At 42.5% G+C, this 288,358-nt stretch overlaps 1 protein-coding gene across 1 annotated transcript; it reads left to right on the forward strand.

The window, feature by feature from the left end:
* The first annotated feature begins 7,055 nt into the window (after nt 1-7,055).
* On the forward strand, nt 7,056-235,494 carry si:dkey-106n21.1 (solute carrier family 23 member 1). Its single transcript, XM_034175892.1, is given in 14 exon segments — nt 7,056-7,396; nt 29,856-30,002; nt 58,236-58,393; nt 73,357-73,540; nt 90,776-90,957; nt 100,166-100,283; nt 103,601-103,757; nt 132,369-132,622; nt 163,079-163,243; nt 178,896-179,004; nt 215,370-215,465; nt 234,945-234,976; nt 234,978-235,053; nt 235,056-235,494. Coding segments are annotated over 14 exon segments (1,962 nt in total). The 5' UTR covers nt 7,056-7,324; the 3' UTR covers nt 235,268-235,494.
* The last annotated feature ends 52,864 nt before the right edge of the window (nt 235,495-288,358 follow it).

Here is a 288,358-nt window from a genome sequence, read left to right on the forward strand (position 1 = left end):
AATGCATCTTGCCATAGAGCAAAAACTGTGAAAACATTCCTTGCAAAAAGACACATAGGGTCAATGTCATGGCCTGCAAATAGTCCGGATCTTAATCCAATTGAAAATCTTTGGTGGAAGTTGAAGAAAATGGTCCATGACAAGGCTCCAACCTGCAAAGCTGATCTGGCAACAGCAATCAGAGAAAGTTGGAGCCAGATTGATGAAGAGTACTGTTTGTCACTCATTAAGTCCATGCCTCAGAGACTGCAAGCTGTTATAAAAGCCAGAGGTGGTGCAACAAAATACTAGTGATGTGTTGGAGCGTTCTTTTGTTTTTCATGATTCCATCATTTTTCCTCAGAATTGAGTGAATCCATATTTTTTTCCCTCTGCTTGGTCTAAAAAGTAACCGTTACTGACTGCCACAATTTTTTTTTCCTGGTTTCTTATAGTGTTTCTTAAAGCCAGAAAGTTGCCATTTGAAATGACTTTAGTTTTGTGTCATGTCTGTGATCTGATTTTTTCTACAAAATTAAACAACTGAATGAACATCCTCCGAGGCCGGTGAGTCCATAATTTTTGCCAGGGGTTGTATATAGCACCAAATCACAACAAAGTTGCCTCAAGGTGCTTCACACAATTAAGGTTTAATCTTACCAACCCCTAGAGCAAGCACAGAGGTAACAGTGGTAAGGAAAAACTTCACTCGGGCACATTCTCATTCCAGACCATTTGGGGAAGTTTCTTTCACTCTGTGGATGTTTGTCATCACTCAGGCATGTTCACATTTAAGACTGTTTTAGATGTTTTGTGGAATTTGGGGATCTGAATAAATCATCTTGGGTTTGGCAACTTACCATTTTAAATTTTCTGTCTGCATAATCAACTCAGCCTGACCACAACAGCTTTGACCCAATGCTTACTGTATTTTTCCAGAGTATAAGTAGAGGTTTTTTGCTAGTTTGGGGGACCCTGCTACTTATACTCCTTTACAACTCATTAAAAAAAAAAAAAATCACACATTGGTTGTTATTACAGTAATAATAATTACAATGAATATTTATACAGGACTTTTCCAGGAATCAGCACACTAAACTAAATAAACCCTAATATTAAGATAATAACTAACTTACAACAATGCACATATAAAACAAATACAAACCCAATATTTCTGTTACAAAAGAAAGCTATAAGAGTTGTAAGTAAAAAAAAACATATCGTGAGCCAACAAACCCACTGTTTGCTTGTTTACACATTTTGAAATTTTGGGACTTGGTTGATTATATTATGATACAGACCATGTATGAAGTTAACAATAAACTCTTGCCTCAACATGTCCAGGAACTGTTTAAAATGAGGGAGTTGTGTTACCATCTCAGAGGAACACTGGTATTTGACAGCTTAAAGATTCGAACTACTGTAAAAAGTCACTGCATCTCCGTAAAAGGTGTTAAAATCTGGAATAACTGTTCTGAGAGTATTAAATTATCTGGTACTTTGGCTGGCTTGAAAAGACTTTATAAAAGCAACATAATTACTTATTATAGTACAATAAAATAGGTTAACTGACTTTGTTACTGTTCTGTTTTATCTGTGCATTATACTGTTGTTTGTTCTGCTGTGTACAGATTAATCTATATTGTCTCCACTCATTTTTCTTGTCTTTTTTTTCTTTTTTGGTATTGTTATGAGTGTACATATAAGAGGTCTATTAGAAAAGTATCCGACCTTATTATTTTTTTAAAAAACCATATGGATTTGAATCACGTGATTGCGTCAGACAAGCTTGAACCCTCGACGCGCGGTGGAGCCGCATGGCGCAAAGAAACGCCGTGATGAAGCCTCACACGACATGTTTGGACATGTCCAGCTCATGCACAATCACAATCGGATATTCACACGACTGGAAAGCAACCGGAATCCGTCTGAAATCCACCTGAAAGCCGTCCTGTGAGACCAACACGGAGGTGGTTTTGTGCCGCGTAATGAACGGCTCCGTGGCTCGTCCCTCCGCTTCTTTTTCCATGAAAAAAAACTCCTGTAACAGTGGAATGTGCTGAAAAAGTGCTGATGTCCACATCTTCTGCCTTTTTGTGAAAGTCAGACGAGGTCCCGGATCAACAAAGCTTTCACGTTGGAAATGATCCAGTTGTTCCAGCGGGGTGTCAGCCTGTTGATGGGGGCTGGGAGTGCGCCGCGCTCTCAGGAGTTGTGGACAGTCCTTAAAGCGGCAGTAACACTCCGTAATCTGTTTAATCCCCATAAAATCATCCCTGAAAGCCATATTAATTTTTCGAACGGTGTCCACCTGGAGGTCTCTCACAGTTTGTGGAAAAAAAATTGATGCAGCAAAGCTCCAAATCGTTCAGACATTTATTCACAATAAAAAATAGACGAGAGGGGTGGACCACACCTCACTCAAAGCCTGCTCACAGGCGAATGACGCAACTGACAGGCATGAAAAAACTCACGCATGCGCACGAGGGTTCAACCTTGTCTGACGCAATCACACGTGATTCAAATCCATATGGTTTTTTAAAAAAATAATAAGGTCGGATACTTTTCTAATAAACCTCGTATGTATAACAACTGGTGAAGTTGGGGGTGGCGTTTATAAGCTTTTGCTTCAGCCTACATCCTTTTCGGCCGCACAAAACCGGGAAATTGTTTATGAGTTTTATTTTCTTTGTTTTGTTTTTTGTGAAGTATGTGTGTGTGCATGCGCCGAATAAAAATGTATTCAATCCCAAACGCAAGAGCTGGTAATACGGTGCAACTTACTGTATACTCCAGTACAACTTGTATATGGGTTATTCCTCTTCAAGAGACATTGTTTTTTTAACAGGGTCAACTTGTACAGTCACTTGCCCCGTTCTGGTTCATTGCCGGTTCTGGATCACTGCTGTAGTATTTGCGCCACCATTTCTCATGATCAGCGCGAATAAGCTAATACGTGGTACCAATGGAAAGACTGATGTTTTGTCTACAAACGACCACAAGCTCGACCAGATCCAGCCATCTTTGTGATCAGCGGAAGAATCAAAACATCCGGTCTCCGTGGTGTGCGCGTGTTTTCTGACTCACTCATTCGTGCAAGTGTGGAAGTGGCGATCTCTAAGAAGTAGCAAAAGTGAGTTAGCCATTCAGTGTAATTGGTTCTAGAGTGGGAAAATACTTACTTACTTGGGTAGAAAATGTCAGTGTGTTATGACTTGCTGTTTAATTGCTGCACACATGTATCTCTGACGTGAAAATTTGCCGGTTGTGGATCACTGAAGCAGCAGCCTCGTGTCAGTACTTGTGAGCCATGTGTACTGTGGGGGCTTTTACTTTTTAATTCAGGAGAAATCTCACCTCCACACAATTAAAACCCTCCATCTCTAACAATATAAGGTGTGAAATGATAGCAGGTTGGGGCATCTTGTGCCATCCTGACCCACTTCATTGAGTTAAAAGCTTAGGGGGAGATGTCAAAATCCAAGAATGTTTATTACCACAGATTTTATTTGATCTTCATTTATTAGGGAATGCCATAGTGTAGTACTGTAGAGAAATAAGTTGATCTTTTGTTATGAGAGCTCTTGGAACACAGCACATTTATGCTCTTTCAGAAATAATGTGGAATCTCAATAAACTTATTTCAATTTAGCAACTTTTTTACTGACCATATATGGACCAAATAATGCAGGTTTGAAGGTATTTAAAAGCACTTCATTTTTTGATCGTAAAAACCTATAACAGTACCTTTCGAAACTAAGTAAATTCTCATTTAATAAGTATAATTTATATCATTTTGTGTTCAAAACACATTCTTGGGCACAGTGTGTATCATTCTGCATTAGAAGGGCTCCAGTCAGATGCCAGGAATGCCCCCAAAGTGACACAGAGTGTCAGGCTCAGACTGGTAATCTGTGATTTTGGGCATTTGCCCGGTGGGTCGCTGCACGTTTACACGTGCATGGGCCGGCCGTCCCATATTTATAGAGATTATGGAAATACACAGTGTTCACGAACCGTGCGCTGCTGTCAACTTGAGAAAAGTCCGTGATCGGTGAAGCTACAGCATTTAATCGGCGCAGCTGCAGAGCCACTTCCTGAATTTGTGTCAAAATAAAAGTTCTGTAGTGTTTCATACACGGCACAGTCTTATTCTAGGTTTCAGTTTTGTTTCCGTTTGATCACACAACGGAGACTTACATCGAGCACAATGATTGACATGACCAACAGCCAATGACAATGGAGAAGCATACAGGGTGGCCAATCAGATTGCAGGAAGAGCAGGCGGCCGCTCCCGCCCCTGTGAATGGATTGAGTCCTCGGCGCCTGGACTTCTCTCTGCTCTTCTACTGATACAAGGTTGGAATCGTTTCTTTTATCTTAATTAACTGTGCTTTACTTTTGTTAATCTTTAAATGCAACAGCTACGGACTTCAGCTCCTTAATTTGCTGCTGTGTGAATCCTAGCAGTGGTTACACATTACCCCCCCCCCCCTCTCTCACTCTCACTCACACACACACTTTTGAGACACAAAAACTTTTTTTCCGCTTGTGTTCTTTTGCTTCCGTTTTGTCAGACCCGGCGCCAGAAAAAAAAATAAAAAAATAAATAAATATATATATATATATATATATATATATAAATATATATATATATATATATATATATATATATATGTATATATATGCGTCGGGCCAAAACACGGAAGACTCGTGGCAGAAACCACTGATCTCTACAAAATGGATTGGACCAATCCGATTGGTGCAGAAACCACTGATCTGTACAAAACATTAACGTGTGACAGGACTGCTCATTTATAGAACAGTTTTCTGAAGAAAAATCATTGGAAATGTTTTTTTGTTGTTACCTCAAAATTTCTGATTACTGTTAAAGTTTAGAACACTTGTAATTAAAACAGGTAAATAAATCAATAAATGGTTCTTTAGAAACCTTTCATCTGTATTAAAAGCACCTGTTATTTCACATTAGATAATTTCTTGTTTAACATAAGGAACCTCAGACATTTATTTTTAGACAAATAAAATAACATGGAAACGTGTATATTTTTTGAAGTCTGGTAGATTATTTATATCTTATTTCAACCAGAAAAACAAAAAACTAAATAAATACAAATGTTTATTATAAATGCAAAAGGAAATAATTTAACAATGACTGCAGTGTGATTGTAAAGTAGGATTCCTGTGAGATATATATATATATATATATATATATATATATATATATATATATATATATATATATATAAATATATAAATAGTCATTTAAACTTGTAATTTCGTCAAAATATGTAATTGCCTTTAATGTTATCAGGACGCCCCCTCGTGGCGGCCGGGTCCGCGTTTTGTACTATGATCAAGGAAAGTCATTTTTCTTCATCAGTCACACATCATTTCTTTATATTGATATTTAAACTGAATAATATTTGGACATCACTTGAGTTCCTCCATCAGTTTATTCCATATTTTAGGGCCACAGATGGAGACACAGAAACCTTTCCTGGCAATCCAAGCGCCAGCAATTTTAAAATAATACAAGCCCTTTAGATTATATTTTCCCTCTCCGTGAAAAATCCTTGAATTCTAAAGGGTAGTTCCTTATTTTTTCACTTTATACATTAATTGAATAGTCTTAAATGCAATCATATAGTGAAGTTTTAATATTTTAGATTTAATGAACAATAAATTGGTGTGATCTCGATAACCTGCATTGTGAATTGTTCTTAATGCTCTTTTGTGGAGAATGAATAATGGTTGCAATGTAGTTTCATAATTGTTGCCCCAAACCTCAGCACAGTAAGTCAGATAGGGTGCAACCAATGAACAATACAGAGTATGAAGTGCTTTGCAATCAAGAACATGCTTTGCTTTAATGAACACTGCAATACTTTTTGATACTTTCTTTTGAATATGTTGAATATGAGCTTTCCAGTTAATTCTTTCATCAATAATGAAAGTTACAATAGTTTAGTTCTTGATTAAATGTCAAACTGCAAAGAAACATACCATTTTTATGATTTTTTTTTTTTTACTGGTTTGGGAGGTCCTGTGACTTATACTCCTGTGCAACTTGTATACCGAAAAATCATTCGTTCACGAATAAGAACAATAATAACAATAAAAACTATTTATCTTGGGCTTCCTCAGCAATCAAAGCACTAAACAAAAAAATCTCCAATCATAAAATAATATATGCCAAGAAAAAAGTACACTACAGAATCAAAAGAAAGCTGACAATATATCAAATCAAACTTTATTCATAAAGCACTTTTCATATAATTAAATGCAACACAAAGTGCTTCACAAAGTAAAAACAGTACCTTTAAACTACCATCCACCCACATAAAAACCTCAATCAACAAGAACCCTCCCGTGATCCACGTCATACACACCACCGCTCTCAACACACACGCACTTTAGGAGAATAAAAGAATAAAAGGCAGTAACAGTTTAAACAAGATAATAATGATAAATAAACAATTAAAAGCTAAACAAAAAAGATGAGTCTTGAGCCTATTCTTAAAAACCTGAACATTCTCTGCAGCCCGAGCAGACCCCCACTGGTCTTGTGTTATCAGGAGACACAGAGATGTACAGCTGTGTATCATCTGCGTAGCTGTGAAAGCTAACTCCGTGTAATACAAGTATATATAGAGAAAAGGGCACGATGTATACACAGATGCTACTTATATATTTTTTTCCTCCACAAGGGGCATTTTTGACAGGTCTAACTTGTACTCCGGAAAATATAGGATTATAGTGCCACTGAATCACAAAGAATTAATTTGCATGAATCTATCGAAAATAGAAGGCACAGGTATTGCACTCTCTAAGAGGTGGACAGTGTGCATGTCTCGCATATCTTATGGCTCCTTTTTTTTTTTTAAGATAACAACAAAAGCAAAGGTTATTTTCTCCTATGATACCCACAAGTAATAGATATCCAATTTCCTGAATCTTCATCTGCTTGGAATTCTCTCATCCTATGTTCCAACTGACCTTAATCCCAGTTTGTGATAAGAGGACAATCAGTGGGTATGACAAAACGAGGAATTTATGTGACAAACCTGCTTCTGTCCTCACATCAGAGCAATCGTTACTCAGCAAAAGCCACATGACCGTAACTAAACCTTACATTTACTCAGCAGCAAACCAGAATCTTTTCTGAGCTGGAGAGGAGGTTACAAACTTCAGCACTCTTGACATGGATTCTTAGTTGCCCTAGAGATGTGACATAGCCATTCGTGTTGTCCTATAAGGTCCACAGTCACTTTAGCGTTGAATTCCACTGTCTACATTTGTGTATTTGGTCCTCAAGAGCAACAAAATGCATCTCTCTACAGAACTTCCCATGGAGCTGAGACTCAGTGAGGAGGGGACAGTCAATTCTGCTTTTGGCGTAAGTAACATGCTACATTTTGCTGTTTCTTCCTAATCTTTCAAGTAGACTGTGTGATAAAATTCTGATCTGGTTTGATGATGAAAAGACGTCGGAAAATACATGGCAGGAGTGTAACATGTGAAAGAGAAACACATGGACAATCTCTTTATTTACAGCAGTAAGAGCTGAAAGTAAGCCCCAGTGGAATGCAAAGTGAGCAGTGTGCACACGTTCCACAAAAGACATGGTGCAAATATCAGGTTCGAATGGATCAATCAGCTCAAAGGTTAATCTTCTTTCCATTTAAAAAAAAAAGTCAAACAAGAAACCCGACCTGATGGAAGGACTCTGATAGTGAAGTGACAGTTCTGAGTGTGTGTGTACACAGCTGAACCCGGGGCTGGTGTTTCCTCCTCACCCTCTGTTAATTAACACAAGGAAAAACAAACTGCAGATGTTCCAATGATCTCCAAAATCATACATGCAGAGACACAGGGTGGTTTTGGGGGTGTTGACACCCCAAAACGTGAATCTGCTGCAAATCATGAATTATCCGTAAACCATTTGTGAAAATTTCTGCAAACAGTGATACTTTTATTTTTTTTATTTTTTGATATTCACGTTTTGTGGTGTCTACCACAAAACGTGAATATCATTCATCATGTTTTCTTTCAGGGGCAGGATAGTGGCTTAGTGGTTAGCACTGTTGCCTCACAGCGAGAAGGTCGTGGGTTCAATTCCCATGGCCTTTCTGTGTGGATTTCAATTTCAATTTATTTTCATTTGTATAGCGCCAAATCACAACAGAGTTGCCTCAAAGTGCTTCACACAGGTAAGGTCTAACCTTACTAACCCCCAGAGCAACAGTGGTAAGGAAAAACTCCCTCTGAGGAAGAAACCTCAAGCAGACCAGACTCAAAGGGGTGACCCTCTGCTTGGGCCATGCTACGGACATAGATTACAGAAACAATTCACAGAACAATTCACAGAACAATTAACGGACGAATATTCAAGAAATGCTGTTGGCGCACAAGACAGGAGGGTCGCCAACACAAATACAACTCCCATCTCTGGATGGAGCTGCACCTTAAACAGAGAGAAAAAACAGAATCAGGCATCAGAAAGACAAAAAATACTGTATAATTTGCCAGCATTAAACAACAACAACAAAAAAAACTGAGAAATACTAAGGTGATCGCCGGCCACTAGCCCTAAACTTCATGTTCTCCCTGTGTTTGCGCGGGTTTCCTCTGGGTACTCCGGTTTCCTCCCACATCTAAAGACATGCGGGTTAGGTTGATTGAAATCCTTAAAATTGTCCGTAGGCGTGTGTGTGGGTGTGTCTGTGTTTGTTTGTCTATTTGTGGCCATGCGACAAACTGGCGTCCTGTCTTGGGTGTACCCTCCCTCGCGCTGTATGACTGCTGGGATAGGCTCCAGCCCCCTGCGACCCTTAATTGGACTAAGCGGTAGAAGATGAATGAATGAATGTTTTCTTTCAGTTTAAGTAGTTTACGGACTTCAGTTTACAGATCAATTACTTCAGGAAATGTTGATCACAAACCCGATCTCCGCAAAAAAAAGGGTGGGGGGGGGGTCGTCACTACCAGGGGCGGTTCTGGAGGCGGGCTGACCGGGCAGCCGACCGGTCAGCTGCCCGGGGCGGCATCGCGCGGGGGGGGGGGGGGGGGGGGGGGGGCACGAGCATGTGAAAAAAATAAAAAATAAAAATAACGGTCAAAAAAAAAAAAAAACCTGTCCAAATAAAATAAAATAAAACCGGGGTGGGTGGGGGGGGGTTGTCCTGACGGGGGAGTTCGTGGTTACGTTACGGCAGAGCGCTCTCTCCATCTCACCTCTCGCGTTAGGTGAGCAACGCTGCACAGTGCAGACTTTGTGCAGGGGGAGGGGGGAATCATTTAATGTTTGGATGAGGAGGTGGTCGACAGTGTTGCCACAGTTACTTTGAAAAAGTAATCCAATTACTGATTACTCCTTGAAAAAGTAACTTAGTTACTTTACTGATTACTCAATTGTAAAAGTAACTAAGTTAGATTACTAGTTACTTTTTTAGTTACTTTCCCCAGCTGCCGACAACAACTCACTTTATAGTCACCCTTTCTTGACTTCAATGAAAATAAATACTTGTTTTATAAAAAGTAAAATAAAGACCTCTTTCTTGACCTCATATTTAACTGTTGATAGCACTGTAACAGTAAAACTTGCAATTTCAAACCTACATTGTTTAGAAATGTAACTATTAAATTCTAACTCTCTAAACATTTTACTTGTCGAAATTATTATTATTTTAAGCAATATTAGTAGTTGTAGTAAAAAACGGCTTCAAAACTGGACCTTTAATCTAGGGGTGTTGTGGGGGGGGCACATCCCTGCCCCACGCCCCCATTCCATCTGGATTCGCCCCTGCTTTGGCGTTTGAGCACAAAGAATGGATAACATTTATTTATGTAGAAAACAGGACCAGATTTACAGGTAAGAAAGTTTTATTGCGTTTTCACATCATGTGGTCCTCAGAAAGAGAGTTTAGGTGCATTTGAGTGGAAAATAGTGTTAGTTATTGACGCGTCGCGGAGGATCAGCTGTTTTTAACGAGACGATACGGAGCGGCTCAGCTCAGAATTCTAAATAAAGGAGGGGGAAAAGTATAAAAATGTCTTTGTAAAGCTCAGTGCAGGTGTGCTGATCACCGCCCTTTAAGAGGTGAGGACGAGTCGAGCAGCTGCAAAAAACCGCGGATGAAAAGCTCACAGCTCGCTTAAAGTGGGCAGTTCAGTCGAACCCCGACCTCCTGCCCACGGACCAAGTTTAATGCTGCTGTTGACCCACAATGAAAAATAATAGTAACGCACAGTGGCATGGAGAAGTAACTTTAATCTGATTACTGATTTGGAAAGATTAACGTGTTAGATTACTCGTTACTAAAAAAAGTGGTCGGATTAGAGTAAGTAACGCGTTACCGGCATCACTGGTGGTCGAAACATTAAAACCGGAAATTTGTTATTGAAAATAGCTGTTGTGAGTTAATGTGTGGGATTGTGGGTGTTCTGGATGAAGTTAGTGTTTTCATGGGTGGTGGGGCGGAGGTGGTGGCCACGTTAGTGTGCGGGGGGAGCACGCAGGGGGTTTCACCCGGGGAGTAAATCACTCTAGGACCGCCACTGGTCACTACACCCAGTGAGGCGAGCCCTGAGCAGTCATAATCCCACGGATGGTAGCTTCACACCATTGGCTCCTCAGCCAAGCACATACACCAAATCATGAAGAAATGTGCGTTCACATTTCGAGAGCTGTTTTTTCAGTATTCACAGTTTGCAGATAATTCACGAATTGCAGCTGATTCATGTTTTGGGGGTTAACAGGGGTATTCTTCACATAAAAATTTTACACTTTAGGGCTCCTTCACACATAGCACGAATAAGTAGGAATCAGGGTGAATCACGGTGAAACAGCCTGAATGAGAGACCTCCGATAGCAGACGTCGGGAGGGACACATGGTCGGGCAGGCGTGAATGATCCCGCTGCGACGGTGTTGTGCGAACACATCGCGCTGCAGCTGTGGAGATGAAAAAAAAAAAAAAAAACACACCACAGAAAAACCCTGCAATGTCCAATATTTAATCCCTCTTATCGAGCGGACAGTACAAATATGATCCATCTGTGCCCTTGTGTATGACTGATGGTCACAGACATAAAGTCATGAAATGACATGAATGAAGCAGTGCGCTAATTATGTCCAGCAGGTATATAAATAATTAGTACAATCACCAGACACTGATAGATGAGATATCAGTGTATAATTAGTGGAAATCACTGGGTTGATATAAATAAAAGGAGACCCAATACAGAACCCTGCGGTTGAATAACCCTGATTAAATAAAAAATAAATGCCACTCGCAGGATTCAAACCTGCAATTTACAAAAGCTCTGATTAACAGACAGAAACTTTATCACTGCACTACAATCACTGTCTTACAACAGGAACGTAAAATGCCTAAAATCAACAAGGAGATAAATGTATTTTTTTTAAAAAAGAGAGAAATTACACAATGTTTATAATTATGGCGATAATTATGGCGAAAAAGTGCCGTAATAACTGGCAAAACAATGTTTGTTACAGCGTATTTTTGGTGATACATGACTGAAAGTGGCATATTTGTCGCACTGTTAGCTTGCCATATAGTCCTGCGGCGTGCCGCTCACAGGACATGTGTGTTGGTCCGGGCCCATGCGTGTCCGGCCTGACACGCGTGTCCTGTCAGACAGATGTGACATTCAGATAGCCTGCTATGTGTCAACGTGATCTGATGATCCATTTCACCTGGGACAGCCAATGTGCGTACGCTCCAGCCTGTCGCAAAAGTGATATATGTTTTATGTATTTCCCCGTGATGACAGCAAGCACACACACGCGTATATATTCTACAGCTGTGACATCCAGGACCGGAGATCTCAACAGCTGCTGCTGGTGGCAGGCAGCCGCACCTGTTTGTTCAGCGCACACACCAAAGTGTCACTGTCTGTTTCTGTGTTATGTGATCTTTTTTTTTTTTTTTTTTTAGTTATTTTGGCATGTAATTGTGTATGTACAAGTAGTTATTATTTCTACACCTGTCCTGGCTGTGGTCTCTGTGTTTTTAATGTGACACGTGTGCACTGAGCAGTCATTTCCAGCTGTCTGAGACTCTGGCCAGCAATCCTCTGAGAGGCGCTGGCCTCTCCCCATCTGTACATACATATCAGAATTTCATCTAAGTGTGCTCCCCCACACACACCGCATGTATTGCGGGGGGATGGTGCGCGAAACACACGCACACCACATGTTGCGGGGGGCACTCAAAACACACTCCACATGTGTTGCGGGAGGAGGCAGGGGGCGCAACACACGTGCAATACACACACAGCCACATGTGTGGAGGGGGAGCCGACACTCTGGCACACCATGTGTGTTGCTTGGCGACACCACAGTCTTGGGAGCACTTAGACAAATTCCACAGTCAGCTCATCATTTTCGTCCTGACTGCACAAATGGCCACACATTTCCTAAGTGCTCCGCGAGTGGTACTGGATGTTCGTGTGTGGTACCTGGAATTTGGCAGACACCTGCCAAGAGAGGGATCAAACGGGCTCTCAAAGGGCACCCTCTGTCTTTACTATTCCAGACAGAGTCTCAAATTCCAATATGATTCAGTGAAGTTCATTCTTCCTGATAATAACCTCTTATATATTTTTTAGATTAATGTTTTTCTGCACTTTATGTCCATTTACCCATTTACCCATTTACAGCCGGGTGGACTGAGTGCATTGTCTTTTTCAAGGACAGGGAGCCTCAAGTGGGCACACCTGGAATTGAACCCATTTTATCACACTGGCAGTTTGAGTCCTGTGCCACAGAACTACCTGTCCTGCCCACCGCTGGACTGATAGTATTGCACACCAGGCATATGCCCGGTGGCCTGATGGCCTACTACCCTGCGGATTTTTTTTTTTTTTTTTTTACTAAGTGAAGTGAGCTGTGAGCTTTTCATCCGCGTTTTTTTTTTTTTTTAGCAGCTATGACTCGTCCTCACCTCTTAAAGCACTGTGATAACAGCACACCTGTACTGAGCTTTACAAAGACATTTTTATGCTTTTTTTCCTCCTTTATTTAGAGCTGAGCCGCTCCGTATCTGCGCGTTAAAACAGCTGATCCTCCGCGACGCGTCAACAACTATTTTCCACTCAAATGCACCTAAACTCTCTTTCTGGGGAGCGCATGATGTGAAAACGCAATAAAACTTTCTGACCTGTAAATCTGGTCATGTTTTCTGCATAAATAAATATTATCCATTCTTTGTGCTCAAACGCCAAAGCAGGGGCAAATCCAGATGGAATGGGGGCGTGGGGCAAGGATGTCCCCCCCTCACAACACCCCGAGATTAAAGGTCCAGTTTTGAAGCCTTTTTTACTACAACTACTAATACTACTTAAAATAATAATAATTTCGACAAGTAAAATGTTTAGAGAAAATTTAAATGTTAGAAAAATGTTAGAAAGAATTTAATAGTTACATTTATTAACAATGTAGGCTAGAAATGACAAGTTTTACTGTTACAGTGCTATCAACAGTTAAATATGAGGTCAAGAAAGAGGTCTTTATTTTACTTTTTATAAAACAAGTATATATTTTCATTGAAGTCAAGAAAGGGTGATTATAAAGTGAGGCAGGGACCACTACGGCCATGACGGTAAGTGAAGGTTAACTTCAGCTATTAATTGATGAACAGCAACCTAACTTGTTCATAAATCAGACATCTGTGTGTGAGAGAGACATTCTGATCTTCTGGTCCGAAGTAAAGTGCTGTCTAACTGGGTCACTCAGATATGAATTAAGGTTGGATATTATTTCCGTTCGTGCTAACTCTACCAGTCACGTAACCTAACCTAGCAATGTAACCTGTGCAAATGGTGTGCATGGCTAGCTACCATGCTGTCGCCGCCAGGTTGTTTCTTTATTCTTTATTCTATTTGTGGGATGGTTGTGCATCGGTCATACGAAGTATGCTGTTTTGCACAGTCTGCGGTGCGGTGGCGTGGTATAACGGTGTCCCTGTCTAAAATGTATTTTCCCAAGTCCTGGCATAATTTCACATACCTAACATTTTACTTTAAATTGAGAGTCATTCTCGAAGTTGATTAGCAACACAAATTGGTAATAAAAGAAATCCTTGATGTTACTTGTAGCTTGTAGTGAGATAGACAACTGTCTCCATCTTGAGGCCTTTTTGTGTATTGCAGTTTCAAAAGTTCAACCTTTGTATCCAGTCATTGGTCCAGTCATCCAGTCATTTCTTGCTTTATATGATGAATTGTATCACACAAGTAATGATATATTATTTATAGTATAGCCTACAGTATTTCTATAACAAATGTTTTTATATAATTTCTATTTCTAAATTTAAGTAACATGGTCATGGACATACAGTCATGAAATGACATGAATGAAGCAGTGCGCTCTTATGTCCACATTTGCTGGCCCCGTGTCCAGCGAGTGGCACGCCGAAGGAGAGACACCGCGTCATGTGGACCAGAGCTCACGTGGGTGACGTGACATTCAGATCTAAAGCTGAGTGTTCACATGATCAGCACATGGAGCAGCCTGCCAGTATGCACACTGAGCGGCGGCTCCAGCCCGTGGCAAACGCGATATATGTTTTTATGTATTTCCACATGAGGACAGCAGGCATGCGCCTTGTGGCATAGAATTATAAGGTCACGTCCTTCAACACATGGTACGTGTTCTCCAGCTGAGTCTCGCAGACCCGGAGATCTCAACATCTGCTGCTGTTTGGGGCCACGCCCACCTGTTCGTGCAGCACGCAGAACAAAGTGTCACTCTCTGTTTTTTCTCTCTGTTTAAGGTGCAGCTCCATCCAGAGATGGGAGTTGTATTTGTGCTGGCGACCCTCCTGTCCTGTGCACTAACAGCATTTCCTGTATATTCGTTTTGTGAATTGTTCTGTAATTTATGTCTGCAGCATGGCCCAAGCAGAGGGTCACCTTTTGAGTCTGGTCTGCATGAGGTTTCTTCCTCAGAGGGAGTTTTTCCTTACCACTGTTGCTCTGGGGGTTAGTAAGGTTAGACCTTACCTGTGTGAAGCTCCTTGAGGCAACTCTGTTGTGATTTGGCGCTATATAAATGAAAATAAATTGAAATTGAAAAATCTGTATTCTGTGATGAATTATTTTATTTATTTGTTATGTAATTGTGTATGTGAAAGACACGTACACACACAATGAACATGCACATCACATTTGTTGGGGGGAGCTGGCATGCCACATGCGTGTTGCTAGAGTATGCCACACTCGTAGGACACTTAGACACTTTTCATAGACAGGTCAAATGTGGTCGCCTGCTGTCTACTCTCATGCAGAGAGCGCGAATAGCCTCACCTTTTCTAAGTGCCCAGGGAGCGGTGTTAGATATTCGTGTGTGGCACCTGGAATTTGGCCGACACCTGCCGAGAGAGGGGTCAAATGGGCACTCACAGGGCATTCGCTGTCTTTCGGTCGCTTGTGTGCGTGAATGGTTGTGGTGACAGCTGTACAGGCGTTAGAGGCGGCTAAGATTTTTCAAGAATGCAATTCCTCCTTTGTGCGCCAGTCGGCTTCAGTCATGTTATGTGTGAAGGGGACCTAAATGACGCTTCTTTGCGGCAGCCGGACTGCGTCCTTCTGCTGGGGGGGCAGAGCTGAGCTCCACACAGCAGCCTGACTGTTTTAGATGCACAGCAGACAGGAACTAACACGAATGATTTTAAGGTTTACAAATGTTTTTGACTGTTAAGCTTTACTCACTATGCCAGCAGAAAATGTTAGCGGAATTAAATTTAGCGGAAGCTAATTTTTCCACTGATGGTTTTTAATGTTAGCTGAAAGCTAATCTGCTAATAACAAAGTTAGCTTTGTTAATTATCAGATTAGCAGGGCTGTGCCCACCACTGGCCAACTGTAACTGAAAACAGGTGTCTTTAATGCATGAGAGGTGATTGAGAAGTTTTGAGCCTCATTGCACCCAGTGAGTCAAAATCTCACACATTCTACAGAAATGTTGGTTTCTTGAAATGCAATAGATGGAGAATCACATCATACTTCTCCTGAGTCAGGTTCAAAACTTCTCAATAACACCTCATAGACTTGAATGACTTTATCTGTGCAGACAGATTGTTCTACAGAACACGTGCACGATGCAATACTTCATTTTTGAAAAACCTTTTTCAAAAACATAAAAATGTGTCCAATCCACAGATGTACGTCTTGGTTGGTGTTGACATATGCATCAAGTGGAAGATATCACATCTGGTCTAAATCCAAACTCTCAGTGTTTCAACTTTTTTGTGGTTTGATGTTTGGAGAAAATTTCTATTTAATCCTTGTGCAACTGATAGATGGGAAAGAGTCTGACTGCACTCCTGTCAGTTGGTGAAGTCCATCGTTATTCTCTTGGCAAAGGTCAGCCCTCTGAGTGCTCTTCTAGTTGTGCTGATGCCTGAATCTGGGTTTGGGTGACTGCTAACGGACACAGAAAATCTGATACTAAATGTGGTATTGTTAACACTGTGATTGGCTAATCCAAAGCAATTTATTAAGGAAGCAACATTGGTTCAGGTTGGTTCCACCCTTGTGGTTGAGACAGGAGAGCTTTTGTTTCTCAGTGCAGAGTTCCAGGGAAGGCAGTTAGTGTGATTTATTTGCGGTCTGATCTGACTATAATACTCGATAGCTCATTGGCCCACACACGCCGTACAAACCGTTGAAGCTCATGTGGGTCAGCTGGTGGCCATCTTACCACTTGCAAATTATGCATACAACCCCTGGCAAAAATTATGGAATCACCGGCCTCGGAGGATGTTCATTCAGTTGTTTAATTTTGTAGAAAAAAAGCAGATCACAGACATGACACAAAACTAAAGTAATTTCAAATGGCAGCTTTCTGGCTTTAAGAAACACTATAAGAAATCAAGAAAAAAAGATTGTGGCAGTCAGTAACGGTTACTTTTTTAGACCAAGCAGAGGAAAAAAATATGGAATCACTCAATTCTGAGGAAAAAATTATGGAATCACCATGTAAATTTTCATCCCCAAAACTAACACCTGCATCATATCAGATCTGCTCGTTAGTCTGCACCTAAAAAGGAGTGATCACACCTTGGAGAGCTGTTGCACCAAGTGGACTGACATGAATCATGGCTCCAACACGAGACATGTCAATTGAAACAAAGGAGAGGATTATCAAACTCTTAAAAGAGAGTAAATCATCGCGCAGTGTTGCAAAAGATGTTGGTTGTTCACAGTCAGCTGTGTCTAAACTCTGGACCAAATACAAACAACATGGGAAGGTTGTTAAAGGCAAACATACTGGTAGACCAAGGAAGACATCAAAGCGTCAAGACAGAAAACGTAAAGCAATATGTCTCAAAAATCGAAAAATGTACAACAAAACAAATGAGGAACGAATGGGAGGAAACTGGAGTCAACGTCTGTGACCGAACTGTAAGAAACCGCCTAAAGGAAATGGGATTTACATACAGAAAACCTAAACGAAAGCCATCATTAACACCTAAACAGAAAAAAAACAAGGTTACAATGGGCTAAGGAAAAGCAATCGTGGACTGTGGATGACTGGATGAAAGTCATATTCAGTGATGAATCTCGAATCTGCATTGGGCAAGGTGATGATGCTGGAACTTTTGTTTGGTGCCTTTCCAATGAGATTTATAAAGATTACTGCCTGAAGAGAACATGTAAATTTCCACAGTCATTGATGATATGGGGCTGCATGTCAGGTAAAGGCACTGGGGAGATGGCTGTCATTACATCATCAATAAATGCACAAGTTTATGTTGATATTTTGGACAATTGAAAGGATGTTTGGGGATGATGAAATCATTTTTCAAGATGATAATGCATCTTGCCATAGAGCAAAAACTGCAAAAACATTCCTTGCAAAAAGACACATAGGGTCAATGTCATGGCATAGGGTCAGTGTCAATGAGCAGATCTGATTTGATGCAGGTGTTAATTTGGGGGATGAAAATTTACAGGGTGATTCCATAATTCTTTCCTCAGAATTGAGTGATTCCATATTTTTTTCCTCTGCTTGGTCTAAAAAAGTAACCGTTACTGACTGCCACAATCTTTTTTTCTTGATTTCTTATAGTGTTTCTTAAAGCCAGAAAGTTGCCATTTGAAATGACTTTAGTTTTGTGTCATGTCTGTGATCTGCTTTTTTTCTACAAAATTAAACAACTGAATGAACATCCTCTGAGGCCGGTGATTCCATAATTTTTGCCAGGGGTTGTAGCACACACAGACGACTTATTAGAACGTCAAGAATTTGGAGTAGTAACTGAGCTGATTCTCTCATTTTCTTATTTTTGTTCTCTTGATTATGTAACCTTCATCCCTCCTAATCTACAACCCCAGTTCCAGTGAAGTTGGGATGTTGTGTAAAATGTACATAAAAACAAAATACAATGATTTGCAAATCCTCTTCAAGCTATATTCCATTGAATACACCACAAAGACAAGATATTTAATGTTCAAACTGATAAACTGGGACAGTGGTATGTTTACCACTGTGTTACATCACCTTTCCTTCTAACAACATTCAATAAGCGTTTGGGAACTGAGGACACTAATTGTTGAAGCTTTGTAGGTGGAATTCTTTCCCATTCTTGCTTGATGCACGACTTCAGTTGTTCAACAGTCCGGGGTCTCCGTTGTCATATTTTGTGCTTCATAATGTGCCACACATTTTCAATGGGCGACAGGTCTGGACTGCAGGCAGACCAGTCTAGTACCTGCACTCTTTTACTACGAAGCCACGCTGTTGTAACATGTGCAGAATGTGGCTTGGCATTGTCTTGCTGAAATAAGCAGGGACGTCCCTGAAAAAGACGTTGCTTGGATGGCAGCATGTGTTGCTCCAAAACCTGGATGTACCGTTCAGCATTGATGGTGCCATCACAGATGTGTAAGTTGCCCATGCCATGGGCACTAACACACCCCCATACCATCACAGATGCTGGCTTTTGAACATTGTACTGATAACAATCTGGATGGTCTTTTCCCCCTTTTTTCTAGAGGACACGACGTCCATGATTTCCAAAAACAATTTGAAATGTGGCCTCATGGCTTCCGCTTTGCATGGTAGAATTTTAATTTGCACTTGTAGATGTAGCGACAAACTGTGTTAACTGATAATGGTTTCCTGAAGTGTTTTTGAGCCCACATGGTAAGATCCTTTACACAATGATGTCAGTTTTGAATGCAGTGCCACCTGAGGGATAGAAGGTCATGGGCATTCAATGTTGGTTTTCGACCTTGCTGCTTATGTGTAGAAAGTTCTTCAGATTCTCTGAATCTTCTGATTATATTATGGACTGTAGATGATGGAATCCCGAAATTCCTTGCAATTGAACATTGAGAAACATTGTTCTTAAACGGTTAGACTATTTTTTCACGCAGTTCACAAAACGGTGATCCTCGCCCCATCTTTGCTTGTGAATGGCTGAGACTTTTGGGGATGCTCCTTTTATACGCAATCATGACACTCACCTTTTTCCAAACAGGTGTTCTTTGAACAATCATCAACCTTTCCAGTCTTTTGTTGCCCCATCCCAACTTTTTTGAAATGTGTTGCAGGCATCCATTTCAGAATGAGCAAATATTTGCATAAAAACAACAAAGTTTATCAGTTTGAACATTAAATATCTTGTCTTTGTGGTGTATTCAACTGAATATAGGTTGAAGAGGATTTGCAAATTATTGTATTCTGTTATTATTTACATTTTACACAATGTCCCAACTTAATTGGAAATGGGGTTGTATGTCTGCCATGATTAGCCGTTTCATTTATTTTATTTCTTTCTTTTGGTACTTTGACACATTCTCCCCTTCTATTCTTAATTACTCACATCTCACTGGGACAAATACTCAGTTCTAAAAAATTATGATTCTTTAATCAATGTTTATACAAGTTTTGTGTAATCATCAGCAAGTTTATCAACATATATATATATATATATATATGTACCATATCATGAACAAAAGTGGATGGATAGATAATACAGCAATAGTGTTGTTTTTTTCTTTATAGTTGCACTGAAACAATAAAACACCACTTAACTAGCTACAGGAGAGGTGGTTTTCCAAGCAGGAAATTAGAGGTCATCCATGTGTTTATGTCTGTAAGACAATCCTGCAGTTTAGCTAATTGGTGTGTGCCCTCTGGCTTCATGGATAGATAAAGCTGGGTATCATCTGTGTAACAATGAAAATTTAAGCAATGCTGTCTAATAATACTGCCTAAGGGAAGCATGTATAAAGTGAATAAAATTGGTCCTAGCACAGAACCTTGTGGAACTCCATAAATAACCTTAGTCTGCGAAGACGATTCCCCATTTACATGAACAAATTGTAATCTATTAGATAAATATGATTCAAACCACCGCAGCGCAGTGCCTTTAATACCTATGGCATGCTCTAATCTCTGTAATAAAATTTTATGGTCAACAGTATCAAAAGCAGCACTGAGGTCTAACAGAACAAGCACAGAGATGAGTCCACTGTCTGAGGCCATAAGAAGATCATTTGTAACCTTCACTAATGCTGTTTCTGTACTATGATGAATTCTAAACCCTGACTGAAACTCTTCAAATAGACCATTCCTCTGCAGATGATCAGTTAGCTGTTTTACAACTACCCTTTCAAGAATTTTTGAGAGAAAAGGAAGGTTGGAGATTGGCCTATAATTAGCTAAGATAGCTGGGTCAAGTGATGGCTTTTTAAGTAATGGTTTAATTACTTACAGTACATGCAAGAGCACTGCTGTTACTGGTTTTTTTTTTATGATCCTGTCTTTCACTAACAGCAATAACTGACAAAACAACAGACACAAGCATGTACAGTGGCCTTAAGACCAGGACAAAATCCTCACCGAAACTGTTTTAGCCAGCTCATTGGGATGTGTGATGGTGTGCATGTGGATGGCTGGGGTTGAGGATTGTTGTGGTATGAACCATTCTAAGGGCCCTGTCCCACTGGCGGTTAGGAGGATTTGCGCATGAAATGAGGAGACAAAAGCTGAGCGTCCGCAACAAAGGTGGGCAGAAATGACAAATGTCTCGGGGTGGATCACGTAGACATCATGAGTGCACAGCGAATACACGAGGAAGAAAAGCGGATATAACAGGGAACAGAAGCAAAGGCGACCGCAGAGGCGCCCCCATGAGGGTCACAGCTGGTAAATGTAGTGGAATGTATCGTGGCCATTGCGGAAACACAACGGCCAAACACGGATGTATACAACGCATGGATAGAGGAGAGGGATCGGACGCAGAGCGACGAACACGGCAGCACAACGGCTGCAATGGGGACGCAGTGCACATGCGTGGTGGGAACTGAGTTGGTGGCGCATTTGCATCGCGGACACAAAGGAAGCGCAAACGGGCCTGCCAGGATCAGTATCCACAGCTGGGCTGGTGCTGGCCGGCATTTATGTGTTTTGTAATGCATCCGCATATGATCGCATATCGGATGCACAGCAGCCGTGATGCACTCGCTTCATCCGTGCCCACTCTGTCTGCATGCGCGACATACCATTTGCGACCGTGATGTAGCCGCGCTGGGCACGCGTTATATCTGTTTTGCACGCTGTCCCGATCCGCCGCCAAGCCGCACCAACCCGTCGGTTGCGGATGACAGCGGATATGCGCCGCGTTGATTGTGTATGTCTTCAGTATGTGTTCAGGAAGTGATGCGGATCTCATCCGCATCAGGATTTTTGAGTCGCTCAAAATCCGTGCCTGTGCGGATGTTCACTGATGTGTTCGGATGTCGGCCGACTCATACAGGAATGTTATACGGATATTGCGGTTGTTTGGCGGATGTGTGCCACTTTTGTGCGCATTCCGTACGCAAAGCCTCGTAACCGCCAGTGGGACAGGGCCCTAAGGAAAGATCAGACACATGACACAAAAGGGTTAAGTGCAAAAAAAGCAAAAAAACAGGGTGTTTAATCTTCAGGTGACAGTGATAAACAATCATGACCAGGATGACATAGAATCCACAAAAGACTACACAAAGACCAAAGAGTGACTTACCAAAAAACAACTGACAGAATAACCAAACTGGGTGCAAAGACATACAAACTGGCGGATGACATGAGGAGTGGCTGAAAAAGACTAACTAATGATAAACAGGTGTGCAGGGGAAATGCACTCTAAAAAAAGAATGTTTGAACCAACTTAAAATGTTACAATTTGTAAAAACCTGAATGAATTAAGTTGTTTGAACTTAAGTTTGTAAGTTAGAGTTGATTTAACTTTCAAACTTAAGTTCAAACAACTTAATTCATTCACGTTTTTTATAAATTGTAACACTTTAAGTTGGTTCAAACGTTCTCTTTTTTCAGTGCATGTGAAATAACACAAACTTAGAGACCAATAACTAAACAGACAATATATGAAGGTCATGAACACAGAACAGCAAATGGTGAGTAGAACAATAAGTAACACTAAACACCCTGAACCACAGACTATAACAAAACCCACACAAGAGAATGCAGTGAAAATGAACCACAAGGAAGACATACCCGAAATAATCAAAACCAAAGATATAATCAAACTAGAATACAACATACACATGCAGACAGCAAGATGACAGGAGCAGCCGCGCACACACGATTGACACATGACTAACAAGAGGAGGGGTGTTAACCCCCAAAACGTTAATCAGCTGCGAATCGTGAATTATCCGCAAACCATTAATTGCAAAACGTGAATATCATAAAAAAAAAAATAATAATAATTATATATATATATATATATATATATATATATATATATATATATATATATATATATATATATATATATATATGTAGCACTTCTCTGATTTAAGTGTCCTGCTGTTTGTGGACATCTTGCTTTTCAAAGTTTAATCCTCTCCTAAAATGAGTTGGTCTGTCGTGTTGTGTCAGTCAGAGCAGCCTTGTGTCAGCCCAGGTGCCCGATAGAGCTCCAATCAATCTGACCCTGAAAGAGTTTCATTTAGTAACAGCTATGAAATTGCTTTTCCTCATGTTATTACTCCACTCCACCAGAAGAGGGTGCACATGTATTACTAAATCTGTATTCACATCCTTTCTTGCTGTTTGTTTAGGTGAAAATGCTTTTGTTCAGGAAAAAAAAAAAAGATGAAATAACTAGATTTAAGAAACCGTTAAACTATTTCCAGAGTTCATAGCATTTGTGTGACACACTTATGGGCCCCTTTGATCACTTTGCAGTAATTCATCACTTTTATGGACAGTTTTGTTGAGACAAGCCCAGGCATAGATTCAAACATTCCCAAATCACTGATTATGTCAACTCTGAGGGAGTTCTAGGCTTCTGTGGCTGTGACTGCAGAAAGTGTGCATCATGTAATTTTGTCTTTTGCGTCACCCATCACTGTTTCATGGTGGAGCGGAACAGAAAATTACATTAATACATGAGAAAAAAGATCAAACCTTGGCTCCAGTCTCCTGTGTCTTCATTCAAGAGAATTCTCTCTTTCTCTCACCGTGAATCTGTGTAACTAATGATGTGCATGCACAACAGACAAAAGTTGCACGATGCCCAGCTTTGCTAATCACATCCACAGAAACCTGTAATGTCTTCAGAGGTGTCATAAATTGTCTTGGTAGCTTCCCTCACTGCTCTCTTTCTTGCAAAATCACTTAAGAAATTTGCACTATTCCTGCATTTACCATACAGGATAGCTCAGTGGTTAGTAGTCTTAGCTGGCAACAACACTTTCTGTGCTTTGACTCCGTCCATGCTCAGGTCCTTCCTGTGTGGAGTTTGCATGTTCTTCCCATTTCTATGTGGGTTTCCTCTAGTTTGACTGGTTTCTTCCTACCATGAAAAAACATGCATATTAGACTAATGTGCCTTTCTGTTGTGTGGGCCGCTGAAGAGGAGGTACTGCTGGCCCACCACCACCAGATGGCGCCCTGCTTGGAGTGCGGGCTCCAAGCAGGAGAGGGCGTTGGACCTACTGGGAGTGACAGCTGTCACACATCATCAACACCAGCTGTCACTCATCAACCACATCCTCCATAAAAGCCGGACTGCAACTCCACCTCCCCGCCGAGAAATCAGCTACCACTCAGGTAACCTTCTCTGCGGATTTTCTGTGACTAAACATTGTTCTGTGTGCAGCCGTTTTCCTGTGGCTACAGTCTGAAGCTGGATTGGTGGATAGTGTGAGCGCGACGTCTTCGCCTCTCACTCCTTCCAGGGAAGTGACTGACAGGAGCTGCACGGGTGATTCTGTGTCTGGAGGTGGAGGTTTTCCCTCCTGGACGAATTAAGCACTGAAAGATTGCTGGGTGTGTATTCACACACACACCATTAACTGTTTCTGTTTCTGCCAGCAGTACCGGGTCTGACTGCTGAAGACAGTGGCCACCTGGGGCGCAGGGCTTGGCGGCTCCGGTGTTCTTCAGATCCGTTGGCGGTGGAAACTGTGTGGGATCCGGCTCTTCTCTGGCCAGACGTCTTCTATCTTCGAGCCTGCCCACACATCACCTTGTGTATGATTGACCATCCTCATCCTCTGTTATTGTCTGTATTTCGTTGTGCGATTCACAACATTAAATTGTTACTTTTTGGCTTATCCATTGTCCGTTCATTAACGCCCCCTGTTGTGGGTCCGTGTCACTACACTTTCACAACAGGATTTCTCGTCCAGCGCCATGGATCCCGAGGGGCGTCAGCCATCGCTTGAACAGCCAATGGAAGAGCGAGGTGCACAGGTGTCAGCAGGAGACGTGTTAGGTGAGCTGCAGCAAATCTTAACCGCTTTCACTGCTCGGCTGGACTTAGTCACCGAGCGGAATGTGATTCTCAATCGGAGGATGGAGGCTCTCACCGCCCAGGTGGAAGCGCAAGCTCAGGGCGCTGCTGCAGCACCTCCTCCTGCTGACCGGTGGCCTGAAACAGACATTCCGCTGGTCGTTCAACGAACCCCCCCACCGTCCCCTGAAGCATACATAAGCCCTCCGGAGCCGTACGGAGGCTGTGTCGAGACGTGCGCAGATTTCTTAATGCAGTGCTCGCTCGTCTTTTCACAGCGTCCCGTCATGTACGCGTCATACGCTAGCCGGGGTGGCTTACGTTATAAATTTGCTTTGAGGAGAGGCACGCGCCTGGGCTACGGCACTCTGGGAGCAGAATTCACGGCTCCTAACATCATACGCTGGGTTTGTGAGGGAGTTCAGACAAGTGTTCGACCACCCTCATAGAGGCGAGACCACTTCAAGTGTGCTGCTGTCGATAAGACAGGGGTGCCGGAGCGCAGCTAAGTATGCAGTCGACTTCCGCATTGTGGCAGCGCGAGCCGGCTGGAATGCTGTTGTGCTCCGCGCCGCCTTTGTAAACGGTCTGTCCCTGGTCCTTAAGGAGCACCTGGTGGCGAAGGACGAGCCGCGGGATTTAGACAGGCTTATCGACCTGGTTATACGGTTGGACAACCGATTAACAGAACACCGACGGGAGCGAGACGAAGGGCGTGGTCAGGCACAAGCCGTCCCTCTTCCTCCTGGGTCCGAAAGGAAGCCGTCTTCCCCACACTCCACAGCCAGGGCACTCCACGTGATGACAGCTCCCCCTGCTGCCGTTGCTATGGAAACGAGCAGGGCCAAAAGGCGATCAGATCAGAGACAAAGGAGGCTGGTCCGTGGGGAGTGTTTTCTCTGCAGCTCAACCGAGCACACGCAGAAAAACTGCCCCAAACGGTCAAAACAGCAGCACTCATCCTTAGAGATTGGGCTAAGGGTGGGTCATAATACCCACATGGGGAAACCCAGTAAATCTGCATGAATCCCAGTCACAATCCTAAGTGAGGAGTTAACCCTTCACGCCCCAGCACTAGTAGACACGGGGTTGGAAGGGAATCTGCTGGACAGCAGATGGGCAAAGGAAGTAGGGCTCCCTCTGGTGGCTCTGCCTTCACCTTGGAAGGTACGGGCACTAGATGGCACCCTTCTTCCATTAATCACACACCAGACACAGCCCGTGACATTGGTTGTGTCTGGGAATTACAGGAGGAGATTGTGTTTATGTAACACCTTCTACCTCCCGAGTGATTTTAGGGTTTCCATGGATGGTGACGCACAATCCCCGGATTGATTGGCCGTCTGGGGTTGTGACGCAGTGGAGCGAAACCTGCCACCAGGAATGTTTAGGATCCTCGGTTCCACCCGGTGTGACAGCTAATGAGGAGGTCAAAGTCCCCCCCCAATCTGACGGCGGTGCCGGAGGAGTACCACGATCTTGCTGACGTCTTCAGCAAAGATCTGGCACTCACTCTTCCCCCGCACCGACCGTACGATTGCGCCATCAATTTGATCCCGGGCGCTGAGTACCCCCTTAGGTCACTTTGAGTACCTGGTCATGCCGTTCGGCCTCACAAACGCCCCCGCGACGTTCCAAGCATTGGTTAATGACGTCTTGCGGGACTTCCTGCATCGGTTTGTCTTCGTATATCTAGACGATATACTCATCTTTTCTCCGGACCCTGAGACTCATGTCCAGCATGTACGTCAGGTCCTGCAGCGGTTGTTGGAGAACCGGCTGTTTGTGAAGGGCGAGAAGTGCGAGTTCCACCGTACTTCTTTGTCCTTCCTGGGGTTTATCATCTCCTCCAACTCCGTCGCCCCTGACCCGGCCAAGGTTGCGGCGAGATTTTCTGTGACTAAACATTGTTCTGTGTGCAGCCATTTTCCTATGGCTACAGTCTGAAGCTGGATTGACGAATAGTGTGAGCGCGACGTCTTCGCCTCTCTTTCTTTGCCTTTGAAAAAGGCAGTACATCCAGATTTGGAGTTGGGTGCAGATCTGTGCCTGGATGGGTTAGGCTCGTATTTCACTGGGCTTCAACAGCCTGTGAACGGCATCCATGTGGAAACTCGCGCAGTTCGGCGCAAGGTTCACAGTCGTTAACCATCCTCTCGCCTTAGTCGTGGGACAATGGCACACCTCACTAGATTTTTACACAAACCAAAACATTTGCATGATAAACTCCCTCGCCAAATCGTCAGGTGGGCGCCTCGTCTCTGTGACTCAGAACATCCACAGCGTGTGGGACAACTTGTGAGGGGTTGACACACACTTTCCCTTTTATATGATCAGAGAGGAGCAGGGCTTTGGGAAGCAGCTGAACAAATCCATGAGCCTCCAGCTACCCAGCTCTGCAGGCGGCACCCACCCGGGCGTGCACACGCGTGAGAGGGCCACAGATGACAACAGAAACAAACCAGATTACTGTGTGTATCTCTTTCTAATTATTTATTTGAACACAGAAGTGCTAATTATGCTCCTAGTCGGCACACACCCAGCATGCATACGTGTGACTGGGCTGGACTCGTCGTGTCCTGCCACGGAGGAGCCACTCGATTTGATTTTGATTTGATCATTTATTTAGTCCCCATGGGGGCAATTCAGGTGCAGTCAGCAGTAAAAATTACATTACATTCATAAAACCACATCATACAAATTCATAAAAAACATAAAAAACATAAAAACACAGCAGAATAAATATACAAAACAAGAGCCCAGAAATAAGGTGCGAGTCAGTATAGACTTAAGTGAGTCCTTAGGTGTTATTTAGGAGAGCAATGGCTGTGGGAATAAAAGAGTTTTTTTAGTCTGTTGGTTCTGCATCTGGGCATTACCAGGCATCTGCCCTGGTAATGCCAGGGCAGACGCCTGGCATTAATGTAGTTAAGTTTTATGCATGGCCGGCTGTGAATGCACGGTGGACACATCTTGTCCAGCCACCGAGGAGCTGCATGAAGCGGAGTTACTGCGTTTTTCATATTCATTTTTCTGAAGGTTGCAGTCTAATGCTACCGGCCAGTGCCGGCCCTCGTGCATGAAGGGACAGCAGGCTGCAACTGTGTGGAGAATGTAGATGAGGATGATTTAGAGTCATTGTTTTTATTTTGTTTGTTTGTGAGGACGTCAATGGAAGTTGAGAGACACAGCTCCTGGACATCATTCTTTATGCCCATGAGTGGTTTTTCACACTTTCCTTCTTGTTTTTTGTTTTTTTAGTTATTATTTATAGAATTTTGTGGCAGCCAGTCTGCTCTGTGTAAGCCTGATTCCATCAGATTTCAGAAGCTAAGCAGTATGTGTCCTGGTTAGTACTTGGATGGGAGACTTCTTTGGAACACTAGGGGCTACGCGTGTTTCTCCGTAGGGAAAACTGGAATTGTGCCAGGAAGGCCATCCGGTGTAAAACGTTTGCCAAATACTAATGCGTATCGTATTGTATTTGCTGTGGCAACCCCAACCAAATGGGAGCAGCTGGAAAGACAACATTTATTATTATTTACTGCACTTTTTCTGCCTAAAGTGTGGGGAATTTTCACAGCCTCTTTCACACAACAACAATATAACAGTCCACAGCATGTCATCATCTCAGCCATGCCAGTGGTGCTTAACCACCATGAGACTGCCACGTGGCATTTGTGTGCAAATCCTTGTGCCTGCAAAAACCACACCAATGCCACTCAATTTTTGCATGTGTGCTGTGTGCCATATCAGTGGCTCTCATGTGGAATTTTTGCAGACTACTCGAGCTTTGTGGCTGTATTTTCGCTGCCACTCCAGACGTCATTCAGTGGACAGTCAGCTGCCACATGCACAGAGGAGGACAATTCAGAAAGTTGTCTCCACCTACTCTCCACCATTGTGCCTCAGTGATACTAGCCTTAATCTAGAGGACAAACTTTGTTGTATGTATGTATTTTTATTTATTTTCATCTATACAGTGCCAAATCATAACAAAAGCTGCCTCAAGGCGCTTCACTCAAGTAAGGTCTAACCTTACCAACCCCCATGTTCTGTATGTACAATGAAGGCCCTTCTTCACAGTGCTATACACCACAAAAACTCAAAAATCTTGCCAACTTTAATTTCTACTGTAGTCATTGAAGGGAACCATCTGCCAATTATGCAGCATGGATAGTATGGAGCAATTTTGTGTCTTGTGAAAGGAAATAGCTTATAGACAGTAACTGAGATTCAATCCAGAAATGCTTTAGTTGTAGCACAACCAACTCTACCCACTGAGGGTCATTTTCTATCTAAATACAGTTTTGTCTTGTTTTTGAAAAGTAAGGTTAAATATAGGCTGCCCTGGAATGTGCAACCACCATGACAAGGGACTGTAAACCCTTGCCAAAGAATAGTTTGCACCATCTGACATGCTTATTTATCACGTTATAGGGTAACATATGTCATAGAAACCAATGGATGTTGACCTTTACCTTGGAGTCCAAGTATTCATCAAAGTCAAAACTCAAAACTGTTCCACTTAAGAATCCTATTAACATAACCAATAATTTGCACACCTTTTCACCAAAATTGGAGCAACTTGAACTTTTTATCCCAGTGCAAGCTAAAATTTTCATTTTTTTTTTTTGCTGTTTTTGCCCCCTAACTCCAGAACTCTGTCATATAGTCCAAACTATACTGTTTTGAAATCTTTATGATTTGACAAATAATGTGGTATACCGTTCAATATGATTGGAGTATTTTTAAATTTTGACCCCCATGTAGTCCTTCTTTGACTCCTACCTGGCTATAGCTGCCACTCTGTAATGGTTATCATACATTTCTGTATAGACCATGGTACACTGAAACTGGCTCCTAAGTGTTGTTTGGCCACCTTAAGTGGTACTGATTGGGTCAAAATTTCCTTGTGGAAACTAGTCCTTCTGGACGAGTTAACTAAGCTACTGAAGTTGGTATTTTACCATATGTTTTATGAGAACACAGAATATTTATGTGATGTTGGTTGACTTATTTATGACTGTGATGAACCAATGGACTGTTTATTTTGTGCTGTGTTTCATTCCAAGGGTAATGAGAGTGATGAAGAGCCACAGTTGGTAGTTGACACTGGGAATCCAAACACGGAGGCTAAGGAAGAAACTGCAGAAAGAGATCTACTTTACTCCCTGAATGACAGGCCTCCTTGGTACCTCTGCATTTTGCTTAGTTTCCAGGTAAATTTTTCAGATGCAATCACATCCTCAGTGGAACTCCTTTTCCCCTTCACCCAACCCACACACTCTGTCGGCGGGTAACAAAAACACTAAAAGCTTTATTCTAATCCAATTACATTTTTTCTGCTAATCTGACTGGTTAATCATGTGAGATTTCAGACCGTATAATATCGGGGTAACAGTGGCAAAATATTTGACCATTTCACATTTAGATGTATTACTCCGTGCCCTCACCGGTGTTCTGACGAGATCTCATTCCTGTCAAGAGTCCAGCCCTCCGCGCAACTGCACATGCGCTATATTGTCAGGAGGTGGAAATGTCGATTTGTGCGACAAGACACAAAATTCAACAGAACACCGGCTGCACGCACTGCTACATGTGTCATAATGGCAGTGTTAGCTGAGAGCAAGAGAAAGTTGCGTACTGACGATGCCGCCAAAATGGGTGAATTTAAGCTACCATACAAAAGTATTGATGTGGATTTTGATACAGAATTATGTTTCACATTTGATGGATTTGAAAGATTTTCACATTTGAAGGATTACTCCCCGCCCTGACTGTTGTTGGAGCGACGCTGCCTCATGGTAAGCCTTGCTGACCGAATTACCTACAGTAAAATAAACCATGCAAACGATGGAATTGGATTAACGCGTCGCCGGTAAAGCTCAATTTGCGACCGTATAACCAGCATGAACGTCCGCAAATCATGAGACACAACAGGGTTATTCCCTAATTTTTATGACTGTGAAGATAGTAACGTTGACAGACAGACAACTTTATTAATCCCAAAGGGAAATTTCAGTTGTCATAGCAGCCAGGTACCTCAAAAAGATCAAAATAAAACAAACAACACACACACACAAAGAAAAACTGAGGTAGAAACACACAGAGTGCAATGGACCCAATATCACAGTTTAAGAGTGTGCATTAATTAAGGAGCAATGGTGTTATAAGACGTATTGCTATGTGGGGTGCAACAGGTAAATAGTAAATAGTATAGGCTTTTTAGTCTAGTTCAGAGACCACAGGTCTAGTAGAGGCAAATATGTTAGAGTCTGATAGCACTGGACAGGTACGATCTCCTGTATCGGTCCCTTAGGGAGCGTGGTTGTATGAGTCTTTTGCTAAAGCTGCTCTTAAGATTAGGGAGGCATTGTCCTTAATTGCCAGAAGTTTAGCCAGCATTCTGTCCGCAACCACTCCACCTCTAGGTTGCCAGGCCTGGAGCTAACAACAGACCCTCCCTTTTTTGACCAGTTTATTCAGTCTGTTGGCATTGTTTGCTTTGATGCCTGCCCCCCAGAAGACCACAGCAAAGTACATGATGCTTGTAGCAACAGACTGACAGAACATGTGGAGCATCCTGTTACATACATTAAAGGATCTGAGCCTCCTCAGGAAGCAAAGCTGGCTTAGGCCTTTCTTGGAGACGTCTCTGTGTTCATAGACCATTCCAGTTTAGTGTTCAGGTAGATGCCCAGATACTTATATGATGGGACTATGACCACATCAGTCCCACCGATGCAGAAGGCGGGGGCTTGTTCTTCCTCCACCATCTCCTTCATCTTTGCCACATTCAGATGCAGGTGATTCTCTCCACACACCTCACAAACTGGCACCAAGTCCCTATACTTATCCTCCCAACCATTTTCTACACACCCAACTATGGCCGTGTCATCAGGGAATTTCTGGAGATGACACAACTCAGTGCAGTACTAAAAGTCTGCAGTTTAGGTGGTGAAAAAGAAGGGGGATAGCACAGGTCCTTGGGGGTCCCGATGTTACTGATGAGACTTCTCAGACACACAACTCTGAAGCCTCATGAACTGTGGACTGCCCGTCAGATAGTCAGTGATCCATGTGACCGGGGCAACATCAACCTGCATGTTCTCTAGTTTTGCCTTCAGCAATCGAGGCTGGATGATGAGATGCTGGAGAAATCAGAGAACATGACGCGGACTGTGGTGTCGGGTCTGTCCAGGGAGAAGTAAGGTTTATGCAGCAGATATATTATAGCATCATCCACACCTAGATGGGGCTGATATGCAAACTGCAGGGGTTTTTTTTTTTGAGCACACCAGTGATCTGAGGTGTGCCAGGACCATGCCAGGGGGATGAGGGGTGGAAAAGATGTAAAGAGGTGTCTGCTGCAGGAATTGGTGGAGGGCTGTGAGGGTTGTGAGAAAGACATGGGGTCATTGCTCAAAGGACCATTCGGGGGGTGAGGAGGTCAAGAGGGAGTCAAACTGGACTCACCTCAGGACTACAGATGGAAAGTAGCTTTTAGCTAAATCTGACATATTTACGCTATGGCATGAAAATGTACAAAATGTTCATTAATGTGCATTGTCCTCATCAAATAAACAATAAATAAATAAATAAAGAACCTGTGAAAACTGGTTTTGCTTTATGTATGTATGGCACCCCTTCCCTCTGGAGGCTGGTGATCGGTTTCATCCCACTCCACACATCCCTGGCCTTGTTCCTCTCCAGTTTCTCCTCCAGTTTCCTCCTGTAGGCATCCTTGCTCTCCTTCAGTCTGTTTTTTTTTATATTTAATTTAACCTTTATTTAACCAAGTTAGTCTCATTGAGCTCAAGACCCATGCAAACATGGGGAGAACATGCAAACTCCATACAGAGAGGCCACAGGTGAGAATCGAACCTATGACCTTCTTGCTGTGAGACAACAGTGCAAACCACTAATCCACTGTGCTGTTTGAGTTCTGCGTGGTCTCCTGACCTCAAGCCCTCTCTTTTCATAAAGAAGGGCCTTCAGGACACTGGTAACCCAGTGTTTGTTGTTAGAGTAACAACAGACCTCTTTAGTGGGGATAGAATTTTGGCTTCTGCACAGATGGTATTATAGAAACACAGTCTATAATACCATCAATGTCATCACTATGTGGGTCATACAGTGCATTCTAGTCAGCAGCTTCAAAGGCACCACACAGTAAAGATGCATATTGAAGCATCATCACACCAAAGGGCCCCTTCACACATAACACAATTGAAGCCGATGAGCACATGAAGGAGAAATTGCATGCCATTCGTGAAAAATCTGAGCCGCCTGAAAAGCCTCGTACACCTGTCACCACAACCATTCGCGCACACAAGTGGCTGAAAGACATTAAATATGTCATGTGAAAGAAATGAAATATGTGTGAACTCATTCTTGTTTGATCACTTTGCTCATATGCTTTGCTGTGGACATACAGCACCTGTCAGCTGACTGCCTGCTGCAACATCAACCTGCAAGGTGTCAAATTAAAAACAGACATCAGACAGATGCAGGACAAACACATAATAATACATACATGACAATCCCAATTCCAATGAAGTTGGGACGTTGTGAAAAATGTAAATAAAAACAGAATACAATGATTTGCAAATCCTCTTCAACATATATTCAATTGAATACACCACAAAGACAAGATATTTAATGTTCAAACTGATAAACTTTGTTTTTGTGCAAATATTTGCTCATTTTGAAATGGATGCCTGCAACACGTTTCAAAAAGTTGGGACAGTGGTATGTTTACCATTGTGCTACATCACCTTTCCTTCTAACAACATCCTGGTGTATGTTTAGGAAGAGGCTAAATCTGCTGTTTACTGAGGACACTAATTGTTGAAGCTTTGAAGGTGGAATTCTTTCCCATTCTTGCTTGATGTACCACTTCAGTTGTCCAACAGTTCGTGGTCTCCGTTGTCATATTTTGTGCTTCTAATGCGCCACACATTTTCAATGGGTGACAGGTCTGGACTGCAGGCAGGCCAGTCTAGTACCCGCACTCTTTTACTACGAAGCCACGCTGTTGTAACACGTGCAGAATGTGTTCTTGGCATTGTCTTGCTGACATAAGCAGGGACACCCCTGAAAAAGACGTTGCTTGGATAGCAGCATGTGTTGCTCCAAAACCTGGATGTACCTTTCAGCATTGATGGTGCCATCACAGATGTGTAAGTTGCCCATGCCATGGGCACTAACACACCCCCATACCATCACAGATGCTGGCTTTTGAACTTTGCCCTGGTAACAATCTGGGTTGCCTTTTTCCTCTTTTGTCTGGAGGACACCAATGTCCTGATTTCCCAAAAACAATTTGAATCGTGGACTCATCAGACCACAGCACACTTTTCCACTTTGTGTCTGTACATTTCAAATGAGCTTGGGCCCAGAGAAGGTGGCAGCATTTCTGGATGTGTTGATGTTTGGCTTTCACTTTGCATGGTAGAGTTTTAACTTGCACTTGTAGATGTAGCGATAAACTATGTCAAACTGACAGTGATTTTTTGAAGTAAGATCCTTTACCACAATGATGTCGGTTTTTTTTAATGCAGTGCCGCTTGAGGGATTGAAGATCATGGACATGTTGGTTTTTGGTCTTGCCGCTTACGTTGCAGAAGGTTCTCCAGCTTCTCTAAATCTTCTGATTATATTATTGACTGTAGATGATGGAATCCCTAAATTCCTTGCAATTGAACGTTGAGAAACATTGTTCTTAAACTGTTGGACTATTTTTTTCTTGCATTTGTTCACAAAATGGTGATCCTCACCCCATCCTTGCTTGTGAATGGCTGAACCTTTTGGGGATGCTTTTTTTATACCCAATCATAACACTCACATGTTTCCAAACAGGTGTTCTTTGAGCATTCATCAACTTTCCCAGTCTTTTGTTGCCCCGTCCCAACTTTTTTGAAATGTGTTGTAGGCATCCATTTCAAAATGAGCAAATATTTGCACAAAAACAACAAAGTCTATCAGTTTGAATATTAAATATCTGTATTCAATTGAATATAGGTTTTTCTTGATTTGCCTCTCACATGCCTGGAAAGTCTCCTGGCCATCGAACCATGTCCTTTAGGTCCTTCAGACTTTTTTCAGTGAAATAGTTCTTGGGAGCATTAGCATGACTAAAACCTTTACCCCCAGACCCCCTGCCTTTTAAGCATTTTCCTATTTTGTATTTCAGCTTCTGGGAGGGGCTCTGCCCCCCCCCATATTTCCACCTTTTTAAGCATTCTTCTTTTTTTTTGCTTTTCAGCTGACCCCCCAGTTACAGCCCTCTTAACCCCCTGCCACTTTAAGTATTTTTTAAATGTAGATGTAAATTAATATTCAAAGTTTTCAGCTAGTTGACAGTTGACATATTCTTGAGCCGCTTAGGTGGGTAGGGAGAGTTCCCCTGGGATAAAAAAATCTTTTCAACCTACCATCCCTGGTTCTCAAGACCAGGCACCTAAGTAGCTCTACTCTCTCTCTCTCTCTCTCTCTCTCTCTCTCTCTCTCTCTCTCTCTCTCTCTCTTTTTTTTTTAAGTTATTTCGGTGTACCTTAGTAAACACTAGTAGAGTTCCACTTTAGATTTGGAATGTATAATAGAAGATATACCTTACTGAATTTTCATATCAATATGATATACGATATGACTATGATTTGACACAATTTGCAGCAACAGTGAAAATTAAACATTCTTAAACAAAGCAGTAATAATACCACACTATTTTGCACTCATCATAAGGTTAGAATAGTGTGCCCTCCAAAAAGTATTGGAACACTTGGAATTTCACACATTTTAATTTGTTTATGCCATTTTAATGAAGAATAGAAAAAAAAAGAATAAAATTTTCCAAAATGATCTTCCTCAAACTCAAACTATCAATTATGAAGAAATACAAAGTTTCTTTCACCAAAACATCAAATCTAGGCTTTCATCTCAAATATACTTTCTGTTAAATGTAGCTGAACTTTCAGGTCTTATTTTTAAGAAAATCCTCCTCTACACACTCCATCAGGAAGCCGGATTTTATATTTTTAATTAATTTATATCACATTGTAGAGATTTGCTTTCAGTTTGAGTTATGGAAGATAATTTTAGAAAAAAAAAGTATTTGAAATGGAATAAACAAATTAAAATGTGTGAAATACAAGTGTTCCAATACTTTTGAGGGCAATTCAGAAACACCGAGGAGCAGCATCTTACATCTCATATATAGTGCAGCAGATCAGAGAATATTTAGAGTGGAATCCTGCAAATGGTGATACAAACATCAAATTTGAAACAAATAATCCATGGACAGGAACTCTTTTGAAAAAAACTGATTGGCCAGTTGAATTTTCAATAGTCAGCCAGGTAGGGGTCAATTACACAGAATTACACAGGGGTCACAATTAAAAGATGCTCCAAATCATATAGAAAACTACACCACATTATTTGTCTGACCATAAAGATTCCAAAAAGGTATAGTTTGGACAATATGTGACTGAATGTCATGGAGTTATTAGGTAAAAGCAGCAAGAATGTGACAAAGGTCAGTTTCAATTTGTACAGGGGTCAAAAGTTAAAGTTGCTCCATTAATTTTGCTCCAGCTGTATTTGTGCTGAATTTGATGCTTGTATCACCATTTGAATGATTGTTTCAGTTATCTGATGCACTAATAGGCCAAGAGAGCATGAACCAGCTGCTGTCTGTTAGCTTAAACATGTCGATATAAGGCAACCCGAATTAAAGGAGTAATGCTGCTTTTAACAACCTGGACCTCATTTCTGGCAGGAAATACGGTCGTTTACTTACCAATATAAGTTTGGTGTGATTTGAAGTCCATAGTTCAAACGACGTGTTCAGTTCAAATCTGAAGCAAACATTTTTGCCCCGTCCCAACTGGCAAACAGCTAACTGATCATCTGCAGAGGAATGGTCTATTTGAAGAGTTTCAGTCAGGTTTTAGAATTCATCATAGTACAGAAACAGCATTAGTGAAGGTTACAAATGATCTTCTTATGGCCTCGGACAGTGGACTCATCTCTGTGCTTGTTCTGTTAGACCTCAGTGCTGCTTTTGATACTGTTGACCATAAAATTTTATTACAGAGATTAGAGCATGCCATAGGTATTAAAGGCACTGCGCTGCGGTGGTTTGAATCATATTTGTCTAATAGATTATAATTTGTTCATGTAATGGGGAATCTTCTTCACAGACTAAAGTTAATTATGGAGTTCCACAAGGTTCTGTGCTAGGACCAATTTTATTCACTTTATACATGCTTCCCTTAGGCAGTATTATTAGACGGTATTGCTTAAATTTTCATTGTTACGCAGATGATACCCAGCTTTATCTATCCATGAAGCCAGAGGACACACACCAATTAGCTAAACTGCAGGATTGTCTTACAGACATAAAGACATGGGTGACCTCTAATTTCCTGCTTTTAAACTCAGATAAAACTGAAGTTATTGTACTTGGCCCCACAAATCTTAGAAACATGGTGTCTAACCAGATCCTTACTCTGGATGGCATTACCCTGACCTCTAGTAATACTGTGAGAAATCTGGAGTCATTTTTGATCAGGATATGTCATTCAAAGCGCATATTAAACAAATATGTAGGACTGCTTTTTTGCATTTACGCAATATCTCTAAAATCAGAAAGGTCTTGTCTCAGAGTGATGCTGAAAAACTAATTCAGGCATTTATTTCCTCTAGGCTGGACTATTGTAATTCATTATTATCAGGTTGTCCTAAAAGTTCCCTAAAAGCCTTCAGTTAATTCAAAATGCTGCAGCTAGAGTACTGACGGGGACTAGAAGGAGAGAGCATATCTCACCATATTGGCCTCTCTTCATGGGCTTCCTGTTAATTCTACAATAGAATTTAAAATTCTTCTTCTTACTTATAAGGTTTTGAATAATCAGGTCCCATCTATCTTAGGGACCTCGTAGTACCATATCACCCCAATAGAGCACTTCGCTCTCAGACTGCAGGCTTACTTGTAGTTCCTAGGTTTGTAAAGAGTAGAATGGGAGGCAGAGCCTTCAGCTTTCAGGCTCCTCTCCTGTGGAACCAGCTCCCAATTCAGATCAGGGAGACAGACACCCTCTCTACTTTTAAGATTAGGCTTAAAACTTTCCTTTTTGCTAAGCTTATAGTTAGGGCTGGATCAGGTGACCTGAACCATCCCTTAGTTATGCGCTATAGACGTAGACTGCTGGGGGGTTCCCATGATGCACTGTTCTTCTTCTCTTTTTGCTCTGTATGCACCACTCTGCATTTAATCATTAGTGATCGATCTCTGCTCCCCTCCACAGCATGTCTTTTTCCTGGGTTCTCCTCCCTCAGCCCCAACCAGTCCCAGCAGAAGACTGCCCCTCCCTGAGCCTGGTTCTGCGGGAGGTTTCTTCCTGTTAAAAGGGAGTTTTTTTCCTTCCCACTGTAGCCAAGTGCTTGCCTCACAGGGGGTCGTTTTGACCGTTGGGGTTTTATATAATTATTGTATGGCCTTGCCTTACAATATAAAGCGCCTTGGGGCAACTGTTTGTTGTGATTTGGCGCTATATAAAAAAAATGATTGATTGATTGATTTTTCTTCTTCTACTAAGGTGGATTAGAACTTTTTGTGGTACACAGCACAAACTACTGGACAGGAGGAACCTAGCAGTCAATGTGACTCACTGATTTCAAAATGCAGCTCTTTCAACCAGATGTGCGGTGTCGTGACATGTCAATCATCTGTGTCCAATCAGATTTCAGGGGAGTCCAGTGAAACCCTGGCCTCTGCTCTAGCTCCACCCATGCCAGGAAGTGTTCATCATTGAACGTTTCACTGTGACTGAGAATTCGGCATTTCCTGTTTGGGTGTGAGATTGCCACTGAGTTCCCGCAAGATTCTGTGATTCCATCTCGTCTGTCAATACAAGAAGTGTCTGACATTGAACATTTCCTGTTTTACTGTGGATTTGAATTTTGGCACTTCCTGTTTAGGACGCCCCTGTTCATGAGTGAGCTTCGCACTGCTGCGTGACACTTTGCTTGAATTATTTTACATTCTTTCATTGAAATAAATTAGCATTTGGTTACACATTATATTTTTAGAATATCTTTAATTATTTGGTAAATTTCATTCAGAATATTTGGAAAGGACTACTATACTGATCATTTTAGTTTAATTTACCAAGATCATCAGTATATTTAAACAATTTCACACTTTTAATTTACTCAATATTTGTAAATGTAAAAATGTTCACCAAAAAACGGTTGAGCACTGCACAGTTAAGGTTTTTTAGAGTGATTGATTTGCAACCTCCCAGCCACCATAACACGTGTAACACTTCAAACTACACAAAGGCCACTTTTTAGTGCGTTGTGATGTGCACAGATGTGTGTATTGGACACACGTTCTGTGCATCTAAACGGTGTTTTTATGCAGCTTTTTAAGAGCTCCACATTGCGGCGTGATGAACGGCTTATTTTTGACACAGCGCGCTCTGAGCTGTCAACTATGTCCACGTCAGGGCTTTGAGGGACAGAATGGAGATAACAGTGATGTCCCGCCTGCCTGCTGCTTTTAACGTGGAGGTGATGGTCAAAGTGGTAGTCTGAGACCAGAAAATCACTAAAGGCCCTTGGGCAAGGTCTGTATGAATGGGTGAACATGAGACATAATGTAAAGCCTTTAAACAACTGATGCAGATGGAAAAGTGCTATATAAATGCAGTCCATTTACCATTTGTCAAAGTGTCAAATTACTTCTACAAGACAAAACTAACAAATAAACCAACAGAGGTAATTTACATCAATGAATGTACATCAACCTTTTTAATCATGGCACAATCACTGCAGTGAACATCAGAAGCTGTCAGTGTCTGCCAATTGCTGTAAAAGGTACTAAAATACAAATTAAATAATAACTAAATTACACTCAATGGACATATTGGAATGGCAGAATTCTGAAACTGTCTGTTAAATGGACTGCATTTCCATCTGAACAAGATGCTCAAAAGACTTTACAGTGACACGTCACATCCACATCACTGTTCTATGTGAGGCACAAATGACCCCAGGGAGCAATGTGTCATTAAATGCATGAGAAAATTATTGAAATGTTTCAAAACAATGTTCCTCAAAGAAAAATGGAAAGGGATTTGCATATTTCTCCCTCTACATTGTTAAAGGAAGGAAACTGGAGGAATTTCAGTGTGTACAGGGCAAGGGTGCAAGCCAGCTAAACACCTGTGATCTCTAATCTGTCAGATGGCACTGCATTAAGAATTGTTATTCATAAATAATAAATTCATAAATAGCTGATATAACTTCATGGAAAGCTCTACTTTGGGAAACCTTTGTCAAACACTACACTATGTAGTTACATCAGGGGTGCCCAAGTTCGGTCCACTCTTAGTTGTCTCCTTGTTCCAACACACCTGAATCCAATGAAAGACTCATTAGCAGGCATTTAATGAGCCTTTCACAGTATACTTTTACAGTAGATTAACATATGAAATGAAGTTGACCACAAGAAATGTGGGCCGCCTTGGGTTCATACTCTCTGCAATTAAATTTATTTATCCATTTACCTTTTACATACCGTCCTGACTTCTTCTGACTTGGATTTTTAGGTTAAATTTATGGAATGTTCTTATGTCTCTATAAAGTCATGAGTGTCCTCTTCACTGATGTCTCACAACTTCAGTATGAGACTCAAGCTGTAGAATTCTCCCTGCTAGGGAGGCTAAAACTCTCTCACCTTGATCAGACATCTTGGTTGAATGAAATGATCTGGATCCTGTATCAGGATCCTGCACTTGTCACCAGGGTAACACAAAATGGGGGTGTGTCATTGGTGGGGTTGAGAAATGGGGGCTCCTGATTGGATGACAAGCAGGGTGATACGAAGCCTGGTATTTTCAATGTCTTTTTTGTATCGCCGTTTTAAGATTTGTATCGCCCTGATTTTATTGCCACAGTTTCCAGAGCAGAAAAATTGATAGGAAAGGTATATGATTTATCAGCCCTATTTTTTCTTGTATCTCACGAGGGCTGGTTTTATGCGCATATGGCAGATTGTTGTTGTAATAATACAATAACATGCTTTTGGAGGGCGGTATGCATTTTCAGTGGCCTGACGTCCATGCCCAGTCACCCAAAATGACCGATATTCGCCCTCGTCTAACTCGGATGAATATCGGCCAATGCACAGCAGGCGGGTATTGGGATACCCACCCATTACTGCGGGCAGGTATGGACAGGTAGCGTAAATGTAAATCTATGCTACTGGCCCAGCAATGCCTCATTAAGTGATAATAATATGTGATAACAGTTGCATCGTGTTATCCAGTCCTTTCTGTTGTAAACAACAGTCCCAGTGGTGGGCACAGCTAACCAAAAAGGTAGCTTCAATAACCATTAATCCAATAACTGAAAAGTTATTTTATGATGCTAAACTGATAAACTGCAAAAGAAATGTATCTTTATTACAGATAACCGATAACTTTTAGTATTGATTCATATTGACATCAGATTACACTGTCAGCTTCTGATAAACCAGTTTCACTTTCACTTTTTGCTGCTGGTTAAATTCATGGATCACAAACACATAAGAACGCATGAAAAATAATGAATAAAAAAAATAAAACCCCAAACACTGTCGTCATCTTTGAAAAGCAGTAAAACACAGTATTAGAAGTCACCGTTTATCTCAGTATTATACACCATCATTTACGAACTAAAAAGCTGGCTTAAACAACCAAAATATGCCCATTAATGCATTGATTGGCAGAGTAAAATACACATAGTAAATATAAATTCTTACCTGTTAGTTTCAGTGGGATATATCTGAATAAATAATCCACATAAAGCGTCCTTTTAAAAAAAAATCCAAAACGGTGTCTAAACGTGAAGAAAAGTCCCTCTGTACACACAGCTCCGCCGTGAGAGCTCCTGTCCCCCACCGAGTCTTGGCAATTAAATTAGAGCCACAAAGAAATAAAATAATGTTAAAATTAGTCCAGTCTGTTTTTGTGTCGAGTGGACTCACTCACTATAATGTCCAAAGTGAATCTGAACTACACTACCCACAATGCTCCCTGCGTCGACCAGCCAATCATGTTTTGCGCTTAATGATGACATCATCAGCAAGTGACAGGCAGCCAGTCTGCTACAAATACACAATAGACAGACTAAAATGTTTAACTTTAGGGTTTCCAAATGTTTTGACCATTAAACTTTGATCACTTTACCAGCAAAAAAAATGTTATCGTTCTGAAAGTTATTGGAACTAAATTTATTGGAAGATAATTGGTCCAATGATGGTTTTAAAACTTATCTGAAAAGCTTATCCATTAGCAAAAACATTAGCTTTGATAATTATCTATCGGACTAGCTGACCTTTGCCCACCACTGAACATTCCTATGCTTAAAACATGGGGGAAAGATCCCCCTCTCTTACCGTGGGAGGAAGGAAGGCGAGTACTGAGAACTAAATACCCTCTGGCCCCCCTGTGGGTCATGATGGGTATTGAAGGAAAGTTTGAAACCTGTGTTCCTGTGGGATGGTACCAGACTGGGAGGAGGCTACAGCAGAGTCTGCAATCTTTATTAAGTAGAAGTAAAAACATATGTACAAATGTTTTTGTGGCCTTAGAAGGAAGATATCCTAAATCTGAGATTGTAAACTGAGTGATGTGACCAGTGGTTTGTTATTTTTGCTTGGTCATGCAGACTGAAACAGAAAGCAGTCGAAATCTTCTCCTCTGAGACACGGCAAATAAAGATGGATGACACACCCATAGTTAATCACACTGGGGGAAACAGGAGGCAAACTCAAAGCTAATAGGTTCTGCCATCTTCCTCTGACACTTTTGAAACATGATGCTGTGAAGCAGATACAGTAGATGTGTGGGAGTGGGAGGTATTTAATGTTGACGTGCTGGGAAAAAAACAAAACAAAACAGGCCTTTGGTGAAACATTCCAACCAAGTGCCTCCTCTGCAGTGTGAACTTTAAGTCAACTGCAAACTGATTCATTCAAATTCCATGAACATTTATGATGAGTGGCTCAAAGATCCTACTTTTTTTTTTTTTTACAATAAATTTTAAACTGACAAAATAAAATTTTGCTGGTTTACTTACACTTATTTATTAATTTGAATGGAAAAAAATCTAACTTTTCTGGTTATATTGTTAATTTTTTAACATTTCTATGCCACAAAAGTCAAATGTGACCCCACCACCACCACCACCAAGTTTCATTGAACAAACTATTTAGTTATAGAATCTCAAATTGGTATGATACAATTGGTATATACATGAAAATGCAACTGTCATGAATTAATGATAAACTGATTATAAAAACATTATTAACCCTCTGGAGTCCAGGGTATAATTGGCCATTTTTGACTACTTTCAGTTTTATCGTCATAATTTACCTTAACGAAACTGTTTATAATTGGCCATTTTTGACTACTTTCAGTTTTATCGTCATAATTTACCTTAACGAAACTGTTTACTTTGCCTTGTTTGGTGTCATTTTTTTTTTCCAGCACAACTACACCTGTGTGATTTTACAGTTTTTCTTTCATTCGGACAAACTGTATTAACACAGTGAACCTAAATTCACACAAAAACATAAAATCCAAATAGAAAAAAGTTAGTTTTTTCTGTGAAAACAACAAACATGTTTAAGAAACCATTTCTATAACTTGGAATGCAAATATAAATTGTAAATTTAAAAATGTATGTACAAATGTGAGAAACAGAAAAGTTATATAAAACTATTTACATGAAATTGCAGGAAAAGCTTCAGGGATTTTTCTGTACAGCTATTTACGAATGATAAGATACAACAAAAAATATCTGTGCTACTGCAAAAAGAAAAAAAAAAAAAACTATTGAAAAAAAACAACAAAAAAACAATTCCTATCCAATACAAGACCTCTCCTGTGTTGGACATCACAGGCCTGACACTTTGCCATTCCACCCGGAGGCAGTGTTGGCTCCTGAGTTTTGTCTTTGTAGGCTTTTTTTCCCTTCTCAATCTGATTAACATCCCCACTCATGGGTGTGGAGATGTTGATCAATCCATGTGGGGTCAGTGGTTTTCATTGGTTGATGCCATGCATTTCCCACCAGTAATAAAGGGGAAGACATTTGTTTTCCCCCCCACCAGAGGTAACAAAAGAGGTAGACATTCATGTACGCGTTGAAGGCAGCACTTCCACAATCAAATAGGTGTGCCTGAGATAATTTTTCTTTGGCTTAGGTCATATCTTTTCCACCAAATGATAAAGGGAAAGTCATGTTTTTCTCCTTGTAATTGCCCTAGGCAGAGAGGAAGAAAGCGGGAGAGAACCTCCCGTTCACACGCGTGCTGGAAGAAGCAATTGCACAAAGCGCCTCTCTACACATTACTGTAATATTCAAGTAAAAGCCTAGAGAAAATTAGAAATCATTATTCAAGTTTTACTGGGTCTATCAACATAATTTAACAACTGGTATATAGGTTGAACTCTGTACATTCAAACGGAAACTAAGAGCATGGGGAATTTGATGGGAGGACCGTTTAATCCAGTCATGTGACTTTGGCACATCTCCGTGGAGTTGGTGGTTACATAGTAAACCTGCACCCTCTGGGCTCTGTCTGGAATCAGTTTTTATGCCTATGTTCTAAAGTCTTTATGTGTATGAGATTACCAGCAGTTTTCTTCATGTACAACTGAGTATCATCAGCATAGCAGTGAAAATTGATCCCATAACATCATAGTATATGCCAAAGGGGTGCTACATGAAGGGAGAAAAGCAGGAAGCCTAAGATGGACCCCTGTGGAACCCTATTCTTCATGTTACCAAGGTTAGAGGCAGTGTTGTTGCACAGAACACAGTGAGAGTAACTAGTTAGGCAAGATGTCAACCATGCAAGGACTTTGCCAGTAATCCCAAAATAATTCTTCACCCTATCATATAGAATACGATGATCAAACAAACACAGTACTAAGCTCTAATGACACCAAAACCGTAGTGGTATCTGAGTCCATTGCAAGCAGAAGATCGTTTACCCCTTTATTGAGAGCTGTCTCCTGTCAGGCTGGATGGACAGGAATTACAGGAAACAAACAAACAGCTCTGGTTTTTAGAAGGCTTTACTGTTATGGATAGCAGAGGTCAGTACACGAGTAAACAGTCCAGAAAAAAACAGCAGTACAAGAATCATCAGGCAATCAGGTGTGGTCAAAGCAACAGGCTGGAGGTCAGGTACACACAAAGAGGCAGGCAGGACTGTTGTGTGTGGGCCGCTGAAGAGGAGGTACTGCTGGCCCATCACCACCAGAGGGCGCCCTGCCTGGAGTGCGGGCTCCAGGCACCAGAGGGCGCCGCCGCCGCCTGATGAGAGCAGCCAGGGTGACAGCTGTCACCCATTACTGGACACAGCTGACTTCACTCAGTACGGAGGTATATCAGCAGGACAGCGTCTCCACCTCAGTGCCGAGATATCACCTTGAGTTTAAGGTAATCACCTGTGCAACATATATCTGTGTGACGACACTTTATAAACTTTTCAGGACAGCGGAAGGCCAAGTGCTCAGATAAGTACTCACCTTTCCTGCTTCAGTGTGACAAGAGGTGGAGGCGGCTTTGCCCCTCTCATCTACCGGGTGCGGTCGCATCCCAACCTGTGTGTTTGTGTTCTTTCCCGCCAGCAGTACCGGATCCGACGAGCGGAGGCAGTGGCCACCTGGGGATTCGGGACTTGGCGGTTCCAGTACTTCTGGGTTTCGGTGGCAGAGGAGATCTGGGTGGTTCCGGTTCAACTAGGACGGACGTCTCCTACCTTCGGGCCTGCCCACAAGACACCAGCAGATTTCGGCTTACACCTCCAAATTGCTAATTGTTGTATCAGTTGTGCTATTTTCACAACAGTAAAACTTGTTCTTACTTTTCTCCATTGTCCGTTCATTGCGCCCCCTGTTGTGGGTCCGTGTACCTACACTTTCACAACAAGGACTATGGAACGCAGATACAGAGATGGAATGAAGACACAAGGCACGACAGACTGACGAGGGACAAACACACCCAGAGAGCTTGTATAACCCCAGGTGATAATCAGCAAATCAGAAACAGGTGTGCATGGAAAACACCAGAAACAGGGTGTGGCCAGAGAGAGAGAAACACCCATCACCAAGAACCAAGAAAGAGAGACAGAGACAGACAGACCCAAGCAGAAAAAAAAAAAACCCAGCAAGAGAATAAACAAACCAAAACCAATGAAATGCAAAAATAATTAACAGAACAACCAAACAAAAACTCAAACCCTGACAGTACACTGACATCTCCATGGAATGTTGCATGGCTCAAACAGATTATTCTCAGTAAGGTGGTCCATGAGCTGCTGTGAAAACACGTTTTCCAGAATTTTAAGACAAAATGATAGGTTAGATATTGGCTTATAATGTTTTAGTAGACGAGGGTCAAGATTAGATTTCTTAAGTAATGGTTTAATCACTGTGGATTTAGGAACACATTCCAAGATTAGTGACAGGTTATTAATTTCCACACAGTAGGCTCAAGTGTAGGCCGCAGGTCAAACAGTTTCACTGATATAGGTTTGAAAAGACACATTGTGCATTTAGCAGAAGTTACAAGTTTTGTCAGTGCACCCAGTGAAATAATATCAAATTCAGCAAATCTAGGTGAGGTATCATTGATGGGACCAATATCAGTACTAATACTTGTTTTTGTTGATCAAATGGGAGTAGTAGATCCATTTTGTAGCCATTAGTGTGTGCTTATAGTCCAGAATAGCATTGCACCATGAAAGGTGGAATATTTCTGTTGACCCCTAAAACATGAATCTGCTGCAAATCATGAATTATCCATAAAACTTGAATACTGAAAAAAATTGCTCACAAAATGTTTATGGACATCTCTCAAAATGTGAATTTCTTCACAAGTTGTCTTAAGTTTTGCACGTATTCACAGTTAATGGTCTTGCATTTCCAATTTCTCCACAAACGCCTTAGGGAAAAATCCACACTGTGTGCGATCACAGTGTAACATAATCATTTACAAATCGCCCAATTTGACCACCTTCCCCTCAAGACTCTCAGCTTCCCTCCCACAGTCCCGCCAACAACCAGGGTCAGGTGATAATGATGATGATAATAATAACATGAAAGTAACAATTATATAGGTGTACAGGTAATGTGTGATTTTTTTTTTTTCTATAACATATTATATTAGCTGATTAGCTGAACATTACCTAAAGATAGTGTTCAATTAAAAATCATAGCAATAGTTTGAGGCATTATATTTATTACTTATATTGAGTGTGCTTCTGACTAAGTTGTGTTATTTATGAGTGAAATGTTGTCTATAAAGCGTATATTAGCTGTCATGTAATAACTGACATTTGCTGATAATGTTTAGGCAATAATCAGACTAGAATTTTTTCTATTTGACTGTAAAAAATACAAACACACTTTAGCCTTTTAGCCAAGAATATGTAATTAATACACGATAATGCATTTCTGCTAAAACGTATTTACACTCAATTCTGTCAAAGCCCAAGCTGAATTTTTACGGTGTTAGATTTAACTATTTATAAATATTCATTGTATGAACATTTTAGTTCCTTCAAAACATTGCTGATTAGATTTTAAAGAATATAAAATGCGTATTAAACAACTACCATCACCATACCCTGGGTCCCTCCTCTGCACATGTCCAAACCATCTCAATCTGGCCTTTCTCACTTTGTCTCCAAATCCTGTCCATCTTCGTCACTTCCAAACAGAATCTCAACATCTTCAGCTCTGCCTCCTGTCTTTTTGTTAGTGCCACCGTCTCTAAGCCGCACAACATAGCTGGTCTCACTACTGTCTTGTAAACTTTCCCCTTCACTCTTGCAGATATTCTTCGGTCACAAATCACTCCTGCCACCTTTCTTCACCCACTTCACTCTGCCTCCACTCTCTTCTTCACCTCTCTACCACACTCTCCACTACTTTGTACAGCTGACCAAAAGTATTTAAACTCATCTACTTTCACCACTTCTACTCCTTGTAAGCGCACTCTTCCACTGGGCTCCCTCTTTCATACACCTGTACTCAGTGTTGGTCCTACTGACTTTCATTCCCCTTCTCTCCAGAGCATATCTCCAACTCTCCAGGCTTGACTCAACCTGGTCTCTACTCTCACCACAGATCACAATGGAGTACAACTCTTCTCTTGGCATCCTGTCATAAGCTTTCTCTAAATCCACAAACACACAATGTAACTCTGTCTGGCCTTCTCTATACTTCTCAGTCAGCACTCTGAGCAAACATTGCATCTGTCGTGCTCTTACTCAGCATGAAACCATATTGCTGCTCACAGATCTTCACCGGTTTTCTAAGCCTAGCTTCTATAACGCTTTCCCATAGCTTCATGTTGTGACTGATCAGCTTAATGCCTCTGTAGTTACAGCAACTCTGTACATCACCCTTGTTCTTAACCGTAGGTACCAGCACACTTACTTACAGCCCAGGTCATCACCCTTTCCTTTCCAGAGATCACAACATACAGTAGTGTTCAGAATAATAGTAGTGCTATGTGACTAAAAAGATTAATCCAGGTTTTGAATATATTTCTTATTGTTACATGGGAAACAAGGTACCAGTAGATTCAGTAGATTCTCACAAATCAAACAAGACCAAGCATTCATGATATGCACACTCTTAAGGCTATGAAATTGGGCTATTAGTAACAAAAAAAAAGTAGAAAAGGGGGTGTTCACAATAATAGTAGTATGGCATTCAGTCAGTGAGTTCGTCAACTTTGTGGAACAAACAGATGTGAATCAGGTGTCCCCCTATTTAAGGATGAAGCCAGCACCTGTTGAACATGCTTTTCTCTTTGAAAGCCTGAGGAAAATGGGACGTTCAAGACATTGTTCAGAAGAACAGCGTAGTTTGATTAAAAAGTTGACTGGCGAGGGGAAAACTTATACACAGGTGCAAAAAATTATAGGCTGTTCATCTACAATGATCTCCAATGCTTTAAAATAGACAAAAAAAAAAAAAAAAACCAGAGATGCGTGGATGAAAACGGAAAACAACCATCAAAATGGATAGAAGAATCATCAGAATGGCAAAGGCTCACCCACTGATCAGCTCCAGGATGATCAAAGACAGTCTGGAGTTACCTGTAAGTGCTGTGACAGTTAGAAGACGTCTGTGTGAAGTTAATTTATTTGCAAGAATCCCCCGCAAAGTCCCTCTGTTAAATAAAAGACGTGCAGAAGAGGTTACAATTTGCCAAAGAACACATCAACTGGCCTAAAGAGAAATGGAGGAATATTTTGTGGACTGATGAGAGTAAAATTGTTCTTTTTGGGTCCAAGGGCCACAGACAGTTTGTGAGACGACCCCCAAACTCTGAATTCAAGCCACAGTGAAGACAGTGAAGCATGGTGGTGCAAGCATCATGATATGGGCATGTTTCTCTTACTATGGTTTTGGGCCTATATATCGCATACCAGGTATCATGGATCAGTTTGGATATGTCAAAATACTTGAAGAGGTCATGTTGCCTTATGCTGAAGAGGACATGCCCTTGAAATGGGTGTTTCAACAAGACAATGACCCCAAGCACACTAGTAAACGAGCAAAATCTTGGTTCCAAACCAACAAAATTAATGCCTCGCAGATGTGAAGAAATCATGAAAAACTGTGGTTATACAACTAAATACTAGTTTAGTGATTCACAGGATTGCTAAAAAAGCAGTTTGAACATAATAGTTTTGAGTTTGTAGCGTCAACAGCAGATGCTACTATTATTGTGAACACCCCCTTTTCTACTTTTTTTTTTACTAATAGCCCAATTTCATAGCCTTAAGAGTGTGCACATCATGAATGTTTGGTCTTGTTGGATTTGTGAGACTCTAGTGAATCTACTGGTACCTTGTTTCCTATGTAACAATGAGAAATATACTCAACACCTGGATTAATCTTTTTAGTCACATAGCACTACTATTATTCTGAACACTACTGTATCTCTTCTTTGAGAAAGATCATATGCAAGGCTGGTGGAACATCATGTTGTAAAACTATAGTTCACCCACTATTTTTAAAATGTAAAGGGTAGTCACATGAGGAATCTATTCAGTCGATTGTTGATGTGGAGTTATTTAATGTTTTTGTTTTTAGCAGTGATTCATTATTTTTGCAGCATCTTTGCCTTATGAAAGCCTTAAAAATGTCTAATATTTTTTACATTGTACTGTATATTTGTGCCTTTGTGCATAAAAATAGTTTAAAAGTCTGCACTGAGTTGCATGCATTTTACCACAGGCTGACCAGAGCATTTCTATTAGAGGCAAATCAAATCATGAGCAATGAAATAATCCCACAGCACCATACCAACAAAAGCAATACAGCTGTGGTTGCTGTGGCAGTAAGCAAACAAGATGCATGCATTGCAGAGGAATACATCAGCTTCAGGCTATGTGTCTGAGGCCGATTTGTAATGCTGAGTACCTGTGCATGACCCCAGTGCAGAGACATGAACCAGATGTTTGAGTCCATAGCTGTTTATTTGAACAAAATAGGATAACAGGAATAAAAAGGCAAGTGTAAAGTGTCAGAATAATGTGAGTTAAACTTTTTCATCTCGTCGCGCCGCAATGACCAATCAGGGACTGAATATATAGTGACGTGGAGATGTCTGGAGTTTGACTGAAGATGTGAACATGTCCTGTATCTGGTAGCAGCCTGTGAGCAGGACTTATGTCTCTTTTGTCCTTTATTTCACAATCATGACAGAGTTTTAGGAGCAAGCAGCAGCCCCACAGCAGGGGGAGCGGAGTTTCTTTTTCTTTGTCTTTTACGTGCGCGCGCGAGCGAGTCGTCTGTGTGGAGAATATTTTATTAATTAACTACACAGATGTATAATAAAACAAATGGTAACTGGTTTCTAAAGACAATTATGACAGAGTTTTTTTGGGAATGAGCGAGGAGAAGCAAGCCGCGGAGTTTCGTTCTCTTTTTTTTTTCTTTTTACGCGCGCGCGAGCGAATCGTCTGTGTGGAGAATATTTTATTAATTAACTACACAGATGTATAATAAAACAAATGGTGACTGGTTTCTAAACACAATTATGACAGAGTTTTTTGGGGGGAGGAGCGAGCTGCAGCAAGCAGCGCAGTTTCTTTTTTTTTTAATTGTTTACATGTGCGCGCGTGAACGGGACAGTTGGTCCTCAAACTGGGTCCCACAGAGGCGGAAGGACCACTGAAAGTGGCCATCATCCAGATGCAGCTCCTGCAGCAAATAATGATACTCTCTGTATTGGGAGCTTTTCACAACAACTCGCTCTGTGTGATCAAGGTCCGTCATGATGATGGATGCCGAGCGGAATGGAAGCTCCTCCTATTTGATGATGCACCGGGGCAAATTTTTGAAGCGAAAGTCCACCCAAGCAGAGCGACACACCGGGCAAAGGAGGCGCGTCCATCGACACGCGATCCCCACCAATTTGTAGCGTCTGATCGCGCCCGGTGTGAACGCGGCGGAAATCCGTGAAGTAGCGCTATTTTTTACACTTATTATAGATGTTTTAAGGCTGTAAAACCCCTCACTACACACTTTTCTCAAACAGGCATTAACATTTTCTCACTTTACTCTCTTGTGTAAACACTCTTTTTTCTTCTGTGCGAGAAGATTATAAACAGACACACGCAGAACACAATGCGCGGCTCTCCCTTCACTCACTGCCTCCGGGGGTACGGATGCGGGACCCGCAAAGAATCCAAGTCCTCTCTCGGTGGCCACGGAGCTCTGTGGCTACGGTCAACATCCGGATCAAAACAGCGAGCGTAGCCTCTGGACCTGTTGCCAGATTTGGCGCAATTCCGCACAGCAGACAGGAGGGCGGCGGTGTGATTGGCAGTGAGAGCAATCGCGGTGATTTTTAAAAAAATATATTTTGTTAGTCAAGAGAGGTGGCGGATCACGGATCCAGTATAAATAGCTGGCGGAGCCAACGTCAGAGGTTCCGGAGCACGCGTCCAAGGTTCTGGAGCGCGCTCCAGCTTGCTCCCCCTCAAATTAAGCCCTGGGCACACGTGAGATGAACGACAGAATCCAGGATGGAGGGTCACTGTGATCAGTATAGTCCAAATAGAGCTCCCTGATTGGAAAAAATAACACATCAGCGGTATTGCAGAGGCCCGGGACTTTGGTGTCCTCATCAGTATCAAGGATTCTGTCCCCTTCTGCATTGGAGAGAAAACAGTCCTCAGAGTCGGTGCAATCGTCATCCAATTTTGGCAAAGCGGGTTTGGCTGGCAGAGCTCTATTGAGCTGAGTATTCCATTAACTTTAACTAGTAATGACTTCATGACTTTCTTTGCTAACAAAATTTTGACTATTAGAGAAAAAATTACTCATAACCATCCCAAAGATGTATCGTTATCTTTGGCTGCTTTCAGTGATGCCGGTATTTGGTTAGACTCTTTCTCTCCGGTTGTTCTGTCTGAGTTATTTTCATTGGTTGCTTCGTCCAAACCATCGGCATGTTTATTGGACCCCATTCCTGCCAGGCTGCTCAAGGAAGTCCTACCATTATTTAATGCTTCAATCTTAAATAGTATCAATCTATCTTTGTTAGTTGGTTATGTACCACAGGCCTTTAAGGTGGCAGTAATTAAACCATTACTTAAAAAGCCATCACTTGACCCAGCTATCTTAGCTAATTATAGGCCAATTTCCAACCTTCCTTTTCTCTCAAAGATTCTTGAGAGGGTAGTTGTAAAACAGCTAACTGATCACCTGCAGAGGAATGGTCTATTTGAAGAGTTTCAGTCAGGTTTTAGAATTCATCATAGTACAGAAACAGCATTAGTGAAGGTTACAAATGATCTTCTTATGGCTTCGGACAGTGGACTTATCTCTGTGCTTGTTCTGTTGGACCTCAGTGCTGCTTTTGATACTGTTGACCATAAAATTTTATTACAGAGATTAGAGCATGTCATAGGTATTAAAGGCACTGCGCTGCGGTGGTTTGAATCATATTTGTCTAATAGATTACAGTTTGTTCATGTAAATGGGGAATCTTCTTCATGGACTAAAGTTAATTATGGAGTTCCACAAGGTTCTGTGCTAGGACCAATTTTATTCACTTTATACATGCTTCCCTTAGGCAGTATTATTAGACGGTATTGCTTAAATTTTCATTGTTACGCAGATGATACCCAGCTTTATCTATCCATGAAGCCAGAGGATACACACCAATTAGCTAAACTGCAGGATTGTCTTACAGACATAAAGACATGGATGACCTCTAATTTCCTGCTTTTAAACTCAGATAAAACTGAAGTTATTGTACTTGGCCCCACAAATCTTAGAAGCATGGTGTCTAACCAGATCGTTACTCTGGATGGCATTTCCCTGATCTCTAGTAATACTGTGAGAAATCTTGGAGTCATTTTTGATCAGGATATGTTATTCAAAGCGCATATTAAACAAATATGTAGGACTGCCTTTTTGCATTTACGCAATATCTCTAAAATCAGAAAGGTCTTGTCTCAGAGTGATGCTGAAAAACTAATTCATGCATTTCTTTCCTCTAGGCTGGACTATTGTAATTCATTATTATCAGGTTGTCCTAAAAGTTCCCTAAAAAGCCTTCAGTTGGTTCAGAATGCTGCAGCTAGAGTACTGACGGGGACTAGCAGGAGAGAGCATATCTCACCCGTGTTGGCCTCTCTTCATTGGCTTCCTGTTAATTCTAGAATAGAATTTAAAATTCTTCTTCTTACTTATAAGGTTTTGAATAATCAGGTCCCATCTTATCTTAGGGACCTCATAGTACCATATTACCCCATTAGAGCGCTTCGCTCTCAGACTGCGGGCTTACTTGTAGTTCCTAGGGTTTGTAAGAGTAGAATGGGAGGCAGAGCCTTCAGCTTTCAGGCTCCTCTCCTGTGGAACCAGCTCCCAATTCAGATCAGGGAGACAGATACCCTCTCTACTTTTAAGATTAGGCTTAAAACTTTCCTTTTCGCTAAGGCGAAAGTTAGGGTTAGGGCTGTATCGGGTGACCCTGGACCATCCCTTGGTTATGCTGCTTTAGACGTAGATTGTGGGGGGGTTCCCATGATGCACTGTTTCTTTCTCTTTTTGCTCCGTATGCATCACTCTGCATTTAATCATTAGTGATCGATCTCTGCCCCCCTTCACGGCATGTCTTTTTCCTGTTTTTTTCCCTCAGCCCCAACCAGTCTCAGCAGAAGACTGCCCCTCCCTGAGCCTGGTTCTGCTGGAGGTTTCTTCCTGTTAAAAGGGAGTTTTTCCTTCCCACTGTTGCCAAGTGCTTGCTCATAGGGGGTCGTTTTGACTGTTGGGGTTTTTTATAATTATTGTATGGCCTTGCCTTACAATATGGAGCGCCTTGGGGCAACTGTTTGTTGTGATTTGGCGCTATATAAGAAAAAAGTTGATTGATTGATTGATTGATTGGTTGAGGTATGGCTAAGGATTCCACATCCAGTCCGGAAGCCTACCTGCCTCAAAAAGATGATCCAAATACCCAGTTGTTGGCTTCAATCAAGTCCCGTGCCTCATTTAAAATCCTGTACCTCTTCCCAGGGGTGTAAGTGCCATGAAAACGTTTTTGATTTAAGTCATTAATGGTGTTTGCTGTACAATCATTTTACCCTGGCAAAAGAACAATCCAAGGACATCATTAAAAGCCCAAAATTACTATCACAGTCATGTCCATGATGTCCACAATGTCTGACCACAACTGCAGGTTGGCGGGTCAAGTGAAATCCAAGGATTACAATGCATTACAAATTTAAAGGCTTTTGCCAATTAATCATATCAGAAAAACATTATTAATCAGCACAAAATTAATGAGAAATATTATACTATTTAAAAAGGAAAAGGTCATAGAAGAATGCTTGTTCAGTTTTTTTTTTATGACAATTACACTGTTAAACAGAACACTCCATTTTAATACAATAATTAAGTTAATGTAACTCAAAATTTGGAAAAAAAAAAGTCACTCATTTCATTAATTAAACTCAAAAATGAATTGTTGTCATAACAACTCAGTTCCTTTAAGTGCATGTAAAGTTTTGGGGCATTTAAGTGTTGGTGAGATATTTCCAGTGCATTCCATTCATCATTTTAAGTGAGTTCATGTAACGGAGGCCAGCAGGTGTCACTGTGCTTATGTAGTTAGTAAACCTCACTCCCAACAGCTCAAAACAGAGTCCGACTTCCATGCCGGAAATCGGGAGTTCGTGTCCCGAGGGGAGAGAATGGGCGGAGTCATAACAACAACGCAGAGTGCAGCCGCTACATTTATACCATTATTTATACCATTATGGAAAACTGCAAGTTGTATATATGGGCTACCAAATAGCATTTTATACATAAACTAGATTTACATACATTTAATTAACTATAAATTTAAAACTTTAACAATTACATTTTTGAAAATTATTTTATTTAAGTTGGCAAACTCAAATGGTTTAAGGCAATCAGTTTCCTCAAATCTTTTCAGTTCAACTAACTCACTGAGTTTTACAGTGTAGTAAACATCCTCTCAGCTTTGGGAGCTTGCAGTGTTGTATTGCTTGATGAACACAATTGTCACTGACATCAATAGCAAAAATTTTAGTCTTGGAATATTTACGCAGTGTGTTTATCAAAATAAGATCAAGCAGGGTGTACTTCTGTTGGCACTTGTGGTTTGGACGTGTTGGACATTCTATATCTTTTGTAAGATTTATTGAATTCCAGGTTAAAATCACCAGCAATAATACATTCCTCACTATCTAGACCACACATATATGAAACTAAACATAAAAAAGACTCACAAATTTCATGTGCCTTGAAAATGCTTTGATATTTCTTGAGATGACAAAGGAATCGAACCTTTATTTTCAAGGCAAAGTCTGGAAAAATGAGCCTTCAGGCCATAATAAATAGTCCTGTGTAGCCTTGATTTTTGATTATTTCTGTCCTGAACCACTTTTTCCTTGAGTGAGACACAACCTTTGGACCACATTTATTCCTGGTGATTAGTCGAATAATGATCAACCAGTTGAAATACCTGAACCACAGTCCTCAAATGACAGATTGTTGGTGTTTGTCTTTGAGCTCCTCCTGAGTGCTTGGGGTTGTCAAAGCAGACTGAGTTCAGATCCACCTTGGGGTTTAGCATAATTCTTTGCCAGATGCCCTTCCTGACACACCTTCAGGTCTACATACACAGAGAAGCACACAACACCTGGTCTTCCAAGTGTTCTTCCAGGAATTCATTAATCTAGACCTACTCTGCTTCACTTCTGAGATATGATGGGATTAGGTGTGCATATAATGCAGGATGGCTGTAACTCACAGACTGTGATTCAGAATAAAAAAAGCACCTAGTCCATGAGCCAGTCATGAATATTGACCTAATCTGTACCACTTAAGGGGAAAAAAACGACACTTAAGACCCGTTTACACATAGACGGTAAGAGCTCCCGGAAGCATCCCGGAAGAGCTTTTGGCCGTCTTAAGGATCAAACGCCGTTGGTAACGCCAGCACTAGGGGGCGCGGCTTAATTCCGGCTTTACCGGGAATCGTTGAAAAAATTATTCAACATGTCGAATAATTCCGGGAGCGCTCCCGGAGAATTCGCGCGACGACGGAGACAACGCGAACAACGGCGTTTGATACTTTTTAATCGCCGTTTCATCCTGCCCCTTCCTGTAGTGCCGCAGTTTACACCGCCGTAATTGGCGGCCGGCATTGTATCCCTAACCAATGGTGTGTAAAACGGCAATAGAGCCCACATCGGCGTCCTCAACGGTTAAAATGGCGTTTCAAACGGCCAATAGGCGCCGGTCAGTATAAAAATGCTAGCGTACTGCATGCACTCGTGGCCAGCTCCAGATATTTTTGCAGAGAAGCTCCAGTATGCCTCCTAAAAGAAAATTGGCAGCGGCAAGGACTTACCAAGAGGTCTGGTTCAGAAGCAGATGGAAGGCCTGTGGTGGAGACGGAGCAACACGTTGAGGAGGGGAAAAGGAAGGAGAAGAAAAGGCTGAGGATGATCTCCCTCCCCCTGCAGTGACAGAGGCATGTATTCCTGCTGCTTCAGCCTATTATACTCTGGGGGCGGTGCCTATATGCAAAAGATCCTGGAGTAACGCAGGATTTACCTGGACAAAAACCTGGATATTAACCAGCGGTACACAGGGCATTATCGGCGGCAGCAGAATACCGCCGTTCTCATGCGCGTCTTAACCTGTGATTGTAAAGGATAGACCTGGGTATTAACCCCCGTTGCCTGACGTGTGCCAGATGCTACGGCGTCAAAACGCTGCTTTATTTGGCGCATTTAGCGGTGTTTTGCGGATAGTACGCCCCTTTCCACCGCGAAAACAGCCGGAACTACCACGAACTTCGGTCTACGTACTGCCCGCCGACAAAACCGTCTATGTGTAAACTAGGCTTTAGAATCCAGCCTCAGTGTATCATGGCCTACACAAAAATGTATGATAGCCATCCCAGGGTGGTAGCCTTAGCCAGGTAGGGGTCAATGGAGAATTACACAGAGGTCAAACTTTAAAAATGCTCCAGTCATGTTGAAAACTACATCACATTATTCTTCTGATCATAACAATTCCAAAAAAGTATAGTTTGGACTATCTATGACGGAATGTTCTGGAGTTATGGGGTAAAAACAGCAAAATGGTGACAAAGATCAGTTTGTACAGGGGTCAAAAGTTAAAGTTGCTCCAATTTCAGCAAAAATGATCAATACATGGAATAGTTTTGACTGTGTTGAATGCTTTGTCTCCAAAGTAAAGGTCAAACAAGGTCAACATCCATTGAATTCTATGACATGTGACATATGTTACCCTGTAACATGATATCTAAGCATGACAGATGGTGCAAACTATTCCTTTTTAGAACCTTATTAACTCAAACAACTGTATTGGAGCAACTGTAATATTTGACCCCTGTACAAACTGAAATCGACCTTTGTCACCATTTTTGCTGTTTTTACACCATAACTCCAGAACATTCCCTCATAGATTGTCCAAACTATACTTTTTTGGAATCGTTATGATCAGACAAGTAATGTGATATAGTTTTCATCATGATTGGAGCATTTTCTAAGTTTGACCTCTGTGTAATTCTTCATTGACCCCTACCTGGCTACAGCTACCACCCTGGGATGGCTATCATACATTTTTGTGTAGGTCATGGTACACTGAGGCTGGATTCTAAGTATCGTTTTTTTCCCCTTAAGTGGTACCAAAAACCTGCTTGGCCCATGGACTAACTGCTTTCATTGTCAATATCATTTGTGGCAATAAAGTTTAAAATTTTGTGTCGCATGTCACATTGTGTGTGCATGAAGATGTTTTAGTTTATTTTCAAAAGGTTTCCTTATTTTTGTCTTTGTTTTCTGCCTTCAGCATTACATCCTGGCATTCGGAGGCATCATTGCAATCCCCCTAATTTTGGCTGAGCCCCTTTGCATAAAGGACAACAACGTCGCCCAAAGTCAGCTCATCTCCACCATATTCTTCGTATCAGGAATATGCACCCTCCTTCAAACGGTTTTTGGTGTCAGGTAACACATTTTGGCCCACCCCCAGACAATCAAAGAGAATCAGGACAGGGACATATACAGAGAATATAACTTAAAATATTTGCACATAATGTACACACTTTTCATCGCACATTCAGAAATGAATTGTAAACAAGAGCAATCAGAGATTTCTGGTGTCCTCCAACACTGGATCACCTCCAAATTCAGTGGAGTCTTCCATCCCCTAGTATCTATCTGTGGTGCAAATTTTGTGAGAATCTGTGAAATAGTTTTGATGTAATCCTTCAAAGCCTATATAAAGTGAAATTTGATCCAGAATCCATATCCAGATCCAAATCACTTCCAGAATTTAATGGATTCTTCCATGCCCTTATATTTATCTGTGGTGAAAATTTGGTGACAATCCGTGCAGTAGTTTTGACATCATCCTGCTAACAGCAATCCTTCAAAGCCTATATATAAAATGAAACTTGATCCAGAATCTGGATCTGGATCACCTTGAAAATTTAATAGAGTCTTTTGTGGCCTAATATCTATCTGTGGTGAAACTTTTGTCAAAATCCGTGCAGTAGTTTTGACGTAATCCTGCTCAGAGACAGACAAATAAATAAATAAATGCCAATGATTTTATTACATCGTTGGTGGATGTGAGTGAAAGTGACAAAAATGAAATGATGAAAATGCAATGATAAATTGTCAAGTAATTTGTTTTTTTGGAAGCTGAGTTCATTAAAGTTAAATATTAATGATTAAAACAGAGCTGTGTGTCACATTTTTCATTGTCTTCCCTGTTGACATGTGGCAGCTTCAAGGTATGGTGCTTTCGGTACGGCATCATGCCCAGACTGTAATGACTGTTCCTACTATATGACTTCCCTGTGTCACAAGTGGAAGTTATGGAGAAGCTGTTGAGCAAATTTCTGCAAAAATGGCTGGGTTTGCCCCCTTCCTTTAGCTCTGTGAATCTGGATGAGCTCCACTTACCATTTGATCAGTGGTTGAAGAATTCAAAGCCACCAAGGCAAAAGCAGTCAGCACACTGCTCCAGTCCAAAGATGGGAAATTCTGACATGCCAACAAGTCCATCAGATGTGGCAGGAAATGGAAACCACAAGAAGCAGCAGTGGATACAGAAGCATAATGAGAGATCATCAGATGAATTGGAAACTTTAAATTGACCATAGGTGTGAGTGACGGTGTGAATGAGTTTGTCTGTCTATATGTGGCCCTGCAGTAGACAGGTGTCCTGTTCAGGTTGTACCCTGCCTCTCGCCCTGTGTATGCTGTGATAGGCTCCAGCCCCTCCCCGTGACCCTTGATTGGAGTAAGGGGATATAAAAAATTAATGAATGGTTTTGCTTTACTGTATATAGCTTTTAAACTTAGAGTGGTCCTAATACAGATCTTCTGCCCTTTCTCTGAAAAACTCAGGTGCAAATGGTCTCATCTTCAGTCTCCTCCCACCACCCTATGATTGGTCTGTTTATACTTGGCTAGTTTGAGATCAGAAGGGTAATTTTTGAAGTGGAAAATTACACTTAAGCTGATCATACACTCTGAAAGTGTACCAATGTTTTTGTTAAATTCCTACTCAAACTACACATGTAAATTGCATGCGATGTTAAGGGCCCCGTCACACTAGAGCAGTGATTTTCAACCTTTTTTGAGCCGCTGCACCCTTTTTATATTTACAAAATCCTGCGGCACACCACAAACCAAAATAATATTATAATTCTATTACCTCTGGTTTTGCGCAAAATCCAATTATCGCAATAGAAAATCGATACAGAAAACACTGCATTTCGAAAATCCTCAAGCATTTTGCGCTCTGATCTCAAGTGTTTTTTTAGACGTGTCGACACTTTTATTCACAATAATCTGCCACTCTAATATTCATGGAGTGCAGAGGCTGCCTTCAGCGAACCCAGTTGTGAGCAAGAAGGCCCAAGTCTGACCACGGTGACATCAACGGAGGTCAGGCCGCCTTCCCCGCACACCTCCACAGCCAACGCAGTTTCTCCTTCCCCAGAGGAGCCTTGCTCCGTGAACAGTTAAGATTCACGCTTTAATCAGCAACCCGTAACCATGGAGACACACAACTGCTATGTGTGCAAGTATGTCTATTATACTATAGTACAGCGCTTTGCTGCCATCTACTGGAATAAAAGAGCATTACATCATCTGCCACACTATTACAGCACATACACCCGATAATGGCGATATTTGATAATTGCCCACGGCACCCCTGACGATCGATCACGGCACCCTAGGGTGCCGCAGCACCCCGGTTGAGAATCACTGCACTAGAGCATGAATGAGCACGAATGCCGTACGAATCAGCTGAATGGGAAAAACAGCATTTGAGCCGCATTCGTACGGGACAGACATTTGTACAGCCATGTACGAATACCCAGAATGTGCGTCGAAGCCGCCTCAAGTGATTCGTGCACATTTGGAGTGTAGCAACTCCTGAATCCAGATCAAGTGCCCAGAGTACAGGTTGAATGTGGATACAGCACGTAACACAAAAAAATAAAAACAGAAGAAACAAAAAAAGACAAATAATTAATAGAATATAGCACAAAACCCCACAATGGCGGCAGAATGCAGCAAGAATATGCAGAGTGCCCCTCCAATGCCATACATGCCACCCGAGGTCTGGGTGGAAGGCAAGCAATGGGAGGGGCATGGCAGAGTGACCGCTGTGGTCCGCACATCTGAAGATCTGCAGTGTTCCACTGCTGGATGTCGAAAGACATCCAACCCATGAGCTAATTACATGTCAGTTCATGGGTTGGATGTCCGGCCCTTGTACTCTCTCTCTCTCTCTCTCTCTCTCTCTCTCTCTCTGGACATCAGCTGTTTTGTGGACAGAGAAATTAGTCCTTCGCAGGGCTCTACTCCGATTGCCTCCTGAGATCTGGCTGGAAGGCAAGCGGGGGGGGGGGGGGGGGGGGGGGGGCGAACGACATGACATCCAACCCATGAACTGCTTATATGTCAATACATAGGTTGGATGACCCCCCCTGCATGCATTCTCTCTCTCTCTCTCTCTCTCTCTCTCTGGAAATCAGCTGTTGGGTGGAGGCATTGCAGAGCAAGCGCTGTGGTCCACCTTGTTGTTATGAGCACACGCACAGCACTTGGACCAGCTATTCTGTAGGGGTGAAAGCAAGCTGGAATGCAGTGGTATGTTGTACTGGGAAGAGATATAGGGGTACGCCTTAGAAGAGAAACTTTTCACCCCTACAGCTTCAAGTGCCGTGTTTGACAGTGAGATAAAACAAGTTAAAAAGACAAAGCAAAGTCCAAACAAAAGTCTGGACTTTTTCAAGTCCAGAGTTAGGATGCATTTATTTTTCCTTTTGTATGGCTATCATACTAGCATGGTATGGTACTATGCTTTCTATCCTTTTGAATTCATTTTATTAGTAAAAAGAGTGGGTCTGTTACGGTCTGGGACCGGGTTGCGTTCTTGACCCAAGAGCAGGAGCAGTAAGGCAGACAAGAGTTTATCCAAGAGTTTATTGAACCAAACAAGGGACTGCACAGTGGAGAGACAAAGGAGGATGGACCAAGAGGACTGGATGGATGAGACAGACAGTACCGGGACAGGAACCAGTGAAGTGAGCCTGTGACACTGCTGGGACTGCGGGGGGAAAGTGAGAGGGCAGGTGAGATTATGGAGTGCATTTGGGCACACATCTGGAAGTGAAAATAAATCTAAAATAGTTCAGAGGTTCAGTTCATTCAGGTTTTTAGTTCAGAAGCAAGTCACAGTTCATTCCAGGTTGGAGTTAGCTCAAAAGTGCAGTTCATTCAGGAGTCCAGTTCTGATCACAGTCTTTGTTCATACCAGATCTTAGTTTAACATGACATGCCCTAAAGGTGGGCACATGTGGCAGACTGACAGTCAGATGACAGCTCCAAGTTCCAGGCTTAGAGCAGACCAGGGGCAAACCACGACAGGGTCGCAGCCTCAACTTTAAAGTCTGGGTCTTGGTCTTTTAGTGAAGCTTAGGGCTAGTGGTTGGCAATCACCTTAGTATTTCTTCTGTTTTTCTTGTTGGTTAATGCTGACAAATTATTCCATATTTGTTGTCGTTCTGCTGCCTGATTATATTTTTTCTCCCTGTATGAGGTGTGGCTCCATCCAGAAGTAGGAGTGGGTGTCTTCTTCTGCAAACCCCACATCCTGTACACCAGCACAGACTCCCAAAATTTCCTGTATATTTGTATTGTCAAGTGTGTCGGTAGCATGACCCAAGCAGAGGGTCACCCCTTTGAGTCTGGTCTGCTTGAGGTTTCTTCCTCAAATCATCAGAGTGAGCTTTTCCTTACCGCTGTCACCTGTGTGTTTGCTCTGGGGTTTGGTAAGGTTAGACCTTACTTGTGTGAAGCACCTTGAGGCAGCTTTGCTCTGATTTAGCGCTACATAAATTAAATAAATTGAAATAATAAGATGACAGGTTGAATCTGTGCCCCTGCTGAGGAAGATGAGACTGTGAAGGGTGAAAAGGAGGCCATCTGCACTCTGGACTACAAATGCGCATACGCTGCCGCACACGCACCTACATACAGATTGGCTCTCACTGGAGTGGAGTGCATGATTGGAGTTAACATACACTTAAGCGGAAAACTTCAGTACTGACAAAACTGTCTGGCATGGCTGTTTGGTTTTATTTATTTCACCTGAACTTATCGTGGAGAAGCGCTGTGTAAATCAGTGCCGTGTTTTGGATTTGAGAACACAAAGGGTGTCGTTTGGTTGCTTTGCAGTGGTTGGTGGTGGTGATGCTTGCATAGTTGTTATAGTTGTTAAAATTGTGTCCCCTGTCACTACAGACGTAGCCTAATCAGACGACTTGTGTGTTGACACAGTAGGCTATAGACTTCAACAAGTTGTAGACTAAGTAATTTAAAGGACATGTCGTATGTTAATGTCCTGGTTAGCAAGTATTCATGATTTTAAGTATTTGTCCACATGCGCTAAAAAGCAATGAGGTCGCTGATATATTTTATTACTAAAACCAAAGAGAGAAACCGAAGTGTTTTGAACCACTGAATCAATATGAAGCAGTTGCATTGAAATGATTAAGTGTTTAAAAGCATTTGATACAATTAAATATGGTGACATCTGCTGGCCAATCTTTAACATAGCACTTGCATGGAACAATTAAACAGGCAGTTATGTATGTTACATAATAAAGGTTCGATGTGCATCTAGAAAGTTTTGACTATATTTTTGTTTAACGACAATAATATACTAGTGTTATAATTTGATTGTGTCATCATAAAATACTGTATGCAATAGAGATATCAGTTGAGAAAGGTTTGTTCAACTAGCACAAGCTGTTATGACCATAGTTGTACAAAATGAAAGGGATGAATGGGGGCTTCAAAAGTTTTTTTCAAAAAAAAAAAACCAAGATCATTTCAGTGGTGTTAGGCTTGAGTCTGTTCCGTGTCTTCAGTTTTGGGGAAGACTGACACGGCACAGAAGCTGCTGGTATATGAAGCTAGATTTTGTCCTGCTTGTAAAGAGTCAGATAAACAGCTGCCTCCATCGTCCTTATCTCTCCTTGCAAATTCACTGCAGAAAATGGTTCTGGGGAGCATTAGCATGGCTAAAACCCTTCAGCTTCTGGAGGGATTTTCCCAGACCCCCCAATCACGGCACTCTTCACCTCCAGCCATTTTAAGCATTTTTCTTTATTTGTCTCCCATGCCTGTAGATAAGCTTGCCGAAATATATATAAAAAAAGGATGGAACAGAGTTTCCCTTATATTATTATTTTTATTAGTAAAGGAGACTTGTTTTTTTTGTTTGTTTTTCTTTTATTTGGGTTACCAACAATTTTCAGCGCACGCTGTATATACGGAGAGTCTCACTCCAGCCAAAGTCCCAAAGTTGGCAACCCTGGCTTAAACTCTTCAATGTTCATTAAAATGCCAGCAAGAGTTGAGCTCCACTACCTCTCCATCACATCCGCTAGTATTCAGTTACAGTATCGTTCCATTCTGCCAGCCTCTGTCAGCTAGTGCTGTAGGCTTGTCTGGATGCACCACCTCCTCTTGATCCATTGGGCATGAGAAAATATCTAGAAATTTTAAGAAATGTGAAGGAATATGAAGAACCTATCTTGGCAATGCCCCAGTAGCAACTGACACAATCATAGAGTTGCGTTAAGTTTATATAGGCTATATTGTCTGTCATCACAAATGTTGAGTTGACACTCTACCAAGCTACACTACACTGTTCCGTGGAGTGTGCTACCAATGTGCCCGCCCTCCGATGGAGAAAGTTGAATTAAATCCTACAGTAAGTCAGCGGACTGTTCCCAATTGCCATGCTCTGCCAGTACAACGCCCTCCATTGAGCAGTATCAACCTGCATTGAAGGCAGGAAATGTGGGCCCCTGGAGCAAGCACTTGTTGACGCTTGCATGCTGTTGTCAAACAGCCTCCATCGCTTCTGTCTGAACAATCCACACGCCATGTCACCATGTTCCTGCAGCAAAGTGAGGAAAAAAGCACACTGAGGCCATTCTGTGCAAACACCTGATGAAGGATGACCAAAAATTCTGACATGTCTGAAGTTCATCCGACCATCCGATTCCCAGTCAAGAGAGGCCTGTACGCTGTACAACAAAGGACGCATAGCAAAACTGAAATTCGGCCCGGCTCAAATAGGAGTCGTACAGCTTAGAATTTGCCTCAAAATTGGACTCAAATTGCCTAATGTATACGCAGCTGGGAGGATTGTGAGAAAAATGTCACTCCCATCATACATGCAGTAGGGTAAATGGACTGCAATCATGTAGCACTTTCCATCTGAATCATAAGCATTTTCAATGATGTCTGCGAAAACGGAAAGTTGATAGGACTAATGTTTTTGGAGAAATTAGCGATATTAGCTAACAACAGTGAACAATGGATGTTGCATTGCAATGCACCATGGAAGTTTGGAGTTTGGGGGTTTAAGTGTTGTTATTGTGGTTCATGTTAGTTTAACAGTGTTGTTAGTGTAACTGATTCATTGTGTTTTTGTAGTTCAGTTGGTTTAATCAGTTTAGTTAAGTGTCATGTTACCATGAGTGAGTTAAGGGTCATGTTGCTGTTACTACGAGTGAAAACTGTAGTGCGTTTGATGTCTGCCTCCACCGTATCTATTTCTGGGTGTATCCAACCTTATTATTTTTTTCAAAAACCATATGGATTTGAATCACGTGTGATTGCGTCAGACAAGCTTGAACCCTTGTGCGCATGCGTGAGTTTTTCCACGCCTGTCGGTTGCGTCATTCGCCTGTGAGCAAGCTTTGAGTGAGGAGTGGTCCAGCCCCCTCGTCGCTGTTTCATTGCCAGGAAATGGCGGAATGATTTGGGCTTTTTTTTCCATCAGAATTTTTTCAGAAACTGTTAGAGACTGGCAGCTGGAAACCATTAGAAAAATTTATCTGGCTTTCGGTGAAAATGTTATGGGCTTGGTAGAGAATAAGGAGTGTTACTGTCGCTTTAAGGACGGCCCCCAGTGGCTGTGGGGCGCGCCGCGCTCCGAAGCCGCCATCGACAGGCTGAACGACCATTTCATTTCTAAACGGATGGCTGTCTGGATCCGTGACCATCGTGTGCCATTTCTCTGGTTATCACAAGAGCTGGACATCAAACATTTTCCGGCAGATTTCACTTTTAACAAGAGATTTTGTCATGGAAAGCCGAGCGGAGGCTTCGCATGTCATGATGGATTAGCTACTGGAGCGAGACAAAACCACCTCCGTTTTGGTCTCACAGGACGGCTTTGAGATGGCGTGATTATTCGAGAAATTCTGGATGTGCCTGGACATGCCAGAACATGTCCTGTGAGGCTTCATCACTGCGTTGCTTTGTGCCATGCGGCACCGCCGCGATGCGCAAAGCCTCTGCTCCTCTTTCCATGACAAAAACTCCTGTAACAGTGGAATGTGCCGTTCATTTCCAAACTGGACACTGTGTTTTATCCAGGACGTCGTCTGACTAGCACAGGAATTGTGAAAAGACGTGGACATCAGCACTTTTTCGGCACATTGAGACAGACGTGTGGAGGAATTCCGCGCGTCGCGGCGGTGCCGCATGGCGCAAAGCAATGCCATGATGAAGCCTTCCAGGACATGTTGGGGCATGTCCAGCTCATGCACAATCACAATCGGATAATCAAATGACTGAAAATCAACCGGAATCCATCTGAAAGCCACCTGAAAGCCGTCCTCTGAGACCAACACTGAGGTGGTTTTGTGCCGCGTAATGAACGGCTCCGTGGCGCGTCCCTCCGCTTTTATTTCCATGAAAAAACTCCTGTAACAGTGGAATGTGCCGAAAAAGTGCTGATGTCCACTCCTTCTGCCTTTTTGTGAAAGTCAGACGAGGTCCCGGATCAACAAAGCCTTCACTTTGGAAATGATCTGGTTGTTTCAGCGGGGTCTGAGCATGTTGATCGGCGCTGGGAGTGCACCGCGCTCTCCGCAGTTGTGGGCCGTCCTTAAAGCGGCAGTAACACTCCTTAATCTGTATAATCCCCATAAAATCGTCCCTGAAATCCATATTAATTTTCCGAACGGTGTCCACCTGGAGGTCTCTCACAGTTTGAGCTCCAAATCGTTCAGACATTTATTCGCAATAAAAATCCGACGAGAGGGGTGGACCAGTGCTCAGACAAAGCCTGCTCACAGGCGAATGACACAACCAACAGGCGTGAAAAAACTCATGCATGCGCACGAAGGTTCAAGCTTGTCTGATGCAATCACACGTGATTCAAATCCATATGGTTTTTGAAAAAAATAAAAAGGTCGGATACTTTTCTAACAGACCTCGTATAAGAATAATAATCTACAGAACGCAGAAAAGAAAAAAATCTCTGCGTGTGTGCATGCATGCATCTGTACATGCGTGTGTGTGTGTATAACTTTGATTATGGACAAACTGGGGAGAGCTGCCGTTTGGTATGCTTATGTGTTTTAGGTCAAGGATGAATGCCAGTGAAATAGAACATTGATAGGACTAATAATTATGTTGTTGTTGTCCATTCGGCTGCTCCCGTTTTTTTTGTGTTCGGGGTCTCCACAGCAGATACAACCAGATCCGCATTGGTAGCTGGCACAAGTTTTACGTCGGATGCCCTTTCTGATGCAACTCCAGTTTTACCTGGAGAAACACATGCAGCCACTGGTGTTCCAAAGACGTCTCCCATCCAAGTACTAACCAGGTCCCGCACTGCTTAGCTTCTGAGATCTGATGGGATCAGGCTTATACAGAGCAGATCGGCTGCTGATAGGATTAATAATTATAAGAATTGTAAATACATTAAAAATATATGAATGGGACAAGAAAGTGAAAAGGCTAATTTCCATTGTGGTCCATTTAAAAATCAAATGACACAATACAAGTAATAATAATACTGATAATAATTAATAATAATAATAATAATAATAATAATAATAATAATAATAATAATAATAATAATAATAATAATGGCATTTATAACAGTGTGTGTATATGATCACAAGAACCTAAACAATTTATAAATAGATTAAGACATTAAATTAACATTAAAAAATTACATAAGAGTTGAGTTCTTCTTCTAAAACCTGTTGAGGTCTAAGGTTCTAAAAAACATTCTGGACTCACACGCCATTCCGAATCATTAAAGAAACTTTGCGTAATTTATTACCACCCTTCTAAACACGACCCAATCTAGAACCCATGGATCCCCACGGGCAACCCGCTAGTCACCTAGAAAATGCATCAGTTGGGTACATTGCAGAAACATTTTATGAATATTCCCGATTATAATAAAGGGGACAACAATATGACCTTTTATAATCAAGTTGGGAAGACTGCAGGCCATCATCACGCCACCAAACTAAGACTGAATATGCTTAATGCTTAATGCTCTTGCTTGCCTCTACTGGTGGTTGGCTCTCACTGCGGTATTGTATCACTTCCTGTTCCGGAGCACAGCTGTGTTTTGCTGTATCTGTTAGCTGTTTAATCTGCGCAGTTAGATTGATCTAGTTACCTAGATAACGATTTGTTTCACAGTGTAATCTTCACGTGCCTTAACTAAAGCACTCCCTCTACTGAATCACCTCTAAATTATTTACACATTATTCACTTTGTGTGTTTTTAGGAATCCGCTAGCTTAGCGCAGCTACTAGCTCTTAGCCGGTTTAGCATGGCAGCTTCTCCTGTCTCTCCCGCACTTTTCTGCTCTGGGTGTGAAATGTTTAGTTATTCCTCGGCCTCCTTTAGCAGTAATGGTACTTGTAATAAGTGTAGCTTATTCGTAGCTTTGGAGGCCAGGCTGGGTGAATTGGAGACTTGGCTCCGCACCGTGGAAAATTCTACAGCTAGCCAGGCCCCTGTAGTCGGTGCGGACCAAGGTAGCTTAGCTGCCATTAGTTTCCCTCTGGCAGATCCCGAGCAGCTGGGAAAGCAGGCCGACTGGGTGACTGTGAGGAGGAAGCGTAGCCCTAAACAGAAGCCCCGTGTACACCGCCAACCCGTTCACATTTCTAACCGTTTTTCCCCACTCGGCGACACACCCACCGAGGATCAAACTCTGGTTATTGGTGACTCTGTTTTGAGAAATGTGAAGTTAGCGACACCAGCAACCATAGTCAATTGTTTTCCGGGGGCCAGAGCAGGCGACATTGAAGGAAATTTGAAACTGCTGGCTAAGGCTAAGCGTAAATTTGGTAAGATTGTAATTCACGTCGGCAGTAATGACACCCGGTTACACCAATCGGAGGTCACTAAAATGAACATTGAATCGGTGTGTAACTTTGCAAAAACAATGTCGGACTCTGTAGTTTTCTCTGGACCCCTCCCCAATCGGACCGGGAGTGACATGTTTAGCCGCATGTTCTCCTTGAATTGCTGGCTGTCTGAGTGGTGTCCAAAAAATGAGGTGGGCTTCATAGATAATTGGCAAAGCTTCTGGGGAAAACCTGGTCTTGTTAGGAGAGACGGCATCCAACCCACTTTGGATGGAGCAGCTCTCATTTCTAGAAATCTGGCCAATTTTATTAAACCCTCCAAACCGTGACTACCCAGGGTTGGGACCAGGAAGCAGAGTTGTAGTCTTACACACCTCTCTGCAGCTTCTCTCCCCCTGCCATCCCCCCAATACCCCATCCCCGTAGAGACGGTGCCTGCTCCCAGACCACCAACAACAAGTAAAAATCTATTTAAGCATAAAAATTCAAAAAGAAAAAATAATATAGCACCTTCAACTGCACCACAGACTAAAACAGTTAAATGTGGTACAGAAACAGCATTAGTGAAGGTTACAAATGATCTTCTTATGGCCTCAGACAGTGGACTCATCTCTGTGCTTGTTCTGTTAGACCTCGGTGCTGCTTTTGATACTGTTGACCATAAAATTTTATTACAGAGATTAGAGCATGCCATAGGTATTAAAGGCACTGCGCTGCGGTGGTTTGAATCATATTTATCTAATAGATTACAATTTGTTCATGTAAATGGGGAATCTTCTTCACAGACTAAGGTTAATTATGGAGTTCCACAAGGTTCTGTGCTAGGACCAATTTTATTCACTTTATACATGCTTCCCTTAGGCAGTATTATTAGACAGCATTGCACTGAGTGTTTCTTTCTCTTTTTGCTCTGTATGCACCACTCTGCATTTAATCATTAGTGATTGATCTCTGCTCCCCTCCACAGCATGTCTTTTTCCTGGTTCTCTCCCTCAGCCCCAACCAGTCCCAGCAGAAGACTGTCCCTCCCTGAGCCTGGTTCTGCTGGAGGTTTCTTCCTGTTAAAAGGGAGTTTTTCCTTCCCACTGTCGCCAAGTGCTTGCTCACAGGAGGTCGTTTTGACCGTTGGGTTTTTACGTAATTATTGTATGGCCTTGCCTTACAATATAAAGCGCCTTGGGGCAACTGTTTGTTGTGATTTGGCGCTATATAAATAAAATTGATTGATTGATTGATTAATGCAGTGGCAACACATGAATCAGTTTTTGTATTAGTCTGCTTCCCCAACATGGGTCTGAGACACACGTTGTTTCACGTCAGTGGTCCCGTGACAGTTGGGTGAAAATCTTGCCCAGACAAAGCAGCACTGAGATGTATTTGCCTAAAGTCACAGCGGAGCTTTGCTCATCTGCAGTCCCTTTCAGCAGATGCCGTGTCTTTGAACTGTCTTTCTGCTCCCAGGCTTGACATGACTTCCATGTTGCACAAGTAAAAACAAGATTTACCCTTCAGGTTAAGTTGGGAAATATGTTTCCTTCACATTTCTTGTACTTCAAAGTTTAGCAGTTTTATTTTCTTATTTATTCTTGTAATAGCGTTGTAAAATCCCAGGAGCTATGTGGCACTTTGGAAAGGAAAGCCCTCGTGAAACTGACACATCAATCATTTTGGGCAGTGAAACCCAACATGTATGACACAACAATCCAAACAGGCAAAGCACACATACTCCTTCCTTCCTGCTCCTTGCTGTCAGCAGTCAGCCTCTGCAAATCCATAATGTGTTTCTCCACCTACACTGTGTTGCAAAGTACTTCAAAGGTCACATTTGGACTTTTTTAATATCTAACAATGTGTAACATCAGCTCAGCATTTTCTGTTACCAAATCAAAACCATGAAAACATGAGTTGCCAGGAGTGGATACAACAGGGAACAAGTGAAGGATGTTGATCTTCATGGACATATTTTAGATATATTCATAATAAACATGTACACACTCACAGTAATTTTCTTGTGATAAATATACATGCATACATGATTGGTTGTTCCGCAGATTGTAAAAAACATCATCCAAATGCTTTTGGATATATACTCGTAACTCATATGCATTTTTGAATTTTGTTGTGAAGATTTCAACTTTCAGACAGCATCCCAAAATTACTATTATTAATAACAAACTTGTGAATTTTCAGTATAAAAGTTGCACTGAAGTAGAAGTCACAGGGCTTCCCAAACTAGTTTAAAACAAAGTGACTTGTGCTGCTATGAAGAGGATGAAGAGTGGAAAGGCAGTTGGTCCAGATGACATTCCAGTGGAGGCATGGAAATGTCTAGGAGAGATGGCAGTAGAGTTTCTAACCAGATTGTTTAATAAAATCTTGGAAAGTGAGAGGATACCTGAGGAGTGGAGACGAAGTGTGCTGGTTCCTATTTTCAAGAATAAGGGTGATGTGCAGAGCTGCAGTAACTACAGAGGCATAAAGGTGATCAGCCACAGCATGAAGTTATGGAAAAGAGTAGTAGAAGCTAGGCTTAGAAAACAGGTGAAGATCTGTGAGCAGCAATATGGTTTCATGCCGAGAAAGAGCACTACAGATGCAATGTTTGCTCTGAGAATACTGTTGGAGAAGTACAGAGAAGGCCAGAAAGAGTTACACTGTGTGTTTGTGGACTTAGAAAAAGCTTATGATAGGGTGCCAAGAGAAGAGTTGTGGTATTGTATAAGGAAGTCTGGAGTGGCAGAGAAGTATGTTAGGGTAGTGCAGGACATGTACAAGAATAGTGTGACAGTGGTGAGATGCGCAGTCGGAATGACAGACTCATTCAAGGTGGAGGAGGATTACACCAAGGATCAGCTCTGAGTCCTTTCTTTGTTTGCAGTGGTGATGGACAGGTTGACGGATGAGATCAGACAGGAGTCCCCATGGACTATGATGTTTGCAGATGACATTGTGATCTGTAGTGGAATGAAAGTCAGTAGAAGCAAGACTGAGTACATGTGTGTGAATGGGAGGGAGCCCAGTGGAATCGTGCAGTTACAAGGAGTAGAAGTGGTGAAAGTAGATGAGTTTAAATATTTGGGGTCAGCTGTTCAAAGTAATGGAGAGTGTAGTAATTAGGTGAAGAAGAGAGTGCAGGCAGGGTGGAGTGGATGGAGAAAGGTGGCAGGAGTGATTTGTGACTGAAGAATATCAGCAAGAGTGAAGGGGAAAGTTTACAAAACAGTAGTGAGACCAGCTATGTTGTATGGTTTGGAGACGGTGGCACTAACAAAAAGGCAGGAGGCGGAGCTGGAGGTGGCAGAGCTGAAGATGTTGAGATTCTCTTTGGGAGTGACAAGAATGGACAAGATTAGGAATGACCATATCAGAGGGACAGCTCAGGTGGGACGGTTTGGAGTCAAAGTCAGAGAGGCGCGATTGAGATGGTTTGGACATGTGCAGAGGAGGGACCCAGGGTATATAGGGAGAAGGATGCTGAGGATGGAGCCACCAGGCAGGAGGAGAAGAGGGAGGCCAAAGAGGAGGTTCATGGATGTGCTGAGAGAGGACATGCAGGTGGTTGGTGTGACAGAGGAAGATACAGAGGACAGGGTGAGATGGAAACGATTGATCTGCTGTGGCGACCCCTAACGGGAACAGCTGAAAGACAAAGAAGAAGAAGATTAGAATCATGACATCATAATTTACTACAAGCCTGTAGCGTGCAAATTAAAATATATGAAAAACACTTCAGCTTTTAACCATACAATTACAAAAAAAAAAAAAAATTAACAACTATTTGTTGTCTTTAAAGTGACAATAGAATATATTACAGAATCATCACAATTCTTTCTGGTAACCTAAACTGGAATACGAAAAACAATATATTTCACTCCATTTGACCTTAGCTGTTTGATAGTTTTCTATTGGTTATTTCAGTGGCATTCACATGTGATATTCACATGTGATGTGATTCACACGATATTCTTGAGCTTGTTATATGTACTTAATTTGCAATAATGTTCTTATTATTAAATAGTTGCAATTTTTTAGTGTCCCACTCGCACATAATGGACTCTACTTTAATTAATTGTTAAAGACTGATGGAGATATTTTGGCTACTCTTTGGGAAAGTTGTTGCACCATTCACCTGCTTTAGTCTTCTTCTGAGTTCATAACTCAACTTTTTCAAGACCCTCTTGGATATTGTTCAATCTACCAGTCCCAGAACATTAACTGTGTCACCATTTACAGGTTGCCAATCCTTCAAGGTGGAACCTTCAGTTTCCTCACTCCTACCCTAGCCATTCTTTCCCTCCCCAAGTGGCAGTGCCCAACTCCAAATGCACCTGTAATGGTGTCCATAGAATGGAAGAATGACACCACGCCACTGCAAATGGAAAATCCTGATGAGATTTGGATGTCACGAATGAGAGAGGTATTTTTTAATCAAATTAAATTACTTAATTTCATTCCCTCTGCCAAGTTGTAAGTTCAACTGTCTGTAAATTAGCTGTTTTGTCTTTCACCATGATTACTCAAAAACTACATGACTGATTTTTATTAAATTAGAGGAGCAGCATATTATCAGTTATCAAGTTGTTTTACCAATGAATATGGCTTTATACACCCTGAGGTGTATGGGTTTCTTCGGCCTCAGGGTGTATGGACCCTGAGGCCGAAGAAACCCATACACCTCAGGGTGTATAAAGCCATATTCATTGGTAAAACAGCTTGATAAAGATTTTATCGTATACCTATAAATGAAAAATGTTGTATGGTTTTCTGAAGGGTGTAAAAAGCTATATTCATTGGTAAAACAACTTGATAACGATTTTATCATATACCTATAAATGATAAATGTTGCATGGTTTTCTGAAAGGTGTATAAAGACAAATTCATTGGTAAAACAACTTGATAAAGATTTTATCATATACCTATAAATGATAAATGTTGTATGGTTTTCTGAAGGGTGTAAAAAGCTATATTCATTGGTAAAACAACTTGATAATGATTTTATCATATACCTATAAATGATAAATGTTGCATGGTTTTCTGAAGGGTGTATAAAGACAAATTCATTGGTAAAACAACTTGATAAAGATTTTATCATATACCTATAAATGATAAATGTTGTATGGTTTTCTGAAGGGTGTAAAAAGCCATATTCATTGGTGAACAACTTCATAACAATTTTATCATATACAGTGGTCCCTCGTTTATCGTGGGAGTTACGTTCTAAAAATAACCCGCGACAGGCGAAATCCGCGAAGTAGTCAGCGTTATTTTTTACAATTATTACAGATGTTTTAAGGCTGTAAAACCCCTCACTACACACTTTATACACTTTCCTCAAACAGGCATTAACATTTTCTCACTTTTCTCTCCTGTGTAAACACTCAAAGTTCAAACCTTAGGAGAAAAAAAATAGAATGTTTTCCTATAAATAATTATGATGGCTTTTAGAACTAACAAATTTAATTTTAACGATCAACCTATGAGGTTGGACACGTAAGAAATTATTAATAGTGACTCTGTTGTGTGGGCCGCCAGAAGAGGAGGTACTGCTGGCCCACCACCAGAGGGCGCCCTGCCTGAAGTGCGGGCTTCAGGCACGAGAGGGCGCTGCCGCCTCACAGGAACAGCCGAGGTGACAGCTGTCACTCATCAACTATGACAGCTGTCACCGATCATCTGCACTTCACCCCAGATAAAAGCAGGATGACACCTCCACCACGTCGCCGAGATATCGTTCTTCTAAGGAGGTAATATTCTCAGCCATAAACTAAACTGTATCTTAGTCTGAACTCTTTTTGCAGCCGCTTTCCTGTGGAGCCTTGTCCGCTGATTGGTGGTTTGTGAGAGTGCCGACGTCTTCGCCTCTCACTCTTTCCAGATAAGTGCTGAAACAGGAGCTGCACGAGTGTGTGATTTGAGGTGGAGGTGGAATTCCCACCGTTGTTACTGGGTGTACACACACCCACACTTGACTGTCTTTGCTCTTCACCAGCATTACCAGATCCGACACGCGGAGACGGTGGCCACCTGGGGGACCCGGGACCTGGCGGCTGCAGTATCCTTCGGGTTCGGTGGCGGAGGAAATCATGTGGTTCCGGTTCTTCTTTAGACGGACGTCTCCTATCGTCAAGCCTGCCCACACGACACCTTTATCCATTAACTTTGTATCATTCTATAATCTGCTGTGTATGGTTGTGGCATTCACAACAGTAAAGTGTTCAAATTTGACTCCTTCTATTGTCCGTTCATTTGCGCCCCCTGTTGTGGGTCCGTGTCACTACACTTTCACAACAGACTCACCAGTATTTCACAGTTCCTCTGACCGCGCCTCTTTGTCGTGGCGCCACTCTGCTGTCCGGATTGTCTGATTACTCGGGTGGTATGAAAAATATTACCTGTCCGCGAAAAGGGTGTATTGCTATTTATTCTTTAATGTTTTATCCAATCATATTGGTGTATCATTTATAGGTATATGATAAGAGCAGAGACAGATTCCATTCCACTTTGTTGGAGATCCAGATTCAGGGGCATATCCAGGAAATATCACTTCCTTCAGAATTGCTAAATATGGCATTGTTCAGCATTTGTTTAACTGTTTCATTAAATTATGCACAAGTAATATACGAGGGCTGTCAATAAAGTAACGGTCCTTTTTATTTTTTTCAAAAACTATATGGATTTCATTCATATGTTTTTACGTCAGACATGCTTGAACCCTCGTGCGCATGCGTGAGTTTTTCCACGCCTGTCGGTGACGTCATTCGCCTGTGAGCACTCCTTGTGGGAGGAGTCGTCCAGCCCCTCATCGGAATTCCTTTGTCTGAGAAGTTGCTGAGAGACTGGCGCGTTGTTTGATCAAAATTTTTTCTAAACCTGTGAGACACATCGAAGTGGACACGGTTCGAAAAATTAAGCTGGTTTTCAGTGAAAATTTTAACGGCTGATGAGAGATTTTGAGGTGATTCTGTCGCTTTAAGGACTTCCCACGGTGCGAGACGTCGCTCAGCGCTCTCAGCCGCCGTCGTCAGCCTGTTCAAGCTGAAAACCTCCACATTTCAGGTTCTATTGATCCAGGACGTCGTGAGAGAACAGAGAAGTTTCAGAAGAAGTCGGTTTCAGCATTTTATCCGGATATTCCACTGTTAAAGGAGATTTTTTTAATGAAAGACGTGCGGACGGGTCCGCGCGTCGGGACGCAGCCGCCGCGACGCTCCGCCACAGGAAAAACACCTCTGTTGAAAGCCTTAAGGACAAGTTGGAACATGTCCTGCCTGTTAAACAATTTCTCATATACTCACTCCACTGAAAGCCATCAAAAGCCGCCTGGATTTTACAAATGGTTATCAACACGGAGGTGTTTTTCCTGTGCCGCCGCACCGCGTTGGCTGCGTCCCGATGCGCGGACCCGTCCGCACGTCTTTCATTAAAAAAATCTCCTTTAACAGTGGAATATCCGGATAAAATGCTGAAACCGACTTCTTCTGAAACTTCTCTGTTCTCTCACGACGTCCTGGATCAATAGAACCTGAAATGTGGAGGTTTTCAGCTTGAACAGGCTGACGACGGCGGCTGAGAGCGCTGAGCGACGTCTCGCACCGTGGGAAGTCCTTAAAGCGACAGAATCACCTCAAAATCTCTCATCAGCCGTTAAAATTTTCACTGAAAACCAGCTTAATTTTTCGAACCGTGTCCACTTTGATGTGTCTCACAGGTTTAGAAAAATTTTGATCAAACAACGCGCCAGCCTCTCAGCAACTTCTCAGACAAAGGAATTCCGACGAGGGGCTGGACGACTCCTCCCACAAGGAGTGCTCACAGGCGAATGACGTCACCGACAGGCGTGGAAAAACTCACGCATGCGCACGAGGGTTCAAGCATGTCTGACGTAAAAACATATGAATGAAATCCATATAGTTTTTGAAAAAAATAAAAAGGACCGCTACTTTATTGACAGCCCTCGTACTATTATTAGTATCAGTATTAGCAATATTATTAATACTGATACTAATAATAATAATGTATAAGTAAATGTGTTTGTCTGTATATATGTGACCCTGCAATGGACTTGCTTCCTGTCCAGGGTGTACCCCACACCATGTCCTGCTGGGATTGGCTCCACCCTTCTCCCCCGGAAACCTTTGATTGTAATAAGTGGTTATAGAAAATTAATGAATTAATGAATACACTGATCTCCATAATGATGTTGCTCCAAAGAAAATAAGTAAAGCCAAATATATAGTTCAGAGGCTAAAGTAAAATATGAGTTGTGGTTGATATGGTTGAAGAGCTTTTTGTGCCATGCCATATGTGTGCTTTAATGAATGGCCCTTTTGTTTATAACTGAACTAGTTCCTTGCATGCAGAGCAGGTTGATAAATAAGGAGCTGGCCTGCCAGTATATATATGTAGACCTGTGTTCGAATCCTGGTCATACTACCTGTCTTTGTCCTTGAAAAAGACACTTTATCTGCATTCTCTGTGTCTATCCATCTGTGAATTGGTACTTTCTTTGGCTGGGAAAGTGACATATATCAGACTGGCATCCCGTCCAGTCTGATGTCCTAGCTCATCTGGAGATAAGCACCAAGGGGCCTCAGGATCTATATAGGACTTACAATAGATCACCTTTCTAGCACCCTTTTTCCCTCTACAGCTGCCTTAATTCTTCACGGTATAAATTCAAATAGCTGCAGGAAACATTCATCCAATATTTTTGTCCATACAAGTCATCACACACTTGATGTATCATTATAGCACAAGCAGCCATTATTCACACGAGGTAGGATGTTTCCATTATGACTTATGCATAACATCAAATGACATGAAATATAACATAAAATAGCAAATATGAAATTTGCACCATGTATAACTTTAATTTACATTGTCTCAGGTTGTGACTCAGAGTCTATAAAAACATTCCAAATCTTGAATAATTAATTTTATTTTGCTTTGTATAGGCCCATGATGTCTGAGAAGTGCCCTTCATATTTAGAAAGTGGTCAGTCACTTCAGGCACAGTAAGGGCCCTGTCACACTTGAGCACGAATGAACGAGAATGCTGTATGAATCAGCCGAATGGGGAAAAAACAGCCAGAATTTGAGCCGCATTAGTATGGGACAGACATTTGTACAGCTGTGCATGAATGCCATATGAATATGTTTCTCAAAGCCACCTCGAATGATTCGCGCACATTCAGAGTGCAGCTTCTCTCAAATCCAGATGGACTACCCAGAGTGTGGCCACAACACAGCATGTAACACACAAAAATAAAAATAGAATAAATGGGGGTGGGGGGGTGAGCACTGTGCTCCACTTTATTGAAGTACTGAAGACCTGCCATGTCACACTGTTGGGTGTCGAATGACATCCAACCCATGGACCGAGTACATGATGTAAACTATGGTCCCCTGACTATTGCTTCACTGTAGTGCATGTGGGATCGGATTATTATGGACATCAGATTGTCGACGTGTACACCTACAGCTGTTATTATCGGTAATAGCCGCCAGTCACTGTGCCATGCAGTGACCCATGTACAGGTGACCCTGTATGACACACAGCAGTCCATATATTGGATACAATACAGAAGCTCATGCAGGAGGTCACATTAACATTGTGATTTGGGGGCGGGGGGGAGTGGATATTGTTGCTATATCAGATTTAGGAATCATCAAAAATCAGTTGTTTTTTTGTAATCCCGTATCGGTTGGGCTCTGTTTTCAAGAGTTGTGGATGGACAAGTTGTCTGTCTGGGTGGTTGCAATCCAGCACACAAGGTGGTTAGATGTTAGATGTTAGATGGATGCAACAAAGCACTGCACCAGCACATGCTCCAAGACCTAATTTGACTTGAATGAAGTGTTCAGTGAGTGTATTTAATATACCATATGTAGCCATCTGTTCGTGAAAAGAGAAAGCATGAACTGCGAACTGCGAGGTTTGAACGAAGTGCACACTTAGTGCGCATGACGCAGGAATTGTTTGCAAACCGTGTGAAATTGTCCCTGCCTCAAATGCCTTGTACACATGTTGGTACAACAATTTGCACACACCAGCAGCTGAATGACAGAGTGTGCGCTGTACAAACCCATCGCACCCTCTCGCGGCAGGTGTCAGCCAAATTACAGGTGACACACAGAAACATCTAACACCGCTCGCATGGCACTTAGAAAATGTGTGGCCAGTCACAAGGTTGGCACGGCAAGAGACTGCAGACTGTCTACTGTCGTACTCGCTGTGAAATTCGTGTCAGTTCCCTACGACTGTGGAGTTGCCGAGATGTGGCGTGCGGTTGGCTCCCCCCACAATGTGTGTCCCCCCCCCGCCCGAGCAGCATTTATGGAGGGGCGGCACCATGGGGACGAGCACTTAAAAAAAATCTCCACTGCAAAATGGTTTTCGTGTCACTGGCGCCCTGGGCAGGCGCCCCTGCATGCTGAAGCACTGAGATGGTGAAAGAAATGAGAGGAGTGCGCTGCATGCGCACGGCAGTTCACCTCTGGGTTTCTCTAATGGGAGGGACAAGTGGGGGGGGGGGGGGTTCATCAGCTAAAGTCATTTACACCTTCACTTTCTTCCAAATAACGCACATCTCATTCACAAAATTATAAATACAGGTCTATAATTCCTGCATGTTCTTCTGAATTGTGTGAAATGTCCTGTCGCACACAGAGAGGATTCAGCTTTATATTATTCCGAACTCGGCGCATTACATTTCTCTGTGGATCATGCAGCAAACGAGGCAGGTAGCCAGTTTATGAAATAAAAGGCATTTGAAAGCAGACAGACAGGGTGTAAGAACGGGTTTGAATGTCACCGAAGAGGACAAACTGCCCACTTGTGGAAAAAAATTTGCAAAAAGTAGAGCCTGCCTATTTGTAAAGATGGCTTAGAACTTGTGCTGTGTTCACATTACTAGCTGAAGTGACTGAATCTGACCCTTTTTTCTGTGCCTGCAAGAGTGTGTACAATAATTTTCCAGCAGCTGGCAACTCTTTTTGTTGTCATGTACACTGACAAAATAATAATAATAATAATAATAATAATAATAATAATAATAATAATAGTGGTAATGAAATTTAAAATTAGGCTTATCATCTTAATTAACTGGTTTATTTAATGGAGAAAAAGAATCACAATTGATTACATTGGCATGGGAACGCTAGTAACATTTCAGTTTAGATTTTTGTTTGACCCACAGATGAAGACCAAAAATTGGGAGAAAAAAAGTCAAACACTATATGATCAAATTTCTGTCAAACCTAAAACTTTTGCAGATTAGTTCATGCTAAGTATTTACACATTTAACCTAATATGTAATAACATCAAGCTAAATAATTAACTAAATGTTGAGACAAATATGTACCTTAAAAACAGAGCTAATTGTTCCTTCCAGAAAGACAGATTAAAATAGTGTTCAAATGTAAGGCATATTTATTCAAACTTGCAATTCATGGATGTTTTGTTTTGGAGTAATATTGTAGCCTGCAGGCTTCTCATGTCAATTTGAATTGTAATTTCAGGGGCACTTTTAAAATATTAATAATATAATACTAAAAAAAATGCCTGTTTGTGCAAAATTTTGTCTGTTTTTTTTTTTAGGTGTGGGGGGTGCTCAGTTTGTGCAAAATTTTGTTTTTTTTTTTCTGTTAGGTGTGTGGGGGGGGAGTGCTCAGATGGAGTGTCGCCCAGGGAGTAATTCATTGTAGAACAGCTACTGCACAGTGGCAGAGTGTCTGTCTGGTAATCAGGTGTGGGTTCAAATCTTGTGAGTGGTGTTCTTTTCTTTTCTTTTTTTTAACCAGGGTTGTTTAACTGCGGGGTTCTGTATTGCATTCCCCTTTAAATATTATTTATATCAACCCAGTGATATTCACTAATTACACAGGTGTTTTTTTATTTCATTTTCCTCCACATCAGCAATGTGATGCGATGTGGGGCAGCTCGGCCCGTGGAACACACTGCGAGCAGGACACCGTCGTGTGCACAAACCATTGCGCCAGCGTCGTGCACGCCTGCCTGTCTGCGCGATGTTTCGTGGTGTGCAAATTTGAAGTGTTTCGTGCTGTTTCACCATATTTGTCCAAACGTCGTCCAAACGTTGCACTATGTGTGAAGGGGCCTGAAGGAAAAAACTCCCACTGACATATATTTGAAGAAAAAGGCTCAAGCAGACCAGACTCAGAGGGGTGACCCACGCAGATCAAATTAAGTATAACAACAATACATCAAATATGCAAAACAGGAATAAAACAAAAGTTCAATTCTAAGTCACTGTACAACCCCAATTCCAATGAAGTTGGGGCGTTGTGTAAAATGTAAATAAAAACAGAATACAATGATTTGCAAATCCTCTTCAACCTATATTCAACTGAATACACCACAAAGACAAAATATTTAATGTTCAAACTGATAAACCTTATGGTTTTTGTGCAAATATTTACCGGTACTCATTTTGAAATGGATGCCTGCAACACATTTCAAAAAAGCTGGGACTGTGGTATGTTTACCACTGTGTTGCATCACCTTTCCTTCTGATAACACTCAGTAAGCATTTGGGAACTGAGGACACTAATTGTTGAAGCTTTGTAGGTGGAATTCTTTCCCATTCTTGCTTGATGAATGACTGCAGTTCAACACTCTGGGGTCTCTGTTGTTGTATTTTGCACTTCATAATGTGCCACACATTTTCAACGGGCGACAGGTCTGGACTGCAAACAGGCCCACACTCTTTAACTATGAAGCCACATTGTTGTAACACATGTAGAATGTGGCTTGGCATTGTCTTGCTGAAATAAGCAGGCATGTCCCTGAAAAAGACGTTGCTTGGATGGCATAATGTGTTGCTCCAAAATCTGGATGTACCTTTCAGCATTGATGGTGCCATCACAGATGTGTAAGTTGCCCATGTCATGGGCAGTAACACACCCCCATACCATCACAGATGCTGCCTTTTGAACTTTGCGCTGGTAGCAATCTCTTTTGCCTGGAGGACACAACGTCCATGATTTCCAAAAACAATTTGAAATGTGGACTCATCAGACCACAGGACTCTTTTCCACTTTGCGTCTGTCAATTTCAAATGAACTTGAGCCCAGAGAAGGCAGCAGCGTTTCTGGATGTTGTTGATGTATGGCTTTCGCTTTGCATGGTAGAGTTTTAACTTGCACTTGTAGATGTAGTGACGAACTGTGTTAACTGACAGTGGTTTTCTAAAGTGTTCCTGAGCCCACGCGGTAAGATCCTTTACAAAATGATGTTGGTTTTTGATGCAGTGCCACCTGAGGGATTGAAGGTCACGGGCATTCAGTGTTGGTTTTCAGCCCTGCCGCTTACGTGTAGAAAGTTCTCCAGATTCTCTGAATCTTCTGATTATATTATAGACTGTAGATGATGGAATCCCTAAATTCTTTGCAATTGAACATTGAGAAACATTGTTCTTAAACTGCTGGACTATTTTTTCACGCAGTTGTTCACAAAGTGGTGATCCTTGCCCCATCTTTGCTTGTGAATGGCTGAGCCTTTTGTTGAAGCTCCTTTTGGGGATGCTCCCAAACATGACACTCACCTGTTTCTAAACAGGTGTTCTTTGAGCATTCATCAACATTCCCAGTCTTTTGTTTCTCCATCCCAGCTTTTTTTTAAATGTGTTACAGGCGTCCATTTCAAAATGAGCAAATATTTGCACAAAAACAATAAAGTTTATCAATTTGAATATTAAATATCTTGTCTTTGTGGTGTATGCAGTTGAATATAGGTTGAAGAGGATTTGCAAATCATTGTATTCTGTTTTTATTTAAATTTTACACAACATCCCAACTTCATTGGAATTGGGGTTGTATCATACTATGCCAGTATGCTACCCATACAAAAGGGGAAATAAGTGCTTCTTAAGTCTGGATTTGAAAGTCTCGACAGAATCTGACTGTTTTATTGATGCAGAGAGATCATTCCACAGAACAGGGGCACAATAAGAGAAAGCTCTGTGACCACAACGTCCCAACTTCATTGGAATGTTGTGTGTTGGGGGGGGCGTGGCTGGATGTTTTGGTGTTCTTTTCTTTTCTTTGCTCTCCAGGTGGCATGAGGGCTGATTTGTCTGTGAAGAAGGTGCTGGCTGAAGAGTCTTCACCCTCATCAACATCATGGAAAGCACCTGTGCTTGGTGCTCATGTGCAACCTGGACAACTTGCAGCTGAAGCAGATAATTGGATGGCGTTCTGCATTTAAGTCATGTGTGATTCAAGCAGAACTGCCGGGAACACGACCTTGTGACGTTCATTTGTGAGACGCTGAGGACCGCGCCTGGGTTTGACACATCGAGCCCGTGAAGCAGGGAGGGGTGTGTTTATTGGAAGATATAGTTGTATCTGTTGATTTACCTCACTGTCTCTTTGCTTCACAGAGAATCAGTTTGTCGTGTCCACCTGGGGGGTGTTTGGCGGTGGTAGGAGGTCCAGGAGCGCCGGCTTTAATCCTTGCGGGCGCTGGAGAGCGAGCCACGAATCACTCCACCAGAGGGAAGTTGTTTTTTATGTTTTTACACTTTTAAAACACAGGTGTATAATAAATAGTTTTTGTTTGGAACCGCTTTCTGGTTATTTTTAGCGCTGGGTCCTGTCTGACGCAGGTTCGCTCCTCAATCCGCGTCGACACATAACAGTAGTTCCCGGCCATTCCATAATGGACCCAGCGGCAGAAGCGGTTCCTTTTGTCGAAAAAGTTCAGGAACACTTGGAGAACATACGGGAGCAATTACAGCATCTCGCGAACCAAATTAAACAAACAGATGCCCGTGTTATGGAGCTTGCAGCGCAAGCTGTTCTGCTTCCTGCTGCTCCAGCTGCGGCACTATCGATATCGGTGCCGATAACTCCGTCACCCACAGGTTGGAATGCCGCAGTTTTACGAGGCGTATTTGTGGACGGGTTAAATGAGTCATTAAAAGACGAGCTGGCGGTCGTGATGAGCCAAACGATTTAGACGAGCTAATATCGTTGGTGATTCGTCTAGATGATCGGATGAAGGAGCGTGGACGCGAGAGAGGACGCCCATTAGAGCGTTTTTTTTTTGTCTCGGGGCTTTCCCCGACACAAAGCTGGGCCGCCTCTTCTTCGCCCCACTGCGGCTCCTCCGACGGGACCTCCGGCTCCTCCTATTGACGAGCCCATGCAGCTCGGACGAGTCGAGATTCCTGTATTGCCCCCACACGTAAGCGTCAAGAGAAATAACGGTGACGTAACTCCAAGTGTTCTGGGACAGGCAAAAGAACCCACATAAAAAAAAAAGAAAAAAAATTTTTTTACCACACGTAAATGTTTGGTTTCTTTAATCAGGGGTTATACTTATTTGGGGAGGTAGGGGCGTATCTGGTGGAGTGATAGGCGGTTAGAAGCCCGCCTGGGCTCACTTACCTGTCAATTGTGTATGTGTTTTTAGGTATTTTCTGTTTGGGTTGTTGGGTCGTTTTGTTTTGTTGTTTTTATTTCTCTACATTCCTAACCCCAACCTCACTTGCCCTTAGACCGCTTGTCTTGTGGGTTGTGGGGTGGTGCAGGTTGGTCACGCTGAGCATTCTCAGACGACCTCTGCATCTAGGGGGGGGGGTGTTAGAGGCGTTCTTTTTGGTTTGGTTAGGGCCCGGTTCCACTCCAGCCTCGGTGAGCCTTTGGACCGATTGTCATGGGTGTTGCCGGGGTGTGGTGCAGCGGAGACATGCCTCAGTCGGAGGGGTGGGCCGATCTGTTGCTGTTTGCCATTTCGGTAGTTCCACCCCTCCCGAGTGGCTGGGGTATGGTCGAGTTGGGGCGCCGGACGTATTTCCGGTTCTCCGCTGCGCTTTGGGGTTGGAGCTGGGTTAGTTTTTACCTGTTCCCTTCTCCGGCTTACTATTTTGAGCCGTTTGCCAAAATAGAGCCGCCAAAGGGCTCTGGGAGGGACCTGGGGTCTTTCGGGGTGCCGGGGAGGGCAACGGGGTTTATGGTCGTTTTATATCCCCCCGGGGTTGTTTTTGGTTGTCCTCCGGGGGTTGGTTTTTGGTTTTATTTTGTTTCCCTCCGGGTTCCGCCTCCAGGGTTGATGGGACGGTCCTCTGGGGGGGGAATTGGCTTGGGTCCGACCGGCCAAGTGTGACCGGATCTGGGGTTCCGGGGTTGTGGGGAGGGTGCCTCCTGGGGTTGATGATACGGTCCCCTGGGGGGCACCGTTTCACTCCATGTATACCTGGGGACCTTTGTGGGATCACGGTTTTGGCTGTTCCTCCTGGAACTGGCAATGAAGGCCTTCTGAGGGGGGGTTGGGCTCTGCAGGTCATTCTGGGGGGGGTTGTTTGTTATTTTTCTTTTATGCATCTACGTTTGTACTGTGTTGTGGGACTGTGTTGGGTTTTTGTGTTTTGGAGTTTTTCTTTTCCTCCCGGGGTTTGATGGGACGGTCCCCTGGGGAGGTTTTGGGTGGGTTTTATGTTTTTTTTGTGTGAGTGGACTTGTTCTGGGGAATGTTTTGGGGCTTTTGTTGATTCCAGCCGGCCTTCCAGCTGCGGTGCCTGTCTTGCCGTCTGCTTCCTGACGTGGACCCCGGAGGGAGGGGCTGTTCTCGGGCCTGGTTTGTTCGGTCGCCGGGAGGCTTCCCGTTGATGGGGGGGTACTGTTGTGTGTTGGGGGGGGCGTGGCTGGATGTTTTGGTGTTCTTTTCTTTTCTTTGCTCTCCAGGTGGCATGAGGGCTGATTTGTCTGTGAAGAAGGTGCTGGCTGAAGAGTCTTCACCCTCATCAACATCATGGAAAGCACCTGTGCTTGGTGCTCACGTGCAACCTGGACGACTTGCAGCTGAAGCAGATAATTGGATGGCGTTCTGCATTTAAGTCATGTGTGATTCAAGCAGAACTGCCGGGAACACGACCTTGTGACGTTCGTTTGTGAGACGCTGAGGACCGTGCCTGGGTTTGACACATCAAGCCCGTGAAGCAGGGAAGCGTGTGTTTATTGGAAGATATAGTTGTATCTGTTGATTTACCTCACCGTCTCTTTGCTTCACAGAGAATCAGTTTGTCGTGTCCACCTGGGGGGTGTTTGGCGGTGGTAGGAGGTCCAGGAGCGCCGGCTTTAATCCTTGCGGGCGCTGGAGAGCGAGCCACGAATCACTCCACCAGAGGGATGTTGTTTTTTATGTTTTTACACTTTTAAAACACAGGTGTATAATAAATAGTTTTTGTTTGGAACCGCTTTCTGGTTATTTTTAGCGCTGGGTCCTGTCTGACGCAGGTTCGCTCCTCAATCCGCGTCGACACATAACATGGAACTTGGGTTGTAATTGTTCATGTCATCCTTCAAGATGACAAAGTTGGCATACCTCTGATGTGTGTCTTCCAACAGGGGTCCAGTAAGCAGTGTAAAACTTTATTTCAGGTGACAACACCTCAAAGACAGAAAAAGGATACTAATCACAGGATACTAATGTGGTCACCGCCAGCCAGCCCTTACCTTCACTAACATACCTGGAATTTAGTTGTAATGAGGCTGTGACCTGCACCATTGTTAAGTGACATAATTTAGAAGGAGAGGAAAAAATGGTTCTGGTTCTATGTTAGTCATACAAAAGAGAAATCAGAGGGGTCTTTAATCTAGACTTGAATGACTCCATAGAATCAGACTGTTGTATCTCAGCATGAAGATTGTTCCACATACCAGGTGCACGGTAAGAGAAAGGCTTTGTAGCCTGCTGACTTCCTTTTAACCTTAGGAATCATAGTAGTCCTGCCTCCTAAGAATGCAGAACATGGTACGGTATGTAAGATTTATTATGGTCAGCCAAATAGGGAGGCACTACTCCATGAAGTATGTTAGCAACAAAACCTTAAAATCTAATCTTGTGGGGACAGGAAGCCAGTGAAGGGAGGCCAAAATTAGGGTAAAATGGTCAACATTTCTGTTACTGGGCAAAGTTCTAGCAGTCTCATTTTGAACAAACTGGCGACCTGTAATGCTGGACAGTGGTAAGCCAGAGAATAGAACATTATAGTAATCCAAGTGACAAAGGCATGGATCAAAGTCTCTGTGTCAGCCAAAGATAAGACAAATCACAATGGTATGGAGATGTTAGAAAGCAGTCTTTGTGATTTCTCAAATCCTATACTGTTCTCAAAGAACAGTATGGGATCGAAGGTCACCCCAAGCTTTTTCACTTTATCACTGTGACCTACAACACATGAGTCCAAGGTTAATATTAGCTGGTCAAACTGATACATGTGTCTCGCAGAACCACTGACCATCTCCATCTTGTCAGAGCTTAAAAGTAAGACGTTGCAAGTCTGGAATCAGCGAACACGTATTGGGAGGCTAGAAGGACTGCAGACTCAGTGGTGGCCGAGGCAGAAACTCGAGCATGGGAGGAATTTGGAGAGGCCATGGAAAATGACTTTTGACCAGCCTCAAAGCAGAACTGGCAAGCTGTCAGTCGCCTCAGGAAAGGGAGGCAGTTCTTAGTCCAGGCTGTGCTCAGTTGGGGAGGAGAACTGCTGAAGATATTCCCAGGTGGTGGAAAGAACATTTTGAGGATCTTCTCAACACTACTGACATGCCCCCTGTCAAGGAGGCAGGGATGCAAGACTTGGGTGGCTCTGGTGCAATCACCCTAGTGGAAGTCAGTGAGGTACTAAAAAATACAGCTGTGGCAAGTCGCTGGGGGCAGACGAGATTCGTCTTGAGTTGCTGAAGTCTCTAAGTGTTGTTGGACTGTCATGGCTGGCACTCTTGTAGAATGTTGCATGGAATTTAGGGACAGTACCTTTGGCTTGCCAAAGTGGAGTGGTGGACCACAGAGTGTGTTCCAGTTATAGAGGAATCACACTCCTCAACCTCCTTGGGGAAGTCAATACCAGGGTACTAAAGAGGAGACTTAGATGTTACTTAATCCTCAGATTCAGGAGGAGCAATGTGGGCACTGTCCTGGCTGTGGAATGATGGACTGAGTAGAGCCGCTACTTCTTTGCATCAAAAGGAACCAGTTGAGGTGGTTCGGGTGAGGATGCTCCCTGGTCATCTCCCTAAGGAGGTCTTCCAGGCATGTCCAACCTGGAGGAAACCACAGGGAAGACCCAGGACACACTGGAGAGATTATATTTTGCAGCTGGCTTGGGAACACCTTGGGATCCCTCGGGAAGTGGTACAGGACTTGGCCGAGGATAGGAATGTGCACAATGAGCTGTTTGCTTTGCTGCCACCATGACCCAGACCCGTATAAGCATCTGAAAATGAATAAAATGAATGAAATGATTGCCTGGCTTTCACTGAAGCCAGGCAATCCTCTAAAGTCTGAGTATGTGTGAGATTATCTACAGTTATTGGCATGTACAACTGAGTGTCATCAGCGTAACAATGAAAAGTAGTTCCAAAGTCTCAAAGTATCTGCCCTAAAAGGTGCTATATAGAGGAAAAACAGCAGAGATCCTAAAATGGGCTCTTGTGGTACCCCATATTTTCACAGGAACAAAATTTCAACGTTATTGTACAGGACGCAATAGGTGCAGCCGGTCTGCTCTGCGTAAGCCTGATCTTGTCAGATCTCAGAAGCTAGTACCCCCCGGTACTTATTCCTGGTCCCGGTGATCACAATATCACAACAGTAAAGTTGATCCTTTACTGCCAAGGTGCAGTAATTCTTTTTTCAACCAGTAGCCAGGAGCCGCTCCTAATGTGAACCCAGGTTCTGTGAGCTTTTCCAAGCGATGTTGCAGCACGTCACTTTTAGTTGTTTAGTTGTTGTTGTTGTTTTTGTTTTTTTGTTTTTTACTGCAGATAATTGCATTACACATGCAAGAAGTCATTACAATAAAATGTCAGGAAGAGAAACAGAAAATAAAGTTTGCTACGAGTGAATTAAATGTATTTTTATTCTAAAAAAAGAAAGTAAAAGTACTTGAATGGTCAGAAAATGCAGATTATCTCCTTTGTCAATATGGCACAAAAAGTACTATAATGGCAATATCTGTGTTAAAACGCAAGATAGTTCTCTCACAGATTTGATTTTTCAAATCAAGTTAAACAACTGTTATTTTCTGCGCAAATATTTGAAAAGAGGACCACTGAGACGAGAAACTCATCTTGAATTGTTTATTAAGGACTCTCACAATATAAGGCTATATATATATATATATATATATATATATATATATATATATACACAGTAGTGTTCAGAATAATAGTAGTGCTATGCGACTAAAAAGATTAATCCAGGTTTTGAGTATATTTCTTATTGTTACATGGGAAACAAGGTACCAGTAGATTCAGTAGATTATCACAAATCCAAGACCAAGCATTCATGATATGCACACTCTTAAGGCTATGAAATTGGGCTATTAGTAAAAAAAAAAGTAGAAAAGGGGGTGTTCACAATAATAGTAGCATCTGCTGTTGACGCAACAAACTCAAAACTATTATGTTCAAACTGCTTTTTTAGCAATCATGTGAATCACTAAACTAGTATTTAGTTGTATAACCACAGTTTTTCATGATTTCTTCACATCTGCTAGGCATTCATTTTGTTGGTTTGGAACCAGGATTTTGCTTGTTTACTAGTGTGCTTGGGGTCATTGTCTTGTTGAAACACCCATTTCAAGGGCATGTCCTCTTTAGCATAAGGCAACATGACCTTTTCAAGTATTTTGACATATCCAAACTGATCCATGATACCTGGTATGTGATATATAGGCCCAAAACCATAGTAGGAGAAACATGCCCATATCATATGATGCTTGCACCACCATGCTTCACTGTCTTCACTGTGAACTGTGGCTTGAATTCAGAGTTTGGGGGTCGTCTCACAAACTGTCTGTGGCGACTGTACATACGGGAGCAGCCAAAAAGACACACTGACAGCAGTTACACAAATAAGATGCTAAAATGACTAGCCTATCAGAATGGTGACATTAGCAACACCCTCTACAACACACACAGGGTCAAACGGTTTAAGATGAAGTTCGATTCAGCCAACTGCTTGACTTCATCAAAACTAACTTTTATCATGCTTGTGAAATATGTTTTTACTATAAATCTCCAGCTTGTCAGCAGACCTTTGCGCAAATTGTCTTTCCCTGTGCCAACAAAGGTATCAAAATGTATGTTATTTCAAATGCACTTCAGAAGAGTTTCAGCCTGTTGGCTCCGTACAAAGCAACAGAGATTGATGACCTGCAGACAGATTGTGGAATCGCCTTTGTCTTTTAACCATTTTCACACGCGCTCTCCCATAAATCAATATAATCACAAGTATTTATGATTTTAACAACTATGTGCTTTCCGTCAAAAGGTAGTTGAAAATCAGTTTCAGCTTCATAAATGTGTCACCAGTTAGGTTTATGAAAGAGTGCAGACAATAAAGTTTTTTTTTTTTTTTTTTTTACGTTAAACAAAGAACATGCATGTTTCTTTCCCAGCTATGTACTTCTTCATTTCACCAGCTGCAAACAGTCACATGGCGGCAGATCTGTTGAACACAGACCAAAAAGTGTTGGGAGTGTATGGCCTGGGCGCCAAAAGTGAACAGGAAATGCGGATGATAGAGTAGTTGTATTCACACACATTAACAGTGAGTGTGTCAGCAGTTCAAAGAACAGTGGTGTTGTCCATGTCATTAATTTAATGCCTTGTGCATCCACAGATCCAGGGAGCAATCATGGTTTCCTGTCTGGTCCAGGTTGTCCTGGGATTTTCTGGACTGGTGGGACTCATTCTGAAATATACTGGTCCATTAGCCATTGCTCCCACCATCAACCTCATTGGCCTGTCACTGTTTATTGAAGCTGGCAAGAAGTGTGGAAGCCACTGGGGAATAGCTGCACTGTGAGTATTCATGCAAACCTTTTCAAAACCCTCCTCCACACTTTCACTGGAAACCATACTTCATCTGACAGCGCTTACGGTGTTATGTCAGCAAAGAGAATTTTGTTAATGCATCCAACCATAGTTATCTTAATTTTGCACAGACATTTGAGATTGTAGTTGTCTTTTCTTTACTTCCAGTGGAAATTTGTAGCTAATGAAGTTCTTCTTTGTTGTTGTTGTATCTTTCTTTGTTCATTACAATTAACCTGTGCCCCATGCCCATGTATCATGCTTAGTTATCATGGTACAGGGTAACATATGTCACATGTCAAAGAAAATATTTAAATTCAAAAACAATGAATTAAATAATGAAGAGGTTTGGTCATCTCAACTGCTCTTCTCCATATGGTGCATCTGGAAAGTATTCACAGTGCTTCACTTTTAGAGAATATTCTACTAAAAAAAACATGACAACATGAAAAAGGTGTTTTGAAATTTTTGCAAACTTATTACAAAAAAAAATCAATTAAAAACAAACAAGCAAAGAAACCACGTGTACGTAAGTATTCACACCCTTTGCTTAATACTTTGTTGATGCACCTTTGGCAGCAATTACAGCCTCAGATCTTATTGAATATGATGCCACAAGCTTTAATAGTCCCATGACAGGGCAGTTGTGTGCAGTTTTGCCCATTCCTCTTTGCAGTACCTCTCAAACACCATCAGGTTGGATGGGGAGCATTGGTGCACAGCCATTTTCAGATTTTTCCAGAGATGTTCAATCGGATTCAGGTCTGGATTCTGGCTGGGCCACTCAAGGACATTCACAGAGTTGTCCTGAAGCCACTCCTTTCATATTGTGGCTGTGTGTTTAGAGTCAGTCACTCCTTTGATATCTTGGCTGTGTGCTTGGGGTCATTGTCCTGCTGAAAGAAGAACTGTCGCCCCAGTCTGAGGTCAGGAGCACTCTGGAGCAGGTTTTCATCCAGGATGTCTCTGTACATTGCTGCATTCATCTTTCCCTCAATCCTGACTAGTCTCCCAGTTCCTGCTGCTGCAAAACATCCCCACAGCATAATGCTGCCACCACTATGCTTCACTGAAGGGATGGTACCTGGTTTTCTCCAAACATGATGCCTGCCATTCACACCAAAGAGTTCAGTCTTTGTCTCATCACACCAGAGAATTTTGTTTCTCATGGTCTGAGAGTCCATCAAGGTGCCTTTTGGCAAACTCCAGGTGGGTTGTCATGAGCCTTTTACAAAGGAGTGGCTTCTGTCTGGCCACTCTACTATACAGGTCTGATTGGTGGATTGCTGCAGACATGGTTGTCTTTCTGGAAGGTTCTCCTCTCTATAGAAGAATGTTGGTGCTCTGACAGAGTGACCTTTGGGTTCTTGGTCACCTCCCTGACTAAGGCCCTTCTCCCCAGTTCAGGTTCTGGTTCAGGTGACTTTATTTGTACCCGTAGGTAGATTTGACTTGCAGCAAACAGAAAAGGGCGTCCATGTTAGTCAAACACAACAATAACAATGAAAACACTAAAAACACTAACAAAGAACATATGCAAAACAAAATGTAACACAAACACCACCGGGGACTCACAAGCTTACTAAACCACTAAAAAAAGAAGCATTTGGAAAAACCACTAAAAGATGGTCAGCATAAAACTGATGTGCAAAGGGCAAATAAATAAATAAATACATAAATATATGCAAAGATTTGTTCAAAACTACTCCTGTAGCATTTTGTCCTACACCTTGGGACTTTAAACCTACGGCCAGAAGGTAGGAGCTGAAATTCATTAGCCAGGGGGTGGGAGTCATAAACTGTGATGCAGCTGGTTATCCGCTGTCCAGTTGCTCAGTTTAGACGGGGGGCCAGTTCAAGGAAGAGTCCCGGTGGATCCGATACTTCCATTTATGGATGATGGAGGCCACTGTGCTTATTGGGACCTTCAAAGCAGCAGAAACGTTTCTGTACCCTTCCCCAGATTTGTGCCTCGAGACAATCCTGTCTCAGAGGTCTCCAGACAATTCCTTTGACTTCATGCTTGGTTTGTGCTCTGACATGCACTGTCAACTGTGGGACCTTATATGTAGACAGGTGTGTGTCTTTCCAAATCATGTCAATCAACTGAATTTACCCCACGTGGACTCCAATTAAGCCGTAGAAACATGTCAAGGAGGATCAGTGGAAACGGGGAGCACCTGAGCTCAATTTTGACCTGAATGGCAAAGGCTGTGAATACTTATGTACATGTGATTTCTTCATTTTTTTTTTATTTTTTTTTATTTTTAATAAATTTGCCAAAATCTAAAAAATAAATAAATAAATAAATAATAATAATAATAAAATAACTTTTTCACATTGTCATTATAGGGTATTGTGAGTAGAATTCTGAGGAAGAAAAATGAATTTCATCCATTTTGGAATAAGGCTGTAACATAAGAAAATGTGGAAAAAGTGAAGCGCTGTGAATACTTTCTGGATGCACTGAGCTTGCTTCTTTCCTATCTAGGTTTGCATTCTGGCATTCTCTACACTGACATGCAATTTCTGCTGCACTCAGATGCATGTACTGAGAAAGGCATTGAGTTCATGACTACAAGCAACTCTGTTTTTATTAGTTACAACACACACACACACACACACACACATACACACTTAGTGCAATACTACAAATTGCAGTATTCAAATAGTATAATTACTATTATTTTAATGTGGGGTTTGTGTGTTCTCCCCATGTTCATGTGGGTTACCTCTGAGTGCTCCAGATGCATGCATGTTAGGTGAATTGGGCACTTTAAATTTACCATAGGTGTGAGAGAGTGGTTGTGTTTTTCTGTCTATATTTCAATTTATTTTCATTTATATAGCAACAAATCACAACAAAGCTTCACACAAGTAAGGTCTAATCTTACCAACCCCTAGAGCAAGCACACAGGTGACAGTGGTAAGGAAAACCTCCATCTGATAAGTAAGTAAAGTTTATTTGTATAGCGCCTTTCAAGATAAAATCACAAAGTGCTGTACAAGAATTTAAGAACACAGAAATAAAAATACAGAAACAACAAACAGCAATAACATAAAACCAGTTAAAAGCAAGTCTGTACAAATTGGGTCCACAGATCCCATCTACTTTATGACCATTACAGATGAAGACACCCAGTCCCACTTCTGGATGGAGCTGCACCTCAGACAGAAAAAAAAAGAAACAGAATCCGGTGGGAGAAAGACTACAGATAAGGTATAATTTGTCAGCATGAAGCAACAAGAAAAGCAGAGGACATGAGACACAAACAGAAGAAATACCAAGGTGATTGCCGACCACTAGCCCCAAGCTTCACAAACAGACTCAGACTTTAAATAAAGTTGTAGCCACAACCCACTGTTTACTAATAAAATGAATTTAAAAGGATAGGAAGCATAACATATGCCAGTATGCTAGCCATGCGAAAGGGAAAATAAGTGCGTCTTAAGTCTGGACTTGAAAGTCTCCACAGAATCTGAGTGTTGTATTGACGCAGGAAGATCATTCCACAAAGCAGGTGCGTGACAAGTGAAAGCTCTGTGATCCGCAGACTTTTTATTCACCCTGGGGACACAAAGTAGACCTGCACCCTAAGAACGGAGAGCCTGGGCCGGTACATAGGGTTTAAGCAGGTTAGCTAAGTAGGGAGGTGCTAGTCAATGAATAATTTTATAGATTAGTAACAGAATCTTAAAATCTGATCTCACAGGAACAGGCTCAACCCTAGTCAGTACTACAGCAGTACCGCATGTGAGAACCAAAATCAGGGTATTTGTCATAGTTACAGACTGAACAAGGCAGGACACAAATGCAGGACTCAGACACAGGAAGGATTGTTCAAAAGGCTTTAGTCATAGTTCAGGCTGGATTCGGTACACAGTATAGCAAGCAGCACAAAGCAACCGTGTCCAAAACATGAGGCTGGTAACGAGGTGAATAGACAGGCGAGAGGTCAGAACACGGCGTGGCAAAGATGAGGGACAAGGACATGAAGGCTAGAAAGGCAGGCATGGAGCACAAACGATCAGGCAGAAGACTGCAGGAAACAAGGGGCTTAAGAACAGAAGTAATCAGAGACAATGAGACACAGGTGGGGGAGGATGAGCAGGAAGAAGGTGTGGTCAAAGAAGAGGGAACCAGACACACCCACACCAAGACATAGTGAAAGACAAGAAAGTACCAACACAAAACACCAACAAAAGCTGCAAAGAAATAAAACCCACACTACAATAACTACCAAAATAAAGCACACAGATAACTCACAACCCCACATCATGACAGTATTTCCACTAATGTGTGTCGAACACTGAATGCATTGCTAGAATCTATGGAGCTAAATCAAGGCCAAAGGTTTTGTAATCTGAAAATAAAAAAAGATTGAAAAAATAAATTTTGAAACTGAAAATTAAAGTTTTGTAATCTGAAAATAAAAAAAGATTGAAAAAAATTGAAAATTCAATGTTTGTTCTTGAATTTTATAATCATTTAAAAAGTATTATCAAAATAAAAATAAGTGTAATATATATATATTTTTCAGTTTAAATAAATTTTTGATTCAGCTCTGTAATTTTTTTGATCAAATAATTTATTTTCATTCATATTTCTTTTTTTCACATTCAGATCTTTTTTTTGCTTTCAGATCTTATTTTTTCAATTTCAATCTTTTGGCCCTGTTCTGGCATGGGAGGGCGTGGCTTCGATTGAGAGGGGCGTGGAACTGTGAGTGACAGGAGAGCAATCAGTCCTCACATGATGTTGCATTCAGGAAACGTGGGTACTTTGATAGATAATGACTCTGCTCCCGTCTCCATCGTTTATTTACTACGCGGCTGGTGTGTGAAAGAAAATAGAGAGAATTAAAGTTTATTACGAGGCTTTAAACCCTCGAGATAAAGCTGTTTATTGTGATCGATGTGTAGCAGTTGATTCAGTGGATCCGTATGTTGTACCGGATAGTGAATTTAATGACGATGTAACAAAGTTGACCGCCCGTAAATCCAAAGCCGCCCGGAAGAGCGCTCCGGCTACCGGCGGTGTGAAGAAGCCTCGCCCTTACAGGCCTGGCACTGTAGCGCTGAGAGAGATCCACCGCTACCAGAAATCCACCGAGCTGCTGATCCACAAGCTGCTGACCAGGTCAGCCTCACCGGCCTCCTGCAGAGCATCAGCGGAGCTCTGAAAGCGGAGGTCAGTCTTGAAGTCCTGAGCGATTTCTCTCACCAGGTGCTGGAAGGGCAGCTTGTGGATCAGCAGCAGCTCGGTGGATTTCTGGTAGCGGCGGAGTTCCACAGGCCTGTAACAGCGAGGCTTCTTCACACCGCCGGTAGCCGGAGCGCTCTTCCGGGCAGCTTTGGATTTTGGGGCGGTCTGCTTGGTTGTGTCCATATTAAAGCTTTCTTCAGATCTGCTGAGCCAGGTCTCTCTGTGTGTCACTTAAAAAGCTTGTAACACTCCACTGCAGCCTGTAAAATGAGCGACCTGCCTCATTTTCATGCGGCGATGCTGCGCTGCGTTCACGGTCTTGTGTGGATTTGTGACACATCGTTTTTTTAGGTATAGGTGTTAAACTTTACAATCTTGCATATTTTCCAGTTTTTAAACATCAAAAATGACCAAGAGTGGTCTAGAATTACTTGTAATAGACATCTTTAACATCACTTTATTTACAGGTATCAAGTAGGGGTGGTGCCCAAGTGGTCAATGCACTTGGTTTCAGTGCGGAAGGTTCCCGGTTCAAATCCCACCCCTACCACATTTCTCCATGTAATGTGGAGTTGCGTCAGGAAGGGCATCCGGTGTAAAACCTGTGCCAATTCAACATGCAGATCCACCTTGGATTTGCTGTGGTGACCCCGAGTGCAAAACAAGGGAGCAGCCGAAGGGACTTACTATCAAGACAATACAGTGGAGAGAAAGTGTTAAGTCATTATCTATCAAAGTACCCACGTTTCCTGAAAGCAACATCATGTGAGGACTGATTGCTCTCCTGTGACTCACAATTCCACGCCCCTCTCAATCGAAGCCACGCCCTCCCACGCCACAACGGGGCCAAAAGTTTGAAACTGAAAATAAGATCTGAAAGTGGAAAAAAAGATCTGAAGGTGAAAAAAAGAAATATGAAAGAAAATAAATTATTTGATAAAAAAAAAATTACAGAGCTGAATCAAAAATTTATTTAAACTAAAAAATCTATATCTTACACTTATTTTTATTTTGATAATACTTTTTAAATGATTATAAAATTCAGGAACAAACATTGAATTTTCAGTTTTTTATTTTCAGATTAAAAAAACTTTAATTTTCAGTTTCAAAATTTATTTTTTCAATCTTTTTTATTTTCAGATTACAAAACTTTTGGCCTTGATTTAGCTCCATAAGAATCCTAATACATCCACAATTTCCATAAATGATTTGCAGAAGAGATTAGAAGGCTTATTTATATGAATGTTGAAGTCGCTGACAGTCAGAATGTTATCCACACAGGTTAACAAGTTAGAGATAAACTCACCAAATTCATCTGGCCAATATTCAGTGACAAAGTAATATGGCTGATTTTTTATTCTTGTGAACTTGACTGTATGTAGTACCGTGGGCAGGGTGGAGAATCAGATGTTCAAACAAGCTGTATTTATGACTCCCAACAACTAGTAAACTAAACCAAGATTTACAAATTAGAGCAACACCCCCGCCTTGGATGAAAAGGATGAATAAATGTGTATGTCGGTGGGGAGGCCTCATTTACGGGGAGGACAGCAGTAGGTTTAAGCCAGGTTTCACATAACCTAAACATATCTAAGTGGTGATCCATAATTACATTGTTAATCATCAGTGATTTTGAGGACAGCGACCTTATGTTAATAAGACCCACCAAAGTGTCTGATCAGCTTTGAGGATCAGATTAAACTTACTGTATATTAGTTTACATTTACACTCTGTCACACGGTGTTAAAGTGTCTGATCAGCTCTCTGAGGCTCAGATTAAAGATTTAAATATACTGTATGTTAGATTATATTTACATTCTGTACCACGGTGTTAAAGTGTCTGATAAGTTCTCTGAGGATCAAAGTAAACTTACTGTATATTAGTTTACATTTACACTCTGTCTCATGGTGTTAAAGTGTCTAATCAGCTCTCTGAGGCTCAGATTGAAGATACTGTATGTTAGTTTACATTTACACTCTGTCACACGGTGTTAAAGTGTCTGATCAGCTCTCTGAGGCTCAGATTAAAGATACTGTATGTTAGTTTACATTTACACTCTGTCTCATGGTGTTAAAGCGTCTGATCAGCTCTCTGAGGCTCAGATTGAAGATACTGTATGTTAGTTTACATTTACACTCTGTGTCACAGTGTTAAAGTGTCTGATCAGCTCTCTGAGGCTCAGATTGAAGATACTGTATGTTAGTTTACATTTACACTCTGTGTCACAGTGTTAAAGTGTCTGATCAGCTCTCTGAGGCTCAGATTAAAGATACTGTATGTTAGTTTACATTTACACTCTGTCTCACAGTGTTAAAGTGTCTGATCAGCTCTCTGAGGCTCAGATTAAAGATACTGTATGTTAGTTTACATTTACACTCTGTCTCATGGTGTTAAAGTGTCTGATCAGCACTCTGAAGCTCAGATTAAAGTTTCTGTATGTTAGTTTACATTTACACTCCGTCACACGGTGTTAAAGTGGCTGATCAGCTCTCTGAGGCTCAGATCAAAGATACTGTATGTTAGTTTACATTTACACTCTGTCTCATGGTGTTAAAGTGTCTGATCAGCTCTCTGAGGCTCAGATTAAAGATACTGTATGTTAGTTTACATTTACACTCTGTGTCACAGTGTTAAAGTGTCTGATCAGCTCTCTGAGGCTCAGATTAAAGATACTGTATGTTAGTTTACATTTACACTCTGTATCACAGTGTTAAAGTGTCTGATCAGCTCTCTGAGGCTCAGATTAAAGATACTGTATGTTAGTTTACATTTACACTCTGTCTCATGGTGTTAAAGTGTCTGATCAGCACTCTGAAGCTCAGATTAAAGTTTCTGTATGTTAGTTTACATTTACGCAGTATATTGACGCTACTGCATGAGTTGGCAAATGAAACTATATGTCGCATTTCCTACTTTTATGCTCATGCAGTACTTTAGCATTGTATTCTACTTTTTTATTTTTAATTTGCATTACCCCTCCATTTATGTAACAACGTTTGGAGCATGACTGAACTGGTCTTCTGTTGTAATGCACATGTGAACACAGATACCTGCAGGTGACAGCATAGTACCTCATTTTATGTATGTCTCAAGAAAAGAAAACAAGAAATCCACTGCCAGAGCCTGTCTGATGGTCTCAGTGGCTCATCTTTATCAAGCAAATCTCTTTCACATAAATCATTTTATGTCTATAAATGCACTGACAGAAGATTTTTTTAATTTAACTGAAGGCACTCAGTTGTCATTCCTCCCTGATTTACACATTATTTCTGACCTAGTGCTTTTTAAAAATCAAATATCACGCCTAATTTATTTAAAATATCTTTTAGTACCCTGTGGCACCTTGACATGTTTGCTTTTTATGTGGCTTTTTATATTTAATTGTATGAGTTTATTTCATTGTATGTTTGCTTTTATTCCCATGAAATTATTTTAATTAATTTAATTACTTAATTTAATAAATTTTACTGTAATCACTTTAGTCAGCTTCTGGTTGCTGTAAAGGGTCGTATAAATAAATGTTGACAGAATGATTGCTCAGTTGATTTAACAATATCCATGTCAATGTTGAGATAATTTTCTTCTGCTCCCCTAAGCTGAATTTTCTTGTGCCAGTTGAAGTAAATACATTAATTTAGTTTGAATCATAAGTACATGTCATATTTGAAGCTGACCACTGTAATTCTTTTCTGTAACACACAATAAATCAGTATTATTGCCACTGATTTGGCTAAAAATACTGGTTAATATTCCCACTCAAATGAGCCATAACATTCTCAGAAGTTATCCACAGAATTTGCATAAATTGCACACAAAATGTCATGTGCAGCATGCCAACTGCATAACGATATGTTTTCACTTGCGTGCACATTTGTCATGAATGGAATCATGCCATACCTGACTACAATTACACTAATAGCTACAAGCAAGTGCCAAAACTCCAGGGAACCTCTGTCACACTATGTGCTTTTTTGTGTGTTTTCCCACAGCACAGTCTGTCTGATCCTGCTGTTCTCTCAGTACCTCAGCAAAGTCAACGTTCCAATGATCGCTTACAAGGACAAGAAGTGGACAGTTTTCCAGTATCCACTGTTCAAGCTTTTCTCAGTGAGTTGGTGACATTCTGCATAATTTATACTTGGGGAGAAACTGAAGTTGCAGTTTCTGGATCTTTACCTCATAAGACAGTTTTTAATGTGCTTCAAAAATGTAAATAAAAAATAAAACAAATTAGCATTTTAAAAACATAATAATAATAATAATAATATAATTGATTTTCCTGCCAAAAAGTCATGAGCATGGTTTACTTTGGGATTAGATCTAGCGAAAGACTGAGAAATGTAAAACCACCTGGTATTGATCATTCAGAAAAGAGAATGAAGGTTGTCCAGTCATGAACTTTTGCTGTCTAATCAAAAAGATTAATGACTGCATTTTTCATATGGATGAATAGCTGTGTATTTGTTCCACGAAGGAATAAAACAAGGTATTATATAGCAGCAAGAAATGCCCTACTCTGTGAAGTTAGCCATGGTCTTTTGTGACTTTTACTATATCTTCCACAGTGATTATATAGAAACAGTGTCAAGTTCAACATCAAAGCTGCAATCAAGCATATAAAATCAGCAGTTTATTGGTATGTTTCTCTTCTCTTGAGCGACTGTTTCATGTTCCATGAACAGATCCGTACACGATAAAAGCTGTCCTTGCACAACTTTATTCCCACGTAATTTATGTACGAATATAGCCAGACGTGCACAACAGTGCTTGAGGCATGTTTTATACAGGCTCAGGTTTAAAAGTTGTGAACGGTTGTTAAATTTAGATTCCACTCATAACGTCATGTTGAACACAGTTCTAGAAATCATAAAAAAAAATGGAATAGCTTAATTATCATGTTATGGGGTAACATGTCATATGTCATCAAATCCAATGGCCGTTGACCTTGTTTGACCTTTACTTTGGACACCAAGTATTCAACACAGTGAAACTATTCCATTTATTAAACCTATTAGCTCAACCAATAATTTGCATCACTTTGTACCAAAATTGAAGGAACTTTAACTTTTGACCCCTCTACAAACTGAAACTGACCTTTGTCGCCATTTTGCTGCTTTTACCCCCATAACTCCAGAACATTACCTTTTTGGACTTGTTATGATCAGACAAGTAATGGAGTATAGTTTTCAACATGATTGGAACTTTTTTAAAATTTTGACCCCTGTGTAATTCTTTATTGACCGCTGTAGCTCATTAGAGGTCAGCTTCAGGATGGCTCCATATCTGATTATAAACATTAGCTAATTTAGAATATGTGTGCCAAAATCTATGCTTTTATCTCAAAATGCACAATTATGGAAATTTTAGCTAAGCTGCACCATTAATATGTTTGACTTCCAGATTGCTTTTCTGCTTTAGTTCTGGATTTTGGTCTTGCTCCTTCTTATAGTCTTTGTGCTCTGATCACCTCCTTATGTCATTATGTTTAGTTCTTTCACTCTTGTACTTTATTAACTCCTGAGTTCTATGCTGGTTTGTGGTTTCATGATTTCTCCTGGTCTTCAGTTATGTGTTATTTTGTGCACTCACCTTTTAAATGTCTGTTGTGTTGTGTTGGCACTGTTAGTATTCTGTTTAATTGTAGCCACCTGGTATTGGTTCCTTTCCACATGTGCCTTCTGTTCATGTTGATTCCTCTCAGCTGTCATCATTTAATTCGTCTGGTATTACGTTCTCACCTGTTAGGCTTTTGTTGTGGATTCATTCACCTTTGTCTGCTCCCTGCACTCCCTGTGAGTATTGTATTTACCTTCTAGTGTCACCTCTAGTCTTCAAGTTAGTTAGTTTGTTCTGCTGTCACCCTGTTTTACCACGGTCATTTTTGGAATTACTTTTGTTTGTCACTACTTTTTTGTCACTTCTTCAGTGTTTGGTCTGTTAGCTCCTGGTGCAGCCAATAAACCACTCACGATTTGACACGTACACCTCTTTTCATTTCTGTCTGCACCTTGGGTTCATTATCAACACATCACAACACCCTGAGGCGGTAACAGAAGTTGCATGAAGTTGTGATAGAAACCTTTGATCATAATGAAAACACAGACAGAGGTCTGACATTATTACTGCTTTTTAATGTTCATGCCAACATTTAACATAAAGTGATTTTTCTTTTTTGTGCTGATATCATTTAGAAATGAAAGCCCCCCAAAAGTAAGAAATAAAAACAACATGCAAATACATGACATATATGACAATAAGTGAAGTGCATATTGCTCTTTGGGTCATGCCCAGTGGCATTTCTAGCCATTCTGTCATCTTAGGCAAAGCCTCCGACCCACCAGAATTCAAGTGAGGTGGGGTTGCGTGGTTTGAGGAAAACATAATAATGCAATTACTATATGTTATATGGTAAACCTACTGGTACATACATATTTAGTAACTTAGTATGAAACAAATTAGTGCTATTGTTGCATCATGTAGCAGTTCCCACTTTGCATTATGGGGTTTCTTAGTGGATTTTGAACAGAGTGGTAATCCATCACAGAAGTCAAAAAAGAGGTGCGTCCTGAATTATGTTTATACTTGTAGAAGGACAATTTCTGTGACTACATTCTTGGAATTGTGGTATGTCAGGGATGTTTAACATGAAACCCCAAACATATGAAAATGTTAACAGTTGACAAAAGGGGATTTTTTGCACAATATGACCCCCCCCCCCCCCCCCCCACCCCCATTTTGTAAAGATCTGCATGGATGTGTTAACAAACAAATGTGATGCAGGTGATGTACGTAGGTTTCAGCACAAAACTCCACGGTTCACACTACAAAATCACATTTTATACAAATCTCTGATCTGAACTACTGTCTTAATGTTAAAATGGCCTTTTTCTTCCTCTTGTCTGAATATATCACTCTAGTGTGAGTCACAGCTAACCCATACCATTAAGGAGGCATACACTTAGAGTGCATCCGGAAAGTATTCATAGCACTTCACTTTTTCCACATTTTGTTATGTTACAGCCTTCGTGGTTCGTGCACTCCATGTAATGTGGAGTTATGTCAGGAAGAGCATCTGGCATAAAATGTGTCAATTCAACATATGCGCACATATTGCAGCTGTTGCTGCAATACGGGCATGATGCATTCTCAATACATCTGTAATACTTCAGTGATAATCGCAATGCGTCCGATCCATTTCCTTAATACATGCGTGGTACATCCATGATTGTTCGTCATATATTCGCTATACATTATTATTATATCCGTAAATCATACTGAGTAATTTGACATTTCTGGCCAATTTTGTGGCAGATGACAACGAACACCCGACATCTGTATACTCAATTCATACGCAATTAATCCTCTCCCCAGTGGGACCGGCCTTTAAACTGTTACTGACGCAAATTATTGTATGCATTTTCTAGGCTTTGTTTGGAATGTGTGGTGGCTGGTTGGTGTGTTTCTTACTGACCACCTTTGAGATGCTGCCTTCAAAGTCGGATGTGTATGGATTCTCAGCCAGGACTGATCTCAGACTGGATGCTGTGAAAAACTCTCCATGGATCCACATACCTTACCCAGGTAGTACAAAATAATTCCATTCATATTTATTGAAAGTCGGTTTTGTCAAAAATGATACATTCATTTCCATGATGATATACTGTGGGAAGCACAATTTTACGAGCTGTTATGCCAGCATACTCGTATATGCGAACAAAAAAAAATCCAAAACTGATGGCTGATGGAAGACTGATGGCTTGATGAATCTGTAAAATGAATGATAGATGGAAAGGAGACTTGATCTCATGAAAGTGTCTTTCAAGCCATACAGACAGATGTCATGTTGTAGAAATAACTTACAGTAGTGTTCAGAATAATAGTAGTGCTATGTGACTAAAAAGATTAATCCAGGTTTTGAGTATATTTTTTATTGTTACATGGGAAACAAGGTACCAGTAGATTCAGTAGATTCTCACAAATCCAACAAGACCAAGCATTCATGATATGCACACTCTTAAGGCTATGAAATTGGGCTATTAGTAAAAAACAGTAGAAAGTGTAGTAGTGTTTACAGTAATAGTAGCATCTGCTGTTGACGCTACAATCTCAAAACTATTATGTTCAAACTGCTTTTTTAGCAATCCTGTGAATCACTAAACTAGCATTTAGTTGTATAACCACAGTTTTTCATCATTTCTTTAGAAAAGGGGGTGTTCACAATAATAGTAGTGTGGCATTCAGTCAGTGAGTTCATCAATCCTGTGGAACAAACAGGTGTGAATCAGGTGTCCCCTATTTAAGGATGAAGCCAGCACCTGTTGAACATGCTTTTCTCTTTGAAAGCCTGAGGAAAATGGGACGTTCAAGACATTGTTCAGAAGAACAGCGTAGTTTGATTAAAAAGTTGATTGGAGAGGGGAAAACTTATACGCAGGTGCAAAAAATTATAGGCTGTTCATCTACAATGATCTCCAATGCTTTAAAATGGACAAAAAAACCATGTGGAAGAAAACGGAAAACAACCATCAAAATGGATAGAAGAATAACCAGAATGGCAAAGGCTCACCCATTGATCAGCTCCAGGGTTTTCAAAGACAGTCTGGAGTTACCTGTAAGTGCTGTGACAGTTAGAAGACGCCTGTGTGAAGCTAATTTATTTGCAAGAATCCCCCGCAAAGTCCCTCTGTTAAATAAAAGACATGTGCAAAAGAGGTTACAATTTGCCAAAGAACACATCATCTGGCCTAAAGAGAAATGGAGGAATATTTTGTGGACTGATGAGAGTAAAATTGTTCTTTTTGGTTCCAAGGGCCGCAGACAGTTTGTGAGACGACCCCCAAACTCTGAATTCAAGCCACAGTTCACAGTGAAGACAGTGAAGCATGGTGGTGCAAGCATCATGATATGGGCATGTTTCTCCTGCTATGGTTTTGGGCCTATATATCACATACCAGACGGAGAACTTTAACCCATGAACTAAATACTAGTTTAGTGATTCACAGGATTGCTAAAAAAGCAGTTTGAACATAATAGTTTTGAGTTTGTAGCGTCAACAGCAGATGCTATTATTGTGAACACCCCCTTTTCTACTTTTTTTTACTAATAGCCCAATTTCATAGCCTTAAGAGTGTGCATATCATGAATGCTTGGTCTTGTTGGATTTGTGAGAATCTACTGAATCTACTGGTACCTTGTTTCCATTTGTATCCATTTTGATGATTGTTTTCCGTTTTGTTTCCCACGCGTCTCTGGTCTTTTTGTCCATTTTAAAGCATTGGAGATAATTGTAGATGAACAGCGTATAATTTTTTGCACCTGCGTATAAGTTTTCCCCTCTCCAATCAACTTTTTAATCAAACTACGCTGTTCTTCTGAACAATGTCTTGAACGTCCCATTTTCCTCAGGCTTTCAAAGAGAAAAGCATGTTCAACAGGTGCTGGCTTCATCCTTACATAGGAGACACCGGATTCACACCTGTTTGTTCCACAAAATTGACGAACTCACTGACTGACTGCTACACTACTATTATTGTGAACACCCCCTTTTCTGCTGTTTTTACTAATAGCCCAATTTCATAGCCTTAAGAGTGTGCATATCATGAATGCTTGGTCTTGTTGGATTTGTGAGAATCTATTGAATCTACTAGTACCTTGTTTCCCATGTAACAATAAGAAATATACTCAAACGTGGATTAATCTTTTTAATCACATAGCACTACTATTATTCTGAACACTACTGTGTGTGTATACACACACACACACACACACACACATATATAAAATCAAATTAATTGTTATACAGTAATCTGGGTCAAGTATTTCTACCCATCCCAAAAAGTCTTAAAAGTTCTTAAATGCATAAGTTCCACAGAGGAGACAGCTTTACATTCAGATTACTTCATTTGTCCCAGAAGGGCAATGCATTTATACACTCAGCCTATCCATAATTACAGAATAAATAACATTAAAGAGGTAAGGAAATAAAAAAAAAAACATCCATTAAGTGTCTGCCGGAGTTTGAGCCAACAATCGATTTCCTGAAATCTGTAATAATTTCCTTTAGTTCTTAACACATTTAAATTGAGGAAGCTATCATTACACCATGTGACAAATTCAGGGAGGACACAGCCCTGATCGGATTGGTGGCCCTGAAGGAGAGACAATAAGACTTGACAAGACAGTTTTATGTAGAGAAGATCTACAGCTGTCTGTATAAAGGGAAAAAAGCAGGGGAGAAAGGACACAGCCCTGAGGACAACCTGTATTTGAAGATATGACAGAAGACATGCCCATTCACAAAAACCTGCTGCAGTGTGTGTGTTAAAAAAAAACTTAATCATCAATAAAATCTGATCAGATATCATAAAATAGGAAGCTAGCCTATCAAATCAAATGTGGAGCTGCATCTTATTAAACGCAGAGCTAAAAAAAAACAAAAAACAAAACAAAACAAAAAAAAACAAATAAAAGTCTTGCATGGGATTTGGACTGTTTGAGATGCCAGCACCTATTGAACATGCTTTTCTCTTTGAAAGCCTGAGGAAAATGGGACGTTCAAGACATTGTTCAGAAGAACAGCGTAGTTTGATTAATGATTTGATTATGATCTCCAATGCTTTAAAATGGACAAAACAACCAGACACGCGTGGAAGAAAATGGAACACATCCATCAAAAAGGACTGCATTTATACCGCGCTTTTCCATCTGCATCAGATGCTCAAAGCGCTTTACAATTATGCCTCACATTCACCTCGATGTCAGGGTGCTGCCATACAAGGCGCTCACTACACACCGGGAGCAATAGGGGATTAAAGGCCTTGCCCAAGGGCCCTTAGTGATTTTCCAGTCAGGCTGGGATTTGAACCCATGATATTCTGGTCTCAAGCCCAACACCTTAACCACTAGACCATCACCTCCCCCGACCATCACCTCCCCCAGACCATCACCTCCCCTAAAATGGATAGAAGAATAACCAGAATGGCCAAGGCTCACCCATTGATCAGCTCCAGGATGATCAAAGACAGTCTGGAGTTACCCGTAAGTGCTGTGACAATTAGAAGACGCCTGTGTGAAGCTAATTTATTTGCAAGAATCCCCCGCAAAGGCCCTCTGTTAAATAAAAGACGTGCAGAAGAGGTTACCATTTGCCAAAGAACACATCAACTGGCCTAAAGAGAAATGGAGGAATATTTTGTGGACTGATGAGAGTAAAATTGTTCTTTTTGGGTCCAAGGGCCGCAGACAGTTTGTGAGACGACCCCCAAACTCTGAATTCAAGCCACAGTTCACAGTGAAGATAGTGAAGCATGGTGGTGCAAGCATCATGATATGGGCATGTTTCTCCTACTATGGTTTTGGGCCTATATATCGCATACCAGGTATCATGGATCAGTTTGGATATGTCAAAATACTTGAAGAGGTCATGTTGCCTTATGCTGAAGAGGACATGCCCTTGAAATGAGTGTTTCAACAAGACAATGACCCCAAGCACACTAGTAAACGAGCAAAATCTTGGTTTCAAACCAACAAAATGAATGCCTCGCAGATGTGAAGAAATCATGAAAAACTGTGGTTATACAACTAAATACTAGTTTAGTGATTCACAGGATTGCTAAAAAAGCGGTTTGAACATAATAGTTTTGAGTTTGTAGCGTCAACAGCAGATGCTACTATTATTCTGAACACCCCCTTTTCTACTTTTTTTTACTAATAGCCCAATTTCATAGCCTTAAGAGTGTGAATATCATGAATGCTTGGTCTTGTTGGATTTGTGAGAATCTACTGAATCTACTGGTACCTTGTTTCCCATGTAACAATAAGAAATATACTCAAAACCTGGATTAATTTTTATAGTCACATAGCACTACTATTATTCTGAACACTACTGTAAATAATTCAGTCTAGAAATATAACTAATGCAGATAGTGGTCAAAAAGATATATCGGAAAGACATCAGTAAATAACGTCAGAAATATTGGTTGTCAACACATTTTTGGTGACTGTAATGCTCACACATTTGTATCATATGAACAGTAAGGAAAAAAGTATTATCTCTTCCAGACACTACTATGAACATGCGCAGTGCCCATAGGAAGTTTGTATTCCTATAGAAAATTGGGTGCTAAAAAATGAAATTAAAAAAGACTATCACCACATAAATGCCGCATAATAATGCCAAATACCACCACCAAACCAACTGAATTCTAAATAAAGTGTAGTGAAATGCTATCACCAGAATGCAGTGCTTTAATTTTAATTAAACCTTTATTTAACCAGGTTAGTTCCATTGAGATCAAGACCTCTTTTGCAAGGGAGCCTGGGCAATTATAAAGTTTCCATTTCACCTAACCTGCACCCGGAGGAAACCCACACAAACACAGAGAGAACATGCACACTTCACACAGAAAAGCCACAGGTGGGAATGCTGTGGGGCAACAGTGCTAACCACTAAGGCACCTTGCTGACAAATTCCACCACTTGCAATATAAATAATAAAAATCATAACCAATGAATATACCTGTGCGGTATTTAGCACAGTGCTTTAATTTTCCCTCAAAATATTTTATTTTACTAAATATATCTCGTGATTTTTGAATGGTTTATCTATTAAAGCATAAAAACTGAAGGAAATAAATTGTAAGGTCTGAAAGAATCTTCTGTAAGAAGCATTTCAAGTGAAGGGGAAGTGTTGGCTTTTTAAGTACTTGAAAGACACTGGACTCAAAGAGAGGATTTAGTACTGCTATAAGGGACTGATGCAGAATGCATCAATAAAGCCATTATATATATATATATAAAGGGCTACATCTGTCTGTCTGGGATAAACTCCCAAACTATAATATGTTGCCCTAAAAACTATATATATTCTGAATCCTCATGACATGGGGAACAAACTGGTAACATTTTCTTAAAAGTTAATCTGAAAATTACCCCCAAAACAGCCAGCTGTGGGTATGACCAGGCAGATTCAAATTTCCAGCCCTGTATATGTGTTGGTCATCTCTGTTTATTTAATCCCTTTCTCCAGCACACTCAGCACAGCACAGCCACAGCACACTCAGCAAAACAACAACATGCTGAGACTGTGGGTATGACCAGGCAGATTCAAATTTCCAGCCCTTATATGTGTTGGCCATCTCTGTTTATTTAATTCCTTTCTTCAGCTACTTTATGTTCTCAACTGTTAAGCACCTGACTGTCCTGTACAACCCAGTTTGCCTTCCTGTCTGAATACATTCATTTTATGTTTGTAAAATTGCAATGTAAAAACAGTGAAATACACCACTACCTCAATTTTGATTCATTGATATTTACATTTACTGTTACCTACCTTTTGTGTGTAATTTTGTTATAAATTTGATTGCAAAACAAAGTCTGCATGAAGGACTTCAAATGTGTTTGTCTTTTAACCAAGTATTTCACCTTAGATTGGGGTGTCCACCTCTTATAGTTCTGCTGGACAAACTTTAGCCCATTAACTATTATATTTATAAGACATCAGCATTACAAAAACAAATGTTGGGCAATTGTTTTGGTTATCCATCCATCCATCTATTTTCTTCCACTTTATCCGGAGTTGGGTCGCGGGGGCAGCAGCTCAAGCAAAGCCCCCCAGACCTCCTGATCCACACAGACCTCCCCCAGCTCCTCTGGGGGAACCCCAAGGTGTTCCCAAGCCAGCCGAGAGACGTAGTCCCTCCAGTGTGTCCTGGGTCTTCCCCGGGGCCTCCTCCCAATGGGACGTGCCTGGAACGCCAGGGGACGCCTCACTGGAAGATGCCCGAGCCACCTCAACTGGCTCCTTTCGACGTGGAGGAGCACCGGCTCGACTCCGAGCTCCTCCCGAGTGACCGAGCTCCTTACCCTATCTCTAAGGGAGCACCCAGCCACCCTGCGGAGGAAACTCATCTCGGCCACTTGTACTCGCGATCTCATTCTTTCGGTCATGAGCCAAATCTCATGACCATAGGTGAGGATCGGAACGTAGATTGATCGGTAAATCGAGAGCTTTGCCCCTCTACTCAGCTCTCTCTTCACCACGACGGTCCAATACAGCGACCGCATCACTGCAGATGCTGCACCGATCCGTCTATCGATCTCACGCTCCATCCATCCCTCACTCGTGAACAAGTCCCCGAGATACTTAAACTCCTCCGCTTGAGGCAAGGACACTCCACCGACCTGAAGAGGGCAAACCACCTTTTTCCGGTCGAGAACCATGGCCTCGGATTTGGAGGTGCTGATATTCATCCCGGACACTTCACACTCGGCTGCAAACCACCCCAGTGCAGTGTTTTGATTATTATTTGATTTATATATATATACAAGGGCTGTCAATAAAGTATGGGTCCTTTTAATTTTTTTCAAAAACTATATGGATTTCATTCATATGTTTTTACGTCAGACATGCTTGAACCCTCGTGCGCATGCGTGAGTTTTTCCACGCCTGTCGGTGACGTCATTCGCCTGTGAGCACTCTGTGGGAGGAGTCGTCCAGCCCCTCGTCGGAATTCCTTTGTCTGAGAAGTTGCTGAGAGATTGGCGCTTTGTTTGATCAAAATTTTTCTAAACCTGTGAGGCACATCGAAGTGGACACGGTTCGAAAAATTAAGCTGGTTTTCAGTGAAAATTTTAACGACTGATGAGAGATTTTGAGGTGATACTGTCGCTTTAAGGACTTCCCACGCAGTGGGACGTCGCGCAGCGCTCTCAGGCGCCGTCGTCAGCCTGTTTCAAGCTGAAAACCTCCACATTTCAGGCTCTATTGATCCAGGATGTCGTGAGAGAACAGAGAAGTTTCAGAAGAAGTCGGTTTCAGCATTTTATCCGGATATTCCACTGTTAAAGGAGATTTTTTTAATGAAAGACGCGTCGGGACGTAGCCGGCACGGTGCGGCGGCACAGGAAAAACACCTCCGTGTTGATAACCATTTGTAAAATCCAGGCGGCTTTTGATGGCTTTCAGTGGAGTGAGTATCTGAGAAACTGTTTAACAGTTGGGCATGTTCCAACTTTTCCTTAAGGCTTCCAACAGAGGTGTTTTTCCTGTGGCGGAGCATCGCGGCGGCTGCGAGCCGACGCTGCAATCCGTCCGCACATCTTTCATTAAAAATAATCTCCTTTAACAGTGGAATATCCAGATAAAATGCTGAAACCGACTTCTTCTGAAACTTCTCTGTTCTCTCACGACGTCCTGGATCAATAGAGCCTGAAATGTGGAGGTTTTCAGCTTGAAACAGGCTGACGACGGTGCCTGGGAGCGCTGCGCGACATCCCACTGCGTGGGAAGTCCTTAAAGCGACAGTATCACCTCAAAATCTGTCATCAGCCGTTAAAAGTTTCACCGAAAACCAGCTTAATTTTTCGAACCGTGTCCACTTCGATGTGCCTCACAGGTTTAGAAAAATTTTTGATCAAACAAAGCGCCAGTCTCTCAGCAACTTCTCAGGCAAAGGAATTCCGACGAGGGGCTGGACGACTCCTCCCACAAGGAGTGCTCACAGGCGAATGACGTCACCGACAGGCGTGGAAAAACTCACGCATGCGCACGAGGGTTCAAGCATGTCTGACGTAAAAACATATGAATGAAATCCATATAGTTTTTGAAAAAAATAAAAAGGACCTATACTTTATTGACAGACCTCCTGTATATATATATATATATATAAACATAAAGTTAGCGGTTTTATATGACAAACTAAACAGAACATGGAAACAAATTTTGATGGAAATTCGAAAACAGATGGAGGTTTTGTAGGACAGAGACGCCACGGAGGGCACCTTCTTAGAAGTACTAACGTTACAATGTCAAACTGAAGGTTTAATGTCAAAACAAAGGTTTTGAAAATTAATCCCCCATGATCGTGCAATGTGCAAGCCATATCCAAAAGCTGAGGTTGATCTGACAAAAAGTCAGAGAGATATGTGAGCCACATACCCACACACAGACGTTTTCTTGCTTTATAGATAGATGACAATACAGTGTATGATCATGATCCTGTGCACAGTTAGTGTTGTGGACTATAGCAACTGGAAAAGGCCAAGGGCATACCCACGTATCACCTGTGACAGGTAGATGGCCAATTATCTGACTGGGTGGCTGCCATCCAGGAGCCAAAGTCGGTCTGTAGTGTGGTGGATGCTGTAACACGCCCCAAGACATGACCTGACGTCATCGGACTGCATCAGCAAGAACAACACAATGACAATCACACAGAAAAATAATTATAGTATGGTTTGCAGTGTGTAACTCCACCCCCCTCCCACCCATGTCAGTCATCACATTTTGTGAAACAGGGCACCGAGTTTCCGTCATTTTTTTCTGACGTCGTTCGTGTGTAATTTGGTTATCGCATGACAATCTGGACGGATCAGTCCATCATCTGTCTCACACAAGCACCCATACACGCAGATATGCATGCACAGCTGTGCGTGTTCATAGGCATAATACGTCTCACAGGAGATTGTCTCAACTCAAGAGTGCAAAACGGACAAACTTCCATAAGTAGAATACAAGCAGTTACTGCTCAACCCGCCTTCAGTTTCAAATATTTCATTTCTATAGTGCCAAATCACAACACAGTTGCCTCAAGGCACTTCACACAAGTAAGATCTAACCTTACCAACCCCTAGAGCAAGCGCACAGGTGACAGTGGTAATGAAAAACTTCCTCTGATGATTTGAGGAAGAAACCTCAAGTAGACCAGACTCAGAGGTGACTCACTGCTTGGGCCATTTGCTACTGACACACTGACAAAACAATTTACAAAAAAAAAAAAAAAATACAGGAAATTTTGGAAATCCATGCTGGTGCACAGGACAGGAGGCCTGCAGAAGAGGACACCCACTCCCATATCTGGATGGAGCCGCATCTCAAGCAGAGAGAAAAAACAGAATTAGGCAGAAGAAAGGCAACAAGTACGTACATTATAATTTGTCAGCATTAAGCAACAAGAAAAACAGAAGAAATACGTAGGTGATCGCCGGCCACTAGCCCTAAGCTTCATTAAAAGACTTTAGATAAAGTTGTGGCCAGAGCCACTTTTTACTAATAAAATGAATTTAAAAGGGTAGAAAGCATAGCAATATACTATGCCAGTATGCTAGCCATACCAAAGGGAAAATAAGTGCATCTTAAGTCTGGATTTGAAAGTCCCTATAGAATCTGACTATTTTATTGATGCAGGGAGATCATTCCAAAAAGCAGGTGGTGCACAATAAGAGAAACCTCTGTGACCTGCAGACTTTTTATTCACCCTAGGGATGCAAAGTAGTCCTGCACCCTGAGAACACAGAGCTCAGGCCGGTACATAGGGTTTAAGTAGGGAGGTGCTAGTCAGTTAATAATTTTTTAGCTTAATAGCAGAACCTTAAAATCTGATCTCACAGGGACAGGACGCCAGTGAAGAAATGCCAAAATGAGTGTAATGTGGTCAAACTTTCTGCTTCCTGTCATAAGTCTGTCAGCAGCATTTTGAATCAGTTGGAGACCCCTAATGCTGGACTGCGGTAAACTAGAAAATACAACATTGCAGTCGTCCAGTCTAGAAGTCCAAGTCCAAGATGGCGGCAGGTCACCAGAGTGCTGTGTTGCTCTGAGAAGCATGTCTTTTTTATGTGTTATGTGATTTTAGACTGCAAAATAGTGTCTTTTAAGTTGAAATCTAAAACCTTTTTGAGCTTTTAATATTTCAGTTTTTACAACATTCTTGACTCTAAATTAGACCATGGGGATGTGCTACTAGCTTGCTTGTTGCTCTACACCTGGACTTGCCAGCTAGCTGTTCTCCACCTGGGCCTGCTCGCTCTGCTGCTAGCTGCTTTCAACCTTGGCCTGCCTGCTCTGCTGCTAGCTGCTCTACACGTGGGCCTGCCTGCTCTTCTGCTAGCTGCTCTACACTTGGGTTTGCCTGCTCTGCTGCTAGCTGTTCCACACCTGGGCCTGCACTGCCCGGCTGCTAGCTGCTCTCCACCTGGGCCTGCCTGCTCTGCTGCTCGCTGCTCTACATCTGGGCCTGCCTGCTCTGCTGCTCGCTGCTCTACACCTGGACTTGCCAGCTAGCTGTTCTCCACCTGGGCCTGCTCGCTCTGCTGCTAGCTGCTTTCAACCTTGGCCTGCCTGCTCTGCTGCTAGCTGCTCTACACGTGGGCCTGCCTGCTCTGCTGCTAGCTGCTCTACACGTGGGCCTGCCTGCTCTTCTGCTAGCTGCTCTACACGTGGGCCTGCCTGCTCTTCTGCTAGCTGCTCTACACGTGGGCTTGCCTGCTCTGCTGCTAGCTGTTCCACACCTGGGCCTGCACTGCCCGGCTGCTAGCTGCTCTCCACCTGGGCCTGCCTGCTCTGCTGCTAGCTGCTCTACACTTGGGTTTGCCTGCTCTGCTGCTAGCTGTTCCACACCTGGGCCTGCACTGCCCGGCTGCTAGCTGCTCTCCATCTGGGCTTGCCTGCTCTGCTGCTAGCTGCTCTCCACCTGGGCTTGCCTGCTCTGCTGCTAGCTGCTCTCCAGTTGGGCTTGCCTGCTCTGCTGCTAGCTGCTCTCCACTTGGGTTTGCCTGCTCTGCTGCTAGCTGCTCTCCAGTTGGGCTTGCCTGCTCTGCTGCTAGCTGCTCTCCACTTGGGTTTGCCTGCTCTGCTGCTAGCTGCTCTACACTTGGGCTTGCCTGCTCTGCTGCTAGCTGCTCTCCACCTGGGCCCGGCTGCTAGCTGCTCTCCACCTGGGCCCGGCTGCTAGTTGCTCTCCACCTGGGCCCGGCTGCTAGCTGCTCTCCACCTGGGCCCGGCTGCTAGCTGCTCTCCACTTGGGTTTGCCTGCTCTGCTGCTAGCTGCTCTCCACCTGGGCCTGCTTGCCCGGCTGCTAGCGCCTGACTGTAATTTTCCTACTGTAATTGCTGACTCTACCTGGTATGGCTTTCAATTTAATTATGGACTTCCCATGTGTTTTGCTGTGGCTCCTGCTCATTTGTTATAACTTTTACAATAGTCATGAAAAATTGTCTGCATGTACTTTTGGACATATACAGAGTACCCATATTTCGGAGCATATGCTGACTGATGTGACCTATGAGCATGTTAAGTCAACTGTCTCTATAAAGTTGCTAATATCAAACCTAAACAAGCTGTATGTTCTGCAACCTCGGGTCATAAATCAATTACTTGTTCAAACTCCATCTGATCTTAAATCCTGCGTGCCACTGTCCATACATGGAGGGATGTGCTCCATTGGCTGTTCTTCTGAAAACGAGATACCACCTTCATCATATCCACTTTCAATTGACCTTTTTTCTATGGTGCGCACAATCTGCATAATGGTGCTACAAGACAACTTCGTATTGTCTCCTCGTTCCCCCCCTTGATACTAAAATGGTTACAAACACTTAAAGTAAACACATTATGAGGCTGTTCAAGCAGAAGTGCCTTATACGCCTATTATTGCTGTTATCAGGAAATATCCAGCCCAATCCTGGCCCTGAGTTTTGTCCTCCCACTGTTAACCCTGTAGACACACCTAACAGCTCCGATGAACATTTGAACTTTGACTTTCTGCAATTCCAAAAGCCTCAGCTTCATTCACTTAAACATAAGAAGTGTCCTCCCCAAACTTGCTGATTTAACGACATACATTCATACTACAAACCCTGATATCTTTGTCCTCTCAGAATCATGGCTCAAGAACTCAATTCCTAACACTGCTGTCTTCATCCCTGGCTATAATATATTCCGCCAAGACAGAAGCTCCAAGGGTGGAGGGGTAGTTGTTTATTGTAAGGACAATCTGCAGTGCTCAGTTGTTATCTCTGTCTGTTCCCAAACAGTTTGAGCTGATTGTTTTAAAAATCAACTTCTCCAAGTACTTCTCCCTCACTGTTGCAGGCTGCTATAGGCCACCGTCTGCTCCTGCCTGTGCGCTCTCCGCTCTGAGTGAGCTCGTTGCCCCCCACACCTCCTCTGAGGTCATTTTATTAGGGGACTTAAATTGGGACATGTCTGATCCTCCACCCATTGTGTTACAGTTGGATGCGCTTAATTGGCTCAAATTGTGCTAGCCCCTACAAGATACAACAAGACCATGACTTCTGGTACCACCATAGACCTGATACTGACAAATAGGCCAGACAGATACACTTCAGGTGTGTTTTGTCAAAGTCTGAGTGATCATTGTACTATAGCCTGTGTGTGTAAAGGGCTCACTCCAAGAAACCCTCCTCTCATTGTTGCTAAGCGTTTGTTAAGGAACTTTAATGATCAGTCTTTTCTAGCTGACCTGGCACTTGTACCCTGGCACAGAATAGTCTCTGTCCCAGATGTTGAGAATGCCTGGTTATGCTTCAAAACTCTGTTCAGTGAAGTTGTTAACAAACATGCTCCTGTTAAAAAAAAAAAAAATCAGAGTTAAGAACCGTGTTAGTCCCTGGTTTAGTCCTGCTTTATCACCTTTGGCATATGGCAAAAGTATCCAACAAAACCTCAGATTGGCAGGCTTACAGAGCTCAAAGAAATAGGTGCACTCAGGCCATTCGTCAAGCAAAATCCAACTATTTTAAGCTGCAGCTCTCTGTTAATGGCCCTGACCCCAAACAATTTTGGAACACTATAAAAACTTTGGAGAACAAAAAAATCATTCTCTCAGCTTCCTACTGTTATAAAAATGAACAATATCATTGTCACCAACAAAAATAAAATAGTTGAGTATTTTAACAATCATTTTGCTAAAGCTGGTTGTTACACTACATCTCAGTCCACACACACCCTCTGTGTCTCTTCACCTGCTCCGGGTCCCCCCTCATTCTCATTCCAACCTATACAGGAATCAGATGTACTTGCTGAACTGTGTAAACTGGACACTCACAAACCAGCTGGACTGGACTCATTAGACCCCTTCTTTTTCAAGACAGCAGCTCATATCATTACTGTCCCCATCTCCTACCTGTTCAATCTGTCCGCAGTCTGGTGTTTTTCCTCAGGACTGGAAATGTGCTGCTGTCACCCCTCTTTTTAAAGGAGGTGACAGCACAGATTTAAACTGTTATAGACCCATCTCTGTTTTGCCCTGCCTGTCGAAAATCCTAGAGAGTCTGGTCAACAAGCAGCTTGTATACCACCTAGAGACTCACAACATCCTGAGTCCAGTTCAATCTGGCTTCAGAGTGGGACATAGCTGCATCTCGGCTACTCTAAAAGTTGTTAATGATATTATCTGTGCCATTGACAGCAAAGAATATTGTGTTGCTGCTTTTGTTGATCTGGCTAAGGCCTTTGACTCTGTGGACCATCATATACTATTGAATAGACTCAAAGACATAGGCCTCTCTGAAAGCTGTTTGTCATGGTTTAGTAATTACTGCTCTGGTCGGTCTCAGTCTGTGAGGGTAGAGGGTCTTTTGTCTTCCCCTCTACCCCTCCTTAAAGGTAGAGAAGCTTGAATCTTCGACTGGACTGGGTTGCTTGACGCGAGGACGTTTCGCTTCAAATCGCAGAAGCTTCCTCAGCTAAAATTCTTGCTCTGGTGGTCTGACTTCTGTCTTGACTCTTGTAGAGAAGAATAATCAAGAAGTCACAAAAGCTGGAGTTTTAAACCTAACCAGACCCCTCCTACCGAGCGGCAGACTGCTATAGGCTAGTGACTAAACAATAGCTCTAATCAGCACCTATTGTGCTCTAGTTAGCACCCTCCTAATGACAGGGCAGCTGTCCCTCTCCTGATGGATCCCTTGATGACTCTGCTGATGACGTGAATGACTCATTACCATGAACAAAAGACTGAAACTGCTTTGACCTGAGTACCCCATTGTAAACAGGGGATAAAGCGTGCCTCAGACCCCCTCCCCGGTTAAGGCTGGGTTTCAAACATTTCACAAGGAATGCCTCCTTGACCCCTCTCTCAAACCATTTCTTCTCTCTGGCTAATATTTTAACTTCCTTGTCCTCAAACGTGTGGTTAGTGTCTTTAAGGTGGAGATGAACTGCAGACTGAGGTCCACTGGCGCCCTCTCTGTGGTGCTGGTATAGCCTTTTGTGTAAAGGTTGCTTAGTCTCACCGATGTAGTGTTCGTTACAGTTTTCCTGACATCTGATAGAATACACTACATTGCTCTGTTTGTAACTAGGGATCCTGTCCTTAGGGTGAACTAATTTCTGTCTCATGGTGTTAACCGGTTTAAAGTAAACTGGGATTTTGTGCTGTCTGAAGATCCTCTGTAGTTTTTCCCCTACTCCTGCTAAATAAGGGAGAGACACTCCTTCTTGTCTCTGTCTCCTGTCTATCTGGTCTCTTTGTTCTCTGGGACTTCTGCACTTTGTCCAGGGACCATCGTGGGCACCCACATACTGTGAGGGCTTTCCGGACAAGTTGTTGTTCTTTAGCCCTTCCCTCTGCAGTTGTGGGCACCTGTAGGGCTCTGTGTTGAAGCATCCTGATCACCCCGAGCTTGTGTTCAAGGGGGTGGTTTGAGCCAAAGAGCAGATATTGGTCAGTGTGAGTTGGTTTTCTGTAAACCCCTGTCTGGAGTTGCCTGTTCTCTCCAATTGTAACGTCACAGTCCAAGAAGGCTAAATGGTTGTTTCTGGCATCCTCACGTGTGAACTTGATATTGGCGTCCACCGAGTTGATGTGTTCTGTAAAGTCCTCAACTTCCTGTTGCTTGATTTTAACCCATGTGTCATCAACATATCTGAACCAGTGACTGGGAGAGATGCCCGTGAAAGACGTTAAGGCTGTCTTCTCCACTCGCTCCATGTACAGATTGGCCACAGTGGGGCATACCGGAGACCCCATCGCACAACCATGAATCTGTCTGTAGTAATTCCCCCTAAACAGGAAATACGTGGTGTTAAGACAGATCTCCAAGAGTTGGCAGATGTGGTCTGGTGTGAGTTTGGTCCTTTCAAGTAGAGACACATCCTCCAGCAGTCTCTGCCTCACAGCTGGGACGGCCTCAGGGGTGGGGATGCAGGTGAACAACGAAGTCACATCAAATGACACAATTGTTTTATCTGCCTCCAGCTGCAGGTCCTTGATCTTGTTCACAAAATCTTGTGTGTTCTCCACATGGTGGTCTGAGTTACCCACTAGAGGAGCCGAAATCCACTTGAGGTGCTTGGCCAAATTGTATGTGATGGAATCTGTGCTACATACAATAGGCCTGAGTGGCACATCCTGTTTGTGGATTTTGGGCAGTCCATAGATGCACGGAGTGGCGTCCCCAGGGTACAGTCTGTAGTATGTCTGCCTGTCGATGAGTCCCTCTTTCTCCAGGTTTTGGAGGTAGCTAATGATTTTCTTCTTATAGCCGCTCGTGGGGTCTCTCTTCAGACGTTCGTATGTATTGGAGTCACTGAGCAAGTTGTTGATCTTGGCCTCATAGTCCGATGTGTTCAGGACCACCGTGCATCTGCCTTTATCCGCTGGCAGGATAAGGATGCTTTGGTCCTTTTGCAGTGCTGATAAAGCTTTCCGTTCTTCTCCTGTGATGTTGGACGGAGGAGGCTTAGCGCTGTTCAGCACTGCTGTGACTCTTAGTCGGAGGTCCCCAGCTTCTGACTCTGACAAACTGTTATGTTTAATGGCTGACTCTACTGCAGTGATGTAATCTACTGTTGGTATATGTTTAGGGGTCACTGAGAAATTTAGTCCTTTAGCGAGCACATCCTTTTCTGTCTGTGTAAGAACCCTGTTGGAGAGATTCTTTACCCAATTTTCCCTGTTGTCACTAATTTGTCTGGGTGTATCTTTAGAAATACTCCCACTGAAAGTACGCCTTTTCTGCACTAAAAAGTTGTGAAACATCCTGATTTGCCGCTCCTTACTTTTTAAATGCTCAGCCATTTGAATTTTAACTATGAACTTTGTGATCTTATTATGGGCCTCTTCCTCCACTAAAGTTTCTAACATTTTGTGCAGACTATCAAGATTATTTTGGAGGTCTAATATTTTAAAATGAAGCCTTCTAATTCTAAGACCCAAAATCCTCCTAAGGTAACTGTGCTGGATCTTTTCTGCTGTGTGACCTGCTTCTAGTACCTTTTGCTTCATGCATTTGGGAATAACATTGTTTTGTTTGCATCTCAGGTTAAATCTTAAGTGGTTTCTAAAGTTAGCTATCTTTTTAGCAGTCTTTTTATATGAATGTTTGTGTTATGTTTTTTTGTGCTGTCTGCTTACGCTGCCTCTTGGCCAGGTTGCCACTGCAAATGAGAATTGGTTCTCAATTGGTTTACCTGGTAAAATAAAGGTTAAGAAGAAGAAACAAATGCATGAATCAGTCTGTGGGTCATAGAGCTTTCACTTATCCTCCCCCTGTTCTGTGGAATGATCTCCCTGCATCAATAAAGCAGTCAGATTTTGTGGAGACTTTCAAGTCCAGACTTAAGACGCACTTATTTTCCCTTTTGTATGGCTAGCATACTGGCATATTATGTTACTATGCTTTTTACTATTTTACCATGCTTTTTTTTAAATGGCACCCACCTCAATAGCAGGGTGGAGTGGCTGGGTTAAGGCTGGGATATGTTTAACCTAATGTGCTCTGTTTTTTCTCGAAGTAATCCAAGAAATCTTGTGCTGTAAAAGGAGACTGACTTACAGGTGGTTGCCCATGTATAAGTGTTGCCACCATGTCAAACAAGAACTTTGAGTTATGCTTGTTTCATTGATCAAACCAGAGTAATAGGCCCGCTTGGTAGCCTGTAGTGCATGCTTATAGTCTAAGATAGCATCACGCCATGCGAGGTAGAATACTTCTAATTTTGAACTACGCCACTTCCTTTCTAGACCTCTAGCCTTATGCTTGAGGTCACGGAAGTAATCACTGAAGCAAGGTGACTGTGTTTTGGCGGGGCGTGCTTTTAATATAGGTGGCACAATCATGTCAAGTGTAGTTTTGAGCGCTGAGTTTAAACTATCCACAAGACTGTTTACTGATTGGGCATTTTCCCAATGTGAAGCTAAGACATCAGGCAGTCTAGCTTCAAGTTCAGTTGTAGTTGAGGAGTTGCTGTATCGCCGCAGTGATAAATAAGGGTGTTGTTCCACTGAACACGGCAGCGAAACTGTAAACCTAATAAGTGAGTGATCAGAGACCACCAATGCAAGAGGCATGATGTCAATATTTGTGACAGCAATTCCATGTGTGAGAACCAAATCCAGGGTATTTACACTAATGTGTGTCGAATCCTGAATGCATTGCTGGATTCCTAATACATCCACAATTTCCATAAATGATTTGCAGAGGGGATGAGAAGGCTTATTTATATGAATGTTGAAGTCACCAATAATCACAATATTATCTGCACGAGTTGACAAGTTAGAGATGAACTCACCAAATTCATCGAAGAATTCAGAGTATGGGCCAGGGGGCCTATATACAGTGACAAAGTAATACGTCTGATTATTATTCTTCTGTCCTTGGCAATACGTAGCATCGTGGACAGAGCAGAGAATCAGATGTTCAAACGAATTATATTTGTGACTCCCAACTGCTAATAAACTAAACCTAGATTTATAAATACATAAGAGCAACACCCCCACCTTGCTTCGCATCACGAGGGACATGACTAAATGTGTATGCTGGTGGGCAGACCTCATTTAAGGGGAGGACAGCTGTAGGTTTAAGCCAGGTTTCACATAACCCAATCATATCTACAGTGATGATCCATAATTAGAACATTAATCAGCAATGATTTTGAGGACAGTGATCTTATGTTTATGAGACCCTGGCTAAGAACCACAGTGGGGTTGACAGTTGGACTGTTTGAATTTAGGGGTAGTTCCAGAGTAGCATATATAAGATGTCTGGAAGTAGGTTTAGGTTTGAGACATTCCATGCGGGTTGTTGGTAGCAGACACAAAATATTTAATATTGCTGGAAAAGCCAGTGGGCCATCCTCAATTTCAGTGTCATCCAATGGGTATTGAGTTATTAAGTATTAATTGAGTTATTAAATATTAATTAAGGGTATTACGTTTGCAAAGCATATCTCTCTATGATTTTTATGGGCATGTCTGAGGAGACAGGCCACAGTCTCAACTGGATGAATTTTCCTCCCTGCCATATAAACTGCATTGTCACCATAGTGGATTTTCTGCACTAATTTTACCGTTACGCTATGGATTCCACATCCACGTTCGTCATAAGCTTTGCAGTGTCTCTAGTCAGCTGCTCCATGGCCTGCTGTAAAGTCCTAATGTTACTCTCCCTGTATCTATGTTTGCAGACAAGATGGAAGCGCCTTCCCCAATAGGGGAAGCAAGCCACGAGCGCCCCCAAATAAAGGCCAGTTTTCAATGAAACTCAAGCCTTGCTGTCTACAAAATTGTGCCAGCCACCTATTTAACGATATCAGCCTGCTAAATGCCTCATCATTACCCCGGGAGGGGAGAGGACCGGAAACAATTAATTGATGCTGACACATCTTTCTGGCAAATTCACAAGTCCTCTCTATGGCCATTTTTGTGACCTCGGAATGCTTCCTCCTGACATCATTGGCATCAACGTGAATAACTATGTGACTGTATCTAGTGTCATGTTCCTTTGTCTGTCTACCATTTTGCAGCATCAGCACCCTAAGATGTCAGGAGCTCTGGCCCAGAAATACATTTAATGTCAGCTGGTGTCTGTTACCTGACTTTTTGGTGATAGAACCCCTTTCACTAAAGCCCAGCGTTTCAGCCTAGAGATAGGAGTGGAAGTCACCTTTGGGCTCAATGAACTCACAACAGGCATATCCAAGGTAGAAAACTGGTTCACAGGTCACAGTGGTGAGTGTGATCGGCGAACCGCAACCAGGCACCAAGCCCTACGTGACTTCCTCCACCTAACCACAGTCCAAAAGCCATCATCCACAGTTGGCTTTTCTAGGCCAATGCTAATGGGCACACTAGCTGGCCCAGCACTAACCTCGTCTGGAGTGCCCGTAACATCTAACTCCACTGAGCTAAGAACCTGTTCTAGCTTACGGACACGGCTCTCTAAAAGAGCCACCCTAGCTGCCAGGATTACGCAGGATTTACTTGAAGTGTAAAGTAGTGCACCTTGTGCACCAGAGAATACAAAAGTATAGTCAAGCAAGCTTGAGCTAACCACTAACGAATATGCTAACCACTCCTAAGGTTCACACAGGAGTAAATTAATGAGCTAAAATTCACAGCAATTATACTGAAACAGTAACAAAAGTATTAGACTGGTAGAAACGGTAATAAAAGAAACAGAGAGAGGAGGGGAGAAAAAACTCTTAAGAGTGAACCACTCCTAAGATGAACACAAAATTCACAGCAGTTACAAAAACTAGTGGAAGTATTAAAGAAATGGGGAGGGGGAGTCAACCTAGCTAACACAAGTTAACTACTAAAGAGCCACTCTATCTGCCAGCATCGCGCAGGATTTTTGTAAAGTGTAAAGTAGTGTGCTTTTTGCACCAGAAATTCCATGAGTATAGCCAAGCTCACGTGTGTTAACTGCTAACAAAAATGCTAACCACTCCTAAGATTTATTTACACAGGAGTAAAATAATAAGGTACAATTCACAGCAGGTACACCGAAAAACTAACAGAAGTATTAGACGTAGTAACAGTAATAAAAGAAACGGGAAAAAAGCCAACCTACCTAATGTAAGCTAATGCTAGTGAAATGCTAACCACTCCCAAGATTCATAAAAGAAATTTAGTTAAATACGATTCACAATAGATGCACTTAAAAACTAAAAGAAGAGTTAAACAGAAATAAAAGGAATGAATACAACCTTTTAAAGATTAGAAGGGCGTCAATTCAGCCCACAGTCCGTCGGAAGCAAGTTCCCACATCTGTTAGCGAGCGTCAGCCTCTCTAACCCAGAGGGGTGTAGGTAATTCTTCTAGGGCAGTCCCAAGTTTGGTTATGACCTTTCCTACTTTTAAACGCTGACAAGACTGAAATGATGGTTCACGATCTGGTGTGACATCGGCATCAATTTGACCAGTTAACGCATAACCTAGGCTTGTATGATACACATCACACTGACAAAGTGAGGAACCTTGGGGTAATTTTTGGTCCTACATTGTATTGTATACAGTGGGGCCAAAAAGTATTTAGTCAGTCCGTGATTGTGCAAGTTCTCCTACTGAGAAAGATGAGAGAGGTCTGTAATTTTCAACATAGGTACACTTCAATTATGAGAGACAAAATGAGAATTAAAAAAAATCCAGAAAATCACATTGTAGGATATTTAATTTATTTGTAAATTATGGTGGAAAATAAGTATTTGGTCACCTACAAACAAGCAAGATTTCTGGCTCTCACAGACCTGTAACTTCTTCTTTAAGAAGCTTTTCTGTCCTCCATCCGTTACCTGTATTAATAGCACCTGTTGGAACTCATTATCTGTATAAAAGACACCTGTCCACAGCCTCAAACAGTCAGACTCCAAACTCAACCATGGCCAAGACCAAAGAGCTGTCGAAGGACACCAGGAAGAAAATTGTAGATGTACACCAGGCTGGGAAGAGTGAATCTACAATAGTCAAGCAGGTTGGTGTGAATAAATCAACTGTGCAAGCAATTGTAAGAAAATGGAAGGCATACAAGACCATTGATAATCTCCCTTGATCTGGGGATCCACGCAAGATGTCATCCCATGGGGTCAAAATGATCATGAGAATGGTGAACAAAAATCCAAGAACTACATGGAGGAACTTGATGAATGACCTGCAGATAGCTGGGACCAAAGTAACAAAGGCTACACAGTACGCGGAGAGGAACTCAAATCCTGCAGTGCCAGGCTTGTCCTCCTGCTTAAGCCAGTATGTGTCCAGGCCCATCTGAAGTCTGATTGTTTTTTCTCTCTGTTTGAGGTCCGGCTCCTTCCAGAAGTGGGAGTGGGTCTCTTCTTCTGCAAGTCTCCTGTCCTGGACACCAGCACTCCCAAAATTTCCTGTATATTTGTATCAATTGTGTCAGTAGCATAGCCCAAGCAGAGGGTCACCCCTTTGAGTCTGGTCTGCTTGAGGTTTCTTCCTCAAACTATCAGACAGAATTTTTCCTTACCACTGTCGCCTGTGTGCTTGCTCTGGGGGTTGGTAAGGTTAGACCTTACTTGTGTGAAGCACCTTGAGGCAGATTTGTTGTGATTTGGTGTTATATAAATTAAATAAATTGAATTGAATTGACATGCTCATCAATGAAACTAGCCTCTGGCCCAGAATCATTTAGTGCAGAGGTCAAAAAATGGTTCTAATGGAGTTGGATTATTGCCAGGATTTGGGTCTTGGATGAGGAAAAATCTGTAGTGCAACAACTGCTCACCAGCAAATCGAAATCTGCTGGTGAGCGGCCTCTTTTGGTTGACCGGGGCATTTTCTCAGGATGTGCCCTTTTCCAGTAAATGCACTCCCCAGCCTGCAAGTGTCATGCTCTCTCCTCTGATGTTAACCAGGTACTTGTCCTGGGCGGAGAGCATGTGGAAGATTGACCCTGCCCCAGCTGAGTCCATGTTTTGTCCAGATCTTTCTGTTGTGCGAGGGCCAGGAACGGAAACTCAGTTCGCCCTATTGATGTTTCATATCCCGCAAAACCTCAGAGAGGTTGCCGCACTGCGAGATTTCAGTAACATTGAGAACTGCATTGAGACGCTCTGATTACGCTGCACTTTAACTGCTGCACACAGACAACACCATTAACATTGCAACATAAAACTATTTTTATTTTGTGCCTAAAACTCTCATGAATATATTCTCTGGGTTTATAGACATTTGTTATTGTTTATTTTATGTGAACATTCGAGAATCACAGGCTGTCTCTCCGTTATTTTCAATGGGAGCTGCTGTGAGCTACGCTCGCTTCCTGATCATGTCATTCTGGGGGAAAGTGAAGTTTGCTCTTTAACGTCTTGATTATTGTTCTTTACAACACTGTTTTTCCTCTTTGTTCCAGACTAATTTATATAATATGTCTGAAATTCGGTTTGCGTTTATTACATTCTACGCAGATTAAATGTAACAGACACGGATTATTTGTTATAATTGTTTTAGTACGTTTTCAGGGTATCATGCAGCAGTCTCTTATTAACATGACGAAAAGCATAAAAAAATACATTTTTGTAGTATAATATTAATTTACAACTGTCCGCGTGTTGATTCTGTATATGACTCTCTGGCACACAAGGGATTATGGGATACGTCAATAGGGCGAATTGCATGAAATGATAAATAGCAGTTTACTGTAATTATGCTGTTGATGTGATGGGGTGGAGACCAGTAGGTGAAGAGACTGGAGGATGGATTGCTGTTGCGGGAAGCCAGGTGGGCCAGTGGAGCTGGTGTTGGCTGCAGACTGAACAAAAAGAGGAAAACACAAAAAATGAGAACAACCAAACAAATCAAAATGGGAAAAACACAGACAAAGAGCAAGAAGGTTAGGTGTGACTACATCTGAGGCCAGTTTTACCACTTCCGGTGATGGAAAGATCTGGCAGTGTCCTTATGTTCAGCTATGGTTTAACATGCTCCTGATTGATGCACCTGATTGATTCAGGTGTGCCGCAACCACAGGGGTAGATGACGAGCAGCTCCACTGGCAGAGAAAACATATGAAGAAGGGGAAACGACAAAAAGGAGCCAGACCGATTCCGATTTGGCAAACATCCAAGGAAAATGCAAATCGAAGACAGTTGAGGGTTGCACAACCACTCCTTTATGAAATGCCAAATATCTGTTTTGTAATGGAACTCATTGGTGTGCTGTAATTGCATAAAATTATATGTTCCATCACATTAGTGTATAAAATCAAATGTTGATGATAGATGTCATGACAGATTTTCATATTTTCACAAACACTCAAAGGACCTGGCCTCCTGAGAAAAGTCACTTGGCTGCATTATATGCTGATTTAAACAGTGGTAACATGGATTCCACTTATTTTGACTCATGTACCTTTGGAGACAGTCAGCCCATCTTATCAAGTGAGCGAGCACACATCTGTTAGCTGTGGGCATTTCAATCAAAAGCAGATGTTACAGTTAAAAAAAGCAAACAGTTTTAGCAAAAAATATCTTGTATGTCCGCGAGTATGCAGGGGTTTGGTTTAATTCCAGAAATTTCATAGCGTGCACATGGGTATGGAGAAACATTTATTTTAAAAATTGGTTTGTAGATGCCAATGGTACATAAAAGACTTCAAAAAATAGTAAGTTTTGCCTTCTTCCTTTTTCACCTGGGGCCACCACAGCAGATATGATATGGATCAAAGGTTTCTCACCAAGATGTACATGACAAGTGTCCCTTGTATGGTGAGTATAGATCAGCTACAAAATTTTGGCCATGTTTCTCTGGATGTGATCCAGCATGGAGGTGGGCAGCACATTGGCTTAGTGGTTAGCACTGTTGCCTCCCAGCAAGAAGGTCATGGGTTTGATTCCCACCAGTTGCCTGTATGGAGTTTGCATGTTCTCCTTGTGTTTGTGTGGGTTTCCTCCGGGTCCTCCGGTTTCCTCCCACATTTAAAGACATGCAGATTAGGTGAATTGGAAACTTTAGAATTGTCCAGGTCTCACTTGCAAAAGAGATCTTGATCTCAACGGGACTAACCTGGTTAAATAAAGGTTTAATAAATAAAGGTGTCTCAATGATGAGGACTCCAGCAGTATAAGAGGCCAGGAGGACATCCTACGTTGTATTTCACCCGGCTCTATCAGATAGAGGATGGGCTGTTTTTTGTTATTTATTTATTGCCTGGGTAGATGCGATCCTAGATCCAAGGTGTTTGTGTAGTTTTTGGATTTTTGGATGCTGCAACATGTGGCACCGGTGCACGCTGCTAGACCTGACCTGAACACATATCTAACAAGTTTGTGTTATTTCAATAACATTGACAGTTTTATTTTCAGGGGGGTGACTGGTGTCAGTTTTGCACCACCGGTGACAACTTCATAATGGAGTGGCATTTTTTTGGATTTTCATCCAAAAAAAACCCCAAAACATATGGGATCTTGGCTCAAGTGTACCATGTGCGGTTTGGTAAACTTTAGCTCAAATTTAATGATTTTTAAGAAAATTCTTCTCCTATGCCCCTCCAATGCTGTGAATGGTTAGTGCAACAGACAAAAGCTGCATGATTTATAGTCACAGTTACCGAAGCCTTTGATGGGTGTCTTGATGACTTCGCTCACATTCTTGCATGGCCGCATTCAAATTGCCTTCTCCAGATTGAACCAACCTGATCTCACTGTTGGGAAAGTGTAAGTACACGGACCCACAACAGGGGGCGCAAATGAACGGACAATGGAATAGGTCAAATAACAACACTTTACTGTTGCGAACGTGCACAACAAACACAACAGATCACACAATAGATAGAAGGTCAAATTACAAGGTGTCGTGTGGGCAGGCTCGAGGATAGGAGACGCCTGTCCAAAGCAGAACCGGAACCACACAATTTCCTCCGCCACCAGACCCCGGGAATACTGGAGCCGCCAAGTCCCGAACTCCCAGGTGGCCACTGCCTCCGCGTGTCGGACCTGGTACTGCTGGCGAGGAACAAAAACATAGTTAAATGTGGGTGCGTCTGCACCCAGCAATCTGCACGGCAGGGAAGCTACCTCCACCTCTCGTTGGAGAAAAAGTCTGTAATCACTCACAAATCACAAAAAAAGGCTTTCAATCAAGCTGTCAGGCTGAGGATATTACCTTTCAGGTAGAACGATATCTCGGCAATGAGGTGGAGATGCCGTCTTGCTGATATACCATATGATGATTGATGACAGCTGTCGGTGATAAGCAACAGCTGTCACCCCGGCTGCTCCTGTGAGGCGGCAGCGCCCTCTGGTGCCTGGAGCCCGCACTCCAGGCAGGACGCCCTCTGGTGGTGGTGGGCCAGCAGTACCTCCTCTTCAGCGGCCCACACAACACTCACACCAAGTTTGTGATGGCATGACGAAAAATGATTTAATGTACAATTTCGTGATTTCATCACAAAACAGAGTATATGTTTCTGATGGTGTCATGAAAATTTTTCCTGACGGTATCACAAAATTTTCTTCACATCTGCGAGGCATTAATTTTGTTGGTTTGGAACCAAGATTTTGCTCGATTACTAGTGTGCTTGGGGTCATTGTCTTGTTGAAACACCCATTTCAAGGGCATGTCCTCTTCAGCATAAGGCAACATGACCTCTTCAAGTATTTTGACATATCCAAACTGATCCATGATACCTGGTATGCGATATATAGGCCCAACACCATAGTAAGAGAAACATGCCCATATCATGATGCTTGCACCACCATGCTTCACTGTCTTCACTGTGAACTCTGGCTTGAATTCAGAGTTTAGGGGTCGTCTCACAAACTGTCTGCGGCCCTTGGACCCAAAAAGAACAATTTTACTTTCATCAGTCCACAGAATATTCCTCCATTTCTCTTTACACCAGTTGAAGTGTTCTTTGGCAAATTGTAACCTCTTCTGCACATGTCTTTTATTTAACAGAGGGACTTTGTGGGGGATTCTTGCAAATAAATTAGCTTCACACAGGCATCTTCTAACTGTCACAGCACTTAAGGTAACTCCAGACTCTCTTTGATCATCCTGGAGCTGATCAGTGGGTGAGCCTTTGCCATTCTGGTTATTCTTCTATCTATTTTGATGGTTGTTTTCCATTTTCTTCCACGCATCTCTGTTTTATTTGTCCATTTTAAAGCATTGGAGATCATTGTAGATGAACAGCCTATAATTTGTTGCACCTGCGTATAAGTTTTCCCCTCTCCAGTCAAGTTTTTAATCAAACTACGCTGTTCTTCTGAATAATGTCTTGAACATCCCATTTTCCTCAGGCTTTCAAAGAGAAAAGCATGTTCAACAGGTGCTGGCTTTATCCTTACAGAGGGGACACCTGATTCACACCTGTTTGTTTCACAAAATTGGTGAACTCACTGACTGTCACACTACTATTATTGTGAACACCCCCTTTTCTACTTTTTGTAACTAATAGCCCAATTTCATAGCCTTAAGAGTGTGCATATCATGAATGCTTGGTCTTGTTGGATTTGTGAGAATCTATTGAATCTTTTTAGTCACATAGCACTACTATTATTCTGAACACGTCTGTATGAAGGGAATGGTTTACATCACTTTGAACTTATTTCTTTGTCTGTCTTTTATAAAATCGTTATGGCATCTCAATGTACAGCTTGTTTATTGGACCCTCTGCCATCTTGGGTGGTAAAGGACTTACGGTCAACACTAGGGCCTTATATATTGAACATTCTACATGTATCACTTTCTTCAGGAGTTTTCCCAGCCTTTTTTAAAGTTGCAGTTGTTCAACCCTTGTTGAAGAAGTCAAGTTCGGATGCTGACTAATTGACAAGCTATAGACCAGTATCAAGCCTTGACTTCTTGCCAGAAATGTTTGAGAAAGTGGTCTTAAATCAACTGGAGAAGTAGTTGTCAACAAACAAACTTTATGAGCCATTTTTGTCTGCTTTTGGAGCAAGTGACTGGCAGGTTTGGTTGGAGACAAGTGCAAGGCTCACAGTCACAGCTCTGTTTGCAAAAAGGCTTTAATGAGAAGGCAAGCAATGATCGGTACACAGGGAGGCAGTCCAAAAAGCACAGCAGAAGTACAAGGATCATCAGGCTAGATATGGTTGGTAGATATGGGCAGGAGGTCAAGAACACACTGAAGCAGGCAAAACTGGAAAACATGAGAACGAGAGCTGGAATGATGGCACAAGGTGCAACAAACTGGCAAACAACCAACACCACCTGTGAATTAATAAAGCCCCAGATGGCAATCAGCAGATTAACGACAGGTGTGCATAGTAAGACCCAGAAGCAGGGCGTGGCCAGAGAGAGAAAGAAAACTACAGACAGACCCCAGCAACAAAATCCCACAAAACAGAAAAATAATACAAAAGCGAGACGAGGAAAAAAAAAAAAAACCTGCAACAGACCAGATAAACATCAGGCCCTGACAAGCAAGTCATTCAACAGAAACACCTATAATTAGAGTGGTGAAGGATTTAATACTGGCATCTGATTCAGAGTTACCTTCTGATTTGCTGTTGTTACACCTTAGCACTGCATTTGATACTGTAGATCATCAAATTTTGCTGGATAGACTGTAGAACTATTTTAGCATTCAAAGTCAGGTTCTCCAGTGGGTAGTTTAATACTTGTCAGAGAGATCTTACTGTGTTCTGTTTAATAATTCCCTCTCTGAGCCATGTATGGGGTTCCACAGGGTTCTGTTTTGGGGCCACTGCTGTTTCCCATGGTATATAGCACCGCTGGCTCAGATTCTCCATTTATTCCAATTTGATTTTCATTTTTATGCTGATCTGCAATTGCATGTGCCATTGGTGATGAACAATGGTTCTGAGCCATCTACACTTGGAACCTGTCTAACTGTTGTTAAGAGCTGGTTATCAGCAAATTTCCTGCTCCTTAACTCAGCTAAAACAGAAATGCTTATCATTGGACCAGCAAGACCTGATCACCTTTTTAATACTTTTACTCTGTCTTTGGATTGTGTTATTCATTACAAAGACATAGATAATAATCTAGGAGGGTTTTTTGACAAAACACTTTCTATTAACTCTCAGATTAAGGAGGTCACTAGAATCACCTTTTTTCATTTAAGAAATATTGCTAAGATTAGATCTGCCTTGGCTTTTAAGGATGCCAAGATTTTAATTTGAATCTTTTATGACTTCACGATTGGTTTATTGTAACACCTTGTCATCTGGTCTGCCAAAGAAAACTACTCAAGGAGCTGGCAAATTGGAACACATTACTCCAGTTGTTATTATTGTTATTATTATTATCATTATTATTTAAACCCTTACTTGTCCATGGTCCAGTACCAGTTCATTCACTGTGGTCTCTGTGCTTCCGTATAGGCTATTGTGAGTATATGCACTTATCAGTATTTCCAGCTCCCCATTTTTTTTTCCTGCCTTTGGTTTTCGATTCCATATTACTGTCTTTTTTGACTCCTGTCCCTTAGCCCTCGTTTACTCACTGTGTGGATTTTTTGTCACTTGGGATACGCTTGTAAATAAATCACTTTAGATTCTCATGTAATTCCTGTGTTTGACTACCTCCATGCTGGGGCTCATTTCTGACTCTTAGTAAACCTTACCATAACACTTTCATCTGTAAGGTTGTTTACAGTCTGTGTCAGTTCTTTTGTATTTGTATGAGAAATAATTTGCAGTTATTGTGTGCCTCCAGGTCAGTGGGGTATGCCTACTCTGAGTGTGTCGTCAGTACTGGGTATGATGGCAGGTGTTTTGGCATCTACCATGGAATCCATTGGTGACTACTACGCTTGTGCACGTTTGTCTGGTGCTCCTCCTCCACCAACCCATTCCATCAATCGTGGTATTGCCATAGAAGGCATCGGCGGGGTTCTGGCAGCCCTTTGGGGAAGTGGAAACGCAACAACCTCTTTCAGCCAAAACATTGCTGCACTTGGCATTACCAAGGTACCTGTTATAGCAGACAGCACATGTTGTATTGACTTAATTTTTGTTGATTTTTTCAACAAAGGCAGAAGTTGAGCTCTGATAAATAGATGTTACATACTTCATCATTGTGTTGCATTCACTGCATTGGAATTAGCATCAAATAAGTAGAAGAAAATACTCTCCCCCCAAAATACTAAACGTTAGTGTTGTTCACACACGTTTTTAAAAGCTGTGCTATTTATTCTCAAAATAATGGAATCCATAGGTATAGTAAATATACAACCCCAATTCCAATGAAGTTGGGGCGTTGTGTAAAATGTAAATAAAAACAGAATACAATGATTTGAAAATCCTCTTCAACCTATATACAGTTATATACACCACAAAGACAAGATATTTAATGTTCAAACTGAAAAACTTTATTGTTTTTTGCAAATATTTGCTCATTTTGAAATGGATGCCTGCAACACATTTCAAAAAAGTTGGGACGAGGCAAAAAAAGACTGGGAAAATTGATGAATGCTCAATGAACACCTAATTGGAAACAGGTGAGTGTCATGATTGGGTATAAAAGGAACATCCCCAAAAGGCTCAGCCATTCACAAGCAAAGATGGGGTGAGGATCATCACTTTGTGAACAACTGCGTGAAAAAATAGTCCAACAGTTTAAGAACAATGTTTCTCAATGTTCAGTTGCAAGGAATTTAGGGATTCCATCATCTACAGTAAATAATACAAGCAGAAGAATCAGAGAATCTGGAGAACTTTCTACACGTAAGCGGCAAGGTCAAAAACCATCATTGAATGCCTGTGACCGTCGATCCCTTAGGCGGCACTGCATTAAAAACTAACATCGTTGTGAAAGGATCTTACCGCATGGGCTCAGGAACACTTCAGAAAACCATTGTCAGTTAACACAGTTCGTTGTGACATCTACAAGTGCAAGTTAGATCTCTACCATGCAAAGTGAAAGCCACACATCAACAACATCCAGAAACGCCGCCACCTTCTCTGGGCCCAAGTTCATTTGAAATGGACAGACACAAAGTGGAAAAGTGTGCTGTAGTCTGATGAGTCCACATTTCAAATTGTTTTTGGAAATCATGGACATCGTGTCATCCAGACAAAAGTGGAAAACGACCATCCAGATTGTTACCAGCGCAAAGTTCAAAAGCCAGCATCTGTGATGGTATGAGGGTGTGTTAGTGCCCATGGCATGGGCAACTTACACATCTGTGATGGCACCATCAATGCTGAAAGGTACATCCAGGTTTTGGAGCAACACATGCTGCCATCCAAGCAACGTCTTTTTCAGGCACGTCCCTGCTTATTTCAACAAGACAATGCCAAGCTACATTCTGCATGTGTTACAACAGCGTGGCATCATAGTAAAAGAGTGCGGGTACTAGACTGGCCTGCCTGCAGTCCAGATCTGTTACTCATTGAAAATGTGTGGCGCATTATGAAGCACAAAATACAACAATGGAGACCACGGACTGTTGAACAACTGAAGCCATACATCAAGCAAGAATGGGAAAGAAATCCACCTACTGTCTTTGTGGTGTATTCAATTGAATATAGGTTGAAGAGGATTTGCAAATCATTGTATTCTGTTTGTATTTGCATTTTACACACAACGGGTTGTATAAGGACAAATACAAACCATCACTTTTACAGGCACGAGGTTTCACAAACCAGGGTGTGGCTACAAGAACATTTCCAGATCACTGAATACCCCTCAGATTACAGAATGGTCAAACAATCCATTTTTAAAAAACGGTCTTGAGCCCTGGTTTCACTGTACCACACTGTCATAATGATGTAGCTGTTGAAGCAACAGACAAAAGTTGTTGGATCTACTGTCTCTAGTTACAGCCAGGTGGGCACAGCTAACAAAAATGTTAGCTTCGATAACCGTTAATCCGCTAACTGATAAGTTAACTTCTGTAAAACTAAACTGATAAATCTCTAAAAAATTTAGCGGACGTTACAGATAAAAGCTAAACCGATAAGTTTCAGTATTGGCTTCAGTACACTGGCAGCTACTGACAGAACAATGAGTCAGCGCTTCTGTCTCAGATCAGCCTTCTCTCAGCAAAAGAGACCTGGTGACCAGAGAGAAAGGAGGGAGGAGGGAGGAAAAAAAGGATAATTTATCTTCACACCATACAGACCTGCTGGCATATCACTGGAGTCATGCACAGGCAGACAGTTTTGACTTATGCTTATAATTTTAAACAAACTAATTCCGTACAAGTTATTGAAATTAACGTCACGTTTGTCGTTTTACAAAGTGAAAATATCAGCTACAGTGAGGAAAATAAGTATTTGAACACCCTGCGATTTTGCAAGTTCTTCCACTTAGAAATCATGGAGGAGTCTGAAATTTTCATCTTAGGTGCATGTCCACTGTGAGAGACATAATGTAAAAAAAAAAAAAATCCGGAAATCACAATATATGATTTTTTTAATAATTTATTTGTATGTTACTGCTGCAAATAAGTATTTGAACACCTACCAACCAGCAAGAATTCTGTGTCTCACAGACCTGTTAATTTTTCTTTAAGAAGCCCTCTTATTCTGCACTCTTTACCTGTATTAAGTGCCCCTGTTTGAACTTGTTACCTGCATAAAAGACACCTGTTCACACACTCAATCAATCACACTCCAACCTGTCCACCATAGCCAAGACCAAAGAGCTGTCTAAGGACACCAGGGACAAAACTGTAGACCTGCACAAGGCTGGGATGGACTACAGGACAACAGGCAAGCAGCTTGGTAGAAGACAACAACTGTTATGATTATTTATTGGAAAGTGGAAGAAACACAAGATGACTGTCAATCTCCCTCGGTCTGGGATTCCATGCAAGATCTCACTTTGTGGGGTAAGGATGATTCTGAGAAAGCTCAGAACTACACAGGAGGACCTGGTCAATGACCTGAAGAGAGCTGGGACCACAGTCACAAAGATTACATTAGTAACACATGATGCTGTCATGGTTTAAAATCCTGCAGGGTAGCAAGGTCCCCCTGCTCAAGCCAACACATGTCCAGGCCCGTTTGAAGTTCACCAGTGACCATCTGGATGATCCAGAGGAGGCATGGGAGAAGGTCATGTGGTCAGATGAGACCAAAATAGAGCTTTTTGGAATCAACTCCACTTACCATGTTTAGAGGATGAGAACAACCCCAAGAAAACCATCCCAACCGTGAAGCATGGGGTGGAAACATCATACTCTGGGGGTGCTCTTCTGCAAAGGGGACAGGACGACTGCACCGTATTGAAGGGAGGAGGGATGGGGTCATGTATTGCGAGATTTTGGCAAACAACCTCCTTCCCTGAGTAAGAGCATTGAAGATGGGTCATGGCTGGGTCTTCCAGCATGACAATGACCCCAAACACACAGCCAGGGCAACTAAGGAGGGGCTCCATAAGAAGCATTTCAAGGTCCTGGAGTGGCCTGGGCAGTCTCCAGACCTGAACTCAATAGAAAATCTTTGGAGGGATCTGAAACTCCAAACCTGAAAGATTTGGAGAAGATCTGTATGGAGGAGTGGACCAAAATCCCTGCTGCAGTGTGTCCAAACCTGGTGAAAAACTACAGGAAACGTTTGACCTCTGTAATGGCAGACAAAGGCTACTGTACCAAATATTAACATGGTGTTCAAAAACTTATTTGCAGCAGTAACATACAAATAAATTATTAAAAAATCTTACGTTGTGATTTCCGGATGTTTGTTTTTTTTTTTGATTATGTCTCTCACAGTGGACATGCACCTAAGATGAAAATTTCAGACCCCTCCATGATTTCTAAGTGGGAAAACTTGCAAAATCGCAGTGTGTTCAAATACTTATTTTCCTCACTGTATATGTTTTAGTTTTAAAATAATGCACTAATTTTGAAGATTTTAGCATTTAGACATGCATACTGAATCAGAATCAGAAAAGTTTTATTGTCATATGAGTGAAGAAGTTCACAACATTAGGAAATTGCTGCGGTACTTGGTGCTAACATAAAAAAAGAGTAGTAAAACAAGTAATATATAATCAAACTTAACACTATAGCAATGTTACAAAATGTACAGAATGTATGAGCTAAGATAAATAATTGTTGATGATAAATGGTGATAGCAACAATCTAGAGTTCTAAAAGTTCTTGTTGATGAGGCTAACGGCAGAGGGGAAAAAACTGTTCTTATGAAGGGAGGTTCTGGTCCGAAGGGACCGTAGCCTCCTGCCTGAGGGGAGGAGGTAAAAAAGGCTATATCCAGGGTGAGAAGGATCGGTTCTGATCCGACCTGAATGCCCCAGTGTCTTGGAGGTGTACAGGTCCTGAAGAGATGGAAGGTTGCAGCCAATCACTTTCCCGGCAGAGTGTATAATGCGCTGTAGTCTCTGTATGTCCCTGGTGGTGGCTCCAGCATACCATACGGTGATGGAGGTGGTGAGGATGGACTCGATGATGGCAGTGTAAAACTGCACCATGATCCTTGCTGGCAGGCTGAATTTCTTCAACTGCCGAAAGGAAGTACATCCTCTGTTGGGCCTTCTTGACAACAGAAGTAATGGTGGACTCTCACCTGAGGTCCTGGGTTAGAGTGATTCCCAGGAAACAGAAGGTGTCCACTATGGTGATGGGGGTGTCTGCCAGGGTAATGATGGGGAGAGGGGCTGTGTTCTTCCTTAAGTCCACAGTAATCTCCACTGTATTCTCGTTGTTCAGCACCAAGTTGTTATAGCTGCACCAGGACACCAGTCGTTGGACCTCCAGCCTATAGGCGGACTCATCCCCATCAGAGATGAGTCCGATAAGGGTGGTGTCATCTGCAAACTTGATAAGCTTGACAGACTGGTGATCAGAGGTATAGCAGTTGGTGTACATGGAGAGAAGCAGAGGAGAGAGGACACAGCCCTGAGGAGTACTGATACTGGTGGACATTCTTCCCCAGCCTCACGTGCTGCTTCCTATCCTTCAGGAAGTTGGCAATCCACCTGCAAGTAGAATCAGGCATGTTCATCTGGGAAAGCTTAGCCTGGAGAAGATCTGGGAGGATGGTATTGAAGGCAGAGCTGAAGTCCACAAACTGGATCCTAGCGTAGGCTCCTGGGGAGTCCAGATGCTGCAGAATGAAGTGCAAAGCCAGGTTGATGGCGTCATCCACAGACCTATTGGCTCTGTAAGCAAACTGCAAGGGGTCCAAGAGGGAGGCCATGAGAGATTTGAGGTGGAACAGAACCAGACGCTCAAATGACTTCATGACTACAGAAGTCAGTGCCACCGGTCTGTAGTCATTGAGTCCAGTGATCCTTGGTTTCTTGGGAACAGGAACAATGATGGAGGTTTTGAAACAGTCAGGCATGTGGCAAGCCTCCAGTGAGGAGATGAATATGTCTGTAAACACTGGGGCAACCTCATTAGCACAGTGTCTCAGAGTGGCAGGTGAGACACCGTCTGGCCCAGGAGCTTTGCGAACTTTTACGTTCCTAAACTGCTTCCGCACTTCATCTTTATAAATATGCAGAGCTGTGAGGGTGGGGAGAGAGGAGGGGGGCTCTGGGATGGAAGTCCTTGGTATTGTGGGCTCCACTAAAGTGCGGTGGGTGGGGGAGGTGGGAGAGTGAATGTCCATGCTGGATGTGTTGCTGGGACTGGAGGAGGTGTGACGGCTGTTAAACTGGCCATCAAAACGACAATAGAACTCATTCAGTCTATTTGCAGTTTGTAGGTCGTCTGTGAAGTAGGGGGGTTTTAGGCTTGTAATTGGTAATCTGCCTAAAACTTTTCCACACCGAGGCTGCATCGTTCTCTGAGATCTGCTGCTGGATGTTCTCAGAGTAGTGTGATCTAGCAATGCCCACTTCCTTGCTAAACCTGTACTTGGCCTCTTTGTATGCTGCAATGCATTATGGGAACATTAGTTTCCTGACGTCAGTGGTTGGTTGGTCGGTATAACCGGCAAAGAGAATTTTCAGTTTTCAAATTGCGTCTTTTTTTTTCTTTTTTACAAATGAAACAAATTACATATTTACAAATCCAGATTTCTTTGTAAAACCCACTACACCTTTCAGTAACTTGTCTGTGTTACATGGAGAAATGTGGCAGGGGTGGGATTTGAACTGGGAACCTTCTGCACTGAAACCAAGTGCATTAACCACTTGGCCACCACCCCTGCTCTTACATCCTTATTCCAAATGGATGAAATTCATTTTTCCTTAAAAATTCTACACACAATACCCCATAATGACAATGTGAAAAAATACTTTATGAAATATTTGTAAATTTATTAAAAATAAAAACTAAGAAAGCACATGTACGTAAGTATTCACAGCTGTTGCCATGAAGTTCAAAATTGAGCTCAGGTGCATCCTGTTTCCGCTAATCATCCTTGAGATGTTTCTACAGCTTAATTGAGGGCCACCTGGGGTAAATTCAGTTGAATGGACATGATTTGGAAAGGCACATGCCTGTCTACACATAAGGTCCGACAGTTGAAGGTGCATGTCAGAGCACAAACCAAGCATGAAGTCAAAGGAATTGTCTGTAGACCCTTGAGGCAGAATTGTCTCAAGGCACAAATCTTGAAACAGTTACAGAAACCGTTCTGCCAGTTTGAATTTCCCAATGAGCACAGTGGCCTCCACATAGGTGTCAAGCTGACTCCAGAAATGGTAAAGAGGGTTTCTTTGTAACCACCAACTCCACCAGGTGATTAACAGCAGATGGAATGAGCAGACAGAATGAGTTCATAAATGAAATCTTCTGGTGGAGTTGATGGTTACAAAGAATCCTGCACCCTCTATGCCCTTTCTGGAGTCAGCTTTACACCCATGGGACTCCATCATCTGTAAATGGAAAAATTTACTGTCTAAACTGTCTAAACTGAGTGATTGGGGGAGAAGGGCCTTAATAATGGAGGTGATCAAGAACCCGGTGGTCACTCTGTTAGAGGTCCAGCATTCCTCTGTGTAGAGAGGAGAAACTTCCAGAAGGACAGCCATCTCTGCAGAAATCAGTCAGTCAGGCCTGTAAGTTAGTGGCCAGATGGAAGCCACTCCTTAGTAAAAGGCACAAGGTACCCTCCCTGGAGTTTGCCACAAGGCACCTGAAGGACTCACAGACCATGAGAAACAGTATTCTCTGGTCTGATGAGACAAAGATTCAACTCTTTGGTGTGAATGCCGGTCGTCATGTTTGGAGGAAACCAGGCACCATCCCTACGATGAAGCATGGTGGTGACAGCATTATGCTGTGGGGATGTTTTTCAACGGCAGGAACTGGAAGACTAGTCAGGATTGAGGGAAAGATGAATGCAGCAATCTACAGAGACATCCTGGATGAAAACCTGCTCCAGAGCGCTCTTGACCTCAGACTGGGGTGACGGTTCATGTTTCAGCAAGACAATGACCCTAAACACACAGCCAAGATATCAAAGGAGTGGCTTCAGGACAACTCTGTGAATGTCCTTGAGTGGCCCAGCCAGAGTCCAGACCTGAATCCTGGAGAGATCTATAAGCTGTGCATCGACGCTCCCCATCCAACCTGGTGGAGCTTGAGAGGTGCTGCAAAGAGGAATGGACAAAACTGCCCACAGATAGGTGCACCAAGCTTGTGGCATCATATTCAAGAAGACTTGAGGTTGTAATTGCTGCCAAAGGTGCATCAACAAAGTATTGAGAGAAGGTTATAAATGCTTATGTACATATGATTTCCAATTTTTTTAATTTTTTAATAAATTTGCAAAAGTTAAAAAAAAAACACTTTTTTCATTTCGTCATTATGGGTGTTGTTTCTCCATGTAATGTGGATCCGATGTAAAACTTGTGCCAATTCAGCATTCAGAGCTACCTCAGATTTGCTGTGGCGACCCAGAGTGCAAACAAGGAAGCAGCTGACGGGACTTTCTTTTTCATTATGGGTGTTGTAAGGAGAATTTTGAGGGGTGAAAAATTAATTTACTCCATTTTGGAATAAGCTGTACCATAATGTGGAAAAGGTGAAATGCTGTGAATACCTTCTGGATGCACTGTACCATTTGTTATCCGATGACATTCTAATAGACCCATTGTGTTCCTGAATAAAGTTAGTTGCAAGTGAAAGATGACGTGTGCAAATCCATTTCCTCTTCTGCGTACTGGACATCAGGCAAAATATTTTTGCAAAGCCCTTAAATGTAGGGAGTTGTTTTTGAGTGTTGGTTCCTGCTTAATTTCTGTCCTCCGTATGCCCTGTCTGGTTTTGTGGAGTCGTGCACGAAGAGAAATGCCTGTCAGCCTCTTTCCTGAAAACTGAAACTTGACTCTTTATTCTCTGTTATAGATTCTTTACAGGAAACTAATAGAGCTTTGGAGTTTTCTTGAAAACAATAAATCACTGTTGAAGTCAGGGAGGCATTAAATTAAATGTAGTGGAAATGCATGGAAACATTTTGCCTTTATTTGTAGGGAACTTGTGCTATCTGATCTGCCTGACTATTTGACAAGAAAAAATTAGTGAGTTGGAAGTGACTATTATAACTAGTCATCCTAACCCTTCTGTAAAAAAGGCAGATGAAAACAGCAGCAAGCGTTCCCTAGGGAAACAAAGGATTATTTAAGTCAGTCCACAAAGATTCATCTCACACCATAAAACTACTGCATACTCAACAAATTTTGGGTTCTGTTAGAAACAGGTGAGGACCAGTGATGCTCCTGTTTTGGGTCATGTTGGCATTTTTTGACATGCACAGTGACCATAACATCAAATAAAGACAGACGAGCCCATCAAGTTGCTTGTGAAGCCTTGTTACTAATTACAGGGTCACACTGTTGCTTGTATGATATAAGGACCCCTTCACACATAACACAAAATTGGGCAAAAGAAACAGAAACCGGCCGAAAATCCACGAAGAAAAAACAAATTGGGGAACTGCGGGCATGAACACAGTGTGAGCACGTGGAAAGTGCTCGCACACAGCAGAGGAGCAAAAAAATGTAAAACACCACAAAAATTGGGGAACCACAAAACATTCCACCTGCTGTTAGGAGGGACACACGGTTGGACAGGCGTGCACGATACCATGGCAACGGTTTCATGCATGCTCATGTTCGCGTATGAACACAGTGCGAGCACGTGGAAAGTCGCGCACACAGCAGCGGAGCAAAAAAATGTAAAAACACCACAATTTATAATACTTAATTCCTGTTATTAAGAGCAGACTTGGCCTCCGCTTAGACGTACACCAGGAAGTAATGAAATGACGTGGATTACTGTTCTCCCTTTTATGTTTTACATGAATTATCTGATGCGCTCGTCTCATGGAGACGTCAGCCGGGCTCTCGTCTCATGAAGAGCCGGCTCTCATCTCATGGCGTGTTCAGCACACAGTGATCCACTGGTGACCACGTTGCAAATGTGATATGTGTTTTAATTATTACAATGTGGGGAAATTCCGCAGTTACACACGCCTCGTGGCGGCGTCCAGCATTGCAGTGCGCTGACATGGCGGTCAGCTGAGGCAAAATGTGTTTTAATTTATTTCCCCGTGAGGACATCATGCTGACATCCGCACTTTACAGTAACGTTATGCAAGGTTATATTGTACAAGCCACTACAGGTGTTCTCCAGTTGTGACTTGCGAGCACAGATATCTGAACAGCTGCAGGTCGCAGCGGGACACACCCACCTTTGTCTGCAGACCTTGGCAGCTCACAGAAAAAAAGGCTCACTCTCTTTTCCTTTGTTCTGTGATTTTTATTTTATCTATGTACAAGTAGTTATTTTTGTATGTATTATTGTTTTTCTTGCGACACACTCCACAAGCCATTTGTGTTGAGGGGGCACACTGCACTCTTACATCCCATTTGTGTGTGTGTGGGGGGGTTGGCACAGTCACACCCATGTGTGTTACATGGTAATGCACACTCATGTGGCACTTGGACAATTTTCACAGACAGCTCAAAGGTGATCATCTGCACTCCAATATCGCGCCAAGAGTGTGACTAGCCCCGCCTTTTCCTAAGTGCTCAGTGACTGCTGTTGGAAGTTTGTGGGTGGCACCTCGATTCTGGCCGAGCATGGGTTGAATGGCCATTCGCTCTCATTCGCCTACTGGTGTGAAACCTAGCTCATTTACCACATTTGGCCAGGGTTCAATGTAGACTTTTTTAATTCAAACTTGATCCTGCTGTAAATTTTAATTAACCTCTATGAAGGAAAATTAAGAAAGATACATAAATTGTTCTGAGAACATTCCAGAAATGTTATGCCATAATATATGTCTCCCAAATTATATTCATGATAAAAATAAAGTGAAGAATGAACTTCAGCAGAATGCATTTTTGCTATACACACTGTCTTAACCCCATTTGAAAATACGATGTTTTTGACAATATGTTTCATTTCAAATAGGCCTTTCCATAGTTTTTCATGCAAGCTTTCCCAGAACATTCTGATAACTATATAGAAAACCAAGTAATGTGTTGTTTCATCCAAGTGTTTGATTCCAGAACAAGTTGTTGACAGTTACTGATTCAAAGACTTTGGACTAGGAAAGAAAATGAAATTAAAAGTAATATCCTTGTTAAAAGTGTCAAATTTCCCTTGAATATAGACATGACCTTTGAATTAAAGTATTTCATGTTTCATCACATGGAGTAATCAAGCACATTCATTCATATATGAAACGGGTCTTTCAAGCAGTGTTTCATTAAAGTGTTCCCAGAACATTCTGAAAACATTTACCTGAATATATCTGGATAAGTAAATAAGGTAAAATTAGAAGTGATATCTTTTTAAAATGTTTTGTCAGTTGTTCCTCGATTACACCTGTGACCTTTTTAAAGTACTTTATTATTCATTATACCTGAAACAGACATTGGCCTTTCCAACAGTTTCTCTCAAATGCCCCCAGAACATTATGGTCCTTGACTTTTGACTGGAGGATTCTACCTGAACAAGTATAAATGCAACACTCTGGTTTTTGCTTCCATTTTTCTATATACACAAAAGACCTATTTCTCTCAAATATTGCTCACAAATCTGTCTAAATCTGTGTTAGTGAGCACTTGTTTTTTTTGCTGAGATAATCCATCCCAGCACACAGGTGTGGCATATCAAGATGCTGATTAAAGAGCATGATTATTGCACAGGTGTGCCTTAGGCTGGCCACAATAAAAGGCCACTCTAAAATGTTAATTAATTGTCCTATTGCATGGTTGTTTACACTAGTGTGCATTTTTTTCCTGCCATCTGCTTGCACTATTGCACATCTTCATGATGGCATGACACACTTGACATGCAAATTCAACAAGATTGCATCGCTCCATTAGCTTCTCTTACAAACGCTTCCTTGATATGAGGAAGCTAAATCCAGCAGCTGCAGTGTTCGCAAGGACATATTTAGTAGCTGTCAAATTAATTGACCTTAGGCATAGTTATCGCTCATGTGTCATGCTGACGTGCACACACATGCAGAGTGATCACAAAATGCTCCAGGACCTGCAGGTCAGCTTTTTATGGTCTGCCTCTGGATTCTGACTCAGACTTGTAAAGGTTAGAGTGATGTTTTTGCAAATGCTCCATGCCTGCCACATGCTCTTGTTCAATCTTTCTTTGAAGGCAGAGTACATCACAGCTGGTGAACGAATGGATAATGCATTCCTGCAGCTCTCTGTGCTTCACTTACAGATGCGAGTCATATTGCGATGTCCATGACATCGCAATATGATTACCGGAACTCTCAGTAACCACCACCCACCTCCACCCCTCCTCCTATATTGTGTACATATTTACATTTTAACTCTTTGCACCTTTAATTGACATTCCAGTATTTATAATATTTATTCTAATCCAATTACATGTTTTTCTGGAAATCTGATTGGTTAATCGTGAGATTTCAGACCGCATAATATCGGGTGTAAGGTCGCAAAATATTCAACAGTTTTACATTTATTGTATTACTCTACCCCCTCACCGGCTGCGCGCGCTGCTACGCAGATGTCAATAATGGCGCTGTTAGCTGAGAGCGTACCGACGACGATGCAGAAATGGGTGAATTTAAGCTACTTTACAAAAGTATTGGTGTGGATTCTGATACAGAATTAGCATTTCACATTTGATGGATTTTATGGATTTTCACATTTGAAGGATTACTCCGCACCCTGACCACTGTTGAAGCAACGCTGCCTTGACGGTAAGCCTCGCCGACCAAATTACCTACATAAAGATAAACCATACAAATGATGGTATTGGACTATAATGGGAATAACCCCATTGTGTCTGATGATTTGCGGATGTTCATGCCGGTAAAGCTCAATTTGCGACCGTATAACGAATGAATGAATGAATGAATGAATGAATGAATGAATGAATGAATGAATGAATGAATGAATGAATGAAAACTGTTTATTTCGAACATTTGATACAACAACAATTACAAGATAGATCAGTAAAGACAACAACAAAAAAGTTCCTACTGTGTACCCAACATGTCCGAAAAGGGGTAGGGTGAAGCATCAGCTTATTTATCCCTACCCCTTCTTCCCCACAACCAGTAATACCCTTTGCCACATATACACATAAATTCCTACACACCTAAACCGATATCAATATATATATATATATACATATATATACACACACATACATATACACATCAACATACACATATATACACATATACATATATACACGTATATATACACAAACATAAATATACACCTACACATACCTACTTACATACAAAATACTATATATTTACAAGCCGAAGCAAACAACAAAAACACCCTAACCCTCATTACCCTTCCTCCTCCCTATACCCAGAAAAAACCATATTTTTGTACCGCTGTTTGAACTGGTTCATGCTTGGACATTGCTTGAGCCCCACTCCCAATCTGTTCCACATCCTCACCCCACAGACAGAAATACAGAAACCTTTTAATGTTGTTCGTGCCCACTGATGCTTTAAATTAAATTTCCCCCTCAGACTGTAATCCCCTGATCTGTTAAAAAACATATTTTTAATATTTGCTGGAAGTAAATTGTTTATTGCTTTATACACAATTTGTACTGTTTGAAAATGAACCAAGTCTGTGAATTTTAATAATTTGGATTGTAAAAATAGTGGATTTGTATGATCTCTATAGCCAGTATTATGAATAATTCTTATAGCTCTTTTCTGCATTACTGATAGTGATTGTGTTGTACCTTTATAAGTATTACCCCATACCTCTGCACAGTACTGTAAATATGGTAAAACCAGTGAGCAGTAAAGAATGCGGAGTGAGTTGTGGTCCAGAATATGTTTCGCTTTGTTTAGAACTGAAATGCTTCTTGACAGTTTACTTTGTATATGTTTTATATGAGTCTTCCAGTTTATCTTATCATCTATTATCACCCCCAGAAACTTATTTTCATGTACCCTTTCAATATCTACCCCCTCGACTTGTAACTGAACCTGTATGTCTGTATTACAATAGCCAAATAACATGTATTTTGTTTTACTTAAGTTTAATGATAATTTATTTCTGTCAAACCATATTTTCAATTTTCCCATTTCTATACTGATCCTCCTCAATAACTCCTGCAAATCCCCCCCTGAACAAAAAATGCTTGTGTCATCTGCAAATAATACTAATTTTAATATTTTGGAAACATTGACAATATCATTTATATAAATTAGAAACAGTTTTGGACCCAATACTGACCCCTGTGGGACGCCACAAGCATTGTCCAAGCATGATGATGTATATTCCCCCAACTTCACAAACTGTTTTCTGTTACTTAAGTAGCTTCTCACCCAGTGCAACACCAACCCCCTAATCCCATACTGTTCAAGTTTACTGATTAATATGTCATGATTGATTGTATCAAAAGCCTTTTTAAGGTCTATAAATATTCCAACTGAATGTAATTTGTGGTCTATGGCGTTTGTAATCTCCTCAACTGATTCTATTAATGCAAGTGATGTTGAACTATGTGCTCTGAATCCATATTGACTATCAGTAAGTAATTTATGTTTATTTATGAATTTGTCTAATCTATTATTGAATAACTTTTCTAATAATTTGGAAAATTGTGGAAGCAAAGAAACAGGTCTATAATTTGTGAAGTGGTGTCTATCCCCAGTCTTATACAGCGGCACAACCTTAGCTATTTTCATTTGATTGGGAAATTTACCGGTTTGAAATGATAAGTTACAGATGTATGTTAATGGTTCTACAATCCATTCAATGACCTGTTTTACCACCACCATATCAATTTCATTTAAATCGGTAGATGTTTTATATTTACAATTATTCACAATGTCTATAATTTCATTTCCATCCACTGCTGTGAGGAACATTGAACAGGGATTTCTTTCTATGAGATTATTATCCCAATCCTCAGGTTGGGAATCGGGAATTTTTTCTGCCAAGCTTGGTCCAATATTTACAAAAAAATTATTAAAACCGTTGACTACCTCATCCTTATTTTCCTTCTTGACATTATTATCAATGAAATACTGAGGGTAACTCTGTTTTTTATTACCATTTTTGATAATGCTATTTAATATATCCCATATTCCTTTAATATTGTTTTTGTTATTATATAATATGTTACTATAATATTCCTTCCTACATACCCGTATAATATTAGTTAATCTATTTTTGTATTTCTTATATCTATTTTCTGCCTCTTTAGTCTTTAGTTTTATGAATTCTCTATACAGTGTATTTTTCTTATTACATGCATTTCGTAACCCTTTCGTCATCCATGGTCGAGCTTGGATTTTTTGTTTTCTGTAGTCTTGTTTAATTGGACAATTTTTATCATATAATGATGTAAATATTTGTAAAAAAGTTTCATATGCACTATCAACATCACTTTCACTGTATACCTTTTCCCAGTTTTGCTCCTGTAAATCCTTCTTTAGTGTGTTCATGTTTTCCTCTGTCCGCACTCGCCTGTATTTTATTTTCTCCTCTGGCTGATTCCGCCGATGGTTTCTATTATAAACGATGAAAACTGGTAGATGATCACTAATGTCATTGATTAATAATCCACTCACAGTGTTATTCTCAATATCATTGCTGAATATATTATCAATTAAGGTGGCACTATGGGATGTAATTCTGCTTGGCCTGGTGATTTTTGGATATAAACTCATACTGTACATTATACTGATAAATTCATAATGTATGCCTGTTATTTAGTATATTATATAATATTTAGTATATTCTGTTATTCACAGTATTTATAGTATAGCTGTTTTATATATATATATTCATCTTTCCACCCTGCAATTTCCACACACGTGGTATACAGTAGTGTTCAGAACAATAGTAGTGCTATGTGACTAAAAAGATTAATCCAGGTTTTGAGTATATTTCTTATTGTTACATGGGAAACAAGGTACCAGTAGTTTCAGTAGATTCTCACAAATCCAACAAGACCAAGCATTCATGATATGCACACTCTTAAGGCTATGAAATTGGGCTATTAGTAAAAAAAAGTAGAAAAGGGGGTGTTCACAATAACAGTAGCATCTGCTGTTGATGCTACAAACTCAAAACTATTATGTTCAAACTGCTTTTTTAGCAATCCTGTGACTCACTTTACTAGTATTTAGCTGTCATGATTTCTCCACATCTGCGAGGCATTAATTTTGTTGGTTTGGAACCAAGATTTTGCTTGCTTACTAGTGTGCTTGGGGTCATTGTCTTGTTAAAACACCTCCGCTTCAGCATAAGGCCACATGACCTCTTCAAGTATTTTGACATATCCAAACTGATCCATGATACCTGGTATACAATACATAGGCCCAACACCATAGTAGGAGAAACATGCCCATATCATGATGCTTGCACCACCATGCTTCACTGTCTTCACTGTGAACTGTGGCTTGAATTCAGAGTTTGGGGTTGTCTCACAAACTGTCTGCGGCCCTTGGACCCAAAAAGAACAATTTTACTCTCATCAGTCCACAAAATATTCCTCCATTTCTCTTTAGGCCAGTTGATGTGTTCTTTGGCAAATTGTAACCTCTTCTGCACATGTCTTTTATTTAACAGAGGAACTTTGCAGGGGATTCTTGCAAATAAATTAGCTTCACACAGGCGTCTTCTGTCACAGCACTTACAGGTAACTCCAGACTGTCTTTGATCATCCTGGAGCTGATCAATGGGTGATCCTTTGCCATTCTGGTTATTCTTCTATCCATTTTGATGGTTGTTTTCCGTTTTCTTCCACGTGTCTCTGGTTTTTTTTGTCCATTTTAAAGCATTGGAGATCATTGTAGATGAACAGCCTATAATTTTTTGCACCCGCGTATATGTTTTTCCCTCTCCAATCAACTTTTTAATGAAACTACAGTGTTCTTCTGAACAATGTCTTGAACGTCCCATTTTCCTCAGACTTTCAAAGAGAAAAGCATGTTCAACGGGTGCTGGCTTCATCCTTACATAGAAGACACCTGATTCACACCTGTTTGTTCCACAAAATTGATTAACTCACTGACTGAATGCCACACTGCTATTATTGTGAACACCCCATTTTCTACTTTTTTTTACTAATAGCGCAATTTCATAGCCTTAAGAGTGTGCATATCATGAATGCTTGGTCTTGTTGGATTTGTGAGAATCTACTGGTACCTTGTTTCCCATGTAACAATAAGAAATATACTCAAAACCTGGATTAATCTTTTAGTCACATAGCACTACTATTGTTCTGAACACTACTGTATCTGTTTTTAGTGTATTTGCTGTTTTATTTTAATCATCTTTGTTTTTGCGTGGAGAAAGTGGCAACGAAATTTCGTTCCACTTTGTAGCTTTCGCAAGGTGTAATGACAATGAAGAAATCTTGATGGCCATGTCTAGCCAAAGTCAATTCACAGCTCTTACAAACTAAACTGATGTAGAGTTGGCAGAGTAGAATTTGCCAACACCATAATGTCTGTATCCTTGGCTTTGCGCACCATTTTTCTGATTCCTGCTACTGCTGCATGCCTTGCTTGGAAGAAGATATGGGTGTCAGCTTCTTTGCATATACACGGAGACAGCTCTTCTAGCTCTATGGTTTTGTTGCAGATATCGAAGTCCCCCTTTGTGACAAACATGGTGCTGTCACTGTTAGGATCAAACATGTTGTCAGCCAGAAAGTGGACTGTTCAGCCTTGCTGAAATCATTTCTCAGAAAGCTCTTCCAGTTTGCTGATGCTTTGCTGCTTCCACTGACCTTCTTTCTGATACTCTTGCCGTGTTTGGATCTTGTTTGTGCTTTTTGGCTGGACTTGTCATGTACATCAAACACAATGTCTACTTGGCTGCATAGAATTCCTCCTTGTATCGGATGTCATCTTTGAAGTTCAAAAGATGAGGCTGATTGCTGAAACAGAGATACTATCTCTACCACTAAACCCAACACCTCTACAGGTACGGGGACCATTTTACATCATGCAGCACCAAAACTATGCAACAAAATCATTCAAAATAGAAGAAGGGATAGTTTGAAGATGTTTATTATATGGAATTCTACCTTAGCGTGCACAAAAACACACACTCTGCCAAAATGTTTGTATCCACTTTTGAATGATTCTTCCCGTTTATCCTGCCCCACTATTATGTGTTCTTCTTCATTTATCTGGCTGAGTTTGACACATACACACAAACAGACAAATGCAGTTGTGGTCAGACTTTTACATTCACTCACTGTGGGCATGAATGTCATGTTAATTTTGGGTTTTTAATGATGTCCTTGAACTGTTCTTTTACACTGTAGTATGTTGTACATCATGCACCATTAATGATGTTAAAAAACAAGAAATGGATGCACAATTTTGAATTTATTTTAGATCTTCTCTAATCCACATCAGTTCAGAATTATACATACAGGCTCAAATGTAGACATATGTTCACTTAAATCTTTTAACCCTCTGGGGTCCGAGGACATTTTTTGGACAGTTCACTCGCATGGCATAAATGTTTTATTATTGCTGTTAAAAGCTCACCCTCCATCCCACAATCAAGTGGTATGTCTCTTTTTTCAGAACAACCTGCACTTTCAGAATATATATGCTATAGTGGTGTTTTATAAGTGTAATAAAGGTTTACAATCAGAAATAAGAAAGGAAAAAAATTAAGCGGGAAATAATTTTCACACATTTATTCAAAACACACAGCAAACTATATTAAACAACTATTTTGACACTTTATAAAGGTAGTTTGGCATCTTGTACAAAAGAATGTACAAAATAAAGGTTCTAACAATAAACAGAAATTGCTCATTTTGAACAGTATATACAAAATTGTCGATGCGTTTTGTTTGTCTTTATGCCACATCTCAAAGCAATTTCTGTCTGCTATTTCACAAAGGCTTGCAACACAAACTTTTTACTTCAGTGGAGTTTGACTCCCTCTTGGAATGTGTTCCTGCACTGTAAACAACCTATCTTCACAGTTTGAGGCCCTGTTAACACTCCGCCTACATTCATATGTGTAAACAGCACTTTACGAGTTAGAGCGAGAGAGGTTATTCAACAGTATTCACTGGCCAAGTAGTGAATCATCTCCCCTACTGACATTCTTTAGTCGACCACGTGAGGTTGTATGAGGCCTTCTTACGCTGATCACTTCCATTCATATGCGCAACGGTGCACTTTTACGCATGGAGCCAGCAGCCAGAGAGCTATTCAAACAAGTAACACATCACTGCACTTAACAATCTTTGGCCTACCATGTGAGACTCCTCTGCCCTACGATTGGATATTGGAAAACCATGTGACGGTGAACCAATTCCGATTGGACATTCACATTGTGCACGTCATCACACAGCTTCTATTAGGACCATAGCATGGTGGACGGCTGAACCGAAAGTCTGAGGAGTATACTTTTCAGCAAAAAAAGAGTAAGTTTCTATCTAATGTCATTAAACAATGGTGTATCATTTAATAAAACTTGTACGGCCAACCCCAGAGGGTTAATAAGTGGTGTTGAGGCCTATTGTAGAATTGAGAATTGCAGATTTAAGTTGGGAAGGTCTCTTGGAGCCATTTCTAAACAACTGCAGATTCTCGGTTCCCACTGTTCTGAGTAATGATCAGTCCAATGAGTGTTGTGAAATACATCCTTTTTCATGCTGGCAAAGAGAAACTACCAGCTGAATTGAATCATAACAAGGAGTTAATTTAAAGCCCCGGCTGCACAGCACTAACAAATGACAACAAAGCCCAAACGAAACAAGAAATTTGGATTTTTGTTGACTTTCTGAGCTATCGTTTAACCTTCATTCAGCTTTGTTCCTGCAGATGGCGCTTTGTCAGAATTTTTAAACTGTTAAAAAATTTGACAGAATACCGCCGACAGCCTCAATTCATCCATATTTCATTTTGCTTTGGTTCTTGATGGATTCTTATCATTTGCTTTGTTTTTGTAATGTTAGCGTTTCATTTGGCTTCGGTCCATCTTCATTCAACCTCCCAAGTCCAACATATTGTATGAAGGTCGACGAACGCAACAATATCCGAAATTCTGAACTAAAGCTTCAAGCTGAATGAAACATCCTTGTGTCGCCAATGTATCGTTCATTTTTGGGACGAAAAAGGAACATCTTCATACAGAAGCAATAGTGCTAAGAATGTTTTATCAACTGTTTTACCTGTTTATGCACATTTCAACTGTTTGTGGCTGGCCTGCATGTGTGTGTCTTTGGGAGTAGCCTTCATCTGACATGGACAGTTCCCCACAGCTGATGCCATGGACTTGTCCAAGGTACTTATTAGGGCAAGTACTATCACAGATAAAGTGTCCAACAAGATACAAACACGCTACAAGAACTCAGAATGTGACGACAAACAAAACTTGTTGTCATCAAGACAAAGTCTCTCACCTGTTGTCAAAACAAACAAAATGCCACACCTGCAAGTACTGTGGACATGAGGACAAGGCTGGCTATGCTTGGTTTTATACCCGCTTTTGGTCATGTCATCATGAATGTTTTGATTTTGTTTAAAGTGTTGAGGTCGAGGTTCGCTTCATTTTTCTTTTGTTACTTTATTTTTATTTATTTATTTATTTTATTTCATTTATATAGCGCCAAATCACAACAAAGCTGCCTCAAGGCACTTCACACAAGTAAGGTCTAACCTTACCAACCCCTAGAGCAAGCACACAGGGGACAGTGGTAAGGAAAAACTCCCTCTGATGATTTGAGGAAGAAACCCCAAGCACACCAGCCTCAAAGGGGCAACCTTTTGCTTGGGCCAGGGATTAAAGATTAAAGTTTTTTTATATGGGACACTACGCAAAACACAATTGGCTAATAGTACAGCACTCATTGGTAGTTATGCTACCCAACATCAAGGTTGATGCATAACCATAGTCTTAACCAATCAGTTACCTCCTTTACACCTTCAACACCATGATGTCCCTCTATCTTGTGATAATTTCAGTGGTTTATTCTTGGATGCCAGCTTTATACAACATAAAGCTAATTACGACACTTGCAAGTACAAGAACAAAACCTCCATTAGATGAAAGACCGTTGTAACAGTCTTAGTCCCAGTTATTTTTTTTCCCCCTGTCTGCATATATAGTGATGGTAAATGCCACACTGGCAGAACCATTTATGAACATTAATACACATATATGCAATTTATTCTTGCAAGACAGAAGGTATGTAGTGTGTGAGTGAATGTAGTGTGCGTGTGTGACCCCCATCCTCCCTTCCCGATCAGCCTACAACATCCTACTCAAAACCAACCGACAACTTCTATCAGGAAGGGCCGACCACCAAAACAACACAAAGACAGACAAGAACGAAAGACAAGTGGTGAAGGCAATAACTGTGAAGTGATGAGAAGTGAGACACCAAGGGGGCGGGGCCCCAACCATACAACATACCAGGACAAACAACCACACATGAACAAGTAGTGACAGCAACAGTCTGTTGTCTAATTAGTGCACATCCATACCCTAATCTAGGACACCAGAGTTTTGATCCCCTTGAGAGCACCCAAAACTGAATTGTGGTGACGGCCACAAACACATAACCATCCACACACACAGAGACCTAGATCACAACTAAATATCCGATCACTACTGTGGCTGGTGTGTTGGGCCAAGACAAAAGTACAGAACCTTAGCATATGGCGTGGACCACTCCAGCACGTCAGAAGCCATACAGCTTCAGGAGCTGGAGAAACCAGGAGAAAAAGGGCAGCGGAAGGGCACAGGGGCCAGGAAGGGCAGCCACCAGAGCCACCAGGGCAGCACGACAAACCACCAGGGGAACGGCCCGGCGGGGCCAGAACACACACCGCACATTGCCCCCCCCCCCCCCCCCCCCCCCCCCCCCCCCCACGGAGGCACAGAAGCAACCCCGTACCCAAGGGAAGCACACAGGGCGCTAGCATTGGCCCACCAATAGGGGGCCCCAGAACCACACCACCTGGACCACAGTCCCCAAAGGGAGCAGCAAGCGGTGGCGGGGACAGGGGGCAAAGGAGCCACTGCAACCGAACCCATAGTGCGGGCAGGGACCACCGAGCCATATGAGGGCGGGGCTCGGCCCCCAGACAAGAGGCGAGACACAACCACCCGGGCCAGGAAGCACACGAGACTCCCCCAACACCCAAGACTCCCCCACGCAGCCAGCAGGACCCCTTTCTTGTGCTTATTTCATTTTATAGTTTCAGTTTTGTTTTTCCTTTCATTCAATCCTTTGTTGAAATCTTCTCAGACGTTGACAGTTTTATTACCTCCACCAAGGAGGTTATGTTTTCAGTCGAGTTTGTTTGTTTGTTTGTTTGTTTGTCTGTCTGTCAGCAGGATAACTCAAAAAGGTTTGAACACATTTTGATGAAATTTTGTGGAGTGGTTGGAAATGACAAGAGGAACAAGTGATTAAATTTTAGTGGTGATCCGGATCACGATCCGGATCCAGGAATTTTTTTAAAGAATTCTTCACCATTGCAGGATAGGGGGAATTTTGACATTCTAGTTTCTAACTCCACAAAAACAAGGCAGAAAGGCTTGAAAAAAATTAGGGTGTAACATAGTCAAATGTTCTATCAAACAACAAAGTTTGGTGATGATCGGATCTGAATTCCGGATCTGGTGATCCAGAATATGCAAAAATATAGGGAAAATAGAAAATTTGTCAGTGTGATGTGACAAATGAAGCTAGAGATACACAACTAACACCAAATTGTAGCTGATTCTGTACTGATTCAGTAAGGTGTCATCAGATTTGATGTAGCTTCAAATGTTATGGAGCTAGATCCAGAAGAAAACCGCCATTACCGAAAAATCGTTTTTATACAATAACTTTTGAACTAATAAAGACATAAAAGTGATTCCAAGTTCTAGTGGTATGTTTTCATGGCCAAGGATGTCAAATATAAAGGAAAGAAAAGTGTATGTATCATAGGTTTGGTTGTAACACTGAATTGTTGAATAGATCACTGTGCCAAGGAGGGAATCTCTTTAGGGTCAGTGACCCTATGGCCTTGTGTAGCACATGCAACACTTAAAAAATAGTTCTATTTCAGAATTTACTGTTATTTATTTAGAGAAGTGTTTCATAAATGTTAAAAAATTCATATATTTGCAGTTGAGTTGAATAATAAATTGAATTTGGTCTCTTATTTGTTTTTGTCTATAAGCACATACAGTATCAATATCAGTGCTCAGATGACAGTAGCTTCTGGGAAAGGTGCAAGTTGCAATAAACTGTGATGCCAAGTGCTAAGGATACATGCTATCCAGTCACAGCAGATGCAGCTTTTTTTGAGCAAACATCATAGACATGTTAGACTTTTTTAGGTTCAATGATTCCACAGCGTGTAGATGTTATGGCGTCAGTGACCCCATGGCCTTGGCGGAGGTTTGCACTCTCCGAGTGCTTCTAGTTTTATATTATATTTGAGTTTGCTTGATTTGCAGGCTTTTCCGTGATGCAAAAGGTGCAGGATCTTTTGTCCACCTTTCCTCTGCGATTTGAGACTTTTGACAATTGAGACAATTGACCCATATGTATAAGTTTGACCCTGTGTGGAGTGGAGAAGATCCAGTAAAAAATCCAAACTTGTGCACCCAATTCTTCTTTTTTAATTCATTAGTGATGTAAAATGGTAAATGCAGTCCATTTACCATTTTATAATTTGTGTTTGCTGTACAATCATTCCACACTAGCAAAAGAACAGTCCAAAGACATAAATGAAAGCCCCAAATTACCCTCACATTCATGCCCATAAGTGTATGTAACCATATGTCAACAACTGTAGATAGATAGATAATATTTCAAAGTGGGCTTTTTAATTTGGGAATTGCTATTCCACAGTATAGAAAACACTTTGTGATGTTATAGAAGGAACCTGAGGTGATTTTCATCCTTGTTTTCATCGTACTGTATTAAAAACATAGGAACAGTGCCCTCAATCAAGTTGTCAGAGGACAAATGCGATTGAAGTTTTGAAATACAACAAATGAATGGGATCTCAGACCTTTTGATGATTACATGCTGCTGTTACTAGTGCATGTGCATGAGAGAGATTACCTGACTGCCATATGGAATTGATTTGTTAATGATGGTCATATACCTGATACTTTTGTCTTCACTGTAAAACATCATAAATAAAAGCTTTTTCTCAAGGGAAAACACTTCACAGGAAAGTATGCATAAAGCACAAGAGTAAATCCAGGTGTCATTTTGACAAATTCAGACCGATATGGGGAAAAATAGATGGCCGATAAAAGGTGTCGCAGATAAAAGGATAGAAACCTCCTGAGTGTTTTATAGCTCAGCAGTCATGATCTTGACACTATTTTCCATAATCTGAAACTTGTGTCCTGGGTCAGACTGTTGAGTTTCTTCGTGTACATTTTTATCACAAAGTGTCTTATAATCAGTGGTGGGCACAGCTAAGCAAAAAGCTAGCTTTGATAACCACTAATCCACCAACTGAAAAGTTAACTTTTATAACACTAAACCAATAAACTTCTAAAACGTTAGTGGAGGTTACAGCTAACCACTAACTTTTAGTTTTGACTAAAAGTTGTTGCCGACAGTTGCACGCTGTCGGCAATTGATAAACCAGTTTCAACTTTTAACACCGCAGAGGGTCTGAATAAATTCAGTGCAGCGCTTCTGTCATTAGACACCTTGTCAGCTGCTGCAAAGACGTCTCACTTACCTTTCATGGAGGCAGTGTAGATCAAATGTAAGGCACTTTCGCTCATGGTTTCATTTATAAACAGACTAATTCTGGACAGTTTATCAACACATTAACAGAAACTCTGTCATTTTTACAAAATGAAAATATCACACTTTTAAAGTAATGCGTGAATTCTGAAGGTTTGTGAGTTAAACTGATGGAAGCGCCAAAAGGCATTATGGGAAATCAGACTTGTCTTATCACCCCCCCCCCCCCCCCCCCAAATGCATAGAACACTGCCATCTACTGGATGGGAGTGTGAAAAGTGGCTAACATGCCGAGTCACACTTCACAAACAGAATTTTCAGTTTTGCAAATTTTTTTTATACAAATGGAAAAAATGACGTATTTATGAAATACACATCTATTTGTAAAAACCAACACATAAGTTACAAGTCGGAAATTTATGTTTGTTGATCACAAAACATTCCATAAATACGTGTCTTTTCACTTAAAAACATAAAGGTTTGCGTGTGTCATTCATAAGTTCATTCATTCATTCATAGTTTTCTTACTCATGAGATGTTGAAAGAGAGAGAGATAAAGCTTAAAGACTTTTAGAATTTAGAAATGAAATTTGAAGCCAATTATTAAGAAAATTATTAAACATGTGAATATGTGTAAAAGGAAGCCACTTTGTATCCATTGACAGCAAACCCTTTCCTGGAACCTTTAACTAGGTCACTTAGCTGGTCTGTTGAGATGGTGGTTCGGAGGGATCCGTCCGTCCGTCCGTCGTGCTCACTTGGGTCAAGGGGTTAACTCAGCGGTCTCCCCAGGTGATCCCAGAGGCTTGTGTCAGCTTTACCGACAGGATGGCTGATGGTTTGAAATCAGCACCATCGTCAGCTTGCAGGAACCCAGAGGCGGAAGGTGTTTGTTAAAAATGGTTACTGATACCTTTTAAAAAGTTTGTTGGAGCCAGATTAAAAATCTTTGTGAATTTAGGAAAAAGTTAAAACTTTAAAAGCGTTGAAAAACAAAATAGCCAACAGAAAAGGAGAGCCTCTTTTCTGTAAATTCGCTATCAATTTGAAAAGTTCAGCTTGGAAGCTCTCTTAAAAATTCAAAAGACTTGATGCACCTTAAAGCATAAGGTTAAAACTTTGTTAAAATTATCAAAAATGAACAAAGAATGAATGCCATGTGGTAGCTTTAGCTTAGCTTAGCAATGGGGCCTTAGCCCAAGAATAAAAATTAAGCATTTAATAAAGAAGAGAGAAAAGAAAAAGAAGAAAAAAGAAAAAGAAGCGTTGCCGGCGGAGAAGAGAGGGGGAGGCAAAACTCTAACTTTTTAAAGGGGATTGACGTCACCAAACTCCACCCATTTAGGGTGTGTAACTTTACAGAAAGCTTCATGTCTTCACAGGGCAGACTCAAATGATTCAACTATTTAAACACATTAACTATTTTGTTATACTATTGCTCTAAGACACTCAAATGGATACACATTATTAATCATCAGTTTAACACATCCTTTGGATAAACAGAATACTTCACCATCAAAATAATGCAGAAAGATCACAATTAAACATATATCAGTTATAAGGAGCATATGTCAATAAAAGGGAATGATTATATGCAAAGCATTTTGTTTGATTAATCAATACAAACACCATTAGAAGTCTTTCTACAACCCCTGGCAATAATTATGGAATCACCAGCCTTGGAGGATGTTCATTCAGTTGTTTAATTTTGTAGAAAAAAAGCAGATCACAGACATGACACAAAATTAAAGACATTTCAAATGGCAACTTTCTGGCTTTAAGAAACACTATAAGAAATCAAGAAAAATAATTGTGGCAGTCAGTAACGGTTACTTTTTTAGACCAAGCAGAGGGAAAAAAATATGGACTCACTCAATTCTGAGGAATAAATTATGGAATCACCCTGTAAATTTTCATCCCCAAAACTAACACCTGCATCAAATCAGATCTGCTCGTTAGTCTGCATCTAAAAAGGAGTGATCACACCTTGGAGAGCTGTTGCACCAAGTGGATTGACATGAATCATGGCTCCAACACGAAAGATGTCAACTGAAACAAAGGAGAGGATTATCAAACTCTTAAAAGAGGGTAAATCATCATGCAGTGTTGCAAAAGATGTTGGTTGTTCACAGTCAGCTGTGCCTAAACTCTGGACCAAATACAAACAACATGGGAAGGTTGTTAAAGGCAAACATACTGGTAGACCAAGGAAGACATCAAAGCGTCAAGACAGAAAACTTAAAGCTATAGGTCACAAAAATCGAAAATGCACAACAAAACAAATGAGGAACGAATGGGAGGAAACTGGAGTCAGTGTCTGTGACTGAACTGTAAGAAACCGCCTAAAGGAAATGGGATTTACATACAGAAAAGCTAAACAAAAGCCATCATTAACACCTAAACAGAAAAAAACAAGCTTACAATGGGCTAAGGAAAAGCAATCGTGGACTGTGGATGACTGGATGGAAGTCATATTCAGTGATGAATCTCGAATCTGCATTGGGCAAGGTGATGATGCTGGAACTTTTGTTTGGTGCCGTTCAATGAGATTTATAAAGATGACTGCCTGAAGAGAACATGTAAATTTCCACAGTCATTGATGATATGGGGCTGCATGTCAGGTAAAGGCACTGGGGAGATGGCTGTCATTACATCATCAATAAATGCACAAGTTTACGTTGATATTTTGGACACTTTTCTTATCCCATCAATTGAAAGGATGTTTGGGGATGATGAAATCATTTTTCAAGATGATAATGCATCTTGCCATAGAGCAAAAACTGTGAAAACATTCCTTGCAAAAAGACACATAGGGTCAATGTCATGGCCTGCAAATAGTCCAGATCTTAAGCCAATTGAAAATCTTTGGTGGAAGTTGAAGAAAATGGTCCATGACAAGGCTCCAACCTGCAAAGCTGATCTGGCAACAGCAATCAGAGAAAGTTGGAGCCAGATTGATGAAGAGTACTGTTTGTCACTCATTAAGTCCATGCCTCAGAGACTGCAAGCTGTTATAAAAGCCAGAGGTGGTGCAGCAAAATACTAGTGATGTGTTGGAGCGTTCTTTTGTTTTTCATGATTCCATAATTTATTCCTCAGAATTGAGTGAGTCCATATGTTTTTTCCCTCTGCTTGGTCTAAACATGTAACCGTTACTGACTGTCACAATTTTTTTCCTGATTTCTTATAGTGTTTCTTAAAGCCAGAAAGTTGCCATTTGAAATGACTTTAGTTTTGTGTCATGTTTGTGATCTGCTTTTTTTCTACAAAATTAAACAACTGAATGAACATCCTCCGAGGCCGGTGATTCCATAATTTTTGCCAGGGGTTGTATAAGTGAATCAAAGAATACTGATGCAATTCTTTTATTTTAAAAGAATGTCTTTCTTCACTTAAACCTTAAAATAATAGCTGTTATCAAGACAAAGTTTTATGGCCACGTGTTACCATGGAGAAGGGATATCATCTTGCAGTCTTGAGAGGGTCTGGCCTTGGTGTGAGGTCATAAAATTTGGGGTTCTCCTGGCCTGGAGAAGCTGAGATTCTGATGTGAAGCCATTATAATGTCATGTAACTCGTAATGACAGAAAATTCACAGATAAAAAGGCAAGGGCTCCCATTTGAAGAACTTTGAATTGCAGTTTTGTTTTGCTGTGAATCCCAGTGTTGGCCCATGGGGGATGTCTCCAAGCTTATCTTAAGATCTCCAGATGACTTAGGAATTTTTCAACTGACAGGGAAAACACAGTCTTTATCTGCAGTTCAAAACTCAGGTTTTTGTTGAGACAGCATTAATGTATTTATTTAATTAGGGCGAATCGATGCCATGCACTACAGGTCGTATAATGCTCATTTGCAATTGTCATCATACAGTTTCTCAGTGTTATTTTGATTGCAGCTACTCTCTGGTGCGCAAGAATTCACAAATATGCTGGTCTATTTACAGTCCCATACAGTAGATGGCAGTGTGTTCTGCATTTTGACAGGTGGTGTGGAGAGGAGGAAGTGATGAGAGCAGATCATTTGAATTTTCCCATTATGCCTTTCGGCACATGTGTCTGTTTAAAGCTCAAACCTTCAGGAATTAATGCATTGCTTTATAAAATACACTCAACAAAAATACAAATGCAACACTTTTGGTTTTTGTTCCCATTTTGTATGAGATGAACTCAAAGATCTAAAACTTTTTCCACATACACAATATCACCATTTCCCTCAAATATTGTTCACAACCCAGTCTAAATCTGTGATAGTGAGCACTTCTCCTTTGCTGAGATAATCCATCCCACCTCACAGGTGTGCCATATCAAGATGCTGATTAGACACCATGATTAGTGCACAGGTGTGCCTTAGACTGTCCACAATAAAAGGCCACTCTGAAAGGTGCAGTTTTGTTTTATTGGGGGGGGAATACCAGTCAGTATCTGGTGTGACCACCATTTGCCTCATGCAGTGCAACACATCTCCTTCGCATAGAGTTGATCAGATTGTCAATTGTGGCCTGTGGAATGTTGGTCCACTCCTCTTCAATGGCTGTGCGAAGTTGCTGGATATTGGCAGGAACTGGTACACGCTGTCGTATACGCCGGTCCAGAGCATCCCAAACATGCTCAATGGGTGACATGTCAGGTGAGTATGCTGGCCATGCAAGAACTGGGACATTTTCAGTTTCCAAAAATTGTGTACAGATCCTTGCAACATGGGGCCGTGCATTATCCTGCTGCAACATGAGGTGATGTTCTTGGATGGCACAACAATGGGCCTCAGGATCTCGTCACGGTATCTCTGTGCATTCAAAATGCCATCAATAAAATGCACCTGTGTTCTTCGTCCATAACAGACGCCTGCCCATACCATAACCCCACCGCCACCATGGGCCACTCGATCCACAACATTGACATCAGAAAACCGCTCACCCACACGACGCCACACATGCTGTCTGACATCTGCCCTGAACAGTGTGAACCGGGATTCATCCATGAAGAGAACACCTCTCCAGCGTGTCAAACGCCAGCGAATGTGAGCATTTGCCCACTCAAGTCGGTTACGACGACGAACTGGAGTCAGGTCGAGACCCCGATGAGGACGACGAGCATGCAGATGAGCTTCCCTGAGACGGTTTCTGACAGTTTGTGCAGAAATTCTTTGGTTATGCAAACCGATTGTTTCAGCAGCTGTCCGAGTGGCTGGTCTCAGACGATCTTGGAGGTGAACATGCTGGATGTGGAGGTCCTGAGCTGGTGTGGTTACACGTGGTCTGCGGTTGTGAGGCTGGTTGGATGTACTGCCAAATTCTCTGAAACGCCTTTGGAGACGGCTTATGGTAGAGACATGAACATTCAATACATGAGCAACAGCTCTGGTTGACATTCCTGCTGTCAGCATGCCAATTGCACGCTCCCTCAAATCTTGCGACATCTGTGGCATTGTGCTGTGTGATAAAACTGCACCTTTCAGAGTGGTCTTTTATTGTGGGCAGTCTAAGGCACACCTGTGCACTAATCATGGTGTCTAATCAGCATCTTGATATGGCACTCCTGTGAGGTGGGATGGATTATCTCAGCAAAGGAGAAGTGCTCACTATCACAGATTTAGACTGGTTTGTGAACAATATTTGAGGGAAATGGTGATATTGTGTATGTGGAAAACATTTTAGATCTTTGAGTTCATCTCATACAAAATGGGAGCAAAACCAAAAGTGTTGCATTTATATTTTTGTTGAGTGTATGTGCAATATCATATTTTCACTTTGTAAAAATGAGAGTTGCCGTTAATTTTGCTAAACTGTCCGGAATGAGTTTGTTTTAAATGAAGCTATGAGTGAAAGGTGCTTTGCGCTTCATGTCTCCTGCCCACTGTCTGAGTATTGACTTTTTTCTTCTTTGCAGTAGCAGCTGGCAGCTGGTTTGTTCCCTTCTACTGGGGGAGGACTGAGCTTCTCACAGCGGTCTGTTTATTGCAAAAAACAGGACAGGAATTAACATGTAGGGTTTCAGATTTCATAGCAGTTTCTGAATGTTAAGCTTTATTCACTGTCAGCAAAAAAAAAAAAAAAAAAAAAAAAAAGGTTAGCGGACTGAAAGTTAGTGGAACTAAATTTAGCAGAAGCTAATTGGTCCGCTGATGGTTTTCACATTTAGCTGAAAAGCTAATTCACTAACAAAAATATTAGCTTTGCTAATTAGCGGATTAGCAGAAATGTGCCCACCACTGCTTATAATAAAGATTCCTATAAGAAAAAAAATAATAATAATAAGATTGTGATTTAATTTTATGTCGGATCAATTACATCATTCTTTTTTTAATTTTATGTCAGGTTGGCAGCAGATTGGTGCTACAAACAACTGGTGTTCTCATGATTGTCCTCGGGATCTTTGGCAAATTTGGAGCAGTTTTCATCACCATTCCAGAGCCAGTAATTGGAGGCATGTTCCTTGTAATGTTCGGAATGATTGCAGCCGTCGGAATATCGAACCTCCAGGTAAAAACATAATAACATATCCTTAAACCCTGCTTTATTGAAGAGGGGTGCATACTTTCCTCTTTGACAGATTCACCTTCAAGACACAAATCACAAAAATGATCATCTCAAAAACTGAAGATTGATTATTTGAAAACTGGAAGCTATAATTAATTATTATACAAATAATGAATGTTTATGAGTTCTAATGGTACGAATATTTCATGAGGTGAAAGATGGAACATACCATTCAACAAGGCGAAGATTCCAGCTTTCACTGAATTAAATATTTGTTCCATTGACAGAATGAAAAAAACATTGATTTTTTGTTTTATATAACAGCTAAAATAGATCCTTGTCATTTGATATTTTATTAATTTATAAACAACATAAAAGGCAGAAAAGGGACTTACATTGTGGTGTTCCACTGGTGCTTAACAGTCCAACACAAACTTTAAATTGGAGTCCAAAATTGTGACTATGTAGTCTGGGATGCCATGCACTCACTTTGTGTACTTCCAAAAAAAGAAAAAGAAAAAAGGGTGTAGTGTAGAGTAGTTCCTCAGTCCAGCGAAAAATCACATCTCAAATTTGTCCAGCTTTTCATGCCTCCACACAGCTTACAGTGTAGTGGATTTGTTTGTATTGTGTTAAAAGAATTAACACCTTCAAATTCTCATCTGGCAGCAACAACAACAACAAAAAACTGCAATGTTTAGCTAAACATTGCCCCCTGTAGTTTGAGCATGCGCAGTGGTTGGGGCGTGCAATAGCACATTTCATATAGCACCAAAATTGCATGCTATAAAAGATCTATTGCACAATGAAACACAGTGGCAAATGGTATGAATAATCCAAGTCACGTTGACATACAAGCCACCAATCAAATGAGAAGGATCCACTCAGCCTTTATATAAAACATAATAATAACTGTATATGTGCCACCTTCCATCTTTATTCATTTACTTATTGCAGTCAATGGTTTACTTCTTACATGTGAAACCAGGGTGTTCTGGTCAGTGATTGGCAAGTAACTGGTACTGAATCTTAGTTCAATAATAATCCTTACATGCACCTTACAGCACAGACAGTAGAAGAATACTCCAGTAATTACTGCACTTCAGGTTATCACCATTTTCTTTCAAGATTGGGCCAACTAGTTGTTTCTTTCAGTTCATAGAGGTGACACCTGTCTCCTATATTTAAAAAAAATACCACAACTCCAGTGCCATAGATACACATGTACTGCAAGTGCTTTACGGAGTGGTGGTAGAAACAGTGGATTTTCCCAGAAATAATGGACATTCCTCATGGATGTGTTGTGGCTGACACACTTCTCAATGCTTGCATGGCCTGGGTGTTGGGTAGGACTGTGTTGGATAGGAACTCGGTAATTTTGTTGGCGACAAAAGGTTTACTGACCTTGACTTTGTGGACTATGCGATCTTCCTGGAATCAGTGGATACCCTGATAGCAGTACTTGAGAAGTTCAGTGAAGAACTGGAGTGTCTGGGTTCATGATTTTCCTGACATCTATGATCCTTGTGCAATCTTACACAATGCATGAAACCCAAACATGTTGTGCTGTTTAATCACTCCTACCAACAAAAAATAACAATTTAAAAATTTCAATTACAGGAGATGCCTGGGAAGAGCTTGGGGGACATGAGATTGCTCGAAAGATGTTTTTTACCATCCCAATGTTATACAGGAGAATGAAAGCCCAAGTCTTTAGGATCCTGGTGCTTCCTCTGTGGTTGTAAGACCTGGTAGGTACCAGTGACCAAAGGTAATGACTAAATGTCTTTGGTTTGAGGTCGCTTAGAGAGATCCTTGAGTACACTTGGAAAGACTTTGTGTACTTAGGAAGACTAAGGTGAGGAATATCGTTTATATTGTAAGGGAACATCAGCTTTGTCATTTTGGCCATGTGGCGCGTTTTTCTGGATGTGATACAGCATGCAGGTGCTTCATTGTTGAGGACCGAAGTGGCTGGAAAGACCAAGGGGATAGTCACGTTTTACTTGGCTGTGGCAGATGGTAACTGTTGAGAAGGGCTTGAGTGATAGAGGATTCTATCACTCGCAAAGTCAGGTTACAGACGCCGACTGATGTTACATGTATTCCTGGGGCCAGAGCTCCCGACATTGCCTCTCATCTCAGGGTGCTGACACTGCAGAAGGGTAGACAGACAAAGGAACATGACACTAGACATAGCCACAGTGTTATTCACATTGGCGCCAATGATGTCAGAATGAAGCACTCCGAGATCACAAAAATGAACATAGAGAGGACTTGTGACCTTGCCAGAAAGATGTGTTGGCATCAGTTAATAGTCTCTGGACTGTGGCCTGTTTCCGCAGACGTGTCCATAAAACTCATAAAGGGATATGCTTTGCAAACATACCCAATACTATATTGGATGATGTTGAAACCGAGGATGGCCCACTGGTTGTTCCAGTAATATCACATATTTTGTGTTTGCTACCTACAGTCTCAAGCCTAAACCAACTTCCAGGCATCTAATATATGCTACTCTGAAACCACCCCTCAATCCAAACAGTCCAACCATCAACCCCACTGAGATCCTTAGTCTGAGTCTTATTAACATAAGATCACTGTCCTCAAAATCACTGTTGATTAATGATCTAATGATGGATCATCACTTAGATATGATTGGGTTATGTGAAACCTGGCTTAAACCTACTGTTGTCTTCCCCTTAAATGAGGGCTGCCCAATGGTGTACACATTTACTCACGTCCCTCTTGATGCTAAGCAAGGTGGGGATGTTACTCTTATTTATAAATCTAGGTTTAGTTTATTAGATGTTGGGGGTCATAAATATAAGTATGAACATGTGATTCTCTGCCCATGATGCTACGTATTGTCAAGGTCACAAGAATACAAATCAGCCGCATTACTTTGTCACTGTATATAGGCCCCCTGGCCCATACTCTGAATTCTTAGATGATTTTGGTGAGTTCATCTCTAATTTGTAAATGACTGCAGATAACATTCTGATTATTGGTGACTTCAAGATTCATATAAATAAGCCTTCTGATCCCCTCTGCAAATCATTTATGGAAATTATGGATGTATTAAAATTCCACAATTACATTCAGGATTCAATGCACATTAGTGGAAAGACCCTGGATTTGGTTCTGGCACGTGAATATTGATATCATGCCTCTTGCATCAGTGGTTTCTGATCACTCACTTATTAGGCTTACAGTTTTGCTGTCGTGTTTAGTGGAACAACAATCTTATTTATCATTGCAGCAACACATCAACTCCTCAACAACAACTGAACTTGAAGCTAGACTGCATGATATCTTAGCTTCACGTTTGGAAAATACCCAATCAGTAGACCACAGTCAAAACCGCAGTCGACACCTATATTAAAACCACGCCTCCCAAAATACAGTCATCTTGGTTCAGTGATTACGTGCATGACCTCAAGCATAAGGCTAGAGTTCTAGAACGAAAATGGCGTACTGCAAAATTAGAAGTATTCCACCTCACGTGGCGTGATGCTATCATAGACTATAAGCATGTACTACTGGTTACAGTGCATGCCTATTACTCTGATTTGATCAACAAAAACAAGCATAACTCAAAGTTCTTGTTTGACATGGTGGCAACACTTATTCATGGACAACCACTTCTAAGTCACTCTTCTTTTACAGCACAAGATTCCTTGGATTACTTCAAGAAGAAAGTAGGTGATATTAGGTTAAACATATCCCAGCATGCCTTAACTCAGGCACTACACCTTGTTATTGAGGTGGGTGCCATTACTGAGATATTACCTTGATTTACAGATAGATGATAGTATCTCACTAGGTGTGCTGATGGAATAATGTCTTCTAAAAGCACAACCTGCTTATTTGATCCTATACCAACAAAACTGTTTAAGGACCTGTGGCCCTCTCTTGGGCCGACTGTGCTGGAAATGATTAATATCTCATTAGCCTCTGGATCTGTTCCTAAATGTTTAAATTCTGGAGTGATTAAACCATTACTTAAGAAATCTAATCTTGACCCTGGTGTATTGAAAAACTATAGGCCGATATCAAATCAATCATTTTGTTCTAAAATTCTGGAAAAGGTGGTTTCGCACCAGCTTGTGGACTACCTTACTGAGAATAATCTTTTTGAGCCACTGCAGTCTGCTTTTAGAAAATATCATTCCACAAAGACAGCTCTCACTAAAGTAGTGAATGATCTCCTGCTTGCAATGGATTTGGGCACCACTACCGTTCTGGTGCTGTTAGACCTTAATGTTTCATTTGATACTGTGGATCACCATATTCTACTCGATAGGCTAGAGAGTCATTTTAGGATTACTGGGAATGCCCTTGCGTGGTTGATACCATACCTGATCAGTCGTTCTCACTGCGTTTTTGTACAATAATACTACCTCTAACCTTAGTGACATGAAATTTGGGGTTTCAGAGGGGTCTGTCTTAGGCCCCCTGCTTTTCTCACTTTATATAGCACCCCACATATTGCAGTGCTTTAGGATTACCTTTAATTGCTGTGTTAATTATACTCAGTTACACATGCTGATAACTGCTGGTAATCTCATTCACATAAAATCCTTAGAAGATTGCATTGCATCAATGAAAAGCTGGATGTCTAGCAATTTCCTACTTTTAAACTCTGACCAGACTGAAATGATGGTTCTTGGTCCAGTGAGACATCGGCATCAATTTGACCAGCTAACGCTTAGCCGAGGCTCGTCTGTCATTACATCACACTGACAAAGTGAGGAACCTTGGGGTAATTTTTGATCCTACATTGTCCTTTGACCTCCACATTAGAGATATTACAGGACTGCTTTCTTCCACCTGCGAAATATAGCAAAGATTCATCCCATCCTGTCTATGGCTCATGCTGAGACCCTGATTTATGCATTTGTTTTTTTTCTAGATTGGACTATTACAATGTTCTATTTTCTGGTTTACCGCAGTCCAGCATTAGGGCTCTCCAACTGGTTCAAAATGCTGCTGCCAGACATTTGACAGGAAACAGAAAGTTTGACCCATTTTGGCATTTCTTCACTGGTTTCCTGTCCCTGTGCAATCAGATTTTAAGGTTATGTTACTAACCTATAAAATTATTCACGGACTAGCCCCTCCCTACTTAGCTGACCTACCAGCCCGGGCTCTGCCTTCTCAGGGTGCAGGACTACTTTGTGTCTGCAACAGAGCTTTCTCTCATCGTGCACCTGATTTGTGGAATGATCTTCCTGCATCCATAAAAGAGTCAGATTCTGTAGACTTTCAAGTTGAGACTTAAGAAGCACTTATTTTCCCTTTCGTATGGCTAGCATACTGGAATAGTATGTTACTACACTTTCTATCCTTTTAAATTTATTTTATTAGTAAAGACAGTGGGCCGCGACCTCAACTTTGTCTAAAGTCTGGGTTTTTACTGAAGCTTAGGGCTAGTGGCCAATGATCACCTTAGTATTTCTTCTGTTTTTCTTGTTGCTTCATGCTGACAAATTATACTGTATATGTTGTCTTTCTGCTGCCCGAGTCTGTTTTTTTTCTCTCTGTTTGAGGTGCGGCTTCATCCAGAGATGGGAGTGGGTGTTTTCTTCTGCAGGCCTCCCGTCTTGTGCAACAACATGGACTCCCAAAATCTCCCAAAATTTCCTGTATAATTTCCTGTATTGTCAGTTGTGTCAGTAGCGTGGCCCAAGCTGAGGGTCACTCCTTTGAATCTGGTCTGCTTGAGGTTTCTTCCTCAAATCATCAGAGGGAGTTTTTCCGTACCACTGTCGCCTGTGTGAAGTGCCTTGAGGCAACTTTATTGTGATTTGGCGCTATACACAAAACACAACTACAAATAACACACATATGTCTCTTAATCGCTTCTACAGAAATCTTTTTTTTTTTTACTTTGTTGTTTGAGCAGTCTTGACAACATGAATTTTTATTTCAGTTTTACTTTATCAAACAATGTGATACCAGCAATTCAATAACATTTAAAATACTGCAAGGAAAATGCGAACTGCTTCGTGGAAGAGTCAAAAACAGTCACAATACACACCAGCATTTACTCTTGACAATTTAAGGGATTTGAGAGAAATATTGCAGTGACCATTAAGGAATTACTTTTGTTACCTTACCATTTTGTGTACACAGACCCTTGATTTTTGGAAGCCATGAGTAACTGTACAAACTACAATACATCTATACATAATTAAATCATCTCCTTTCTTTTGACACATCAGGGGATGATTACACCAATGCTTACTAATCACTGGATATGCCTTGGACTTAATTTACATTCATCATAAGAAATACAAACAAAATGGTACTCTATGCCTGGAGTAGGCAGCTCTGAAAAAGATGTGTGAGAGAAGCCATCAGGACAGCCATGACAACTCTGAAGGAGTCATTAGCTTCCGTGGGTGTGACTGGAGAACCTGTGCAGAGGTCAACTTTTGTCTGCATCATCACTTATACAGGTTCCTGGTCGAGTGAAATAGAATTTTCATGCAAGATGGCCGATCATATCTCAGCTTGATTCAACCGTGTGTGTTGCCAACCTCTGTTTGAAATTTCTTGTCTTATTTTTGAGAAAATTCTTTGTAGACAGCCAGCGTCTTAAATTGTCTGGCAACTTTTTTGGACTTGGCTTGTTAACAGGCAGCAGTTGCAGGAGTCTTTTCTGTCTGAAGGCATTCACCTGATCCAGACAATACCTGAGATACCACTACCCCCACCCCCCTTACAACAAACACACACTCGCACACCACTATCAGAGTCACCACCACACTAGAGCTGCCAGGTGTCTGCCAGGATAATGACATCATTTAGGTAGACAGCAGCATATGCCAAGCGTAGATGGAGGATCCGGTCCATCAGCTTTTGGAATATGGTTGAAGTCCTGAATAATCCAAAAGGAAGCACTGTGAATTGATAGAATTCTTGCAGTGTGTAACCTTGGCGGTTTTCCTTACAAGTCTCCTTCTTGCACAGCCACTCAGTATTTGAGAACTGCCTCTTCCAGACAGAATTACCATGCAGAACCACTGTGTTCTTACTCCACAAAGATTGATGTAAATGAAGTCCAAAACACATTTAGTGACAGGGAAATGTTCATGTATCCATCCCCTAATTTGTCTAGAGAAAACTAGCTGTAAAAGTGATGATTGAGTTGTGTTGTACTTAATTAAAGGAATGCATTATTTATGTTTCTGCCTGTTGCCTGTGATGTTGACAGATGGAGCATCATGCAGTAATTAATTAACAAAGAGATTTGTTTGTATGTGGTTTGTACTGGTGGTAAAAGTATTTCCTATGTAGGCCTTGAGGCCAAATGGTGTCCATGCTTATTCATAGATTTTGAAGAATGAATCAGATGACAGTCTGACTCTCCCTGGATGGGATGCCATCCTTGTTACCTCCCCTGTTAAGGCCATGGTTGTCAACTGAATGGTCCCCCCTAAAAATCGGTCCGCCCTGCCGTCATTTCGGAGCGTCAGTAGCGTCATTTCTGAACATCAGCAGCAATTCAATGATTATCACCTAATTTCTGCTTCAAACTGCACTCCAGTCATCATTTTTCTCAGTGACAGATATCTAAAGCTTTTGTACAACAACCATTTCCAAAAGATAACAAAAGACGGGGGACTCGATCAGAGCACCACAGCACCACATCTGAGTCTGATGTGCTGCTGTGTCTACGTCGTTTTGGAGCGTCTAGTGAAATGATGTGATTGTTGCCTTGTTTCTGCTTAAAACTGACTTTAGAATGATTTAAGAGAATTTTCTTTTCATCTGATGGTTAATAATAATTAGCCATCAAATGACAAAGCCGTTGATTACTTTGGGTGTAGAGAGTCAGACTCAGAGAGTCAGACTCAGATGTATGCGCAGTAAAGGCACAGTGAAGGGAGAGCGGACCAATTTTTAGAGGGGACTGTTCGGTTGGCAACACGGTACCCATTTACAGTTGGGTGGACTGGGAAAATGCAGAGAAAGGCCCTGATTTACTAAGATCCCATGTAAATAGTCGAGTTGGAAAACATTGTAGGTGATTCATTGAGAATAACTGCACACATGACAGCGGGTAGTACCATGATATAGACAGCATTATGCAAATGAGGATTTTGTGTGTTAATGACAGTAAGCATAAAACAAAATTCAGTCAGCTACTTGCAGCTATGCACAATGCACTGTTTTACACACACACACACACACACACACACACACACACACACACACACACACACACACACACACACACACACACACACACACACACACACACTCTGCTCACGTGCTGGCACTTAAAAAAATCTGCTATTTTTGGGAAGGTGCTGGTGCATTCTTCAGAACAAGAGAGTCTAGAGAAGTGCCCACTCAATCATATTTTTGCTTCCTTAATTGGCCAGTAGGTTAAAGTTTGCTTGCAACATCCATCCATCCATTTTCTTCCGCTTTATCCGGAGTTGGGTCGCAGGGACAGCAGCTCAAGCAAAGCTGCGCAGACCTCCCGATCCACACACACCTCCCCCAGCTCCTCCAGAGGAACCCCAAGGCGTTCCCAAGCCAGCTGAGAGACGTAGTCCCTCCAGCGTGTCCTGGGTCTTCCCCGGGGCCTCCTCCCGAAGGGATGTGCCCGGAACACCTCTCCAGCGAGGCGTCCAGGGAGCATCCGGAAAAGATGCCCGAGCCACCTCAACTGGCTCCTTTCGATGTGGAGGAGCAGCGGCTCGACTCCAAACTCCTCCCGAGTGACTGAGCTCCTCACCCTATCTCTAAGGGAGCACCCAGCCACCCTGAGGAGGAAACTCATTTCGGCCGCTTGTACTCATGATCTCATTCTTTCGGTCATGAGCCAAATCTCATGACCATAGGTGAGGATCGGAACGTAGATCGATTGGTAAATCGAGAGCTTTACCCCCTACTCAGTTGCGAGCAGAGCTGAGAGCTGCTCGCAACATCATCATAATTTCCTACATGCTGTTGAAAACAGCCATGAATGTCTACAATGATAAGTTTGTAGATTGGTGTGACAATAAATTCCTTTAACTTAATCATCATCAGCATATAGCAGCATTGTGGGTTAGTGGTTAGCACTGTTTCCTCATAGCAAGAAGGATGTGGGTTTGATTTCCACCTGAGGCTTTTCTGTGTGGAGTGTGCGTGTTCTCCCCGTGTTCTTCCCAAGTCCAAAGACATGCACATTAGGTGAATTGAAAACTTTAAATTGACCGTAGCCCCTGTGACTCTTAACTGAAGTAAGCAGGTATAGAAAATGGATCATCTTTGCCTGCTACCTCTTCTGGAGAAAAGGCTACCAACAAGGGCTCTCCAATCATCTCCGTATTGGTCTATCTGCTCTAGCTTACTCCATGTGTATCCCTTTTTATTATTGTCACATGTCCGCATGTTTCTGGGCCATCCTCTGTTCCTCCTGCCTTGGGGATTCCACATGAGCACTTGTTAGGTTATTTTGGAGGCTGGCTTTTGTAGTGTTTGGTCAATCCATCTCCAGCACATCTCAGGATCCCATCTTCTACACCAAGTTGGGTCTTTCTTGCCAAAGGTTGTGGTTCCTTGTGGTGTTTGTCTCAGTGCCGAATTTAGACTTCCCAGGGCCTGGGGCCATACCATTTTTTTTGGGCCCCCAGTGGGCAATGGCCCATATTCCTTGCCATATTTTTAAGAAAAAACATAGTTAACTGGACTTTAAATCTGTAATATCAGTTATCAAGTTGTTCACCAATGAATATGGCTTTATACACCCTGAAGAAAACCATACACCCTTAGCCAAACTTGGAATATGGGCCATTGCCCACTGGGGGCCCCAAAAAAATGGTATGGCCCCAGGCCCTGGGAAGTCTAAATTCGGCACTGAGACAAACACCACAAGGAACCACAACCTTTGGCAAGAAAGACCCAACTTGGTGCAGAAGATGGGATCCTGAGACCCTTAGCCAAACTTTGGCTAAGGGATCTAGTGGATCCTTTGCAAACTGGTATTGATGAAGGTCTGCATTCTCTTTCTTGTTGCCACTGTTGTCCTACTACTCTGGAGGACAGTGGTTACGTTAATACATGTCCGTTTTTCATACTTTAAGTCTGTCTTGACCATTTTTTGCTCTGTAGTTTGGGGAACTCAGTGTCAAGTTTTTAAAAAGCACTAAATAAAATCATGAAAATGAGTTGCAGCATCATGGCAATTCAGGAGAGTTGACCTGTTCCACATAAGAGAGAATGTTTGTGGTCACTTATGTGGTCACTCATGCCTTTTATGTGTTTTACTCGTGCCTTGCTGCATAAACATTTGCTCTCCAGGGATATAAATAAAGCTGAAGTTGAAATGGAAGGATTCAGTTAAAGTTTTCTAGACTGCCAAAAGTTCATTGTCCAAGATTACACTTGGCTAGACATCAAGCTCAGACTGTTTCATGGGAATTTTCACACAATCTGCCTGGAGGACTTGCACAGATAGATACAAATGTACACCCAAGCGGAATGTGGGAGTTCTTACATCACCAGAACCTGAACGTTGACAGAGATGGCATTGGAGTTGCCATTTTCCACAGGAGTTCTTTCATATCTTAGGTTAGGTTAGCTTAGGGAAGAGGCGGTGGACTATCAGGCCAGCAGAGCATAAGCCACAAAAAGGCACATTGCTCCCCTCAAAGAGGAACCTACTTATTTAAACCTTTTGGTACGTTTGATACAGGTTTCTTAACTTCAGTTTCCTAATCTGGTCAAGTTCCAAAATAAAGGAACCAAAAAACCTCTGACTCAGTCTACCCCATGCTAGACACTGGCTCAAAAACTGGGTAAGTAAAACAGACTTTTTTCTTCGTCTCAAGGCAGAGGTCAAAAGACAAAGTGGAGGTAGTCCTCAAAGCAGCAGTGTCCCTGAGGGAACAAACAAATTGGCAGTCCATGCACAGGGTTAATACACAGGCAAATGTCATACCAGGCAGAATTTCCAAAACTGAAAGCAAAAACTCTGAGAAAACACAATGGCAGCAAGGTCAGCAACAGCATACACACTGAAAAAAAACACAAGAAGACCAGTATGGGAGCAAAATGTTCTGGCACTATAGTGAAGAAACAGAGGGGCTAAATGCAGAGTGAAGTGAAATAAGTGATATTCGAAACAGGTGTGCAAATGACCAGGAAGACAGCCACCGAAACAAACATAGAAAGAGAATATCAATATAAAAGCAGCTCTGGAGGTGAAAAGGAAAACACAGAAAGAGCGTGACCACGATACAGGATCACTGGTGTGAGACAACAGAAGCTGTGGCAGTGTTGCTGTCTACTGAAGCCCGTCTAATAGAGGTGGGTGGATCGATCCTAATATCGATAATATCGATACCAACGCTGGTATTGATATTGAACGATCCTCGTGTAAAAAGATCGATACTCAAGCTTTTTTCTTTCCCACATGCACTGACTGCTGTGCACACAGATTCATCAAAGTCTCCTCTCTGTCTGTAAGAGCAACACTGCGCTGTGTCACACAACACGGAGCAGCACACCCCCCCCCCGGTCTTTTGTTGTTGCGCTGTCACGTGGCTCAGCGGCGCCAGCCAACAGCCATGCAGGTAGGCTCAGCCTGGCCCACCCACTCAGCGCTCTCCTCGAGTCAGCCCTCAGGAGATTTTGTTTTAAGTTGTGTTGAGTGATATTTTTTAAACAAAAATGTTGATTGTCATAAATAAAGTATTTTGTTGTCACGTACAGTGTTTGGCGAAATTCTATCCTAGGTCTTTTGGATCCTTTGGATCTATGAGAGTTTAAATATGAAAAAGTATTGGTATCGATATCGGCAATACTGGGCCTGTATTTACTTGGTATCGGATCAATACCAAAATTCCCGGTATCGCCCACCTCTACCGTCTAACATTAGTGGTGGGCACAGTTCCGCTAACTGCTAATTATCAAAGCTAATATATTCATTAGCAGATTAGCTTTTGAGATAATTTCAAAAACCATCAGCGGACCATTTAGCTTTCGATAAATTTAGGTCCGCTAATTTTTAGACCCCTAACTTATTTTGTGGGCATAGTGAACGAAGCTTAACAGTTAAAAACATTTGTGAAGTCTGAAATAAAAGATTTTAGTGCCTGCCTGTTACATCTTTTATAGCAGACAGACAGCTATGAGAGGTACAGCTCTATCCTCCTTTTTAGGAGTTTATTGTTTTAGCTTTAAAAAAGTTAACTTTTCAGTTAGCGGATTAACTGTTATCAAAGCTAAATTTTTGGTTAGCTGTGCCCACCACTAACATATATTTTTTACATTAGCTTTGGAACAAACAGTAACATTATTGTGGATAGTTGGTGTGACATGAGAGTAAAATGACTTGTATCAAATAATTTCAATATGTGATGAAGGCAGAAATATTAAAAAGGTTTATGCAGATGATGTGATAATATTGTGTTAAAGATTAGGGATCATGCATTTACCTTTAACACAATACTGCATTACTAGGCAACAGTCATGTGTATAGTAAGAACCTCCCAAATTTGCTCTTTAAATTAAAACAAGTTTATCTGTTAACAGAAATCATTTAATTCAGTTGTAGAATTAATTGATTGGTCATTTGTATTTTAACGTTACAGTATGTTAAATATTGTGACAAATCAGATGGCTTTGTGCCTTTTAACAATGAACAATAAATGTGGGCTTGACATATCTGTTGACAAAGAACAGTTATTGTCTCAATCTGCACAGTTTGACTGATCTAACCACGTATTTGTTCCACCAACCCTCTAAATCAGCTGATTCTAATTAGTCTGACTCTTCAGGCAGATAGACGAGTTATTCAGTGACATCATCTGCTTTAAGTGCACATGTAGAAACAATGCATGTACGTGTACAGACCATATATATGCAGTCTACTAATTACCACAGTGTGAGAACAGTGACTTTTTTACTACACAGCATTTTCTTTTCAGTCATTTTATTTCTTTTAAGTCTGTCTCTTGCACTCTTGCAGAAATGGATGGATTCAACTTCCTTTGCAAACCTTTCATATCTGTTAAAAAATGTTGAATTCACTTGACTCAGTCACATCATCTTAGTTCTTTGACTGAGAAACTGACTGTCATAATTCCGCATGTTATTGGTGCAGCAATGCAGTGTACGTATGTAATTTTGCTTCTGCACATGACACCGATGGATTTTCACTGTGGATTTTCAGCCACAGAAGCCGATAACTCCTTCAGAATTAATATGTGTCATTGGATATTTGGATTCATCCCAATTTATATTACAACCTCAATTCCAATGAAGTTGGGACGTTGTGTAAAATGTAAATAAAAACAGAATACAATGATTTGCAAATCCTCTTCAACCTATATTCAATTGAATACACCACAAAGACAAGATATTTAATGTTCAAACTGATAAACTTTATTGTTTTTGTGCAAATATTTGCTCATTTTGAAATGGATGCCTGCAACACATTTCAAAAAAGCAGGTACAGTGGTATGTTTACCACTGTGTTACATCACCTTTCCTTCTAACAACAATCAATAAGTGTTTGGGAACTGAGGACACTAATTATTGAAGTTTTGTAGGTGGAATTCTTTCCCATTCTTGCTTGATGTACGACTTGAGTTGTTCAACAGTCCGGGGTCTCCGTTGTTGTATTTTGCACTTCATAATGTGCCACACATTTTCAGTGGGCAACAGGTCTGGACTGCAGGCAGACCAGTCTAGTACCCGTACTCTTTTACTATGAAGCCACACTGTTGTAACACGTGCAGAAGGTGGCTTGGCATTGTCTTGCTGAAATAAGCAGGGATGTCCCTGAAAAAGACGTTGCTTGGATGGCAGCATGTGTTGCTCCAAAACCTGGATGTACCTTTCAGCATTGATGGTGCCATCACAGATGTGTAAGTTGTCCATGCCATGGGCACTAACACATCCCCATACCATCACAGATGCTGGCTTTTGAACTTAGCGGTTTTCGGCCTTGTCACTTACTGGTAGTGGCAAAATTCTCTGAATTTTCTGTTTATATTATGGACTGTAGATGATGGAATCCCAAAATTCCTTGCAATTGAACATTGAGAAACATTGTTCTAAACTGTTGAACTATTTTTTCATGCGGTTGTTCACAAAGTGGTGATCCTCACCCCATCTTTGCTTGTGAACGTCTGAGACTTTTGGGAATACTCCATTTATACCCAATCATGAGTGTCCTCAGTTCCCAAACACTTATTGAGTGTTGTTAGAAAGAAAGGTGATGTAACACAGTGGTAAACATACCACTGTCCCAGCTTTTTTGAAACGTGTTGCAGGCATCCATTTCAAAATGATTTGCACAAAATCAATAAAGTTTATCAGTTTGAACATTAAATATCTTGTCTTTGTGGTGTATTCATTTCAATATAGGCTGAAGAGGATTTGCAAATCATTGTATTCTGTTTTTATTTACCTTTTACACAACGTCCCAACTTCATTGGAATTGGGGTTGCAAATTAAAAAAAATCTTACCCCATTTTTTTTTGGGGGGGGGGGGGGCAATAAATGTGGCATTAAATGTTGGCTGTTATTATAGTGTGCAAGGCCAAATTAGAGGAGCTGGAGACCACAGGTATACAGTACTGGCATCATGTAATATAAAACTGTTTTGTTTTTTTTTTGTTTTTTTGCAGTAACAGTGCCTTGCACAAGTACTTGACCCCTTGGTATTTTGCACATTTTAATTGTTCCAATCATCTTCCCCAACATATATTGGTCCACCAAGGAAAAGGTCGTTTGCCTGGAGGCTGATTAAGAGAACAAGTCATACCATGTGGATCATAAATTTGAAAGAACATGAGACTGAGATAACTGAAATTTTGGGGAATGATCATACACAGACTAAAGTTTTCAGGAATCCATTGTAGGATTTATTACAATTTTTATGGGGTTTTGTTTGGGGGGGGTAAACCTGCATATTTTTATTAAATTTATGTCAAGTTGTAGAGATTTGCTTTGAGCTTGAGTTTAAAGAAGCTCATTTTAGAAATTTTTATATTGAGAAGCCAGATTTGAAATGTTATAAATAAACAAGAGCAATCAGAGATTTCTGACATCCGCCAGTCTGGATCCAGATCACCTCCAAAATTTAGTGGAGTCTTCATGCCCTAATATCGATCTGTGGTGGAAATTTGGTGAGAATCCGTGAACTAATTTTGACGTAATCCTTAAAAGCCTATATAAAGTGAAATCTTGATCCAGAATCTGAATCCGAATTACCTCCAGAATTTAATGGGTTCTTCAATGGCCTAATGTCTATCTGTGGTGAAACTTTTGTCAAAATCCGTGTGGTAGTTTTAACATAATCCTGCTAACAGACAGACAGAGAGGAAAAATAAATAAATAGACGCAGATGATTTTTTTTTTTTTTTACATCCTTGGCGGACATAATTAAAGTGTGTGAAATACCAAGGGGCTGAATTCTTCTGCAAGGCACGGCACCATGCTGGACTTCTGTTAATCTGGCATTACCAAATAAATGTGTATCTTATGCCAAATTAGAAATTAAGATCTCGATTATGTCTACAGTAATCAGATTATGTCCACCAGCTATTGAGACATCTGATGCACCACACAAAAATAATGCTTTGCATCTCTCTCTCTCTCTCTCTCTCTCTCTCTCTCTCTCTCTCTCTCGTGTAAACAGTACGTGGACCTAAACTCTTCACGTAACCTCCTCATTCTTGGTTTCTCTACATTCAGTGGCCTCGTCTTACCAGCCTGGTTTCATTCAAACCCTGGCATCATTGATACAGGTGACACACACACACACACACACACACACACACACACACACACACACACACACACACACACACACACACACACACACACACACACACACACACACACACACACACATGCAGCATTTAAGGCCTTGTCAAAGTAGTGTGATGTACGTGTGACAGTGAGGTGCAATCTGCGCACCCTCTGCTCCACAAACAGATTACCCTCGAAAATACGGCAGCAGTTACGCCAGCCTAAGCTCCTAAGGTGTTCCCAAATCCTTGATGCCCAGATGGCAAATGTTTGGTAACATTTCGTGTTTAGCCTCAGTATTAAAATAGCAAGCAAATGTGTAACAGAGCTGAACATTTTCATTTTATTATGCTTTTATGTGTACTTTCCCAGTTACTGTAATAAAGACAGACCTGTCAGTCGGTTTGTAACTCATTTGGTCTGTCTGTACTATAAATCCATATTAGTCCAGTTAGTTGTAATCAGTGGCTCAGCCTGTAGGGGACACAAGTGCGGTTTATCACTCGCACATTCTTTCACAGTGAAGGTTTTCTCTGTTATTATAGAGGGGATAAGTTTGAAGATGTAGACATCTTGATGTTTGACCACAAAACAAAAATAAATCCAACCAACTAAATAATTAGGGAATAACCCTGTTGTGTCTGATGATTTGTGGACGTTAATGCTGGATTTTACGGTTGCCAATTGAGTTTTACTGGCGACGTGTTAGCGGAGCTGTTAAAACGGCTATTTGCAACCGTATGTCTAATTCAAACAACTAAATAATTAGGGAATAACCCTGTTGTGTCTGATGATTTGCAGATGTTAATGTTTGATTTTACAGTTGCCAATTGAGTTTTACTGGCGTCGTGTTAGCGGAGCCGTTAAAATGGTTATTTGCGACCATAGTCTAATCCAACCAACTAAATAATTAGGGAATAACCCTATTGTGTCTGATGTGCAGATGTTAATGCTGGATTTTACAGTCATGCACACAGTCAGGGCACGGACGAATACATTAAATGTGAACTGGTTTTAATATTTTTCCACTGTCTACACAATATTTTATGGTCTGAAATCGCACACGATTAATCGATCAGATTTGCAGAAAAATTGTAATTGGATTAGAATTAAAGACATATTTTGTTGACAGAATTTATTGGTTCTGAGGTCGCTTTTGAAACAAATCAGATTTAATTACGTCAGTACATTGTAGAATCATACAGTTTGTTGTTGTATGTTGGCTGTCTTCACATTAATACACTAAAAAAAAAAGACTCATTGGATGAACTCATTCCAATTATGTGTTGGATTTCCATCTAATGTATACATGTAGCCCCAACTCAAAAAAAGCACATCCATGCAAGATAATTTAATTTTATTTAGTTGGGACTACATATATTTATTAGATGGAAATCCAGTCCAATGAGTCAGTTTGTTGAGTGTAGATGTATCATGATTACCTCCGCCAAGGAGGTTATGTTTTTGGTCAAGTTTGTTGGTTTGTTTGTCTGTCGGTTTGTCAGCAGGATAACTCAAAACGTTTTGAACGGATTTTGATGACATTTTGTGGAGTGGTTGGAAATGACAAGAGGAACAAGTGATTAAATTTTAGTGGTGATCTGGATCACGATCTGGATCCAGGAATTTTTTAAAGGATTCTTCACCATTGCGGGATAGGGGGAATTTTGACATTCTAGTTTTTAACTCCACAAAAACAAGGCAGAAAGGCTTGAAAAAAATTAGGGTGTAACATAGTCAAATGTTCTATCAAACAACAAAGTTTGGTGATCGGATCCGGATTCCAGATCTGGTGATCCAGAATATGCAAAAATATAGGGAAAATAGAAAATGTGTCAGTGTGAGGTGACAAATGAAGCTAGCGAGCTAGCGATGCACAACTAACACCAAATTGTAGCTGAATCTGTACTGATTCAGTAAGGTGTCATCAGATTTGATGTAGTTTCAAATGTTATGGAGCTAGATCCAGAAGAAAACCGCCATTACCGAAAAATTGTTTTTATACAATATCTTTTGAACTAATAAAGACATAAAAGTGATTTCAAGTTCTAGTGATATGTTTTCATGGTCAAGGATGTCAAATATAAAGGAAAGAAAAGTGTATGTATCATAGTTTTGGTTGTAACACTGAATTGTTGAATAGATCACTGTGCCAAGGAGGGAATCTCTTTAGGGTCAGTGATCCCAATGTTATGTTACTTTGTGTACTGACCTCTACTGGTGGTTGGCTCTCACTGCGATATTGTATCACTTCCTGTTCCGGAGCACAGCGGTGTTTAGCTGTATCTGTTAGCTGTTTAATCTGCGCAGTTAGATTGATCTAGTTAACTAGATAACAATTTTTTTCACAGTGTAATCTTCATGTGCCTTAACTAAAGCACTCCCTCTGCTGAATCACCTCTAAATTATTTACACATTATTCACTTTGTGTGTTTTTAGGAATCCGCTAGCTTAGCGCAGCTACTAGCTCTTAGCCGGTTTAGCATGGCGGCTTCTCCTGTCTCTCCCGCACTTTTCTGCTCTGGGTGTGAAATGTTTAGTTATTCCTCAGCCTTCTTTAGCAGTAATGGTACTTGTAATAAGTGTAGCTTATTCGTAGCTTTGGAGGCCAGGCTGGGTGAATTGGAGACTCTACTCCACACCTTAGAAAATCCTACAGCTAGCCAGGCCCCTGTAGTCGGTGCGGACCAAGGTAGCTTAGCCGCCGTTAGTTCCCCTCCGGCAGATCCCGAGCAGCCGGGAAAGCAGGCCGACTGGGTGACTGTGAGGAGGAAGCGTAGTTCTAAACAGAAGCCCCGTGTACACCGCCAACCCGTTCACATTTCTAACCGTCTTTCTCCACTCGGCGATACACCCGCCGAGGAACAAACTCTGGTTATTGGCGACTCTGTTTTGAGAAATGTGAAGTTAGCGACACCAGCAACCATAGTCAATTGTCTTCCGGGGGCCAGAGCAGGTGACATTGAAGGAAATTTGAAACTGCTGGCTAAGGCTAAGCGTAAATTTGGTAAGATTGTAATTCACATCGGCAGTAATGACACCCGGTTACGCCAATCGGAGGTCACTAAAATTAACATTGAATCGGTGTGTAACTTTGCAAAAACAATGTCGGACTCTGTAGTTTTCTCTGGGCCCCTCCCCAATCGGACCGGGAGTGACATGTTTAGCCGCATGTTCTCCCTGAATTGCTGGCTGTCTGAGTGGTGTCCAAAAAATTAGGTGGGCTTCATAGATAATTGGCAAAGCTTCTGGGGAAAACCTGGTCTTGTTAGGAGAGACGGCATCCATCCCACTTTGGATGGAGCAGCTCTCATTTCTAGAACTCTGGCCAATTTTCTTAAATCCACCAAACCGTGACTATCCAGGGTTGGGACCAGGCAGCAGAGTTGTAGTCTTACACACCTCTCTGCAGCTTCTCTCCCCCTGCCAGCCCCTCATTACCCCATCCCCGTAGAGACGGTGCCTGCTCCCAGACCACCAATAACCAGCAAAAATCTATTTAAGCATAAAAATTCAAAAAGAAAAAATAATATAGCACCTTCAACTCCACCACAGACTAAAACAGTTAAATGTGGTCTATTAAACATTAGATCTCTCTCTTCTAAGTCCCTGTTAGTAAATGATATAATAATTGATCAACATATTGATTTATTCTGCCTTACAGAAACCTGGTTACAGCAGGATGAATATGTTAGTTTAAATGAGTCAACACCCCCGAGTCACACTAACTGTCAGAACGCTCGTAGCACGGGCCGAGGCGAGGATTAGCAGCAATCTTCCACTCCAGCTTATTAATTAATCAAAAACCCAGACAGAGCTTTAATTCATTTGAAAGCTTGACTCTTAGTCTTGTCCATCCAAATTGGAAGTCCCAAAAACCAGTTTTATTTGTTGTTATCTATCGTCCACCTGGTCGTTACTGTGAGTTTCTCTGTGAATTTTCGGACCTTTTGTCTGACTTAGTGCTTAGCTCAGATAAGATAATTATAGTGGGCGATTTTAACATCCATACAGATGCTGAGAATGACAGCCTCAGCACTGCATTTAATCTGTTGTTAGACTCGATTGGCTTTGCTCAAAATGTAAATGAGTCCACCCACCACTTTAATCATACCTTAGATCTTGTTCTGACTTATGGTATTGAAATTGAAGACTTAACAGTATTCCCTGAAAACCCCCTTCTGTCTGATCATTTCTTAATAACATTTGCATTTACTCTGATGGACTACACAGCAGTGGGGAATAAGTTTCATTACAGTAGAAGTCTTTCAGAAAGCGCTGTAACTAGGTTTAAGGATATGATTCCTTCTTTATGTTCTCCAATGCCATATACCAACACAGGGCAGAGTAGCTACCTAAACTCTGTGAGTGAGATAGATTATCTCGTCAATAGTTAGTAATCATCCCAAAGACATATCGTTCTCTTTGGCTGCTTTCAGTGATGCCGGTATTTGGTTAGACTCTTTCTCTCCGATTGTTCTGTCTGAGTTATTTTCATTAGTTACTTCCTCCAAACCATCAACATGTCTATTAGACCCCATTCCTACCAGGCTGCTCAAGGAAGCCCTACCATTAATTAATGCTTGGGTCTTAAATATGATCAATCTATCTTTATTAGTTGGCTATGTACCACAGGCTTTTAAGGTGGTAGTAATCACGCACAAGACACAACCAGTAACTCTGGTGGTGTCTGGAAATCATCGGGAGGAGATCGAGTTTTTTGTGACTCCTTCTACCTCCCGCGTGATTTTGGGTTTCCCGTGGATGTTGAAACACAATTCCCGGATTGATTGGCCGTCTGGGGTGGTGGTGCAGTGGAGCGAAACCTGCCATCGGGTGTGTTTAGGATCCTCGGTTCCTCCCAGTTTACATGCTAAGGAGGAGGTCAAAGTCCCTCCCAATCTGACGGCTGTGCCGGTTGAGTACCATGATCTGGCTGACGTCTTCAGCAAGGATCTGGCACTCACCCTTCCCCCGCACCGTCCGTACGATTGTGCCATTGATTTGATTCCGGCGTTGAGTTCCCCTCCAGCAGGCCGTACAACCTCTCACGACCTGAGCGCGAATCAATGGAGACCTATATCCGGGACTCGTTAGCTGCCGGGCTCATCCAGAACTCCACCTCCCCGATGGGTGCAGGCTTCTTTTTTGTTGGCAAGAAAGACGGCGGACTCCGTCCATTCATTGATTACAGGGGGCTGAATGAGATTACGGTTTGCAATCTATACCCGTTGCCCCTGTTAGATTCAGTGTTCACGCCCCTGCATGGAGCCCAAATCTTCACTAAACTGGATCTTAGGAATGCGTACCACCTTGTTCGGGTCCGGAAGGGAGACGAGTGGAAGACGGCATTTAACACCCCGTTAGGTCATTTTGAGTACCTGGTCATGCCATTCGGCCTCACTAACGCCCCTGCGACGTTCCAAGCTTTGGTTAATGACGTCTTGCGGGACTTCCTGCACCGATTCGTCTTCGTATATCTGGACGATATACTCATTTTTTCTCCGGACCCTGAGACTCATGTCCAGCATGTACGTCGGGTCCTGCAGCGGTTGTTGGAGAACCGACTGTTTGTGAAGGGCGAGAAGTGTGAGTTTCACTGCACCTAATTGTCCTTCCTGGGGTTTATCATCTCCTCCAACTCCGTCGCTTCTGATCCGGCCAAGGTTGCGGCGGTGAGAGATTGGCCCCAACCAACAAGCCGTAGGAAGCTGCAACAGTTCCTCGGCTTTGCAAATTTCTACAGGAGGTTCATTAAGGGCTATAGTCAGGTAGTTAGCCCCCTGACAGCCCTGACCTCTCCAAAAGTCCCCTTCACCTGGTCGGATCGGTGCGAAGCCGCGTTTAGGGAGTTGAAACGACGGTTCTCGACTGCACCAGTTCTGGTGCAGCCCGACCCTGGCCGCCAGTTTGTGGTTGAGGTGGACGCCTCTGACTCAGGGATCGGAGCCGTGCTATCCCAGAGCGGAGAGACCGACAAGGTTCTTCACCCGTGTGCCTATTTTTCCCGCAGGTTGACCCCGGCTGAACGGAACTATGACGTCGGCAACCGAGAGCTCCTTGCGGTGAAAGAGGCTCTTGAGGAGTGGAGACAACTGTTGGAGGGAGTGTCTGTGCCATTCACGGTTTTCACTGACCACCGGAACCTGGAGTATATCAGGACCGCCAAGCGGCTGAACCCCAGGTAAGCCCGCTGGTCACTGTTCTTCGGGCGTTTTGACTTCCAGATCACCTATCTCCCCGGGACCAAGAACCAAAGATCAGATGCCTTGTCCCGGGTACACGAAGACGAAGTCAAAACCGAGCTGTCGGATCCACCAGAGACCATCATTCCGGAGTCCACTGTCGTGGCCACCCTCACCTGGGACATGGAGAAGACCGTCCGGGAGGCCCTGGCACAGAGCCCGGACCCCGGAACTGGACCAAAGAACCGTTTATACATCCCACCAGAGGCCAGAGCTGCAGTCTTGGACTTCTGTCACGGGTCCAAGCTCTCCTGTCATCCAGGGGTGCGTAGGACCGTGGCAGTTGTCCGGCAGTGCTTCTGGTGGGCGTCTATGGAGGCCGACGTCTGGGAGTATGTCCAGGCCTCACCACCTGTGCCAGGGGCAAGGCAGACCACTCCAAGACACAAGGACTTCTGCAACCTCTTCCGGTGCCTCATCGCCCCTGGTCTCACATTGGCCTGGACTTTGTCACGGGCCTCCCGCCGTCCCAGGGCATGACGACCATCTTCACGATAGTGGACCGTTTCTCCAAGGCGGCCCACTTCGTGGCCCTCCTGAAGCTCCCTACGGCCCAGGAGACAGTGGACCTCCTGGTCCGCCACATCGTACGTCTGCATGGGATACCAACGGACATTGTCTCGGACCGTGGTCCTCAGTTCTCCTCACAGGTTTGGAGGAGTTTCTGCAGAGAACTGGGGGCCAACGTGAGCCTCTCGTCCGGGTATCACCCTCAGACGAATGGACAGGCAGAGCGGGCCAACCAAGAACTTGAACAGGCCCTCCGCTGTGTTACATCCTCGCACCCATCAGCCTGGAGTCACCATCTGGCCTGGATCGAGTACGCCCATAACAGCCAGGTGTCCTCTGCCACCGGCCTCTCCCCGTTTGAGGTGTGTCTGGGGTACCAGTCCCCATTGTCCCCCGTGGTGGAGGGAGAGGTCGGTGTGCCCTCGGTCCAGGCCCACCTGCGAAGATGCCGTCGGGTGTGGCGCACCGCCCGTTCTGCCTTGTTGAAGGCCCGGACGAGGGCTTAGGCCCATGCAGACTGCCGGCGTTCCCCGGCCCCTGCTTACCAGCCCGGGCAGGAGGTATGGCTTTCAACGAAGGACATCCCCTTACAAGTGGACCCAAAGTTGAAGGAACGATACATCGGGCCGCTTAGGATCCTTAAAGTGCTCAGCCCGGCCGCAGTGAAGCTACAGCTGCTGGCTTCACTGCGGATCCACCCGGTCTTTCATGTTTCCCACATCAAGCATACCACACCTCAACCCTTTGCAGTCCTGGACTGGCACCGCCTCCTGCCCGGATCATCGACGGGGAGCCTGCATGGACGGTTCGCAGGCTCCTGGACATCCGTCGGAAGGGCCGGGAGTTTCAGTATTTGGTGGACTGGGAGGGGTATGGACCAGATGAACGCTCCTGGACCCGGACCTCCTGGCCGACTTCTACCAACGTCACCCGGACAAGTCTGGTCCCCCGGACAAGGGGGGGGGGGGGGATCCTGTTGTGTGGGCCGCCAGAAGAGGAGGTACTGCTGGCCCACCACCAGAGGGCGCCCTGCCTGAAGTGCGGGCTTCAGGCACGAGAGGGCGCTGCCGCCACGGACACAACCGGGAGTGACAGCTGTCACACATCAACTCGTGACAGCTGTCACCCATCTTCATTTCATCACTCCATAAAAGCCGGATGTCATCTCCACCTCGCTGCCGAGATATCATCTACCTGTAGAGGTAACGACTCTCAGCCGTTCGAGTGATTACACATAAGTCTTTGTTCTGTACATGTTTTGCAGGAGTACCTGTTTAATCTCAGGACAGCAGGAGCTGGTGATTGGGAGCTAGGACTGCATTCCTTTTCCCCCTGAGAGATAACTGCATTACTCTGCACGTTCTTGTATTAGAGGTGGAGGTGATATTTCCACCATTGTTGTTACTGGGTGTGCACGCACCCACCTCTTACTGTTTTTGCTCCTCGCCAGCTGTACCAGATCCGACATCCGGAGACTGTGGCCACCTGGGAATTCGGGACTTGGCGGCGCCAGTATTCTCCAGGTTCAGTGGCGGAGGAAATGGTGTGGTTCCGGTTCTTCTCAGGACAGACGTCTTCTATCCTCGAGCCTGCCCACACGTCACCTTTCTAGATTGACTGTTTGCATAAATTCTGTAATCATCTGTGTTCTGGTTGTGCTTGTTTCACAACAATAAAGTGTTCATATTCGACTCTTTCATTGTCCGTTCATTTACGCTCCCTGTTGTGGGTCCGTGTCACTACACTTTCCCAACAGAAACAGCATTGGTGAAGGTTACAAATGATCTTCTTATGGCCTCAGACAGTGGACTCATCTCTGTACTTGTTCTGTTAGACCTCAGTGCTGCTTTTGATACTGTTGACCATAACATTTTATTACAGAGATTAGAGCATGCTATAGGTATTAAAGGCACTGCGCTGCAGTGGTTTGAATCATATTTATCTAATAGATTACAATTTGTTCATGTAAATGGGGAATCTTCTTCACAGACTAAGGTTAATTATGGAGTTCCACAAGGTTCTGTGCTAGGACCAATTTTATTCACTTTATACATGCTTCCCTTAGGCAGTATTATTAGACAGCATTGCTTAAATTTTCATTGTTACGCAGATGATACCCAGCTTTATCTATCCATGAAGCCAGAGGACACACACCAATTAGCTAAACTGCAGGATTGTCTTACAGACATAAAGACATGGATGACCTCTAAAATTAGAAAGGTCTTGTCTCAGAGTGATGCTGAAAAATGAATTCATGCATTTATTTCCTCTAGGCTGGACTATTGTAATTCATTATTATCAGGTTGTCCTAAAAGTTCCCTGAAAAGCCTTCAGTTAATTCAAAATGCTGCAGCTAGAGTACTGACAGGGACTAGAAGGAGAGAGCATATCTCACCCATATTGGCTTCTCTTCATTGGCTTCCTGTTAATTCTAGAATAGAATTTAAAATTCTTCTTCTTACTTATAAGGTTTTGAATAATCAGGTCCCATCTTATCTTAGGGACCTCATAGTACCATATCACCCCAATTGAGCTCTTCGCTCTCAGACTGCAGGCTTACTTGTAGTTCCTAGGGTTTTTAAGAGTAGAATGGGAGGCAGAGCCTTCAGCTTTCAGGCTCCTCTCCTCTGGAACCAGCTCCCAATTTGGATTAGGGAGACAGACACCCTCTGTACTTTTAAGATTAGGCTTAAAACTTTCCTTTTTGCTAAAGCTTATAGTTAGGGCTGGATCAGGTGACCCTGAACCATCCCTTAGTTATGCTGCTATAGACTTAGACTGCTGGGGGGTTCCCATGATGCACTGAGTGTTTCTTTCTCTTTTTGCTCTGTATGCACCACTCTGCATTTAATCATTAGTGATTGATCTCTGCTCCCCTCCACAGCATGTCTTTTTCCTGGTTCTCTCCCTCAGCCCCAACCAGTCCCAGCAGAAGACTGCCCCTCCCTGAGCCTGGTTCTGCTGGAGGTTTCTTCCTGTTAAAAGGGAGTTTTTCCTTCCCACTGTCACCAAGTGCTTGCTCACAGGGGGTCGTTTTGACCATTGGGGTTTTTCCGTAATTATTGTATGGCTTTGCCTTGCAATATAAAGCGCCTTGGGGCAACTGTTTGTTGTGATTTGGCGCTATATAAATAAAATTGATTTGAATTGATTTGACCCTATGGCCTTGTGTAGCACATGCAACACTTAAAAAATAGTTCTATTTCAGAATTTACTGTTATTTATTTAGAGAAGTATTTCATAAATGTTAAAAAAATTAATATATTTGCAGTTTAGTTGAATAATAAATTGAATTTTGTCTCTTATTTGTTTTTGTCTATAAGCACATACAATATCAATATCAGTGCTCAGATGACAGTAGCTTCTGGGAAAGGTGCAAGTTGCAATAAACTGTGATGCCAAGTGCTAAGGATACATGCTATCCAGTCACAGCAGATGCAGCTTTTTTTGAGCAAACATCATAGACATGTTAGACTTTTTTAGGTTCAATGATTCCACGGCGTGCAGATGTTATGGCGTCAGTGACCCTATGGCCTTGGTGGAGGTTTGCACTCTCCGAGTGCTTCTAATTTCACATATACATCCAGAACCATAAAATTCTACATCTGGAAAGGGATTTGGCTTTATGTCAGATGGTCTGTGTCCAGGGTTTACACTGTTTTCATACAGTATTAACACTGTTTTCCTACTGTATTAATACTGTTTTCAGCTATTTGATCTATTTTAAGTAAATTTTGGACAGCTTTTAAAATAATAATAATGATGATGGACATAGAACTTGGTAATTCTGAAGGTAACTGAGATAACCTGAAAAAATAAGGGTAGAGATTGAATCCTTCAAGAAACTGTATAACTTTGGTGGGAGGTGATTCTGAGCTTCAAACCAGAGGATCCTTGGTTCAAAACCCAGCCAGAACGGAAAATCACTAAGGGCCCTTGGGCAAGGTCCTTAAGTCCCAAGTTGCTCCCGGTGTGTAGTTCATGACTTGGATGGCAGCACCCTGACAGCGGTGTGAGTGTGAACGGGTGAATGTGAGGAACAATTGTAAAGCGCTTTGAGCATCTGATGCAGATGGAAAAGTGCTATGTAATGCAGTCCATTTATTTGCTTCAGAATGAATCATTTCTACCTCTGTATTTTGATCCTAAAACCCCTGACTAAATGAACAATAAAATCATAACAATCACAACAAACTATGTGTAATTTTCACGTATCACAGTCATTCCATGAAAAAAATACCATTCAGCTCTTTTTCTGACATCTGACTTGCCAAAATTACAAATCAGTTTTTCTTTAAATAATGTAAAGTGGACATAAAACCACTTGAATTCTCAGTGAATGACTTGTTTTTAGTGCACTTCAAGAAGACAGTCATATTTTCAATATGGCCATACACTTTGACACGTCAAAGTCTTACACGAAACACAATGAATGTGATTTTCATGCTCAGGTTACAGGTACCGGATTCATTTACATAATATTGTCTATTAAAAGTACTGATCAATTTATACAAACAACTGATTCCTTGTTTTGAGTACTTTTATACATGGTGTGTAAAAAATATATGAAAATATGTTAAAGATGTGATGAGGTGAGTGACTTCACATTTTGCTTCTATTGCTATTCTACCATAATTGTTGTGTGGGCCGCTGAAGAGGAGGTACTGCTGGCCCACCACCTTTAGAGGGCGCCCTGCCTGGAGTGCGGGCTCCAGGCACCGGAGGGCGCTGCCGCCTTACAGGAGCAGCCAGGATGACAGCTGTCACCCATCACTGGAGACAGCTGATTCTAATCAACAGGGAGGTATATCAGCAGGACGGCATCTCCACCTCATTTGCCGAGATATCGCCTAATCAAAGAGGTAACAATCTCTGCCCGAACATATAAATAACCATTGTTGTATTTCTTGTTGAGTATTAGTAGGACAGCAGACTATGGGACAACAGTTGGATAAGTACTCACCTTCCTACACTCCTGTATTGTTGTTAACGAGAGGTGGTGGTGGACTCTCCACCCTCCGTGTTGCTGGGTGCAGCCGCATCCACACCTGACTGTTTTTGTTCCTTGCCAGCAGTACCGGATCCGACGAGCGGAGGCAGTGGCCACCTGGGAATTCGGGACTTGGCGGCTCCAGTATTCCCGGGGTTCGGTGGCAGAGGAAATCAGGTCGGTTCCGGTTCGACTTGGACAGACGTCTCCTATCGTCGAGCCTGCCCACACGACACTGTTGTAATTGGACTCAGTCTCAATATTGTAATCGGCTGTGTTGTTGTGCCTGTTTTCACAACAGTAAAAACAGTGTTATTTGACTCCTCCATTGTCCGTTCATTTGCGCCCCCTGTTGTGGGTCCGTGTTCCTACACTTTCACAACAGGATATCTCGGCCAGCGTCATGGATCCCGAGGGGCGTCAACCGGCTGTTGAACGGCCAATGGAAGAACAGGACGCGCAGGCGTCCTCGGGAGGGGTAATCGGTGAGTTGCAGCGGATCCTCACCGCTTTCACGACTCGGATGGATTTAATGACCGAGCAGAACGTCCTCCTGAACCGCAGGGTGGAGGCTCTCGCCACACAAGTGGAAGCGCGCCCCCCGGGCGCCGCTGCGGCTCTCCCTCCCGTCGACCCTGTGCGTAACAGCGATGTTCCACTGGTCGTTCAACGACCCCCCCCACCTTCCCCTGAAGCTTACATAAGCCCTCCAGAACCGTACGGAGGCTGTGTGGAGACGTGCGCAGATTTTCTTATGCAGTGCTCGCTCGTCTTCGCACAGCGTCCCGTCATGTACGCGACTGATGCTAGCAAAGTAGCTTATGTAATAAACCTGCTTCGCGGTGAGGCACGCGCTTGGGCTACAGCGCTCTGGGAGCAGAATTCACGGCTCCTTCTGACATATGATGGGTTTGTGAGGGAGCTCAGAACCGTGTTCGATCACCCTAATAGAGGAGAAACCGCTTCAACCGTGCTACTGTCAATGAGACAGGGGCGTCGGAGCGCAGCTGCCTATGCAGTCGACTTCCGCATTGCGGCTGCGAGGTCCGGCTGGAATAGCACTGCCCTCCGCGCCGCCTTTGTAAACGGACTGTCTTTGGTTCTTAAGGAGCACCTGGTGGCTAAGGACGAACCGCGGGATTTAGATGGGCTCATCGATCTTGTCATACAGTTAGACAACCGGTTAGAAGAACGTCGGCGGGAACGAGACGAAGGGCGTGGCCGGGCACGCGCCGTCCCTCTCCCTTCCGGTTCCGACCGCGCTCCGCCTTCCCCACGCTCCACGGCCCCTGCGCTCCGTGGGGTCACAGCTCCCCCTGCTGACGAAGCTATGGACACGAGTAGGGCAACATTTAGGGCACCAGATGCACAGAGGAGACGGGCCCACGGAGCTTGTTTTGTTTGTGGTGCAATAGAGCACCATATGAGAGACTGCCCCGAGCGGTTAAACTCCAACGCCCGCCCCTAGAGACTGGGCTAGGGGTGGGCCGAGACATTCACGTGGGACACACCCACATTGCCACACGACTCCCAGTTACGATCCTTTATGAGGACTCAACCCTGAAGGCCCCAGCACTGGTGGACACGGGCTCTGAGGGGAATCTGTTGGACAGCAGATGGGCCAGGGAGATAGGGCTCCCTCTGGTGGTGCTTACCTCGCCTGTACAGGTTCGGGCACTAGATGGCTCCCTACTCCCTCCAATCACGCATAAGACACCACCTGTAACTCTGGTGGTGTCAGGAAATCACCGGGAGGTGATCGAGTTTTTTGTGACTCAGGCCACCTCCCGTGTGGTTTTAGGATTTCCCTGGATGTTGAAGCACAATCCCCGGATTGATTGGCCGTCCGGGGTAGTGGTTCAGTGGAGCGAGACCTGCCATCGGGTGTGTCTAGGTTCCTCGGTTCCTCCCGGCTCCCGAGCTAAGGAGGAGGTCAGAGTCCCGCCCAATCTGGGGACGGTGCCGGTGGAGTACCACGACCTTGTCGACGTGTTCAGCAAGGATCTGGCTCTCACTCTTCCCCCCACCGTCCGTATGATTGTGCCATTGATTTGGTTCCAGGCAGTGAGTTCCCGTCCAGTAGGCTGTACAACCTCTCACGGCCTGAGCGCGAATCAATGGAGACCTACATCCGGGACTCGTTAGCCGGAATTCCACCTCCCCGATGGGCGCAGGTTTCTTTTTTGTGGGTAAAAAAGACGGCGGACTTCGTCCATGCATTGATTATAGGAGGCTGAACGAGATCACGGTTCGCAACCGATACCCGTTGCCCCTGTTGGATTCAGTGTTCACACCCCTGCATGGAGCCCAAATTTTCACCAAGCTCGATCTTAGAAATGCGTACCACCTGGTTCGGATCCGGAAGGGAGACGAGTGGAAGACGGCATTTAACACCCCCTTAGGTCACTTTGAGTACCTGGTCATGCCGTTCGGTCTCACAAACGCTCCCGCAACATTCCAAGCGTTGGTTAATGATGTCTTGCGGGATTTCCTGCACCGGTTCGTCTTCGTATATCTAGACGATATACTCATCTTTTCTCCGGACCCTGAGACCCATGTCCAGCATGTACGTCAGGTCCTGCAGCGGTTGTTGGAGAACCGGCTGTTTGTAAAGGGCGAGAAGTGTGAGTTCCACCGCACGTCTTTGTCCTTCTTGGGGTTCATTATCTCCTCCAACTCCGTCGCTCCTGATCCGGCCAAGGTTGCGGCGGTGAGAGACTGGCCCCAACCCACAAGCCGTAGGAAGTTGCAACAGTTCCTAGGCTTTGCTAATTTCTACAGGAGGTTCATTAAGGGCTACAGTCAGGTAGTTAGCCCCCTGACAGCCCTGACCTCACCAAAAGTCCCCTTCACCTGGTCGGATCGTTGCGAAGCCGCGTTCAAGGAGTTGAAACGGCGCTTCTCGTCTGCACCTGTTCTGGTGCAGCCCGATCCTAGTCGCCAGTTAGTGGTTGAAGTGGATGCCTTGGACTCAGGGATAGGAGCCGTGCTGTCCCAGAGCGGGAAGACCGATAAGGTCCTTCACCCGTGTGCCTATTTTTCCCGCAGGTTGACCCCAGCCGAACGGAACTATGACGTCGGCAATCGAGAGCTCCTTGCGGTGAAAGAGGCTCTTGAAGAGTGGAGACATCTGTTGGAGGGAACGTCCGTGCCATTCACGGTTTTCACTGACCACCGGAACCTGGAGTATATCAGGACCGCCAAGCGGCTGAATCCCAGGCAAGCCCGCTGGTCACTGTTCTTCGGCCTTTTTGACTTCCGGATCACCTACCGTCCCGGGACCAAAAATCAAAGATCGGATGCTTTGACCCGGGTACATGAAGATGAGGTCAAAACGGAGTCGTCGGATCCCCCGGATCACATCATCCCGGAGTCCGCTATCGTGGCCGCCCTCACCTGGGACGTGGAGAAGACCGTCCGGGAGGCCCTGACACGAGACCCGGACCCCGGAACCGGACCAAAGAACAAACTCTACGTCCCACCAGAGGCTAGGGCTGCAGTCCTGGACTTCTGTCACGGTTCTAAGCTCTCTTGCCATCCTGGGGTGCGTAGGACCGTGGCAGTCGTCCGGCAGCGCTTCTGGTGGGCGTCCCTAGAGGCCGACGTCCGGGGTTACATCCAGGCCTGTACCACCTGCGCCAGGGGCAAGGCCGATCACCGCAAGACCTCGGGTTTGCTACAGCCGCTGCCCGTCCCTCATCGCCCCTGGTCCCACATCGGCCTGGATTTTGTCACGGGTCTCCCGCCGTCCCAGGGAAACACCGTCATCCTCACGATAGTTGACCGATTCTCCAAGGCGGCCCACTTCGTGGCCCTCCCGAAGCTACCAACGGCCCAGGAGACAGCGGACCTCCTAGTCCACCACATCGTCCGTCTGCATGGGATACCATTAGACATCGTCTCCGATCGCGGTCCCCAGTTCTCCTCGCACGTTTGGAGGAGCTTTTGCCGGGAACTGGGGGCCACGGTCAGTCTCTCGTCCGGGTATCACCCCCAGACCAACGGACAAGCAGAACGGGCCAACCAAGAAATGGAGCAGACCCTACGCTGTGTGACAGCCGCGCACCCAACAGCCTGGAGTACCCACCTGGCCTGGATCGAGTACGCCCACAACAGTCAAGTGTCATCAGCCACCGGCCTCTCCCCTTTTGAGGTGTGCTTGGGGTATCAGCCCCCGTTGTTTCCGGTGGTTGAGGGAGAGGTCGGTGTGCCCTAAGGTCCAGGCCCACCTACGGAAATGCCGTCGGGTGTGGCGTGCCGCCCGTTCTGCTTTGTTAAGGGCCCGGACGAGGGCGAAGAACCATGCAGACCGGCGGCGGGCCCCGGCTCCCACGTATCATCCCGGGCAGGAAGTGTGGTTGTCCACCAAAGACATTCCCCTACAAGTGGACTCCCCAAAACTACAGGAACGATACATTGGGCCGTACAAGATTGTCAAGATCATCAATCCCGCCGCAGTGAGGCTCCAGCTTCCAGCCTCACTGCGGATTCATCCAGTGTTCCACGTCTCCAGGATCAAACCTCATCACACCTCACCCCTCTGCACTCCGGGTCCGACACCACCTCCTGCCCGGATCATCGACGGAGAGCCGGCTTGGACCGTACACCGGCTCCTCGACGTCCGACGGATGGGCCGGGGTTTTCAGTATCTGGTGGACTGGGAAGGGTACGGCCCCGAAGAATGCTCCTGGGTGAAGAAGGGCCTCATCCTGGACCCGGCCCTCCTGGCCGACTTCTACCGTCGTCACCCAGACAAACCCGGTCGTGCGCCAGGAGGTGCCCGTTGAGGGGGGGGTCCTGTTGTGTGGGCCGCTGAAGAGGAGGTACTGCTGGCCCACCACCATTAGAGGGCGCCCTGCCTGGAGTGCGGGCTCCAGGCACCGGAGGGCGCTGCCGCCTTACAGGAGCAGCCAGGATGACAGCTGTCACCCATCACTGGAGACAGCTGATTCTAATCAACAGGGAGGTATATCAGCAGGACGGCATCTCCACCTCATTTGCCGAGATATCGCCTAATCAAAGAGGTAACAATCTCTGCCCGAACATATAAATAACCATTGTTGTATTTCTTGTTGAGTATTAGTAGGACAGCAGACTACGGGACAACAGTTGGATAAGTACTCACCTTCCTACACTCCTGTATTGTTGTTAACGAGAGGTGGAGGTGGACTCTCCACCCTCCGTGTTGCTGGGTGCAGCCGCATCCACACCTGACTGTTTTTGTTCCTTGCCAGCAGTACCGGATCCGACGAGCGGAGGCAGTGGCCACCTGGGAATTCGGGACTTGGCGGCTCCAGTATTCCCGGGGTTCGGTGGCAGAGGAAATCGGGTTGGTTCCGGTTCGACTTGGACAGACGTCTCCTATCGTCGAGCCTGCCCACACGACACTGTTGTAATTGGACTCAGTCTCAATATTGTAATCGGCTGTGTTGTTGTGCCTGTTTTCACAACAGTAAAAACAGTGTTATTTGACTCCTCCATTGTCCGTTCATTTGCGCCCCCTGTTGTGGGTCCGTGTTCCTACACTTTCACAACAATAATGTTTCCATTAAAAATTTAAACAAATTCAATTACCCATCAGGGCTTCTGTTGGCTCTGTGATGGAACATCAAGGTGCCTGAGCATCCGTCATTCTTTCATGACAACTCCACTTCAGTGCTGTAACCCTTAGTGTCGCTGTCCCGAATGATACATCTCTCCTGTCTCTACATATCTGCACATACATGCAGAAAAAAAACAAAACAAAAACATAAAACAGCCTTTACCTCATTACTAATTATAGATACTAATTCCCTCAATTAGCTCTTTTACAAGCACATTTGACTGGAATCTGGAGATAAGAATCAGCACCAACAGGCCTTAGGCCCTACATAAGCCTTTTTCCTCTTCTCATATTTCTTTCTTGGGTTTAAACTTAGAACATTATTGCATTGTATTATCAGGTAAACTGCAATAATTAAAAATGCATTTATTTATTTTTATTGTTTGTGGTCGCAAACTGAGGGAAGAATATGTCTTTGTTACACTCAAAAAAACAACATGCATGTTTTTTTTAATTAATTAATTAATTGGGGAGGTGACAGTCTTGTAGTTAAGCATTGTACTTGAGACCAGAGGATCCTTGGTTCAAATCCCAGCCTGGCTGGAAAATCACTAAGGGTCCTTGGGCAACGTCCTTAATCCCAGAGTTGCTCCAGATGTGTAGTGAGCGCCTTTTATGGCAGCACTCTGACATCAGGGTGAATGTGAGGCATTACTCTAAAGCACTTTGAGCGTCTGATGTAGGTGGAAAAGCGCTATATAAATGCAGTCCATTTACCATTTAATTACCAAGGTCCCAAGGGACCTACTTATTTTTGTTACATTTACTGTTACAAATCTAGTTGGCTTGAAGCATGGTAATAAAATGACAGTAACACAAATTCATCATGCTGACCCAAAAAATTTACATTTAGGTCTACATTTACCTTTACAAATCTAGTTGGCCTGAACTATGGTATTTAGGTAACAGTAACGCAAATTCATCATGTTGACCCAACAAATTTGCACTTAGATCACTCAGCAAAACTGTTTTTGGCTAAGTTAACGCATTTTAATTGGGTGGTAATACCTTACATAATGTGATTATGTTCACTGAGCAAGTTATTTTTTTGAGTGTACTACACAAGAATACAGGGAAGTAGGTGATAGCAATTACCCATAACACAGAGCTGAAGATGAAGCACTGTTACTTCATGACAAGACAGTCTTGGATTTAAACTTCGCAGTGATATTTGTGTTCCTTTGAAATGTTGAAAACCATGTTTAGAACATTGTCTTTAACATTTTATGTGTTGCAAACATACAACTCATCATGTAAAACCCCGTTGAATTAACTGAGACAAAATGAGATGTAAAGCTTTTAGAAATACACGGACGATCAACACCGAGCAGGCGATTCAAAGCTTTTGATTTGTGCCCGCCTCCTGTGAAGTGCCATCAAAAGTTCAATCCTGAAGATTAAACAGCTCTTCTCTGCAGATTTAAGACCTTGATCCCATGAGTCATGTGATGCGACTGTCTCCTAGGAAAGTCCTAATCCACATTTCAACACTGGGCATGAGGGTTTGTCTGGTTCCCTCTGGTCTAGGCTGCTTACTTCCCAATCCTCTTGGCTCGAGCCCCCATGTCACTGGCTGTAATCTGCCTGCCTCAGATAAAACACCCCTAGTTCTTCCTCAGCTTCAACACTCGGCTGATAACTCCTTACAAGTGGAGACCTGTCAGCACTCTGTGTAAACAAATGGATGCTCATCCAGACGCCTTTAGCGGCAGAAGCTGTGAGATTTAAAATTTCTTCAGAGGGCGCCCTGAACCTTTGACTGCTGTCTTATCAGGCACGGAGTGTGTGTGTGTGTGTGTGTGCATGCATGTGAACATGCTCACAGTCAAACTATGTCTGTGTTGTTTCCAGGTCTTGATTTAATTTGTTGCAACTTCTTTCGTCAGTTTATTGGCTGGGGGGTATTATGAAGACAGGACACTCAGGCACCCACACATTCTGTGGTGTTCTGTACTATATCCAAAGATGTGCAAATTAAAAACAGATTTGTAATGTTATTGTAGATGTAATATACTTCTGTGGAGTCTTGCTAATCCATTAGAAATTCAAATGAAGCATACTCATGTATCAATAAAGCTTCATGTTAACTTAAAGTTCACGGTAATAATAAAAGACAAAAAAATATGGTACCGTTCCTCAATGCAATGCTGCTAAAAATGCTTTAAACCAAGATACAGTATGTCACTTCAAAAAAGAGAAAAGTACATGCATATAACAAGAAAGGGACAATCATAAAATAGTAACAAAAAATCAAAGATTTAAAAGTTAATTTGAAAAAAAATCAATAAAATAGTTGTTTTCCAAACATTTGCTCACATCATCAGTGCTTTATAGGAAGTTGTTTCACAGTTTGAGTATATATAATTACATCTCAAATTTTCTTTTCATCTGTATTGTAAAATCAAACCGACTCAAATGGGAGGATTTGAGTGAATACAAAAAGCACATAAGGTGCAGGACAACACCTTCACAGGAGTAAGGACCTCAGACCCCATTCAGACTGGGGGTGGCAATCCAGTTTGAGCCGGATTCAATCCAGTTTGCTTTGTAGCCGGATGGTGTTCAGAGCTGTCTTTCAAATCTGGCTTATCCTACACATGCTTCCAAACTCAATCCGGCTCAAGCCGAATTCAAGCTGCGTACATGTGTGCGTGTGTGTATATCTGGATGGAAGGTGCCACAGAAAAAGAAGGTGCTTTACTGTCTTCACCTTTGCAACCACACTGAGCAGAGAGGACACTGTAGGTGCACAGAGCGAGGAGGTTTGACGTGATGATCCCAGAGCTAGCCAGATTCTCGCCACATTTGCATTCAGACCTCAGCATATCCCAGTCAGATGCCCCTCAAATCTGGCTGGATACAAAACATTCACTCACTCACTCATCTTCAACCGCTTTTCCGGGTTCGGGTCGTGGGGGCAACAGCTCCAGCAGGGGACCCCAGACTCCCATTTCTCGTACCGAGAATCAGCACAGCAGTGGCGGTGCTGACCCAAAAGGCGAAGCTCTCAATCTACTGGTCAATCTTCATTCCTACTCTCACCTATGGTCATGAGTGTTGGGTCATGACCAAAATAAATAGATCATGGGTACAAGCGGCCAAAATGGGCTTCCTCAGGAGGGTGGCTGGTGTCTCCCTTAGAGATAGGGTGAGAAGTTCGGTCATCCGTGAGGAGCTCGGATTAGAGTCGCTGCTCCTTCGCGTTGTAAGGAGCCAGCTGAGGTGGTTCAGGTATCTGGTAAGGATGCCTCCTGGGTGCCTCCCAAGGGAAGTCTTCCATGCACGTCCATCTGGGAGGAGACCCCGAGGAAGACCCAGGACTAGGTAGAGAGATTATATCTCCACACTGGCCTGGGAATGCCTCGGGATCCCCCAGTCAGAGGTGGTCAATGTGGCACGGGAAAGGGAAGTCTGGATACAAAACAATACACCTTAAATTAGATTCTTAAAAAAACAAAAAACTATCCAGATCAAGCCGGATTGCCAACCCTAGTTCGAATGGGGTCTAATAGGCTTGTACAGAGATGACATCAGAGCCATCAACATCCATTGCTTCCATTTCCAAACACCCAAGAGAAGTTGGTGATTAAGTGTGCCGGTGATAACAAAGCACATTTGGGGAGAAGAAAAACTCATTAAAATGCAAAAATACTTTGAAAATGCTAGAAAGTTTGATGGACTAACAAGGACAGGTCAGATCTGGTCTAGGAGCACAGCCTTCTCCTGCATGTCACCTCTTCCTTTATACTACATAGCTGCCTTGGGTCCTGGCATCCAACCTGGCTAACAGTCAGTCCATGCCCACCTATAAAAAACAGCTTTCTACACACTTGCTGCAGCATATGTAGTTGTCCCTTTTGCATTTTCCCATTTCTGGGGTCCTCAGCACTGCACTGCATGCTTGATCTTGCCCAGATAATTACACTACATTGTCAACTGCAACTGAATAGTCTCTCACAATACAAGTCATATAACTCATCTAAGTCTCCCTAACTAACTGTTCATTTGACACAACATCAAGGATCCTCTGAGGAGGCCTAGTACCAAAGACATCCAGTTGTCATCTTAGGTCATTGATTGTCCAAGACTCATAACTACACAATGAGTCAGGAAGCACCTGGACCACAAAGACTTAGGGCCCTCAACACTGCAAAAATGCACCTTCATTCTCCTTCAAAGGTATCTGTCTAGCAACGTAATAACTCCATAAGCTAAAGTCCTGTGTCATTCTCAAAGGCTGGGGACCCAGAGAAATGAAAGACACTTCCGAGATAAGTGAATGTGTCCACAAGCTGCTCCATTTCCCTGGATACACGTGTCACTTCTTATGGCCAAATCCATGAAAGTCACTGAAAGTGGCCCAGCGGCCCACACAAAGAAAAGATCACAGCATCTGTGGAGTAAAGGTCAGTAGAGCTTTTGGCAGCTTCCGTAAAGTAAAAAGTCTCCAGAATATCAGTCACCATAGTTAGGACGTAGAAGACAACAGACAATATAGGCTAAGAATTCTTATCAACTTTTTCAGAGAACAAGTCACACCATAGTATAGTAAACTGCACCAGACTATAGGTCCAGTATAATTTGGGATTTTCGTGTATTGCTGTAGTGTATTTTTTATTACTGGCATTTATTATTACCTCCGCCAAGGAGGTTATGTTTTCGGTCACGTTTGTTTGTTTGTTTGTTTGTCTGTCTGTCTGTCAGCAGGATAACTCAAAACGTTTTGAACGGATTTTGATGAAATTTTGTGGAGTGGTTGGAAATGAGTGGTAGTGGTGATCACGATGCTAACGTGTTAGCATGTCTATGGCATTTTCAATGTTAAAAGTTAGCATTAAGCAGTTGCAGCTGTCATCACCTTCAGGTGCATTTGTTTTCAAATTGTAATATTTCTTAAATTTATTTTTGTTTATACGTATATTAATAATCTAATGATTATTATATACACTTTTAGAGAAAGAGACAAAAAGAAATAGATCACTGTGCCAAGGAGGGAATCTCTTTAGGGTCAGTGACCCTATGGCCTTGTTTAGAGAAGTGTTTCATAAATGTTAAAAAATTCATATATTTGCAGTTTAGTTGAATAATAAATTGAATTTTGTCTCATTTGTTTTTGTCTATAAGCACATGCAATATCAATATCAGTGCTCAGATGACAGTAGCTTCTGGGAAAGGTGCAAGTTGCAATAAACTGTGATGCCAAGTGCTAAGGATACATGCTATCCAGTCACAGCAGATGAAACTTTTTTTACTACTGAGCAAACATCATTGTTACACTTTTTTAGGTTCAGTGATTCCACGGCGTGTAGATGTTATGGCGTCAGTGACCCCATGACCTTGGCGGAGGTTTGCACTCTCTGAGTGCTTCTAGTTTTATTATTGGAGTTGATTTTGTTTAGTGCTTTGATTCTTGGGAAAGTTCTATAAAAATAGTCATTATAAGTCAAAGTCAAACTCAGCTTTATTGTCAGTTCTTCACATGTAACAGACATATAAAGCAATTGAAATTACGTTTCCCACCATTCCACGGTGAAAACATTCCTGACAGTAAGACAGTCAATAAGACAAACACATCTAATATTCAAGTAAACAACCGATAAGTAAAAAGGTGCATAGCAGATGAAGACAGATTTTTTTTTTTTACAATGAATAACTAAGAGCACACTGTTAACTGTGATACGTGGCAGCAAAAATTGAAATTGTCCAGACCTAAGTGTGCAAGTGGCATAGTAGTGCAAATATAATTACTGTAATTAATAACAAACGTGATTTTTTTTTTACATATAAGTAGGGAGGGGTGTTATTTCAAAAAATTTTTTTTGCATGGAATATGGAAATACATACATGGAATAAACCATAACAGTATCATTTTTGGGTCGGAGCGTTTGAAAATTTCAAGTAACGCGTGTGTCGTATATGTGCTGTTGACGTAGAAAACCACTCTGTTGCTCATAATTAGTTCATTATTGTCATGTCATTCTTTACATGTGATGATTATACTCAACTGATGTTCCTGAAATAACTACATAGATTGTGTTTGTTAGAACTGATCGTAACATATGTACTGAAATTAGGTTTTTTGTCAATTACTCTTAAAAAAAAACCAGGTAGGCTTATTGTTACTATAGAAGTTGAATATAAACTTGGGGTCAAGCAACATTTGGAGCCAAATTTCAAGTCTCTAGGTGCAGCAGTTCTCAAGATATCACATTTTTGTCGATATTTTTGGCAATTTTTGAACCCAATATCTTCACTGGCTCCGTCCATATGGGTTTTTGGAACCAAATGACCCAAAATTTATCCTGCTCTGGTTTATTCCGTGTATATTTCCATATTCCATGCAAACATTTATAGATTTCCAAATATTTTGAAATAACACCCCTCCCTAATATAAGTGCCACGGAATATAAATCGCGGGGCCTCTCAAACTAGTAAAAAAAAAAGAGCACAATTTATAGTTTGGAAAATACAGTAAATCTGAGCATGAGATTACACTATTTGACAGGTGATATCTGACACCATCCAAATAGATATGACATTATTATAACAAATCTGTGTACTAAGATGGCCAGTACATTTGCATTTGTAAATGAAAAAAAAAAACCCACTTTAAAAAACTACAAGCTAAAGTACAAGTTTTCCGTGAAAAGTAAGTCCCGTCGGCTGCTCCCTTGTTTGCACTCTGGTTCACCACAGCAAATCCAAGGTGGATCCGCATGTTGAATTGGCACAGGTTTTTACGCCAGATGCCCTTCCTGACGCAACTCATTACACAACACATTACTTCAAACTGATAAACTATATTGTTTATGTGCAAATATTTGCTCATTTTGAAATGGATGCCGGCAACACGTTTCAAAAAAGCACATCACGCAGCTCTCACAGTACGTGTGCACAGGCTAGATTGTTGGGGATTCCATGAATTCTCACACACAGCAGCCTGGCCACTTAATCAGACTGTGAAAATCAACACAGGCTACAAAGAAGCACTGCTCATATTTGTGTCAACTTTCGAGGAATCCTCACAGATTAGGGTGTGCTCAGCTGTTGTTGTCTTTGTTGTGAAAGCAGACTGCTCTGATTGCTAAGCAGCAAATAACTAGGACTGCACCCTTTTAAGAAGAATCCTTGCTAGTACCTTTTCTGGCACAGAGAGCAGTGTAATTCCCCTGTTGCTGTTGCAGTCCAGACATTCACCCTTTGCTTTTCATGGTTGGAGGACGAGGCCTTTCTTCCAGTCTATAGTGATATTTGTCTACCAGAATGAAGCAAATATTGTTTACAGTGTGAGAGGAGCTGCATTTCCACCAGTCTGGAACTCCAACACCACTTATTCCTAGAGCTTTCTCTGTGCTCATTTGTTTCACTTTTTTTTTTTATCTCACTAATAACATGTGCTGATTTGCTATTGATTGGAGGATCAGTCACAACAACTCTGGCAATAGAAAGGTCTAACATCCCATCAGGATCAGCTTTATGCAGCTGCTGAAAGTAGTGGGCCCAATGGCCCAGCACAGCAGAGGCATCTGTCTTGACCAGGGTGTCACCTGCCATGTATGTGACATGTCTCTTGCTGAAGAATTATCATTTTGTTCAGGTTGATGGATAGCCTCATTTTTTTATGCAAGGTCACTGCATTTAGCATGGACTGAAGGTCTTATTCACTAAGATAATTAATGTTCTTGTCATCAGCATGCTGAAATTCAATAAAAGGTTATGCTTGGTCTTTAGACTTGTTATGCCAGATGGAAGACACTTAAGATTTTGAGTGTGACCATATCCTTAACTTGACCTGAATCTGCACTGCAAGTGCTCCATTTCTCAAGCCAAGTCATATCCTCATGAAAAATCATCAGGTTGGTGATTAACTCTCAACTTCAAATCGTAAAAAGCTAGGATGGTATGGAAAATGTCTTTCTGTGTGTGTATTTGCACACCAAAAGTTTAAGTGTCATTTGTGAATGTGACTCTGTATTGTAATGCTTGACAAATGGCTCCCAAAGTAATCCCTTGCACATGTGGTTATATCAGCTGTTGATGAATGACAGTCCTTTTTGCAGTGCCACCTGAGGGATCACAGATTACACATGTTCATCTTAGGTTTGCGCCCTTGCCCTTCATGCACTGAAATTGCTCCCTATTCCTTGAATCCTTTAACCCCTTAATGCCTGAATTTATATAGCTGTATATAAAAAAAAATGTTTTGTGTGTGTTTTTGCCTTTAAGTAGACGGTAAATAATGTTGAGATTATTAATTTCACTTTTGCACAAAAAATAAATAGTAATTTTGGTATTTTGGTAATAATTTATGTTATAATGTTATAATAATAATAATGGTATGTTGCAAATTTGCGATAACAGGCATACTGGTCAATTTGGTATGTTGCATATTTGAGTCAAATATTGTAGCATATATGCGACAATAGGCGTTAAAGGGTTAATGATGTTATGCTCTGTAAGGGAGAAATATGCAAGTCCCTTCCAATCTTTCTTTGAGGAACATTGTTTTTAAGCACTTCACTATTTTTTTTCCACACATTTGTTGACAAACTGAAGATCGCCTGCCATCTTTGCTCCTTAAAGACTCAGCTTTTGTGGATACTGCTTTTGCACTAAATCATGATTACAGCCACCAGTTGACATAACGTGTTTGGCAAAATGTCATATTTATTTTACCTCATTATTATTTTGAAATTGCATCTGATGCAACTTTTTGGAATGTGGTGCAGGACTTAAATGCAGAAATTGTTGGATATTAACAAATGAAATTAAGTTGACCACACAAAACATAAATATTTTGGGTTTGTATTGTCTGGAATGAAAGAGAAGTCAAAGTAGAGATAAGAATTACTGTGTGTGTGTGTGTGTGTGTGGTGTGTGTGTGTGTGTGTGTGTGTGTGTGGGTGGTGTGTGTGTGGTGTGTGTGTGTGTGTGTGTGTGTGTGTGTGTGTGTGTAAAATTTGAATTTTCCATATGCTAACGTTTTCTCATTAGAATTGTGTCAAGGCACTCAAAGGCTGCCACTGTTGTACAAAGAAGGTCATGGGAGATGATGTCAAATGCATTAATGAGATCTGTTAAGACCATCTGCAGCAGCTGAGGAAGTTCAACCTGCCAAACCAATGATGGTGAACTTCTACACTGCCATCATTGAGTCATCGTCTCCTCCTCCATTACCATCTGGTACGCTGTTGACACTCCTAAGGACAGGTGCAGACTGCAGTATATCATCCACGCAGCACAGAAGGTAATCTACTGCAGTCTGCTATCCTTACAGGACCTGTACACCTCCAATGGTCCTGAGGCAAGCAAGGAAGATAGTGGATGATCCCTCTCACCCAGGACACAAACTATTTGTCACCCTCCTCTCTGGCAGATGGCTGAGGTCCATCAGGACTAAAACCTCAAGACACAAAACAACTTTTACCATTCACAGCTAGACTTATAAATAATGTCAGAGACCCCCATTTACCCTGCCTCCCATCCACTCCCACAAAGTACAGATTGATCATCCCTGCACTGAAAGGTACTGCACATCTGCATGCCTTTGCACAGCCCCATTCCACTACATTCTATTTATTTGACAATGAACATAGTTTTGCCTGTTTATCTATTTGACTCCTTCACTTCTTACAGAAGTATTTTTTCCTTTTCGTTTTATTGTTGTTTTTGCACCAATGACACCAGATCAAATTCCTTGTATGTGAGAACTTGGCAGTAATTCTGATATGAAGTGGTTCCTGTTACTCTTGGCACTTCTGGGCAGCATGGCGGCTTAGTATTTGGCACTTTTGCCTTAGAGAAAGCAGATCCAGAATTCAATTACAACCGTGTACAGTTCCTTTCTGTTTGATTTGCATGTTCACCCCATGTCTCCTCTTTGGCTCATGCTCTTTTGTCTTCCCTTGATCAAGGCGATATGTCTGGACCTGGAGCTGCTGTACTGTGACAGTGACTCAATGCTTGTAGTGTTGTTTTGTGTTAACTATAATTCGGATGGGTTAAATGCAGAGGGAAGATTTCAATATACATCCTTGAAAGACAAAAAAAAAAAAATCTCATTTTTGTTGGTTGTTATGATTGGAATCCACTTTCATTTTCAAATTTTTTTTTTTTCCATTGCAGGTTTGAACCAGTTGTTCAGTATCTTTTCTAAGATCTTGCCTGCAATGGATATGAGTCAGATGCCTCTATAGTTACTTCAGTCAGATGGCTCCCCTTTCTTCTTGTAGATTGCAATAATGGGGGCATCTGTAAGGTATGAAGGTATGCAGGGACTCTTCTATATCTAGCAATCAGTTCATGCAGATGGCATTGAAGCGAAACCCCTCTTTCTTTGAATACTTCCACAGGAATGTTGTAGGTGCTGGCACCTTTGTCATTCATCAGTCCCTTGTCTAAAGTCCAAGATGAAATCTAGATAGATAGATACAATGAGATAAAAGTTTGAGTCTGTTTGGAGAGCTCTAAACGTGTGGCTTTTCATCTATGAGCTATTTGTGTTTCTCAAAGGTTCAACAAAACACTTCTGAGTTCTTTTGGTATGCATTTTGATGGGGGTTTCAACCTCACTGGGATATTAAGACAACAGTTACAGGGCTGGATCCAGAGTGAAAATCTGACAGATGCATTTTTACCCAATGATAAAATAAAAATTGTACGCGTCTTGTTATTCAGTAATCTTCATTCTTTTATTCGGCTTTTTCTTATCGTGCACCCGCTCTGTGGAACCGTCTTCCTGCGGCCGCAAGACAGTCGGAGTCCGTGGACTTTTAAGGCAAGACTAAAGCCTATTTTATTCTCTTTCTTATGAATAGTTTTTATTTTTTATCTGTTTTATTCATTTATTTCTGTTTTTAATTATGTATTTGAACTTTTTAATTTTTATTTATTAAAATTTTTTTTATGTTGAACTGTTCTATGTGAGGTGCCTGGAGACGGATTTTGTTGTGATTTGGCGCTTTATTAGTCGATTAAATTGAAAATGAACAACATTTTAATGAGTCTTAAAGTAAATAAATATGAAATTGGTCACTGGATCCTTAAACCTTGGACATAATAAACTCTACATGGTGGATCCTTGATCTCTGGACATAAATAGGAATAAACAAAATCTGTAGTTTTGTCAAAAGCATTTCCTTTCAGACATTATTGGCATGAATGTGTTTCCATATATCTGAGCCGAGCTCTTAAGCACGTCAGGATGGAATTTTGTAAATAAATACAGCATGTCTCATTTTGGGAGGAAAAAGGTTTTAGTCAATTGTAGTTTCTTGTCTGTATTACAACATTTGTAAGAGGTGTCATTTTATTTAAAGCGGCAATTCATTTTGAAGTTATTAATTCTGACCGGACACTGTCTCGGCAGAGAGCCGCAAAGCGTTTGGAGCTGTGCCAATGGAACGGAGGACGATTCTCGTTTCTTGACTGCAAACAAGACAGAGTCCCAGTTGCGACTTTAATCCACACAAAAGTGACTCACGGTATTTTAATGGCTTTGAGAGGAGTTAAGAAGCGGACCTGCCATTTCTGAAGAAGCAGCGAATCAAAGAACCAACGAGCTAGTGGTTCGAATAATTTATGGACAATCGTATAGGTTGACATGCCATGGTCGGAAAACCACCGAAAATGTAATTAAGGCAAACACCTTTCAAACAGCCTTTCAAACAAACTATGTCTGAAAACTATTTATAAACCACTCACTTCCTTGCACAACTTTTTTCCTGGATGCCATGATCATCGACTGGCTGGACTGAGACTCTATGTTTGTTTTGATCCCCTGCGTGGTGCATTGAGGGATCAATCAAAGCTTTGTTCCCTCGGGGACACGTTCGGCACTTATTCGGGATTTTTTTTTTTTACCGTTGACGAACGATGTGTAAAAAAATCTGTCCAATGCAACTGCATCGGTCCAAAACCTGTCTGGATCCAGTCTGAGTTACGTATGAGGTGGAATTCTATATGTTTTTTGAGGATTTCCATGTATTTTGTTTTGGTCGTCATCTACTATTGAAAATCTTTGGTAACACTTTACTTGAGGTATCGTCATACTAGTGACATGACACTGTCATAACTGTTACATGGCACAGTCATGAATGCGTCATAAACATTATGTCAAGGTCATAAGCGTTATGGCGCTGTCATTAAGTTCATTTGTTTTTTTGTAATGACAAGTTGACATTTTTTGGGTTGTCTTGATGGCAACTCACATTAATCAAAGTGACATGACCAAACGTTGTTTTTGGCTTTTGGTCTTCAATTGTATGCCAACCGTCAACTTTCATTACAAAAGCAGTCATAAACATTTATGACATGACATAATGTTTATGACATGTTCCGGACTGTGTCATGTAACAGTTATGACAATACCTTCAGTAAGTGTTACCAAGTCTTTATTTTTTTTTTTTGGTGGGGTGGGGAGTTAACCTTACGCTGGTGTAGATCAGCTGATGGTCATTCCAACAATTGCTGGCCTCACTGTGGCTAATGTGTGAGAACCTTTACTCCCTGGATATGACAGTGATGTTGTCAGTCGGTGCGGTGCTTTGTCAAGATGTTGCCATGAAACCTTGTTTTGTTCTTCTGTCAGAGTAACATGCTGGTGATGACAGTTTCATGGTCTGCATATTTGGTTTCCATGGACATTTTATTTGACATTCTCAACACTGTTTCTTACTAGCTGTTCCTTTGCAGATGAGGTGTTTTATTCCATTCCTGCATTCAAGTCTCAAAGGAGTATGATTTTGTCTTCTTCCCTAACACATGCAAGGTTGTGTGTAATTATGTATAGATTCTTCAGCATCAAGCAGTAGGTGTAGGTGCTGATGACAGTTGCTATTTGTTTTTTTTTTTCAAGATGATATCCTGTGTCATCAGATGCGTGAATGCTAGAACTTATCAATATTGCTGGGAAGATGCCTCAACATGAGTTTGTTACATCCACCAAGGACATAATAAAATCACCTGCATTTATTTATTTATTTGTCTGTCTGACTGTTAGCAGGATTACGTCAAATACTGCATGGATTTTGATGAGAATTTCCCCACAGATGGACATTAGGCCATGAAGCTTCCATTAAATCTTGGAGGTGATCAGGATCTGGATTCTGGATTAAGATTTCACTTTACATAGGCTTTTAAGGATTATGTCAAAACTACTTCACAGATTCTCACAAAATTTGCGCCACAGATACAGTGAGGAGAATAAGTATTTGAACACCCTGCGATTTTGCAATTTCTCCACTTATAAATCATGGAGGGGTCTGAAATTTCATCTTAGATGCATGTCCACTGTGAGAGACATAATCTAAAAAAAAAAAAAAAAAAAAAAAATCCGGAAATCACAATGTAGATTTTTTAAATAATTTATTTGTATGTTACTGCTGCAGATAAGTATTTCAACACCTGTGAAAATCAATGTTAATATTTGGTAAAGTAGCCTTTGTTTGCAATTACAGAGGTCAAACATTTCCTGTAGTTTTTCACCAGGTTTACACACACTGCAGCAGGGATTGGCACCATTCCTCCACACAGATCTTCTCCAGATCAGCCAGGTTACTGACTGTTGCTGGAAACATGGAGTTTGAGCTCCTCCAAAGATTTTCTATGGGTTTAGGTCTGGAGACTGGCTAGGCCACTCCAGAACCTTGATATGCTTCTTACGGAGCCATCCACGACCCATCTTCAATGCTCTTAAATGAGGGAAGGAGGTTGTTCCCCCAAAATCTCGCAATACATGGCCCCGGTCATCCTCTCCTTAATGCAGTGCAGTCGTCCTGTCCCATGTGCAGAAAAACACCCCAAAGCATGATGTTTCCACCCCCATGCTTCACAGTAGGGGTGGTGTGTTTGGGATGGTACTCAGCATTCTTCTTCCTCCAAACACGGCGAGTGGAATTAAGACCAAAAAGTTCTATTTTGGTCTCATCTGACCACATAACTTTCTCCCATGACTGCTCTGGATCATCCAAATGGTCATGGCAAAACTTAAGATGGGCCTGGACGTGTGGCTGATTTAAGCAGGGGAACCTTCCTTGCCATTGCATGATTTTCACCCATGAGTCCTAGTGTATTACCACAGTAACCTTGGAACAGTGGTGTCCAGCTCATCTTCAGGTCATTGACCAGCTCCTCTTGTGCAGTTATGGCTGATTCTCACCTTTCTTAGGATCACTGATACGCCACGAGGTGGGATCTTGCATGGGAGCCCAGTCCCGAGGGAGATTGACAGTCATGTTTAGCTTCTTCCTTTTTTCTAATAATTGCTCCAACATTGATCTTTTTCACCAAGCTGCTTGGCAATTGCCCGTAGCCCTTTCTAGCCTTGTGGAGGTCTACAATTTTGTCTCTCTGGTCTTAGCATGTTAGTAGTTGGTGTCTTACTGATTGTGTGGGGGGGACAGGTGTCTTTATGCAGCTAACAACCTCAATAGGTGCTTCTGATGTGGAATAATAAGTGCAGTGAGGTGGACTTTTTAGAGCGGACTACAGGTCTTTTGAGGGCCAGAATTTTTGCTGTTGGCAGGTGTTGAAATACTTATTTGCAGCAGTAACATGCAAATAAATTATTAAAAAATCATACATTGGGAATTTCCGGCTTTTTTTTTTTTTTTTTTTTTTTTTTAGTTAGGTCCTCACAGTGGACATGCACCTAAGATGAAAAATTTCAGACCCTCCATGATTCTAAGTGGGAGAACTTGCAAAAACGCAGGTGTTCAAATACTTATTTTCCTCACTGTAGATATTAGGGCATGAAGACTGAACTGAATTTTGGAGGTGATCCACATCTGGATTCTGCATCAGCATTTCATTTATGCGCTTCACTTTGTTTGAATTTGAGGATTATGTCAAAACTACTTCACAGATACGACATCACACGTAAAACAAGATCAGGAAGGCACTATTTCTTTTAGCTTGTGAATTAAATATCAGATTGTAAGATTTTGATCAGTTGTAGCATTCTGATCAGTATGCAATTCTTGCATTGTGTTCTGGAATCCAAGATGGATGTAAAGTCCGGGTCACGATATAGAATCACATATCTTTATTCTGAGTCCTTGTCAACTCTTGGTGGGCGTAAGAAATCTCAGCTTGCTCTTGTTTCATGTGTGAATGCAGCAGACAATTGGACCAAGGTTCATCCAATGGCAGTGAATCCAAGGTGACTGGAACTTGAAGCCTGCTTGCAGCCTTTGTCTGCCTTTCCACCCACATCTATCATCTTTCCACGTGATTCACCAATGACAAATTGCTGATGGTCCACTCTTCATCTGAAATGTCGCCCTTGACCGTACAGCTATATGCATTGCTGCTAAGTAGAGCATATGTTTCTGATGGCATTGCTCTCATTGCCACTGGATTACACAGGCCTCTCTACCAAGACACTCTACACCACTGGTGTGTGTCCAGCATAATATCTGAAACACCCGAAACACCCTGTGGCCCCAGCCGAATCACTGTTGATCTGCCCCACCTTAGCATCACAAGATGCTCTGTGACAAGAAGACATACAATTTTCAGTCACTTTCACATAAAGCCATCATGAAAAATATGGCCCTTGTCTTAAATGTCAGGGTAATTTTCTGTCTTTGTAACAGATGAGCCCAGACTTTTTTGATCGTGGGTTTCAATAGAGATGTTTAAATGTGTGTCATCAGCAATTATGATAATGACGGTAGTTTTAGATTCTCTCAGAGGAAGCATGTAGAATGAGAACTGTTCTGAATGATGGACATGTGGTCCCTGAAGGCTAACAAAAATTCTTCTCTGTCATATAGACCCAGAAATAAATGATGACATACTTAGAAAATGACAGAGTCCTACGTTGTATCATGCTTTACACTTGAAGCAGTTGTTATTTTCACACCAAGCCCCATTTTTTTTCCCTTAATACCTGTGATACTTGAACATCTTCATCTAAAAAGCAGGTGTGGTCAATAGGTATACAACTTTTTTTTTGCAACCCCATAGTCCTGTTCCTGTATATTCGGACAAGCTTTTGCTTGAAAACAATGAAAATTAGGGAATAACCCTGTTGTGTCTAATGATTTGCAGACATTAATGCTGGATTTTACAGTTGCAATTGAGTTTTAAACTGCATTGAGTAATTCCATATCAGAATCCACATCAATACTTTCGTATGGTAGCTTAAATCCATGCTCTCAGCTGACAGTGCCATTATTGACACCTGCGTAGAAACTTGGTCAGTGGTCAGTAATACATCAAATGTGAAAACGGTTGAATATTTTGGCACTGTCAACGCGATATTTTATGGTCTGAAATCTCACACAATTAACCAATCAGATTTGCAGAACAAATGTAATTAGAATAGAATCAATGTTTTTTTTTTTTTTTTATCAAAACAGTTCACTCATGACTAACTTTGAAATGTTTATACTCTGTTCCATTTGGGTGGATTTCCGAAAACTAGAAGCCTGTTTCAATAATAAACAAAAATGGCAAAAATCACAATGACTCAGCAACACAATCTAATCACCACTGAAGTCTTACAAATGCTAAGAATTTATTGAAAGCCAAGAGTGTTATGCAACCTTGCCCATATTCAGACAGGTTTTGCATAAGAGTACAAACGTGGGTTCATGGGTGAACTTTTTTAAGGGTAGCTCAAAAGGGAGTTCACTTTTGTTTATCTGTGCATAAATGCTCATCTAAATATGATACAGGAAATGTTTTTAAGGAATAAAGTTAAAAATTTGTATCCCTAGTGGTTGAGCACAAAAATGGCACGTCATCTGTCACAATATTAGAGGATTTTAGTGACTGCTGTTTTTGTGACTGCCTATTGTTGGAGACTTAGAGAAGGCATCCCACTTGCTTTGTTAAGAAATATTTAAGCAGCTATCACACTGTGACAGACTAAGGAAACCTATGGGCAGTGGAAATAAAATTTAGATATGTTTGACATTCATTAAATATGTTTCTTAGCTGATGTCAGCTGATAGCCAGCAAGTCCATCAGAAAATTTTAAGCATACTCAAGGTGGCCGATGAAGACAGCAGATGTTGTACATGCTGGCTGTTGTGCATCTCTCTTGGAAAATCTGAGTAAAATTGCTTTTTCCAGACATTGTTTGGAAAAAGATTAAAAAGTTGATTATTTTGTTTTGATTAAAATATAAAGAAGTCCAGAAAATGATAGGCTGCTCAGCTAAAATGATCTCAAATGCTTTAAAATAGCAACCAAAATAAGATGCATGTGGATGAAAATAAAATTGCCATTCAAATGGATCAAAGAATAGCCAGAATGGCAAATATTCTGCCAATGATCAGCTCCAGGGTTATCAAAGAAGATGTGAAGTTACCTGTGAGTACTGTAACTATTAGAAGGTGCCTATGTGAAGCCAAATTAATGGCAAGAAGCCCCCACAAAGTCCCACTGCTGAAAAAAACACAACATTTGCTGAATAGGTTACAATCTGCCAAACAACACATTGACTGGCCTAAAGACAAATGGTGCAACATTTTGTGGACTGATAGAAGTAGTATTGGGTTTTTTTTTGGGGGGGGGGGGGGGGGGGGTCTAAGGGTCACAGACAGTTTGTCATACAACCCCCAAGAACTTAATTCAAGCCACAGTACACTGTGAAGACAGTGAAGTATGGTGGAGGAAACATTATGATATGGGGATGTTTCTCATACTATGGTGTCGCAACTATTTATGCAACCCGGTGTCACGGCAAGTCGTGATTCAGCAGCACAAAATATACAGTAACCTATTGGTTTGTGATATTGTGAGGAAAAGTGCCTCATTTTCGTCACGGCAGCACAAATTCATTCTAATTCATTCTGTGATGGCTGCACAAAATTAAAAGTGAAGTGGGGGGGGGGTCGGGGATGGTTATGGTTAGGGGTAGGAGTAGGGTTAGGTTATGGTTAAGGTTAGGGTTGGGGGAAGGAATAGGGTTAGGTTATGGTTAAGGTTAGGGTTGGGGGTGAGAGTAGGGTTAGTAATAGTGAGTTAAAAAAAAAAGTGAGACTGGGCTGATTTATCACATACCAGGGATCATGCATCAGTTTGAATACATCAAAATAAAACCCCAATTCCAATGAAGTTGGGACGTTGTGTAAAATGTAAATAAAAACAGAACACTATGATTTGCAAATCCGTTTCAACCTAACATAATATAATCAGAAGATTCAGAGAATCTGGAGAAGGCCGAAAACCAACATTGAGTACCTGTGACCTTCGATCCCTCAGTTGGCACTGCATTAAAAACTGACATTATTGTGTAAAGGATCTTAACGCGCGGGCTCAGGAACACTTCAGAAAACCACTGTCAGTTAACACAGTTCGTCGCTACATCTACAAGTGCAAGATAAAACTCTACCATGCAAAGCGAAAGCCATACATCAACATGGCTTCGTAGTAAAAGAGTGCAGGTACTAAACTGGTCTGCCTGCAGTCCAGACCTGTCACCCATTGAAAATGTGTGGGGCATTATGAAGTGCAAAATATGACAACGGAGACCCCGGACTGTTGAACAACTGAAGTCATACATAACTGATAAACAATAAAGTTTATCAGTTTGAACATTAAATATCTTGTCTTTGTGGTGTATTCAGTTGAATACAGGTTGAAGAGGATTTGCAAATCATTGCATTCTGTTTTTATTTTCATTTTACACAACATCCCAACTTCATTGGAATTGGGGTTGTACTTCAGTGATTCACAGGAAAGATAACTCTTCAAGCATTTTTCAGTTTATACAGTAAAGGTTTGGATTTGTAAAGAAAAATGCAGACAGTGATGTTTTTTAATCAGAAAAGACAAACAAGCCAGGAGCGACCCTGGCCTCGCTGATCCTTCCGACCTAAGTAAACAATGCATTTTTCCTTCACAATCACAATTGCGAAAATGTATGTCTGAAAAGTCCAGAAATATCAACTTTCCTATCCAGTAAATTCTATTTGACGGCATAATGGATAAAAACACAGTTCAGTCTTTACTATCATGCTGCTATTGACTCTCTCTTTCTGTCTCTGTATGCATTTGAAGGAATAATAGAGCTGGACCAAGTGATTGTCATACTCTTCACCACACACATGTTCATCGGAGGATTTTTTGGGTTTATCCTGGACAACACCATTCCAGGTATGACACAATCCTTTCAGTGCAGACATTTCTGAATTTTCATTCAAGAAAAAAAGAATAAATCCAGGCTCAAGTTTCCCCTGTCCCTTACGGCAAGCTGTATCTGAGATTTCAAGTGTTCCTTCTCTGTTCCACTCCACCATGTAACCTTAGAACTGTTCATACAACGCAACAAACTTATGCCGTGTACAGCCACAGATGCCTATAACCCCTTGGGAGTTACAATAGATCTCTCGATGGTTTCCCTTATGAGTTCCACTGTGTAGAGTTTGTCCAGTCACAGCCACAGAAGCCAAAGTAAAAAAAAAACACACTTCAGGCATCACTGCTGCAAGTTACATGTTGATGAGCATTTTGGCAGCCGTGTTAGCAGATTACATCTTTCACACCGCCTGCATGAGTGTGTCTTAGACACGTGTCTAGACTACTACTTTTCATACATGCCACGAGCAAAGTACAGTTAAAATAGACAGAATAATTATGTGTTGACATCATTCGGACATTCCAACAATATTAAATAATTAACATTTACTGGACTTTGTTTGACTGCAGAAGAGGTCACAAACATGAAATCTGCAAATAAACACTTCTAAACCCTCCTCAGCTAAAGTCACCCACAGTATATGGATTCCAAAAATCGTGTAATGTATCTTTAATCAATTGATTTATTTTTAAGTTTAGATGTTTAGTTTAGAGAGTGCCAAGATGCCGCCGTTGTGTCTGGCTGCTCGTCTGCTGCTCTCCAGTCTGTTTGTTATTTTATTGTTTTTAATTTATGCTGTTTTTGAGTCAGATGCCCTGCGGGTGTATGATCGCCAAACTCTGCTGGATCTCCAGCCCCCGGTTCATGGTGTGGTTATCGGCAGGTGGACAGAACTTTCCGCCCCCATTTTTATCGGAGGTGCCGGCTTTTCTGTGCCGTGCTCCTACGCTGCCTTTCGGCCAAAAGCACAGTCGTCACCGCGGGAGACGAAGTGGACGTCTGGTGAAGCTGAAGCTCTGTTTGGCCTGCTGTTTGGCTTCCGGACGAGCTGTGCACAGAATTCTGGCAGGATCTGTGCTGCCCTGGCGCCTTGTGGATCCGGTTAGAGCCTGTGTGGTGCCGCTGGACATCAGATCCCTGTCCTCGAAATCACTGTTGATTAATGATTTAATCATGGATCATCATTTAGATATGATTGGCTTGTGTGATACCTGGCTCAAACCCACAAATCTCCTTCCTCTGAATGAGGCCTGTCCACCAGTGTACATATTTAGTCACGTGTCTCTTGGTGTGAAGCAAGCGGGGGGTGTGGCTTTTATTTACAAATCTAGGTTTTCTTTATTAGCTGTTGGGGGTCAGAAATATAATTCCTTTGAGCATCTGACTCTCCGTTATGCCTGTGATGCTAAGTACTGTCAGGGTCATAAAACTGGAGCTCAGCGATGTTATTTTGTCACTGTTTATAGGCCCCCTGGCCCATATTGTGACTTCTTAGATGAATTTGGTGCATTCATCTCTAGTTTGTCAACTAGTGCAGATAGCATTTTGATTATTGGTGACTTTAACATTCATATAAATAAGCCCTCTGATCCCCTTAGCAAATCATTTATGCAAATTGTGGATGCTTTAGGATTCCAGCAATGCATTCAGGACTCGACACACATTAGTGGAAATACCCTGGATCTGGTTCTTGCACGTGGGTTTGCTGTCACATATATTGACATTTTGCCTCTCACATCTGTAGTCTCTGACCATTTACTTATCAGGTTTACATTTACGCTGCCACGTTTAGTGGAACAACAACCTTGTCTACAACTGCAGTGTCGTATTAAACCCTCAACTATGACTGAACTTGAGGCCAGACTACCTGATATTTTAGCTTTGAATCTGGAGAATGCTAAATCAGTGGACAGCCTCGCGGATAGTCTAAATTTAACGCTTAAAACTACACTTGATAAGATTGCGCCTCCTCTTTAAGGTCACGCCCTCCTAAGGCACGGTCACCTTGGTTCAGTGATTATTTGCGTGACCTCAGGCAGAAGGCTAGAGGTTTGGAACGGAAATGGCATTATTCCAAATTAGAGGTGTTCCGCCTTGTGTGGCGGGATGCTATTTTAGATTATAAGCATGCACTACTGGCCACAAAGCGGACCTATTACTCTGATTTGATCAGTAAAAACAAACATAACTCAAAGTTTTTGTTTGACACGGTCGCATTTCTTATTCACGGGCAGCCACTTGTTAGTCGTTCTCCCGTTTCAGCACAGGATTTCTTGGATTATTTTGAGAAGAAAATAGAACATATTAGGCTGAGCATATCTCAGCACGCCTCGGCCCAGCCATTAAAACCTGCTATGGAGGTGGGCACTACCATTGAGGTGTTACCTAGATTGACAGAATTTAATAGTATTTCATTGGGCGTGCTGACGAAACTTGTGGCGTCTACAAAAAGCACAACCTGTTTATTTGATCCTATACCAATAAAACTGTTTAAGGACCTGTGGCCCACTCTTGGGCCGACTGTGCTGGAAATTATTAATGTGTCATTAACCTCTGGATCTATTCCGAAATGTTTTAAATCAGCAGTGATTAAACCATTACTTAAGAAATCTAATCTTGACCCTAGTGTATTGAAAAATTATAGGCCGATATCAAATCTATCATTCTGTTCCAAAATTTTAGAAAAGGTGGTTTCACGGCAGCTCATAGACCACCTTACTGAGAATGATCTTTCTGAGCCGCTGCAGTCTGCTTTTAGGAAATATCACTCCACCGAGACAGCGCTCACTAAAGTTGTGAATGATCTTCTGCGAGCAATGGACTCAGATACCGCTACGGTTTTGGTGTTGTTAGATCTCAGTGCTGCATTTGATACCGTGGATCATCATATTTTGCTCAATAGGTTGGAGAATTTTTTGGGGATTACTGGAAGTGCCCTTGCCTGGTTGACGTCATATCTGTCTAGTCGTTCTCAATGTGTCTTGTATAATGGCACTACCTCTGACCTTGCTGACATGAGATTTGGGGTTCCACAGGGATCTGTTTTAGGCCCCTTGCTTTTCTCCCTGTATGTGGCACCCCTTGGGTGTATACTGCGGAGTTTTGGGATTGCCTTTCATTGTTATGCTGATGATACTCAGTTGTACATGCCGATAACTGCGGGAAATCTCATTCCCATGAAATCCCTGGAGGACTGTCTTCTATCAGTGAGAAGTTGGATGTCTAGTAACTTCCTACTTTTAAACTTTGATAAGACTGAAATGATGGTTCTTGGTCCAGCGAGACATCGGCATCAGTTTGACCAGCTGGCGCTCAGCCTGGGTTCCTGTGTCATACATCATACAGACAAATTGAGGAACCTTGGGATAATTTTTGATCCCATGTTGTCTTTTGACCTCCACATCAGGGATGTTACTAGGACTGCTTTTTTCCATCTGAGAAATATAGCGAGGGTCCGCCCCATCCTGTCCATGGCTGATGCTGAGACCCTGATTCATGCTTTTGTTTCTTCTAGACTAGATTATTGTAATGTTCTATTTTCAGGGTTACCACAGTCCAGCATTAGGGGTCTTCAGCTAGTTCTGAATGCTGCCCGCCACACTTCCTGACACGTAGCAGAAGGTCTGAACATATCACACCATTTTGGCATCTTTGCACTTGCTCCCTGTCTCTGTGAGAGCAGATTTTAAGGTTTTGTTATTGACTTATAAGGTTGTTCATGGACTGGCGCCATTTTATCTGGCTGATCTGGTGGAACTCTACGTGCCGGCCCAGGCTTTGCGGTCGCAGGATGCGGGACTTCTCTGTGTTCCCAGGGTGAAGAAGAAGTCAGCAGGTCAAAGAGCCTTTTCGTATCGTGCACCCACCCTGTGGAACAGTCTTCCTGCGTGAGGCAGTCTGAGTCTGTGGACATTTTTAGGTCAAGACTCAAAAGCTATTTTTATTCTCTTTCTTATGGATAGTTTTTATTTTTATTTGTTTTATTCTTTTACTTCTGTTTTTATTTATGTATTTGAATTTTTTATTCATTTTAAATTATATATTCAATTTTATGTTGACTTGTTTTATGTAAGGCGCCTTGAGACGGCTTGTGCTGTGATTTGGCTCATTATAAGCTAATTAAATTAAATTAAATTAGATATTATAATACATTGAACGCAAGGTGTGCCTTCCCAAAGGTCCTCTCAGTTGACTGCTTGATCAGCCAAATGAGCAAGTAAGAAAAAAGAAACAATGAAATGTGCGCACGTGCACACAAAAGCCCAAGATGACTGTACTCTCTAAAAATCATGCCTACAATCAGTCAGAGAAGATGCAGAGTGTGGAATAAAAGCTATTATTATATGGCTGCGACGCTACGCGCACTCTGATTGCATGATTAACGGCCAGATATTTTCCCATATTGGACCGGTTTCCATGGCAATCACTCCAAAACGCTTATTTTCTTTAAAAACCACGAAGCTAAAAAACACGATTAGAAAAAGCAAGTCGGACATGAAACGTATTCCATAAATACCTAAACAGCATCTGAAAAAGCACACAGATTGAAAAGCTTACCAGCTAACGACCGGACCATCTTTTAGCAAGTTCTTCATGGAGGTGTAGCGAACAAGTTGGACTACAAGCCGTCAGCAGCTTTCATATTCGGGCAGTACTGTAAGATTGAGTGTTTATATAGAATAGCCATATAATAACGAATTATTAACCTCAGTTGCTCGGTCTCTATTGGGATATCAGACCTCCGTGTTTTTCACACGGACCTCACTTCACTCGGTCTGTACTGACAACACGTCAGTCTGATATTTCCCCGTACTGTTGTGTGTTGGGGGGTGTGGCTGGACATTTTGGTGTTCTTTTCTTTTCTTTGCTCTCCAGGTGGCATGGAAACTGATTTGTCTGTGGAAAAGGTGCTGACTGAAGAGTCCTTCACCCTCATCAACATCATGTGCAGCACCTGTGGATGGTGCTCACACCCTCATCAACATCATGTGCAGCACCTGTGGATGGTGCTCACATGCAACCTTAAAGACTTTCAGCTGAAGCAGATAATTAGATGGCGTTCTGCATTTAAGCCATGTGTGATTCAAGCAGAATTGCCGGGAACTCGACCTTGTGATTTTCGTTTGTGAGACGCTGAGGACCGCGCCTGGGTTTGACACATCGAGCCTGTGAAGCAGGAAGGGTGAGAGACACATGCTGTCAGTACACATCAGAGGTGATTAATTGTTTGACTACTCGTTGATAGTAACTTGGTATTTTGTTACGCAGTATATTTGAATTGAGATGAGAATTGTGCAGCTTGCTTCTCACTGCTGTGGCGTGCGGACGAGTGATCCTCCACCTGTTGTGAGAAGCTGCTCATTTGCATAAAGTTTAAAATACAGACCTGAATGTGTTGCTGATAGTGTGTGTCTTTTGAAGGATATTAGTTGTAACTGCTGACTTACCTCACTTCTTCTATCCTTCGCAGAGAGTCGGTTTGTCGTGTCCACCTGGGGGGTGTTTGGCGATAATAGTGAGTCCAGAAGCGCCGGGCTTCGATCCTTTTGGGCGCTGGAGAGCGTGCCAGCCTTCACTCCACCAGAATGACGCTGTTTTAGTTTTCTACACTTTATTATGCACCAGAGGGTGAATTAATAAATTGTTTTTGTTATTGGAACCGCTTCTGGTTATTTTGGCGCTGGGTTCCGTCAGACGCAGGTCCGCCTCCTCAACCCGCGTCGACACATAACACGTACAGACCAAACAGTCAGCTAATAATCCTTTATTATCAAAGACAAATAATGTGGAAATGCAGCCTTATGTATAAATGCACACACGTGTCTGCCAGAAGTGACGTGCACACAATAATGGTAGTGTTTTATAGGTGTAAAACTCAGAAGAGTTGGGACAGTGGATGTTAACCACTATGTTACATCACCTTTCCTTCTAACAACACTCAGTAACTGAGGACACTATCGTTGAAGCTTTGTAGGTGGAATTCTTCCCATTTTTGTTTGATGTACGACTCCAGTTGTTCAACAGTCCGGGTCTCCATTGTCGTATTTAGCGCTTCATAATGCGCCACACATTTTCAATGGGTGACAGATCTGGACTGCAGGCAGGCCAGTCTAGTACCCGCACTCTTTTACTATGATGCCACACTGTTGTAACACGTGCAGAATGTGGTTTGGCATTGTCTTACTGAAATAAGCAGGAATGTCCCTGAAAAAGACGTTCCTTGGATGGCAGCATGTTTAGTTTAGTTTATTAAGATCCCCATTAGCCACTGAAAATCAGTAGCTATTCTTCCTGGGGTCTTTTAAAATTCATTACATTCATTTTTCAATACACACACACACACACACACACACACACACCTTAAGTATGAAAGCCCATAGTTGACTCTAAACTCATGAATTTCCACTTCCATTAAAATCAGATCTGAAATGTGAATAACATAATATACAAAAAAGTAACAGTACAGCTCACTTGAAAAATGTACAAAAATATAAAATAAAAAAAAAAAAAATAAAAAAAAAAAAAATATATATATATATATATATATATATATATATATATATATATATATATATATATATATATATATATATATATATGTTGTGTGGGCCGCCAGAAGAGGAGGTACTGCTGGCCCACCACCAGAGGGCGCCCTGCCTGAAGTGCGGGCTTCAGGCACGAGAGGGCGCTGCCACCACGGACGCAGCCGGGGGTGACAGCTGTCACTCATTATCTCTTGACAGCTGTCACCCATCTACATTACATCATCTCACTCCATAAAGACCGGACGTCATCTCCACCTTGTTGCCGAGATATCATCTACCTATGAAGGTAATAGTCTCTGCCGTATTAAGTAATTATAACTTACGTGTGATCTGTTAGCAGCCGTTGTCCTGTGGTGCCTTGTCAGCTGGATTGGCGGTTTGTGAGAGTGCCGATGTCTTCGCCTCTCACTCCCTCCAGATAAGTGATTCAACAGGAGCTGCATGAGTGTGTGATTAGAGGTGGAGGTGACTTTCCACCTTCTGACTGTTTTTTGTTACTGGGTGTACACACACCCACGTCTCACTGTTTGTGCTCCTCACCAGCAGTACCAGATCCGACAGTCGGGGACGGTGATCACCTGGGAATTCGGGACTTGGCGGCTCCAGTATTCACCGGGTTCTGTGGCGGTGGAAATCGTGTGGTTCCCGGCTCTTCTCAGGACAGACGTCTTCTATCCTCGAGCCTGCCCACACGTCACCTTTGTGGATTGACTGTTATCAGATTCTGAGATTGTCTGTATATTCGTTGTGCACATTCACAACATTAAATTGTTACTTTTTGGCTCATCTATTGACCGTTCATTTGCGCCCCCCTGTTGTGGGTCCGTGTCACTACACTTTCCCCAACAGGATATCTTCGGCCAACGTCATGGATCCCGAGGGGGCGTCACCATCTGTTGGACAGCCAATGGAAAGCAGGGTGCACAGGCGTCGGCTGGAGGCGTGATTGGTGGGTTGCAGCACATCCTCACCGCCTTTACCGCTCGGGAGGGACCTGATGACCGAGCAACACATCATACTTAATCGCAGGATGGAGGTCTCACCGCACAATTGGAAGCGGCGCGCTCAAGGGCCGCTGCTGCAGCCTCCTCCTCCCTGCCGACCCGGTGCAGCATACAGACATTCCACTGGTCATTCAAACGACCCCCCCCACCAATCCCCTAAAGCATACATAAGCCCCCCCAGAGCCGTACGGAGGTTGTGTGGAGACGTGCGCAGACTTTCTTAAGCAGTGTTCACTTGTCTTTGCACAGCGTCCCGTGATGTACGCGTCTGATGCCAGCAAGGTGGCTTACGTGATTAATTTGCTTCGAGGTGAGGCACGCGCTTGGGCTACAGCGCTTTGGGAACAAAGTTCACGGCTCCTTGCCTCTTATACTGGGTTTGTGAGGGAGCTCTTCCGCAGGTGGGCCTGGACCGAGGGCACACCGACCTCTCCCTCCACTACGGGAAATAATGGGGGCTGATACCCCAAACACACCTCAAACGGGAGAGGCGGTGGCAGAGGAAACCTGGCTGTTATGCGCATACTCGATCCAGGCCAGATGTTTACTCCAGGCCGTCGGGTGTGCGGACGTTACACAACGCAGGGCTTGCTCCAATTCCTGATTGGCCCGTTCTGCCTGTCTATTGGTCTGCGGGTGATACCCGGATGAGAGGCTCACAGTGGCCCCCAGTTCCCGGCAGAAGCTCCTCCAGATGTGTGACGAGAACTGGGGACCACGATCAGAGACGATGTCGATGGGTATCCCATGCAGACGGACGACGTGGTGGACCAGGAGGTCTGCTGTCTCCTGGGCTGTTGGGAGCTTCGGGAGGGCCACGAAGTGGGCCGCCTTGGAGAATCGGTCCACTATCGTGAAGATGGTGGTTGCCCTGGGACGGCGGGAGGCCCGTGACGACATCCAGGCCGATGTGGGACCAGGGGCGATGAGGCACAGGTAGCGGCTGGAGAAGTCCTTGGGACCTTTTATGGTCTGCCTTGCCCCTGGCACAGGTGGTGCAGGCCTGGATGTACTCCCGGACGTCGGCCTCCATAGACGCCCCCAGAAGCGCTGCCGGACAACTGCCACGGTCCTTCGCACCCCTGGATGACAGGAGAGCTTGGAACCGTGACAGAAGTCCAAGACTGCAGCTCTGGCCTCTGGTGGGACGTACAAACGGTTCTTCGGACCTGTTCCTGGGTCCGGGCTCCGTGCCAGGGCCTCCCGGACGATCTTCTCCACGTCCCAGGTGAGGGTGGCCACGATAGTGGACTCAGGCAGGATGGGCTCCGGTGGATCCGACAGTGCAGTTTTGACCTCCTCTTCGTGTACCCGGGACAAGGCATCCAACCTCTGGTTCTTGGTCCCAGGGCGATAGGTGATCCGGAAGTCAAAACGCCCGAAGAACAGTGACCAGCGGGCTTGCCTGGGGTTCAGCCGCTTGGCGGTCCTGATATTCTCCAGGTTCCGATGGTCAGTGAAAACCGTGAACGGCACAGACGCTCCCTCCAACAGGTGTCTCCACTCCTCAAGAGCCTCTTTCACCGCAAGGAGTTCTCGATTGCCGACATCATAGTTCCGTTCAGCCGGGGTCAACCTGCGTGAAAAGTAGGCACACGGGTGAAGAACCTTATCAGTCTCTCCGCTCTGGGATAGCACGGCTCCTATCCCTGAGTCAGAGGCGTCCACTTCAACCACGAACTGGCGGCTAGGGTCGGGCTGCACCAAAACTGGCGCAGTAGAGAACCGTCGTTTCAACTCCTTGAACGCGGCTTTGCACCGATCCAACCAGGTGAAGGAGACTTTTGGAGAGGTCAGGGCTGTCAGGGCGCTAACTACCTGACTGTAGCCCTTAATGAACCTCCTATAGAAATTAGCGAAGCCGAGGAACTGTTGCAGCTTCCTACGGCTTGTTGGTTGGGGCCAATCTCTCACCGCCGCAACCTTGGCCGGATCAGGGGCGACGGAGTTAGAGGAGATGATAAACCCAGGAAGGACAAAGACGTGCGGTGAAACTCGCACTTCTCGCCCTTCACAAACAGTCGGTTCTCTAACAACCGCTGCAGGACCTGACGTACATGCTGGACATGGGTCTCAGGATCCGGAGAAAAGATGAGAATATCGTCCAGATATACGAAGGCGAATCGGTGCAGGAAGTCCCGCAAGACGTCGTTAACCAAGGCTTGGAACGTCGCGGGGGCGTTGGTGAGGCCGAACGGCATGACCAGGTACTCAAAGTGACCTAACGGGGTGTTAAATGCCGTCTTCCATTCGTCTCCCTTCCGGATCCGAACCAGGTGATACGCATTTCTAAGATCCAGCTTGGTAAAGATTTTGGCTCCATGCAGGGGGGTGAACACAGAATCCAACAATGGCAACGGGTATCGGTTGCGAACCGTAATCTCATTCATCCCCCTGTAATCAATGCATGGACGGAGTCCGCCATCTTTCTTGCCCACAAAAAAAAACCTGCCCCCATCGGGGAGGTGGAGTTCCGGATCAGCCCGGCAGCTAATGAGTCCCGGATGTAGGTCTCCATTGATTCGCGCTCAGGTCGTGAGAGGTTGTACAGCCTGCTGGACGGGAACTCAGCGCCTGGAACCAAATCAATGGCACAATCATACGGACGGTGCGGGGGAAGGGTGAGTGCCAGATCCTTGCTGAAGCGTCAGCAAGATCGTGGTACTCAACCGGCACTGCCGTCAGATTGGGAGGGACTTTGACCTCCTCCTTAGCCTGTAAACCGGGAGGAACCGAGGATCCTAAACACACCCGATGGCAGGTTTCGCTCCACTGAACCACCACCCCAGACGGCCAATCAATCCGGGGATTGTGCTTCAACATCCATGGGAAGCCCAAAATCACGCGGATGTAGAAGGAGTTACAAAAACTCAATCTCCTCCCTATGGCTTCCAGACACCACCAGAGTTACTGGTCGTGTCTTGTGTGTGATTAAAGGGAGGAGGGTGCCATCTAGTGCCCGCACCTGCAATGGCGAAGGAAGCGCCACCAGAGGGAGCCCTACCTCCCTTGCCCATCTGCTGTCTAGCAAATTCCCTTCTGACCCCGTGTCCACCAGTGCTGGGGCTTGAAGGGTTAAATCCCCGCTCAGGATTGTAACTGGGAGTCGTGTGGCAATCTATGTGTCCCACGTGAATGTTTTGACCCCCCTTAGCCCAGTCTCTGAGGGCGGTTTTGTTGTGGCCGTTTGGGGCAGTTTTTCTGTATGTGCTCCTTTGAGCTGCAGAGAAAACACTCCCCGCGGACCAGCCTCCTCATTTTGGCCCTGTGCGTTTCCCTAACAACGTCAGCAGAGGGAGCTGTTGCCCCACGGAGCGCTGCGGCTGTGGAGCGTGGGAGGGCGGCCCCTTTTCGAACCCGTAAGGGAGAGGGACGGCGCGTATCTGGCCACGTCCTTCGCCTCGCTCCCGACGGCGTTCCTCCAACCGATTGTCTAACCGTATAACGAGATCGATAAGCCCATCTAAATCCCGCGGTTCCTCCTTAGCAACCAGATGCTCCTTCAGGACTGATGACAGTCCGTTTATGAAGGCGGTGCGGAGCGCAACGTTATTCCAGCCGGACCTCGCAGCCGCGATGCAGAAGTCGACTGCATATTCGGCTGCGCACCAGCGCCCCTGTCGCATTGACAGCAGCATTGTTGAAGCGGTCTCTCCTCTGTTAGGGGATCAAACACTGTTCTGAACTCCCCCACAAACCCAGTGTATGCTGATAACAACCGTGGTTCTGTTCCCAGAGCGCCGTAGCCCAGGCGCGTGCCTTACCCCGAAGCAAAGCAATCACATAAGCTATTTTACTAGCATCTGACGCGTACATGACGGGACGTTGTGCGAAGACGAACACTGCATGAGAAAGTCCGCGCACGTCTCCACACAACCTCCGTACGGCTCAGGAGGGCTTATGTATGCTTCAGGGGATGGTGGGAGGGGTTGTTGAACCACCACTGGAACGTTCATATCCTGCACAGGGTCGGCAGGAGGAGGAGCTGCAGCAGCGCCCTGAGCGCTCGCCGCCACTGCGCGGAGAGCCTCCACCCTGCGGTTCAGGAGGATGTTTTGCTTGGTCATTTGATCCAACCGAGCCGTAAAGGTGGTGAGAATGTGCTGCAGCTCACCAATCACGCCTCCTGCAGACGCCTGCGCTCCCTGCTCTCCCATTGGTCGTTCAACAGCCGGGTGACGCCCTTCGGAGTCCATGACGCTGGCCGAGATATCCTGTTGTGAAAGTGTAGTGACACGGACCCACAACAGGGGGTGCAAATGAACGGTCAATAGATGAGCCAAACAGTAACAATTTAATGTTGTGAAGGTGCACAACGATATACAGACAATCTCAGAATATGATTACAGTCAATCCACAAAGGTGACGTGTGGGCAGGCTCGAGGATAGAAGACATCTGTCCTGAGAAGAGCCGGAACCACACGATTTCCGCCGCCACCGAACCTGGTGAATACTGGAGCCGCCAAGTCCCGAATTCCCAGGTGATCACCGTCCCCGACTGTCGGATCTGGTACTGCTGGCGAAGAACAAAGACAGTCAAGTGTGGGTGTGTGTACACCCCGTAACAACAACGGTGGGAATGCCACCTCCACCTCTAACACAATATCTGGCAGAGTACCGCAGTGATTCCTCAGGGGAAAAGAGTGCCGTCCAGCACTCTCTCAGCTTCCACCGACAGAGGTACCGGTACTCCTGCAAACACTCACAATATACAAATTATATTGTACCACACAAACGGCTGAGGATATTACCTCCAAAGAAGTACGATATCTCGGCGATGAGGTGGAGATGATGTCTGGGTTTTATGGAGTGCGATGATGAAGAATGAGTGACAGCTGTCACTCCCGGCTGTGTCCGTGGCGGCAGTGCTCTCTCGTGCCTGAAGCCCGCACTTCAGGCAGGGCGCCCTCTGGTGGTGGGCCAGCAGTACCTCCTATTCTGGCGGCCACACAACAAAAATCTCCACAGCTTTACTTGGGTTCTGTTCTTGTTTTACTTCTGACCAGTTTATGCTTTGTACATCTGTAACAAAATCATCCTTGTTAAAATTCTTAAGATTTCGTTTACTAATAAATTTTTGACCAGGTTTAGGTACTTTTGTTTTCTTATAATTGCAGTTAAATTGTGGTCACTGCAACCAACAGGAACAGAAATTGCCTCAGTGCATAATTCTGGAACATTGTAAACATTAGATCAAGCAGAGTTGCTGAGCAAGTTCCATCAGCTTTTACATTTATTCTAGTGTATTTACTGACAAGTTGTGACAAATTACAAGTTTTAGCAGTTGAAGATAATTTATCTTTTAAAGCACAACTTTCAGCTTTGAAATCAATATTTAGATCTCCTAAAAATAAATTTCATTTCCTTTATCACATACACCATCTAACATTTCACAGTTGGTCAAGATACATTACTGAGCATTTGGTGGTCTGTAACAGCACCCAAGCAGCAGGTTTTAAATGAGGTAATTGTAACTGAATCCACATAATTTCAATTCCTTGAATATTAAGATATTTCGGATTTTAACTGGAATGACTTTGAACATAACAAGCTACTCCTCCACCATTTAAATTTCGATCTAATCTATAAAAATTATATCCATATATACTTAAAGAGGAGCTGTTAATAGTTGAGTCCAAATGGGTTTCTGACAACAAATACATGTAAATTATACTCCTGTATTAAATTAAAAACTTCATTCACTTTTTCCTTAAACTGCACACATTCAAATGAGCTATTTTAAATCCTTTTATCTAACATAAAATTCATCCAATGTTCTTGCTATAATTTTACTTTAATGTTACATAGAGCTTTCATAACAAATAAACATGATAATCACACATCCATTCAACCACACACACTCTCACACATAAATTCACCATGTAATGAAAACAAATATCAACTGAGCTACGCCTGCTCTGAATATAAATAATAAAAAAAAAAACATATAGGCTTTTAGAACTAAGGTTGATTACTTCCATCATCAAAATTAGTCCTTAACTTATATTTCCATATCTAAGATTAAGTGCCTCCTGCGCTCAGTCCCAATAGACCTAGGCCCATTAGTCCCATGTGTCCCAACATGTGTCCTCAACCCCACTTGTCTCTGGAACTTGTCTTGAATTTATCCAGTATTATTTACCCTGGCTCAATGACAGTTTTGACATACATGTCCGCCGCACTGTGTTCGGTGAACTTTTTTGTCTCACCTCTGAATGTTATTATCAGCGTGGCTGGATGAAGCATCCCGTGCCTTACTCCAGCATCCCGCAGTTTTGTCCTGATCTCCCGAAAACTGGCTCCTTTCTTTGCCATCTCTGCAGTCAGGTCCGGGAAAATCCTCAGTTTCATTCCTCGAATGTGTAGCACCCCCTCTTTTTTCGCAATTTTCAGAATCTCCTCTCTCGTCGATCTTTTCTGGAGGCGCACAGTCTTTGCTCGTTCCTTGACTTTCCCCGCTGGGCCGACCCAGTGCGCCATTTCCACCTCTGGCTCCGACTGTAACTTCTCTTCAAACAGTGTTGTATGTGTTGCCCCAAAACCTGGATGTACCTTTCAGCATTGATGGTGCCATCACAGATGTGTAAGTTGTCCATGCCATGGGCACCAACACACCCCCATACCATCACAGATGCTGGCTTTTGAACTTTGCGCTGGTAACATTCTGGATTGTCTTTTTCCTCTTTTGTCCAGAGGACACAATGTCCATGATTTCCAAAAACAATTTGAAATGTGGACTCATCAGACCACAGCACACTTTTTCACTTTGCATCTGTCCATTTCAAATGAGCTCGGGCCCAGAGAAGGTGGCTGTGTTTCTGGATGTTGTTGATGTATGGCTTTCGCTTTGCATCGTAGAGTTTTAACTTGCACTTGTCGATGTAGTGACAAACTGTGTTAACTGAAAATGGTTTTCTGAAGTGTTCCTGAGCCCACGCGTTAAGATCCTTTACACAATGATGTAGGTTTTTAATGCAGTACCGCCTGAGGGATCAAAGGTCACGGACATTCAGTGTTGGTTTTCGACCTTGCTGCTCACATGAAGAAAGTTCTCCAGATTCTCTGAATCTTCTGATTATATTATGGACTGTAGATGATGGAATCCCTAAATTCCTTGCAATTGAACATTGAGAAACACTGTTCTTAAACTGTCTGGACTATTTTTTTCATGCAGTTGTTCACAAAGTTGGGATCCTCACTCCATCTTTGCTTGTGAATGGCTGAGACTTTGGGGGATGCTCCTTTAATACCCAATCTTGACACTCACCTGTTTACAATTAGGTGTTCTTTGAGCATTCATCAACTTTCCGAGTCTTTTGTTGCCCTGTCCCAACTTTTCTGAAATGTGTTGCAGGCATCCATTTCAAAATGAGCAAATATTTGCATAAAAACAATAAAGTTTATCAGTTTAACATTAAATATCTTGTCTTTGCTGTGTATTCAATTGAATATAGGTTGAAGAGGATTTGCCATTGTATTTTGTTTTTATTTACATTTTACACAACATCCCAACTTCATTGGAATTGGAGTTGTACATATGGTCCTACTCTGGCCAGAGTGGGACCATATGTTCACTGTCAGTGTGAATTTAATACTGGTGATTTTACTGTGTACTTGTCTAATCAAAACTGGCTGTATAATTGAAGATTTATATGTGCAATAACACTTATATATTGTTTCTTCAATTACTTATGGGGGGATGCAATACATTTGCTTCGTGGTTTAACACTGTTGCCTCACAGGAAGAAGGTCCTGGGATCACTTCCCTCCTGATCCTTTATGTGTGGAGTTTGCATCTTCTTCCTGTCTTTGCATGGGCTCCATCTGGGTGCTATGGCTTTGTCCTGTGTCCAAAGACATGAAGGTTAGAGGAAATAGAAACTCCAAATTGACCCAGGTTGTGAGTGACCATGCGAGTGTGTTTGTCTGTCAATTAGTTCAGGAGCCAGTCATCAATTTTGACCTGATTGGTACCACTGAAGGCGACCAAACCACACTTAGACTCCAGCCTCGGTGTACCATGACCTACACAAAAATGCATGACAACCATCACAGGGTGGTTGCTGTAGCCAGCAATGAAGAATTACACAGAGGTCAAAATCTAAAAATGCTCCAATCATATTAAAAACTATATCACATTATTTGTCTGATCATAATGATTCCAAAAAGCTATAGTTTGGACTATCTGTGATGGAATGTTGTGGAGTTATGGGGTTAAAACAGCAAAAATGGTGACAAAGATCAGTTTGTAGGGTTCAAAAGTTAAAGTTGCTCCAATTTCAGTTAAAAAAAAAATGATGCAAGTTATTGGTTGAAATGAAAGGATTAATAAATTGAATAGTTTTGACTGTGTTGAATGTTTGCTCTTCAAAGTAAAGGTCAAGCAAGGTTGACGTCAATTGGATTCTATGACAGATGGTATATGTTACCCTGTAACATGATAACTAAGCATGACAGATGGTGCAAACTATTCCTTATTAGAACCCTATCAAGCCAAACAATGATTTGCATAATTTTTTACTGAAATTGGAGCAACTTTAACTTTTGACCACTTTACAAACTGAAATTGACCTTTGTCACCATTTTTGCTGTTTTAACCCCAAAACTCCAGAACATTCCATCATAGATGATCCAAACTACACCTGTTTGAATCTTTATGATCAGATAAATAATGTGATATAGTTTTCAACATGATTGTAGCATTTTTCAGTTCATCTTCTGTGTAATTCTTCATTGACCCCTAGCTGGCTACAGATACCACCCTGGGATGGTTATCATACAACCCCTGGCAAAAATTATGGACTCACCGGCCTCGGAGGATGTTCATTCAGTTGTGTAATTTTGTAGAAAAAAAGCAGATCACAGACATGACACAAAACTAAAGTCATTTCAAATGGCAACTTTCTGGCTTTAAGAAACACTGTAAGAAATCAGGAAAAAAAATTGTGGCAGTCAGTAACGGTTACTTTTTTAGACCAACCAGAGGGAAAAAAATATGGAATCACTCAATTCTGAGGAAAAAATTATGGAATCATGGAAAACAAAAGAACGCTCCAACACATCACTAGTATTTTGTTGCACCACCTCTGGCTTTTATAACAGCTTGCAGTCTCTGAGGCATGGACTTAATGAGTGACAAACAGTACTCTTCATCAATCTGGTTCCAACTTTCTCTGATTGCTGTTGCCAGATCAGCTTTGCAGGTTGGAGCCTTGTCATGGACCATTTTCTTCAACTTCCACCAAAGATTTTCAATTGGATTAAGATCCGGACTATTTGCAGGCCATGACATTGACCCTATGTGTCTTTTTGCAAGGAATGTTTTCACAGTTTTTGCTCTATGGCAAGATGTATTATCATCTTGAAAAATGATTTCATCATCCCCAAACATCCTTTCAATTGTTGGGATAAGAAAAGTGTCCAAAATATCAACGTAAACTTGTGCATTTATTGATGATGTAATGACAGCCATCTCCCCAGTGCCTTTACCTGACATGCAGCCCCATATCATCAATGACTGTGGAAATTTACATGTTCTCTTCAGGCAGTCATCTTTATAAATCTCATTGGAACGGCACCAAACAAAGTTCCAGCATCATCACCTTGCCCAATGCAGATTCGAGAATCATCACTGAATATGACTTTCATCCAGTCATCCACAGTCCACGATTGCTTTTCCTTAGCCCATTGTAACCTTGATTTTTTCTGTTTAGGTGTTAATGATGGCTTTCGTTTAGCTTTTCTGTATGTAAATCCCATTTCCTTTAGGCGGTTTCTTACAGTTCGGTCACAGATGTTGACTCCAGTTTCCTCCCATTCGTTCCTCATTTTTTTTGTTGTGCATTTTTGATTTTTGAGACATATTGCTTTAAGTTTTCTGTTGGGAAGGTGTAGTGACACGGACCCACAACAGGGGGCGGTAATGAATGGACAATGGATGAGCCAAAAAGTAACAATTTAATGTTCTGAATTGCACAACGGAATACAGACAATTGCAGTTGAGGAGTTCAGTCAATCATACACAAAGTGACGTGTGGGCAGGCTCGAGGACAGAAGACGTCTGTCTAGAGAAGAGCGGCGCCCACACGGCTTCCACTGCCAACGGATCTGAAGAACACCGGAGCCGCCAAGTCCTGGGTCCCAGGTGGCCACCGTCTCCAGCTGTCAGACCAGGTACTGCTGGCAGAAACAGAAACAGTTAATGGTGGGTGTGTGAATCGTTCCCTGAGTAGTTCCTCCGGGAGGGAGAACCTCCACCTCCAGATACAATATCACCCATGCAGCTCCTGTTGGTCTTCTTCCTGGATGGAGTGAGAGACGAAGACGTCGTCCTCTCACTGTCCGCCAATCCAGCCTTAAATAGACTTCGCAGGAACATGGCTGCACACAGACCACTGTTTTCAGACAATGAATAATCACAGCAGAGAAAATTACCTTGTTCGGTAGCTGATTTCTCGGCGAGGAGGTGGAGTTGCAGTCGGGCCTTTGTAGTGATGGTGATGAGTGACAGCTGTCACTCCCAGCCGCTCGACGCCCTCTCGTGCTTGGAGCCCGCACTCCAAGCAGGGCGCCATCTGGTGGTGGTGGGCCAGCAGTACCTCCTCTTCAGCGGCCCACACAACATTTTCTGTCTTGACGCTTTGATGTCTTCCTTGGTCTACCAGTATGTTTGCCTTTAACACCTTCCCATGTGTTGTATTTACCCTCTTTTAAGAGTTTGATCATCCTCTCCTTTGTTTCAATCGACATCTCTCGTGTTGGAGCCATGATTCATGTCAGTCCACTTGGTGCAACAGCTCTCCAAGGTGTGATCATCCTTTTTAGATGCAGACTAATGAGCAGATCTGATTTGATGCAGGTGTAGTTTTGGGGATGAAAAGTTACAGGGTGATTCCATAATTTATTCCTCAGAATTGAGTGAGTCCATATTTTTTCCCCTCTGCTTGGTCTAAAAAAGTAACCGTTACTGACTGCCACAATTATTTTTCCTGATTTCTTATAGTGTTTCTTAAGCCAGAAAGTTGCCATTTGAAATGACTTTAGTTTTGTGTCATGTCTGTGATCTGCTTTTTTTCTACAAAATTAAACAACTGGATGAACATCCTCGAGGCAGGTGATTCCATAATTATTGCCAGGGGTTGTACATTTTGTGTAGGCCATGGTACACTGAGGCTGTAGTTGGTCACCTTCAGTAGTACCAAAAACCTACTTGGCTCATGGACTTGGAATGAGCAGGTATAGAAATCAGTCAGGGAATGAATTAATTATTTACAGGGCGTAGAAATGAATGGACTCTCCATAAAAATAGTCATCATTCATGAGTGTACATGCGATTTTTAAAAAAATGTGAAATCAGACAAATCAAAGCCAAAAATTGGACTTCATTTCAAAATGGCTTCATATATACAAGTAGTAGGGCTGTTCATGTTATATAGTGAAAAATAAAAGTTGTGAGAGACTTCGGGCCACATGTTGTTTTTGTTCCACTTTGGGTTTATAGATGCAGACCAAATTTGAACTCAATCAAATAAGATTTAGAGGTCCCCCAGAGTGACACATTTTCCTCTCCCTCCACTGGCAGGGCACGTCACCCTAACGGGAGGAGACTCTGATGCCATTTTTTTTTTTACAGGCACACATGGCTTCTCATGGCAAAAAGTGGTGGTTGATTGGTCACCCAGAGGAGACATTACTGGAATTACTGGATTACTACATTGCTTGTTTGGGGAAAATTGTGCTTGGTGGGGACCCTAAACAATGTCCGATTACAATAAAATTTGGCACAGATCTTTATTTTATTAGTGTAGCAAGTACAACATGTGACCCAAACGATTTTGCAACATTTGACATTTTGAACAGGTCTAATACATAGGCAAAATTACCAAAAAGGAATTGTCCAGTCACTTATGGACCCAATAATATGTGTATTTTTTCTTTTTCTGTTTAGGCACCGACAAAGAAAGGGGCCTCACAAACTGGAAACAATTTTCAAGATAACCAAAATGAAAACAAACACGTGTGTGATCTGTCCTGCTACGATATCCCGTCGTGGTGGGCTTTTTGAAACGGTTCAGGTGCTCCCAGTATGTGCCATTCTTACCTTCTTTCAAGACCAAACAGGGGGGAGATACAAGTATCTCATTTTTGCTCTGCAACCCATTGTGTAAACAAATAGGAAACAAATATGTTGCTGCAGATGTGAAAAGGAACAACTATTCAATGCAAAAATTCCAAGTCGAAATTGAGGCACACACCATACCTACTTCATAGACTAACACACACACACACACGAGTGATTTGACGCAATAAGCAACAACAGATCATGTAAAAGGTAAACAGCTTCCTTTTCTACAGTTTTTGTAGTTGATAAATTGATATTTGAGCTAAACTGTGATGTGAAAATGTATTGTACTCCAAACACAATTGAGGTATTTCTCCTGTAAATGGTTCACACACTTACCCTGCACATGTAAAGCTGCTGTGTGTTAACTTCAGTTTTGGTGAATTCTAATCACTGAAGCTGTGCCAATGTTCAGGCCCAAAGCAAATGCAGTGGTTAGGACTAACCCTCCCAATCTTTAAACAGTTATCCAAATACCTTGGCATTTGGCCTTTAAAAAAAAATCTGCTTTACAATGTGATTAACTCTAAAAAAAAAAAAAAAAAAAAACTTGTGTAGTTTGTCATCAGTTACAAGAAAAAAATGGCCCAATATTTTGCAAATAAAGCAAAATAATAATACAATGGTATTATAACAGCACATATAAATCTTATTACATCATAATACAAAATAACTGACGTCATCAACACTGATCCTAATCAGTCAAATTATTCTAATTACAATCAAAGGCATTAGAAGGCTAATGCAAATCCATGACTTTATGATTTCTTTGTGACCTCATTATGACACCACTTATGCCAATCATCAGAAATATTTGCTGATCAATATAAACTTTAGCTCATCTCTCGAGCCCTTGCACAGATATAGCAGAAAATTAATTTTTCGCACCATTTCTAGTTGACCTTGAAATTTGTCGTATTACACTGGTCAACACGATTTTTCTTGCATGAGTTTTTAAATGGATTTTGGAATGGATTAGGGTGGGGGGGAAAGAATAAGATTAGGTTATGGTTAAGGTTAGGGGTCGGAGTAGGAGTAGGTTAGGAATAGTGAGTTTAAAAACACCCGTCATGAAAATTTGACTCATCGTCACGGGTTCACAGAAAAAAAAAGTGAGACTGGCTGAAAAAAATATGATATGATAGAGGAAATCTGAGCTCAGAGAGATCAGCACCTAAAATTACCCAAAATCCATTCTCACAGTACACGCAAGAAAAAAAAAAACTTTTTGTTGTTGTTGTTGTTGACCAATGTTATACATTTCAAAGCACTTTTATTTGTGTTTTTGAGTTTTCAAAGTGCTGTGGTGAGACACAGCGACCAAAGAGCAACGTTTTACAAACATATTGAAAGCATTTCTTTTATTTTAAAGTGTGCTCTGAGTCTGAGTGTCCTCACTGGGTAAACAGCTGCAGACCCATGACACATAACAACAAACACTACCAATTTTTTCACCTGAAAATACGCCCAGAATCTCTTTCTGAGGATGACATGCACTGATAAAACCTTCTTACCTCTCAATCAGGTCATGCTTTCACACCCAAATACCAAATTCTGAGACTGCAAACCAGGAGTGCATCCAGATGGAAATAGGGTGTGTGGTGGGGACGTACCTCCGAAACACCCTTTGATTAAAAGTCCACTATTGAAGACAATTTTCATACTACTACTACTACTACTAACAATGACGACTTAATAATAATAATAATAATATAATAATAATAATAATAATAACTAACAACTAAAATGTTTAAATCAGTATTACTCTGGGTCTATGTTTTACCATAACTCTGGACTAAGTTTAAGTGATGAGCCATATCAAATAAGTTTTGTTCATTTAACTTTTCTGTATAACTAAAGTGGGATGTAGGATGCAATATCTCTTTTTAATGTAATGTTTAAGTCCATATTATTGTTTTTTTTTTTTGTTTTTTTTGGTGGTGGGGGGGGTTCTAGCTTTAAAATCAGGTCATTTGGGATGAAGGAAGCCAAAAATATGAAAATAATGACAGCTGTTGTGGTTAGTAATCTTATCAAAGAGATATGTAGGTTGTGATATCAATTTTGTTTAAAGGCAAAGAAAAGGTATAAATGTGCAACAGACAGTACAAATACAATACACATTAAGCAGTATAACTAAATTGAGGGGGATTTGAGTGAGAAAATAGTCATTAAAAAATCCCTCCAGAATGCATCACTGGACATCAAAACCAAAATTGTTTGGGGGCCTTGAGCAGCCCAAGGCTCCCTGCTGACAAATATTTATTTTCACCAAAAAAGAACCCCCCCACCCCCCCCCACTTCAGATCCTGGCTATAGTCCTGAGATTTTTATTTGTATTGAATTAAGTAAAAGCTACAGAAAATCTGTTCCCGTAAAATGTGTTTATCCTGAAGTATTTAAATAATGTGAAGTTAAGTTCTATAATATGATGGACCAATTAGAAAACAGCAGCAATGGTTAGCGAGTGAAATTAGTCTTGTTCAGCGCAAGAACAATTTTCTATTTTCTTTGCTGTCTTCACCTTGTTTTACCTTTAACTCTGGGATGAGATGGCAAAAGGGTTTCTATAAAATCATAAATGGTGAACTGTTTGATTTGGCCGTGAAAGAATTTTTCAGTCAGAAGTTGTTTTTTGTTTTGTTTTGTTTTTTTTTTTTTTTTTTTTTTTTTTGAGTCAATCCCTGTAAACGTATTTTTTTCCAAAAAATACTAAAACATGGCAAATGACAGCAAGAATGCATGAACAAGTCTATTTCCCCGCAGCTCCCACGCTCTCGCAATTTCACGCTGCTATTTTGATTGCGAAACCTGTGGTCTTGCATGTTACACGTGTTCTGTAATGTTCTGCATTTGTGATAACTTGCCCTTTTGAGCTACATGCCCGCTAGGGTGGTTCAAAAAATAAAAGTTGGAAATTCATTACTCTCACCCCTTCATTTTATGATGCTTTGGGAAAAAAGAAAGCCTGCCAAATATTTTTGTCATACATTAATATTTAGAGGTAGCACATCATAGCTGAAGGTTGTAAATATATCATTATCGCTGCCTGAGTGCCCGTGCAATATGTTATCCATTATCCAGTATCTAATCACATCACTTATAAGAGGATAGAAGTTAACCACCTGAGTGTAACTAAAGTATAATTTTATATTCAATTTAAAACTATACCTGGGTTTAAATATTTCTCACAAACAACATACTTTCAGAAATGTTATTTTAGGCTACAAGCTGAAAATTTTGCTTCAATTCACAGCTTCTTTTCTTTCAGATCTTTGATGATGGTGAATCTAACATGAGATAAATGTAAAAGAGACACTTGCTGACTTAACATGCTTAACCATTAACTGGAAACTTCAGTAAAACATGTCAGCTACTAGAAGTAGAACATTTGTATACCTTATTGGTTCCACCGACTGAAATAAAGGGAAACAAATTGCCATCAAATGGGCAAATACTCAAGGTATTTTTCTTCAAACACAATGATTTGAAGAAAAACTGTCCATGATGCTGCTGTGACCTCTATAGACATGGCAATTCCTTTTTGGGAGAGAGCTAGAATCCCACTGAAGGCAAAGCAGCATCTGATCAAAAGTTAGAAAAGGTGTTCGGAAAATGGAAAACATTGAAAAAGACCAGAATCGCAATACAGACAAGCAGAAGAAAGAGATGAAACAGTGTTTGTGTGAATCTTTGGAGGACTTGTTTGACATGGCACATCAGGAGGTCCTAACAATGATAAAGTTTGAAGATGACAGACAGTTCCTACTTGCTCAGCGAGAGAAAGGTAGAAGGGGATGCATGCAGGCATAGATAAAATACAAACTGCCAAAGAACAAGAGCAGAAAAAAGGAAAGCTGCAGAAGCAAAATACAAAGAGAAACTGGAGGAGCCTGGACCATCTAATGTCTCACTACCTGACACTGTCTCCAGCCAGAGTGAAGAGAACACAGAAAGTCCAGATGAAGAATTTGTTATGCCAGTGCCACAAAAAGCCAGTAAAATTAAAGCTGTTGTAACACCAGGACAGCAGCATTGGATAGGACCAAAACAACAGACGAAGTGCCACCTATATTCTGACTGAAACGGCAGCAAGTCTTGGTCATGATGCAAGCAACTTAAATATCATATCATGTAAAGGATGTTCTCTTATGTTACACAGCTGTATAATTGGTTCTTGTGCTGATTCATACATTTTGAATATTAAGTACTGCAAGGCATAAAGAATATTATGTTGGAGCTAGATCAAAATATATGTGGAATATATAAAGCATAGACTTATTTAAATTTATCAATAATGAACAGTATTTCATCAATAAAATGAAAATGCAATGTTTGAATGTTACACAATCTTCGCTACCCCAGTATGTAGGTATTGGTAGGAGCATTATACATGTCGAGAAGAACTGCATCTCACAATTCATGTTTTAGTGTTAACTATTTTATGGGATATGAAAATATTTGATTTTCCAATGTATTGCCATAATTTCTGTCTGACATATCAATATTAAACTGACAGAAATAATTTCGAAATATCTGGAAATGACCATACTATATGACATAGTTATTGCCAGCAAATCTTTAAGGGCTGTGTGCTACCAGTAAAAATTATTAGAGTTTTATGAAATTGTACATGATGTTTTTATGTTAGGTACAACAGATTTAGAGGGTGAGACTTGAAGTTTTTTGAAAATTTTTTTGACCATTTTTATGGACCACCCTAATGCCAAGGTTATGTCATTATACTGGTCCTTAAAGAAGCCTCACATTAATGTGCCTAGATGGCGAGAGTGGCATCAACTCAAGAACATGGTGCCAATTTGGTTCCAACTGCGCTGAACTACTGAATGAACCTTTAATGTTTTCAACATTTTAATAATTTAACCACATACAGCAAACATCCAGGTACAGGTGCTATCAAAATAAATATAAAATAGTTAAGCTATCAAATTTACATAAATTTACAATTTATGATAATTTATTAATTAATTTAAAGTCTGATTTATGCCTCTGCAGCTCTGTAACTCTGTGTCATGCAATGATGTGCGCGACAGTTTTAAAGTTCTCCATCTCTGGATTTTTCTTTATTCTGGATTAATTTGACCCTCAACAAGCTTTTCTTTCTACAATCATCAACTCCAAATCAACGGTAAGCTGACATTTTTTCTTTTATCGACTTCATGCTGTAAAGTTGTGGACTTTTCTGGTCCATTTGTATCAGTGTGCGCATTGCAATACTATTATAATATGTGGCAGACAAGGCTTGACAGCAGCAAAGCGCTGCTGTCCCATCAGGCTGTGGCTCCGAGTCTGAGCATGGTGTGAAAAAATAAACGGTCGGACTTTTAATTCCCAAAATGACTCTGGTCTCACATGCGAGGGGTTTAATGGAAATACGTTGCAATTGGACGGGACATTTCATCTGATGTGAGGGAAAAAATCTGTTGTGCAAAATCCATTATATACGCGTTTACTACAATACAAAAACTTTGGGACTTTTTGTCCGGTGACTGCGAATATCCTGTTATACGATGACGGTCCAGGTGAGTTTTACTGTAATGGGACTGAACAATAAATTTACCTCAAAGCTTTGATGATGATGTCGGCTTCCATCCCACACAGCTGACTTTATTTTCCCAAATTTTTCTTCTGTTCGGATCTGAAGGGAATCTGTACATCTTGAAGCCCTTGCTGTGTCTATTTGTGCCTCCAAAGGCACCACAACAAAGCATTTTTTTGCAAATAAATAAATACAATTGCTGGATTTACACGCAGATAGATTAACAGCGTACACTATTTGAACCCAAGATGGCCCCAGGAGTCATGTAACCCATTTTTTTTTTTTCATTTCGTCATGTCACTATTTTAACCTCAAATTTTCAAAAACTCTGCACTATCCCCAAGGCCGGCCGCTCCGCTCCCTCACATCTGATGGGGCCCCTTGCTAAACATTCCTAGAACAATCCTTGATCACTGGTATCTCCTACCACTTGAATAGCAGCACCCTTGGGCAAGTTCCAAATGGATTTGCACCGGTTGCGCAGTTCGTTTTTAGCATCCACACTCAAGATCAGGCCTTGAATCCTAAAGTGGAGCTGTGCCTCATCACACTGTGAATGAAAAAAATATAACCTCATGGTGCTATTTTTAAACATATATTGAGTGTACAGTATCAAACTACTGAACTAATTCAATTTTTACAAATTTAAATGGAGTTTTCACTTCCACCATGTTTCAAGCCCCGTGTCCATATACAATTATTTATTTATTTATTTATTTTTGGCTGAAAAACACTGAGAATGCACCCAGAAACACTTCATCCCAACACCTCATCTCAGTGCTTTTTTAGAAATAAAAAACGTTTGTCTCGGGACTGGTTTCTATTGCAACAATAAACAGATAACAACTATCTTATAATCTACAGTGATAAAGTGTGCTCACCCTCAGCAGGAACATAGCGTCTGTTCAGTTGCAATCACTGATCAAGATTTTTTGGGGATCTGTTGTGACAGATTGTGTGCCATATTTTTGTATCATATCGGATGACTGGAGACAGAAACAACAAACTTCTGTTTCCTCGACAAGTTTTCCAACATCAAAAAGGCCCTGCAGTGACGACAGAGCCTTTGTGAAAAGTTCAAATATTTTCAACTTAACGTGGTGTCAACTGCTGCAAAAAACAAAGATAAACCTAAACAAAATAACAAACTAAAAGTGGAGCACTTTGAAAAATAATAAAACACTGGGTGTGGTACTTTTTCTCAAGACAGCCACATACAGCTGCATATTCTCCATTCAATTTCCATTAGAGCAACTCAATAAAGACGCTGCCTCTTGGGAACAAAACATATAAAACACGAGGCCTAACTTGTAAGCCTTGATGAACCCTGTTGAAGTTTTGCTAACATCTGGTGCAGTGGTGTAGTCTACATTTTTGAAGTGGGTAGACTGTGTTTTTTGTCCGTCATCAACCATGTGCATTGCGCCCCGGTTATTAACATTTTTAACACCATAACAACAAATAGATCTATACTTTCCATCTGTCATTTATATTCTATATTTGCCACTGTAAATGTGAGAAATGTGTCAGAATGTAAGTAAGTAATTTGCACCAATTACAAAATACAGTATACAACAGTAAATCTAAAAGAGTGATTAAAAAATACAAAGATCAAATACATTTTTTTTGGCATCTGAAAACCTAATTTAACAGAAATTTAATCAGGTCATAAACAGGAATAACAATGTTTAAATCCAGCCAAAAGTATCATATGCAAGCTACTGTGCATTGTTTAACAGTAAATAAGACAACTTTAAGTCACATCACTCAAAAAAAAAGTGACTGTGACTCCTTGTTATTAAGAAGAAAAGTTCTCTTAACAATAATAAGGAGCAGATTATTGCCTCCCAACTAAGTATACGAGGTCTGTGATGAAAAAGCGGTCCTTTTTATTTTTTTCAAAAATAAATGGATTTGATTCATATGTTTTTACGTCAGACATGCTTGAACCCTCGTGCGCATGCGGATTTTTTCACGCGTGTGGTGACGTCATTCGACAGGCCTTGAGTGAGGAGTGCTCCACCCCGCCCGTCGGAATCTCTTTGTCTGAATAGCCGCTGCGGACGGCGTGCGTTGCTTTATCAACATTTTTTCTGGACCTGTGAGGGATATCCCAGTGGACACTATTGGAAATTAAGCTGGTTTTCGGTGAAAAGTTTAACGGTGATGAGAGATTATGGGTGTTTCTGTCGCTGTAAGGACTTCCCACGCAGCGGGACGTTGCTCAGCGTTTCCAGGCGCCGTCGTCGGCCTGTTTCGACCTGAAAACATTCTAATTTAGGGCTTAATTCACCCAGGACATCGTGAGAGAACAGAGAGATTCAGAAGAGGCCGGCATGAGGACTTTATGCGGACATTCCACTGTTTAAGGACATTTTGTAATGAAGACGTGCGCGCAAATTCGCAGAGTCGTTTCCGTGACAACTCGGCGAATCTGTGTGCGCCGCGACAGGAAAAACACCTCCGTGTTGAAAACCATTTGTAAAATTCAGGCGGCTTTTGATGGCTTTCAACAAGTGAGTAACTGAGAAATTGTTTAACAGCTTGGGCATGTTCCAACTTGCCCGTTAAGATTTCCAACGGAGGTGTTTTTCCTGTCGCGACCCACCGCGGTCGGGTCCGGCCCGACATGCGACTCTGCCCGCACGTTCTTTCATTACAAAATGTCCGTTAACAATGGAATGTCCGAATAAACTCTCATGCCGACTTCTTCTGCAAGTTCTCTGTTCTCTGACGACTTCCTGGGTCAACAGAGCCTGAAATGTGGAAGTTTTCAACTTGAAACAGCGAGACGCTGCCGCCTCGAAGCGCAGATCGCCGTCAGGCACCGTGGGCCGTCCTTAAAGTGACACTACCAGACCAAAATCTCTCATCAGCCATTAAAATTTTTACCGAAAACCAGCTGAATTTATCGAATGGTGTCCACTCAGTTGTGCCTTACAGTTTTGAAAAAATTTGATCAAACAAAGCAGCAGTCTCTGAGCCATTCATAAACAATGAAAAACAACGAGAGGGTGGGTGACTCCTCACTCAAAGACTGCCCACAGGCGAATGACGTAACCGACAGGCATGAAAAAACTCTCGCATGCCCACGAGGGTTCAAGCATGTCTGATGTAATCACACGTGATTCAAATCCATATGGTTTTTGAAAAAAATAATAAGGTCCGTTACTTTTATCACAGACCTTGTATTGCAAGAGTTCACTTTTCCTCCCTCTATTTAGTATCGGATATGAGCCTGTACTGTCAAATTCAGCAGCTGCAAGATTCACCCTTCATATAATCTGCATGGCCCCACGTTGTTTGTGGACAGTTTAGACACATAAACAAAAAACAAAACAGATCACACCGGTCTACATGAGCATGCACTGGCTGCAGAGCCTCACGCCTCCTACCACAATCTCTGTTGAAGTTGACAGTCCATCATCAGGTCCAGATGGGGGACTGGAACCTGTAGGCTTTGTGGTCCATAAGGAAACCTACCCAGTATAAACAAGTGTATATGTTAAGTTCCATTAAAACAGCAGCTAGGCTGAAGGACAGAAGCCGGGACAGAAGCTAGCTCCCAGGAAATTCACATACAATGAAAATATGGTAGATGCTTTACTTTGCAGAAACCTTTTTAACCCATGACAAAAACATTGTAGGCCAAATCAGTGGCACAAAAGTATAAACTAAGACAACCAACTAACTAAGACAACCATGCAACTACTGGGAGTATGCCACTTACCAATTCCAGTCATTTTAAAACTACACTATCCAACAGCCAACGGGACTCAAGCTCAAGAGACATCTGTAGATTACCGGCAAGACTCTATTATTTTTTAAAAAGCTGATTCATTTTATATTTTAACAGTAAATGAACGGATCATTAAAAATGTCCACGAATCAAAGTCAAAAGACATTTCCACAAGTAGAAGCTCTCCACTTATTGTGCTCAAATTTATATTTTAGAAATGACTCTTTCTGTTGGGGAAAGTGTAGTGACACGGACCCACAACAGGGGGCGCAAATGAACGGTCAATAGATGAGCCAAAAGGTAACAATTTAATGTTGTGAATGTGCACAACGAATATACAGACAATCTCAGAATCTGATAGCAGTCAATACACAAAGGTGACGTGTGGGCAGGCTCGAGGATAGAAGATGTCTGTCCTGAGAAGAGCCGGAACCACACGATTTCCGCCGCCACCGAACCTGGTGAATACTGGAGCCGCCAAGTCCCGAATTCCCAGGTGATCACCGTCCCCGACTGTCGGATCTGGTACTGCTGGCGAGGAGCACAAACAGTGAGATGTGGGTGTGTGCACACCCAGTAACAAAAACAGTCAGAAGGTGGAAAGTCACCTCCACCTCTAATCACACACTCCCCTCAACAGGCGCCTCCTGGCGCCCGACCAGGCTTGTCCGGGTGACGGCGGTAGAAATTGGCCAGGAGGGCCGGATCCAGGATGAAGCTCCTCTTCACCCAGGAGCGTTCTTCGGGTCCATACCCCTCCCAGTCCACCAAATACTGGAACCCCCGGCCCATTCGACGGACATCCAGGAGCCGGCGCACTGTCCAAGCCGGCTCCCCGTCAATGATCCGGGCAGGAGGCGGCGCCGGACCGGGAGCACAGAGGGGTGAGGTGTGGTGTGGTTTCAATCTGGACACATGGAAAACCGGATGGATCCGCAGTGAAGCCGGGAGTTGGAGCTTCACTGCGGCAGGGCTGAGGATCTTGAGGATATTAAATGGTCCAATGTACCTGTCTTTCAACTTAGGTGAGTTCGCTTGGAGGGGGATGTCCTTCGTTGATAAGCACACCTCCTGCCCGGGCTGGTATGCAGGGCCGGGGACCGCCGGCGGTCTGCATGGGCCTTAGCCCTCGTCCGGGCCTTTAACAAGGCAGAACGGGCGGTGCGCCACACCCGACGGCACCTCCGCAGGTGGGCCTGGACCGAGGGCACAGACCTCTCCCTCCACCACGGGAAACAATGGGGGCTGGTACCCCAGACACACCTCAAATGGGGAGAGGCCGGTGGCAGAAGACACCTGGCTGTTATGTGCATACTCGATCCAGGCCAGATGGTTACTCCAGGCCGTCGGGTGCGCGGATGTCACAAGCGGAGGGTCTGTTCCAACTCTTGGTTGCCCGTTCTGCTGTCCGTTCATCTGTGGGTGGTACCCGGACGAGAGGCTCACGGTGGCCCCCAGTTCTCTGCAGAAACTCCTCCAGACTTGAGAGGAAAACTGGGGACCACGATCCAAGACTACGTCTGTTGGTATCCCATGCAGACGGACGAGTGGTGGACCAGGAGGTCTGCTGTCTCCTGGGCCGTTGGGAGCTTCGGGAGGGCCACGAAGTGGGCCGCCTTGGAGAATCGGTCCACTATCGTGAGGATGGTGGTGTTGCCCTGGGACGGCGGGAGGCCCGTGACGAAATCCAGGCCGATATGGGACCAGGGGGGGAGGCACAGGAAGCGGCTGGAGAAGGCCTTGGGACCTCTTGTGGTCTGCCTTGCCCCTGGCACAGGTGGTGCAGGCCTGGATATACTCCCGGACTTCGGCCTCCATAGACGCCCACCAGAAGCGCTGCCGGACAACTGCCACAGTCCTTCGCACCCCTGGATGACAGGAGAGCTTGGAACCATGACAGAAGTCCAATACTGCAGCTCTGGCCTCTGGTGGGACGTACAGTCGGTTCTTCGGCCCAGGTCCGGGATCCGTGCTCCGTGCCAGGGCCTCCCGGACGGTCTTCTCCACGTCCCAGGAGAGGGTGGCCACGATAGTGGACTTCGGAATGATGGGCTCCGGTGGATCCGACAGCTCAGTTTTGACTTCGTCTTCGTGTACCCGGGACAAGGCATTCGATCTCTGGTTCTTGGTCCCGGGGCGATAGGTGATCCGGAAGTCAAAACGTCCGAAGAACAGTGACCAGCGGGCTTGCCTGGGGTTCAGCCGCCTGGCGGTCCTGATATACTCCAGGTTCCGATGGTCAGTGAAAACCGTGAATGGCACAGACGCTCCCTCCAACAGGTGTCTCCACTCCTCAAGAGCCCTCTTCACCGCAAGGAGTTCCGATTGCCGACATCATAGTTCCGTTCAGCGGGGGTCAACCTGCGAGAAAAATAGGCACACGGGTGAAGAACCTTATCGGTCCTCTGCTCTGGGATAGCACGGCTCCTATCCCTGAGTCAGAGGCGTCCACTTCAACCACAAACTGGCGGCAAGGGTCGGGCTGCACCAGAACTGGTGCAGACGAGAACCGGCGTTTCAACTCCTTGAACGCGGCTTCACACCGATCCGACCAGGTGAAGGGGACTTTTGGAGAGGTCAGGGCTGTCAGGGGGCTAACTACCTGACTGTAGCCCTTAATGAACCTCCTGTAGAAATTTGCAAAGCCGAGGAACTGTTGCAGCTTCCTGCGGCTTGTTGGTTGGGGCCAATCTCTCACCGCCGCAACCTTGGCCGGATCAGGGGTGACGGAGTTGGAGGAGATGATGAACCCCAGGAAGGACAAAGAGGTGCGGTGAAACTCACACTTCTCGCCCTTCACAAACAGCCGGTTCTCCAACAACCGCTGCAGGACCTGACGTACATGCTGGACATGAGTCTCAGGGTCCGGGGAAAAGATGAGTATGTCATCCAGATATACGAAGACGAATCGGTGCAGGAAGTCCCGCAAGACGTCGTTTACCAATGCTTGGAACGTCGCGGGGGCGTTAGTGAGGCCGAATGGCATGACCAGGTACTCAAAATGACCTAATGGGGTGTTAAATGCCGTCTTCCATTCGTCTCCCTTCCGGATCCGAACCAGGTGATACGCATTCCTAGGGTCCAGTTTGGTGAAAATTTGGGCTCCATGCAGGGGCGTGAACACTGAATCCAACAGGGGTAAAGGGTATCGGTTACGAACCGTTATGTCATTCAGCCCCCTGTAATCAATGCATGGACGGAGTCCGCCATCTTTCTTGCCCACAAAAAAGAAACCTGCACCCATCGGGGAGGTGGAATTCCGGATCAGCCCGGCAGCTAATGAGTCCCGGTACTCAACCGGCACCGCCGTCAGATTGGGAGGGACTTTTACCTCCTCATTAGCATTTACACCAGGAGGAACCGAGGATCCTAAACACTTCCGGTGGCAGGTTTCGCTCCACTGAGTCACAACCCCAGACGGCCAATCAATCCGGGGATTGTGTTTAATCATCCATTGGAAGCCCAAAATCACGTGGGAGGTAGAAGGAGTTACAAAAAACTCAATCTCCTCCCGGTGATTCCCAGACACTACCAGGGTTACAGGTAGTGTCTTGTGTCTGATAAAAGGGAGAAGAGTGCCATCTAGTGCTCGCACCTTCACTGGCGAAGAAAGCACCACCAGAGGGAGCCCTACCTCCCTTGCCCATCTGCTATCCAGCAGATTCCCTTCTTACCCCGTGTCCACCAGTGCTGGGGCTTGAAGGGTTAAATCCCCGCTCAGCATTTTAACTGGGAGTCGTGTTGACAGATGTGTATGACCCACGTGAATGTTTTGACCCCCCCCTCAGCCCAGTCTCTAAGGGCGGGCGTTGTGTTTTGACCGTTTGAGGCAGTCTCTCTGCTGATGCTCACTCGAGCCGCAGACAAAACACTCCCCGCGGACCAGCCTCCTCTGTCTGAATGTGGCCCTGCTCGTGTCCCTAGCACCGTCAGCAGGGGGAGCTGTAGCCACATGGAGCGCTGTGGCTGTGGAGCGTGGGGAAGAGGCTCTCTTTCGGACCCGGGAGGAAGAGGGACGGCTTGTGCCAGACCACGCCCTTCGCCTCGCTCCCGTCAGCGTTCTTCTAACCGATTGTCCAATCGTATAACCAAATCGATAAGCTCAGCCAAATCCTGCGGTTCCTCCTTAGCCACCAGGTGCTCCTTCAGGACCGACGACGGTCCGTTTATGAAGGCAGCGCGGAGCGCAGTCATATTCCAGCTGGATCTCGCAGCCGTGATGCGGAAGTCGACTGCATATTCGGCTGCGCTGCGGCGCCCCTGTCTCATTGACAGCAGCACGGTAGACGCGGTTTTGCCTCTGTTAGGGTGATCAAAAACAGTTCTGAGCTCCCTCACAAACCCAGTATAAGAGGCGAGGAGCCATGAACTCTGTTCCCAAAGCGCTGTAGCCCAAGCGCGTGCCTCGCCTCGAAGCAAATTAATCACGTAAGCCACCTTGCTGGCGTCAGACGCGTACATCACGGGACGTTGTGCAAAGACGAGCGAACACTGCATAAGAAAGTCCGCGCACGTCTCCACACAACCTCCGTACGGCTCTGGGGGGCTTATGTATGCTTCAGGGGATGGTGGGGGGGGGCCGTTGAATGACCAGTGGAATGTCTGTATTCGGCACCGGGTCGGCAGGAGGAGGAGCTGCAGCAGCGCCCTGAGCGCGCGCTTCCACCTGCGCGGTGAGAGCCTCCATCCTGCGATTAAGGATGACGTTTTGCTCGGTTATCAGGTCCATCCGAGCGGTAAAGGCAGTGAGGATGTGCTGCAACTCACCAATCACGCCTCCAGCCGACGCCTGCACACCCTGCTCTTCCATTGGCTGTCCAACAGATGGTTGACGCCCCTCGGGATCCATGACGTTGGCCAAGATATCCTGTTGGGGAAAGTGTAGTGACACGGACCCACAACAGGGGGTGTAAATGAACGGTCAATAGATGAGCCAAAAGGTAACAATTTAATGTTGTGAATGTGCACAACGAATATACAGACAATCTCAGAATCTGATAGCAGTCATCTGAAATAACAGGTGGTTTTAATTTACAGATGAAAGGTTTCTAAAGAACCATTTATTGATTTATTTAGCTATTTTAATTACAAGTGTTCTAAACTTTTTTAACAGTAATCAGAAATTCTGAGGTAACAAACAACAACAAAAAACATTTCCAAGGATTTTTCTTCAGAAAACTGCTCCATAAATGAGCAGTGCTGTGACACCTTTGTTTTGTACAGATCACTGGTTTATTTCTACACCGATCCATTTTGTACAGATCAGTGGTTTCTGCCACTATTCTTCCGTGTTTTGGCCCGATGTGTCGTTCCTATTGGACAATGCAAAAGTACGTCACAGCTCAGAAAGTTTGATTGGCTTGAACTTTGTCCACGTCAGCCTGCCGACAAGCGGCAATGCGCGCTCCCATCAGCATCTAAAAAGCAACGCGTCTCATTGAAAATAATGCTTTTTAGACTGTTTTTTGATGCATCTGACGTATTCAATGTGAAAGGCCCATTAGCTTAGTGAACAAATAAAAAACTAGCTGTCATAGGCTAGCGCACTTACCAGCAATGCAGACAGCGCTAGGTTTATCTCCTCCACTCAGGGTGCAAACTTCATCAATCGGCCCTGAAGCAGCAGGTGGACGTTTTCGAAAAAAAAATCTAAAACCGAGGCCTGTTTTCATTTTTTCGGGTAATAATCACCATCAATACTTTCTCCAGCATTCTTCTTGTTTGTGTGCGGCTTTTGCGCTGATTAGCTGGTAGCCCCGCCCCCATCTATCTATGAGCCAATTAAAACTCTTATCTAGCAGAGCGAGCGGGGGTGGGACATACGGTGCACTCTGCAGTGATGGACGCCTGATGGCTGTCTTTTAAAGGGAGAAAATAAAATTACAGTCAATAAGCGCTTATTTTATTTACACTGTCACGTTCCCCGGGGCAATTTGAAGTGGGTAGACGGAAATTCCCGGTCATTTTAGGTGAGTAGACGGCGTCTACCTGTGTTCCACGTAGACTACACCACTGATCTGGTGCCACATCATTGTACACTATGATATGTCATCATGGACTGACATTGTTTGTGTTCCAACATTATTATAAAATTGTTGGCCATCTTGGCATTTGTTGTCGCATCGTCATGATTAGGCTGACCAAACATCCTGTTTTCCCAGGTCATGTCCTGGCTTCTCTGAGAAGCCTATCTGAATTTGTGTCTTTGGTTATACATAGTATTTTGTAATGTAACAATTTTCTATCAATACAGAGGAAGCATACTTTAAATGTATTGCAATTAAAAGGCATCTTTGAGTAAACTTCGAGTATCTCATTGCTGTCCTGGTTTGTTGGTAGTCAAAATATGGTCACTCTAATCATGATGTATTGGTGCCTTTGAATATCTTTGCAGTTTTGTGACAGTAGCTTGTTGAAACAAATGTATTCTTAGCTATACTTGAAGGAAGAAAAAGTTCTGAACCCTGAACGAACAAAACACTATGTGCATCCAACACTGGCCAGAAACCACCAATATGCAGTGGAGATGACATGGCAGCAGGTATTCATCCTCTTCAGCTGCAGTCTGTCGCAGCAACGACTGTTCATAACCACTGCCCATATTTCATAATGATGAAAAAAACATATATATATATATATATGGCGGTATATTAACTGTGTGTGTAAATAGTGGCTGGGGTCAGTTGGCCTTCCGCAGATAAGAATGACAGTTTGTGGTAGTACAGCATATATATCTCGACAATTCCTGAAAGTGGAAGCCTCACATTTATTTTAATGGGAATTATGTTTCACCTTTATTTGACGAAGTAATTGGGAGAAACATACAAATGCAAATTATTTTCAACACTACCAAGTTTTGTAAATTGAAGGACAATTTCTTTGATGTTTAAAATTGTTGAATTTTTAAGACAACCCGTCATTTTGCATTACCTGTAGTTTTTGTGTTTCTTTATATTTTCTGTTTGGTTTTTTTTATTATGATTATTTCTGGCATTAGGATAAATAGCAAAATCCTTAAATAAATTCACAACTGACTGCAGCACATTTCAGAGATTCTTCCTCAGTGCTGTTGACTCCCTTATGTTTTTTAGTAGTGATTCATGAAATTCCATTGCCCAGATATGTCATTTTCAGTAAGATCAGAAAAGGGGGTGTCCACAATAATAGTAGTGTGGCATTCAGTCAGTGAGTTAATCAATTTAGTGGAACAAACAGGTGTGAATCAGGTGTCCCCTATTTAAGGATGAAGCCAGCACCTGTTGAACATGCTTTTCTCTTTGAAAGTCTGAGGAAAATGGGATGTTCAAGACATTGTTCAGAAGAACACCGTAGTTTGATTAAAAAGTTGATTGGAGAGGGGAAAACTTATATGCAGGTGCAAAAAATTATAGGCTGTTCATCTACAATGATGATAAGTGCTGTGACAGAAGACGCCTGTGTGAAGCTAATTTCTTTGCAAGAATCCCCCGCAAAGTCCCTCTGTTAAATAAAAGACGTGCAGAAGAGGTTACAATTTGCCAAAGAACACATCAACTGGCCTAAAGAGAAATGGAGGAATATTTTGTGGACTGATGAGAGTAAAATTGTTTTTGGGTCCAAGGGCCGCAGACAGTTTGTGAGACGACCCCAAACTCTGAATTCAAGCCACAGTTCACAGTGAAGACAGTGAAGCATGGTGGTGCAAGCATCATGATATGGGCATGTTTCTCCTACTATGGTGTTGGCCCTATATATCGCATACCAGGTATCATGGATCAGTTTGGATATGTCAAAATCTTGAAGAGGTCACGTTGCCTATGCTGAAGAGGACATGCCCTTGAAATGGGTGTTTCAACAAGACAATGACCCCAAGCACACTAGTAAAAGCAAAATCTTGGTTCCAAACCAACAAAATTAATGCATCGCAGATGTGAGAAATCATGACAAACTGTGGTTATACAACTAAATACTAGTTTAGTGAGTCACAGGATTGCTAAAAAAGCAGTTTGAACATAATAGTTTTGAGTTTGTAGCGTCAACAGCAGATGCTACTATATAACACCCCCTTTTCTACTTTTTTTTTTTTACTAATAGCCCAATTTCATAGCCTTAAGAGTGTGCACATCATGAATGCTTGGTCTTGTTGGATTTGTGAGAATCTATTGAATCTACTGGTACCTTGTTTCCCATGTAACAATAAGAAATATGCTCAAAACCTGGATTAATCTTTTTAGTCACATAGCACTAATATTATTCGGAACACTACTGTACATTACAGAAACATTTGAAGAAACAAAAACAAGGGTCTTTTAAATATTATGGTGCAATTTGATGACACTAAAATTAAATTTTTTTTTGAAGAATTAACGTTGTGGCTGCTGTTTTCATGTATTTTTTGTTGTTTTTATCAGTGTACTTGGTGTCATCTAAACCTTTTCTAAACCACAACAATAAAAACGTCATATAAATTCTGAATGAAAGTTTGTTTCTTTGACTGATATTCATTTATTATATCACTGTTGCCTCAGAGGGTTTGAATCCCATGCGGTCCCTTCTATGTGCAGTTTGCATGTTTTGCCCATGTTAACGTGTGTTACTCCAGGCGCTCTGGCTTCCTTCGACCTCCAAAGACATGCAGGTTAAGGTAATTGGAAACTCTGAAATTGAGGTTTGAAAGACTTTTGTCATTTGTCAGCCCTGTGATAGAGAGGCGGCCTGTCCACGGTGTACCCAACCAATGACCCCTGTGATAGGCTCCAGTAAGATATAATGGCCTCTTCACACATAACACAATTGAGGCAGAATGGCACATGAACACCCCACACAGCAGTCACCACATTCATTTGGTCATGGCACATGCACTCTATATTCGCACTCGCACAGAAAATCTATTCAAACGTCGGGCAAGATGAGGTCACACTTCCATCTGATTGTGTTCAGATCATTCGCACGGCATGTCTTACACAGATTGGACATATTGTGCTGCGGCCAAGCAGCTGCACGAAATCATCAGCCATGTCGAACCGTGACCAAATGACGCAGTCGAGGAAGCCTTCACACCAGCAGCCGAAAGTCGGCGAATGCTGTGCGAGTGGCCATTCAACCCACTCTCGGCCGGAGTCGGCTGGAGTCCAGGTGCTGCCCACGAACATCCAACACTACTTGCGGGGCACTTAGAACACGGGGGGCCATTTGCGCTCCCAATACAAAAATCAAGAGCAGGCGACAACTTTTGAGCTGGTTTTGCGAATTGCCCCACATTTTCTAAGTACCCCATGAGTGTGCCATGTACCCCACCCCTTCCCTCCTCCAGCAACACATATGGTGTGAGAGTGTCCCCCTCCTCCACCACACAAATGATTTGGTGTCGAGTGCGAATGTGCCCCTCCCCCTCCAGCAACACTGCCATTGTGTCATGTGTCTCCCCCTCCCCAAACCACAATCCAACATTGTGGAGGTGTGGCTGAGGTGAAAAATGCTCCAATAGCGGCCGTGTGATCGTCATCCACCGCAGTGCGCACATCTGGACAGCCTTTCATGCCCATGATGGACGTCATGTATCACATTCCCTCCCATTACACAAAATGGGACATTATGATCATTTCAGTTGTAGTACCACACGTGCAGGTGAACGCAGTTGCATGCCCACGAAAGTTGATGCATGCAATAGGCTTACACGCACAGCTGGCCCGTAAGTCAGAGCTGTGGACCCCCATCATGTCATATTCTGCATGTCCCTCTGGAGGTAGGATTAACACGCAGCATTGCACACATGCCGGCACTACAGAGTTAAAAAACACTCTCTCTGCGACCAGCATGGACATCGAGCATACAGCCATGTGACACGTGGTCGAAGTATGAGGCTTTGAGTGACAGCCAGCCATGAGCCCAAGGGTTTTGTCGCTGAGATCATGTCAACGCTGGCTCTCCGACACTGTCAGATGACACACACATTGTCACGTGAGAGTGCGAGTGACAGCAAGATGTTCAATTAAAAGAAATAGTGGTAAAATAAATTACAAGAAATGAGGAGCTCATTCATGTGTGATGGCTTTGCTTCGCTCTGCAGATACGGGGGCGTGTCTAGCTCAGACTCCCTCTCTCAGATGACACTGACAGGGTGAACACAATGTGTTAAATTGCAACAAAGAATAAATAATTATAATAAAACAATGATCAGCATGTCATGAGAGCCCAGCCACATATGTGCATTACTGTGGCATGTTATGTGTTGATGGCAGATATGTGTTCTGCAGCTGTGATTTGCACAAAACAGGTGGGCGTGTCACAGACAAGATGCAGCAGTTCAGCTCTGTGTTGTCGCGGCTCACAGCTGGAGAACACATATCGTGCCATGTGGAACACCAACTCTGAACACTCCACTGCGAACCACGTGTTGGCATGCTTTCCAGAGGTGGTAGGAAATAAAAACACATAATGCCTTCAGTGGCACCTCAATGGGCACTGCAGACACCATCAGCCAGGCTGCTCCATGTGAATATATCTGTGTGATCATATGACTGCTCACCTGACGATCCAAATGTCACGTCTACCACGTGAGTAATAGTCCACACTATGCGGTGTCCTTCGGTGTCCTCCGAAACTCATCTCCAGTGCACCGCTCGCTGTACAGCTGGACACGCCAGAGCTGGTAGATGTGTTAACGATTATTCAATCATGTCAGTTCATTAATTCTTTGATTCATGTACAGAGGAACAGGGAACAGAGGGGCATTAATTCTTGTATTGTCTGCTCTTTATACAGGAATAGGAATTAAATATTTTACCAGACAAAACCCAATCCATTTGATCTGTCATTTCCAATGCAGACGGTCATGTCTTCAGGCATCAATTATACATCATGGGAATAATAAGGGGAACTTTATTAAACCATGAAGGAATTGTTATGCCATTGTGCTGAAACAGGAACAGCAGATTGTTTTTGTTTGTTTGTTTGTTTGTTTGTTTGTTTGTTTTATTACAGTGAGAACAGAATCATTCCCAGATTGTCTTACATTTAAACAGCACATTAATTGTTCGTATAATGTTCTGTGCTATCTCATGAATTTGTCCCTAGACATTTTTGTTCATTTATGTACATTTGCACCTGTAATTCCTTCCACTGAGTGCACAATGTGGTCTGACACCTCTAACGTGCTCGCAATGTGTTCGTGCACACGCACATGAGCATGCACAGAACTGTCACTGCGGGCTCATTCACGCCTATCTGACCTTGTGTCCCTCCTGACAGTGGCTGGAATTTTTTGCAGCTCACCAATTAATTTTATTTTGCCCTTTTTTGGCTGGTTTCTGCGTATTTTGCCCAACACCCTGTTATGTGTGAAGGGGTCCTAACACATTTAATCCATTTTTGACACTAATGCACACATTTGATAGCTCAAAAATATCTACAGGCATATTGTGGCTTCATGATACACATGCAATCATGACACCAATTAGCACATCATGGGACTGTGAAACTCAACAGGAAAAAAAATATCAACAACAAAATCCAGTATTGAATGAGTATGCAAAAAACAAAAACTTAGATAAATGCTCATGATGCACATTTCATAGGGCCCCACATATGAAGAAAGGTTCCGCTAACCCCTCATGCATAGTAAATGTAAATAACTTAATGGCAACAACTTTGATTGCAGGATGAAGCGACACTATCCTTTAGGGCACAAGAAAAGAAAAAAGTTCCATGAAACAGACTTTTGAGGACATCAACCAAATAAATGTTTCCAAAAAGAAAACACTGACCATGATGCTAGGAGTAAAGTTAAATAACATGTCACATAAGTCATGTTGCTTAACGTGTTTCACAAAAAGAGTTTTATACCAAAATGAATGCCAGCATCACAAAAAATAGTTTCACTGGGAAAGTGGCAGCTTGATTATCAACGTGACTGATATTAATTTTACAGCACTGGGCAGACGTGAGTGAAAATCCATGATTTTCTTTAAAAATCTTAATATATTAAACAGTGCAGTGAACACAGAATTTGACATTAACCTGTTTTGCCCCACTGGCAACAATTGTTGCCGAAGTGTATTGCTGTCATTTTCTACTCACAATAAAAAATTTCAAAGGTACTAATGCAACTTTTTCCACTTATTAAAAAAAAAAAATCTGGGCATAAACGGGTTAATAAAACCCATAAAAATCCCTGAACGTGTAAAAATGGCTTATTTTCTATTCTACATGTTGCTCAAATATCTTTGTACTAAGTGAGTTTTGTTTCTCTAGGCAACACTCAATCAAAAATATTATTGATGCCAAAATGTAAGTAGTAAATGCACTGCTCACATTGTTATGGTTGAAGCAGGAACTGACAGATAGGCCTCAGAATGCAGACATAAACTGAATACAGAACAGTTTTTACAGTTTAATCTGGTGAGATATAGGCAGGTTTGGCTTTAATTGCCTGACAGTGCCAGGAACAGCTGAGCGGGGCAGGCAGAGAAGTCAAATATGAGTGAATGAAACAGGCAGCTGAAGACTGTAGCAAGGCAGATGATAACTAGGATTTTGGTGGATCAGGCAGGGAGGATCGGAGGCACAGAAAACAGGTAAAGACATCCGGGAAAATAACACCGGAAATATAAACCATGAAATATTCTCTCAGAGATAAGGCCAAAATGTCTACCGCAATGGAGACTAAAAGGTCTGGTAGCATCTGGATATCAGTGGCTTGAATAGAGATCGGTTGCAGGTGAGCAGACTCAGCAGCTGCAGAGGATCAGACAGACAGGCTGGATGAGTGAACAGAGTCCACGCCCAGCAACACAGAGACTGAAATAAACATGACACACAAGGAGGGGAAAGGGAAAGGCAAAGCCTAAACCCTAACAATACCGCCCTACTAATGGGAACCCCTGGCAACCCACCACGTGGACGGGGATGGAAGCGATGAAACTCGCTCACCAGCCAGGAGTCCAGAATGAAGGAATGTGGAACTCATGACAGCCCCTCTGGCCCATAACTTTCCCAGTCAACAAAGTATTGGAGCTCCCTGCCACGACGATGGAACAGAAGGCGACGTGGTAACATGCAAGGTAGAGTGGATTCGCAATAAGGTGGGGAGCCTCAGCTTGACAATAGGAGGGCTGACAATCTTGTGAACAGAGGAAGGACCCAGGTAACAACTTCTTGGAGTCTGTCCTTATAGGAATGTCTTTAGAAGGCAACTAAATAGTCTGACATGGTTCATACCACATAGCTGATGTTCAGTGCCAGACTACCATATACTTAGTGGTATTGGAGAAGATGATGCTACACAGATGGGACAGCCAACTCAATGCCATAATACAGCGTGCTGACTCCAGATCCTGATTAGAGCCCTCAGCCTGATGGTTTGATGGTGAACTACAGAGGAGAGGTTAACCAATGCACCCTAGGGTTTGACAGAAGGCTCACCAGACTTGAGACATGATCTGAGGACCTCAATCTGATACAATGTCTACTAGGATACCATGGAGATGGAAAACATGATTAATCATAAGGTTAGTAGTTTCTTTGGCAGAAGGAAGTATAGGCAACATGACAAAATGAATGGTCTTGAAAAAATGGTCAACTATGGTAAGAATAATGGTATGACCATTGGAAGGAGGTAATCGGTGTAAAAATCCAAGGCAATGTGCAACCAAGGGCGATTGGGAATAGGTAGATAATGAAGCAGGCTAGCAGGAGGGCTATGAGATTTTTCTTGGGCACAAATAGTGCAGATAGCGACAAAGGCATGGGTGTCTGTTTCCATAGTGGTCCACCGTAAGTGTCTTTTGGGCAGTGAGAGAGTACCATTCATCCCAGGATGGCAGGAGAACCATGAAGCATGAACCCACTGCAGGGCCTGTGAACAGACATAATCTTGGACAAACAGATGATTAGGGGGACCAGTTCCTGGATCTGGCTGATCCTGCTGAGCCTCTCACTGCTGACTTGATCTCCCATGTTATAGCTGTGACCACACAGTTAGATTATCTGTAGTGAGAGTAAAGAGCAGGTTGAGTCTAGCTTGGAGAGGTGAAGATATGCTCTGGAGAGAAGGAGAATGAAAGTTAGTAGGAGCAAGACAAGTACGAGGTCTGTTAGAAAACTATCCGACCTTTTTATTTTTTTAAAAACTATATGGATTTGAATCATGTGCGCTTGCATCAGCCAAGCTTGAACCTTCGTGCGCATGCGTGAGTTTTTTCACGCCTGTCGGTTGCGTCATTCACCTGTGGGCAGGCTTTGAGTGAGCACTGGTCCACCCCCTCGTCGGATTTTCATTGTCAGGGAAATGACAGCGATTGGAGCAGCGCTGAATCAAATTTTTCCAGAAACTGTGAGAGACAGCCAGGTGGAAACCATTCGGAAGATTCAGATGGTTTTCGGTGAGGATACTCTGGGCGTCACAGAGATTAAGGAGCATTACAACCGGATTAAAGAGAGCCCACAGGGGCGGAGGGCGCACCGCGCTCCGAGGGGCCATCGACAGGCTGAAACGACCAGATCATTTCCAAAGTGAACACTCTGGTGATGTGGGACCGTCGTCTGACTACCAGAGAAATAAAGAAGAGGTGGACATCAGCACTTTTGCAGCACATTCCACTGTTACAGGAGATTTTGTAATGAAAGATGTGCGGACGAATTCGCGCATCGGGACGGAGCCGCAATGGCGCACACAAAAAGCACGTCCGTATTGGAAACCATTCGGAAAATTCAGACGGTTTTTGGTGGCTTTTCAGTCGAGTGAGTATCCAAGAAATTGTGTAACAGCTGGGCATGTCACAACTTGTCCTGTGAGACTTCCAACACGGACGTGCTTTTTGTTGTGCGCCATTGCGGCGCCGACCCGACGTGCGAATTCCTCTGCACGTCTTTCATTACAAAATCTCCTCTAACAGTGGAATGTGCCGCAAAAGTGATGTCCACCTCTTCTTTATTTCTCTGGTAATCATACGACGGTCCCACATCACCAGAGCATTTACTTTGGAAGTGATCTGGTCGTTTCAGCCTGTCGATGGCCGCTTGGAGCGCGGCACACCCTCCGCCGCTGTGGGCCGTCTTTAATCCAGTTGTAATGCTCCTTAATCTCTGTGACGCCCAGAGCATCCTCACCGAAAGCCATCTGAATCTTCCGAATGGTTTCCACCTGGCTGTCTCTCACAGTTTCTGGAAAAATTTGATTCAGTGCTGCTCCAATCGCTCAGCCATTTCCCTGACAATGAAAATCCGACGAGGGGGGTGGACCAGTGCTCACTCAAAGCCTGCCCACAGGCGAATGACGCAACCGACAGGCGTGAAAAAACTCACGCATGTGCACAAAGGTTCAAGCTTGGCTGATGCAAGCGCGCATGAATCAAATCCATATAGTTTTTAAAAAAAATAAAAAGGTCGGATAGTTTTCTAACAGACCTCATACATGTGCAGGAATGAGAGGGAGCCCGCTGGAATAGTGCAGTTACAAGGAGTAGAAGTGGTGAAAGTAGATGAGTTCAAATACTTGAGGTCAACTGACCAAAGTAATGGGGATTGTGGTAGAGAGGTGAAGAGAGTGCAGGTAGGGTAGAGTTGGTGGAGAATGGTGGCAGGAGTAATTTGTGACCAAAGAATATTTGCAAGAGTGAAGGGGAAAGTTTACAAGACAGTAGTGAGACCAGCTATGTTGCACGGCTGACAGACGGTGGCACTAACAAAAAGACAGGAGGCAGAGAGAGCTGGAGGTAACAGAGCTCTCTTTGGGAGTGACAAGAATGGACAGGATTAGGAATGAACATATCAGAGGGACAGCTCAGGTGGGATGCTTTGGAGACAAAGTCAAAGAGGTGAGACTGAGATGGTTTGGACATTTGCAGAGGAGGGATGCAGGGTATATACGGAGAAGGATGCTGAGAATAGAGCCACCAGGCAGGAGGACAAGAGGCAGGTCAAAGAGGAGGTTTATGTATGTGCTGAGGGAGGACATGCAGGTGGTTGGTGTCACAAAGGACATGGTGAGATGGAAATGATTGATTTGCTATAGCGACCCCTAACAGGAGCAGACAAAAGAAGTAGATAGTGCCCAGACTGCAGAAGCTGTCCTCCACCATGTGTTAGCATGATTGGGCCTCTGGTTTCACATTATGGGAGCCAGGACGATAGGAAAGAGCGAAATTCAACCTACTGAAAAAGAGGGCCTAACAAGCTTGGCACTGGTTCAGTTGCTTAGATGATTGAAGGTAGGCAAGATTTTTATGGCGACTCCATATGGCTGTTCTGCCTCCGCCAACCAGTGTCACCATTCCTTGAGAGCAAGTTTGACAGCTCAGAGTTCTCAGTCACCAACATCATAGTTTCGCTCAGCCGAAGGTAGATGTCGAGAAAAGTAGGCACAGGGATGGAGCTTCTGATCAGGTTCAAGGTGCTGAGGCAAAACTGCCCCAATTCCTGTATTGGATGCATCCACATCCTCAGTAATCTGCTGGAATGGGTCCAGCTGTATCAGGCCAGGTGCAGAGATGAAAGGAGTCTTTGAGTCATGGAAGACAACCTTAGCCTCAGGAGTCCAGGAGAATGGAATGGAGCAGGTGGTAAGTCTAGTAAGTGATGCAGCGACACGGATGAAATCCTTATGAACCTCCTGTAGTAATTAGCAAACCCAGGAATCTCTGAATCTGTTTCTGGTGGTGGATTGTGGCCATTGAACATCTCCTCTGACTTTTTCTGGGTCTGTCTTCACCTGCCCGTACTCAGTAATGTAAGAATAAGAGAATAAGAAAGAACTTTATTAATCCCAAAGGAAATTGTTTTTCCAGAGTTCTGAAGCTAGAGTGGAATTCATACTTCATTGCTTTGGCAAACAGTTTATTCTCCATGAGTCGCTGCAGAACCTGATAGAGCGATTTGATGTGTTCTGACTGGGTCTTTGAAAGAAATCATAATGACATCAAGATAGACAAAGACTAAACTTCTTTTTCCTTCAGCTGCTTCTGTTGCCACCTGCCTCTTCTCCTCCTGCCTGGTGACTCCATCCTCAGCATCCTTCTCCCTCCATATTCTGGGTTCCTCCTCTGCACATGTCCAAACCATCTCAGTCTCACTTGTCTGACTTTGTTGTCACTGCTATGCTATCATTAGCATAGCAGTGAAAGGTAATCCCAAAATGCCACAATATGTGCCCAAGGGGTGCTATATAAAGGGAGAAAAGCAGGGGGCCTAAGACAGACCACTGTGGAACCCCAAATTTCATGTCACTAAGGTTAGAGGTAATGTTACTGTACAAAACACAGTGAGAACGACTGGTCAAGTATGATGTAAACCATGCAAGGGCACTCCCAGTCATCCCAAAGTGATTTTCCAGCCTATCAAGTAGAATAGGATGAGCCACGGTATCAAATGCAGCACTGAGATCTAACAGCATCAGAACCGTAGTGGTGCCCAAATCCATTGCAAGCAGAAGATCATTCACCACTTTAGTGAGAGCCATCTCTGTGGAATGATATTTTCTAAAAGCAGACTGCAGTGGCTCAAAGAGATTCTTATCAGTAAGATAGTCCATGAACTGCCGTGACACCACTTTTTCCAGAATTTTAGAGCAAAATGATAGATTTCATATCGGCCGATAGTTTTTCAGTACATAGGGTCAAGATTAGTTTTTAAGTAATGGTTTAATCACTGCAGATTTGAAACATTTAGGAACAGATCCAGACGTTAAAGAAAGATTAATCATTTCCAGCACAGTGGGTCCAAGAGTGGGCCACAGGTCCTTAAACAGTTTTGTTGGAAAAGGAACAGGTTGTGCTTTTTGCTGACTTACAAATTTTGTCAGCATGCCTAGTGAGATACTATCAAATTCTGTAAATCTAGGTAATACCTCAGTAACGGCACCCATCTCAATGGCAGGCACTCTGATTGCATGATTAACGGCCAGATATTTTCCCATATTGGACCGGTTTCCATGGCAATCACTCCAAAACGCTTATTTTCTTTAAAAACCACGAAGCTAAAAACACGATTAGAAAAAGCAAGTCGGACATGAACGTATTCCATAAATACCTAAACAGCATCTGAAAAAGCACACAGATTGAAAGCTTACCAGCTAACGACCGGACCATCTTTTAGCAAGTTCTTCATGGAGGTGTAGCGAACAAGTTGGACTACAAGCCGTCAGCAGCTTTCATATTCGGGCAGTACTGTAAGATTGAGTGTTTATATAGAATAGCCATATAATAAACGAATTATTAACCTCAGTTGCTCGGTCTCTATGGGGATATCAGACCTCCGTGTTTTTCACACGGACCTCACTTCACTCGGTCTGTACTGACAACACGTCAGTCTGATATTTCCCCGTACTGTTGTGTGTTGGGGGGTGTGGCTGGACATTTTGGTGTTCTTTTCTTTTCTTTGCTCTCCAGGTGGCATGGAAACTGATTTGTCTGTGGAAAAGGTGCTGACTGAAGAGTCCTTCACCCTCATCAACATCATGTGCAGCACCTGTGGATGGTGCTCACACCCTCATCAACATCATGTGCAGCACCTGTGGATGGTGCTCACATGCAACCTTAAAGACTTTCAGCTGAAGCAGATAATTAGATGGCGTTCTGCATTTAAGCCATGTGTGATTCAAGCAGAATTGCCGGGAACTCGACCTTGTGATTTTCGTTTGTGAGACGCTGAGGACCGCGCCTGGGTTTGACACATCGAGCCTGTGAAGCAGGAAGGGTGAGAGACACATGCTGTCAGTACACATCAGAGGTGATTAATTGTTTGACTACTCGTTGATAGTAACTTGGTATTTTGTTACGCAGTATATTTGAATTGAGATGAGAATTGTGCAGCTTGCTTCTCACTGCTGTGGCGTGCGGACGAGTGATCCTCCACCTGTTGTGAGAAGCTGCTCATTTGCATAAAGTTTAAAATACAGACCTGAATGTGCTGATAGTGTGTGTCTTTTGAAGGATATTAGTTGTAACTGCTGACTTACCTCACTTCTTCTATCCTTCGCAGAGAGTCGGTTTGTCGTGTCCACCGGGGGGTGTTTGGCGATAATAGTGAGTCCAGAAGCGCCGGGCTTCGATCCTTTTGGGCGCTGGAGAGCGTGCCAGCCTTCACTCCACCAGAATGACGCTGTTTTAGTTTTCTACACTTTATTATGCACCAGAGGGTGAATTAATAAATTGTTTTTGTTATTGGAACCGCTTTCTGGTTATTTTGGCGCTGGGTTCCGTCAGACGCAGGTCCGCTCCTCAACCCGCGTCGACACATAACACGTACAGACCAAACAGTCAGCTAATAATCCTTTATTATCAAAGACAAATAATGTGGAAATGCAGCCTTATGTATAAATGCACACACGTGTCTGCCAGAAGTGACGTGCACACAATAATGGTAGTGTTTTATAGGTGTAAAACTCAGAAGAGTTGGGACAGTGGTATGTTAACCACTATGTTACATCACCTTTCCTTCTAACAACACTCAGTAACTGAGGACACTAATCGTTGAAGCTTTGTAGGTGGAATTCTTTCCCATTTTTGTTTGATGTACGACTCCAGTTGTTCAACAGTCCGGGGTCTCCATTGTCGTATTTAGCGCTTCATAATGCGCCACACATTTTCAATGGGTGACAGATCTGGACTGCAGGCAGGCCAGTCTAGTACCCGCACTCTTTTACTATGATGCCACACTGTTGTAACACGTGCAGAATGTGGTTTGGCATTGTCTTACTGAAATAAGCAGGAATGTCCCTGAAAAAGACGTTCCTTGGATGGCAGCATGTTTAGTTTAGTTTATTAAGATCCCCATTAGCCACTGAAAATCAGTAGCTATTCTTCCTGGGGTCTTTTAAAATTCATTACATTCATTTTTCAATACACACACACACACACACACACACACCTTAAGTATGAAAGCCCATAGTTGACTCTAAACTCATGAATTTCCACTTCCATTAAAATCAGATCTGAAATGTGAATAACATAATATACAAAAAAGTAACAGTACAGCTCACTTGAAAAATGTACAAAAATATAAAATAAAAAAAAAAAAAATAAAAAAAAAAAAAATAATATATATATATATATTATATATATATATATATATATATATATTATATATATATATTATATATATGTTGTGTGGGCCGCCAGAAGAGGAGGTACTGCTGGCCCACCACCAGAGGGCGCCCTGCCTGAAGTGCGGGCTTCAGGCACGAGAGGGCGCTGCCACCACGGACGCAGGGGGGTGACAGCTGTCACTCATTATCTCTTGACAGCTGTCACCCATCTACATTACATCATCTCACTCCATAAAGACCGGACGTCATCTCCACCTTGTTGCCGAGATATCATCTACCTATGAAGGTAATAGTCTCTGCCGTATTAAGTAATTATAACTTACGTGTGATCTGTTAGCAGCCGTTGTCCTGTGGTGCCTTGTCAGCTGGATTGGCGGTTTGTGAGAGTGCCGATGTCTTCGCCTCTCACTCCCTCCAGATAAGTGATTCAACAGGAGCTGCATGAGTGTGTGATTAGAGGTGGAGGTGACTTTCCACCTTCTGACTGTTTTTTGTTACTGGGTGTACACACACCCACGTCTCACTGTTTGTGCTCCTCACCAGCAGTACCAGATCCGACAGTCGGGGACGGTGATCACCTGGGAATTCGGGACTTGGCGGCTCCAGTATTCACCGGGTTCTGTGGCGGTGGAAATCGTGTGGTTCCGGCTCTTCTCAGGACAGACGTCTTCTATCCTCGAGCCTGCCCACACGTCACCTTTGTGGATTGACTGTTATCAGATTCTGAGATTGTCTGTATATTCGTTGTGCACATTCACAACATTAAATTGTTACTTTTTGGCTCATCTATTGACCGTTCATTTGCGCCCCCTGTTGTGGGTCCGTGTCACTACACTTTCCCCAACAGGATATCTCGGCCAACGTCATGGATCCCGAGGGGCGTCAACCATCTGTTGGACAGCCAATGGAAGAGCAGGGTGCACAGGCGTCGGCTGGAGGCGTGATTGGTGGGTTGCAGCACATCCTCACCGCCTTTACCGCTCGGATGGACCTGATGACCGAGCAACACATCATCCTTAATCGCAGGATGGAGGTTCTCACCGCACAATTGGAAGCGCGCGCTCAGGGCGCTGCTGCAGCTCCTCCTCCTGCCGACCCGGTGCAGCATACAGACATTCCACTGGTCATTCAACGACCCCCCCCACCATCCCCTAAAGCATACATAAGCCCCCCAGAGCCGTACGGAGGTTGTGTGGAGACGTGCGCAGACTTTCTTAAGCAGTGTTCACTTGTCTTTGCACAGCGTCCCGTGATGTACGCGTCTGATGCCAGCAAGGTGGCTTACGTGATTAATTTGCTTCGAGGTGAGGCACGCGCTTGGGCTACAGCGCTTTGGGAACAAAGTTCACGGCTCCTTGCCTCTTATACTGGGTTTGTGAGGGAGCTCTTCCGCAGGTGGGCCTGGACCGAGGGCACACCGACCTCTCCCTCCACTACGGGAAATAATGGGGGCTGATACCCCAAACACACCTCAAACGGGGAGAGGCCGGTGGCAGAGGAAACCTGGCTGTTATGCGCATACTCGATCCAGGCCAGATGTTTACTCCAGGCCGTCGGGTGTGCGGACGTTACACAACGCAGGGCTTGCTCCAATTCCTGATTGGCCCGTTCTGCCTGTCTATTGGTCTGCGGGTGATACCCGGATGAGAGGCTCACAGTGGCCCCCAGTTCCCGGCAGAAGCTCCTCCAGATGTGTGACGAGAACTGGGGACCACGATCAGAGACGATGTCGATGGGTATCCCATGCAGACGGACGACGTGGTGGACCAGGAGGTCTGCTGTCTCCTGGGCTGTTGGGAGCTTCGGGAGGGCCACGAAGTGGGCCGCCTTGGAGAATCGGTCCACTATCGTGAAGATGGTGGTGTTGCCCTGGGACGGCGGGAGGCCCGTGACGAAATCCAGGCCGATGTGGGACCAGGGGCGATGAGGCACAGGTAGCGGCTGGAGAAGTCCTTGGGACCTTTTATGGTCTGCCTTGCCCCTGGCACAGGTGGTGCAGGCCTGGATGTACTCCCGGACGTCGGCCTCCATAGACGCCCACCAGAAGCGCTGCCGGACAACTGCCACGGTCCTTCGCACCCCTGGATGACAGGAGAGCTTGGAACCGTGACAGAAGTCCAAGACTGCAGCTCTGGCCTCTGGTGGGACGTACAAACGGTTCTTCGGACCTGTTCCTGGGTCCGGGCTCCGTGCCAGGGCCTCCCGGACGATCTTCTCCACGTCCCAGGTGAGGGTGGCCACGATAGTGGACTCAGGCAGGATGGGCTCCGGTGGATCCGACAGTGCAGTTTTGACCTCCTCTTCGTGTACCCGGGACAAGGCATCCAACCTCTGGTTCTTGGTCCCAGGGCGATAGGTGATCCGGAAGTCAAAACGCCCGAAGAACAGTGACCAGCGGGCTTGCCTGGGGTTCAGCCGCTTGGCGGTCCTGATATTCTCCAGGTTCCGATGGTCAGTGAAAACCGTGAACGGCACAGACGCTCCCTCCAACAGGTGTCTCCACTCCTCAAGAGCCTCTTTCACCGCAAGGAGTTCTCGATTGCCGACATCATAGTTCCGTTCAGCCGGGGTCAACCTGCGTGAAAAGTAGGCACACGGGTGAAGAACCTTATCAGTCTCTCCGCTCTGGGATAGCACGGCTCCTATCCCTGAGTCAGAGGCGTCCACTTCAACCACGAACTGGCGGCTAGGGTCGGGCTGCACCAAAACTGGCGCAGTAGAGAACCGTCGTTTCAACTCCTTGAACGCGGCTTTGCACCGATCCAACCAGGTGAAGGAGACTTTTGGAGAGGTCAGGGCTGTCAGGGCGCTAACTACCTGACTGTAGCCCTTAATGAACCTCCTATAGAAATTAGCGAAGCCGAGGAACTGTTGCAGCTTCCTACGGCTTGTTGGTTGGGGCCAATCTCTCACCGCCGCAACCTTGGCCGGATCAGGGGCGACGGAGTTAGAGGAGATGATAAACCCAGGAAGGACAAAGACGTGCGGTGAAACTCGCACTTCTCGCCCTTCACAAACAGTCGGTTCTCTAACAACCGCTGCAGGACCTGACGTACATGCTGGACATGGGTCTCAGGATCCAAGATGAGAATATCGTCCAGATATACGAAGGCGAATCGGTGCAGGAAGTCCCGCAAGACGTCGTTAACCAAGGCTTGGAACGTCGCGGGGGCGTTGGTGAGGCCGAACGGCATGACCAGGTACTCAAAGTGACCTAACGGGGTGTTAAATGCCGTCTTCCATTCGTCTCCCTTCCGGATCCGAACCAGGTGATACGCATTTCTAAGATCCAGCTTGGTAAAGATTTTGGCTCCATGCAGGGGGGTGAACACAGAATCCAACAATGGCAACGGGTATCGGTTGCGAACCGTAATCTCATTCAGCCCCCTGTAATCAATGCATGGACGGAGTCCGCCATCTTTCTTGCCCACAAAAAGAAACCTGCCCCCATCGGGGAGGTGGAGTTCCGGATCAGCCCGGCAGCTAATGAGTCCCGGATGTAGGTCTCCATTGATTCGCGCTCAGGTCGTGAGAGGTTGTACAGCCTGCTGGACGGGAACTCAGCGCCTGGAACCAAATCAATGGCACAATCATACGGACGGTGCGGGGGAAGGGTGAGTGCCAGATCCTTGCTGAAGACGTCAGCAAGATCGTGGTACTCAACCGGCACTGCCGTCAGATTGGGAGGGACTTTGACCTCCTCCTTAGCCTGTAAACCGGGAGGAACCGAGGATCCTAAACACACCCGATGGCAGGTTTCGCTCCACTGAACCACCACCCCAGACGGCCAATCAATCCGGGGATTGTGCTTCAACATCCATGGGAAGCCCAAAATCACGCGGGAGGTAGAAGGAGTTACAAAAAACTCAATCTCCTCCTATGGCTTCCAGACACCACCAGAGTTAGGTCGTGTCTTGTGTGTGATTAAAGGGAGGAGGGTGCCATCTAGTGCCCGCACCTGCAATGGCGAAGGAAGCGCCACCAGAGGGAGCCCTACCTCCCTTGCCCATCTGCTGTCTAGCAAATTCCCTTCTGACCCCGTGTCCACCAGTGCTGGGGCTTGAAGGGTTAAATCCCCGCTCAGGATTGTAACTGGGAGTCGTGTGGCAATCTATGTGTGTCCCACGTGAATGTTTTGACCCCCCCTTAGCCCAGTCTCTGAGGGCGGTTGTTGTTGTGGCCGTTTGGGGCAGTTTTTCTGTATGTGCTCCTTTGAGCTGCAGAGAAAACACTCCCCGCGGACCAGCCTCCTCATTTTGGCCCTGTGCGTTTCCCTAACAACGTCAGCAGAGGGAGCTGTTGCCCCACGGAGCGCTGCGGCTGTGGAGCGTGGGGAGGGCGGCCCCTTTTCGAACCCGTAAGGGAGAGGGACGGCGCGTATCTGGCCACGTCCTTCGCCTCGCTCCCGACGGCGTTCCTCCAACCGATTGTCTAACCGTATAACGAGATCGATAAGCCCATCTAAATCCCGCGGTTCCTCCTTAGCAACCAGATGCTCCTTCAGGACTGATGACAGTCCGTTTATGAAGGCGGTGCGGAGCGCAACGTTATTCCAGCCGGACCTCGCAGCCGCGATGCAGAAGTCGACTGCATATTCGGCTGCGCACCAGCGCCCCTGTCGCATTGACAGCAGCATTGTTGAAGCGGTCTCTCCTCTGTTAGGGTGATCAAACACTGTTCTGAACTCCCCCACAAACCCAGTGTATGCTGATAACAACCGTGAGTTCTGTTCCCAGAGCGCCGTAGCCCAGGCGCGTGCCTTACCCCGAAGCAAAGCAATCACATAAGCTATTTTACTAGCATCTGACGCGTACATGACGGGACGTTGTGCGAAGACGAGCGAACACTGCATGAGAAAGTCCGCGCACGTCTCCACACAACCTCCGTACGGCTCAGGAGGGCTTATGTATGCTTCAGGGGATGGTGGGAGGGGTTGTTGAACCACCACTGGAACGTTCATATCCTGCACAGGGTCGGCAGGAGGAGGAGCTGCAGCAGCGCCCTGAGCGCTCGCCGCCACCTGCGCGGAGAGAGCCTCCACCCTGCGGTTCAGGAGGATGTTTTGCTTGGTCATTTGATCCAACCGAGCCGTAAAGGTGGTGAGAATGTGCTGCAGCTCACCAATCACGCCTCCTGCAGACGCCTGCGCTCCCTGCTCTCCCATTGGTCGTTCAACAGCCGGGTGACGCCCTTCGGAGTCCATGACGCTGGCCGAGATATCCTGTTGTGAAAGTGTAGTGACACGGACCCACAACAGGGGGTGCAAATGAACGGTCAATAGATGAGCCAAACAGTAACAATTTAATGTTGTGAAGGTGCACAACGAATATACAGACAATCTCAGAATATGATTACAGTCAATCCACAAAGGTGACGTGTGGGCAGGCTCGAGGATAGAAGACATCTGTCCTGAGAAGAGCCGGAACCACACGATTTCCGCCGCCACCGAACCTGGTGAATACTGGAGCCGCCAAGTCCCGAATTCCCAGGTGATCACCGTCCCCGACTGTCGGATCTGGTACTGCTGGCGAAGAACAAAGACAGTCAAGTGTGGGTGTGTGTACACCCCGTAACAACAACGGTGGGAATGCCACCTCCACCTCTAACACAATATCTGGCAGAGTACCGCAGTGATTCCTCAGGGGAAAAGAGTGCCGTCCAGCACTCTCTCAGCTTCCACCGACAGAGGTACCGGTACTCCTGCAAACACTCACAATATAAATATATTGTACCACACAACGGCTGAGGATATTACCTCCAAAGAAGTACGATATCTCGGCGATGAGGTGGAGATGATGTCTGGGTTTTATGGAGTGCGATGATGAAGAATGAGTGACAGCTGTCACTCCCGGCTGTGTCCGTGGCGGCAGTGCTCTCTCGTGCCTGAAGCCCGCACTTCAGGCAGGGCGCCCTCTGGTGGTGGGCCAGCAGTACCTCCTATTCTGGCGGCCCACACAACAAAAAATCTCCACAGCTTTACTTGGGTTCTGTTCTTGTTTTACTTCTGACCAGTTTATGCTTTGTACATCTGTAACAAAATCATCCTTGTTAAAATTCTTAAGATTTCGTTTACTAATAAATTTTTGACCAGGTTTAGGTACTTTTGTTTTTCTTATAATTGCAGTTAAATTGTGGTCACTGCAACCAACAGGAACAGAAATTGCCTCAGTGCATAATTCTGGAACATTAGTAAACATTAGATCAAGCAGAGTTGCTGAGCAAGTTCCATCAGCTTTTACATTTATTCTAGTGTATTTACTGACAAGTTGTGACAAATTACAAATTTTAGCAGTTGAAGATAATTTATCTTTTAAAGCACAACTTTCAGCTTTGAAATCAATATTTAGATCTCCTAAGAAATAAATTTCATTTTCTTTATCACATACACCATCTAACATTTCACAGTTGGTCAAGATACATTACTGGAGCATTTGGTGGTCTGTAACAGCACCCAAGCAGCATAGGTTTTAAATTAGGTAATTGTAACTGAATCCACATAATTTCAATTCCTTGAATATTAAGATAATTTCGGATTTTAACTGAAATATGACTTTGAACATAACAAGCTACTCCTCCACCATTTAAATTTCGATCTAATCTATAAAAATTATATCCATATATACTTAAAGAGGAGCTGTTAATAGTTGAGTCCAAATGGGTTTCTGACAATACAAATACATGTAAATTATACTCCTGTATTAAATTAAAAACTTCATTCACTTTGTTCCTTAAACTGCACACATTCAAATGAGCTATTTTAAATCCCCTTTTATCTAACATAAAATTCATCCAATGTTCTTGCTATAATTTTACCTTTAATGTTACATAGAGCTTTCATAACAAATAAACATTGATAATCACACATCCATTCAACCACACACACTCTCACACATAAATTCACCATGTAATGAAAACAAATATCAACTGAGCTACGCCTGCTCTGAATACATAAATAATAAAAAAGAAAAACATATAGGCTTTTAGAACTAAGGTTGATTACTTCCATCATCAAAATTAGTCCTTAACTTATATTTCCATATCTAAGATTAAGTGCCTCCTGCGCTCAGTCCCAATAGACCTAGGCCCATTAGTCCCATGTGTCCCAACATGTGTCCTCAACCCCACTTGTCTCTGGAACTTGTCTTGAATTTATCCAGTATTATTTACCCCTGGCTCAATGACAGTTTTGACATACATGTCCGCCGCACTGTGTTCGGTGAACTTTTTGTCTCACCTCTGAATGTTATTATCAGCGTGGCTGGATGAAGTATCCCGTGCCTTACTCCAGCATCCCGCAGTTTTGTCCTGATCTCCCGAAAACTGGCTCCTTTCTTTGCCATCTCTGCAGTCAGGTCCGGGAAAATCCTCAGTTTCATTCCTCGAATGTGTAGCACCCCCTCTTTTTTCGCAATTTTCAGAATCTCCTCTCTCGTCGATCTTTTCTGGAGGCGCACAGTCTTTGCTCGTTCCTTGACTTTCCCCGCTGGGCCGACCCAGTGCGCCATTTCCACCTCTGGCTCCGACTGTAACTTCTCTTCAAACAGTGTTGTATGTGTTGCCCCAAAACCTGGATGTACCTTTCAGCATTGATGGTGCCATCACAGATGTGTAAGTTGTCCATGCCATGGGCACCAACACACCCCCATACCATCACAGATGCTGGCTTTTGAACTTTGCGCTGGTAACATTCTGGATTGTCTTTTTCCTCTTTTGTCCAGAGGACACAATGTCCATGATTTCCAAAAACAATTTGAAATGTGGACTCATCAGACCACAGCACACTTTTTCACTTTGCATCTGTCCATTTCAAATGAGCTCGGGCCCAGAGAAGGTGGCTGTGTTTCTGGATGTTGTTGATGTATGGCTTTCGCTTTGCATCGTAGAGTTTTAACTTGCACTTGTCGATGTAGTGACAAACTGTGTTAACTGAAAATGGTTTTCTGAAGTGTTCCTGAGCCCACGCGTTAAGATCCTTTACACAATGATGTAGGTTTTTAATGCAGTACCGCCTGAGGGATCAAAGGTCACGGACATTCAGTGTTGGTTTTCGACCTTGCTGCTCACATGAAGAAAGTTCTCCAGATTCTCTGAATCTTCTGATTATATTATGGACTGTAGATGATGGAATCCCTAAATTCCTTGCAATTGAACATTGAGAAACACTGTTCTTAAACTGTCTGGACTATTTTTTCATGCAGTTGTTCACAAAGTTGGGATCCTCACTCCATCTTTGCTTGTGAATGGCTGAGACTTTGGGGGATGCTCCTTTAATACCCAATCTTGACACTCACCTGTTTACAATTAGGTGTTCTTTGAGCATTCATCAACTTTCCGAGTCTTTGTTGCCCTGTCCCAACTTTTCTGAAATGTGTTGCAGGCATCCATTTCAAAATGAGCAAATATTTGCATAAAAACAATAAAGTTTATCAGTTTAACATTAAATATCTTGTCTTTGCTGTGTATTCAATTGAATATAGGTTGAAGAGGATTTGCCATTGTATTTTGTTTTTATTTACATTTTACACAACATCCCAACTTCATTGGAATTGGAGTTGTACATATGGTCCTACTCTGGCCAGAGTGGGACCATATGTTCACTGTCAGTGTGAATTTAATACTGGTGATTTTACTGTGTACTTGTCTAATCAAAACTGGCTGTATAATTGAAGATTTATGTGCAATAACACTTATATATTGTTTCTTCAATTACTTATGGGGGGATGCAATACATTTGCTTCGTGGGTTTAACACTGTTGCCTCACAGGAAGAAGGTCCTGGGATCACTTCCCTCCTGATCCTTTATGTGTGGAGTTTGCATCTTCTTCCTGTCTTTGCATGGGCTCCATCTGGGTGCTATGGCTTTGTCCTGTGTCCAAAGACATGAAGGTTAGAGGAAATAGAAACTCCAAATTGACCAGGTTGTGAGTGACCATGCGAGTGTGTTGTCTGTCAATTAGTTCAGGAGCCAGTCATCAATTTTGACCTGATTGGTACCACTGAAGGCGACCAAACCACACTTAGACTCCAGCCTCGGTGTACCATGACCTACACAAAAATGCATGACAACCATCACAGGGTGGTTGCTGTAGCCAGCAATGAAGAATTACACAGAGGTCAAAATCTAAAAATGCTCCAATCATATTAAAAACTATATCACATTATTTGTCTGATCATAATGATTCCAAAAAGCTATAGTTTGGACTATCTGTGATGGAATGTTGTGGAGTTATGGGGTTAAAACAGCAAAAATGGTGACAAAGATCAGTTTGTAGGGTTCAAAAGTTAAAGTTGCTCCAATTTCAGTTAAAAAAAAAATGTGCAAGTTATTGGTTGAAATGAAAGGATTAATAAATTGAATAGTTTTGACTGTGTTGAATGTTTGCTCTTCAAAGTAAAGGTCAAGCAAGGTTGACGTCAATTGGATTCTATGACAGATGGTATATGTTACCCTGTAACATGATAACTAAGCATGACAGATGGTGCAAACTATTCCTTATTAGAACCCTATCAAGCCAAACAATGATTTGCATAATTTTTTACTGAAATTGGAGCAACTTTAACTTTTGACCACTTTACAAACTGAAATTGACCTTTGTCACCATTTTTGCTGTTTTAACCCCAAAACTCCAGAACATTCCATCATAGATGATCCAAACTACACCTGTTTGAATCTTTATGATCAGATAAATAATGTGATATAGTTTTCAACATGATTGTAGCATTTTTCAGTTCATCTTCTGTGTAATTCTTCATTGACCCCTAGCTGGCTACAGATACCACCCTGGGATGGTTATCATACAACCCCTGGCAAAAATTATGGACTCACCGGCCTCGGAGGATGTTCATTCAGTTGTGTAATTTTGTAGAAAAAAAGCAGATCACAGACATGACACAAAACTAAAGTCATTTCAAATGGCAACTTTCTGGCTTTAAGAAACACTGTAAGAAATCAGGAAAAAAAATTGTGGCAGTCAGTAACGGTTACTTTTTAGACCAACCAGAGGGAAAAAAATATGGAATCACTCAATTCTGAGGAAAAAATTATGGAATCATGGAAAACAAAAGAACGCTCCAACACATCACTAGTATTTTGTTGCACCACCTCTGGCTTTATAACAGCTTGCAGTCTCTGAGGCATGGACTTAATGAGTGACAAACAGTACTCTTCATCAATCTGGTTCCAACTTTCTCTGATTGCTGTTGCCAGATCAGCTTTGCAGGTTGGAGCCTTGTCATGGACCATTTTCTTCAACTTCCACCAAAGATTTTCAATTGGATTAAGATCCGGACTATTTGCAGGCCATGACATTGACCCTATGTGTCTTTTGCAAGGAATGTTTTCACAGTTTTGCTCTATGGCAAGATGTATTATCATCTTGAAAAATGATTTCATCATCCCCAAACATCCTTTCAATTGTTGGGATAAGAAAAGTGTCCAAAATATCAACGTAAACTTGTGCATTTATTGATGATGTAATGACAGCCATCTCCCCAGTGCCTTTACCTGACATGCAGCCCCATATCATCAATGACTGTGGAAATTTACATGTTCTCTTCAGGCAGTCATCTTTATAAATCTCATTGGAACGGCACCAAAAAAAGTTCCAGCATCATCACCTTGCCCAATGCAGATTCGAGATTCATCACTGAATATGACTTTCATCCAGTCATCCACAGTCCACGATTGCTTTTCCTTAGCCCATTGTAACCTTGATTTTTTTTCTGTTTAGGTGTTAATGATGGCTTTCGTTTAGCTTTTCTGTATGTAAATCCCATTTCCTTTAGGCGGTTTCTTACAGTTCGGTCACAGATGTTGACTCCAGTTTCCTCCCATTCGTTCCTCATTTTTTGTTGTGCATTTTTGATTTTTGAGACATATTGCTTTAAGTTTTCTGTTGGGAAGGTGTAGTGACACGGACCCACAACAGGGGGCGGTAATGAATGGACAATGGATGAGCCAAAAAGTAACAATTTAATGTTCTGAATTGCACAACGGAATACAGACAATTGCAGTTGAGGAGTTCAGTCAATCATACACAAAGTGACGTGTGGGCAGGCTCGAGGACAGAAGACGTCTGTCTAGAGAAGAGCCGGATCCCACACGGCTTCCACTGCCAACGGATCTGAAGAACACCGGAGCCGCCAAGTCCTGGGTCCCAGGTGGCCACCGTCTCCAGCTGTCAGACCAGGTACTGCTGGCAGAAACAGAAACAGTTAATGGTGGGTGTGTGAATCGTTCCCTGAGTAGTTCCTCCGGGAGGGAGAACCTCCACCTCCAGATACAATATCACCCATGCAGCTCCTGTTGGTCTTCTTCCTGGATGGAGTGAGAGACGAAGACGTCGTCCTCTCACTGTCCGCCAATCCAGCCTTAAATAGACTTCGCAGGAACATGGCTGCACACAGACCACTGTTTTCAGACAATGAATAATCACAGCAGAGAAAATTACCTTGTTCGGTAGCTGATTTCTCGGCGAGGAGGTGGAGGTGCAGTCGGGCCTTTGTAGTGATGGTGATGAGTGACAGCTGTCACTCCCAGCCGCTCGACGCCCTCTCGTGCTTGGAGCCCGCACTCCAAGCAGGGCGCCATCTGGTGGTGGTGGGCCAGCAGTACCTCCTCTTCAGCGGCCCACACAACATTTTCTGTCTTGACGCTTTGATGTCTTCCTTGGTCTACCAGTATGTTTGCCTTTAACACCTTCCCATGTGTTGTATTTACCCTCTTTTAAGAGTTTGATCATCCTCTCCTTTGTTTCAATCGACATCTCTCGTGTTGGAGCCATGATTCATGTCAGTCCACTTGGTGCAACAGCTCTCCAAGGTGTGATCATCCTTTTTAGATGCAGACTAATGAGCAGATCTGATTTGATGCAGGTGTAGTTTTGGGGATGAAAAGTTACAGGGTGATTCCATAATTTATTCCTCAGAATTGAGTGAGTCCATATTTTTTCCCCTCTGCTTGGTCTAAAAAAGTAACCGTTACTGACTGCCACAATTATTTTTCCTGATTTCTTATAGTGTTTCTTAAGCCAGAAAGTTGCCATTTGAAATGACTTTAGTTTTGTGTCATGTCTGTGATCTGCTTTTTTTCTACAAAATTAAACAACTGGATGAACATCCTCGAGGCAGGTGATTCCATAATTATTGCCAGGGGTTGTACATTTTGTGTAGGCCATGGTACACTGAGGCTGTAGTTGGTCACCTTCAGTAGTACCAAAAACCTACTTGGCTCATGGACTTGGAATGAGCAGGTATAGAAATCAGTCAGGGAATGAATTAATTATTTACAGGGCGTAGAAATGAATGGACTCTCCATAAAAATAGTCATCATTCATGAGTGTACATGCGATTTTTAAAAAAATGTGAAATCAGACAAATCAAAGCCAAAAATTGGACTTCATTTCAAAATGGCTTCATATATACAAGTAGTAGGGCTGTTCATGTTATATAGTGAAAAATAAAAGTTGTGAGAGACTTCGGGCCACATGTTGTTTTTGTTCCACTTTGGGTTTATAGATGCAGACCAAATTTGAACTCAATCAAATAAGATTTAGAGGTCCCCCAGAGTGACACATTTTCCTCTCCCTCCACTGGCAGGGCACGTCACCCTAACGGGAGGAGACTCTGATGCCATTTTTTTTTTTACAGGCACACATGGCTTCTCATGGCAAAAAGTGGTGGTTGATTGGTCACCCAGAGGAGACATTACTGGAATTACTGGATTACTACATTGCTTGTTTGGGGAAAATTGTGCTTGGTGGGGACCCTAAACAATGTCCGATTACAATAAAATTTGGCACAGATCTTTATTTTATTAGTGTAGCAAGTACAACATGTGACCCAAACGATTTTGCAACATTTGACATTTTGAACAGGTCTAATACATAGGCAAAATTACCAAAAAGGAATTGTCCAGTCACTTATGGACCCAATAATATGTGTATTTTTTCTTTTTCTGTTTAGGCACCGACAAAGAAAGGGGCCTCACAAACTGGAAACAATTTTCAAGATAACCAAAATGAAAACAAACACGTGTGTGATCTGTCCTGCTACGATATCCCGTCGTGGTGGGCTTTTTGAAACGGTTCAGGTGCTCCCAGTATGTGCCATTCTTACCTTCTTTCAAGACCAAACAGGGGGGAGATACAAGTATCTCATTTTTGCTCTGCAACCCATTGTGTAAACAAATAGGAAACAAATATGTTGCTGCAGATGTGAAAAGGAACAACTATTCAATGCAAAAATTCCAAGTCGAAATTGAGGCACACACCATACCTACTTCATAGACTAACACACACACACACACGAGTGATTTGACGCAATAAGCAACAACAGATCATGTAAAAGGTAAACAGCTTCCTTTTCTACAGTTTTTGTAGTTGATAAATTGATATTTGAGCTAAACTGTGATGTGAAAATGTATTGTACTCCAAACACAATTGAGGTATTTCTCCTGTAAATGGTTCACACACTTACCCTGCACATGTAAAGCTGCTGTGTGTTAACTTCAGTTTTGGTGAATTCTAATCACTGAAGCTGTGCCAATGTTCAGGCCCAAAGCAAATGCAGTGGTTAGGACTAACCCTCCCAATCTTTAAACAGTTATCCAAATACCTTGGCATTTGGCCTTTAAAAAAAAATCTGCTTTACAATGTGATTAACTCTAAAAAAAAAAAAAAAAAAAAACTTGTGTAGTTTGTCATCAGTTACAAGAAAAAAATGGCCCAATATTTTGCAAATAAAGCAAAATAATAATACAATGGTATTATAACAGCACATATAAATCTTATTACATCATAATACAAAATAACTGACGTCATCAACACTGATCCTAATCAGTCAAATTATTCTAATTACAATCAAAGGCATTAGAAGGCTAATGCAAATCCATGACTTTATGATTTCTTTGTGACCTCATTATGACACCACTTATGCCAATCATCAGAAATATTTGCTGATCAATATAAACTTTAGCTCATCTCTCGAGCCCTTGCACAGATATAGCAGAAAATTAATTTTTCGCACCATTTCTAGTTGACCTTGAAATTTGTCGTATTACACTGGTCAACACGATTTTTCTTGCATGAGTTTTTAAATGGATTTTGGAATGGATTAGGGTGGGGGGGAAAGAATAAGATTAGGTTATGGTTAAGGTTAGGGGTCGGAGTAGGAGTAGGTTAGGAATAGTGAGTTTAAAAACACCCGTCATGAAAATTTGACTCATCGTCACGGGTTCACAGAAAAAAAAAGTGAGACTGGCTGAAAAAAATATGATATGATAGAGGAAATCTGAGCTCAGAGAGATCAGCACCTAAAATTACCCAAAATCCATTCTCACAGTACACGCAAGAAAAAAAAAAACTTTTTGTTGTTGTTGTTGTTGACCAATGTTATACATTTCAAAGCACTTTTATTTGTGTTTTTGAGTTTTCAAAGTGCTGTGGTGAGACACAGCGACCAAAGAGCAACGTTTTACAAACATATTGAAAGCATTTCTTTTATTTTAAAGTGTGCTCTGAGTCTGAGTGTCCTCACTGGGTAAACAGCTGCAGACCCATGACACATAACAACAAACACTACCAATTTTTTCACCTGAAAATACGCCCAGAATCTCTTTCTGAGGATGACATGCACTGATAAAACCTTCTTACCTCTCAATCAGGTCATGCTTTCACACCCAAATACCAAATTCTGAGACTGCAAACCAGGAGTGCATCCAGATGGAAATAGGGTGTGTGGTGGGGACGTACCTCCGAAACACCCTTTGATTAAAAGTCCACTATTGAAGACAATTTTCATACTACTACTACTACTACTAACAATGACGACTTAATAATAATAATAATAATATAATAATAATAATAATAATAACTAACAACTAAAATGTTTAAATCAGTATTACTCTGGGTCTATGTTTTACCATAACTCTGGACTAAGTTTAAGTGATGAGCCATATCAAATAAGTTTTGTTCATTTAACTTTTCTGTATAACTAAAGTGGGATGTAGGATGCAATATCTCTTTTTAATGTAATGTTTAAGTCCATATTATTGTTTTTTTTTTTTGTTTTTTTTGGTGGTGGGGGGGGTTCTAGCTTTAAAATCAGGTCATTTGGGATGAAGGAAGCCAAAAATATGAAAATAATGACAGCTGTTGTGGTTAGTAATCTTATCAAAGAGATATGTAGGTTGTGATATCAATTTTGTTTAAAGGCAAAGAAAAGGTATAAATGTGCAACAGACAGTACAAATACAATACACATTAAGCAGTATAACTAAATTGAGGGGGATTTGAGTGAGAAAATAGTCATTAAAAAATCCCTCCAGAATGCATCACTGGACATCAAAACCAAAATTGTTTGGGGGCCTTGAGCAGCCCAAGGCTCCCTGCTGACAAATATTTATTTTCACCAAAAAAGAACCCCCCCACCCCCCCCCACTTCAGATCCTGGCTATAGTCCTGAGATTTTTATTTGTATTGAATTAAGTAAAAGCTACAGAAAATCTGTTCCCGTAAAATGTGTTTATCCTGAAGTATTTAAATAATGTGAAGTTAAGTTCTATAATATGATGGACCAATTAGAAAACAGCAGCAATGGTTAGCGAGTGAAATTAGTCTTGTTCAGCGCAAGAACAATTTTCTATTTTCTTTGCTGTCTTCACCTTGTTTTACCTTTAACTCTGGGATGAGATGGCAAAAGGGTTTCTATAAAATCATAAATGGTGAACTGTTTGATTTGGCCGTGAAAGAATTTTTCAGTCAGAAGTTGTTTTTTGTTTTGTTTTGTTTTTTTTTTTTTTTTTTTTTTTTTTGAGTCAATCCCTGTAAACGTATTTTTTTCCAAAAAATACTAAAACATGGCAAATGACAGCAAGAATGCATGAACAAGTCTATTTCCCCGCAGCTCCCACGCTCTCGCAATTTCACGCTGCTATTTTGATTGCGAAACCTGTGGTCTTGCATGTTACACGTGTTCTGTAATGTTCTGCATTTGTGATAACTTGCCCTTTTGAGCTACATGCCCGCTAGGGTGGTTCAAAAAATAAAAGTTGGAAATTCATTACTCTCACCCCTTCATTTTATGATGCTTTGGGAAAAAAGAAAGCCTGCCAAATATTTTTGTCATACATTAATATTTAGAGGTAGCACATCATAGCTGAAGGTTGTAAATATATCATTATCGCTGCCTGAGTGCCCGTGCAATATGTTATCCATTATCCAGTATCTAATCACATCACTTATAAGAGGATAGAAGTTAACCACCTGAGTGTAACTAAAGTATAATTTTATATTCAATTTAAAACTATACCTGGGTTTAAATAGTTCTCACAAAAACATACTTTCAGAAATGTTATTTTAGGCTACAAGCTGAAAATTTTGCTTCAATTCACAGCTTCTTTTCTTTCAGATCTTTGATGATGGTGAATCTAACATGAGATAAATGTAAAAGAGACACTTGCTGACTTAACATGCTTAACCATTAACTGGAAACTTCAGTAAAACATGTCAGCTACTAGAAGTAGAACATTTGTATACCTTATTGGTTCCACCGACTGAAATAAAGGGAAACAAATTGCCATCAAATGGGCAAATACTCAAGGTATTTTTCTTCAAACACAATGATTTGAAGAAAAACTGTCCATGATGCTGCTGTGACCTCTATAGACATGGCAATTCCTTTTTGGGAGAGAGCTAGAATCCCACTGAAGGCAAAGCAGCATCTGATCAAAAGTTAGAAAAGGTGTTCGGAAAATGGAAAACATTGAAAAAGACCAGAATCGCAATACAGACAAGCAGAAGAAAGAGATGAAACAGTGTTTGTGTGAATCTTTGGAGGACTTGTTTGACATGGCACATCAGGAGGTCCTAACAATGATAAAGTTTGAAGATGACAGACAGTTCCTACTTGCTCAGCGAGAGAAAGGTAGAAGGGGATGCATGCAGGCATAGATAAAATACAAACTGCCAAAGAACAAGAGCAGAAAAAAGGAAAGCTGCAGAAGCAAAATACAAAGAGAAACTGGAGGAGCCTGGACCATCTAATGTCTCACTACCTGACACTGTCTCCAGCCAGAGTGAAGAGAACACAGAAAGTCCAGATGAAGAATTTGTTATGCCAGTGCCACAAAAAGCCAGTAAAATTAAAGCTGTTGTAACACCAGGACAGCAGCATTGGATAGGACCAAAACAACAGACGAAGTGCCACCTATATTCTGACTGAAACGGCAGCAAGTCTTGGTCATGATGCAAGCAACTTAAATATCATATCATGTAAAGGATGTTCTCTTATGTTACACAGCTGTATAATTGGTTCTTGTGCTGATTCATACATTTTGAATATTAAGTACTGCAAGGCATAAAGAATATTATGTTGGAGCTAGATCAAAATATATGTGGAATATATAAAGCATAGACTTATTTAAATTTATCAATAATGAACAGTATTTCATCAATAAAATGAAAATGCAATGTTTGAATGTTACACAATCTTCGCTACCCCAGTATGTAGGTATTGGTAGGAGCATTATACATGTCGAGAAGAACTGCATCTCACAATTCATGTTTTAGTGTTAACTATTTTATGGGATATGAAAATATTTGATTTTCCAATGTATTGCCATAATTTCTGTCTGACATATCAATATTAAACTGACAGAAATAATTTCGAAATATCTGGAAATGACCATACTATATGACATAGTTATTGCCAGCAAATCTTTAAGGGCTGTGTGCTACCAGTAAAAATTATTAGAGTTTTATGAAATTGTACATGATGTTTTTATGTTAGGTACAACAGATTTAGAGGGTGAGACTTGAAGTTTTTTGAAAATTTTTTTGACCATTTTTATGGACCACCCTAATGCCAAGGTTATGTCATTATACTGGTCCTTAAAGAAGCCTCACATTAATGTGCCTAGATGGCGAGAGTGGCATCAACTCAAGAACATGGTGCCAATTTGGTTCCAACTGCGCTGAACTACTGAATGAACCTTTAATGTTTTCAACATTTTAATAATTTAACCACATACAGCAAACATCCAGGTACAGGTGCTATCAAAATAAATATAAAATAGTTAAGCTATCAAATTTACATAAATTTACAATTTATGATAATTTATTAATTAATTTAAAGTCTGATTTATGCCTCTGCAGCTCTGTAACTCTGTGTCATGCAATGATGTGCGCGACAGTTTTAAAGTTCTCCATCTCTGGATTTTTCTTTATTCTGGATTAATTTGACCCTCAACAAGCTTTTCTTTCTACAATCATCAACTCCAAATCAACGGTAAGCTGACATTTTTTCTTTTATCGACTTCATGCTGTAAAGTTGTGGACTTTTCTGGTCCATTTGTATCAGTGTGCGCATTGCAATACTATTATAATATGTGGCAGACAAGGCTTGACAGCAGCAAAGCGCTGCTGTCCCATCAGGCTGTGGCTCCGAGTCTGAGCATGGTGTGAAAAAATAAACGGTCGGACTTTTAATTCCCAAAATGACTCTGGTCTCACATGCGAGGGGTTTAATGGAAATACGTTGCAATTGGACGGGACATTTCATCTGATGTGAGGGAAAAAATCTGTTGTGCAAAATCCATTATATACGCGTTTACTACAATACAAAAACTTTGGGACTTTTTGTCCGGTGACTGCGAATATCCTGTTATACGATGACGGTCCAGGTGAGTTTTACTGTAATGGGACTGAACAATAAATTTACCTCAAAGCTTTGATGATGATGTCGGCTTCCATCCCACACAGCTGACTTTATTTTCCCAAATTTTTCTTCTGTTCGGATCTGAAGGGAATCTGTACATCTTGAAGCCCTTGCTGTGTCTATTTGTGCCTCCAAAGGCACCACAACAAAGCATTTTTTTGCAAATAAATAAATACAATTGCTGGATTTACACGCAGATAGATTAACAGCGTACACTATTTGAACCCAAGATGGCCCCAGGAGTCATGTAACCCATTTTTTTTTTTTCATTTCGTCATGTCACTATTTTAACCTCAAATTTTCAAAAACTCTGCACTATCCCCAAGGCCGGCCGCTCCGCTCCCTCACATCTGATGGGGCCCCTTGCTAAACATTCCTAGAACAATCCTTGATCACTGGTATCTCCTACCACTTGAATAGCAGCACCCTTGGGCAAGTTCCAAATGGATTTGCACCGGTTGCGCAGTTCGTTTTTAGCATCCACACTCAAGATCAGGCCTTGAATCCTAAAGTGGAGCTGTGCCTCATCACACTGTGAATGAAAAAAATATAACCTCATGGTGCTATTTTTAAACATATATTGAGTGTACAGTATCAAACTACTGAACTAATTCAATTTTTACAAATTTAAATGGAGTTTTCACTTCCACCATGTTTCAAGCCCCGTGTCCATATACAATTATTTATTTATTTATTTATTTTTGGCTGAAAAACACTGAGAATGCACCCAGAAACACTTCATCCCAACACCTCATCTCAGTGCTTTTTTAGAAATAAAAAACGTTTGTCTCGGGACTGGTTTCTATTGCAACAATAAACAGATAACAACTATCTTATAATCTACAGTGATAAAGTGTGCTCACCCTCAGCAGGAACATAGCGTCTGTTCAGTTGCAATCACTGATCAAGATTTTTTGGGGATCTGTTGTGACAGATTGTGTGCCATATTTTTGTATCATATCGGATGACTGGAGACAGAAACAACAAACTTCTGTTTCCTCGACAAGTTTTCCAACATCAAAAAGGCCCTGCAGTGACGACAGAGCCTTTGTGAAAAGTTCAAATATTTTCAACTTAACGTGGTGTCAACTGCTGCAAAAAACAAAGATAAACCTAAACAAAATAACAAACTAAAAGTGGAGCACTTTGAAAAATAATAAAACACTGGGTGTGGTACTTTTTCTCAAGACAGCCACATACAGCTGCATATTCTCCATTCAATTTCCATTAGAGCAACTCAATAAAGACGCTGCCTCTTGGGAACAAAACATATAAAACACGAGGCCTAACTTGTAAGCCTTGATGAACCCTGTTGAAGTTTTGCTAACATCTGGTGCAGTGGTGTAGTCTACATTTTTGAAGTGGGTAGACTGTGTTTTTTGTCCGTCATCAACCTTGTGCATTGCGCCCCGGTTATTAACATTTTTAACACCATAACAACAAATAGATCTATACTTTCCATCTGTCATTTATATTCTATATTTGCCACTGTAAATGTGAGAAATGTGTCAGAATGTAAGTAAGTAATTTGCACCAATTACAAAATACAGTATACAACAGTAAATCTAAAAGAGTGATTAAAAAATACAAAGATCAAATACATTTTTTTTGGCATCTGAAAACCTAATTTAACAGAAATTTAATCAGGTCATAAACAGGAATAACAATGTTTAAATCCAGCCAAAAGTATCATATGCAAGCTACTGTGCATTGTTTAACAGTAAATAAGACAACTTTAAGTCACATCACTCAAAAAAAAAGTGACTGTGACTCCTTGTTATTAAGAAGAAAAGTTCTCTTAACAATAATAAGGAGCAGATTATTGCCTCCCAACTAAGTATACGAGGTCTGTGATGAAAAAGCGGTCCTTTTTATTTTTTTCAAAAATAAATGGATTTGATTCATATGTTTTTACGTCAGACATGCTTGAACCCTCGTGCGCATGCGGATTTTTTCACGCGTGTGGTGACGTCATTCGACAGGCCTTGAGTGAGGAGTGCTCCACCCCGCCCGTCGGAATCTCTTTGTCTGAATAGCCGCTGCGGACGGCGTGCGTTGCTTTATCAACATTTTTTCTGGACCTGTGAGGGATATCCCAGTGGACACTATTGGAAATTAAGCTGGTTTTCGGTGAAAAGTTTAACGGTGATGAGAGATTATGGGTGTTTCTGTCGCTGTAAGGACTTCCCACGCAGCGGGACGTTGCTCAGCGTTTCCAGGCGCCGTCGTCGGCCTGTTTCGACCTGAAAACATTCTAATTTAGGGCTTAATTCACCCAGGACATCGTGAGAGAACAGAGAGATTCAGAAGAGGCCGGCATGAGGACTTTATGCGGACATTCCACTGTTTAAGGACATTTTGTAATGAAGACGTGCGCGCAAATTCGCAGAGTCGTTTCCGTGACAACTCGGCGAATCTGTGTGCGCCGCGACAGGAAAAACACCTCCGTGTTGAAAACCATTTGTAAAATTCAGGCGGCTTTTGATGGCTTTCAACAAGTGAGTAACTGAGAAATTGTTTAACAGCTTGGGCATGTTCCAACTTGCCCGTTAAGATTTCCAACGGAGGTGTTTTTCCTGTCGCGACCCCCCGCGGTCGGGTCCGGCCCGACATGCGACTCTGCCCGCACGTTCTTTCATTACAAAATGTCCGTTAACAATGGAATGTCCGAATAAACTCTCATGCCGACTTCTTCTGCAAGTTCTCTGTTCTCTGACGACTTCCTGGGTCAACAGAGCCTGAAATGTGGAAGTTTTCAACTTGAAACAGCGAGACGCTGCCGCCTCGAAGCGCAGATCGCCGTCAGGCACCGTGGGCCGTCCTTAAAGTGACACTACCAGACCAAAATCTCTCATCAGCCATTAAAATTTTTACCGAAAACCAGCTGAATTTATCGAATGGTGTCCACTCAGTTGTGCCTTACAGTTTTGAAAAAATTTGATCAAACAAAGCAGCAGTCTCTGAGCCATTCATAAACAATGAAAAACAACGAGAGGGTGGGTGACTCCTCACTCAAAGACTGCCCACAGGCGAATGACGTAACCGACAGGCATGAAAAAACTCTCGCATGCCCACGAGGGTTCAAGCATGTCTGATGTAATCACACGTGATTCAAATCCATATGGTTTTTGAAAAAAATAATAAGGTCCGTTACTTTTATCACAGACCTTGTATTGCAAGAGTTCACTTTTCCTCCCTCTATTTAGTATCGGATATGAGCCTGTACTGTCAAATTCAGCAGCTGCAAGATTCACCCTTCATATAATCTGCATGGCCCCACGTTGTTTGTGGACAGTTTAGACACATAAACAAAAAACAAAACAGATCACACCGGTCTACATGAGCATGCACTGGCTGCAGAGCCTCACGCCTCCTACCACAATCTCTGTTGAAGTTGACAGTCCATCATCAGGTCCAGATGGGGGACTGGAACCTGTAGGCTTTGTGGTCCATAAGGAAACCTACCCAGTATAAACAAGTGTATATGTTAAGTTCCATTAAAACAGCAGCTAGGCTGAAGGACAGAAGCCGGGACAGAAGCTAGCTCCCAGGAAATTCACATACAATGAAATATGGTAGATGCTTTACTTTGCAGAAACCTTTTTAACCATGACAAAAACATTGTAGGCCAAATCAGTGGCACAAAAGTATAAACTAAGACAACCAACTAACTAAGACAACCATGCAACTACTGGGAGTATGCCACTTACCAATTCCAGTCATTTTAAAACTACACTATCCAACAGCCAACGGGACTCAAGCTCAAGAGACATCTGTAGATTACCGGCAAGACTCTATTATTTTTTAAAAAGCTGATTCATTTTATATTTTAACAGTAAATGAACGGATCATTAAAAATGTCCACGAATCAAAGTCAAAAGACATTTCCACAAGTAGAAGCTCTCCACTTATTGTGCTCAAATTTATATTTTAGAAATGACTCTTTCTGTTGGGGAAAGTGTAGTGACACGGACCCACAACAGGGGGCGCAAATGAACGGTCAATAGATGAGCCAAAAGGTAACAATTTAATGTTGTGAATGTGCACAACGAATATACAGACAATCTCAGAATCTGATAGCAGTCAATACACAAAGGTGACGTGTGGGCAGGCTCGAGGATAGAAGATGTCTGTCCTGAGAAGAGCCGGAACCACACGATTTCCGCCGCCACCGAACCTGGTGAATACTGGAGCCGCCAAGTCCCGAATTCCCAGGTGATCACCGTCCCCGACTGTCGGATCTGGTACTGCTGGCGAGGAGCACAAACAGTGAGATGTGGGTGTGTGCACACCCAGTAACAAAAACAGTCAGAAGGTGGAAAGTCACCTCCACCTCTAATCACACACTCCCCTCAACAGGCGCCTCCTGGCGCCCGACCAGGCTTGTCCGGGTGACGGCGGTAGAAATTGGCCAGGAGGGCCGGATCCAGGATGAAGCTCCTCTTCACCCAGGAGCGTTCTTCGGGTCCATACCCCTCCCAGTCCAAAATACTGGAACCCCCGGCCCATTCGACGGACATCCAGGAGCCGGCGCACTGTCCAAGCCGGCTCCCCGTCAATGATCCGGGCAGGAGGCGGCGCCGGACCGGGAGCACAGAGGGGTGAGGTGTGGTGTGGTTTCAATCTGGACACATGGAAAACCGGATGGATCCGCAGTGAAGCCGGGCGTTGGAGCTTCACTGCGGCAGGGCTGAGGATCTTGAGGATATTAAATGGTCCAATGTACCTGTCTTTCAACTTAGGTGAGTTCGCTTGGAGGGGGATGTCCTTCGTTGATAAGCACACCTCCTGCCCGGGCTGGTATGCAGGGCCGGGGACCGCCGGCGGTCTGCATGGGCCTTAGCCCTCGTCCGGGCCTTTAACAAGGCAGAACGGGCGGTGCGCCACACCCGACGGCACCTCCGCAGGTGGGCCTGGACCGAGGGCACAGACCTCTCCCTCCACCACGGGAAACAATGGGGGCTGGTACCCCAGACACACCTCAAATGGGGAGAGGCCGGTGGCAGAAGACACCTGGCTGTTATGTGCATACTCGATCCAGGCCAGATGGTTACTCCAGGCCGTCGGGTGCGCGGATGTCACAAGCGGAGGGTCTGTTCCAACTCTTGGTTGCCCGTTCTGCTGTCCGTTCATCTGTGGGTGGTACCCGGACGAGAGGCTCACGGTGGCCCCCAGTTCTCTGCAGAAACTCCTCCAGACTTGAGAGG

The sequence above is a fragment of the Thalassophryne amazonica genome, chromosome 8 (genome assembly GCF_902500255.1).
Source record: "Thalassophryne amazonica chromosome 8, fThaAma1.1, whole genome shotgun sequence".
Lineage (NCBI taxonomy): Eukaryota > Metazoa > Chordata > Actinopteri > Batrachoidiformes > Batrachoididae > Thalassophryne > Thalassophryne amazonica.